This window comes from Pteronotus mesoamericanus, unplaced genomic scaffold (assembly GCF_021234165.1).
Source record: "Pteronotus mesoamericanus isolate MK-2021 breed Mesoamerican mustached bat unplaced genomic scaffold, CSHL_Meso_final contig_121, whole genome shotgun sequence".
NCBI lineage: Eukaryota > Metazoa > Chordata > Mammalia > Chiroptera > Mormoopidae > Pteronotus > Pteronotus mesoamericanus.
The window spans coordinates 1,347,281-1,625,795 of NW_026555046.1; the positions used below are offsets into that span (position 1 = coordinate 1,347,281).

Consider the following 278,515-nt stretch of genomic DNA (forward strand, 5'->3'; position numbering starts at 1 on the left):
TAGAAGTTGGGAGGACAACATGCCTTACCAAAGAGAGAGAGAGATGGGTGGGTCAGGAAGGTAGATAAATGAAAAAATCAACTTTCAGGAAACAGTAGAAATGCTATGTGATTCAGAAAATTGTAGTATAAAGACTGAGAAAGAGACATTGGGTTTTAGGTAGAGAATATCTTTGGTGACTTTACAAAGAATCAGAGAAGGAAGATGAGTTCAAGAACCATGATTCAATGACAGTTTACAAAGCAGACAAGTTAAAATCTGGACAATGTTGTTATTTCTATTTTGAATAAACTAATTTAAAATTGGGCCAGAGCATTGACTATACTTCTGTTTTCCTTATCAGTAAGAAAGGTTTTTACAAAAGGATGGACTGAGCTTCTTTTCCAAAGTCAAAACAGAGAAGAAGGCTGTCCCTTTTTCTTGGTCTTGGACCCATCCCTGCTCAGGCCAATGCACCTCCTTCCAGCTAGAGATTTGTTGAGTGCTTCCTACTGCCAGAGAATATGCCAGGGACTTACATAGGAGTTAGGTCAATATTATCTCCACATTCAACAATTTTAGATAGGTAAAGAAAGGTTCTACATTTGAAGAAGAGAGTCAAACACTCAACTGTGTCTTCAAAGTTACTGGCCCTAAGTTACCCTCCTCTGGTACTTCCCTTTGGGAACAAGGCAGGGGATAAGTGATTCCAATGATACTACCATGTCACCTGGGTAAATTATTATTGTCTTAATAATAATGAGAAGCCAGGAACCTAAGAAAGGATCTCATTAACATGGATCCAGGCTATTCTGCCAGGAAATCACAGTCATTTGAATAGCAGGATTTCCTTCTGGGAAGCCATATGGGAAAGAGATTGGAGAAAAGACATCTGGATGCATATGCTTCTGAAAGGGAAGCTTGTTTCTTTCCTCTTCCTCTTGGGGTTAATATTTTAAGTTCGTTTATAGGTAGGCCACTACATGTGATCAGGTGACCGGACCAGTCCCACTACTGGTGACAACACTAGTGACAACTCCTTCCAGGGCTCACATTCCTGCAACTCCTCACAAGATTCTGACCCGGGTTTGTGCTTCAGCTGGACTCCATCCATGGGAGGCAGCAGAGCTTGGGTTTCTTCTCTTCTTCAGAAGAGCTTCCGACGAGAACGATGGAGTAAAAAAGTGTCTGGTTGGGAAAGTAAATAGAGAGAAGGCAAATAAATAAAAATGCTCACAAGCAATTACAGAGAGGAAGTGACATTTTTATGAAAGTCACTTTTCTGATGGACGACAGGCCTGCTTTGCTGACAGTGCCGTGGGAATACTTCCGCGAGGGGGGCGGTGGCCAAACAACTAGCGCGTCCTGATAAGAAAATCAAACAAACAAAAAGAGTATGGGAAGACCACCCACTGGTCACCGGAGGCTGGAAGCTATGGCCTTTATTTCCTCTCTGGCCCCTTAACCTCATCCCTATCCCTCCCGGCCCTGCCACTCCCCGTGCAAGTCGTTTTAGGCATAGGAACCCTTTCCTCCGCTCAGCTTCGGCATCGTGCTGCGTTCCTGGAGGCCGGGGGGCCGCGTACCCCGCGAGCTGAGCGTCCCGGAGTGAGGTCCAGCCTTCATAGGGCTTCCAACCCGGGCCCATGGCAGGCCTCTGGCAGCCTGCGCGCCCCCAGGTGGGTCTGCGCCCCAACCGCGCGCGCGGGCCGGGCCGGGCCGGCCCCTGGGCGGTGTCACGGCGCAGCTGGGAGGAGCAGGAGGGGGAGGAGCAAGGAGGGGCGGGCGCCGCGCGCCGGGGGAGGGGTCGCTGCCGCCGCGGGGATCGTCAGGCCGGAGCCGTGCGGCCGAACGGGCTGCGGGGAGGCTCGGCCGCCGGTAGGCTCGCGGCGCCCGGGCCGGCGGGGTCCGGCCGGGCCGGCAGCGTCCGCCGAGCGACGGGAAGAGGTAACGGAGCAGACAAAGAGCGGCGCCTGGGAGGGCGCGGCCGCCGCCCCGGGACCCGCGCCGCTGCCCTCCGGCCTCGGCGGGAGGCGGGCGGCGAGGTAAGCGCGGCCGGCGGGCTCTGGGCCGGGGCCTCAAACTTGGGCCGCTTGGCGGAGTTGGGGGGCGGCGGGCTCGCGGGGCGGGGCGCGGCGCGGCGCACCCGGTAAGGGGCCAGGGAACCAGTCCCTTCCGCGCCCCACCGGTGCCCTGGGCCCCGCCGCGGCCTGGCCCCGTGGTCGCGGGCTGCCTGCACCTCCCGACTCTGCGCCTTCCCCCCGCCAGCCCAGTGCCCAACCCCCCGAGGGCCGTTGCTGAGAAGAGGGGGGCCGTTAAGGGCGTGGGTGGGGGGCAGGGGCCGGGGCGGCGAGTTCCCCGGACCGGAGACCCCCGCGCGCGCTGGGAGCGTCCGGCCTGCGGGCTGGCGGCCGGCCCGGAGCCCTGCGTGGGACCGTACAGTGGCCGAGGTCGCCGGTGCGCGAACCCCTGGCAGGAATAACCGCGAATCGCCAGGTCCCAGCGTAGGGACGCGGGAGGCCGAGCGCGGTCTGCAGAACTTACTGTGTTTATTGGAACTATTTATGATTCCTCAGAAAGCTGCTGTCACATCGCATAAAGGAGATTTTCGACTGGGCGAAGGCGCTTTGTGCCGGGTCTCAGGCTCTGCATCCTGTTCCAGATTTACAGGATTCTTACAACCACCTAAAACAAAGTTTCTCATTGCACTCTGCCCTCTCGGTTTATTCAGGGCGATTTAACCACCAAGTGGTTCTGGGAGAAATTGGTGTATGACTTTTAAGACATTGACTGGAACTCTTGTGTGAGTGCAGTTAGCGTGTCATTCTGAGGACGTGTTTAATTTGAAGAACGCTTTGATTTGTAGACAGTAATGATCTTGTTGGAAGGTCTGCGAGGGATGCTGGAGGTCACCGGCAGTTGAATATCAAGCTCCTGACTTTAGCATTGTTAGCAGTTTCAGGGACAAAGCAGGAACGTGTGTGGAGTCGGCGCCTCTCTCTTCAAGGCAGTTGAGTTGGCAGTTTCCCCTTTATTTGGCTTTGTTTATTTTGCCAACAGGTTTAAGGCTGAATCTGCCAAGTTTGCCTGTACAGGATGGGGTGAGCAGGCCCCAGTACTAGGGCTGAGAAGCCTAAACCGTCGCGCAGGCCCATTCTTTCCGTTGACCCAAAAGGAAACTGAACTGAGGGAGGCCGGTGGGCGTGGCTTGTCCGGGTTGTACAGGTAGGGGAGGCCCTTCCTGTTCCAGGCCCAGCTCTGGCCTCTCTCCCGTTTCTCCGAATGGATTTTGTTAGGAATGAGAGCAATTTGAGGTGTCTTTCGTATTTTTGATGTTGCCATCAACAGTTCTTTTCAAGCTTTAAAATGACTAAAAATGAAATTAACCTGGGCTCCTTTAGCCTATCACAACAGATCTAAACTTTGTTCCTGAGCACTCCTTTAAGTCGCTTGCCCAGTGTTCCTAGATAAACGGGTAAATTAATAACAGAATTCAAGCACCTGCGGCGTTTATATAAAGAGAATGGCTTGTCAGTGGATATGTGGAGTAAAAGTGGACTTCCCGCTGAGATTGCGTTGGAGAAGCAGTTTCTAGGTTTTCAGAACAGGGATTTCTCAGAAACAGGTGCTAACCATGCTTGTAAAGCAGTGACAAGGGGAAATCCTACCTTAATATTTCTCTCCTTGAGGTTGGTTAGATATAGTTTTGATGGAAGAAAGTGGTTGGATCTCAGCGGTCTTCCCGCTGCAGCTGTTTGAGGGTGAAATTGAGAACTTTAAGCTGTAGGAAGCTTCTGGAGGACCTTGACTCAGCCTGCTCTCCTGGAGGCCCCACCAGGGCTCTGAGCTTCTCAGTTGTTACATAAACACTCACCAGGATTGATCATGGAACAAAAGGATGAAATTGGGTGGCAAATTGCTGTCCAGAGAATTGACTTGCTCTGCTGCTCCCTCTGCCCACTTGTGGAGAAACTGGCACTTTTTAAGTGGGGGTTTTGGGGTCTAGTTTAAGGTTCATTACAGGTAACTGTCTCAGTTTTCAGGCTTTGCATTCTGCTAAATCATGTATCACATACTTAAATTCTCTTCATCCTGATCTCTTGGACCCTGCCACATTCCCACGCTCTGTCATTTGCATTGGCAGAGTTATCACAGTTTTCCAACACACACATACTATGTACACAGTATTTGAAAATTGAGCTACCATCCACATTAAATACACCAGAAACCTTCCTTTCTTGTGCACAAACTGGATAATCTTTTAAAATACCTTAAAGACTCCCTGATTGCCCGGAATGAGCCGAGTTCTTTACTTGCTCTCTTGCATTAGGTTAATATGCCTTGGCGAGATGAGGCTGTGTTGCTCTCTGGGACATGTATGCTGACTAACTTGTAGTGTGCTCTGAGGGAAAGGGCTGTGGACACTCATCTCAGCCTTAAAAAAATGACACTGATGGGGCTGAAAAGCGGAAGATTGCTTGTGGGGACCGGGAGGGCAGTGTTTAGGAAAACTAGTAAACTTTTATTTCCACAAATGAACTGGAAACTCCCCAGAACTCACCCTAGAGGCTTAGGAAATTTGTCGTCCCATCTGGAGAGTTTGCAAATGGGACTTTCAAATTGTTTCTCTCTGCTAAAATGAGTGATAGAAGACCTTCATGGCATGTTTTACACGGGCCTAGGCTAAAAATGATACCATGTAGCAGGTTGTTGAGTGCTTGAGTTAAGGCAACTTAAAAGGAGGTCAGGAGAGCCTTTTAATGGGTTATCAAAAATATGCAGCTAAAGTAAAAATAGTTTTTTTATTTCTTTAGGTCACTTTAGTAACACAATTTTAAAAATTAGACTTTTTTCTTTTCCTGCATTTCACTTTGAACTGATCTCAAAGTATGTATATTTATGAAGTTATAATCTACATTAGCAAGTTATACCCTTTCCCCCAACACACACAAACACACAGGACTTTATCACAGTCTGCCCTAAAGTTTCTTTGTTTGTACCTTATACACATGGATGCCCAGCAGGTCCTGACTGAACGGGTGAATATTGCATTCTGAGCCTGTTGACTTGTTAGGGCTTTAGGTTCCTATTGAGAAGGAGTAATAAATGAGCTCCAGAATCCTTGTACCTCTGCTCAGAACCTCCTTGACGTGGTAAAAGTCTTTGTCCCCAGGATGTCCAGGAGAATTTGGTCTGGTGCCTTCTTTATTTCGTAAATTCTCTGTCAAATGAACCACTTTTGTCCTTAACCTAAACTTTAAAAAAAACAACAACGAATAAACAAAAGCAAAACAAAAAACAAACCCAACTGTATAACCAGCTGGTGGGTTTGCTAAATACGTTGCTTTTCAGTAGATGGCATATTTGTTCCTGTCAACCTGAACTGGAAACTCTGGGCAAGTATTGTTATACTTGGCCTGGTAAGTTAGTTATTTTGTGCCACCTTATTTTCTACCATTTGTATTTTAATCTTTTTAAGAAAAGAAGCTTCAACTGCATTCAGAATTTAAATGCTGCAATTTCCTCTTTTGAGACAGTTTTAGAAAATAGGATGGATTTGCTGGTCAGTGGTCAATGAAGATCTAAAATGCCATAGATAAAAATTGGTAAATTGGAGTTTACAGATTGCTTTTCACATATACCATCATATTTAATATTTGAAATAACATGGTGAAATTGGCTCCAGGCCTTATTTTAGTGTGAAGAGACTAGAGTTTGGACAGTGCCAAGGATGACAAATCTTGAACTTGGGTGTAAGTCCTTTCTTTGGCACCCTGCACCCCTGCTAAGCAGGCATCAGACAGGGAACACGAAAGTGGTCCTGGGTAGAGCTGTTTTTATGAGGCTACTGATCTACTGGCGCATTCTGATGGAGTGGTGTGTTATAGACCTTGTGCAGTGCCTTTGCTGTGTTGCAGCTGTGAGCACATGTTGGTGGCAGCTGATTCTACATTTGAGTTGACTCACTGAAGATGAGCCATTTTCTGAGGAGCAGACAGGAGCAGGTTCAGTGAACTTCTGTCCTTCATTGTTAGGAGCCGCAAGTTGAAGAATGCTTAACTCCTGTTTAGCGTGCCCATTGGTGAGTTTGGGCTGCTATCAGAGAACACCATAGGCTGGGTGTGAAACAGAAATCTATTTCTCACAGTTCTGGAGACTGGAAAGTCCAGAATCAGGGTGCTAGCAGATTTGATTTTTGGTGAGTCTCTCTTCTTGGCTTGTGCATGGCCACCTTGCTCTGTCCTCACAGGCACATTCTTCTCAGGTGTCTCCCTTTCTTTTTATGAAAACACCAGTCTTGTTGCTTTAGAGTCCCACTCTTATGACCTCATTTAACTTTAACTACCGCTTTGAAGGCCCTGTCTCCAAATACAGCCACATTGGGAGTTAGAGCCCAACATATGAGTATTGGGGAGATAATTCAGTTCATAACAGTATGTGACTCTGTTCAAAGACAAGGCTGATTATTTTGTGAAGTCCAGTTACTTCCTTCAACCAGATTTGAATCCACACATTTGAGGACACCTGCCAGGGCTAATGACAGAGCAGTTGGGAGCAGGGAGGGAATGGTAACTCACTGGTAGTCAGAGAACCTGGAGATAGAGAGGAAGCCTTGGCATTGGACTTCGAGGCACTGGTCAGGTTTTAAGTAGAATGACAGAGATAAAACAACGTTGACTTAATTCCATTTATGGATGCTTATCCTTAATGTGTGTGGGTTCAACTGCAGGCATTTTTTTGTTAGGCTCATGATAAAATATTAGATCTATAGAAAGTGTTGGATTTTTGATGGATATGAAAGTATATTCTGGTCCTGGATGAAGAGAGCAAAGTGAAAGGGCGAAGCTGGTGGCCGCCTGGGGCAGAGAGGCCATTCAGTCTGGGCCAGCTGTTGCTGTGACCACAGTCTTCGCCATGTAAGCATGTGTCCCTTCAGTGGGTGTGCCTGGCAGTGCTTGGTAAAGTCCACCCTGAGCAGCGCATGAATGTGTCTGACCTAGGCCAGTATGAGTTGGTCAAGATGATTACATAAGACTAGGAGAATGTCTATGTGCCTGGCAGCTCTCCAGCTCAAATGTGTGTACACTCACCATTCATTCAGTCACTCTGTCATTCATATGAATTATCCAACTTTTTACTGATAATTTCCACCTAGAAATCTGAACATCACAAGTTGTATGCACCATCTCCTGACTTGCCTGTCTTCTCAGCATCCCATCATCGATTCATCTTGGTCATCCTTGAATTCTCCCCCACCTCCTAAGCCTAAATCATACTGATTTTACCTCCAAAAAGATCTCTTCCATCTCAGCCCTGCTGTACATTTTATTTCTTCTCTCACTTGGACTGTCAAAATACCTTTCTAACCATTTTTGCCAATTCATTCTACTCACTGCACCCTAATATTCAAGTCTGGCCATAGTCTACATTGGTGGCTCTCTGTTGCCCTTAGATCAGTGTCCCAAGTCCGCGGTGTTCTGTTGGCCTCAAAATATGCACCAGGTCATTACAGTCACCCATGGTTACACACTAAATGACAGTTTGCTAATTGTGATAACAAAATGCCAAAGTTTTTTATTAGTTTATATTGAAAGACTTCTGCACATTGGGCCTGATTCGGTATTTACCCCTTGTAATGATGGCTTTGCCACACATCTACAGCTTTGTACCTTGGCAGTATGCACACCCTTATGCCAGGAGAGAGACTGAGTGTGGAAAATGCTGTATGTTTGTTTCAGTGTGGAGTGTTTCACTGCAAATGCCCTTTGAAGTGCTTGTTTGTCAAGATATTGCTGTCCTACTAAAATATAATGAGAGTCACAGATGTGACCCACAGATGTGTTTTAAATGTTCTAATAGCCACGTTAAATATGTAAAAAGAAACAAGTGAAATTAATTTTTATATTTTATTTTACCAATCTAAAATTTTTATTTCTATATGTAATCCATATAAAACATTATTAGTAAAATATGCATATTGTTTTATTTGTGTGAAGGCTTTGAAATGGCATGTATTCTATACATATAGCACACCTCATTCCCTCTCCTTACATTTGGAGTGTTAGGCAGCTATGGGAGGCTAGTGGCTGCCTATTGGCGATTGCAGGTCTATACATTTTACGTGATTTAAGCTTCATTTATTCTGTATTTTCCAAAGGTGAGAGAGCTAAAAAAAAAGGCATAATGGAAACAACTTAAAGTAATAGTAACACCATTATTATTCTTCTTTAATGGTAAAGGTATAACCTATGTAGTTGTAAAGAATAATGTAATATTTCATGCACTCAATTTTAGAGTACTGAAATCACATTTGGTTACATGTAATGAAAATACCTTGTACATTTTACAAGTATTTTAAAATGTGTTTTGAATGCTAGAGCTTAAATTATCAATATAAAATAATTCATTTGGGTATTGGTATTCAACATATTTCTGATATATGTTAAGTACTTAATTTATAAGTATAGAAGCTAAAATTATATATTTTCTTTAGTGATCATTAGCATCTCCCCTAACACACACCCATATCGCACATTGTAATTACTGTTCTAAGCATTGTACACAAAATAATAACTCATTGAAACCTCTCAAAAATTTAGTGTGGTTACCTTATAGATCGGGATATGGGAGAGACTTAGCAGGTTACCTTGCCTAAGGTCACAGATAGTATTGTAAGATTATGCAGCAGATCTGTCATTCAAACTCAGACTGTTTGACTTCTGAGTCTCCTCTTATCACTAAGCTAGGTCACCATCTCTTCAGTAAGATGTATCTGCAAATACATAAACAGAACTATAAACTTTTATTATGGTACAGGATTTGAGAAAAATTGATGGGAAGTCATTGATCAGGAGTGGAACCCCTCCTGTCAGCCAAGTGGTGGAGGAAGTTCTGGACTTTGGACGAACATGATGAGTGATTAAGTGCCACTCCAATAGTCCTGAGGGGTAGCTGTGGAGGCTCACAGAGGAGCATTATTGAGCACAATTGACCTTGTTGCTTATCTCTCCCAGCCCCTCCTCACTGTTTACCACAGACTGGTTGTCCTCCATGGGCCAACTCTCCAGCCCTGAGATGGCAGTTGGTACCCTCTGGAGGACTCCTTAAGCCACAGGTCGCTGGACACACTCCAGAGTTTTGTGATGCAGAAGTCTGGAGGGGCCTGGGAATTTGCTTTTCTGATGAGTTCTCAGGCGATCTGTGTCCGACGGTCACTATCCATTGAGAACTGCTGCTGAGGGATTTGCACAATGACCGGGGGACTGAAGAGGTTTTCTGCTTTGTTGTAACAGCGTTTAATTTGAGAGTGGCCTGTAGGCCTGTTCTGCAGGTACTATCCTATAGGTCTTTGTGGTTGTGCCCTTTCATAAAGAGCTATGTGAGAGTCCCCACCCTATCTCCGCCACCATGGAGACAGGAGAAGCAGGAGTGAGTGTGGGAGACCCTTTGGGAGGCCATTTTTAGCTGCAGCTATTTTTTTCTTAGTGTGTTACTGTTAGTAAAGCGAAGGTGGTTAAGTAGGTGCTTGCGGAAAACCTGGAAGCCCAACACACCAGATCTTTTCCCTTTGAGCTCTATGATGCCTGTGCAGGTCCTGAAGTATCCCTAAATGGCTTTGGAAATGTACTTCTTGGGTCATGAGAGAGGCCAGGTCAAGTGTCAGTTTGGATTGTTGGAAGATTGTTATTACAAGGTTCCAGTGGGACCTTTCACTGTGGCTTCCATTCCACGATTGAAACGAGTTTTGTAGTGCCACATCATCCTAATCCTTCCCTTCTGTTTTTGGAAGACTTTCAGTCATCCAAGTATTGGATAGCCTTCCTCTGGAGCAGACGGACTTGAGATACAACCAAGAGCTTGGTGCTTCTGCTGGGGGAGGCTGCTGTGTCTCCCAAGATATAGGGTTTCCCAAGAAACAGTGGTTTTCAGATGGGCTACCATTTGGGCAGTTTCTTTTAATTCACAGGTTTAGACTTTCAATGAGGCTGCTTCTCATGTGGCCAGCTCTTCGTGTGTAGCATGTTCCAGGAGGAGTAGCAGCAAAAATTCATTTATATCAACTTAATAATTCCCCTAGCAATGGTGGGGCCCCCACTAGTGAGGAATGTTCAGAGAAGGTGAGGCCATAATGAAATGCCTGAAAAGGCGCCAGTGGCCATCTTATAGGACAAAACTCAGTGTATCAGTGTCCAGTGATTCTCCTTAAAGGATGTCTTTAATGTCCGATGAAATTTGGCTGAGTATTTAAGGTTGTCTGCAAGTCAACAAATATTTGAATTATGCCACTTATGAGGCTGGCTATAGAAGAGAAGCTTTCTTTTTCTCTTCCCAGCTGTGCTCATTTTAAGAACAATCACTTTAAAAGCTTGTATCCCTGTTTTCAAGTCTGTGTGTGTTAGGGGGAGGTCTGGATTGGTGATAAACAACTCTCTTAATTGCTCTGAGTGATGGATGCCAGCTGGGGGACACTGACATAAAATCTGTGAGCTGCTCAAGTATTTTTAAGAGAGCAAGAAATAACAAGGAGTCGGAGTTATTTTAGAGATAGTTTCAGGAAATTTGATGTAGGTGAATAGTGAATTTTCATCAAACTTTTTTTAAAGAAAGGTATTTAAGAGCAGAATCTGGCAAGACAGATGTAAAAACAGGTTTTTCTTTTTGGTCTCCCCTCTGGGTTTCACATTTGTATGTGACTCAATGTACTCCCCACGCCCCCAACCATTTATCTTAAAGTTGCCTGTTTGCCATCTGTCTTCATTACCTGCTCTCACATGGTTTTCTCTTCACATGTTTTAGTTATTGACTTCTTTGGACCTGCCTAGCTTGTATTTAGAAGTTCTCCTTCCTTTATTAAGCCATCTGTCTTGCTAAATTCCCTTCTTGTAGTTTCCTTAGTAGGTCTGTTTTCTGTGGTTCAGTAAACATGACCCAATGGGGTCTGTAAAGAAACTCTGCCATTACTCTCTACAAAAGGGGGAGAATGGGAAAATGGACACTCTTCTGTTAGAACTCTCATTTTGATGTGTGCCTGGATGGAACTGTAGTTCAGTTGATCCATCACAGATTAAGACTCAAATGTTCAATTCGCTACTGCTTAACCTTGACTTGGCTCTCATCAGGAAAGCCAAGTCCATCTTCCAAAAACAAAAAGTAAATTCTCTTTTCATTAATGTCCCAGGTCGGTGAGGGTTATGTGTTGAAAGAAAAAAAAAATGTTTTCAACATACTTCTCATTAATATGTACAAATTCTCATTTATTTTTGAATCTTATTAGCTGTTAAGTTGGATTAAGGAATAAAATTAGTTCACTTTTACAAATACAAAAATACCTTTTTAAATTTTAGCATTTTAAAAACTTAATTGACACTTCAGTTCTGTATAGAGAGTATTGGTTCTCACCTGGGAGCAATTTTGCTGATGTGGACACATGGCAATGTCTGGAGACATTTTCTAATTGTTATGACTGGGAAGTGCTCCTGGCATCTAGTGGGGACAGACCAGGAACGCTGCTAAACATTGTTACAGTGCACAGGACTGCCCCACAACAGAGAATCACCTGGCTCCAGATATCACTGTCTCAGCAGCCTTGATGTAACTGAATGCTGCTCTACTTTGCTTAAACATTTAAATAAATTAATGGCACCTGTATTCTTCCACACTGTTGCCCTTTTGGAGATGTTTTTCCATTTTTATAAATATGAAAAATAATACCTATTTAGAGAGCAAAACGCTAACATCTCTGCAATTAAATTTGTAAACTTATAGGGACCATTTTAATATCTTTCTGAACCGTGATAAAAAAAACTCTTCCTTTATACTGTTCACTTACAAAGAAGCACTGGGGGCCCCTTATAAATTGCTTTTAGTAAGTAATTGACTTTCACTGTTTGGTCTAATCAGAGACATCTGTTTACTTAGCTCAGAAACCTTACAGATGATTGTCTATAGAAAAAAATTTTTTGTTATTACTGAAGTTCATGAGTCTAGGTTCAGCCTCATTATCTTTGAGCTGGTCACATCTGTAAGCTTTCGAATGTGTTTCCTTCTTTGTATAGTTCTAAAAAGTAAACTCTTCAGAGGAGAGAGAACAAAAATACCACAAATTAGACCTTTTCTAGGGAAAAGGGAAAGGAAAATGATAATTTGGCTTTTACTCTCTGACTCCCAGTGTCTAGGTTAGTGGCAGAGCTGCCTGTTAGCTGGCTTGAAGTATGACGTTGATGCCCACACCTCTTTCTTTATAAGCAGGCTGTTACTTGACAAAGTCAGAGCAGCCTAGACATTATGAGGTCTATAGTTAGAAGTTTCCTTGGCTTTATGTAGATGTAGTTTGTGTAAATCATTTCCTGTTGGATTGCCCTTCCTTTCTACTTGGTATCTTATCATCTCCTCTCTTTTAGTTCTGTTACCAGGATTAATACTAAATCAGCACTTCATAAGTTCGTCAACTAATCTTGGTAGAGATAGTTAAAATACAATCACTCTTCTTTTTCTCAGTCCTCCCATGCTCAAGCGAAAGACTTCGGAAAAATTCATGGCAATTGTGGACAGACCTAAATTCTGAATTTATGCGCTGTAAATAGTGCATATATCTGATTGTGATTTGTGCCTGCGTTGTCTCTGACAGCACTGGTGGGGGGAGGCGATTATGCTTACTCAGCCATTGTGTAGAGGGGAGCGGGTGGGTCACAGGGCACAGTGACTGGTCCACAGGGGTCTCGTTGATGCCTGGTCAAGGAGAGGCCTCAGGCCTGGGATGTCTGTGAGTTGTCTGAGATCTAAAGTTGCAGATTGTGGACCTCATTAGGGCCTTGGAATGGTTATTGAAGTCTCCTTTCTCAAAATAAAATGTTTTGCCTTTTATTGCAGTAACTTCTTGACTTTTAGTTATAAGAGCAGCTGAATTAAAACAGGCTCATTTTGAACTTCATTAATAGCTACTCTAAATTTGAACTTCCAGCATCTTGCACCATGTGAGGAATAGAGATGTAGGTTCTTCTTTTCACCTGCTGCTAATTTGGCTCAAGTAGCACAGCTAATTTTTAACTTCTCTTTACCTCCATTTTGTCTTCTGTGAAACAAGGGCTTAGTTCTAATGTTTTAAAAGGCATTTTATAGCTCTGCCATTCCCTGTTTCAAAACTTGAGCTGTATAGTTCTTTATCAGAGAAGTTTCAAAGCGGAGTGGCATGAACTGACTTATGTGGTAAATTGTTGTTGCTGTTACTTTTTGTGAATCTAGTTCGAGGACTGAACGAGTGTGTGTGTGGAGATGTAGAAATCCTGCGTTATCCTTCCTGATCTGACCTATAAATTGGCCTGCTGTCCTAGTTTTGCTTAACTAAATTGTCACACAGTTAATGCTTTGGGGTGCTGGCTACATGAGAGCCACTGTGTCAGGTGCTATGGAAATACGGCCAATCAAAGACTTGCCTCCGTGGAACTTAGAAACCAGTGTGAAGATATTTTACAGGTGCACAGTCAACTCTAATCTCAATGACAAGTGTACAAAATGACTCTTCACTACCACTGTGTGGGGGCCTGTAGGAGATACAAGGGAAAACACTTGGAAAGTCTTTAAGGCCAGCTAGAATTTATTTCAGTTACTCCAAAGAAAGGTAATATTAATATTTTCTTCAAGCCCTTTAGAAGCTCTTCAGTGTACAGGCAACCCTGGAGGCAGTGGCAGGTCAGCTCAGCAGAAGTGACCCGCTCGGCAGTCGCCGGCCTGTTTCACCGCCGTAGTCGGGCTCGCACCCTGTCCTCTCTTCCCAGGGTTGCCACTCGTCCTCCTGGGTGAAGGTCATGCTGTCAGTCGGCTTAAGATGATCACTTGATGTGGGGGTCCACTAGTCCGTAATTTTAAGATAATGTAAATTCTACTTATAAGTTGTGTATTTTCTTAAGTCCTTTAGATCTTAAAAATTAGTAAAACTCCTTGTTGGTGTTCTTAATGAGAATACGGCATTAGCTAGTATACCAACACTTCCTTATTCCCCTCTTTAAAATTGATAATGGCAAAAATGTGTATGTCTTTACATTTTAGTCTAAAACATCTATTTTGTCAAATGACTGCTTTGCCTGGATTAGTAATGAATGTTGTAAATCAATCCTGTCCAGACATTTTACAGGTTTATGTTTTTACCCTACTGATCGTCTAGTTTGAAATGTTTCCTTTCGTTTCCTTTGAAACTAAACCATTTCTTACTTAATTATAGATGTTCTATTTTGTATATTTTAAATGCAGTGTTTCAGATTGTTGACTTTAGCTTAGTCTAGTACCCAAACTGTGTCATTTTGACAGCAAGTCGGTAGAAAACTATTTTGCAGAAGTGACCGAATTCGGTGTTTCTGTTTTAGCTCTGTTTAGTATGTGGAAATAACTAACACTAGCATTCACACAATTAGAATCATAATTAATGATTTGCCTTCCATTTCACACTGAACCAGTTTATATTTTCTTTAACTTTTGATGATGTGGGTTAGTATAAAATAGTTTTTGTGATATACTATAATTAAATTGTGATGCACTGTAATTAATGCTTTGAGTTAAAAATAACTTAATTTGAGAAAAATGAGAATTTAGTATGAGTTTTGTGATGCAGTTTAAAAGATTGATTAGAATTCATTGATTTCTAGCTCTCAGGGACCTTGTTAAGAGAGAATTTAATGTGAGTTAATAAGTTTGTGTTGGGTCTCATTCAGGGGAACAAGATTTTATTTTTGTTCACAAACTCATGCAATATATTTATTATTTTACATGTTGAAGTACACGTGTTCTCTGAAAAAGAGCAAGAAATGTACTGTTTCAGTCATGTACTAACCTTATTCTGTTGTGTTAAGCTAATCAGTAAATATTTATCTCCTTTTGTGGAATACAGTTTTTACTAGCTTTTCCAAAGTACAGTTTGTAAGTGTTGAAAGCCATCTATGTTATTATTTGCATATATGTATTTGTGTATATATAGTACATAAAATTTTAAAGCTTTCATTTTAGAATAGTTTTAGGTTTATAGAAAAATTTCAAAGTTAGTACTAAGAGTTACCTTATACTGAACATTCTGTTTCCCCTATTATTAGCATTTATAATGGTACATTGGTCACCACTCAGTATTGTTAACTAAAGGCCATACTTTATTTGAATTTTCTTAGTTTTTGCCTAATGTCCCTTTTTCTGTCAGGGATCCCATCCAAGATACCACATTACATTTGATAGTCATGTCTCCTTTGGCTTCTCATGACTGTGACAGTTTTTTAGACTTTGTTTCGATGACCTTTACACTTTTGAGGAGTGCCAGTCAGGTATCGTATGGAATGTTCCTCAGGTGGGGTTTGTTTGATGCTTTTCTCATGATTATACTAGGAGTACAGGTTTTGGGAGGAAGATCACAGAGGTTAAAGTGCCATTTCCTTGCACCATGTCAAGAGCACATGCTGTCAACATGATGACCACCTGGCTGAAGCAGTGTTTGTGAGGCTTCTCCACTGTAAAGTTAGCTGTTTTTTCCTTTGTCTGTATTGTAGTCTTTGGAAGGAAGTCACTTGAAGAGGGAAGAGTTATGTTTTGCTTCCTTGAGGGGATTGAATATAGTGTACATTAGTCATAGTCATACCCCTTATCAGCGGGGCACATATTTCAAAACCCTCAGTGGGTGCCTTGAAATTGCAGATAGTACTGAACCTTATATATGCTATGTTTTTTTCATATGTATACATACCTGTGATAAAGTTTATTTTTAAATTTTTAAAAAAATTAAATTTATTGGGGTGACATTGGTTAATGGGATCATGTAAGTTTCAGGTGTATATTTCTATGATACCAGATCTGTATGTTGTATAAAGTTTACTTTATAAATTAGACACAGTTAGAGATTAACAACAATGCTAGTAGACCACTTAGAACAATATACTATAATAAAAGTTTTGTGAATGTGGTTTCTGTCTCTCAGAATATCTCATTGTACTGTTCTTACCTTTTTGCTTCAAGGAAGCATTTTACGGCTCCTCTTTGGCACTTCTGTTTGGCATGAAAGAATTGCCAGCATACTCCTAGCGCTTTTGGGCCATTATTAAGTAAAATAAGGGTGACTTAAACACAGGCACTATAATATGGCGATAATGGATCTGATAAACTAGACAGCTACTCAGTGACTAACAGGTGGGGAGCACCTCCAGTGTGGAGATGCTGAACAAAAACACGATTCATGTTCCTGGCAGGTTGGAGCGGGAGGGCGAGATTTTTATCACACTACTTAGAACGGCTTGCAATTTAAAACTCATGAATTGTTTATTTCTGGAATTTTCCATTTCATGTTTTTGGACCACACCTGATTGCATGTAACTAAAACCCTGGAAGGTGAAACCATGGATAAGGGGGAACTACTGCATTTAGAATTCCACATGGTTAGATTTATCTGCTCTCCATATACAGGAGGGAGATTTTTTAGTGGTCATCAAAAGCCTGCAGCACTGCCCTTGAAACTATTCCGAAGGAGGGAAGCACAGAGCGATCTAACAGCAGTGTTTCCAGAGTGTGGTCCTGGGTCATAAATGAGAAACGCAGATGCCTGGGGTCTGCTTTGAACCTGCTAACCAGTCTCCTGGGAAGGGTTGGTTTGGAATTCTTCCTGTGAACAAGTTGACTGGGTGGTTGGGATGCATGTTCAAGGTTGAGAACCACCTTTTCATATTCCGTGTAAACCCTAGTGACTGAGTCCCTCCTGATTGTGTAGCTGTGTTCAGAATCAGGGCCCCAGGCCCCTCCTTGCTCTCCATGCCTTTTATCTGCCACTAATATCTAGTCCCCTGTCTCCTCTGCAGAAGGCCTCTGTCCTGACCACTCCACCCACACTTTGAAGCCTTCCTGGACATTCTTTTGGAAAGGCTTGCTTTGTGTAAACCCAGGGTCCTTCTTTGCTTTCTGGGTAACCTCTTCCTCAGTGTGACACCCTCAGAGTTCTAGTAGAGGAGGAAATAGCGAGGTTACAGCTGTGAGCCCTGCTGTGTCCTGTGTAAAGGTCAGCCTGGGCCAAATGCCAGACTTGTCTGAAAATGGTTTTTGTCACATACATGTGAAAAAGAGTATGCGACAGTGTCTTGTGGACTCTGTCCAAGTTTGGGCAAATAAAAACCACCAGCAAATCTTTATGGTTTCCACATTGCCTGATGCCTCCTGCTTTGAAATGGCCTGAGGCAGATCCCCTGGTGGAAGTGGGAGGGCAGTGTCCTGAGGTGGTTTCTCCAGCTGGAGGAAGCTGCTGAGCCAGGTGAAGATACCATACAGTGTCAGCCCAGGGAAGGAGCCCTTCCTTCTGTACATACAGGGCAAGTCTGCTGTCCTGAGTGTGCTCTGGTGGCCCTGAAGACCTGCCCAGGTGCTATGACGCAGCTCTGGGTGTGCCTGTGAGTGGAGGTCTGGGCCAGGTAGGAAATGGCTCAGAAGGTGGCTTGGTGAGGGGCTTGTGAGGGATCCTTTTTCTCCAATGGCTGGCTGACCGGAGGTTCTAGAGATTTTTTTTTCTCCAGAGAGAGAAGAGTCGTTGACCTTTCTCTTGAGTATAGAAAGGGTCAGAGTTAAGGCCAGTAGCCTACTTCACTTTCCTATTTATACTTCTCCCCCTCAATAATGGTATGATTTGAGAAATGGGGATGGAAGGCCTCTTGTGGGGAGACTACTTAACTATTCCACCCTTTCCAAAGCTACAAAGAATAGAGAGATTCAGTGTATTCATTCACATGAATATAATTTGCATTAGTGCACTTTGTTTATTAAAATTGAATACAAACATCTGCAGTGCCTTTTTTGAACATTGCTCCCTTTAAATTCGTGGCTCTATGTTAAAGTATAATTTATGATTTCCTATTTTGGCCTTCAGATTTCTGATAATTTTTTTAAAAATCTTGTCTTTTTTCTAAATTTTTGTTTTGACTAATTTGTTGTATAAGTTGATAGCTTTGTGTAGAAAAGGACTTTGCATGAAAATGAGAACTCCCACCTGCTGGAACACAGATGTTTAAGGACAGTGTTTTTGGGTTGGCTGGTCTTGGGGTTTTTTTAATAGGAAGCATGTTAGAGCATAGTTTTCATTTGAGAGTAGGATTGAACAAGATCATCCCTTTAGCTTCCTTCCAGCTAACAAGTTGGAGGAGGCCTTTCCCAGGAAACATAGCAAGTAGGAGGCAGAGACTGAGACCAGAGGAGCCTGGTTCTGGTCTCAGCTGCCCCCTCACTTCCGCAGTCCTCCTGTTATTCACAGCATCAAAAGAGCCCCCTGCTCTGAAAGGTCCCTCCTGCAGCCCCGGCCCCAAGTCTGGAATCTAGGAATTTGTTCAATCTGATGGCCTGGCTTCGGGACCTAACGTGAAGTTCTGAGTGATTTCCCAAACTCAGAGTCCTTAACCCAAGGGCCCTGCTGTGAGTGGATGGATTTCAGGGGGTCTGTGAACTTGAGGTGGCAAAAACTTATATTGTTATTTCACTAGCTTTTAGCTCAGATTTAGTATTTGCTTCCATTGTGAATGTAGACAGTCACAGTTATCAGAGAAGTGACTGGGAATTTCACATCACATTACGGTGATTGCAGGTATGTTAAAGGTTTTTATCCTACTTCTCATTGTTACTTTGAAATTATGGTCATTATTAGACTTGTTTGGTGTGCGCTAAATATAAAGAAGCATATGTTACTAGGTCGCCTGGCACAGAAGGGTAGGGCCTGGTTGGGCACTGGGTGTTGTCCTACTTGATAATAAAGCTGTTGGGACCTAGGCCTTGGGCCACCGACAGTCTACACAGGCATCACAGAAAAATCATTTAATTTAATTAAAAGTCATTTCCTAACAGGATTATTTCTAGAAGTGCAGTGATGACAACACGCACCCCCACCAATGGATAAAACGAAATTTGTTCTCTAAAAGAAAACTCTACAACAGACTTTGTTTAAATTAGATAAAAACCCTAATTATTGTTTTTGTAAATTTAATTTAATTATTAAATTGTCCTAGTTGGAAAATATGTAATCAGTTAATTAGCTTTTAAAAAACCTTATCTTAATAGTGTTCTGGGATTTGTGATTATTTAATGGCATAGTGACTGGGTTAGGTTGTGGATTGGGTACTTAGGAGTTTGTAATAACTTCTTCACTACCAAGGGAAATGTCAGTGACTTAAAAATCTCTTACATAAAAGAGTTTGACTTTCTGGTTCTTGGGGCCTAATGGGAAAATGGTCCCTGGAGTTTTTGGCCCCATTTTTAAAAGAAATATTTTATAAAATAAAAAATAATGTGGAAAAAAGAATTGACATACTCCTTGCATGCGCCATGCTTCCTGTACAGGAATTAAAAAAACCAACTGCAGGAAGTTCCCTTCAAATGATGGATGGCATGGAGGAGCATTACTAAATTATCAGCGTGACAATAATAATCACTGATATTTATTGAGCACTTGACATCTTATATGTGTTGCCTAATTTGATCTTCACTACAATCCTCCAGGCTGCCCTTATCCCCGCTTAACAGAATAGGTAGGCAATTTAGAGAAGCTAAGTAATTTATCTGAGTGTTAGTCATGGCACCCTCTCTTCGGAAAGTTTTCACGTGGTGTATTATATCTGCACACGTGTGCAGTGACCCTTGGAGTTAGCTTCCTCTGCATCTTCACTGTGCAGGTTCGTGGGAGTGCACTGGCCGACCCCTGCATCCCAGATTATTTCAGTGCTCAACTTGTGCATGGTGATCTTAGCACGTCCTGCAGAAGCCTGCAGCCTTCCTGTGCTTCAGGTTCAGTCGCAAAGCTGCCTCCGGACTCAGTGGCCCACCCTTCTGACTGAAGTGAGTAGGAAGCAGAATGACCCTCATCACTTACACTCTGTTCTTCCCAGGCTGGTAGCACCACTGTACTGTATTGAGACCTGGCTCTTTGAGACATAATCTTTTTTGGCACTGTGTTGTTTTTTTGTTTTTGTTTTTGTTTTTCTGGTGGAGTTTCTTTTATAATGAAGACAACATACTAACCAACTCTTAGTAGTATTAAAAGAGAAGATGCTTCCTGTAACCATACCCTCCTAAAAGGGAACCTTCATATTTGTAATTAGTCCTTTCATTTGTAACCATTTGTACAATTTTATCCTCTATTTAATATGAACATTTTTTCACTTTATTAGTAGTCTTTATAATGTCTCCTCGTTGCGTGACATGTTGTGGAGGGAGTCTGCTGACTTGGTGGTTAAAAGCTTGGCTCAGTAGATAACTGCCTGTGTCCATCTTTCAGTGTATTTTTCTTCTGCCAGATCCTTTCCTTAGCATAAGCTCCTCCAAGAGGGGTTACAGAGTTAAATGATGTGGGCATCTTCTTGGTTCTTGGTATGTGTTGTCATAATGCCTTCTAGAAGTTCGCACCAATTTTCAGTTTTTACTGTGTAAGTACCAATTTCACCCAAACTACACTGCTTCTGAAAGTCAGAGTGTAGATGGCCCCTCATAAAAGCATTTTGCATTAATGTATTCTAGAGAGCCTTAGTGATTTTGAAAGTGTCACTGCTGTTGTAAAATCACATTGACTAAAATTTGTACATACTGTGACTACTTTGTCTTTTAAAACACCCCTTGAATTCTAGGGACTCTGCCAGTGCTCACTTAATGATTTTTGGGACTCCCTCACAAGTCCCAAGGCTGGGCCCTGCTGCCAACTCTTATTAAAGTTTACTTTTCTGGCTTGTGGCTTGTTCTTTGAAGGGACTCTGATCGCATATGGAAGGAATATCCTCAGCCATAGCCCTCTGCCTTTCCCTTTGAGGGTGAGTTTAGTTTTTGTTAATGACAGGTGGTTGTTTGGAGCTGTGTTTGGGACATAAAATGGGTGATAGAACTGGACTATCGTCATTTTGGTCACTGGCCAAGTGAGACAGAGATAATGGGATTGTTACTCTTTAAATTGGTAATCTGATCTCTAAAGGCATTGTCAGAAAGAGTTGCCAAAATTTTTAGTAAATTTGCCACATCTGTAACAGGTGGATGCCCTCCCAGAGGTACTGTTTAGAATGGTGTGAGCATGTAAGTCTCTAGCTAGTTGTGTATATTATAGCTCTCTGTGGTTGAGTAACCAGTTAGGAGTCCAGGCAAGCCAAGCGCAAACTCCATACCCACAGAAACTGAGACAATAACCATGAGTCATTTTAAGCTGCGAAGTCTGCGGTGAGTGGGTGCCAAGTGGTAGGTGACTTAATACAGTGTGCAAGTTTAACCAATTCTTACTTGCTCCTTGGTTAGACTCTGCTTACTGCCAAGGAGAACTCCCTAAAATTACAAATCTACTTCTTTATTAAGTTTTTATAACATTTCCTCTATTTGGCTCAAGATAAAGTAGAAATCACTTTATAATATACTCTTTAACAAGATTTTTAAGGAAAATAAAAGAATTTTCTGGGTGAAAAATGTGAGAGGATTAAGCAAAACAACGGACACTCAGACACAGACAACACTGTGGTGATTATGAGAGGGAAAGGGGGGTGGGGGGAGGGGGAAAACAAAGAAAATGAAAGAATGAGAGGGGATAGCAGGGGTTTAAGTGAGGAAGGTGAGCTTGGCAGGCACAGGGATAGTAGCATGGACACTGGGAGTATGGGCACTTTTTCCCCACTGGGAAATGTCTGCGTTGCGGACAGTACTGGGAGCCACTGGGGGTGGGATGAACTTCATGTTTCTCTTTTTCCCTTTCTTACCTCATTTAGATGTTCTCTAGTAATGGATTCCCCTTTGTATTTATCTACCAGGCCCCCTTCAGGGTGGTCTGTGTAGTACAAACCAGGAAGCAGGGGGGTCTCCAAGTGAACGGCCTGGCCAGCCCCAATTAAATCTATAACATTTCCTTTATTTGGCTTTCCCTCTAGCTGGGTTCTACCCTCCCCCGCCCCCCACCCCACAAAAAACTATTTGTTGGCCCAAAAGTCCATTTAGTTTTTTCCATAAAATAAAAGACACAGTAACTTTATTGACTTGGATATTTTGAGTATGTCGGCTATCTCCCACTATTGGCTTCTAGTGGATAGAGATCAGGGGTGCTGCTAAACATCTTCCAATGCATAAGACAACCCCACAGCAAGGAATTATTTGGCCAAAATATCAATAGTACCAAGAAACTTCCTAAACACTTTTGACACATTCAATCAGTCATAGCACCTTCTCCGTGCACTGCATAATCTTTTTGTTTGGTTTTTTTTTGCATTTCAGTTGTGTTTTTACCTTTCTTGAAATAATAAAGCATAATACACCAAAAATGTGTACTTTCTGTCATCTTCAATATTAAAATGACCACAAAAATTCACCAATTTTGATTTTTTTTAAATTGAACACTGATTTAACAACTGTCACAATACAGTCTAACAAAATTGTTTCAAGTGAAGTTAAAGACAACTAAGTGCTGTTAGAGCCATCTTACAGAAAAAAACAAAGGAACTTTTTGTCCCACCCAATATTTCCATCTGTACTGAGCAATGTTAGTTAGATTTATGAGTCAATATTTTTAAAAGTTTTCAAATTAGTTTAAAAACTGACCAGAGCCTTCTTGCTCCATTTTCCTGCTGCCTATAGTGTTGGTCAGAGTTGAGAGTCGAGAGAAGGGGTGAGGTTAGTCACAGAGAGAACCATCCCTGCCACCCCAGGGGACATTTGCCCAGGTAGATGACACTACATGTGTCAAGTCCACACACGTCAGTGCAGGAATCATGGTGTTTACCCCTTCACACTTGAGAAGCAGGGCTAACTTTGACCTGGAGGCCCAGACATCTTTCTGTTTCATCTCATGTTTCCACTGTGTGTTCCTGTAATATATATTTTTAATTTTTTTTGTCACGTGCATTATACATGTTGAACCAAATATAGTTTGCTGTTAACTTTATACCTGTAGTGACAAAACCTAAAAGACCTGCTTGTGTCCAATACCAGCTTAGAGGCCTGACAGTGAGTTAGCTTGGAGAGTTTGACCTTCCCAGTAAACCTTGTTTCAATAATAACCTAAGTAGTATTTTGTGAAAGGTATCCTTTTTACATGTTATATTTTAATGCACTGATGGATGGAATCACTTACCTAGCAATATGTTTCTCTCCATAGTTTTGTTAAAAAAGCAAATTCATCTGAGTAATTATTATTTTAAAGATCTTACTGGTTTTATTCAATGAGTCATGAATCAGCAAGCTATCAGAAGGGATCTTAAAGTAGCTGTGCAGAATGAAAGACTATAGGCAGAAGGGAGCAGGACAAGGATGTTACACCAGGCAAAAAAATGTGTTGACTATTATAAGGTCACTTTTCTCGCAGGGATGTCCAACCCACTGCCCACAGGTCATGGGCTGCATGTGGCCCAGGGTGGCTGTGAATGTGGCCCAACATAAAATCATAAATTTACTTAGAACCTTTTTTTTGGCTCCTCAATTTTCATTAGTGTTTGTATATTTAATATGTGGCCCAAGACGACTCTTCTTTCAGTGTGGCCCAGAGATGCCAAAAGGTTGGACATCCCTAGAAGATGGCATGGAGTCCATCAGGCAAGGTACGTAAGTAGTGCTGGTCAGGTGATTCCTGATTGACTGGTTTAAAATTCCATTTATGGGAGAGACTGAAACTGTAATTAAGTCAAGTCTCAGCTAGGTGACCTGGGGCTTAGCATGACTCCATTTTGGATATGTTGTCTTGTTTTTATTTGTTCGTTTGTTTTTTGCAGAATAGAGCTGGGGTTGAGAAACCACAGCCTACAGGCCAAACCCGGCTCCCAGCCTGTTGTGAATATGTTTTATTAGAATCCAGCCAGGCTTGTTCATTTACATATGATCTTTTTTGCCCTCATGCTACAAGGGCTAGGTTGAGTCATTGCACCAGAGACTGTGTGGCTTAAAAAGCCTAAAATATTTACCTGGTCATTTTCCAGAAAAAGTTGACTTAGCCTGGTATGCAGGCAAAAATGGGAATGAAGTTGGAAGCTGCTTCAGTGAGTCCTTCCTCTGCCACTTCGTTGGCTTGAGGCTGGGTGCTTTTTATGTGATAGGACGGGAATGATGCTCATCACTGAGGGGTTGGTACGGTGAAATTGTGCCCTGTACTCGGTAGTTAGAAGTACATAAGGGCATGTAATAAATATTAATTCCTTCTCCCCTTTGTTACCTCTCTTGCCCATCCTCAGGTAGTGGCTTTCTGCCTGAGATGAAAAGTGAGTTTCGGTCCCTAAATTTTTAGAAATGAACATATTTGAAATAGTGCCATCCAGAAGTAGAATACAAGTCACAGTGTGAGCTAAATGTATAACTTTAAATTTCCTGGTAATCACATTAAAAAAGTGGAAAGAAATGGATGAGATTTTATAGTGACGTATTTCATTTAGCCTGATAATCATTTCAACCTAACAATCTATAAAAAAACTAGTAGTGAGGTATATGATTTTTAAATTTTTTTCATAAGTCTCTGGAATTTAGTGTATATTTGATCCTTATAGTAGAATAGGACACCAGCTGGACTTGTTCCATCTCTGATTCTTTGACACCAAGTGGGAGTCCTATAATTCAAGTCAATTCAATTCTGCCACCACTACTGGGAGTTGTTAGCACAGGCCCCATAGGTGAAGGGCTCAGTCCACAAGAATATCTTTAATTTTAGAGGCCAGTCACAAGTCCTGGCCTGCCTGTACTTCTGACTGATTGACCACAAATTGGGGGTCTCCATGACCCTCTCATAAGGTTTGAAAATTTGCTGGACCGACTTGTGGAATCAGGAAAGCACTTTATTATCTATCAGTGGTTTATTACGAAGGATGCATCTCAGGAACAGCCAGATAGAAGTGATCCATGGGCAAGGTATAGGGAAGGTGGGGATGCAGAGCGCAGGTACCCTCCCTGGGCATGCCACCCTTCCTGCTCATCAGTGTGTTCATCAGCCCTGAAGCTCCCTGAATCTAGTTCCAGAGTTTTTATAACCCAATCTTCAGCTCCTCTCCTTCCCTGAAGTTGAAGGGTAGGGCTGAAAGTTTCTACCCTCTAATCACGTGGTCGGTCTTTCCTTGGCCATCCCCCATCCTGAAGCTATCCTAGTACCCACACTGAGTCACTTCATTAGTATAAACTGGGGTGTGGTCATAAGGGGTTGGCTATGGGTAACAAAAGCTACTCCTGTCACTCAGGAAATTCCAAGGATGTTAGGAGCACTGTGCCAGGAAATGGGGACCAAGACCAAATATATTTTTTATTACACCACATCAAGACAGCCCTAGACTGCATCCCCTCCCTTATCCCTCCCCAGCTGGCTGTGCCCTATTTAAGAACACTCCTGTTCTTTAAAACAGCTGATGCATTCTTATTTTACATTCTTCTCTACCCTCTGTTGACTAATCATGAATCTCACTGTGCTGGTAACTCCCCCCGTTCTTGGTTCTCAGGAAGCAAATGTAGGAAAAATATAGTAACATTTCTTGAGAAACTTAGAGATACAAACTGTTGAGATGTAGCACCAAAATTATGACTACTTATAATACCTTACAGAAGAGCTCAACTGTAGAATACAGGCATCTGTAGCTGCAGGTTTTCTAAGAAATGAGATGTGTGCATGAAGTCACCACACTGGCCTTGTCTTGTGGAATTACAGAGTAAACTAGATCTGGCCTAGCAGACCCCATAGGTCCTTATACCTCCAGTCCTCAGGAGTCAAGCTGTCCAAGCACCTCCAGGGCCTTGCACGTGTGCATCATGGCATTGCCAATACCACTGATTGAGGAGGAAAACTTGAGAAAAATGAGAATTTTTATTCTTTGTGTAGTCTTTGGTCTCCCTTCCTTGCATGATGTTTCTTTATTCTTAATGTTTACTTTTTAGCTTTTTCTTGTAATTTTAAAATTCAGGATTCTGGAACTGGAGCGCTGGGGTCCCGATCTTGGGGCCCCCTCCCGCTCCGCCCCCCCACGGGACTTTGAGTTGGGCTGGTTAGCTTGCCTCTTGGCATTTCAGTTGCTTTCACTGGAAAATGGATTTTTATGAAGATTAAAATGAGTAAAAAACATTTGAGAATGGTTTCTGTCACATGACGTTATATATCCTTGCATTTGCTTAATTACATCATGTAAAGCACTAATAAGTAAAAGTATTATAAGAATAGGAGGGGATTGTGAAAGAATGTTCAGGAGTTGTGTGAGTATGCTGTGGTTGTGAAAGGAATTTCCAAGAATCAGAATTTTTAAAAATGTGATCTTTTGGACTTTGCTTTACTCAAAATTCTTTAAACTTTAAGGGTATGATGAAAATTTCTGTTAGTGTAACTTCAGTTAGAAGCAGACTTAGTGGCTCTAATTTTAAAGATCTTTTTAAAGGATGCTTTTGTATCTGGCAATTCTTTCTGAGGTATATATATCAGTGATAAAATAGTGTTTTTCTGCAACTAAGAAGTGCTGAAACTTACTGGCAGATGGGTGTGTGGTCACAAATGGTCACATTTAAAGTAATTTCCTTAGGAATAGAAGGCTATAGAATATCTATCATTTTTAAAGGGTGTAGATAAGCTCCAGAAAAATAGGCCATTGATTTGTATAAAATGATGAGGTCATGACTTAGAGTTTGCTTCATGTATTAAGTCACAGCTACATTGCCTAGCATGTTGATATTTAGTAGTCTGAGTTTTTTTTCATTATTCCACATTCAGACATCTTTATTTTAACAGGTCAAGGAAAATATTTTTGAAAATATTTTTAACTTTTTATGATTTCAGATATTCAAGAAAGTCATTTCGGGGAAATAAGCTATATTGCATTAAATAATTTTTTAGGTTGCTTATAATTTCAGTTTTTAGTGTTGGCAGTCTTGATATTATCACTGTTTATATCCTCTTTCATTTTTCATTCTCACTTTATAATGAGAAACATGAAACTAAGTTATATTTTGAACATATATTTCAAGAGAAGTTTCTCATTCTTTGCCATCATATAGCTTAGGTGAAAATTGTGTGTGTGTGTGTGTGTGTGTGTGTGTTTCCTCATGATAAAAGAACATTTTTTAAGCTAATGTTTCTTAAATAGAGACTGTCTTAGCTCCAGGTGCTACAATAAAATACCATGGTCTGGGTGGCTTAAATGACAGATACACTTCTCATAGTTCTGGAGGCTGAGAAGGCCAACATCAAGATGCCTGCTGACTGAGTTACTGGTGAAGGCCCACTTTCTGAGTTGGAGACAGCTGTCGTCTAGTGGTAGTGTCCTCACAAGGCAGAGAGAGAAGGGGCTCTGGTCTCTAACTCTTCTCATAAGGGCATTTGTCCCTTCATGGGGACTGCACTCTCGTGACCTCACCTACACCTGTAATTTCATTCCAAAGGCATCACCTGAGTATTAGAGTTTCAACATTGGGGTTTGGGAGAAATAAACATGCAGTCAGTAACAGGAGCTATTGAGACTTACTTTGACTTCATAAACCTTTCTAGAAAAAGCACATACCTTGGTTTAACACTGCTTGCCACTATTTCTAATTTATGTTTTTCTGTTTGAAGTAAAAACCCTTCTGGTGTCCAAGCCTCCTTTCCTTGGTCAGGCTTACCCATCCCTCAAGTCTCTATTTTTCCCTGCATCTGTGCTCAGAAGCTTTCTTGGCCTGACTTTCTCCTTTCCAGGGCAGTTTGAGGGCCTAATTTTCTATTCTCTCTCAACCACCCTCCAAAAGATAGGCAGTGTAGACGTGCACAACAGCACTTTGGCTTGAAGTGTGTGGAAGCTGCAGCATGTAAGCTGCCCCGTTGGCCAGCTGGCCCGTAGCTCCAGGGTAGGGAGTCCTGCTCACTTGGGGCATGTAGTCTCGGGTGGTGTATGAAGGAAACAGTGAGTGCTGCTGCTTCTTAAGGGTATCTTCCTAACAGCTTCTCTGAGCCTCTTTGGAATTCTTGACCTTTCTGGCCCTGAGTTTGAGAACCACAGATTTAGACTGTTGATTTTAACTTTCTCAAGGCCCAGCTCAAACACTCAGCTTGCTTACTTAGTCCCCAGAGAGAACCTTCCAATCCATTGGAATGAACAGAACTAAATATACTACCTCATCTGCTTGTGTCTTAGTGAGATTAATGCCCAGGAAGATGAAATAGTCCTTTCTTTCTTCCTAGGGAATAGGGGCATTGTCGTGGTTCTCAATTGAGCTCCTGTCACTTTCTGTCCCATCCTGTAGATAGCTGCATCTCTGGACCTAGATGCCTCCCCGTGCCCTGCACCTCTACTCCCAGCATTGGAGTCTTAGTTACACTGAGCCGGGGCTTGAGTGTCACTGTGGGCCTAGCGCTGGGTCATTACTTTAGAGGGTACAAAAGGAAAACAGCAAACTGTTGCCACTGATTCTGGGAGCTCAGAGGCATTCTAACTTCCTACTAGAGTTTTGTTTCCTGAACTCTTTTTTTTCTGAAATTGGTACCTTTTTCCTCTCCCATTTTCACAGCAAGAGCCCCTTAGTGTCATCTGGGAGCCGGCATCACCCCCGGGCATCTCCCTGGACCTCAGTCTCCTGGTTCAGCAGTGCACGTTTCTCCTGACCTTGAACACTGGGTTTCCGGCTGCCAGCTCTAGCAGACCTTTCTCACCGTCCAGTGACATGCCAGCTTCCATCCTGGCTTGTTCATGCCACGTCTTCCTCGCAGTGTTCCCTTGTTTCCTGTGCTCTGCTGTGACCATCTACAGCATATATGTAGCCTGCTGAGAAAGTAACTTCAAGTTCAGTAGAAAGACCCCTGTGGTACCACTTCACACTTAAAATCTGCCCTCTCCTTCCCAAGTCCTGTAGCACCCAAATACCATAGACTGGGGGATTATAAACAACAGAAATGTGTTGTTCACAGTTCTAGAGTATGGAAGACTGATGTCAGGGTGCCGTCCTGGTTAGATGAGGATCAAAATTCCAGTTGTGTCCTCATGTGATGGAAAGGGGGCTAGGGAGCTATGTGGGGTCACTTTCTTGAGAGCACTAATCCCATTATGAGGGTTCCTCCCTCATGACCTAATCAACTCCATAGGCCTCCCCTCCTAATACCATCCCTTTGGGGGTTAGGATTTTGACATGAATTTTGGGGACACAAACATTCAGACCATAGCAGGATGCCTTTGGCACCTTGTAGTTCATTACTTAAATCCTGTAGCTTCTTCATGTGCAGCGTATTTTCCTTGAAATCTTTGAAGCTTCAGCTACCCATTTAACAAGTATTTGAGAGCCTACTCTGCAAAACGCTGTTTTAGGCCCTGGTGATCTTGCCATGGCAAAGGCCAGCCCAGTGGCTTCCTGGAGGACGGGCAATAGTGTAGGCTTCTATTTTTTGCTGTTATGTACTCCTTTAGGTAGTTGAGTAATCATTTGTTTATCTGATTTAGTGGGTTGGGGTGGGGGAGAGCCTCTATTTAGGTCATAAGAAAAACATCAGAGACACCAATTGAAATGTACATCTAGAAATCCTAACTCTAGAGATGTCTTAGTGAATGTGCTTTAGGTTACCTGAGTCTTCCACACAGTAGCTCAGGACCTCTGTCCCCGACAACAGGCCCTCACTCTGCCCTGTGTGAGGATGGTCTGACTGAGTCTAAGTGTTTTCTTTTTGAACAAAACCAAAATTGATATATTGGCCAGACTTGGGTGGCCCACCCGTGAAGAGCATAGGGTCCATTTTGTGCCTTGGTGTGTGAGTTCCTGGAGTGGTCTGTCTGGTCCCAGAGCCTGATTCCATTGTCTCTTAGGGCAGGGGTCCAGGGCTGGACTGGTCTCTGTGGCCAAGGGCGGTAACCTGATGACAGACCTGACTGCTGAGGTGTTCTTGCTTTGAGGGAGGTAGAGGACAGGTCTCAAGTTCTCTGGGGCCTCCCTAGGCATCACAAAAATCTGTGTCCACAAGGAGATCCTGTTTAAGCTCACGTTTATTTAGCAACTTGTGTGGGGAATCTGTGGAACACTGGTTCAATAATATATGGTATATTATCTCTGAGGCTGTTTTTCTTTTGAGTTATATGTTTATCTAATGAAATATGGCTTAAGAAGTTGTATGTGTTATATATAATTGAAAAAAAGGCTATCTAAAATTGTTACCAGATTGATCCATTTAGAAGTCAGGTCATGCCACGTCTTCTGAACATCTTGTAATCTGACTTTGGCTTAACTTTATTTTGTAAAAAATAATAAGTGACATTTATGGAGGGGTGGCATTTACATTCAGTCCTGTGCTAAGTAATTTGCACTGTGTGTTGCACAGGAGTTCTTATTTCATGGAATTTGCTGGTTTTTATATGGATTTTTAATTTTTCATAATGGAAAATTTTGAAGTATAGAGGACAGCATCCTGAGCTGTTGTGGGCACAACACCAGCTTCAGCAGGAGCTCAGGGCCTGCTCCTTCCTCTTTACCTCCCTTCATGTCCCCTTCCCTGTGCAGTCTGCTGGGTTAGTGTAAAGCATATTCTAGCTAGGTATTGTCTCTTGATGTTATTTTTAACCAGAATGTAATTTTTAAACTTAACTTTGCGTTGGTTTGCTTAAACTCGTTTTTCCTCTAACGTGCTTATTTTTCTCAGTTGTCACTGTAGCGCCTTTATATGTTCTTTCTCATCTCCCTTGGGATTTAAACCTTATGAGTTTATGGCTTACCTTAAATAGCTCCTGCTATAGGCAGAGATGCTGTCTGCCTCACACTGCCTTTCAAGAGAAAAATAATCACCTAATTATACCCTTTTGAAAATTAGTTGTTTTTTTTCCCCTTTTGACCCCAGTGCCTCATTTGCATAACTAAGCGCACATACCTCCAGATGTGTGAGTTCACGATCTACATAATTCACTTGGATTTTATTAATGTGAAATTTTTTTTTGTACACTAATCATGTTCATAATCTCGTCTATAAATGAGAAGTTTGGAATCGGTAGTGATTGAAGAGGCTATGGGGGGATACGTGGTGATGGAAGGAGACTTGACTTGGGGTGGTAAACACTCAATACAATATACAGATGATGTATTATAGAATATACACCTGAAACCTATATAATTTTATTAACCAGTATCACTCCAAAAAATTCAATAAAAAATAAAAAAGTTCCCTTAGGTTTTGTGGTTACAAAAACCAAATAAAATGAAACAGCATGGTGGCCATCAGTTGCTGAGGGACTAATTTGAAGCAAATGGCTCCATCATATTTTAGTTTGGGCTATTTTGGCATAGCATTAAGCCTGTCCCTTACTGCAGGTCTCCCTGAGGGAGAAGTGGGTGTGGAGGCCACGTGCAGCTCTTGAGCCCTCCCCAGGGGATCCTGGAGTTGTGCTCTGCTGTCTGATGCCACTGGCAGCTCTCACTTCCTTTTTGTGTCCTGGGTGGGGGTGGGAGACCCCCAACTTTTGTTCTAGTTATGGCAGATACACAGCCTGGATTTTCTGTAAGACACTAGTTTTCTACCTTTTGACCCTTTTTCCTATAAGCATTCCAAATATCTTGAAATTTCAACATCATCTGGGAGCACCCAAAAAAAGTTTGAAGGAGGGTATCAGGACCCTCTGTCACTGAGCATATGACAGGAGGGCCATCTGTCTGGCTGGAGCAGGGTCACTCTGCTGTGGTCAGGGGCTTCTTCCTGTGCCTTTCCATCTGCTTGCCTCCCTGCCCACAGGGGACTGCACTGTGAGTATCCTGGGCTGTCACCTAGTACAGCAAGGACCTTTATGACATTTTGAACATGACCAGGAAGAAGAACTTGTGAATTTTCTTCTAGATCTGGTTGTTCAGCGGCTGAGGTGTGTTTCTTCTTCACTTGGCCCAGCTGGTTCTAGCTCAGTTGACCCAGCAGGGTGATGTCAGCTCTGCTCAGGCTCCAGGGACTTATAGCAATCAGACCACAGGGACAGGTGGTGAGGAACAGAACAGCTCTCTGGTGTATTTATGTTTTGACTCAACTGGGCGTCACTACTGCTAACCTCGTTTTTTCAGATGACCTCTGCTTTACTCCAGCCTGTGGGTTGCTCCTGCCCCCCTTTCCAGGGCCTCTCTCAAGAAACCAGGAACCTCTTAGGTATTTCAGATGGCCAGGATCTAGTACAGGGGATGGCAAAAGTGTGAGAAGAGCTGGAGGAGCCAGAAACTAAGAAAGCTGCTGCTGTCCTGAGTCTGGAGAAGCAGATGCTCCCCACCCTGCTGCACCCCACAGCAGGAAACCTGAGCTGATGGTCGTGCCCAGGTCAGTGGCCACTGGAGTTGGCAGCCACTTGCTGCAGCAGCATCTGCATGGCTGTGAGCCATTGCAAGGGAGGGCAAGGTTTTGACCTTCCTCCTACTTTTTAATGTTGCGCTAGGTCCTCTCTTTGGCAGAACCCAACCAGAAGTCCATCTGGGAAGGGCCCGGAAGCATAGCCTTCTGGTTTCTAGCCCTGGTGATACAGAAGAGACAGCAGTCATTCTGACACCTGCAGGCCACATCTGGCACAGAGACTCTCAGGAGTGTGGGTGGAGTGGAATCACTCAGTGCCACCTGGCATGTGTTGGGCAAATAGCTGCTATTAGTCCTTCATGCGTGTATCAATAGGAATGGACCATAGGTAGGTAATATGCCAATCGCGCAGACTGTATTCACCTACTACATATGGGAAATACAAAACAAACAAAGTTTAACATGACCAGCTTTGGCTAATGGAAATGAATTGAAATTAATTCCGTAGCAGCTAGACTATAGATAGTGAGTGCACTCCCATAAGTGCATTTCACATCCAGGTGCTGCTGTGTAAAGACTTGGGACTGCTCGCTACTGCCAGGCAGGAAACCACCATCTGCTTTTTGAAAGTGCTGAGCTCTACTTCCTAGCTTGTTGTTGAAGAGAAGATTGGCATTAGGGTGATTGATGGCTGACAAAAGTCAAGCAACAGCAAATTTGCCTCACTGATCCATTCAGCCTTTGTTTCCCTTCTAGTAACAGGAAGCTTTCTTCTAGACATCGACTTGATGTGTCTCCCCAGCTTCCTTCTTTGTACCTGTACCTTTCTTCATCTTCTCCAGTTGTGCTTGGAGAGCTGCCAGGGTGGCAGGTAGCAGCAACTCTCTTGAGCTCCCTGAAGCTGGGGGGAAGTTGTGCCAAGGAGAGGTGTCTAATGACGGGATGTAGGCAGGCCTGCGGGTCTGGGTCCAGGGCTGAGGGGGTGTAGAGGGGACCTGGAAAAGTTCCCCTGCCTCTCAGCTAGGCCTCTCTCTGGACTTGGCAGATTGGTTGTCCCTTTCCTAGCATCTGTGGTAGGAAGTGGCCTCCACTAACAGCAGGGAGTATGTGCATCCAGCTGTGGCACTGTTCTGTGTTCGACCCCTTGGGGAGGATCTTCTTTGGCCAGTTTGGTCAGATATTTACTTTGAGCCATTCTCTCCTTGCAGGGAGGAGGGAGGTGTTCTGTAGAATAGACCTGCCCTCCTAACCATGTGCTTGGGGCTGGGGTAGGAGCAGCTGAGGGCAGAGGGAAGCCACTGGGCTAGCCTCCTGTTGAGGGTTTTCCATAGCCAGCTTCCATGGCCATCAGTCACTGGATCAGGGGCTCGCTGTCTGTCTTCTTGTTGTGATAGGTGGAGTTGGGAGGTGAAAAAAGAGTATTAATCTAAACGTCCTCAGTGGCCATCTTGGCTTTTTATTTATTAAATAAATTTAAATAAAATTTTTTTAATAAATAAATTATTTATTTTTTAGACAGAGGGGAAGGAAGGGAGAAAGAGAGGGAGAGAAACATCTGTGTGTGGCTGCCTCTCACACGCCCCTACTGGGGGCCTGGCATGCGATCCAGGCATGTGCCCTGACTGGGAATTGAACCAGCGACCCTTTGGTTCACAGGCCGGCACTCAGTCCACTGAGGCACACCAGCCAGGACTCTTTTTTTTTTTTTTAAGTATATTTTATTGATAATGTTATTACAGTTGTCCCATTTTTCTCTCCCCTTTATTCCCCTCCCCCTCCCCCTCCCACCAGCATTCCCCATCCCTAGTTCATGTCCATGGGTTGTACATATAAGTTCTTTGGCTTCTCCATTTCCTATACTATTCTTAACCTCCCCCTGTCTATTTTGTACCTACCATTTATGCTTCTTATTCCTGTACTTTCTCCCCTATTCTCCCTCCTCCCTCTCCCTGCTGATAACCCTCCATAGGATCTCCATTTCTGTGATTCTGTTCCTGTTCTAATTGTTTGCTTAGTTTGTTTTTGTTTTTAGGTTAAGTTGTTGATAGTTGTGAGTTTGTTGTCATTTTACTGTTCATAGTTTTGATCTTCTTTTATATAAGTCCCTTTAACATTTCATATAATAAGGACTAGATGATGAACTCCTTTAACTTGACCTCATCTGGGAAGCACTTTATCTGCCCTTCCATTCTGAATGATAGCTTTGCTGGAGACAGCAATCTTGGATGTAAGGTCCTTGCTATTCATTATGTTGAGTACTTCTTGCCAGCAAGGTTTCTTTTGAAATATCAGCCAATAGTCTTATTAGAACTCATTTGTAGGTAACCCTCTTCTTTTCTCTTGCTGCTTTTAAGACTCTCTCCTTATCTTTAATCTTGGGTAATGTAATCATGATGTGCCGTGGTGTGTGCTTCCTTGGGTCCAACTTCTTTGGGACTCTCTGAGCTTCCTTCACTTCCTGAAAGTCTGTTTCCTTTGCCAGATTGGGGGAGTTCTCCTTCATTATTTTTTCAAATAAGTTTTCAATTTCTTGTTCCTCTTCTTCGCCATCTGGGACCCCTATGATCCAGATATTGAAACGTTTAAAGTTGTCCCAGAGGTTCCTAAGCCTCTCCTCAGGTTTTTGAATTTTTGTTTCTTCATTCTGTTCTGGTTGAATGTTTATTTCTTCCTTCTGCTCCAAATTGTTGATTTGAATCCCTGTTTTCTTCCCTTTGCTGTTGGTTGGCTGTATATTTTGCTTTATTTCACTTTTGATAGCCTTCATTTTTCCTCCATTTTGTGACCATGCTCAACCATTTCTGTGAGCATCTTGATTACCAATGTTTTGAACTGTGCATCTGATAGGTTGGCTATCTCTTCATTGCTTAGTTGCATTATTTCTGGTGCTTTGATCTGTTCTTTCATTTGGGCCATATTTCTTTGTCTCAGCATTCCTGTTACGTTGTAAGGGGCAGAGCCTTAGGTATTTGCCAGGGCGGGGCAACCCATATTGCTGCATTGTGGTGCGATATGTGGGGGAGGGGTCCGAGAGGGAACAATGCCTCTTGCTTGGCTCTTGGCTGGCTTTCAGTCATTTCCCCTGCTACTCACAAGCAAATGGGGCCCTACTGGTGCTGATTCCTGGGTGGGTGGGCTTGTGCATGTTCTGGGACCCCGTGGATCTCCAACGAAGTATCCCATGAGGCTAGGTGTCTCTCCTGCTACCACAGCCCTAACAGATGTTTACAGCCAGCAGTTTTGAGGCTTTTCCCACACTGAAACCCTGGATTGCACGGTCTGTCTCGCACCCCAGCTGTTCCTCCCGGTTTATCCACCTTCACATATGGGACCACCCAGTCCACCCACCACTGCCTCACCCGCTTGGTCCTCTAGTCGCTGCCTTGCCACACATCCTCTCTGCCCCGTCTGCCTGTTTCCACCCCTCCTACCAGTCTGGATGAATGTTTCTTCTGTAACTCCTTTGTCGTTGGACTTCCATACAGTTGAATTTTCTGGCAGTTATGGTTGTTTTCTGTGTTTATATTTGTTGTCCTTATTTTGGTTGTGCAAGGAGGCAAAGCATATCTACCTACGCCTCCGTCTTGGCTGGAAGTCCACATGGTCTGCCATGTATTTCTCTACTCTTAGCCTTGAATGATGTGTCCCTTGAACTGATCCTTGGCTTGTTAAAGAGGTTGATCAAGAATGTAACTTGCAGCCTACATATTCTACCATATCAGTTACAGTTGGTCGTCAAGAAATAACAGAACTCTGTGTACTTTCTTGTCTGTCAGGAATTTCTAGCATGTATGCATGAGAAGAGCTGAAGATGGGCTTGTTAAGAGTTTTTGAAAAAGCACTTTTAACCCTGATTGGTGTGGCTCAGTTGGTTGGACATTGTCCCACAAAGTGAAAGTTTGCCAGTTTGAGTCCCAGTCGGGGCATGTGCCTGGGTTGCCTGTTTGGCTCCTGGGTGGGGCATGTACAAGAGGCACTGATTAGTGTTTCTCTCTTATATCGATGTTTCTCTCCCTCTCTTTCTACCTCCCTTCCCCTCTCTAAAAATAAAATCTTTTATTAAAAAAGCACTTTTAGATATGAACTAGTACTGTGCTCATTGATTAGGTTAAAAATGTAAGACTGCTATCAGGAAAACAGCTTTTTTAGTTCACATCTGTAGGTGATGTCAGCACTTCCCTGCTGATCACAGGTGCTACAAGGCATATTTATAAGCTAAAGGGGACCATGGAAATCATTTAGTTTTGGGGGTTTGTTGTTGTTTTTTTTTTCATTTTTAATTAGTGAGGTTTTGGGTTTTTTTAAAAATTGCAACAGTAATCTAGGCCCAATACAGGAGGGCTGACTGGCCTATAATCACCAGGTTGGACAGTTGCTGCTTTTCCAGTCAGTGGTGCTGCCCCCAACTCTGGGCATGCCTTGATTCACCCCTAGGTTCCACTGCCTGTAGCATCTCATCTCCTCCCCATCAGGTGCTTTGGGGATGTAGAGAAACACCTGAGTCTGTATAGATGCTCCTGACACAGTTGCCAGCTTCCAGCACAGACTCTTCCTCTGCTCTTGGGGCTGGCCTGACACTCAGGTCTGGCCATGTGGCTGCCGCAGCACCAGGAGTGTGCCCTGCTTGCCAGATTTGCCTGGGATCACCACCTTGGCTTCTGCACATGCCCACCAGCAGGCATCCGGGGAAAACTATTGCTCCTGTTGACCCCTTCAGTTTCTTGAGCCTGAGCCCATAAAGTATAATGGGGTTTGTCTCTTACATCGTTGGGACCCTGCAACCACAGATGGTAACGATGATGGTGATGCTGACCTTACTACACTTGATGTGCATTCCCTCCTTCAGTTCTCATGGCAGCGACTCAGGGAGAAATTGGCTTGTTGGATTTAGTCCCCTGTTCTTCAAAGCCAGCCTGTGCTCACCAATGTGAGATGGCCTTTCTGAGCATTCTTACAAAGGAGTAATTAAATTGACAATGTGTATTTGCTTCAGAGATCCTGGTCTCCCCCACCCCTGTGTCGCAGGCTGACCTGTCCCCATCACTGCTGCCACTGCTGCCTCACAGGTGCCTGTGGGACCAGACCTGACGGGGAGGAATGCCCAGGGAGCAGGGTGGTGGGCTGAGCAGTCACCTTGAAGGTATGTGGGGAAAGCTCCTCCCTTGGAGGACAGAATGGAAGAGACACAGGCCATCGAAGGTAGTCCTGGACAGCAGTGAGATTGGCTCCACAGAGGGGTCTCCCAGACAGGGTTAGGGAGGAGCCCTCTGCACCCCCTACCCCATGTCTGTGGGTTTCCTCTGAGCACATAGTGTTACTGGTGTATATTTCTCCATGTGATCTTTGTGGCCTGGCAATACACATTATGCCGGTGCCATTTCTCTCTTCTCAGTGTCTGTATCTCGCTAAGGACACTCAGCTGCCAGAATTAGGACCACTATTTTCTGTATGACTCTGGTTGTTGGTAGAGAAACTGGTCAGACAAGGTAGAGGGTAGGTGGGTCAGGTCAGTGCTGGAGTCTTGTGAGCAGTGGCCTAAGCCAAGCCTGGGCATTTGGGAGAACTGAGGGTGAGGAAATGGGAGATCAGGGGGAGCGTTTGGGAGGCGAGTCCATGGGGATACCTCCAGGCCTTGACTTGGTAGTCTTGGTGGGACTTACAGCTTGGGTGGCTTCAAAGTGAGGGTGGTAGACCCAGACTGCCCCCCAGGGCTCTCCTCACCCTCCACCACTTATCACTGCTCACACCTTGCTTTCTGCATCAGGAAAATGGGTCAGTGACAGGATGAAATGCAATAGTGCATGCATAAAGCACTCAGAACAGCATTTGGCATGCACTGAGCACACAAGCGATGGTTGCTATTCTTATCCTTGAGGATATATGGGATCAGCTGCTGTTAAGTTTTTTGTAAATGAGGTTCACACCAGGAATGGAGGGAACAGGGTGATTCACCTCGATATTTTGAAAGAAGAATATGCTATAATGAAGGAATGGATAGGTGGACTTGGGGGAGAAGAACAAAGTTTTAAACAGACTTTTATACTCTAGCCTAGGAAATGGGAAGGATGGGGACATGGTTGGCTCTCTGTATGTATTTGCTTCTGCTTAGATGCTACCTAGATGTTAAGTGTTCTATGGGTTGTTTTGAGTTGCTTATGATACAATTTAGGCAGAGTGAGTGATTACATGGGGCCCATGTTCTGGGATTCTGCCATGTAGCTCACATATAACATGCTTTTTATATAGGGTAAAAACAGTGTGATGCAGTTAACTGAGCTGGCCTTATTTGCTGGTTGTAAACTTTGTACATCCAAATGGCATGTGTTAATATGTAGTAGTTCCACGGTGGGTGGAATTACTATGGAGGCAACCGTAAGGAGAAAATAGTGGTGTATTTTTTTCCACCTTGCTCATTTAAAGATTATAAAACGTGTTGACACAAAGAAACACAATAAATATCACAAGTAATCGTCCTACATAAATATGTTCTGATTACATTTTTCTCTAGTAAAAGATTAAAAGTGAAAACCCCAACTGTTTTTGTAGGGTGAAGCATCAAGGTAGCCCATTTCCTAAGCTGATGATGTGGTTTCATGCGGAGGTGACTCCTTAACAAGCATTTTTCTTTCCAGAAAGTAGGAATCATTTCTCTTTTCCTTTTATATTATAACCTTGTGGCTGTCAGAAATTTGAATACATTTGGAATTTGCCAGACAAAATGAAATCTCTTTCCATGAAGAAGTTAGAGCATCACTGCATGTTAGGGTCACTTTGTAATTACCTAGATAGAAGACGCCCTTTGGCTCAGCTGCAGTTCCTGTCTATAGCATGTGCTGAAATTCATTGCATGGTATTTGATAGTGATGTAATCCATCTTTATTCAGGGAAGTGTTTACTGTGTTATTTTAAATAGAGATTTGCCATCCCTGTTCCCAGCCCTTTGGCAGATGCAGTGAGAAATATTTCCACCTGCTGATTGAGCTTGAGGTGCAGGAGAGAGGAGGGATTAATTTGCTTACATAGCAAGCTTTTTAAAACAGCCTTTTCAGGCCAGTCAGTGCTGGTACTGGTTTTATTGAAATGAAGGGGCATATTAAACTCAAGAAACATTGGTCTTTCTACCGTGTCCCAGAAACTGTGCTGGGACTGCACAAAGCAATGACATGTCACTCTTGCCTTCCCATGTCCCAGTGATGAAGCGTTGAGGGGTATGCAGTGTAAGGAGGTTTTCAGGTTTTTACAAACTAGGTGAGCATAAATGTATTCTTATCATTCCTATAATAACAATTACTAACATTTACATGAGGCACATTTTGGGTCGCTATTATAAATGCTTTCCATAAAAGATTTTCAGTTAATCCAGGGGAAATTATAGTACCATCAAAATTGTGAACAAAGGGAAAGAAAAATTTGGCCCCTGGAGGGGATGCCTGCCAACCTGTTCTGGGGCCTCAGGAGTCTGCAGGGCAGTGATCCTGGGTCACTGGTGCATCTCTTTTCCATTCAATGTTCTTATGATAAACACAAGTATTTCATCCTAAAAAAATACTGATTGCATAGATACATGGGTGAAGTTGGCAAATTGTGAGTGCAGTTGGGCAGCCTCACAATTCAAAATGCTTTCGGGAGTTGGCACTTGGTTCTCCGTAGTGTCACTTGGAGCCCAAGGTGGATATGGTGTTTGTCTCCAAGTGTGGAAGGAATTAAACGGCCTCCCTCTCCCCACCAAAAACCTAGTTGGAAGGTTCCTTCTCCTGAGATCACTGTATCCCTAGGAAAAAATAGTCCTGATGTTGTCATGTAGAGGAGCATATGAGGAAAAAAATCTCTTTTATTCAAAAGATAAAACAGAGTCAGAAGTCACTCAGTAAAAAAATAACCAGTAGAAAACCATACTTTAATGCTGCCTGGTTTAGTTCTTCTTATAACCTGAATAGACCCACAGACCAGTTTTCCTGCCATGAACCTAAGGGGAGAGGTTAAATTTAAAGCAGCATGGTAGAGAGGAAGCTGTCTCATCTCATTTGATGAGCTCCAGTGTCATTCAAGTGTATCCCATCATCTGAAGCAGCCCTCCTGCCCAGCACTGAGGCCTGCTGCCTCAGTGAGTGTGGGGTGCAGCCCCCTGCCCAGCACTGAGGCCTGCTGCCTCAGTGAGTGTGGGGTGCAGCCCCCTGCCCAGCACTGAGGCCTGCTGCCTCAGTGAGTGTGGGGTGCAGCCCTCCTGCCCAGCACTGAGGCCTGCTGCCTCAGTGAGTGTGGGGTGCAGCCCTCCTGCCCAGCACTGAGGCCTGCTGCCTCAGTGAGTGTGGGGTGCAGCCCCCTGCCCAGCACTGAGGCCTGCTGCCTCAGTGAGTGTGGGGTGCAGCCCTCCTGCCCAGCACTGAGGCCTTCCCCTGGTGAGGCTGGGGTCACCCTGCCCTTGTGCAGCAGTGTTTGCCTTTTTGCTTTGTATACAAAAGCCTGGGGGAACTTGATCATAAGCAAAATGTCACTCCTGGGGTTAGCAGAGCTTAGGTGTAGGATGCTTAATTCACAGTAAGTGATATGTCTATTTATTTGTTTGTTTTTATCTGGAGTGATGAAAAAAATAAAAGGTTATGGCTGGTAGCAGTGAAATACATCTGGTCCAGGGAGAGACAAATGATTTAAGCCCTACCATCGTTACTCTGTGTCTACTATCTTTAGTCTTTTTTTTTTTACTTTTCATATATATGGGTATATGCTCACTGTTTGCCCATCTGTCAATATTTTCATTTATTTTCCACATTATTTGCCTTATTCTCATGTCCCTTTTGTTGTATATTTCTCTATCAGCTAATCCATTCATTCAGCCTTTTACAGATCATTTCTTCTGTCTAGGCCTAGGGCGCCATGATTAGTGTTATGAATGGAATGGTAAATTACAGTCTTAGCACCCAATATAGGGAAGAAAGAGATATGTATCAAGTGGTTCTGATACCAAAGAAATAATACTTATTCAGAGTCTGTGTGATAACAGCAGACATCACTAACTAACTAAGCACTTGGCTTGTGCCAGTTCCAGCTCTAAACACCTATTTCATCTGGCTTTGGAACAGTAAGTAGGCAGGTTGGGTATAGGACAGGAGGACTGGCTCAGGCCTGTCCAGAAGGGTCTCTGGGTTTGAAGACTTTGCCTCCAGGCTTGGGGTTGGCCTCGACCTTCACTAGGGTCTTGTGTGTATTTCTCTCTAGGCACAAGATGCTAGGGGGTTCCTTAAGCTCAGGGCTGTGAACATTAACTTAACCCATTCGTAAAGGACCTAGTTTTGCCAGGTTTGGGCAGTGCTGTCTGCTTTGGGTGGGGTGTAGCCTGGCTTGACCCATCTACATCCCATCTCAACTACTGTCTTGTTTTCTTCTCTCTTCCAGTCCTGGCCTCTGTCCCCTTTGGTTTGCATCCTACCCTTACATCCATCTCCCACCTCTCCCCTGGGCTCAGTCTCGTTCTCTTCTGAGTGTTCCCTTCCCACCTGTGAAGGAGACCAGCAGTGCTGTGCTCTGACCTGGGAAGGTTAGCCCAGTGCAGCAGAAGGTGTGAGGCTCGGGCCTCAGCTCTGAAGGAGTTGCTCCTGTTGCCTCAGGCTAACTCCCCTGCTGGGAGTGTTGTGGGTTGAAATGTGTCTTCCTCAATGTTCATTGTCGAAGCTGTAACCCCACTGTGGCTGTATTTGGGGATGAGGCCTCTAATTAAGTAAGGAAAGTTAAATAAGGGCATAAGGGTGGGCCCTGATCCAACTGGATAAGTGTCCTTATGACAAGAGCACTAGAGAACTTGTTCTCTTTCTGCTGTGGGAGGGTACAGTGAGAAGGTCTGCAAGCCCGGAGCAGAGCCCTCAGCAGGAATCAGATCACTGATCCCTTTATCTGGGATGTCCAGCTACCAAAACTATAAGAAAATAGATTTCTGTTCTTTTTTTTTTAATCCTCACTGGGGATATATTTACTGATTTTGAGAGAGAGAGAGAGAGAGGGAGGGAGGGAGGGAGGGAGGGAGAGAGAAAAGAAACAAAAGAGAGAAAGGAAAGGAAGAAAGAGGGAGGAGGGGAAAGAAGGGAGGAAGGAAGGGAGGGAGGGAAAGGAGAGGAAAGGAGAGGAGAGGAAAGGAAAGGAAAAAGGAAAGGAAAGGAGAAAAGAAAGGAAAGGGAAAAGGAAAGGGAAAGGAAAGGAAAGGAAAGGAAAGGAACATTGATATGAAAGAGAAACATCGATTGGTTGCCTTCCATGTGTGCCTTGACCAGGGATTGAATCCACGACATTTTGGTGTACAGGATGACACTTCAGCTAACTGAGCCACCCGGCCAGGGCAAATTTCTGTTCTTTAACACTTCGTTCTGCAGTATTTTCTTCTGGCAGCCAGAGTAGACTAATGCAGTGAGCCTCACTGGCCCATTACTGCAGCGGAGATGCCCCTTGCAGGGTGTCGGAGGTAGACTGCCTCCTCCCCTCAGCCCCTCCCATGAGCCCCTTCATGCAGGACACAGGGACCTGCTCTCTTCCCTGGACAGCAAGGAGTGGGCGGAATGGGGAGACTAAGACCTGTACCTGTGCTGTGAGAGGAGCTCGTATTTCTAGGGGAGCTTGACTCCTCTGGGATGAGAACCACACACACATCCCTGACTCAAGGTTGCTGGCTTTTGGAGGACGGAGTGGACCTGGGACTCCTGTGTTCCTTTACTCCCTGATGGGGCAAATCCAATTTGGGATGAAATTCTTTCTAGATTGGATCTGCTTGTATCTGGAGGCAAAAGTGAGGGTGTTGGCTGTATAAAATGTTCTCATACAACTCAACACCAGAAATAAAAATCCAATTTAAAAATGAGCAGAGGACCTGCATAGACACTTCTCCAAAGAGGATGTACAAGTGGCTATATGAAATGATGTTCATCATCACTAATAATTAGAGAGATGCAAATTAAAACCACAGTATCACCTTACCCCTATCAGAATGGCTGTCATCAATAAATCAACAAACAACAAGTGCTGATGAGGATGTGGAGAAAAGGGAACCCTAGAGCACTGTTGGTGGGAATGCAGACAAGCTCATACACTGTGGAAAACAATATGGAAATACCTCAAATAATTAAAAATGGAACAGCCTTATGACCTCGCAGTTCACTCCTGGGTATCTAGCTGAAGAATTCCAAAGCACTAATTCAAAAAAATATATGCACCCCTATGTTCATTTCAGTGTTATTTAAAATCACCAAGATTAGAAGCAGCGAAGTGCCCATCAGTAGATGAGTGGTTAGAAAGTGGTGGTAAATAGATATACAATGGAATATTACTCAGCCATAAAAAAAGATTGAAATCTTACTATTTGCAACAGCATGGACTGACCTACAGGGTATTATGCTCAGTGAAATTAGTCAGTGACTTCACTTATATGTAGAATCTAAGGAACAAAATAAACAAACAAACAAAATAGAAATAGATACATAGACATAGAGAACAGACTGTTGCCAGAGAGGTGTGGGGTTACAGGGCTGGGTGAAAAAGGTGAAGGAATTAAGTTCAAACTGATACTTAGAAAATAGTCACAGGCCCTTACTGGTGTGGCTTAATGCTTTGGGCATCGTCCCTGCAAACTGGAAGTTTGCTGGTTTGATTCCTGGTCAGGGCACATGCCTGGGTTGCGGGCCAGATCCCCAGTTGGGGGCATGCGAGAGACAACTGAGTAGTGTTCTCTCAATGTTTCTCTCCCTTTTTTTCTCCCTCCCTTCCCCTCTCTCTAAAAATAAATAAATATTTAAAAAAAATAGTGATGGGATGTAAACTACATCATAGGGGGCAATGCAGGGATGGGCAAAAGTAGGTTTACAGTTGTGCCTAGGGGAAACACAGAGTTTACTCTTGTATTGTTATTTAATTTCTATAGGAACAACCATAAACCTATTTTGTCTGCACTGTAGAGTTAATAGTATTGTGATAACTGTGTATGGTGCCAAGTGGATACTGGACATATCAGGGGGATCACTTTGTAAAGTATATGATTGTTTAATCACTATGCTGCACACCTGAAACTAATACAAAATGATAGTGAATGTAAACTGTAATCGCAAAATAAAATTAAAAAAATGTTCTTAGTGTTGACTTTCTTTTCACTTTTATTTGAATTTTGGTGGTTGGAAGTGGGTGTTTGAGAGGAAGGAGACTGATTTTGAGTAGAGTCTCTTAACAGTTATGTGAATTGGAGATAAAGGTTAGAAAACAGGTACTATTGCTGTCTTTGGTTTAAAGGAATTGTGTGCCCCAGAAACTGCTATGCCCATGAAATCCTGTTCAGTGGAGTTCATGAAAAGGAGAGGGCAGTTCTGTGTGCCACCATTTCTGTCAACTCCATTTGGATTATGACCTTTCAGTCTTAGAAGTTTGTGTAGGTTTCTTTTTTCCTCTGGTTTATATACTTGTCATTGTACTCTATCTAAATTAACTTTCCTCATTAACAGAGGAGATATCCTGAAATTACTACTACTTGGAAAATAATATAAATAATACATATTTTGAATATTCATCCATATGCATATATTGTTGTGTTATGTATTATAGTGCTGCATAGCTTATGTAAGGCTTTTTGGCCAAGGATGCAGAACTTACCTTCCCAAGGTGCCTTCTCCTACGGTTTCCTACTTTTTGTTTGATTTATTTCTATGTTCTTTATCCAAAGAATGCATACCTTTTTTTTTCTCGTTTCCTTCTATTTTCTTTGTTCATTCTTAAAGAATGTAAATCCTTTATAATCCATTGTTACTCAGTCCTCTGCTTTAAAACAAAAACAGTGTGTATTAACTGTGTTTTTGACAGAGGAAGACTGTAGTCAGGGCAGTGGGTCTCCTGTTGACTGCTTTGAGTTCTTTAAAGATGTATTCTTATTGCATTCATCTTTTCAGAATCCTAAATGGACATAGATATCTTCCTATTGAAGATACATGCTGAGAGTGATCTACAGATCTGCCCCTCCCCCATCCCTGAAGCTAAAGCTGGTCCAGGGCCAGAGCTTGTCCACCCACCTTCCTTCACCCATTGACAAGGACCCTCGGCTCCCATGGGATGATGGTGACCAGACCAACTCTGAAACTAGTTGTTTAATAATGTTTTGTCCATTGAGAAAAAGTTAACCTGTTTATTTTGAGGCAAGAGAATTATATGCAATTGAAAAAATGTTTATCTGAGTTTTTCTGATGAAAGTGATTCTCTTGCTTGGTTAACAGTCTCGTATGGGTGATAAAATGCTGTTTCAGAAACACATTGTAAAGCATTTGCTGCTCATGCTCACTTGTCAGCCCTGTGATTCCTGGTTTTCAAATTTGAGCTTTCTCCAAGTTAACCCTGAGGGCTTTTTAACAGACTGCTACCTCCTCCCACCACCCCAAGTTTTAACCTCAGAGTTCTAGTGTGGGCCTTTATAATTTGCATTTCTAAGATGTTCCTAGACACTACTGGTGCTGCTGGTCAGGGCACACATGGAGAGTCACTGCCCTAGCCACCAAATAACAAACAGCAGATTGCATGTGAGTAGCAGGTAACTAAATTTCCACAAGTTGGCTTGGCTTCACTCACTGCTTGGAGAAGCATGTGAATCAGAGCCCCACAGGGCAGTACATATAGTCATGTAGTTGTACACTGATGCAAAGGAGCAGACTGGCTTCTCTTCAAAGCATCTCAATTTTTATTGCTTCTGCTATGTGAAATGTTTCCTACTTGTAGAATGTGTAGAATTAAAAGTTGATTTGTGAACTAAAAATATGGCAAACTATTTCTAAATCAGAGCCGTAAATAAACCAGCATAGACATAAAAGTGAACCATTAAGAAGCAGTGCTCCTGTCATTATAAGTTGCTGATCGGATTGTAATTACAGGCTCTCTCATCTCTTCACCTCCTATGACTTGCTTAATTTCTTACCACCTATTTTTAGGAGATCTTGCACTGCTGACAAAGTGGTAACCCATTCTGAGCTCTAGCTTCTCAGTACTGTGGCTGGCAGGTATCCAGACACCTAACACGGTCAGGTTTTCTGCCTGGGTGCTGTGCAAGGTGGTGTGCTTGGTAAGTGGATCCCTGGCAGGCAGCCTGGAAGTTCAGCCACCTCCTCTTCTTGCCACTCCACCCACTGCAGAGGAGCCACGGCTAGAGCCTCTGTTTCCTAGCCCTGTGAGAAGTGTACCAGGCGGTGCTGCCTGATGTCTTACCACCTAATGGGTATCTCACTGCCCCCCAGCCTGTCCTCACATTCAGGCAAAGGCACTCAGCACCTGGTGGGCTGCTGAAGCCCCAGCCTTTGGCCTTTGCTCTCAGCGTCCCTAGGGGGAGAATGATAACTAAGGACAGAGCTTGTCTTCAGTGGACTCAACCTCTTTCTTTAAGGCTACTTACTCTCTAGGTGGGCCTCTTGTCACAGATGGGGTGCACAGGCAAGACAGGGTGGAGCATTCAGTCTTGTTTTTTTTACCTTTGAGTTGGGTCTGGCTGGTCAGCAACCCATGCCCCATGTGGCCTGCGAGGAGACCTTCTGGCCATACTGGTTCATACACAATCAGCCAGAACCCAACCATCCTCCCTTTCACACCATCACAGTTAGAAAGCACCAGAATTGCTCTGTTGTTATTAGCTATTGACAAAAATTGGACCACACTGCTTGGGTCTGTCTCCTCCAGCTCTGGAAAATTCAGGAAAGTATGCTTGAGTAGCATAATTGTGTGAGGCCCCCCCCCGCCCCCCCCCCCCCCCCCCGAAATTGACCTGGGACTCCACCATTCTGTATACCTGCATTGTCTCATTTGTTAAATGAAGGGTTTAGAGCAGAAAATCTCTAATTCTTCTCTTCGGGGTTTAAATTCTGGTAACTTTTAAGAGAATGTTGATTTCATCTGGAGAAGCCTGGAGAAGTGATGTAAATTAAAGCCACACTGATAAGAAATTTGTCCTTTTTCGTCTCTTCTCCCATTTAGCCTCTAGTACCTACCTTTCTTTCTCCTCACTGCAGAATTATGAACTGGCGTGAGTAGCTCTGAATTTCAGGACGGCTGTTCTTTGGGGCTGACAGAGAATCAGGAGGGTGTACAGGGCATGGGTACTTTTTGATAACAATTTAGTGACTTCATGCTCTCCTTCTCACAGTCCTTACCAGCCAGTGTATCCAGCAGTTTTATCTTTGCTACTGTCCTCAAGATGGTCTCATTCCTTATGTATATCAGCCTAGTTTATCGCATGCTTACATAGTACCCTTGTATTAATTGGTTTTAGGTGGTAGACTTCTCTAGGGTAAGGAGCCTTTCTAATGGACTCACTTTATAATAGAAGTGATCACAGTGACCTCTGTAAGTGCTTGATCCATTTTTATAATTCTGCAATTTAGACCTATCAGTGCTGCAATTTGCATTGCAGCCTGTCAGTTGGGAGGGGTGCATGTAGTTGGGTCTGTGTAAAAATGACACAGCTGCTGTTCGTGTTTGTCTTGACAGGACACTGAGGGTTTTACTTTAACACCTGAATACATTCTCAAGCTTTTATCAAATGAACCGGTTATTCTTGTGTGTGTGTGGGAGGTGGTTCAAACTACCAAAAATCTTCAGTTTTCTTTGGAACTGTATTCAGAAGCATAGGAAGAGGCATTTCATTATGAAGAGCAAGCTTAGCAGTATGTGAGGTTTGTAGAGTTACTGTGAGGCTTTCCGCAGTCCTCCAGCTCTACCCCATTGTTCCCTTGATAATTGGAGAGAGATTCTGGAAACCGGTCCTAGCCTCACTGCTGACTAGCTCTGTGCCCTGGGGTGCTTTGCTCATCTTCCTATGCAGAGGGAGGTTTGGAGCTTGGTGGTTTCTAAAGGCCCTTCAAGCTATCACTTTTTTTTTTTTTAATGCTGTTGACTCTCCCATGGTAAGATGTGATTTCTTAGATAACAGCATAATTCCAGCATAGTTTTTTAAGGTAGAGAGAAGCATGGGGTAAGTCCTCATGGGTACCCATTGCTCACTTCAGTAGTTACCAATTACAGCCCAGTCTCATTTCATCTAAATGCCCACAGTCTCCAGTGGCAAATCCCAGATTATCAGTTCCTTTCATCTGTAAATATTAAATATTTCAGTAACTAATATTATCAAATGTCAATTTGTAAATTTCCCCACTTATTTCAAATATCTTATTTAAAATTGGGTTGTAAAACCAAGATCCAAATAAGTTCCCTACATTGCAGTTGGATGATCTATTTATTTCTCCACTCTTATTTATTTATTTTATTATTTTAATTTTTTATTATTTATTTTTAAAATTGAGATTTGTTGGATAATAGGTTTCTTGTCTCTTGGGTCTCCTACAGCTGCAGTTTGCTAACTAGACTCCATTTAACATGCTCTTCTATTCTTGTGTGTCCTGTAAATTTTGGTTGGACCTGGAGGCGATTCCAGTTTGATTTTCTGGCAGGACTTCTCCTGGTGCTACGTGTGCTGCCATCAGGAGGAGGACACTAGGGCCAGCAGCCTTGACGATCATGCTGCTTCTATAATGCATCAGGGTTGCAAAAGGGTAACATTTGAGTCCTCTCCTTCCTTTTACATTCACTAGCCACATAGGAGAGAGCTCAGCTGTTATACTGAGGTACATTTACACAGAAACATTTCGGCCTTTATTGGGCAGTTTCCAGAATAAATAATTCTGGTTTCTTAACATCCATTAGCCACCGGGGTGGTGGTGGGGGGGGGTGGGGGTGGGGGTGGGGGGGTTGGGGGGGCGGGTGAGTGTTGTGTGTGTGTGTGTGTGTGTGTGTGTGTGTGTGTGTGTGTCTGTGTGTGTGTCTATGTGTGTGTCTGTGTGTGTGTGTGTGTGTGTGTGTGTGTGTGTGTGTGTGTGTGTAGAACTTACGAGCTGATGATTTAAGATAGTGCTGAAGGAGTTTCATGCAGTTGACATTCCTTGTTGCTGCTCACGTCGGCCACTGCAGCCAGTGCCAGCTTCATGCCGTTCCCGCCACCTTCTGTGCACACCTGTGGTCTCTTGGTCACGAAAGGCCAAAAGCAGCAGGACTTAAGGCTCCTTTGGTCAGTGCCCACTCTGAGGTCCCTTCAATAGGAAGTGGAACTGGGGACCTTGTTTTGGGAGTTAGGAATGCTCATTGCTCCTGGGTTGGTCATTGTGCCTGGTCCTTTTTAGTAGACAGAGATCATTTTGTTTTGTTTTGTTTTAAACATAATCTGTTGTAAATTCACACTGATATTTCTAATTCACGAGAGAGTTACTTTGATTTTATATTTGTATCTCTTCTCATGCTGAAAATTTTTGTCTCTAGAAACATGAGTATAATTACTTATTTGCTTGACCAATCTGTTTTCTTTATACAAAACATATATAAACATTTAGAGTAATTCTAGCAATATTATTATCAACAATTTCACTGCTAAAAATAGCTGAAGATTTTTGTCCTTGGGGTTTATCCCACTAGGGAAGTACAGTCAAATTGCTGTGTTTCAAAGTCCTTCTTCATGATTCCTCTCTGTATTTATGCCACCAACTCATCTCATAATTTGGTTAACGTTTTTCCATCCTGCTTTTGATTTTTTAAGACTTAAAAAAGTTAATATTGGTTTATAATTGTGGAAACCATTTTCATGGTTCCAGAAATGTCCTTAGAGAAATCTTCTTTGGTATTTTTACCTTTTACCCTCTTTTCCTGTGCCCCGCCCCCTTTCAGTCACTGTTTTTAAAAGGATTTCCTTCTTCCTCTTTTTTACTTACTGCTTTTTAATGCAAACAAATACATATATCCATAATTATACTTATTTCTAACATTTCTTATTTTATAAAAATAAGCAGTAGCCTACTTTACCCAAACTAGAGTTTAAAGGTTTTCTCCTAATTATATGGGATATTGTAACTCAATTAGTCATGACATTGAGTTAAACTGAATGTGCTTATTTTATTAAGTTATTTTGGAAGGGGTAATTATAGCAACTGCCACCTAAACATTTTAATAATATTCCAAAATAGTTAGAATATACATTTATATTCCTGTGTTGTTTTTACTGCTGAAGAAAGGAAAAAAAACAAAAACCCAAAAACTTGGTTTATTTAATTTGCATGTATTCTAGTTCTGTGGTCCTCATCGGGGAGAATTCATCCCCCAGGGGACATTTGGCAATGTCTGGAGATATTTTTGATCACCAGACATTGGGTGTTGACGCTAACATTTCTATAATGCATGGGACAGCCCCACAATGAATTACCAGATCTCAAATGTCAGTACTGTATGTCACTTGTGAGAAACCCTGCTCAGTGTCAGCCAGGCATTTGAAAAGTTGGGTCATCTCCAACTTCATCCCTCCCTCGTCCTTCCTTCCTTCCATTCTTCCCTCTGCCTCTGCCTCTGCCTCTGCCTCTGCCTCTGCCTCTCCCTCTCCCTCTCCCTCTCCCTCTCTCTCTCTCTCTCTTTCTTTCAGTAAAACTAGATATTTACATCTAGGACTTTTGGAAAACATAAATCATACAAAATGAGATGAACATATCAGTGATGTATGCTTTACCAGGTTTATTTAAAGAGAAAAAGAATTCCGTACATGAATGCTCTACTCTAGTAGAAATCACATGTGCAAACAAGTACTTGGGGGGAAGCAAATTTTATATTATTACAGGTCTCAGGAAAACAGGATTGCTTGTTAGGTGCATGCACGTGGAACATCAGCAGAATAGCTTAAAGTCATTGAAGTTGACTTGATGTATTGGAGGCACCATGGCTTCATGGTTGGTCTTGGCATACTATCCTATCCATTTATAAAGAATTCCATTCAAAGGGACATCTGAGTGTAGGTGATTGGTGGGGAGGTGGCAGCTTTACTGCTCTCTAGTCATTAAAGACATCCAGGGTAACTCTGGGGAGGGTGTAACTTTTTCTCATTTCTGTACTCTCCATTGTCTCCCTTTAGTATCTTAGGAGATACTCAGTTTCAACTAAAAAGAGGAGTAAATATTAAATTTCATTGTGGTTTTAATGTGGTATGGGTGAAAGGGAGGGCACGCTTTTTTTTTAATGTGGGGGCCACCTGTTGGGGTATCAGCAATGTGCTCTTGACCATTTGTAGAGAGATGGCTTGGGAATGTGAGCACAGGGCACAGAAAGCACACATTCAGGGTAGACAGTGTCTGGTCCTGTGATGTGACTTCAGATCGTCGTTTTCCTTTTGCACTTGGTAATGAAGGGGACCTAGAAGCTTAGTGATGAAGTTCCTAACATCACTGCTCTTTTCTTTCTTTTTTTTCCTCCTTGTTTCCCCACACTTCCATCAAGCAAATTAAATGATTGGAAAAAAGGATCAGCATTTCTCCTTGACACAAGTGAATTCAATACAAATTCGATTCCATGGAAAAGAGCTATATATAATTAGAATAGTTACAGACCTTAATTATGACAGTTCACAGGTTTGCCAGTCCTCTTAGGAATTGGTTTGATAGGATAAATTTCATTAAACATTTTATTTGTGAACTTCAGTACTTACATGTGGTTGGTTTGGTGCCATTAGTTGGGGTGCAAGTGTGTTATGATGGCTACACGTGTGGTCTTTCAGAAATAGATTTAATCATTAAAGCCCCCTTTTCATTTTAACTTTACGGCTCTAAGACATAAAAATTTATTATCCATTCTAGGCCTTTGATTCACATCTTATATCGCCAATCCTTTTCTTTCAGCATCTTCCCCTGCTCCCCAAGAAAAAAGTTGACATTGATTTATATGCCTTTTCCCCTCACCAAAGTCAGAACCTTTGAAAATACCCGTTTCAACCTTTTACTGGTTTTGGGCAGAGCCCCTTAAATATTGACAGGGTGCTGAAGCCTTTGTCATTTTTTATTCTGCACAGAAATAAAACACAGTTTGTTGAAGTCACGGTTCTAAGGATTGTCAGCACAGCAGTTGCCATGTTGTGCAGAGCAGGGGCAAAAATTGTTTGCGTGTCTTTCTAGGGCGGAAACAGCACTGGCCTGATTGGGCAAGTGGCAGTTCTTAAATACTGCTGTGCACACCTGAGGGAAATGCTGCTTAGGACAGTGTCGCACGGACTTAAGGATTGATGGGGAGCAGCTTGGGCCCTCTGTTGGGGTTCCTGTCAGGCCTGTGGGCGAAGCATGCAGTAATGGAAGAGGGGAGTCGCTGGATTTGCAGCAACTCCTAACCAAAATGGGACTCCTGATTCTGTCCAAGTTAGGCTCAGAAGTGCTCAAGCAGGTCTTTCCTAATGACAGTCAGTGAAAACAAGTTCCTTAAATGTGGAATCCCATCACCTTCTGCCATCCTGTAAGAACAGGATACTTCTAGAAAAGAAAACCATTTTGTAAATTTGGTCCTGAAAATCTTGGCAGTTTGGCATGGACTCATGAATTTGTGGTTTGATAAGTTTCTTAAGCTACTGATACTAACTGCAGATTTTTAGGCAGCTGAATCATCCTAAATAAGATCAGACTGTAGGATGATGAGCCATATTACTCTGATTCACTTCATTTCCTATGAGAACAAAATTACAACTACATTTTCATTAATTTACAGTTGTGATCAATCTACTTCAGAGCCAATATTAAATTATCTTTACCTCCAGAAGGTGTGTTTTTGAACATAAGTAAACTGTAGGATTTAGTATTATGACTTAAGTTTAGCTTGTTTCAAGATTTGTTTTTTTTCATAATTATTTTGCTGAAGTTTTTTTTTTTTATTTTAAGGAGTAATGCATACTAGCTTTTTTGTTTGTTTGTTTGTTTGTTTGTTTTTTAAAGGCAGCTGAATTAACCATTAAGGGAAGCCTTTCTCCCGTCTGAGGTGCCCGGATGGCTTCACCAGAGGCAAGGCTCATGGTTTCCTTGTGTGCATATCCAGAGTGTTCTGGAAATATCCAAGTACTAGGTCACTCGAGTCATTTTGTTTTCTTTGTATTTTTTCCCTTTTTCTTATAATATGAAGAGCTCTCTTTATTACTTTTAAAAAATAAGTAAACTGAATTGTATACTTTAATTGGTAGGTTTTTTATGGTATGAAAATTATATCACCTTAATAAAAAGTAACTGTAGGGTTTGGGGGTTGATTAGAGAGATGACATGAAGGATGAAGTGCTTTTGTCTTTATATTGTCAGATATGAATAGTGAGGTTTCCCAATTATATCTGTAGCTTGGATTAGAAACATTTTTATGGATTATTTAGAAAAACCTATGGTAAACCCACCAAGGTTACTGATAATTAAATTCACATGGGTCGTGCATCTCAATGACAATAAACTGCAGGTATGTACTTGGAGGAAGCTTAACCAGGCAGGCAAGTGGAAATTAAATTTCTTCAAGATCAAATTATATTCGATCTGAAGTGTTCTTACCTTATTTTTCTGAATTAACTATATATTTTTGAAAAATTTTCTATTAGGACTTATATTTCTCCTTTCTTACAAGTGAGTAGCACTTCAATATAGAGAGGTATTCAACTCTTTATACCTTGATGGACACTTAGGCTCTTTTCATTCTGATGTCCTACTGAATTGCTCTCCATAATAGAGCTGTGCAACTTTTCAGTGTGTGAGAGAGAACCTGCTGTCTTACCACCTCCAGGATCTGCTGTTTTATCACACCTAAAATTTTTTTGTTAATTTTTTTAACTTTTACTTTTGAAATAAATTTTGGCTTTCAAAATGTTGCAAAAATAACACAAAGGAGTCCTCTACACCCTTCATCTAGCTTCCTCAGATGTTAACATCTTAAATTACCACAAGGACCAAATACGGAAGTTGACATTGATATTTTGGTATTATCACACTTTCTGATCTCTGACAATCTAATGGGTGAGAGGTGATAACTTAGTGTGATTTTAGTTTACATTTATTTTGTTCTGAGTAAAGTCCACCACCTTTTTGTATGTTTGAGAACCAGGTATTTTTTTTCCCCTTTTCCTTTGCCCATTGTTTTCTTGAGTTGCTGGTCTTCTAATCAATTTTAAGGAGTTCTCACTGTATCAGGAAGAGAGTAGCCCTTTGTGTTATGAATTATAGATATTTTTCCTAACTTTTCATTTGTATTTGTAGTTTACCTGAGGTATATTTTACCATATAAAAAAGTTTTTACATTTATATAATTGAATTCATCTGTCTTGTGGTGTCTGGATTTTTAGTCATAGATTTTTAAAAAGTCTTTCAAGGTTATAAAGGATTTCTTCTTTATAACCTTCTGTGCTTTTATATATCCTTTTATACTTTTATTTTTCCATGTTATTTCTTAGATGCACTTGGAATTTATCCTGTTCTAGGATGCGAAGCATGGCTCCATCTTTCTTCAGATAGTTACCAACATATACCATCGCCATTTACTAAGAAGTCTTATCATTTCCCCAGTGACTTGAACTAGCTCCCTTCAGCGTATGCTAAATTCCCAGGTGCATTTGGGTCTGTGTTCATTTCCTCCTGTTTCATTAGTCCATACTATTATATGCCACACCAAACCTGAACAGAGCAGTTCTTTGAACGCTTCGTATTATTTTAAAGTAAGTAAAGCAAGCTAGCATTATTATATCAAAGTCTATTTAAAAGCTAATTAATTACTGTGCTTACATATAAATAAATGAGACTGCAGAGGCCCAAAGGTCACTGAGTGTTCAGGCATGGGGGTGGAAGGCACATGGTCCCTCCATTGCAAGTCTGAACATGGGTAAAATACGTCTGTTGGAAAAAGTCATTTTGATGACCCTTACCTGGACTGCCCCTCTGCCATCTTGCCAGCTGTCTTCTCTTGGATACGGGAGGCAGGTTAAGGATGTCTGGTGGGAAAATTGAAAATAGTGACAACATTTTTTTTTAAATAGGGAGAGAGGGGAACTACACTTTGGAGAGTGTGTAAGAACTACTTGAAGCATTTTCTTTAGTAAGTTTAGCTTCAGGTCTTTAGAAAATCCATATCATTCAGAAACAGTGTCTGCATTCACATGACATGGTTAAGCATCGCTTTTCACCAGTGTTTGACTTTTCCAGTTTCCCATTGCCAGTTTCCCCTTAAGTACGTGTTCCTTGGGAAGGGTTAGTGCAGCTGTTCAGCCAGCTCTACTGTGCAGTCTGCATCTCGTTGGCCTCTAGCAGGAGAGGCAGCATGCACAGGATCAAGGCCAAGGGCTCCCAAGTCACAGGCCTCCAATTTCTCACTGTACCTATGCAGTCATCCCACCTGTGCACAGTCCCCAACCCCTCTGCTGTGAATGGGGATAATGGAGCTCATCCTGTTGTTAGGACTGCTGATGATAATGCAGGAGAAGTGCTTACCTAGTCTGTGGCCCACAGTCAGTGCAGAGCAAGTGATTGCCATTGCACTGGTCTACGAGGTCTGTCTGGAAAAAGTCCAGCCATTGTTAATACAATGAGAACAGTTTGCACAGCATCAGTATAACCTGGCAGCCAAGGAGAATGGACTGGAATGTGCATGTATGAACAATGACGATTTCACTATACTGGTCAGTGGGGGTTGTAGACATCGTTGAGTGAGCATGTGTACTGCATAGCTGTTGCATTCAAAATGACTGAGAGAGTAGAACAATGGATCTGCATCAAATTTTACGTTAAGCCTGCACATATCTCCACAAAAACTATTCTAATGATTCAGATGGCTTTCTGGGAAAATGCAACAAGTGCGGCACAAATAAAAATGTGGCATAAATGCTTCAAAGATGGTTGAGAATCTGTTGAAAGTGACCCACATTCTGGAAGGCCTGCAACAAGCAAAGAATGTTGAACATGTACGGGCTATAATCAACAAAGATTGACAACTGACTGAGCAAGAACTAGAAGCTGATCTGAGTATTCCAAAAACTACTCTGTCAGAGATTCTGATGCAGAATCTTGGCATGAAACGTCATGGCAGAATTCATTCTGTGACTTTTGCTACCAGAGAAGAAGGAGCACCTTGCTGTAGGTGCTAATGACTTAATTCAAACTGCTACCAATGAACCAGATTTCCTCAAGAAGGTTGTAACCCACGATGAACAGTGGGTCTACAGCTATGATCTGGAAACAAAGACCCAGTCATCCCAGTGGAAGTCTCCTGGTTCTCCATACCCAAAGAAGGCACTGCGAAGTTGCAGCAAGATCAAGACCGTGTTAACTGTGTTTTCTGATTGGGAAGGTGTTGTCCTCACAAGTACACCCCTCCAGGCCAAACAGTTAATAAAGGAATACTACTCAGTGTTCTTTGTTGTTTGAGAGATGCAATATGATGAAAACAGCCACAGCTATGGGCAACTGGTGATTGGCATCTTCATCACAACAATGTGTCCACTCATACCTCACGTCTCATGCATTTTTTTTTGTTAAACATCAAATCACCCAGGTGACATAACCCCCTATAGCCCAGACTTGGTGCCCTGCAACTGAATGCGCTTGTTCCTGAATGTGTGTGCTGAAGGTGAAGGAAGTTAGGCTGTAATTAATTTAGGATTAAATAAGAGAGTGTCGTATGCGTGTGTGAGTAGCACATAGAAGACTGAATGAAGCTCAGGCAAGGTGAAGTTGACCTCAGTGTTCTAGATCTAAGAAAAAAAAATGTCCTTACTGTTTTTGATCTGTTTGAGAAAGATGGAACAAGATTGTGGGTATGGTGCTCGGTGTCAGCTATGACCAGGTGCAGGGACGGGATTGTTCAACTTTTATATACATTGTTTTTTTTGTTTCTTTGTCAAAAAGAATGAACGTCAAAATAAAGCATAGAGAACAGATGTCAACAGAAGGAATTGAAGCTGAAATGGGAAAAAATTCAGTAGGAGAGCATCTTGCTGCTTTATATCAAAGTTCCAAGTTCACTTGCGTTAGGAGCATTTCCAGGTGGATGGCAGAATCCCTGTTGATATTCTTCCAGTAGCTTTGACAGAGAGGAGAATGCCAGCAGATTGGAGATGGGAAAATGTTCTCATTTTCTAAATGGAGAAAGGAAAAAACAGAATCAGGAAGGAGGCTATTAAACAGATTACTAAACAGTGATGAAAGCTGAGGGCATGAAGCCTGTTGACATCTTTCCTCCTTGATCCAGTGTGGCTGGATTTCATAAGGATATCTGGATTTATAAGGTTGGGCCACTTATACATGTGTTCCTTAAGTCTACAGTGCTAATGTGCCTTCTTTCCTTGGGCCCTTTTTCTGATCCTGATCATTCTTAGAAGCCTCTGGGATGTTGTCTCCTTGGGAGTGAGTCTGGTCATCTACTCTCACCATGCTGCATGGGGACCCTGCCTACAACCCTGTCCGTTGACCAGCTTACTTGACTTGGCTCTGCTTGTCCTCATATCATCTTGTACACTCAGCACCTAGATAGGGGACAGTTTTGTCTTTTACTTCCATAGTCTGTTAACACAAAAAAACAATGTACAACGTTAACTGAAGAGATGGGACATGGCATACAGACACCTTTGTCCTATGCTGGTGCTGGCTGAGTAGAGGGTGAGTGGTCTAAGGCATAAAGGAAAGATAGTTGAGTGCCAGTGGCAAATGAATTAAAGGGACATTTCTGGCCTCTGGCCTCAATGTCCTCTCATTTCTCACTTGGCTTCTTACCTGCTCTGTGGTGAAAGCTGGATTGTTCTTGGTCTTTCCCGAGCAGGTTGGGTGCTTGGGGGCAGGATGGCCCTTAGCTCACTCCGCTTTATAATGAGAGGGTGGTGGAGGGAGCAAGGTTATGTTTTCTTCGAGTACTTGGAACTTTCATGAGTGCTTTTTATGCTATTTTGTGAATATAGCACGTCTGCAGGATAATCCTTTTCTCTTGAGCCTACATTTTCTAGGTGAGAAAACAGCTTTGAGATGGTAAGCCATCTTGTTGAAAGACTGAACCAATAAGAGGAGAAACCGGTGTTTCTTTCTAAAGCCAGTTTTGTTCACTGTGTCAGGTAGCAGTCCCCTTTCCCTGCCGACAGCACCACTCTGTGGGCTGAAGCTGGTTGGTGGCTACACCCACGGAGCTGACTGCTATTTTGATCCTCTCTGAGGAAGATCTCAGATGCATGCTGCCCTTGGCCGTGATCTGCCTTGGATGAAAACACGGGAACCTGCATATCAGATTCACAGATGATTAGTGGATAGAGTAATGGGGCTCATCCATGACTGAATCAGAACTTGGAACTCAGGAAAAGCAGAATGATGGATGGAAGGAAACTGGCATGGTGGAAAGGGACCAGATGATCACTGAGGTGCCCAAGCCTCTGCTTTTACTTGGTAATCACCTGCCCAGATGTAGTACGAGAGGCTGGGACCTACTGTGCAGGTGTGATGCTGCCTGAAAGGTATGGCAGTCCCAGGCATCATTAATGTGCATTTAGCATCAGCATCTCCTTTTTCTGCAGTGAGCTTTTCCTGTCTGATTACGTGTCACATACAGAGATAGTGGGTGATGATCCCTAGCATCCCGAATTCCCATTTTGGGTTTTCACCATCTAGTCATCTATTTTATCTGTTTTGTGGGGGTGAAGCACATATCTGTCTTGTCTGCTGTGTGTCTAGCACCCAGCACAGTGCTAGTGGGGGTTCAGAACATACTTGTTGGATATCTAAAAGAGAGAACAGTATTAGGATGGTAAGGTTAGGGAACCTTATCATTTTTCAAGCAAGGAAGGGTTTGCTTAGGGACATTGTTGTTTTTCTGTTAGAAGGTTAGTCACAGCAAAGCAAGATTAAACCTACATTTTATTTCATCAAAACTTATTTTTTATCTAAAACTATTATGTTAATATATATAGACTCAGTTTGCTTGTCTCAGGATTTTAAAATCCTAAGGCAAATATTAGGTATTTTGGAGAGCACACATCTGTTTTAGAAGTTACCTAGGAAAGATTTTTTTTTTATGGGTAAGGTTTTTTGTAGCAAATAAAATAGAGCGGCACTGTCGTGTCATTTCATATTTGACTTGGAGCCTCACTAGACTGAGCTCCTTGGGAAGGACAGCATCTGGCTATGCCTTATTTAGGTAAGTGTTTGCACATCACAGATGTATCACACATTTTCATTGAATAAATGAGACTTTCATTTTATTCTACAAACAAGGTGACTGATATTGTCTCCAAGGAAACCTAGTCTCTGAGGTAAAGTAGCAGCTTCAACATCATGTAGGAAGTAAGATGTAGAGGTGGGACTTGGATTCAGTTTAAAACAAAGTCCATGTGTTCTTTACATCATACGCAGAGACATAGCCAACTTCACTACCTAGTTCTTTCAGACAACCCTTGTACTGGAATATTGAGGGTTTAGGGAATAACGGTTTATTGATGGGTCTTTCTTCATTTTCTCTCCTTTTTTTCCACAGTAGTGGTTCATCCGAGGCAAGCATTATAACCTCCTAGGCGCTTTTACAAACTGCAGATACTCTAATTCAGTTAAGTCTCAGGGGGACATCTGTTTGGAATGAGTGGGCAGGCAAGGACCCTTTCTGTTTCTGGAGTGCACGGTTAGAACACCCATGTTTTCAGCTATTGGATATAACCTGAAGATATTGTGTATTTTGCCGAATTATAAATCTGAGTAATGGGTTACAAAGTGAAGGACAGATTCAACTGATTAGCTAACTCTGCCCTGTTTCTCAGCATCTTCAAGAGGTATTGACTTTGCTTACACAGTTTTAGGGGACTAATTTTATACATAGAGGCATTCATGGATTTCAGGATTTACAAATTTCAAGGTGTATGCTGTACAGGGTTGGTTGAGTAAAAAGATGAGTTCAGAGAAAGCTTTAAATCTCTTCCTGATTGTGTTAACTTTGCACACAATATTGCATTGTGGAGCCAAAGCTTATCATTTCATAATGTGTGTAAATGGATGGATCACAGCTTTTCTTTGACACCTCCACTGGGTGAGGATTATCTGAGAAGGCCTCGCTGGACAAGGAAATGGGTTTGGCCTTCTGCAAGATGGTCATTGAAATGCGTGTGCGCGTGTGTGTGTGTGTGTGTGTGTGTGTGTGTGTGTGTAAGAGAGAGAGAGAGAGAGAGAGAGAGAGAGAACGCGCGCGCGCGCGCGAGAGAGAGAGCACACGTGAGCTCCTGGGCATGTAGATTTTCTTGTTCTTGTCTGGTCTTGGCTTTGGAAGTGCTTACACAGCTAATCTGGCATTTATGATTATTTGCACTTTGAGCTCGGCAGGAGGCTCTTTGGGGATATTCAGACAGAAATGACTTAATTGGATTTCGGCCCAGACACGGTGTTTGAATGGCTTTTTGGATGGCATTAATTGGGCAGCTGCCATAAGAAATCATATATGTATATATATTCTTGAGCTCTTTGATTCAGTCCCTCTCATTGGCTCATTGCTAATTTATTCAACAAATGAAATAAGAAACAAAAATTAAAGCAGTAAAGTTAAGAAATATGGTTCATAAGTGGAGCCATCATTTGGTTTCAGCATAGCTATATTACTCTCTGTGTTTAAGACTGCATGTTGATACTTGTGGGCTGGCTTGGGCAGCCATGCGCGGGATTTTTGGGGTCTCTTGGATCAAAATTTGGAAAAAGGATTCTGACACTGGATGGTATAGGGCTTTGAAATGTTGCAGCAGATTTTACATACATAATTACAGAAGTTCACTGGATGATAAGTGCCTGATAAGAGTCATTTTACTGAGAGCCTGCCATGTGCCAAGCCACATAAACACCAGTACGCAGAGGTCCCTTTTTCAGGAGGTTCTTCCTGTCTAGATAGCCATGTAAATGTAGAATTTATTTTCATAAAAGAGTCATTTCTGCTGGAGCAGAGGACATTCCTGTCATTTCCCTGAAGAGGGAATGTTTGAGTGCACTCCCAAATGACAGGCTGGATTTAGCTGGACAGTGGCATTGGCAGCTTGAGGGTTAAAGCTGTTTCCACTGTGGAGAAAGATATAGGAGACATGAGGGCACAAAACTGTGACAGAATCTGGCATTTGAAGAAAATGTGGGTGAACACGCTTTGACGATTTTTGGAATACTCAAAAGTAGCTAAATATCCTTTGAAAACAGTGATAAAAAATTTCATTCAATTGGATAATCATAAATTTGATCTTTTAAGTTAAATTGTTATAACTATTAGCCTTTTTAATGAAAAGATTGAATTTACTCAACTGCCTTTTCATTCCTTGTTTTATGGAATTTTATGGAATACATATATGTGATACTATAAAATGTATATGAGCATCACCCCTTCTAAAATATGGGAGAAACAAATCAATTTGCTTCAGCACCCATCAGAAGCAAGATAGGATGATATGCAGTGAGATTTTTTTTTTTCACAGTTTCTTAGAAGCCAGTGCTTTCTGTAGGAGGCATCTCAGTTACCAGCAATTTACAAAATTAAAATGAACAGCAAACTAACTTCCCACAATATCTTTCTCAGTTCTTTTCTCCAGAGCTTGATTGTTCCTGTGCTCCCAGGAGCTTCTCAAATGCTGAAGGTCATGGACTAGTCCCAGTCCTTTTTAACCCATTAGCTTCATCTAACTGCTGTGAAAATTGTATCCCCCATCCTCATGTGGAGTTTTATCCTGGCTTCCTAAAGGCCAATGATGTGATCTAGAACTTAGGTGGGGTCCAAGTCACCTTTCAAGTCCCTGGGATACTCAAACCTGCGTCCGTCCAGGTAGTTGGCTCACTTGAGGTTTAGGCACCTTAATCCCAGGCCCTGACTGACCAAACAGCTCTCTAAAATTAATGGATGGTTCTAAAATAACAGGTGTTCTACTTGAAGGGCACAGGAAAGAAAATTTTCTTATATGATTAATTTTGCAATGGGAAAATCTTTAGTACATATATGACAATAGGAGTGTTCTTTGTAGGAAAAAGTACAACTTTTATAGAAAAATATAGGAAAAAATTGGTTATTCCCTGCAACTAACATCTATATAATTAGTGTCAAGTGGCATTGTTTTTCTCAGTGTGGTTTGGAGCGTGAAATGCTACCTTCCTGGATGCGTAAACATGTCTACCTGAAACTATGCCTCCTGGAGCCCCCGAGCTCAGTGTTCACATGCCCCACAGGATGGTTACATTTTTAAAACGTTTTAAAAAGCAGAAAAGCATTCTCATAGCAATATTTTTTTTTATCTGATACATCTCCTTGGGCAAGGGAAACAAAAGAAGTAAACAAATGGGACTGCTTCAAACTAAAAAGTTTTTGCACAGCAAAGGAAACCATCAACAAAATGTAAACATAACCCATCAAATAGAACATATTTGCTGATATATCTGATAATACCCAAAATTTATAAAAAACTAATAATACTCAACACCAAAAAAGCAAACAGTCCAATTAAAAAATGGGCAAAGGACCTGAATAGACATTTCTCCAAAGAGGACATACAGATGGCCAGTAGGCATATGAAAAGGTGCTCAGTGTCACTAATCATCAGAGAGGTGCAAATTAAAGCCACAATGAGATATCAGCTCATATCTGTCAGAATGGCTGGCATCAACAATGTGGAGAAAAGGGAACCCTGGTTCACTGTTGGCGAGAATGCAGACTGGTGCAGCCACTGTGGAAAGCAGTATGGAGTTAACCCAAAAAGTTAAAAATGGAACTCCCTTAGGACTCAGTGATTCCACTTCCGGGAATATATCTGAAGAAACCCAATACACTAATTTGAAAGAATGTATGTACCGCTGTGTTCATGCAGTGTTATTTATAATAGCCAAGATTTGGAAGCAGCCCAAGTGCCCATTAGTAGATGAGTGGATAAAAAAGCTGTGGTACATCTACCCAATGGTATACTACACAGCAGAAAAGGAAAAAAAAAAAGGAGGAAGAGAAGGAGGAATGCTTACCCTTTGTGACAGCATGGATGGACCTGGAGAGTACTGTGCTAAGTCAAATAAGCCAGTTCAAAGACAAATACCATATGACCTCACTTGTCTGTGTAATCTAATATACAAATTAAACTAACAAAATAGAAATAGACTCATAGGTACAGAGAAGAGACTGACAGCTGTCAGAGAAAAGGGAGTTTGGGGAACTGGGTGAAAAAGATGAAGGGATTAAGCAAAAAAAAACCCCAGCTCGTTGATGTAGACAATAGTATGGTGATTACCGGAGGGAAAGAGGTGTGAGGGGAGTTAAAGAGGATAAAGGGGAGATAAGTGGTGATGGATGGGGACTTGGCTTGGGGTGAAGAACAAATACAGTATTCAGATGATGTATTATGGAATCACACACCTGAAGCCTATATACTTTTATTAACCAATGTCACACAATAAATTCAATTTAAAAAGCAGAAGAACATGACATCATTCATTGTTTAGGTTATTTTATACTTTTTAACCTTAAATTTTATATACCTTTTCCAAGTGGAGGTACCATGCCATGGACCCCAGGAAGGATCCTGTTTAAAAGTGGGAGTGGTAGAAAGGGAGGAGAAAGAGGGAGACTGCATCTGCTGATACATTAGCATCTCCAGTTTGTTGGCCTTCACTAAATCATCAATTAATTGGGTTACCTCTCAGTACCAGATCCCCAGCCCTTGAGAACGTTTCCCATTTAAGGAGTTCCTAGTACTAACTATCCCTTTACTGGAAATGCCACAGATGGGGACGTGTGTAAAACAATGCCAGTGAAACAAAGTCCACTACTTGCAGAATGTGTTCTGTGAGACAAGGGACCCCGTTTCTTTGACAAATTGCCATTAAAATAAAATAGGTTTAAAGTGACTTGAGAGACTTATAAGAAATTACAATTTGTGAATATTATTTGGCTCCTGATTTAAATCAGCTATAAAAATATTTTCATGAGACAATTGGGATAATTGGAACATTAGATAGGAGATTTGTATTATGGAATTATTATTTTAGCTGTAATAATGGAGTTGCACTTATCTGTTGGTCATACACTCTAAAGTATTTACAAATAAAATAATTTTTGTATGAATCTGCGTTAAGGTAATCTAGTGAGGCCTGGGAGTTGTTGAGTGTTTAAGGTATCCAGGGAGATATATCCTCTCTGTTTTTGCATGTGGTTAAACATCTCCACTAAAATGCAAAATACAGTGATTATGTTACAGCTTGATGAATGCTTTGCACAGAGGAGGGAAGTCAGACTTTTTTGTGTAAAAGAATCAGGAGCTTATTCCCAGAGAAAAAATGTCCCAGAGACAATATTTAAACTGGATTTTAAAGTAAGAATGGATGTGCAAAAACTGGAGAATCTGCTCCTTTTTTGACCAGGAGAAAGGAAGCTGGGAGATTCACTGGGCTGTGTGTGTGTTTTGCCGGGTGGAGGTGGGGGGGGGCGCGGCGCAGGGCGGTGGCGGTGGTTGTTACTGGTCCCTTCCATTCATTCCTTCTTGCATCCATTTAGGACGTATTGTTCAAGTCCCTATTATTGTTAGCATCTGTGGTGAGAAATCATGGGCTGACAGTCTGTGCAAGGACCTAATGTGTTAGTTTGCTAGGACTGCCACTACCAAATACCATAGGCTAGGTGCTTAACAGCAGATATTTTCTCACAGTTCTGGAGGCTACAAGTCTGGAGGCCAGAAAATGAAGGTGTTGGCAGGTTTGGTTTCTCCTGAGGCTTCTCTCCTTGGCTTACAGATAGTCATCCTCTTGTTGGTTCTTTACATTGTTATTCCTCTCTGCTTGTGTGTCCGGGATCTATTCTGCTTATTAAGGACATCAGTCATATTGGGTTAGCAACAGGTTCATTTTAACTGAATCACCTCTTTAGAGATCATTTTCCTAAATACTTTTTACATTCTGAAGTACTGACGTTGGGACTTCATTTGAATTTGGGGGGACACAATTCAGACTATAACAGATAGGATATGCACAACTGCATAATGCAATAAAGTACTGTAAGTTGCAGGTAGGAACCCTGAAGGAAGTGTTTAAGGTACCCTGGAGGCATCTGGGAATTCCTGGAGGGGGCTTTAACAGATAGCCTGTCCAAGGGGGTAGGATTTCACCCCACCCACTGAGCAGGGAGTAGAGAAAGAGTTTGAAAGGAGTCCTCACAGATGAGTGGTGAAGAAGAGGAGGGCTTTCCAGAGGGAAGGATTGGAGGGGCTGTGGTGGAGCTCAGTCCCTGGTGCTTGGGGCAGGGATGAAAACAGCGGAGAGGAGCAGCCTCCTGTGCCAGCTTCCTGCTCAGAACACTGCAGTGAAGGAAATGCAGGAAAGACAAGACGCAGAGTGCTACCTAATAGCTTTCTGTCTTTGTTACTAAAGTAAAACATGTAAAATGTTACAGAAAAGAATACAGTTAAAGTAAAACAATTCTTCTCACCCCTGATTCCATCCCACAAGTTTATTACTTGTAACCACTGTTAACCACAGCTGGAGCATGGCCTTCCTGCCTACTTTTCAAGATTCTTTAAAAAAAACAGGAAAAGAAATGTGAAAGAGGTAGGTGCAAGAGAGGAGACAGATAAATAGGATTTGCTCTCCCCATTCTACTGTTGATTTGGACCTTTCTTGCAGTTTTCATCGTTCTTTCAGTTCTTCATCTCCCAAAGGTAAGGGACATGAACTTCAGCAAAATAATGTTTACATACAGTGTTAGACAAGACCTTGCATCAGCTAGTATGCTTCAGTGATCTCATGTAAGAATTCAGTGTCTCTGTATGCATCTTCCTTTTTTCCCTTTGTCTTTTTTTTTTTAAAAAAAGGGGGTTGTACCAGTTTTATTCAATAAGTACAGTTTAGTGTTTAAGGTTTATTTTTGTCACTGTGCTTTTTACTGGTGTAATTACCTAACAACTAAATCCTGTGGGTGCTTAATAAAAAATGCTGGTGGACTGTTAAAAATGTGTGTAATTTGATTGTCTAGTTATGGTGTTGAGATTTGTAGCAAAGTGTTTATGCCGATTCCAAAAAATATGGTTTGGACTAGTGGGAAGATCTTAAGAGTAGCACCTTCTCAGACCTTTGGAGAATGGAGTGCTGTTGTATTTAACGGGATAGCTAGCATCAAATATATACACAAAATTATTACAAACCATTGGAAATGGTGTTACTAATCAAATTCCTATCTGTTAGAATTTTTCGGTGGCAAACTCTAAAATTTAAGTTCCTACTAATGTTTGCATTATGACTTTCTTGGCGTGGTATTTTAAATAAGCTTTAATACAATTTTAGTACCACATCATTAATTTTTGATAATTCTCAACTCCATTCCATGTACCTCAAAGCTACAGGTTTGGAGCTGTGGGAGCCTGGTCATGGATGAGGAAACAGGCCTGAAATGCCACGGGGCGTTTGGTGGCTAAGCCAGGCCTGGACCCCCTGTCTCCTGACCCACTGCCTGCTGCCGCATTTTCTCGTCTCATTATGTATGGCTGACACACTGCCTGCAGTTTTGTTCTTTCCTCAGAGCTGGAATACTTGAAGGCAGAAATCTTCATTATTTGGGAACATAGAGCCCTCAGAGGTCAACATCTGACCGGTTACCTCCCACCCAAACACCCTCCTCAGTCCCATGCAATATCTCTTTGAGGCTGCTCAGAGAGTTAGAGATCAGTATTCCCCCTCCCCCCATTTTTATTAATCTGCTTCTCATGAACTGATACAGTGAACTGATAACTAGCCTTATCATTTGCAACTGACAAAATTGCAGCCCATGCAGGAAAATGTGCTGCTTTTCCTATTTAGGACAGCTTTATTTTGAGTAAAACTTCTCATTTCAGTGGGACTTTTTGAACTTGGGAACCATCTAGTGGCCTTGACTACTGTGCATGGGATGAGAAAAGGTGGCCGAGGTCATGTCCCCTGAAGCCAGTAAGTTTCAGATTGGTAAGCATTTGTAAGCTGCAGGTGTTGGTCCACAGAAGGAAGGAAACCAGGGTGGAACTTTGGCCAGACCATTCAAGAAGACTCTTGTGTAGCTTTGTTCAGTGTCTGAAACCAACCTTCTCCCGCTTGAATAAAGTTTCCCTTAAGTAGTTCAGTAGAAATGAAATGTAGCTCATTCTCCCAGAGCTCACCAAGCAGCCCTGCCTCATCCTGTTCTGATCAGGCACTGACCTTCCATAGTCATTTGAACTGAGCACCCACTGGGGCCATGGCAGTGCCTTCTGCCTGCTCTGAAGACAGGTGTCATCTGTGTCAGGGAGGAAGGGCAAAACTAGCATTTGTGAGCTCAGAGGCCTATGGTGCAGTCACATGGGGTTTTCTTTCTTTTCTTTCTTTTTTTATTTTATTTTTTGTCTTTTTAAATAAAAGAAGAAAGACAGTTACCTTAGATTTGTATACAGATTAGGGGTCTGGTTGACTCTCTTGGTGTGTGTTACATATATAAGTTTCAGGTATGATGTATACCTGATGATACCTGCAAGTCTTTAGGTGTGTCCAGGACTAACCCAGTCGGATAGTGTTATTCAGTAATTATTTTTTGCCGCTTTAACATCGAAAAGAAACAGAACCTTTAGAAATTAAGGCAGTGTGTATATTCATGGGCTTGCTTATTTGTCACAGCATAAAACAGCCACGACCTGACTTGAGAGGCTGAAGCTGGCCTCCCAGTGTAGCAGGATCCAGTCAGAGGGCAGTGGCAGCCGTCCTGAGTCTCAAGACTAAAGTCACCTTTAGTGGTGATCTTTCTGGGGAAAAAGAGCACAGATGGACTTTGAAATCAGACAAGCATGGGTTCAAATTCTGGCTGTGGGACATCTGGTGGTTTGGTTCCCAGGCTGAGCAATAAGTTTTCCCTTCCAAGCTTGGCTGTGACGGTGGCTGAGACTGCAGTGAAGGTGGAGCACCAGTGCAGTGTCCTCCCCCTGGGCCAAGATAGGCTCTTCTCCTTCCAGCCTATCCCCTTGCTTCTCTGAGTCAGTGGGAAGGACAGATGGGAACCAGAGCTCTCTGAAGGTGAGCCTTTTGGTGATTCAAGTCACCTGGGCAAATCTGCCAACTCTAAGGCAGATTTGCTTTTAGAGAAAATTGCCCAGCAATATCATACCCAGAAGGCCCACAGCTTTGTGCCGTCAGCAGAATGGGGCACCCGCCCTCTTATTAGCCCTGGAGTAAATGGCTTCCCTGGAGTAAAGCGTATTAGTGGTGGACGTCAACCCTGGGCCCTGTGACTGACAGAGGCTGGAAGGGCACTGCCGGCACTATCCTGACACTGTGTCTAGTTATGTGGCAGGCGCTGAGAATTTGGACTAGGACGGCGCTCCTCTTGATGCCAGGCCTTGGGCCCAAGCGGGCCAAGGTGACAAGGCCTGTGGGCATGGAGCCGCCCTCATGGTTGAAGTTGGTGCTGCAGCTCAACATTCCCAAAATATGAGGGAAGGCCCCTGCTGTGGCTCGGGTGTTTTAAAACACAGTTAAGAAAAAGAAAATCTGTGTTACAGAGAATTTAGATAATTCCTTAGATTTTTCAGTGGTAAAATTTCATATTATTAAGGGTCCAAATTAATGTGGAAAAAGATACATTTGGTACATGTTCATTCCTTTCCACCCCAGGCTCCTTCTTGGTTTCCAAAACGGAGATGCACATGGTACTGGTGGAGAAATGTTCTTAAAGGAAAACATACTCCTGTGTCGTGTATTCTAATTTGCCAGCAGTGGGCTCCGTAAAACATTTTTGAATTCTTGGATGAAGGCCTTCTGCAGTCTGAGGGACCTTGTACCTGATCGTGTTTGTCTTGCAGTGTGAGGTTTTTTGCACAAAAGTCTATGCTTTTCCAATGGATTTAGACCACACCTTGTACTTGACCTGATTTGAAGTGCTTATCCTTAACAGAGGTTTTGAATAAGCTAATAACCCCACTTTATACATAGGCAGTGGGTAGTCTGCACTTAAACCCAAAAAGGGAAAGATTTGATCACCCTTTTTTTTTCTATTTAGCCTAAGCTTAGTGCATGGACAGTTTGCCAATGAAATGCATTTCTGAAAGAAAACACTGCAACTTGCATTTTTTACACATGCATCCCAGGTGGCCATCAGCATCTTTAAATGAACTTAAAAGAGTGTCATTTTGGTCCTCCTCCAAGATTCTGCTCTTTACATCCCTCTTTTCCGCCTTGTCTACCATGCCCAGTATCAAAGGACTGGGCCAGAGATCCAGGACTTTGTTCTTGCACTTTGGGCTGATAAGTTGCTCCCACTAGGTCTGCTGTTGGTGTGGTAGATTTACTGAAGACCTGCATTCCAAACTCGACAGCCTATTAGGGGAAACCTGTAACCTCCCTGAGAAATTAACTCATGTAAAAATGGGTATGAATATCTGTCCTGGCAGGTTATTGGGCGGGTTAAATGCAGCACTTCGGAGGGCACCGTGCATGCAGAGGGACGCGCATACTGGGACAACCCAGACAGCACACCAGCAGCCTTTGGCATTGGGCTGGGGAGAGCGCGTGTTGGGCCAATTCGCTCTTCAATTAAATATGTAAAAATACAACTTCTGTCTAAAAGAACCACTGAATATACTAATCAGAGCTAGTGTTTGTGGGCATGGCCATGTTTATAAGGTGGATTTTTTCAGTAAGTGACATGTAAGGCCAAAAATGAGAAATAAGACTTCCTGGTCAAGATGTCAGTCCAGATACCAGAATTTCAAGTTCAAAAGAACTCATCATTTTATTGTAAACCCTTAGTAGAAAAAAGGGCATAAACATCCTTGTATACCTTTTACATCTGGCCAAAATCTAGTTTTCCCATGTTTGGTTATCACCTTTTCCTTGCATTAAATCATATTTTTAAAAAAAAATATCATGCACCCTTTAAAATAGCGCTAGAGAACACATAAAGAGGATGAAGTTTTTAATCAAAATTTATGAACTTGCCTTATAACATTTTTATGATACCCCTACTTATCTTTTTCCACTTGACTAAAATAGAATCCGATTCTTCTATGGAGTATTTAACGTTTGGGTCATAATCAAGTAGGAATGAATTAATAGATCTTGCTGAGTGAACTGTCAGGGCAGATCCCTTCTGGGTTTGAAATGCAATTAAAAATGTCAGTGAGCTCACTTGGAGGTCCACAGACCTTCAGAGTTCCCTCGAAAATGTTAGGCAAGGGCTGAAAGTAGCTACTCAAGTGTAGGGACCGTAAGGTGAAAGCAATCTCTCCACAATCAGGAGGGAGAGAGCTGTAGTCACCTGCCAGACTTCTTGTCCTAACTTCTTTGTAGTTTGAGGATGTTAATATCAGATTTCCTGCAGGGATGTTTTTGGCAGGAGGCTGTGGGTCCAGTAGGTGGCCTCCCTCAATAAATAGCCAATGCAAGAGACTCCAAGACAGGAATGAGTCTCTAAATTATTTCTGTGTTCTCTGCAACCCAGCTCCCTAATTAGGCTCCCAGACATGCTTCCTTCCCACTTGGCAGCCTCCCTTTTGTTTTTGGGAGGCTTTGAGAGGTGTGGATAGAGAGCACTGGGGTAGGGATTCTGAAAAGACTTGGGAACTATGTAGGGTCCCTGGTTTATGGCCTGCTGTCCCCACTTTCCTCATCCCTTCCATCCTCAGAGTGTGTTACAGAGAATGGCTTCAGAGCTGATCTGGGGATACAGGGTGGAGAGGTGGGAGCATTTTTCTTTGGGTAGAGGTCAGCAGATAACAAAGCAACATTTTTCTGGGGTTTATTAAAAAATATTTGTGGCAAATACTCAGTTATTTCTCAAGCACTTACTTAAAATCAAATAAACAAGTGTTTTAATGTACGATTTTCAATTTCTTTTCAGATTTCATATGTTCCTTTTCTAGAAATGATCTCCGAGACCATAATTCTCTTTTGAGATTTGAGTTGGATTTCAGAATTTGGAGAATTCCTGCAGCTTTGTAACTTCAGAAGTGTAATCAGCTGAAAAAATCACCTTAGAGGAGTTCTGCATTTTGCCAGTCATCTCTGAATGCCAAAAGTAAGTTTTTGCTTTTCTACTTTAAAACAGGGGGGAGAAGTTGCTGCTTTTGCCTGAAATACTTAATTTGCACAGTAGGTTTTACATTAGTAAAATGACATTAAATGTAGCCTCGATTTGATGAGCCCCATAATATTTCCATTTTCAAGGGATTTGATTCAGAAATTGCATTCACTATTCCTACTTTTAGGGCATGATGGCATTGAGTAGCTAGGAAGCACAGCGTGGGTGCCTCCAACCTGTAAAACACCGTCGTGTCCAGCTTTGCGGCCCAGCAGCTCATTCTTGCCTCTGTACAGGTTGGGACCTCCTGCATGTGGTATTGGGAGTCCTAAGATAAGGAGCAACTGCCCCCAGGACGCTTTTAGTCTAGATAGGTTTCACTCCAACTTCAATGCTGAAAAGAGAAGTCTGCATCAAAAGATGCAAACAGATAAAGGTTCTGAGGGAAGTTTATCTCTTTGTATGAGAAATATACTTGTGTATGTTAAAATAAAACAGTGTCTCTTTAGAGTGTCTGTAATATAGCATGTGGATTCTGAGATCCAGGGGCTCTATAATGACAGATAGGAGACAAAATCATATCTTTGTAGAACACAAGTATTTCTTAGCCCTAACAGATCATTTGGGACATTTGATTGATTGATTGATTGATTTTTATTTTTTAAAAGATTATATTTATTTTTAAGAGAGGGGGAAAGGAGGGAGAAAGAGGGAAAGAAACATCAGTGTGCAGTTGCTCCTCACATGCCCCCTATTGGGGACCCAGCCTGCAACCCATGCATGTGCCCGGACTGGAAATTGAACCGGTGACCTTTTGGTTCACAGACCGGCACTCAGTCCACTGAGCCACACCAGCCAGGGCAGGGACATTTGAATTAGAATGCAGTGGTAGTCTGGCTCATCTGGTGTTCTGTTTCTGGTTGGCAGTAAGGAGTGCTTCATGGGAAGGCACGATTCCACCTCCTGATTACTGTCTCACAGCTGTAGGGATAACACCCAAAAATTAGCTTTCCTTTGGAACCTTGTTTTGGTTCTGTCATTTGCAAATTGTTTTAAACTATTCTAGACTCCTTAACTTTGGACTATAAAAATCTCATGGTATGACTTCTGTACATTTATTAGTTTAGTAGAAATTTGAATTTTCTTTTATTTGGTCTAAAACTACTACTAAAAATGTTGTAATTCCCCCTTGAACAGTTTTTTTTTGGTGAGGGCAGTAATGAGGAGCCGGTTCTTAATGTCACTTATGCTCTCCTGTGATGTGTGCCAACCAGAATGGCACAGGATTAACATATAGTATTTCATAAAGGTAGGATTAAGTGTCTGAATGTCTTCACCTTATTATCCTTGATGATTTCTTTTGGAGAAAATGACACATTGTCCTATTTATTTAGGGTATTGCTCACTACGATTTCCAGGTCTAGGCCCCGATGTGGAATGGAGAGCTTGGCCCTCCTGTTATACAGCCTGATTCCAAGCCGTCCTCCTTCTCCTTCCCCCTGTACTTTAAGCTACTCTGATCCTGTCCTCGCAGGACATTCTTGGCTCTCATTAGCTTTACATCTGCCACCCCCACCCCAGCCTTGATAGGGAACTCCTAGCTGTCTCTTCAGATCCTATGTGAGACAAACACCATTGGGGTGTTTCATGACCAATCCCAGGAGATTTCCATTACATTAAAAAAAAAAAATACCAAAAAACTCTTGTTACCTATATGGACTCAATTTTTTTAATAGTCATGGCAGTGAAACCTTTTAAGACATAGTCATTTATAAATGCAGTCACATGTTTTTTTGGCAATATAAGCTAGAAATTAGTTCAAAACCGTTCATCAGTATTCATTAGTAATTCATCAGTAACAGACTCTGACACTACTCCTTTAGAAAGTTCTTGATCATCAGTGACATTAATAGACTTGAAGTTATGATCAGGGCCCTCTTTTAGAAAGTAGTGAGGCAGGGGAAGTAACAGACTCAGTCAAGGCAGCATGTCCTGCACAAACTCCCAGCCAGAGCCTGTTACTGTTCTGCAAACAGGAGGTGATGCCTGGGTGTGGTTAGGTGAAGAGCTATATATACACAGATTGTCATGAAAATAGACTTAAAAAAAATTTCTTCCTCTATAATTTCAAAGAATTATTATCTTACAAGTTCTGAGTTCTACACCAGAAACCTGATATACTTGTTAAAAATTACTTTTGTGGTTTAGGAAAATGTTTAGTGGGAAATCATTGGATATGTCCATTCATATAATAAATATTTATTGTGAGCACCAGCTGAATTTTAGGCTATTTTTCTTTCAGTGACTATTTTTAACGCTGTCTTTTAGCAGCTACAAAAATAGTTAGAATACAGTTTTAGACACGGATGGGGCAGAACCCTGACAGCTCCAGGCCTGTGCTAACTGCTGTAGTTGATGTTCTTACCGCGAGTCTCTGGTTCCTGAGGCAGGGTGAGCTGACCCTTAGAAAGGAGTCTGAAAAAGCCAAAAAATGTTGTGTTAAGTGAATGTTAAAGAACGAGGGGATGTGTGGGCAGGGGCATAATGGGTCCTTCCTTGGCACGGGCAGGCTGGTGGATTAGCCAGGTAATGGGCCCTAAAGTCTCCAAGTCACTTGAGCAATAATAGGTCAGGCCCCAGGCATATGCCATCTGGTCAGTGGTCTTTGAAGTATCTGTAGGAAAAGTGATATAACTTGGTCAGCGTTATCATTTGCCATGTCTTGGGAAGAATGAAAGCAATGCTAGCCTGGTAAAGTGATGGGACTTCAGCCCTGGGTGCATTTCCCAGTTGTTGGGTGTTAACAGGTTTGTGCTATCCTAGCTAGACCTACAGTGGGGCTGGGCCAAGGGGAGCATTGTGAGTGGGTGGGAGGGTGTCTAAGCTGCATTTTGGAGCAGCCTGAGTGGGGTCCCTGAGCCCCTGTTTTCTTGCCCCACATACTCACCTCCCAGGAGCCTCCCCACTTTGAGGTTAAAGAGCTAAGTCTTCTGAACCCCTGGGCCTGATCCTTGCCCACTTTGGAGAGTGGAGACCATGGGAGGAGTCTGGTGGCAAAGCTCTTCCTTTTCCACTGGAATTGTTAACAGATGTGTAATCTGCACTTAATTCTTCCCATATATAATTGAAAATTGACTGCGATTCACTGTTGTTGGAGGCTGGCTAGCATTTACTGGGGAGAGAGAATGGGAAGGGTGTTGTGTGCCATGCTGGAAATTTTTAATCCTTTGAAAAACTTTTTGGAGAGGGGAGAAGTCTAAAAGGTAGGAGGATGTTGGTGTTGTAAGGGAGGACAGATGAGTGGCTTAGGTGACAAGATTCATGCTAAATAAGTAAAGAGGACCTGGATTTCACAAACTGTCAGTTGCTGATATGAATATCCAGAGTGGAAATGTTGGCAGTGAGGCTGTACATGATATTTTCTTTTTTTTTTAAGCTTTACTAACATATAATTGACAATAAAATTGTAAGATACTTAAAGTGTACATAGTGGTGATTTGGTATGCATATATGTTGTGAGAAAATTCCCACTATCTGGTTAACACATCTATCACCTTGTACATTTGTCCTTCTGTTTGTGAGAACATTGAAGTTCTATTCTCTTAGCAAATTTTAATGATACAGGGTTAACAACTATAGTCATTATGCTATACATTGGATTCTCTGACCTTATTCATCTATAGCTGAAAGTCTATATTCTTTTATCAACTTCTCCTTATTTTCCCCACACTCCAACCCTGGGAACCACTTCACTACTCTGTAAGTTTGTAAGTTTGACTTTTTTTTAGATTTCACATATGTGACATCACACAGTAATGGTCTTTCTCCATCTGGCTTACTTTCATTGCATAGTGCCCTCAAGGTCCATCCATGTTGTAGAAAATGGCAGGATGTCCTCCTTCCTTGTGGCTGAGTTATATTCCATTATGTGTGTATGTGTATATATCATATTGTCACATACACATATATACATTACCTCTGCATTCATTCTTCTATGGATGGACACTCAGATTATTTCCTTATCTTGGTTATTGTAAATAATGCTGCAATGAACATGGAAGTGCAGATACCTTTTTGAGATCCTGTTTTCTTTTGGGTATATAACCAGGAGTGACATTGCTGGATCATATGGTAGCCCTACTTTTAAATTTTAAAAGAACTTCTCTACTGTTTTTCATAGTGGCTGCACTAGTTTACATTGCCACTAACGGTGCACAAGGGTTACTTTTCTCCACATCCTCACCAACACTTATCCCTTGTCTTTTTTTTTTTTTTTTTTTTATGTTTTACTCTTGTTCCAATAATTTTCTCTTTGTCCCACCCTGCACTTCTGTAGTCACTCCCCACCCCATTGTCCATGTCCATGGGTCCTTCATATATATGTTCCTTGAATAATCCTCTCCACCTTCTTTCAAACAGTGCCCTCCCTCCTCCCTCACTTATCCTTGTCAGTCTTCTGTGATTCTGTGTCTGGTTCTATTATGCTTATTAGTTTATTTTATTCATTAGAGTCTTCTTATGAGTTAGATCATATGGTAATTGTCTTTCATTGACTGGCTTATTTCACTTAGCATGATAGTCTCCAGTTCCATCCGTGCTATCACAAAAGGCAGGAATTCCTTCTTTCTGCTGCATAGTATTCCATTGTGTAAACATACCACAGTTTTTTGATCCGCTCATCTACTGCTGGGCACTTAAGCTGTTTCCAACTGTTGGCTATTGTAATAGCACTGCTGTGAACATAGGGGTGCTTAAGTTTTTTTGAATTGGTGTTTTGGGATTCTTCCAATGTATTCCCAGGAGTGGAATTGCTGGGTCAAAAGCCAGTTCCATTTAATTTTTTGAGGAAATTCCATACCGTTTTCCACAGTGGCTGCACCAGTCTGCTTTCCCATCAACAGTGCACTAGAGTTCCCTTTCCTTCACATCCTGGTCAACAACATCCTTGTTTGTTGATTTATTAATGATAGTCATTTTGGCAGGTTTGAAGTGGTATCTCACCGTGGTTTTCATTTGCATTTCTGATGACTAGTGATGCTGAGCGTTTTTCCATATCTGTGGGCCCTCTGTCTGTCCTACTTGGAGAAGTGTCTATGGGCCCTTTGCCCATTGGATTATTTGTCTTCCTAATGTTGAGTCCTATGAGTTTTTATATATTTTGGAGATTAAATCCTTGTATGATATTTCATTGGCAAATATGTTCTCCTATCCAGTCTGTTCCCTTTTAATTTTGATGAGTTTCTTTAGACGTGCAGAATTTTTTTGATGTAGTTCAATTTGTTTATATTTTCCTTTATTTCCCTTGTCCGAGGAGATATATTGGCAAAAATGTTGCTATGTGAGATATCTGAAATTGTACTGCCTGTGTTTTCCACTAGGATTTTTATGGTATCATGAGTTATATATAAGTCTTTTATCTATTTTGAGTTTATTCTGGCATGTGGTGTGAGTCGGTGGTCTAGTTTCATTTTTTTAGCATGTACCAGTCCAGTTCTCCCAGCACCATTTATTGAAGAGGTTATTTTTACTCCGTTGTATGCTCATGCCCCGAGACATGGGTTTATTTCTAGGCCCTCTACTATGTTCCATTGTTCTGTGTGTCTGTTCTTATGCCAGTACCAGACTGTTTTGATTACAGTGGCCTTGTAGTATAGTTTGATATCAGGTATTATGATCCTCCTACTTTGTTCTTCCTTCTGAAGATCACAGAGGCTACTAGGGGTCTTTTTTTGTTCCATAAAAATTTTTGTAGTATTTGTTCTAGATCTGTGAAATATGTCATTGGTATCTTAATAAGAATTGCATTGACTATAGATTGCTCCGGGTAGTATGGACATTTTGATGATGTTATTTCTTCCAGTCCATGAACACAGTACATGTTTCCATTTATTTGTGTCTTCCTCAATTTCTTTCTTCAGTGTTCTCTAGTTTTCTGAATACAGGCCTTTTACCTCCCTGGTTAAATTTATCCTAGGTACTTTGTTTGTTGTTGTTGTTGTTGTTGTGGTAAATGGGATTTTTTTTCTTAGTTTCTCTTTCTGATAGTTCATTGTTGGTGTACAAACATGCCTTAAATTTCTGAATATTGACTTTTATCCCACTACTTTGCTAGATTCATTTATTAATTAGATCACACACTTTTTTGGTGGAGTCTGTAGCATTTTCTGTGTACATTATCATGTCATCTGCAAATAATGATGGCTTTACTTCTTCCTTTCCAATTTGAAAAGCCTTTTATTTCTCTTTCTTGTCTGATTGCTGTGACTAGGACTTCCAGTACTATGATGAATAAGAGTGGTGAGAGAGGACAACTTTGTATTGTTTCTGATCTTAAGGGAAACACTTATAGTTTTTGCCCATTGAGTATAATATTGGCAGTAGATTTCTCGTATATGGACTTTATTGTGTTGAGTTATGCTCCCTCTACTCCCACTTTGCTGAGTGTTTTTATCACAAATGGGTGCTGGATTTTATCAAATGCTTTTTCAGCATCTATTGATATTATCATGTGATTTTTGTCCTTCATTGACTTTTTGGTGACATCCATTCTAACAGGTGTGAGATGATAATCTCATTGTGGTTTTGGTTTGTGTTTCCCTAATGATTAGTCACATTGAGCACCTTTTCATGTATCTTTTGGCCATTTGTATGTCTTGTTTGGGAAAATGTCTATTCAGATCCTCTCTGTTGTTTGTAGTTTTGATGGGTTATGTAATTTTTTATATATTTTGGATATTAACTCCCTGTCAGATACATGATTTGCAAGTATTGGGTTAGCCAAAAAGTTTTAGTTTTTTCCGTATGATGACTCTGATAGCCCTTAGTTGTCTTTAACTTCGTTCGAAACAATTTTGTTAGATTGTATTGTGACAACTGTCATATGAACGTGCATTTTAAAACAACTAATCAAAATCGGTGAATTTTTGTGCAGCCATTTTAATATTGAAAAGGAAAGAAAATATACAACATTTTCAGTGTGCTATGCTTTATTATTTCATAAAGGATGAAAATGCAGCTGAAGTGCAAAAAAAGATTTGTGCACTGTATTGAAAAGGTGCTGTAACTGATCGAATGTGTCAAAAGTGGTTTGCAGAGTTTCTTGGTACTATTGACATTTTGGCCAAATAATTCTTTGCTGTGGAGCTGTCTTATGCACTAGAAGATGTTTAGCAGCACCCCTGGCCTCTACCCACAAGAAGCCAATACTGGGAGACAGCTGACATACTCAAAATATCCAAATCAATAAAGTTATTGGTGAAAATGAAAAATGTGTCTTTTATTTTATGGAAAAAACTAAATGGACTTTTGGGCCAGTCCAATATTTTCTCCCATTCCAAAGGTTGCCTCTTCATTTTGTTGACAGTTTGCTGTGTTTGTTTTTTTTTTGTTTTGTTTTAGTGTGCAGAGGCTTTTGGTATTATGTTGTCCCATTTGTATATTTTAGCTTTTGTTGCCTTTGTCTTTGGTATCATATCCAAAAAATCATCACCAAGATCTATGTCAAGGAGCTTAATCTCTGTTTATTTGTAGGAATTTTATCACTTTAGGTTTTACGTTCAAGTCTTTAATCCATTTTGAGTCTGTTACACTTCCCACAGCACCTTGGTACAAAGCAAAGCTTCATAACATTGCAAATAGACATTTATTGTAGTCAATGAACTCATCGTTTTCTAATAGTTAAGGTAATGATCAGAGTTTAGCCAAGCATGCTTCTTTTCTCTCTTAGCTAACATGCCAATGTGCACTAGCAGGCTGGTTTCCTGAAAGCTGGAGAAAAATATTAAAAACAGAAAAAGCAAATTCCTGACCACTCACCCCCTCACATACACACCTTTTTTACCCTGACAGATTGTAGAAGCCAAATTCATAACATTCTGATCATTTTGCCACTATTCTGAATTGTACCTTAAAGTTTATAAAGGAATTTGCATGTAAATTTCCATAAATTTTCTTTAGAACTAAGTGATGTGGTCACCCCTCCCTACTTTCATGAAAGGAAATGAGCCAGGAGAGGTTACTTTACTTGCAGGCCTCCACTCAGGAGGCTGGAGAACCCAGGTGTGGCATTGGACAGTGACCCCAAGACTCAGTCTGCATGCTGGTTGCAGATTCACTGACCTAGCGGTGCTCACGAGTCCCTGGAGGAGGCATGTACGTAGGTGATATAGATGTGGCGGAACAATACTAAGAAATGGGCCCCACAAAGCATTCCATGAGAGCATCAGAGCAGTTCCAAAATTAGAGAAGGTAAAGTGTTTTTCTTGACATCTCCAGAAGAACAGAAGTGTCTTTCTGCTGTGTGTGTGTACTGCAGGGTAGAGGACGTAGGCTTTTAGCAAATGAGACATTGGACAGGTCAGTCTTTTGTAGGTGATGGATATGTTTGTTACCTTGTTTGTGGTGATGATATCAAGGTGTATGCATAAGTCCAAACTCATCAGATTGTACACACAAAGTATGGGTAACTTTGTTCATATTAATTAAACTATAGTAACGTTAAAAAAATAAATTGCTGTGGCAGTATAAGAATCCTGTATGGACTTATGACCGGGTGTGACCAGACTACATATTTCCATATGTATCTGAAGGGTGCATACAGAAAATTTCTACATTGTCTTCCACAGTAAACATGTCAGGTGGTCCAGAACACTGAGGGGAAGGTTGTGGTCCCTGGGACCTCTTACCTTCTGTCACTGGTGTGCCTCAGTGTAGAGAGCCAAAAAGCATCTCGAGTTTTATATTTTTGCCTATCAGAATCAATTTACCTACGGATTTCTAAGATAACGCTATATTTTCTTTGGAAACGATACTGACTCCAAGATGTTAAAATGTTTATGAAAACATTATGAATCAATGAGACCATAAAAAATCACAGGTTAAGGAAAATGGTTTTTCATACTGTGTTAACAAGCAAGATATTAACAAAAGCAAGTTTTGAATGGAAACTAGTACACTCTGTGCTTGCTGAGGTGGCGGTAACTGCATCTACCTGCCAGGGGTCCATGACTGGCGGCCCACCTGTGTCTTGATGTGAAAAGACCCTGGCTTTCTCACACTCTCAGAGTCAAACTTGACCAGCAGTAACATTGACAAGTGAATTGGTTGGATTTCAGCTTGACTGCTTTCTAGAAGTGAGAGGTACCCTAATTGTTTAATCTAGTGTGGTGGTTCCTGGGACACCTGGGTTCTCCAGCCTCCTGAGTGGAGGCCTGCTCAGGCCACAGTGTGGCATGCTGTGGTCAGGAGCAGCCCAGGGCCAGCGCGGGGCCACAGAGGACTCCAGCCTCCCCACCCCCGACACCCGCTGTGAGAAGCAGAATACTCTGTCCATTTCTGTAGAATGCTGCTTTCTGCTCTCCCCTGACACCCAGCACTCACAGAAAATGAGTGGGTAACAGAGACTCCCTGCCCCCAAAGGATTAAGAGGGACGGTCCATGCTAAGATCACAAGAGCCAGGGTAAGCTGTTGATCCCCAGAGCCTGAGACAGGAATGCCTTCTGGGTCTGGTGGAGGCCTCCTTTGCGGGAAAAATTAACACAGGCCATCTTCCGATAACCATATCTTACAGCCCAGAAACTCATTTTAAAGACAGTTTTGTAAAACATCGGCCATATTTTCCTGGTGGTTAGGTCGTAAGCCTCTTCAGTGTGTACCTGGAACAGAGGTGTCTAGAGAAAGTGTTGTGCACACGCATGCACGCGTGCATGTGTGTGTGTGAACTGATGTCTGATTATGGGGTGTTTTTTTTTTTTTTCATCTCACCCAAGATATGTTTATTGATTTTAGAGAGAGGGTTAGGGAGGGAGAGAGGGAGAGAATCACTGATGGGAGAGAGCAACATCCATTGGTTGCCTCTTGTATGTGCCCCAATCAGGGACCAAATCTGTAACCCAGGCATGTGCCATGACCAGGAATCAAACCCGCAACCTTTTGGTTTATGGGATGACACCCAACCAACCGAGCCACACCAGCTAGGGCTCAGTTGTGCTTTTCATGGCTGTGTGTTAACCTCTAGGCCTTAGTTTCTATGGGAGTGACATGAAAGGACTAGGTGAGCGCTCGGTCTGTGATGTTGGAATTCTAGGGACAGGACTGCATGGACTGCTTGTTACCACAACCCTGGCTGCTACGCTACTGTGGGGAAGTGTTCAGGTGTAGGGGCACGTGTGGGAGAGCCCATGGGCACTTCCTCCTCCCCCAGTTGCAGTAACCACTGGATCTCACCTACTACCTGAGTCTCAGCTCCAGGAAAAGGGACCAGGGAATTCCTGGGGAAACAAGCTGCCAATGCTGCTAGCTTTTGTTGACTGAGTGGGGCCAGTAATAGAGAGAGCTACAATCGTGGTTATGTGCTTGGGGACAGAGTAGAGATGGACGCATCACAGCTCCTGCTTCATTCCCCGCTTTCCAGAAGCAAGCACACAGGCCTCAGGGAGCTCTGTTAGTCAGCGCCTACTGGCTGCATAGCAAGCCACCAACCTGGGATGAGCACATGGACCTGGACAGTTAGTGCCGAAAGCTTCCTAGGTAGAGGTTCAGATGTTAGTGCCGAAAGCTTCCTAGGTAGAGGTTCAGATGTGCTGATGCAGGTGAGAACCACGAGTGTAAATGTTTTCATCAGAACTGGTCCCAAGTCTGGTTCCTTGTCATAATCATGCAAGGACCCCAAGCCAAAATTTCAGCTCCAGGAGAAGACTTGGGGAAGCCTGGGCATTTGTGCTTGTTTTTAAAGCTTGTCCAGTCATTCTGATCAGCCAGTTTGGAAACTGCTAATGTGGACCCTGGATTTTATACCCTCTCCTGGCTGGAGTGAGAAGTGTCTAGTCTGTGACTGAGAGTATAGGTAAGATAAGAAGAGAGGGGAAAAGTGACTGTCACCATGCAGTGTTCCAGTCTCCTAGCCATGCCCCATTCTGCTCCAGGCCACCGTGAAATGCACATTTGTCTTGAGGAGGCATTAGGAGCTCAGGCCTCACTGCAGACCCACTTGGGCTGAGGGGGCTGTACATGAATGTCCGCTTTAAAGGGACCTTTTATCTGAGGTCCTTCATTTGAGAATTTTGATATATTCACACTTCAGAGAATTCATGAGACTTAAAAAAATTCATTCCACAATTAATTGCAGTGTTTGTTGGCAATTCTGATTTTTCACCTTTACAGTGAGTTAGCACTCTAGGGAAACTGATCTTAGGCACAGAATTTTTAACAAAATATCATGAAGAAACAGGAAGCAACTCTGGTCACTCTGGTGCTTAGAACACACAAGAAATGAGAGCACTGGTACTTCTCTCTCTGTCTTGTGTTCTCTGTGCCTCATGTTCTCTACTTGGAGAGAGTCCAGCTCAGGGTATATTGGGTTTCTGGAAAACATGCCTCAAGGTCAGTAGAGGAATCATGTAGCAGATATTATTTTGTGTAAAAGGGAAATAATTTCTCTTGTAGGGATTTTTTACAGAGTCCTTACTTTTACCCGATTGTCCCAGGGCCAATATCTGGGTTACCTGCAGAGCACAAAAGGAGTATGAAATAGTTTATAACTTTGCAAAAGGCAACATACACAAAGCCAGTCTTTCTTTTTCAATTATATCACATCCTGAAGACATTTGCGAGGGTTCCATTACAGACCCAGACCTTCTAGCCCACAGGGTGGATGTCCCTGTGTCTTAGTATCCTAATGATCCCTGTATCTTAGGATTCCTGGCACAGCATGATTCCCCAGGATCTTCTGATTAAACAAATTATGACCTTTACGACTCTAGAGCTGGATGCTAGGATGTTCTGTGACCCTTGAAGGCTAACTCCATGGGTGTTAAGATAGCACCCCAGTTCTCTCCCCCTGGGTGTTTTCCTTGCACTGTGCAAGGAAAGGGGAGGCATGTCATTTTAACTGTCTTAGGAATGGAAAACTTACCAAAGAGGTTTCTGTAAAGTATACCTGATCACTCAGGTATTTTTATGCGAAAATATAACTCACAAACCAGAAATTTCTTATTCCCAAGTTAGGGCTCTGACTCTTTTGTATCATCTAGCACCCCTGAGTTTGGACCATTCCTGACTTATCCCCACAGTACCTCTCCATTTCAACACTGAATACCTGGCTAGTAGGTGTCTTTGCCTCTGAGGAGCTTCTCTGTGTCCTCCATCATAACCTGGCACACTTTAGACACATTTTATATATGTATATAGTATGTTAACAATAAAAGGATGGAAAAGATACATTGTGCAAACATTGATCATAATTAAAAGAAAACAGGAGTGGCTATTTTAACATCAGATACAGTGTAATTCAGAGCAAAGAAAATTACCAGATACAAAGGACCCCATTAGGATACTGCATTACATTTGGTTGTCCTGTGTTCTAGGCTGTGAGAGTCTCAGACTTTCCCTGTTTTTGATGACCTTGACAGCTTTAAGGAGGATTTGTCAGGTGTCCCTCAGATGGAATTTATCTGGTGTTTTTCTTACCATTAGAGTAATACAGTGATTTAAACCTTTTTCACCTCATGGCCCACATAAACTAATTACTAAAATTCTGTGGCACACCAAAAAATATAGTTTTCCTGATCTGACCAAAAAAAAGGTATAATTTTGATTCATTCACACCTAACGGTTATTGTTGTGTTGGTTGTTGTCACTTTTTTATTTGACCATCTAAGGGAAAAGAGGTCAGTGCCCCTGTCTAACTAGTCAAGCATTGCATGTTTTAAAAATTCTGGCATAACACTGGTTGAAAATCACTGGACTAGCATTAGGGGTTTTTTGGAAGAAGACCGCAGAGGTAAAGTGCCATTCTCATTACATCATATCAAGAATACACATTGGTCATCTGACTTACCAGTGTGTTGTTGACCTTGATCGCCTGGCTGAGGCAGTGTCTGTCAGGTCTCTCCACACTGAAGTTACTCTTTCTTTATTCCATGTTCCTCTTTGGAAGTCCCTGAGTGCAGGCTCCACTGAAGGTGGGGAGCTAAGCTCCACCACCTTGAGCAGGGAGTCTACATAATTTATTTAGAATTCTCCTGGGAAAATCTGTCTCCTCTCCCCCATTTATTTATTTACTCAATCATTCATTTCCTTCCTTTTTAAAATTAGTTTTACCATATACATGCATAAGTCTAAACAATATTGTTTTAATTGGTTGTTTTAGGGCTTAATGAAAATGGAACCATGTGGGATGTAGTTAGTCCTTTTCCTTTTTTCTACCCATGTGGTTTCAGTCAGTCATTTGGGGAAGCTGCTCTACAATATTGAGCTGTGTGACTGTAGACCCATTTATTCCTTCTCCTGTTGACTGGATTATTTATTTCTCTTCTTTAACTGTCATAAGCAATGCTGCCCTGAGCATTGTTGTGCAGATCCCCTGGCTCACAGCTGCCAGAGTTTTCTCCTGCCAATAACTGGGAGTGGAGTTGCTATTTTGTACAGCATGTCAGTGTTCACCTTTACAACATAATTCCAAATTGCCTTCCCATTTTACTCTCTTGAGCAGAATATAGAGATTCCCTATGATTTGTGGCCTTCCCGACACTTCCTTATCATTTTTTTCATTTTTCCGTCTAGTGTAAAAGGGTATCTCGGTGTGATCTCAGCTATGAATGTGGTTGAGCTTTTATGTTTTTTTCACCATTTATGCTGTCCTTCTGTGCAGTGACGTCTTTTGCTTGCCTTTAAATTGAGTTGTAGGTCTCTTTCTTCTTGAATTGTAAGTTTTTACATATTCTAGATACCAGTTGTTTATCATCATATGTACTGCTTACAGCAGTTTCTTCGCAAGTGTATTTCATTATGTTTTGATCTATGAAAATTGATAACTCCTACATGAGAATCCAGACTTTAACTAGAGCAGTCTTTTACTGTGCCAACAATGGGTACCACTGTTTATAATCTTGAATGCTTTCATGTAGACGGGTATCTTGTATTCTAAAAGATCTGCTGAAAGGCCATATCCATTTTGTGTTGTTTCAGTGTTCAACAACTTTTTTTTTAATTTAGAGGTTGGAAAAGATGAATACACAGTTTCTAAATGTGGAATTTTATTGACAGTACCAAGCTTATTTTTGCTAGTCTTAAATTGTGCATTTTAGTAGTTTAATGACTTTTGCTAAACTTTTTCATTATCTGTTACTATGCTAGTCAGTTGTTAGAAAGGCCTGGAAGATTTACTGTTCATTCAATGTTAGTATTTCATGAATGTTGATATATATTGATGTTCTTTCACCCTTTTATTCAAAGTAGCTAACAGTATAAAATTTAAGTTTTTAATTGGAATTCTTCTGTGGCTTCCATCATGAGTAAAAAGCCATTATTATGTAGAATAACAATGACTATAGCAAAAGGTGAGATTGTGGTAGGTAGATTAACCCTCTTACATTTGAATCCAACTGCAAATGAGGACTTCAGTATAGGGTGGCTGACACCACGAATGGGTTTGTGTGGAGGAAGCACTGGATGCTCCAAATAGAGCATCCGTGAGCCACCCATCCAGTTCCTCCTGCACATACTTGTTGTGTATGTCATGGGCTCAGGCTCCCCTAACTGCTCTGTTAACAAGGGGACAAAGTCCTTATTCTCAAAGAATTACATTGAGTAAGGGAAAATAAACAATTGGTCAATAAAAATATGTGTGAAGTACTGGTCAGTGTCGTGGAAAAAGAAAAGAAAAAGGGAGAATCACTATGACAGAGGAATGAGTGGAAGTCACAGTGACCTCTTCCCAGAACCAATCTGGAATTACAACTATATTGTGGAGACAGCACCTGGAATAAACAACGAACAATAGCGAGAGAGGAGCCTTATAACCTCGGACAGACAGAGGAATCAGCTTTAGCACAACCTAACTGGTAAGGAGTATGGCAGAGACTTGAGAAGGCGGGCGGGGTGCCCACGGGTGGCAGCACCAGAAGGATATTGAAATGGCCAGTTGGATCCCCCTGAGAAGAGTGAGGTCTAAACCATAAGCGGAGATCTCCAGCCTATAGCACTAGAGCCCCAAAAGTACACATATAACAGCCAGCTGCGAAAAGCAGCAGGGTTGCTTTCTGACAGAGATGGCAGCTAGAGATGCAAAGAGCCTTTGAAAGAGCCAACACATAAATTTTTATTTGCAGCCACTTACACTGGTCTCTGGCAAAGACAGGGGCAGAGTGGGCTAGAGACACCTGAGGAGAGACTGGAGAGGGAGGCCTTGGGGAGGGAACTGAGAGAGTAGCTGGAGGGATCCCAGTGCTGACTCATTCCCCATACAGCAGCAGCCATCTGACTCAGGCACACTGCTCCCTTGAGCAGTAACAGTGAGAGAGAAGACACAGTAGCCCTGTCCCCAGGAGGTACTTGGCCCTGGCCCGGTAATGCTAAGCCTGACTGCGAAGTACAGAGTGGCAGCCGCAGATAGTAGATCCCTGGCTAAAGGGGGCTGAGAGTCCACAGATGCTTAAGGAGAGACTGGAGATGGAGGCTTTGGGGAGAGAATGGAGAGAGTGGCTGGTGGGATCCTGGTGCTGACTCTACCCCCGTACCGCAGCAGCCATCTGGCTCAGGCAGATCATTCCTCTGAGCAGCAGCAATGTGAGAGGACACAATAACCTGCTGCTAGGAGGGACTCTGCCCTGCCCTGTGGTGTCTAAGCCTGACTGCTGAGTTCAGAGTGACTAGATTAACAGCTGAAAGAGACAGCCACAGACACTATATTACTGGAAGTCTCGAACAGACTGCCTAAGGTCAGACAGTGCCAACATCTGACATCATCAGAGGCAGAACCAGAAAGGGGAAAAAGAAAACCCCAAAACAGCAGTCTCCTACCATAGAAGTTCACACTACAAAGTCAGGAAATCAAGACAGGTCAATTTAGGAAACAGAAGCAAAAAAGAAGTCTCACAAATAATGGGGAGACAAAGAAACACCCCCCAATTGAAGGGAAAGGAGGAATCCCCAGAAAGAGAACTAAATGAAATAGAGCCAAGGAAAACTCAATGAGCCCAGTGAGCTCAGAGAGAGTTACCAAAAAGTACAGGGAAACTACAAAGAACTTATTGCAAATTATATCAGCATGAAAAAGGACATGTAAACTATCAATAACAGGGAAGAGGAGATGAAGAATGCAGTGTCTGAATTGAAGAACACAGTAGAAGGAATCAAAAGCAGGCTAGAAGCAGCAGAGGATCAAATCAGCGAGCTGGAGGACAAGGTAGAAAAAAGCTGCCAGAAAGAGCAAGAAAATAAAAAAAGACTCAAAAAGCATGAAGAGGTGTTGAGGGAAATGCAGGATAACCTGAAACATAATAATATCCGTATTATAGGGATACCAGAAGGAGAAGAGGAGGAGCAAGGGATGGGAGAACCTGTTTGAAAAAGTAATGATGGAAATCTTCCTTAATTGGAGGAGAGAGAAAGTCACACAAGTCCAGGAAGCACAGAGGGTCTCATTCAAGAGGAACCCAATGAGGCCCACTCCAAGACATATCATCATGAAAATGGCAAATATCAAAGACAAACAGGGAGAAACAGGTGTAACATACAAGGGAGCCCCGATACGCCTAACAGCTGACTTCTCAACAGAAACACTACAAGCCAGAAGGGAGTGGCAAGAAATATTCCAAGTCATGAAAAGCAAAGGCCTGCAACCAAGGCTGCTCTACCCAGCAAGGCTCTCAATGAAAATGGAAGGTGAGATAAAGAATTTCCCAGACCAAAGAAGACTAGAAGAATACACCTCCACCAAACCAGCATTGCAAAATATGCTAAAGGGACTGCTTTAGGAAAATGAAGAAAAAGAATACCCAATTCCTTTCATAGTCACCAATACTTGATATTACCAATATTTGAATATTTATTAATCTGATTGTGACAATGATATGTTATTGTTACGTTAGTATTGGTTGAAACTAACCCTGTTTTTGTATATTTCTTGCCTATTTCTATTATTTTTAAAAAGCTTTAAATGACTTTTTGGTATTCTTGATCCATTTGTTGACTAAATGTTTGTAGAATATTTTCCCTAAAAAAAATACAAAGAACCATTAACCCTTTTTTAGATTTATAACCAATACTATCCTATTCTATTATTTGTCCTTTAACATTTTTTATATGTATTATTATATAGTCATAAATGTTTAAAATAGTCATATTGTCATTATTTTACTTTATAGCTTCTGGGTTTGAATATTTTATTTCAGGGTAAGAAAAATATTATTTTGTATTTTCTCCTAAAACTCCTTAAATTTTTACATACTGATTTTTAACTCCCCTGAATATTTTTTGCATAATGTGTGATATAGGGCTCTATATTTGTTTTATTTGAAGTAATAGTGGTCCATGCACATTATTTGTTGAATAAGCCTTATTTTTCCCATTGATTTGAAATATCAACTTAATCATATATTCCATTGTTAGATATGTACATTTGTTTCTAGAATGCTCATTTTATTTCATTGATCTACTTGGTTATTTCTGTGCTGGTGTCATGTTTTAATTGCTGAGACTTTATAATGGATTTAAATTTTTTAATATAGTGGATTTTGACATATAAAAAAATAAATGGAATCAATCTGCATTTTAAAAAAAGAGGAGGAACACCTGCCTTTTGTGATAACATGGATGGAACTGGAGAATATTATGCTAAGTGAAATAAGCCAGTCCATGAAAGACAAATACCATTTGATCTCATCTATAAGTGGAATCTATTCAACAAAATAAACTAACGAACAAAATAAACCACAGGCATGGAAACATGGAGCAGACTAAAAGTGACCAGAGGGGATGGGGAAGGAGAACAATGGTGGAAAGAAGGAGAAAGGACTAAACAAAGAACATGTATGAATGACCCATGGACACATACAATAGCATTGGAATTGGCTGTGGGAGGGGGAGGCAGAGTGGGATGGGTGGAGGCGGGCAAAGGGGGGTAAATTGAGACAACTGTAATAGAATAAACATGATTTAAAAATAAACAAATAATATAACACACACAAAAAAAGAAAGAAAAAATGTGGAGAAGAAGCAGCAGCCATTGTAGACCTGGTGGCCAGTTGGGGCAGGCAGAGAGTTGAATTTAGTCCGGAATGGGATGAGCGGGAGGGAGAAACAAAGAGAGGTGACATTGGAACAGAGGCCAGAACAAAGTGAGGGAACAGGTTGTGCAGATGTCTGGGGAAGAGCATTCCAGGCAGTGGGGTGAATGTAGAGGCCCCAAGGCCAGAGCTCCTTTGGTTGTTCTGAGGAAAAGTAAGGCCTGAGGAGCCAGGGGTATGAATTTGGAGGAGTCCAGGACCAAGCTGTTTTTGGCTTTGAATTTTATTCTAGTGTGCTGGGAAGTTACAATGTGGTTTGAACAGAGCAGTGACACAAATCACTGTCCATTTTACAGTTGTCACAAGGCTGTTGTTAGGGAGACAGGCTGGATGGAGCTGCATGGAGAGAAGAAAGCAGAAAGCAGGAGGAAGTTGCACAGTCCAGGCGGGAGCTGGCTTGGAGCAGCCCAGTAGAGGGGTGAGGACTGGTTGGATATCTTACAGATTTTGAGTGCAGTCCTCTAGGGTTTGCTGAAATGGATTGGAAATGTGAGAGAAGAGTCTAAGATTTTTGGCCTGATGAACAAACTTGTTGGTTAGTTGTCTTCTATGTCATTTGCTCAAAAGAAAACATTGTGTGAGACAGGAAGTTTTTGTCTTTTATTTGATATGTTTTCTTTTGTTTATGGTAGAGAAAATGAAGAGTTCTGTTTGGACATCTTAAGTCTGAAGTGCACATTAGACAGCCAGACGGAGGTGTTGAATAGGCAGTTGGGAGTAGAAGTCTGGTGATTGGGGAGAGAGCTGGAGTGGAGACCAACATTTGAGAGCAGCTTGGGTAGAGATGGTAGTCAGAGTCAGGAAGATGGATAGACTCATCCAGGGAGTGGGGATGGAGTAGGGGCCCCAAACAGCCCAGCTACTCTTGCATCTGTAGATCAGAATACAAGACTCACAGGTAGGAGCCAGCAAGCAGACTCAGAAGGAACACCCAGGGAGGAAAAGAGAAGAGGGGAGCTATGTAGCTGAGGAGCCAAGTGAGAGGTGTATTCAGGAAAGGGCTGATGGACAGTGTCAGCTGTTAACATGCAGGTAAGATGACCTGGAAGAGAGAGAAATATTCATTACACAGTAGCACAGGCAAATAACTGTAGGAGCAGATTCCTTTAGGAGGCAAGAGGGAGTGGCATTGAGTACACAGAGGACAGGCCTCAGAAGAACATCCAGATGCCTGCCCCAGAACAAAGAGAGTACGGTGTTCCCAGGTGTGAAGAGACATTTCCTTCACTGCTTATGGCTTCCTCAGTGAAACAAGAAGCAAGGCCATTCATCCACCTGAGACTTGAGAACAGGGAAGGACATAGGAGTAGGTGGAGAAGAGCGATCTGAAATAGATGCCTCACAGAGGCAGAGAGGGACATGGAGTAGGCTGCCAGGCAGCACCAAGGGCTGGCCTGAGCCAATGATTGTAAGTCTGAAAGGGATTGGTTGCAGGTTGTGTGTGCTTCCGTTGCATATTTGATTGCCCAGGCAGGTGTGGGGTAGGTGTAAATGCCCTTTCAAACTTTTGGTGGCCTTGTCAGATTCCTGGTTTATAACAACTGAGATCTCTGTAAGTGCTCCTAACATGTGTTACTTTGCTTTGGTTCACCTAATTCAAGGATAAAAATAATCAGGTTTGGAGTCACATGAAATGCATACAGCCAAGACTGTAGGTAGGATCAGGAGGTTTGGCACAGGTTAGTGAGGAGATGGGGATGAGACTGAGCCTCAAGAAATAGGCTGCGGGAGAGATGGATGGTGGGAGAAGGTGGCTGTGGTTATGGAAGGAGATGGGATATTTGACAGGGCAGACACTGGAGAAGTAAGTTAGGTAACTAGTGCAATGTATTGCTTAAAAGCATTGTTTAGCAGGAGGGAAGGCTAGTTCGAAATCAAATACCATCATTGTCACAGAACAGCATCTCTCTTTAACAGTACTGTGACCAAGGAGCTGGACTAGAATTAACACAGAAGTCTCATGTGTAAAGTATACCAAAAGCGGGATGTAAATATTGCTGGTTACTGTGAAGTCAGCCATATTGATTCTGATACTGGGGCAGAAGAGATAGTGAGCCTGGAGAATCTTGTGGGGCCAGAAGTAAGTATGTGCTCAAAACACACTCACACACCCACACACACATGCACTCTTACACTCTACACACACAAAGCACACACATTCTCCCACACACTCACACATAATACACACACACACACACACACTCTCTCTCTCTCTCTCTCTCTCTCTCTCACAATGATAGTGGTATGTCAAAGGGACACAGGACCCAACTGAAAGAGCACTCAGTAGCCAATGTTAGAACAATCGAAACAAGATAAATAATATTGGATTGTAGCCCATATAAGTAAGCGATTGAATAAATCTTAAAACATGGGAAGAGAGACAGATCTCTTGTGCAAAACTCCAAAAAATTTTTGTAGGTAGTCTTCCTCAGGGAGATGGAGTATAACTTTCACCCTTAAGTGTGGGCTGTGCTTGAAGACGTCCTTCCAAAAAGCACAGTGTGGAAAAGGGAAAAAAAGAATGATTTCACAGTGGGAAGACCTGGCAGACACTACCTCAGCCAGGTGATCAAAGTTGACATCAACAATGATAAGTCGTGTTGATATTATGTACCCTTGATATGACGCAGTGACAGGGACACTTAACCTCTGTGGTCATCCTTCTCCAAACCCATAACCTCAGTCTTATGAGGAGAAAAACATCATACAAATCCTAGCTAAGAGACATTCGACAAAATACTTGACAGATATTCCTCAGAACTGTAAAGGTCATCGGAACAAAGAGAGTCTAAGAAACTGTCACAGTCAAGAGGACCTTAAAAGGAGACAAGACTGCTAAATACAAGGTGATGTCCTGGATGCGATCCCAGGATTAAAAAAGGGAGATGGGGCATTAGGTAAAAAACTAAAGATACCTGAGTAATATATGGACTCCAGTTGATAATGTATCAGTATTGGTTTATTAATTGTTAAAATTTTCTGTACTGATATAATATGTCAGTAGGGGAAACTAACAGTTCTAAAAAATAAGATTTATTGTAAAAAGTCAGTACATGTACTAGAAATCTTTATTTCATTCTGTTACCATGAATGATAGGGAAGACTTCCTTAAAAGTGTTGTATACTCAGAATAAATTTTAGCATTTATTTTTCCAAGAGCATTTGTAGAGGTATCTGTGTGGTGATTAAACCCAAAGTAGCCCTTGTCCCCTCTCCTGTACTCAGTCCCTGCCTGCCCTGGGCCACGCTCCTGCTGAGCATGATGGGTGAGGGTCTCCATCCCCAGGGCGTGGTACAGTGGGGTTTTCTGTAACTCCCACTTCTGTTAAAGCAGGAAATCTAAAACATAGAATGCTTAAGAATGTGGTCATAGGCCATGTAGATAGGAAGAACTAAAATGATGTTGGTAGGCAGCTTAATAATACTTGACAGTTGTGAGACCCAGATAATACAGACTTTGGGGTTTTTTTATTAATGTGCTTCTGTTTTCACCCTTGTATGTTTCAGAATTAGTCAGAGAATCATGAATAATAGGTGATAAGGCAAAAGGTCAGGTATTGATTGATGTAGCTGAACTCATTGGTAAGAATTGAGGAAGCTAATGACATTTATTTTTTGATAAGTTTTTGAAATAGATACTTAAGTTACAAAAGTTACAAGTACTTTTCTGGTTGTGGAAAAAAATAGGCCTAATAAACCCCTAACAATGGTGACTGATGGTTGTTTGTCTCCTGTGTGAGCAGTGGGTATGCATTACCTGAAAATACTTCATTATGTTAGCATTTTAAAGGAGGGTCAAGTTTCACCAAAAAAATTATTGTTCATTGTCATAAATGGTAATTTTCTTTTTTCCTTTTTTTTTAAGTTCATATCTTTCGAGGTAGAATTGACCAATAAAATTATAAGGTATCTAAAGGGTACCTTGTGGTGCTTTGATATATGTATACATTGTAAAAGGATTCTCCCGGTCTAGTTAATTAACACATCCATCACCTCATATATTTATCTTTTTTTCTCAAGAACATTTAAGTTCTCTGTTAGCAAATTGCAATTATAGAATACCATGTTATCAACTATACAGTTACATATTTCATCTTAGATCCTCAGAACCTAGAGCTGAAAACTGATCCCTCTTACCAGCCTCTTCTTATTTGCCTTGCCCCTGCAGCCTCTGGCAACCGCTTTTCTACTCTGTTTCTATGAATTTGTCCTTTACAGGTATTTCTCCATTGCTGATATTTGTCTCATCACTTCATTACTGTGATGTGTTTGAGGTTGGCCTAAGACAGTGTCAATTCCAACTCCAGTGTAGTTATTTGAATTTTATTTGTTTTATCATTAATACCGTGTAATAAAATCGGCTTATTAAACTGACAGTAATTTTCCCAAATGATAGTACTCAGGTATCACTTAACTTTCACAACCTCCTTTCTGGTGTAATGAGTGTTTAGGACACCTACAAGGAAACTGAGGAGGGTTTAGCAAAAGTTAGCAATGTGGATACTCTTATGGCTTGAGTGGTAAATTATGTGTAAAAAAATGGCATTTTGCCCTGGCTGGTGTGGCTCAGTGGTTGAGCACGAGGCTGCAAACCAAAGGGTCTCCAGTTCCATCCCCAGTCAGGGCATGTGCCTGGGTTGCAGGCCAGGTCCCATGTAGGAAGCACACAAGAGGCAGCCACACATTGATGTTTCACTCCCTCTTTTCCTCCCTTCCTTCCCCTCTGTCTAAAAATAAATAAATAAAAGCTTTAAAAAAAAAAATAGCATTTCCTGGATTATAGCTGAAGCAACAGAATTCCCAGTTTTCCCTATGAAATGTCCTCGGCATGAATGAGTGGTACTGACCTGTAGTCTGGACTTTGGAATACTGATTTTGCCCAGGCATTTCACTTAGTTAGCACTTAGTAAAATGAGTTGCTTGGTGATTAACTCTTGAGAACTGGTTGATAAACTCACATTTTAAGGTATTTTTCTTAATGTGGTTTTATGGGGTGGGGAGTTACCTCACCTTGGAAGGAAGGATGAAAAAATAATAGGTATCCTTCTTAAAAAATGATGGCAAAGGGAGTGGAACAGAAAACGCTAGATTTATTATAAAGTATAAAATTCTATTTTTCTTGAGAATTGCCATCTACTAACAAATCCTGTTCAGGATCCAGTAAAAAGAAGGTACACTGAAGAAATTATGTGTGTCTCACACCAAATAGGATGGCTGTTGTCAAAAAAACAAAATAACTAACATTGGTGAGGATACGGAGAAGTTGGAACACTGTGTACTACTTATAAGAATGTAAAATGGTGCAGTTGTTTTGGAAAATAGCTTTGTGATTCCTCAAAAATGTAAAAATAGAAGTACCAATATGATCCAGCAATTCCCCAGGTGCATACCCCAAAGAGTTGAAAGCATAGTCTTGAAAAGATATTTACACACCTATATTCATAGCAGCATTAGTACATGGTATACACTGGAAGGCATTTTCTTTTTTTTTCTTTTTTAAGATTTTATTTATTTAGTTTTAGAAAGGGGGAAAGAGAGGGAGAGAAACATCAATGTGTAGTTGCATTTCACACGCCCCCTGCTAGGGACCTGGCCTGCAACCCAGGCATGTGCCCTACACTGGGGATCGAACTGGCGACCCTTTGGTTCACAGGCTGGCACTCAGTCCACTGAGCCACACCAGCCAGGGCAACACAATGGAATATTTTTCATGCTATTTATTTATTTTTTCATTTTTTTTAATCCTCACCTGAGGATATGTTTTGATTTTACAGAGAAGGGAAGGGAGAGAGAGAGAGAAGTATCGATGTGAGAGACAAAACATCGGTTGCCTCCCGTACATGCACTGACTGTGGGTTGAACCCACAGTCACAAAGATGCACAGGGCAAGGTGTGTGGCCTGACCGAGAATTGAACCTTCAACCTTTTGGTGTGCAGGATGACGCTCCAACAAACTGAGCCACCCGACCACAGCTTTTTCAGACTTTTTAAAAAGGAAGGAAATTCTGACACATACTACAACATGGATGAGACTTGAGAACATTATGCTCAGTGAAATATGCCAGTCACAACAGGTCAAATGCTGTAGAAGTCTTATATGAGGTTCATAGAAAAGTCAGATTTACAGAGACAGAAAGGAGGATGGTAGTTGCCAGGGGCAAAGGGGATGGGGAGTTAGTCAGTTTTAGATGAAAAATTTCTGTGGATGGATTTTGGTGATGGTTGCACACAACATTGTAAATGTACTTAATGCCACTGAACTGTACACTTGAAATTTACCATTTTAACCAATTTTAAAGTATATTTTACCATACTTTAAAAAGAAATCATGTAGTATATTTTGTGCATGAGCTTCTGCTAATACTTGCTGTAATGACTCCAAAAAGTGGTAAACGCTGCTCTGGGGCACTGGGCTGTTTGGTGGGCAGTGGAGCCAGCAGCCTGAGAAAGAGACCTGGCCAAGGGAGCCCTGCAGCCAGCAGTGGGGAGCTTGCTGCTCGCATGCTCCAGGGCTGGGCCAGGGCACAGGAGGGTCCTGGGAGCAACCAGCCAGGGAAGAGAACAAAAAGCCAGTGACGCCCCCCCGCCCCGACCCCCATCTTTGGGTACTTAAGTGTCTTTCTTCACTTGCTGGTTCTCTGGAATAAACATCAACAGATACTTTAAATTTATGTTTTGAAAATAACTTGCCTACACCTTCTGGTCTTTAAAATGTATTCCAGTAAGTACTGTGGACACATGAAGATCTTTCTAGGCTAAAAAGCTGACATCATTAGTATCTACTACAGTGGGAGCTGGGATGTACCGAGAACCACTGGAGTCTTTTTGTAAACCCGCAGAAATAGGATTCACAATACGTGGCATCCTAGTAGTATGGCACTACCTTAAAACACCAGTCTTCTTATGATTTTAAGTTTTCTCTCTCTTTTTAAATGGCACTATATAATCTAGTGCAGGTCTATTTTTGAACCCCTGTAAAAACTTCATTCATTCTCTCGACTCTACTGACTCAGCATGGCACAAATGTAGAAGAAAAGCAAGAATGTCCAACATTTAGTCCACATGGACCAGGTATCGGGTCCTTGATCTATCCATTGTCACATTTTTCCCTACCAAAGTCCTGACCCCATTTACAAACACAGAAATGCTGGTCAAGGAAGTTAAACAACCTCCCCCAAAGTCACCCACCTTGGTGCTGAGGCTGGATTTCATGCCCTGGCCTTCTCCCACTGGGTCATTTTCAGAAATGGGTTACATTGGTGACCACAAAGGGAACCTTCAAAAATTCAAAGCTGTAGAGGCTTTACAGGCCATAGGCTTTGACCGTTATCCAATAAAATTTGAACACAAATCATAAAAAGACCCTCTCCAAAATAACCCATGAAGCCAAGTTCACAGGGGTGTTAGTGATTTGACTCAGCTATTCAGCCACCTTCAGCAGGAGTGGCTGCAGGAATGTGTCATCCGCTCAGAAGACAGCAGCAGAGAGGCCTGCTCCCCACGCACCTGTGTTTTAGAATTGGGAAACTTTTGCCTTTTAATTAGTCCAGGCTTCATTTACCCCATCTCTAATGAAATATTTTAAAAAAGACAAACTTTCCCAGATATACCTGGAGAATTGGGAGTTTCTCCCTTAGTATTTTCATTTACCAGTTTATCAAAATGAAATTGAAGCTCAGTTCTTGTTTATCAGCATCTGCTTCACCCTTAGGATTTCTTTTTTAAGTTATGCTACAAAATTCTGCTCCCAAGGAACACTACCAGTCAGTAGAGAGCAATAGATGAAGCCTGGGATTGTGATAAGACAGTTCTAGGGTGTTTGGATCCTAGCTCTGTGGATTTGGATGAGTTATTTACTGTCTCTTTGTCCTGGCTTCCTCATTTATTAAATGTATCTGTCGGTAATTTCAGAGGTTCGCTGTAAACAGCTGATATGCTAACATGTGTTGGTTGCCACAGGACCAGGTGAATGTCAGTGTCCTGTCTGTAACCAAGTGCCCCTCCAGCACTCTGATGTCAGCCACACTGGCACCTCTCCCTCTCTATGGAAAAAGGGTGTGTTGAGCCAAACGCTATGGTTTATTTTCTCTTTTACATGTAATGTATCTTTGTGCCTTAGGGAAGTAGTGAGACCTTGACTCTTGTCACAGCTTAATTAACTTCCTCAGAGTTGGAACAGCCACTAGATTCCATACTGTGTCCTACTTAAAGTTGAAGTGTGTTAGCTGTGATTAGCGACACTGCTTGTGAAAAGCCACCAGCTGGCCTTTCTGTCCCCCAAAGGATACACAGGTTCCTGCCAACTCTTGTCAGATTTGTCAGCATCTGGCACGTCCTTGGTCTGCAACACAACTTGAAACTTTAATGAAGAATTTATAAGGTATTTTAGTTACTTCTAAAACTGCTTCTTTGAGGTGTCCTGAAGTATTTGCAGGTATATGCCAAGAGAGGAAAACATTGTATTGTAATAAATGAGGGAAAGCATAGAAAGTATTCCCTTTCTGGACTGGCCTTGGCATACTTACTCACTGTGTTAGCTTCCTGGTGCTGGTGACGCAACTTGCCCCATGCTGAGTGTCTCTGAGGAGGTGCTCTACACCTAGGGCTTGAATCACAAGGAGCAGACACCTGGCCCATCTTCCTCACCAAGGAACCCTTGTGCCTTGGAAAACTGCCAGTTGTATGGTAAATGCTTAATAAATCCTGACTGAAGGAAGGGGTCACTAGAACCCAGCCCCCCGTCACATGTATAAAGTGTGGTGTAGTATACAGAGGGTTTTAAGTGTGGTTCCCATCCTTGTGTCCCTTCCATGTGGGCGGTGAGCTTTCCTCACAAGCTCCTCAGTGAGGTGCTGTTAATACCCCCCTTGTTACAGAGGAAGCCACAGGGCTAAGGCAGCACAGCAGGACTCCAGCCCTATCTGCAAGAATTAAACTCCAGCCTCTTAAGTACTGCATTACCATGTTCCTGCTGAGCACCTATTGAGGCTGGGCAACGATGGCTATCCCCATTTTACAGAATAAGCTGGAGTCCAAAGTGGACGTACAAATGATTCAGCTAAGCTTAGAATCTCAGATTCCTGACTCATGTCCTGTATTTGCAGTTATGACCAAGTGGTTCAGCTTGATCCCTGAGACCTCTTTGGAAATATCTGTGACCATTTTTGGATGTTGTAGGAACACAGGCTATTATGAGCAGTATGTAACCCAGCGAGATGTAGTTAACAGGATTGTTTTTAGAAAGAAAATAGGGTCCTAGAAACATTTCCCAAGGTCTCAGGGGTGAAATCTGCACTCTTACTCGACAGGCCGTTCCCTCCAGAATGGACCTGCAGCCGGCCTTTCCCTCCTCTGTTGGCAAAGAAAAGACAGAGTAAATGTTGGCAGGAACTTGGGATGATGGTGTGGGGCGAGGGGAGGGTACTTTACTTCACATTGAAATACATACCCTATTCACTTTTTATCTTAAATTTCTCTCTGGAGTCATATATTCTTAATTCTTCTGCTTAGTAATGTGTTCCTACCCCTGGTTCTTGCTTACACCTTTTTGGCCTGGAGTACCCTCTGATGACTTTTCATCTCTGAAGACTGAAATCAGTTTCCTTTTCCTTGTCCCCTTCCCCACTGCTGTTCTTTATCACAGCTCCCTGCCAGTTACCTGTCAGCGGTCCAGCATCACCTCTTTCCATCACCCCTACTTATGGGAAAGGTGCCCCCCTATATGGGTGCTCTTCTTTCCCACTTCTGTGGGGTCCCTGAGGGCAGGGCTCTGGCATTTTACAGCAGGAGCCAGGAAGGCAGCCGTCCGTGGCCACAGCTCTGCTCCTGAAAAAGCTGACTGTGTTCCTGGTTGGCTCAGGAGCATATGCTTCCAAGTCAGTCTCCTTTGATGAAAGTTTTGGGGAAATATGGGATCAGGTATTAGTTGAGTTTCATAAGCTGAAGCGTTTATAGATTGGTTGACCTGTGTATGTATGATTACCGTGTGGCTAATGGGATTGCTGTTGATGGCTAACAGTCATAAGTGCTGGAGTGATAAGATCATTGTTGTTTGGTGGATTCGATTGGGTGAGGTAGCTGTTGATTGCTAGCCTTCTGCAGTGCTGGGATGAAGCATTTGTTGATTGGATGACTCACTGGAGGGAGGCAGTTGATTGACTGGCCCCCTAAAACTTTTGTATTGATGGGAATCTGTCATAAATCCATTAGAATAGGTTTAAACCCATTGCTGTGGCTGAGGAACAACCAGGCCTTTCCTAAATACAGAGAAACTTTTACTATCACCTGTCCTTGAACCATAGATTTCCTGAGTTGGAATATATCTTATCAAAACACAGACCATACATTAGACCCTCACCCAACCACCCACCTCCAGAGTGAACACATGAGCTCAGATTTGGGATTTGACAGACATGAGCTAATATCTTGACTCCCATTTAACAAGTCACTGAGTCTCTGTGATCCTCAGTCTCCTAAAGGATAACACCTCTATTTCTGAAAGGGGGTGTTGTATTGATTAAATGAGTTCATGTGTGTCAAGTACCCACCATACACTCAACATTTACTTGCCTAAACTGAACATTTGAGTTTTCATAACAGGCCACAGGTCTAGCGACCAGGAATGCAACCTGCAGAGGCCATTTGGTGACTCATGTCCCTCTTACTTGGTTGTTCCCTTCTAAGGTCTGTCAGAATCACAAGCTGTAAAAATCTGAAGCTCAGGCCCCACTCCCAGAGATTCTGATACAGTTGATCTGTGGGAGAGCCCAAGCACTGATATTTTTTAAGCTCCCATGGGATGTTCAGCTCCCATGCCTGGCCAGCTCCTTACCTAAAGTCATGCAGAAAATTAAGAAATTGCTTTGATCGGTCTTAAGGGATGCCCTGCCCTTGTTAAAAACTCTGTTGAAAATTTTGGAATTGAGAAACAAACTTGGGATTCTAATGGGAAATTCTTTGGTTTTTATTCCTATTACTGCTCTCATTATTATTATTTTTTAAAGGGAGCAAAAACCCACCTTTATAATTTTCAAAATCTAACCTGACAGGAAGGTTGGTCAGGATAGAGAGACACGTGGTATGGACTTGACATTTTCTGAAAGTAGATTACAAACTTGTCTACCTTTAGGAAATGAGCTTTGTGTAAACTCTATCCTATTGGTTGTTGTATACATTATATATAAGCTTTATTAAATATTGCCACCTTCTCTAGAGGTTTGTTATCTCTAAATTGTAAACTCACTTTATAAAAGAGGAGAACATGCATTATTTATAAACTTCTACAGCATCTGGCAGAAAGTGTCATGTTATTTAAAAACGGTATTTACACCTCCATGGTAGCAGTGTGCATTGCGTCAGTTGCCTCTATAATCCTAAAGTCATCCCTGTGAAATAATGGGAACTAGAAGGGATTTTAGTCTGGTCTTTCCACTATGCCTTTCTTTCTAGTTTTGAAGAGACTTCTAGTCAGTTGAACTGAATATTGAATTTTCTTGCTGAAAAAATAACTGGCCCTAATTTTACCCAAGAAGTATGGAACTGCTGAAATACTGGACAGTTATCTTCATATTAGTCACTCAGGTATACCTTTTCTATTTATTACTTCCAGAGTTGACTTCCCTAGATATATAACATGCTTTATTTATCTGTTGATGTTAATAGACTTTTTTTTTTAAATCCTCACCTGGGGATATGTTTATTGATTTTATAGAGAGGAAGGGGCGAGGGGAGACACAGAGACAGAGGCCGACACCAATGTGAGAAACATTGATTGGTTGCCTCCTGTACATGCCCCAACCAGGGAATGAACCCGCATCACTTGGTGTACAGGATGATGCTCCAACCGATAAACCACTCAGTCGGGGCAGAAAACTTTACTTTTGGATAATTGTATTATTACAGTTTCATTCTTGGTGTTGTATATTTTATGGATCTTGACAAATGTATAATGACATATAGCCACTATTAAAGTACCATGCAGAATATTTTCACTGCCCTAAAAACCCTAGTGCTGTGCCTGTTCACCCTTTTCTCCCTCCACACCCCTGGAAACCAGAGATCTTTTTAATGTCTTCATAGTTTTGCCTTTTCCAGAATTTCTGTAGCTGGAATTGTTAAAGAAAAAATTAATCATGGCACTTATTGTAGAACCCTGGGGCAGATTATTCAGTGGACTGCTACATGGAAGTTTGGCAGTATAGGACAGAGATTGGGTCCAACTCCAAACACAAGAAGGAAAAGCAGAAGTTTACAGCCTAGGAGCAGGTTGGGGCTGGCCGGCTGGAAAATTCCTAGGAGGAAACATTAAAGGGGGTATTCTGACCAACAGGATTCTTCCTAAAGGCAGACCATCTGGTGGTCAGGCTTCACCTGGGTTAAGGTGAAGGATTCTGGCCAAATCAACTTAGCATGATTCTTGTTAAAATTGGTCAGTGCAAAGATGGATATGGAAGTATGAAAGTCGAGGCCTAGTTTGGGAAGAGGCTTCAGAGGGACCTGACGAACATTTGGTCAAAGATAGAGTCTTTGTAAGAGAATCAGATTTGTTTATTTCATTTGGTTATGTACATTGAAGTTTTCTCCGTGTGTTTTCATGGCTTGATAGCTTTTTAAAAAAGATTACTTTGTAATATTCCATTATCTGGATGTACCACAGTTTATCCATTCATCTACTGAAAGACACCTTTATTGCTTCCAAATTTTTGGCAGTTATGAATGAAACAGCTATAGACATCTGTGTACAGGTTTCAAGGATAATTTTATAGAAAAGCCACAAAAGTAGTACAAAACATTCCTTTGTACCCTTCACTCAGTTTCTCCTAGTATTAACATTTTATACAACCCTGGCACATTTGTCAAAACTAAGAGATTAACATTGATACATTACTATTAACTAAACTTTACGTGAATTTCACCAGTGTTTACCTGGTTTCCTTTTTCTGTTTCAGGATCCAGTGCAGGATACCACGTTGTAGTAATACATTTATTTTCATTTTAATTTATAGGAAAAATTTGGGTGCTTTTTAAATTATTAAATATGTTCATAAAATTCAGCACATACTAAGAAAGTGGATGTAAACATATAAGCTATAAGGATCTGTTGTTGCTTAATTGGATGAACACAATTATATTGTTGTTTAGAATTTTTTGAAAGTTTATTTTTGTCTTTGGCAGAGCCTGCAGAATTCACAGTGTACAAAATTAAGATTTGTTTTATAAGGTTGCTGTTTTTAAACAAAATACTAAAGCTTATTGAAAGAAGGTCATGCTAACATTGATTATTTCAAGATGCAGGAGAAAACTGGTTGCCAAGTTGTAATAAAAGCTGTCAATTGCATAATTTTTCAATTTGATGCAAAGGATGAAGTGTTTGATGGTTCTCTAATGAACATCTCCAAATGTTTGCTGGCAGAAGGACTCCATGAAAGATGACAGAAGAAGTCATTGTTATAGCAAAGTGGGACTACACTGCCCAACAGGACCAGGAGCTTGACATCAAGAAGAACGAGCGCCTGTGGCTGCTGGATGACTCCAAGACGTGGTGGCGGGTGAGGAACGCCGCCAACAGGACGGGCTACGTGCCGTCCAACTACGTGGAGAGGAAGAACAGCCTGAAGAAGGGCTCCCTGGTGAAGAACCTGAAAGACACACTAGGTGAGTGTTCGCTGCATTAGGACCCACGCGAGAACTGAACTACTTCCCGTTAAGGAGAGTGAGAAAGCCTCATTGGCCCTTTTTGAGGAGAAAGTGTTCATCTTTTTAGTTTGTGATTTGTTTGTTTGTTTGTGTGTTTGTTTTTAAAGGGTCTATTTTAAATATTGACATTATTCTAGTTGCCTTGTTTTTTAATCTCCAAAAATTAAGAGACGAAAATGGAGAAATATCATGTCTGTCATTTCCTGGAGATTTTGGAGTTTGGAGTTTTATGTAAGCTGACGCTGCCATGTGTTTTGGGCCCCTGCACATGTCTCTCTCTCCTGACACCAACATTCTAAAGGATCATGAAGTGGAATTACCACCTCCAAAAATATCAACAGCTCCGCCTGTGTCATTCCATCAAGTATTTTCTCTCTCACAAAATCCTGTCCATTTGGCCCTTATGCATAGAAAAGGAGGAGATAGTGAGAAGCACTTTGAACCCAGGTGAATTTCATACCAAAAGTTCTGGACAGTGTCAGTTAATTTGGCAACTGGGCAAGCACCAGTGTGATGTCTGAGGCCATCTAGGGTCACTCAGGTGGGGACTGCTGGGTGCTTAGCTCTGTTGGCTCATGTCCAGCGTTCTTCCCACATGCCTTTCCCTTTTCCGCTTTTGGGAGATGGGAAGGGCCAATTTTAATCACCTGAAGTTAATGGCAGCCAACTTTGCCTTTGTATTTTGTATGCATATCAGGCTGACTTGCACTAGTTACTGCTCCAGATTATGTGAGAAAATAACTTTGAGGGCCTTTTTGAAGAATAAATGAACTGAGCTGCCATTTAAAAAAAGTTATTGTTGCTGCCTTATGTAAGTATCTTGTTGCATATGAGACTGCGGGTTATCACTTAAGAGTTTACTATTGAAATAAGTCAATATTATCACCCATGCTATGTTTACCTGAGTTTTTCCTCTTTATTTCTAACAAGGTAATTATTTTTTCCCATTTAGGGGAGAAGGTGACAGGTGGGGAAACTGAAAAGGAAATTATACTAAATGTAGTGGGTGTTGCAAAATATTTGTCTTTCATTTCACAGTCTTGAAAAGTCTACTAACTCTTCAAAACCATTTAAAGTCTTTGTTAATTGGATAGTACACTTGTATTAGAGATTAGGTTGTGCCCGTGATTTGGGGAGAAAAATGAAACAAAGGCCTGTGTAGGAGACACACCGGCTTACCAGCTCTCCGAGATTCTAAGCCTGATGTTGAAATTTCATTTTTCATGAACAATCTGATTATTTTTCCACTAAACTGACATCCCTTTATCTTTGTTTTCCAAGCAAGTCACTGGAAAGAAATATTGTTGTACTATTCTTACACCTTTTAATTAACTGTGGTAAAGAAATGTAAGTAGCATGAATAGGTAAATACTTTGAGTGGCTGAGCATAATAATTTTATGTATGTTTTCCAATTTCAGCTTTTCACCTGCAAAGTGCCTTTTTTTTTTTTTGAGCTACTAAACATTGTTAAGTAGTTCTGTCTTTTTATTCTAATTTTAAAAAATATACTCTCAAGATTCTAGTAAAGAATGAAATGTCCAGAAACTGAGTGAATGAAACACTGGGGGAAAAAATAAGGCAAAGCAAGCACTCTGATTTATCTAAAAATTTCCTTGAATAACTTGTCTTTCTCTTCCTTCAGTGTTTAGGAGGAGAGGAGACAAAGCCTCATATTGAAACTGTTCACCACGTCTTTCACCCAGTGTTTAGTTTTCCCACTAGCTGTGATCAGAGCGGTGACCAGGTCAACATGGGCATGTGCTGAGGGCTCTCAGAGCAAGGCAGGCTGGTTCACCCTCCTCATGCTGGGTGCTGGGCCCCACCCTGCCTCTGACAGATGGCCTCCCTGCTCTGCTGGAACACTTCTACTTCTAAGTCAGCCAGTTCCATTTTTGGAGATCACAGATTGTTAGAAAGCTCTTCCTTAAATAGAATCAGCTTGCTTCTCACGTGCCCTCGAGAGCTGTGCTGAGTGAAGTGTGCTCCCCTGGAGAATGACCGCTCTCCTCCAGGCTCAGTCCCCACTCAGGCACACACTGCCTTGGAAATGTTTGTACTGAGCACTGTACAAATAAAAACGCATATGCAATCATATTTTATCTGTTAGTAACTGTTGTTAGTCATAGTCTGAAAGTCGGTATTTACATCTCCGTAGAGCAGTGCCCCGCTTTGTTGTATGTCTTTTTGTTTCGATGTATCTATCATGCTCCCCCAAAGCCTTGCTTTTGTTGGACAAGGAGAGACCTTGTTACCTCAGCATAAGTTTTTGTTGCCCTTTCGAGCAATATCAAAGAGAAGGGAGTCCTCTGGCAAGAATCGCCACAGTGGAGAGGCTTCTTACATCGCCACAGCCAAACTTGACATTGTTATCAAGAAGGAAAGTAAGAAGACCTTCTGCAGTTCCCCTGCCTCCCAGAGGTCTCTGTTGCTAAAAAAAAAGATTGGAGCTAAAGCGGTCATGGCTTCCTGTTTGCTGTTACCAGTGTGCTGTCAGAATTATAGTATGTTTTAGAGTGGTATCACAGTATCATCCACAGTTGTAATTTGTACTGCTGGGGAAATCTACCTTAATTCCTAAGTCTACAATAAAATTCCCTAGCAGATGCCTTGTTTGGAAAAATAGCACCAGACTTCTCAGCAAAGTCACAGTGTTACAAGTGTGTTTATATCTCTAATTGCAGATAACTGTAGCTCTATCAAGTTCTCTCCTCTGTTCTTGTACTCATCTGGTATGTTGATGTTGGCAGTACATTAATCACATGTAGTACTTGGTTAGAGTGACTTTGAGAAAGCAGTATCTTTCACAAAAAAATCTGTTAGGAAAGGGTGACCATTTCTTCTTTTCCTTTAATAATTTGTAATTGGATAAAACAATATGAGTCCTTACTTGCTCATGGGCAAAACATTTCTATATACTGGATCTCCTCTCATAATTCATCTTATGATCATGAATAGTCGAAAAGAATTTGTCCATAGATAGCAAGCATCAGTTGTTAAGAACCGTTGCCACCAGCAGTGCTCAGTTGGTATTTTGAAGGCTTCTGACTGCAGAGCCCTCCAGCCCCGCAGTGAGGAGTGTTCTTGGGCTACCATCTGGCCTGGAAATGGCAGCCTGAGTTATAAAATCCCTGGTATTAGATGTTGTAAAGTGCAAAATATTTAGATGTGAGGAAGCTGATTCCAAGGAGGTCTTTTTTGAAAGACTTTCCTTTGGGCTGCTGAAGAGCAGTGTTTGTTACCACTTTGTAACAGCTGGAACCCACCAAAACCCCAAAGGGTAACTCTTCTCAATGACTAAGTCCACGTGCCGACTTAGGGTGCACAAAATGATACAGTTCCATCTATAATGCCTGATCCAAGGCACACATGCCCATCGTTAGGCTTCTGGATCCAAAAGTGACATGCCACAAGGTTTGCTCCTTGAACATTTGTCCCAAAGTGACCATACGGCTACATAGAAACCTCTCTGTGATTAGGACTCCCACCTGTGATTCTAAGCCAGACCTAGGAGCAGAGTGGAGTTGCCAAAAGGGACTCCTCAGTGCTTGTGCTGGTTTGAGCTAATGGCTTTTTACCAGGAGAAGGTGATTCTTGTGATTGAAATTCACAAGGTTCTTAGAAGCATGTCTATGCTAAGATTGACTTTGGAGTAGCTAAGTGGCTTCTCCAAGAATTCATTAGTCATAGTTACCCAGCAGAGATGGGACTTCAACTCAAACTTGAATTTCTTCTACTATAGCAAGTTGAATATCAGGATTTAGTAGATGGGCATTTGCTAGGGCTCTGTGGCAGAGTAAAGCACTTAGAACATTAGAGGAAATTTTAGTGACAACCAGTTCTTATTTTAGAGCTGAAAACTTACTAACAAAACTTGCTTAGCATCCTGGAGTTAAGTGGTAATAATGTATCAATGTTCATTGCCTGATTTTGATACTTGGATTGTGGTTCTGAAGGATAATGTCCTTGTTTGTGGAAAAACACACAAAGTATTCAAATGATTGGGACATCATTTGGGTAACTTGCTCTCAAATGGCAGGGAAAAAAACATTCTTATAAAGGTTCTGTACGTTAAAAAAAACAGACATATACAAGAGTGGTTTGGAGACCCCACCAGGATATAAAGTTGGCTTGTGGGAGAGGAAACATAACTTGGGCTTCCGAACTCTATCTGCATACTTAGAGTGTTCCAGTGCCTTACATTTGGTAAAAGCCTTTCAAAGATCAATGGGTATCACTGAGCACCTACTGAGATTGGACCTGAAACACAAGATTAACACCAGTATAGGCATGTCCAATTGATTCTTCATCAGAATGGTTTCCTCCAGTATACTTGACCCAGAACTTTATATAGTCAGCAGGTTCTCTCCATATCACCAGCTTCCATGTAAGGAAATCCCTGCTTCTTGCTGGATCAGCCCAGACAGTTTTGAGCCAGTTTTGAGCCAGTTCAATATATGCTTTTTTGTTACAATGGAGAGAGGGAGAAGCAATGGCCAGAAACAATCTCCCAGACTCACAGCCTCCATGGTAGTACAGGATGTGGGGGAATTTTCATTTAGACACTGTGGGATTGTGGGTCTTTGCTGTGATTATAAATGTCCTAAGCAGGTCTGAACCTGGGCATGTGATTCGTTATGAATGAAATGTGAGTAATGAGTGTCACAGCCGAGGGAGCCGAGTCTGAATTTCAGTTGTCTCTTCCTCACTCCGTCGCTTGGAAATCCCTTCTAAGCCACTTTATTCCCTGCTGAGTGAATTTTGAAAGTAACCAAAGGCTTTGAAATAGGGATGCAAACATTATGTAGGGATAAGCACTTTGTAACAGGGTATATGCTCAGATCAGAAGAGGACGCCTGGCTGGACATTACTTTATCTGGCAGGACATAAAGAAAGCATAAGGTTTAGATCCTGACTCCCTGAAGCTTGTGACATAATTGGAAAAATGACACACGTACAAAGAGGCAGTCCTCATTTGAACAGTGGCATGGTCCCTGCCTATTCCACTGGATACAGGGGCTGGATGGTGCAGTTCAGGCCTCTCTCCTGCCCTTCCGGAAGCAGCATAGCATAGCTGGTAGCAGGGGGTGGGAGGAACCCACATTCAAGTCCAAGCTTCACCGCTAACTAGTTGAGCAGCTTCCTATAAGCTATTGAAAGCTAAGCCTCAACTGCATCATCTGTAAAATGGGATTAGTGATTACTTGTTTCATGAAATGTTGAAAATTGAATGTAGTTGTTCATGTAAAGAATACCAGGGCTGAGCTGAGACTTAGGAGAGGAGGTGGAGCTTTAGTTGAGGGCAGAAGAACACAAGTGAATATAGAAGCTGAAAGCCACAGACCTGTTGAAGGACATTGAGCCAGCTGACCAGAGTGAAGGAGAACATTGGGGAGTCCTGAGTGATTGAAGTACATCACACAATATAGGTCCCAGCCGCAGTCCTGATGATGTTTGAAAAAAGAACCCTCTCCCAAAGATTTTCCACATTGCAAATAGAGGGTGTACAGTTGGCTTCCTGATCCCGGGTGTCAGGAAGAGACTGGAGGGAACCAGTCGGTCAGCAGGAGGCTGGGAACAAGCACTCAGTGTGACTTAGGGCTGATGTTGGAAGTCCCAAGCTCACCATGGGAACGGAACATGACAGATCCAAGGAATTTTGAAGGAAAAGCCTAGAGTCACTGTTGCCTGGATATAGAACAGTTGGATTAGAGTCATGAGTGACTCAAGGGCTTTGCGTGTGAATGAATGACCAGCAGAATGACCAAGAGAACTGGGGAAGTAGGAAGAGAAACAGGCCCCGAGGAAAGACCCACTTGAGTTTGAGGTGATGGCAGGACATCGGTAAAAATGTTCATGAATCTCAACTTTGGGAGACATGAAATTTAGCTTTTTGTCATAATGTACTTCCTATTTTTAAGTGAATTTTAGTTTTTTGAATTTCTATACAAATAATTTTCTTTAGGGCCTGCAGTGGAGACCTTACTTTTCTGAAGCAGCTTGTTATGTCAGTACCTCAGCCAAGCTTTCAGGCTTTGTTTTGTCCTGGGGAGGTCCCAGGCCTTCAGCACCCTGTTGAGAGCTGCCACTGTAGCCCTCCCTTGGCAGGAAGGCCCACAGGAGGCCCAGTGGCAGCTGTGCCCAGAGGGCCACAGGAGTCCCCAGCCAACGTCCCCAGCTGAAAAGTGTGTCACCCCACACCCCAAAGACAAACAAAAGTAAATGCAGCAGAAAAATTCAAATCAAGACTTCCAGACTGATTTTATATGTTTTTCCAGAGCGAACAGTGAATGATTTCTCTTTGAGAGCCTGATTTGTGCCAGATACTGTGCTAGGTGCCCGCTACATTTTTGTTTAATCCTCACAATAACCCTAAGAGGAACATAATCTTTTTTTTAGAAAAAAAGATTTTATATATTTATTTTTAGAGAGAGGGGAAGAGAGGTACGGAAACATCAATGTGTGGTTGCGTCTCATGTGCCCCATACCAGGCACCTGGCCAGCAACCCAGGCATGTGCCTTGACTGGGAATCAAACCAGCGACCCTTTGGTTCACAGGCTGGCAGTCAGTCCACCGAGCCACACCAGCCAGGGCCATAATCATTTTTCACATGGAAAAAATTGAGGCTCAGAAAGTTAAGTGATGTGCCCAAGAATACACAGTAAGTGATGGGGTTGAAATTCAGAGCAGGTCTCCCTGATTTCAACATTTACAGAGATTGATTGCTTCAAGAATTAGGGATTCAGAGCCGGGGGTGGGATGATCACTGCTTGGCATGGTTATTGGTGAATTCAGTCATTCCCTGGCACAGCAGTTGTGGTTTCCATCCTTGCTGTGGCCCCTTGAATACTAGGGGACCAGGTCCTTCGGTGAGCATTTCTTGCTCTTTGGCCTCAGGGGAGTCACTTATTAATAACTTTGCCTGATTCCTTCAAGTTGAGGTGAGCAGGGGCCATTAATTAACATGACTCAGAAGCTGAATGTCCCAGGCCCATATCTCCTTTCTTGTCAATTGACTTTTACTTCAGCACCACTTCTGTGAGCAGCAAACATGTACTGTGGCTGCTGCAAGCACAGTGTTTCAGCCATCTTTGTCATTCAGGGCTGCTTTGTATGACAGGTTTTTGCACACAGCTCTTCCTCAAAATCATCATCTCTGAAATACCTGGGTTTTATACAGCCTTCATTTTAGACAGGCATACTTATTTTAAAATTGGGAGAATAAAAAAAAAATCACCTCTGGTTTTTATCACCCAGTAATACTGTGTCTGTAAGCATTTCTGTCTATTTGCCCAGTATTTATACACATATATTATCAAAATCACATTACAGGGGTAGGTGACTTCTTACTGTTATGAATACTAGACGTCACAGGGCAGTTAGTCCAGGAAATACCAAGCTCTTTCCTGATCTTGACACATGCTGGAAGGGAGATTCAGTGAGCAAGCTTGCATATGCTTCCTGGTGCATCAGATGAGTGCATGTATTTTGTGTACTTTATAAACCATGTAAGAGGAGATGCTGATTCTTTAGAGTGCATCTGTCTTCGAAGTAGTTTGTTTTCTCAGTCGAATGTTCTTCAAGAAGAGAAAATTACTATTAGTCTTTCTGCATGTCACTTAAACAAACTTCCTAAACTGAGTCAATCTCTAAGCAATGGATTCTTCATTTCAATAAAGAATGCAAGGCCAAACCATTCCCCATGAAAAGTTTGTATGTAACACGTGAGAAGAAGATTAAGATATCTCAATTTGTTTTGATTTATTTTTATTTATTTTGATTTATTTACTTATTCAAAGGACCTTGATAATTTCTGACCCTCATTAGGGTGTTATTATAACAGTAAATGTAAAAACTGGATTTTTTATCAAAATTAAAAGACAATTTTACTTTGAACTAAGGAAAGCTATTTGGCTAGTAATCATAGTTCTTATAGACCACTTTGCAGTTCTGTAGCTTGCAGAACAAAGGAAAGCTTCGTGACTTGATCTCAATTTGATTTTAAACTTTCCTCTTCAACAAAGAACAATCTCTTCACATTAAGACTCTGGCTTCTTAGAATTGCATTTAACACATCAGATATACCTTTTCATTCTTTGTTATATAATCTACCGTCGTATGAACATAAATTAAATATCAGGTATCATAATTGGGAATTCTTTAGATTTCTAAGATTGTTCACAGGGGAAATGACCTGCCAAATGTATTTCTTATATAATGTGGAAACTTTTACAGTAATTGTGATGCCAGCCACCTAAAATAAACTTGGATTTGTTTTTGTATATTGTAAGCCTTTAAGTTTTAGAACCAAAAATGTAAAACAACTAACAACAGATTAACAGGAGGATAATTAGAAAATACAGACAGATTGTTAAAAAGAATACCAGTGGGAGGAAAGCTAAGAGAGACTGGGAAATGGTGAGGGAGATAAAATGAAGGGAAACTGGTGTGCAGTTTTACATGGGTATGTGAAACCAAATTGCTCTGTTCTCTGGTCCAGGGGGTACCCCCTCCTGTCCTGAGGAAGGACAAAAATATCAAGTAATGTATTTCCTAACAACTGGCATCTTGGTTGCTTCTTACTATTGTTGTACTTCACTTCTATTTTCTAAAGAGCGTAGAACACACCCTTTTCTGGTGAAAAGGGTGAAATTTTTTTTCTGGTGAAATTTTAGAATAAAGAAACATGAACTTAAAATGCTTAGGAATTAAGGTACAATCTTCCAACCAATGCATTTTGTGACTACATTTCCCCATATGACATGCTCTCCTTTTAGACCCTATCGACATGTCTCAAATGTTCATTTTTTCTATTACATTGTCCTGTCTGTGCCTGGTGACAGGCACAGGTGCACAGGGGGTGTTTGCTTACTGGCATGTGCTGGGATGTGTACAACTGAGCCCCAGAGTGCTGTGAGGCCAGTGCTGGCACCTCCTTCTGTGCCCCCTCTCCCCCGGATACCCCCTCCTGGTGCTCACCACTGCTCCCTGGACGGGAGGGTAGTGTGCATCTGCAGGGCTCCTGCCTGACCCATGCTGGGCCGGGTCTAATGGGTGGGCCTAGCTAGACAGGCTGTGTGTGTTTCTCTGTGCAGCAGCCTGCGTGTACTCAAGTACCCTTTGGTCTAGCAGTTGAGCCCCTTCAAGTTGCCAGTGCTTTTCCCTCTTAATTCAACACTGCCCTCTCTGCTTCTGAAGTCAAATTCTATGACCCAGGTGGTCCTCCCCAGGAAGCCACCTGAGGGCAGCTCTTTGTAACACTTGTTACCGACTGTGGCTGACTGGTTTCCCAGTGGAAATAGGTTTTCCTATGGCAGCTGTCTGCAGGGCATGTCACTTAATTCTACCTTTTTTTTTTTTAAGGAGTAAAGCAGTTGATTGTCTAAGTTGGAAATTTTACAAATGGGTGTTTGGAAGTAGAGCATGAGTTAGTAGTGCAGTTTTAGCTGTTTTTATGCTACTAGGTCGATTAAGTTGACTCAATCTATAATGTTTAATGTGCTCTAAGAAAAACAGTACTGTGAACAAAAATGGCTATGAGGATCAAAAAGGGCCACTTGGCCTTCTTATGGTTCTATGTTTTGTTTTGCTTTTTTTTGTTGTTGTTTTTTCATAGCCTGGTTAGTACAGTTAAGTTGAAAGGCGAAGTTCATTTGATAATATATAGAATTTTAGAATATTAAAAAAGCCCAGAAGATAAGCTGGTACAGAGCTTTTCTCTGAAAATCAGGCAGGTTGAGTGACTTGTCCAAGGCTGCAAAGGTTCCTCACAGCAAAGCCGGGAACAGGCCTCAGAGCCCCAGGCTGAGTGCTGTCCACAAAGCCACAGATGAACGACCAGGGGTGGAGGCAGGAGCCCAGTTACCTCCAAGACCTCCTGGAGCACAGGCAGGGAACGAACCTGCGACCTCCGTAGGACCTGGCTGGCATCTCACTAACCAATGTTCGCCTTATTGAAAGCAGAACGTGATTTCCGGATCATTTGCCTACTTCGACTTGGAAAATGGGGCTCTTTCTTCACTCCCTACATGAAGGCCCGTTTTCCATTATTAAGCATCCTCTCTGCGTTCCATAGGGACCCTGTCTTAAACCAGAGACCAGGAGTGAGGTGAGACCTGCTCCCCGGGTGCATTTTAGGGAAAAAATAGATATGTGTGCATCTCTGTTGAGAATGTACCACTTATTCTTGTCTCCATTGATTCTGCATTTGTCCTCAAGGGGAAAGGAAAACAATTAGATGATATAATAATGGGAATAAACACAATGACCGCTATCATTTGGGTTCTTGCTGTATACTAAACACTACACTAATTGTGATCCTCAGTTATTGGACCCTCCTAATAGCCCACAAAATGTCACTGATATCCCTGTGTTACAAATGAAGAAACTGAGGAGTAGAGATGTTATGGAATGGCCAAGGTCTAAAGCTAGTAGGCACAGAAGCTGGGCTTGGAACGTGGCCTGAGAAAGTTTTCTGGAGTCTGGTTCAGTTGTCTTTGCCAACCACTTGCCACATGCATGAATATGCTGTCCCTTTTCTTGTTTTCATTTATTTATCACATTTTACTTTATTTAGGTATGGACTTGAAAAGATGCTTGCATGTTGAACTTTTGCCACTAGATTGACACGTTAAGTAATGTTGCAGAATTTCCTATCTAATCCTTTTGAATATACGCCCTTTGCATATTTAAAAAATGCTTGTGCTAATGGATCTGGATATATGTGTTGAGATGTACTAAATATGTATTGTCAATTAAAATATTTCATTAAAATTTTAAAAAACATTTTTTCATTGGCATCTTGACCTTCACATTTGATAAAGAATTCTGTAATTCTCAAATATTTTGTTCAGGCTTAAATATTCAGTCATGTTATTGACCTGCCTGCTCACAAATGAATGGGCTTTCTTATAAGAAAGCATAGAAATTCCAGTGCAGAGTTCTGGACTCAGGGGCCCATGCGATGGTGGGCCCTTTGTCCCTGACCCCTGTCCCTCTGAGCTGGCTCCTCATGTGTAGGGAACGTAGGGACAGGGACAGTGACTCGTTCCTTTGTCCTACCTTTAACTGGCAGCCTCTCCCCAATCTGTGTGTATCTGCCTCAGGATGGCAGCTCCTTTCATCTTAGGAGTCTCCTTCATCCCTCCCTTTCTGGACCGCCCCCACCCCCAACCTGCCCTGTACTTGGGAATTTGATATGGCACACAGTACAGTGCCTCATTACACAGTGAGTGGTCTACATGTGAGATGCACAGGCCTGGGAATAGTGAAAGTCAGTCTCCTCAATTCATTCTAGTTTAGGGGGTGAGCATAGAGCCGGGTGCATGATGAACTCATGTACCTCGGACCCCTCCGACACAGCCTTGCTACAGCAGCGCTTTCCACCCTGGCCATTGGACTTCCAGGTGTGTGAGTGCTTGGCACATTAGTAGGCTCTCAGAGTTTTGTTGAAGGATAGAAGAAAGAAAGAGTTATAGGGAGGGCTTGGTGTGGCATGTACTTAGAAGGTTTGCTAATTGCAATATTGGTTCTGCACCTAAGTAGCCTTGTTAACAATCCTGGCAACATGGGTGGGTATCAGTGGAGACGTCAGACTAGAAGGATGGAGAATGCATACAAAACAGTGGCGGTAAGATAGGATAGGAAGCGGAGTTTATTAGCTGAGCAAACATTTATTGAATGTCAGGCCCTGAGGCCACAAAATGACTAAACATGGCCTTTTTCAGGGAGATAAACACAGTGCAGTGAGGGGGTGGTGACGTGGGGTTGGGGAGTGTCCCAGGGCTCTGTGGTGGGGGAGGCAGAGTTTCTCCTGAGAAGTGACATCACATCATTTTAGTGCTGTTTAGAAATCTTCGTGCTCAGCAGACCTTGGGATCGGCCTTGTTTTACTGTGAGGAAAGGCCACAGTAAGTGAGTTCCTTGCTGACACGAGTCCTGCTCATGAGTGCATGGTGTTTTCCCATGGGCCAGATTGCCTGCGATCTGGTCAGGGACACACAGATTGAGCTTTTGGAAAGAGCATTGGTTGTTTTTAAAAGCCAGATTTAAACTTTTAGAGGAAGAAAGTTTCCAGATCCAACTTAATCTTTAGCTTCCTTTGTTTCTAGCACATCCTGGCTGTCAAGAGGATATATTCTTTGCTGTTGTTGTTAGGACCTTGCATAGTGTGGATGGGACTGCTATACAGCAACAATCGTAAGGCTGGGATTTTTTGTGAGTGTACTTGGTGCCCAAAGAGGCACATAAAAGACCTAGAAAGCCATCACAGTTTCATTTAGTCCTTTATCTCAGAAGGACGCAGTGTTTCTTCTTCTTTAAGCATATCTGGTTCCCAGTGGAGAGTCTGTGGTGCCAAGTAGAGTATTTCCTACCAGCAGGACACTTGGAAGAGAGTTAGGTTAGCTTTTTGCTTTGCCTGACACAATTCTGCAAGCCCCGATGGAACATGTCTTTGCTGCAGCGCTGCCCTGCCCTCCAGCTCCATCCTGCTCTCCAGAGTGTTGCCCCGAGAAGTCTTGCACATCTGGCTCACAGCTGATACAGTCTGCCCTCTCGTCTGCACACATGTTCTCTCTTTTCCTGAGCTGATTCGTGTTCAGTGGTCAGTAACTTGAGCCTCTGTGGGACAAAAAAAATAGATGCTGACTGGAGCAGCTGAGTGATGGCCTTGATGCTTGGTTCTGTTTTGACCTAGATCTGGCCTTATCTGAAATCGTTTTCTACGGGTGAGCCTGTCCCACTCTCTTGAGCTGCACTTAGGGGTTGATCTGACAACCATGCCTAAGAAACTGGCCCCAATGAATGCATTTGCACCCATCCTAAGTCAAATCTGAGTGCCTCCAGAAAATTGAGGTTAGATCTTATTGATTGGTTAAGGCCAAATGTCTGTGGTCATCCAGTGTCACAGATTTCTCAATATGGCTTTGTGGTAAATATTTTAAACCCAAGATTCTCTGAGTGTAGGAAACATGTACACTGGCACAGCAGTTAGTCATGACAAGGTAATGATGTCTGTCCCTCCACCACCACCCTACCCTCACTTCCACACCCAAACCTGGCTGCCCACAAAGTATTTCTGTGTTCTTTTCAGTTTACCCAAATGCAGTAGTTCCCCTTTAGCCCCGGTTTCACCTGATGCCAAGTTTCAATTACCTGGGGTCAACTGATATCTGAAAATATTAAATGGGAAGTTCCAGAAATAAACAGTTCATACGTTTTAAATTGCATGCTCTTCTGAGTAGTGTGATGAAGTTTCATGCTGTTCCACTCCATTCCACTGGGATGTTGATTACCCGCATTGTATCCACACTTGACCGTTGGCCACTTCGGCATCTCAGTTATCAGGTAGATTGTCTCAGTATCACAGTGCTTGTGTTTGTCTCCCTTATTTTACTTAATAATCTTCCAAAGCCATTTACGTAACTTTCATTACAGTATATTGTTAAAATTGGTCTATTTTATTATTGTTGTTAATCTCTTACTGTACCTGATTTATAATTAAGCTTTATCATAGGTATGTATATGTAGGATAAAAACAATACAGACAGGGTTTGATTTCAGGCCTCTGCTGGGCATCTTTGAATGTATGCCCCTGTGGATCAGAGGGCCCACTTTTCTAAGTGGGAATAAAGTTTGCCATATTGAAGGACCTAGAATAGGAGAGAAGTGAGAGTGGGGAGGAGAGTACGAGTTTGTTTCCACCCCTCCCCCCCGCCGCCCCGAGCTCTTAATTGAAGTGGCAGAAAGTCAATTTAAAAGTAGATTTAAAGAAAAACAAAAAGGAGGAGGAGGAGGAGAAAACTTAAAGAGGGATTTACCTCACATCATTGGGAACTGTGGTTGAATCGAAGAACTCAACTCATGTCCTCTGGGTTCTGTCCCTCTCTCCCTGGGCCTCATTCCTGCTGTCTCCTTCATTCTTCACATAGACTCCTAAGGGAAGGCTGCTGAGCAGATTAAAACAACAACAGAGAACTGGTGCATTTTAAATGGTCATCTTTTCAAAAACCTTAAGTGTAGTAAACTTAGATTTTCCCTTTATAATTAAAATATTTTGGTCGTAAATGTTAGAACTGGATATTCTCTGGAAAGGAGGGAGCTAATCTTAATGCCATATCTAGTTTTTACTAAATACAAATTGTATGCACCTATTATAATATGAAAAGCTATTAGAAGCCAAACATTATTCCTAACTCTTATATGAAAACTTATTTCAGTCACTTTGTACCTTAATCAAATCTTGTCACATTTCTTAGCATTTAATGATAAAAGCCTTTTGTAATTTTTAGTTGACTTTAATAATAGATCCTAAGTCTAATGGGAGAATCCCCCGCAAATTGATAACCCCGATTCTTAACTTATAAATGATATTTTAAGTACAAGAAAGCTTTCTAGTTAAATCTGGTCTATGTTACAGATCTGATTAGTAACAAAAAGTAAAATGTCTTTGCTATCGAACTCCTAAAACTTGGATGCTGCTGACATAAGTCTGTAAGTCTGTGGTAGAGAATTTTTATGAGTTAATTTGAGCCAAATTGACAGTTGCCAGGAAGCAAAATATTATCGGATTAAGAAAATGCTCCTGAGGGTGGCAGTTTTGCAGCTTATTCTACACATTAAAATCAAAGAAGGAGAGGTAAAGAGGGATACATCAAATCCATTGGTGACAGATTAAGGGGCTGGAGAAAGCAGAGCAGGGAAATCTCTGAGGTGGGGTAAACACAAAGAGACTCATACTTCTTTTACATTGGTGGGTACTGGATAGTTAATACTTAACATTTATAGCACATAGAGATGGTATGTGGGTTGCGGGGGGATAAGATAAAGGGCTCTGTGGTCTCTTGCACTGGTGCCCAGGTTGTGCCCTCAGGGGTGTGGAAAAGGAGATTACTCTGACATTCCAAAGGTATGTTACCTTAGATGCAAAAAGACAATAGACAGGCACCGTTAAGGTTAAAGATTGACCTTTGTGAAGGAAGATGCTGGCCTAGGACATGACCCGCTTTTAGTTAGGAATTTTTATGTTCAGATCCTCTGTGGTTACTGTAGATTTCTGAGTTTGCAAGTCCCACCATGCTGGCCTTCCCTCATCAGATTTAGTATGTGGCCCCTTTTTCATGCACAGTACATTATTCTAAATGAATTGGCTTGAATATATTTCTGAGTGATCAAATTTGTTTGATGTTTATCTTAAATCTCCAGACCACCAGCCGGAGGATGACAGAGCATATTTTAAAGTCATCTGTTATAACATTGTTTTTTCTTAAAAGGAGTATGTAAAAGATTTTGACTTTAAAATAACTAACAATAATGTATAACATATTCAAACTATCATTAGAACTCAGTCTTTAATGTATGTAATATTACAGGAAAGTTAAAATCTGCTTATTATTGTCAATGAAAATGTGACTCAAGCTCAGAGATTCAATAGCTTAGTGCCACAGGATTGTCACAAAATCTGAAAAGTGTATGCAAGCACACCTCAGAGATACTGCAGATTTGGCTCCAGGCCACAATAAAGCAAGCAGTCTGTCTTTTAGCTGGTGGAACGTCTTCCCTTCAGTTTGTAAAAAATGCAACATCTGTGAAGAACATAAAACAAAGCAGAATAAAACGAGTATGCCTGTAGTTTTAAATCCAGCTCAGCTTTTTGCCACTGAAAATTACACTGTCTGCTCACAGAGTGAGAAGTACCATTCCTGATGGTGCACATGTTATTTTTTTATTATTATTATTATATGCAAATAAAGTTCATCACACAAATTGTGGCTGGTCTTTAATGTGAAAGGTACGGAGGTAGAGCCGTCAAGGAGCTTGTTCGTGTCCTCCCTTGGTCACAGACCTAGTCCATCCCAGGCAGCTCATCCTCAGAGGTGTGTGTCCTTGCTGTCCAGCCTGGCTGCTGACTAGCCGGGACGCCTGGGGCAAGCACTTGGCCTCTCCGAGACTTTCACCCACTTCATCTGTAGAACGCATTGCCCAGCACCATCCTGCCCAGGACCTCTGGTAGAGCAGAGAGAACATTGGAGCTGCTGGGGGCGGAGGTGGGGGGCCCATGTAGGGGGCAAGGGGATTTGGGTTCTTATGTCTTCCTGGCCGCCTAGGCAGCACACACAGGACTCCAGGCCACTCTCCACAGCAACAGTCTGAAACAACTGAGCAGGCTGATTTCTTCTAGATCTTAAATGCCACAATTTCATGATTATAGAATTGAGGAAGCTGAAATGTTTTCAGAGCCTACTTTCCAGGGTAGAAGCTAAAATCCTGGTCACTCCTAAACTCATGCCATGTGTGACAATGTCTTTTTTTTTTTTTTTTAACAGTGATTTCCATTCCTTCTTTGTCTTCTTTGTGCAAAGCCGTGGCAGTTTATACTAATTATTGAACACGCTGTGGAGGAAATCATTGCTTTGCAAAAAATGTTACCATCACCTAATACAGCACACCAGCAATTGGAAAGGCTTCCTAATGGTTGCATTCTAGATATTCTCATTCATAATATGGTTTATTCAAAGTATGCCACAGCAGAAGCTGCAACTGTGCAGTTGGATTTTCTGTTTAGAGAACTGAAAGAAAAGCACATTATTTGGAGTCCCAGATTTTGGTCACACTACTACTCCCTCATGCTCAGTAAGTCCAGTGTGGCAGGGACTGCAACCACCTGGTGTCCTGCAAGGTGAGGCTCCTATACCTGAGAGAGAGGAGAGGGTGTAGTGAAGGGTAAAGCCAGGCCATGCAGGCCTCCTCCTGGGGGTTCTTCCCATTCACGGCCCAGGCTGCACAGGAAGTCAGGATTGGGCCAAGGTAGGCAGGCCCCAAGGGAATCTCCTGGAAATTGTGTTCTTCTGAAATACAGAGCAGAGATGGGGCAAGTGAAGCTGGTCAGAGAGGGCCTCTGGTCTGCCAAGCTTGGGTTATCTACTGTTTACTTACAGTAGATAAAGATGGGCCGAGCCTTTGCAAAATGGATGTGAGGATTCGTCTCTCCTACTGGGAAAATATGTAAAATTTTAAGAGGAAAAAATTCACCTGATCCTTGTTAAAATTACATTGGAGTTCAAGTTATTTTTCAACTGGGAGAAGTCAATGGTATGACTTTCATTAAAGAAGAAACAGAGCAGAAGGTGTGTAGTAAAAATATACACACAGAGAAAGTGGGAACAGTGGAATTCCCACAGCAGCTCTTTCCCTAAAAGGTAACAGATTTACCTTCAAGTCAGAAACATCGTTTGGAGACCGGACACAGCTGGTCATCTAGGGCTCAGGACTCATGTTTACTCCTCGCTCCTCTCCGTCTTGGATGCACAGCAGCACTGCTGTTGTCACATACACGTGACCCACACTGCCGGTTCTACATTCAGAACATGCCCTTTGAGATACCAGCTGTCACATGGCATTGGTCATATGGCTTCATGGTTACTCGCGATACATTTCTTAGCCCAAATCTTCATTCCCTAAACCTCAGCCCCACTTCCACCTGGGGAGACAGGGGCCATTTCCATCTCCTAGAATCAGAGGAAGTGTTCCTCGCTGTTTAGGAGGGCCAGTGGGGCATTGTGAGAACAGATTCTTGACTCCTCAGTTCAGAGTCCTGCCATGTATTTCCCATAGAAGCCATGTGGCACTGCAGCCTCTAACAGCTGTGTTCTTGACTGTTACCTTTATTAGGAGCACAGGTCTGTGCCTCTTCACTGGCTATGTTGGACCAGTCCCTGATCTTTTTTAGCATTCATTTCCCCATCTGCAGAAATGGGGGATGCCCTCTTTGCCACAGGACTGTTGTGAGGCTTCAAATAATGTAGATGTCAATAAGGTCAGCTTCTTCCCTGTGCCCAGACACCTGTCTCTTGAATTTCACTGCAACAGCTGCATATGACATTGCTCCCATGGAGTAAGTAAGGTTTTCGAAGTGCCAAAAGCCTGACGGGCAAACTTTCTGTTTTGGTGGCTGTCTGGCACTACTCAGGTGATGGCCAAGAGCATTCAGAAAGGCCTGTGGCCCTCTCCTGATAAAATACTGTTCTGAGAAAAAAAATGCAAAGCCCCAACTCAGTTAATTAGACTAGTAATTTTTTATCATTCATAGAATACCTCTGTGCTTTATACATATAATCCAAATTTAGGTACCTATTACGGGCTATTATGTCCCCCCAAAATCTTATGTTGACATCTTACTCCCCAGTAAGTCAATGTGTGACTCTTTGGTGCAGGGCCTTTAAAGAGGCAATTAAGTTACAGTGAGGTCTTTAGGGTGGGCCCTAATCCAATGTGACTGGTGCCCTTGTAAAAAGAGGAAATTAAGACACACACACAGAAAGGCCATGTGAAGACACAGAAGGCAGCCATCTGCAAGCCAAGGAGGGAGGCCTTAGAAGGAACCAACCCTTTTATCTACTTCTGTTCTCAGAACTGTGGGAAGATAAATTTCTGCTGTTTGTGCCCCCGGTGTGGTATTTCATTAGGGCAGCCATAGTAGACTGATACAGTGCCCAAGAGCGCACAGCTAAGCTGCCTGCTCAGGATTCCCCCTGGGGCTGTGCTTAGTCACCCTGCTATAGCCACCCCCTCCCCCAACCAATCCCTCTCCGAGTGGCCTCAGATTGTTTTGATTACAGTAGAGCAAAACAGTTCGGTTTTCCATGGTATGGGTGCTATGTAGAATGTTTCAGTCTTGATAGAGAAAATAAAACTCCATACAGGCAGGGAGTGTGCCTGCCTCTTTTATCTCACTCTCCCCAAAGTCTAGGATGGTATCTGGCAGGAACTCAATGGCTGAAGTAATTAAATTATTTTGTGTTTGAAAACAAAGTGAGCAGACAAAGTAGTATATTCTTTCATAAACCAGTTGTAAAGTGTCTTCAACAGTGTATTATACTAAGGTCTAATGTCTGCTCTGCTGACCTTGACACTTTTATGTCCTGGTGAATATTCTAAAACTTGATCTTCCATGCGTATTTTTTCAGTGGCTTGTGTTAAAAGTTTTGAAAGGGTCTAATAAACAGTTACTTTTAAATTACATTTTTTTTGAAATCTTTGTTACAAATGAAAAGTGGACCACCTGGTCATTTCTGCTGTGGTGCTTCAGTGCACGGGCTACTCTGCGAGGCTGGCAGTGCCTGCGCCTTCTGGATGGAGCTTCCTTTCATGAGCTGCCTTGTCTTCCGGATCACGAAGCCATGGAATCATCACAGTGCTCTCTCACTACTCAGTGAAACCATCCTAGGTTGGAAATCCCATGAAAGGACTTGTTCCAAGATTTAGAGGTTCATGTTTCCATGTAAAGCAGTTTAACTCTTAAGTAGAAATCTAAATTTTTTACTTGGTCTAACATCCTGCCTCCTTCCTGTATTTTCCATGTATGTGCATATACTTGTCATGACACAAAAAGGAAGCGTAGAGTGGTTCGCTTAAGGAATTGGTTATTGACTTGAAACCACTTCGCGTCAGTGTGCTATCACCTCACATGTGCCATTTGAGTGCCTTTTATTGGCCTCACCCTGCGGGTGGCGCTGACCTGGGCCTGTGTCCCAGGGCAGCAGAATCATTGGCCTGGGGAATGTCCACTGTATGAGGCAGCGCCCAGATGTCCACAGTACAGGATGGCCACGACGCAGCATTTTATTCCTCCTGAACTACCTGCTCAGCAAGGGACCAAAAACAAAGGCAATCCTCAGGATCATTCTGTCTTTACTCCACTTTTAGGGATAAAGGAGAGTGGGGTACAAGCTACCCATTAAAATGCTTTATGTCATTTTGGAAAATAAAATTAAATTAAAAATCTGCAAATGGCTTCAGTTTCCATACCATCATAGTCTCCATGTTGACTAAGTTAGGATGTAGACAGGTAGCCCTAACCGGTCCCGTGGCACACCTCAGCCCTGGGGGCCGACGTGCTTTCCTCTCCTTGACTCATTTCTCGAAAAGGTTCCAGAATTCTGTGGATTTTAACCAGGTTAAAGCATTTTGCCTTCGGGCTTTTCAAATTTATGCATGGGAAGAAATAATTTTCACATTGCAACCCCTCACATACGTAACTGAAGCAACAATACTGGGTTTGATGCACTTTAAAATTTTGTATTTCATTCCCCCTCCAGGGGTAGGGGGGGCAGTACATACATATAGTCTGCTCCCAACCCATGAAATTGATTTTATGATCCACTAGTGAGTTTTTAGTCACAGTAAGAAAAATTCTGCCTTGGAGTTAATGTATCAGCTAATTTTTCACTCATCACAACCTGTTGTGGGAAATGAGCCTTCCGTTTTGAGAGAAAATAACTGCAAGACGAGAAGAAAGGAGAAGGGTATGGGTTTCTGCCTAATGGGGCAGCCCTGGGAGGGCACAGTGCCTGGGAGAGGAGAGGGTAAACGGGCCTGAGTGGGTGCAGGTCGGGGAGCCCGGTGCAGCGCTGCTTGCTGAGCTCTCAACCTCCTTAGAACAGGTCTTTTGAGCTCATTTAATCCAGTTTCCTGCCCAGTACAGCAATGTGAAGACATCTTGTCTGTGCCTTCATAGCTTATTTTTCTCTCTCAAGTGGCACAGGAATTCTGTAATCATTCCAGAAGGAAACTGACTTTCCATTGTTTGGTTATCTTTTGTGCTGCTTGTACACTGGCATTTTTTAGAGTCAAGCAAAGAGGTCAGTTTTTGTAATTCTCAGCTTTTAGTCACTTGGCAAGCTGCACATGGCAGCCATCAACATGTGACTTTTCTGACAGTGATCTTAAGTTTGTAACCAAGGTGGATTTGTCCCCTTGAATTTTATGGGCAAGGAGTTGGCAGCAGGGTCCTAACGATGCCCAATGGCGTCCTGCCGCACGTGCCGGTGCCCACTGGGTCCTTGTGTCTCCACAGGCCTCGGCAAGACCAAGAGGAAGACTAGCGCAAGGGACGCATCCCCAACTCCCAGCACCGACTCGGAGTACCCCGCCAACGGGGGCGGTGCAGACCGCATCTACGATCTCAACATCCCTGCCTTCGTCAAGTTCGCCTACGTGGCTGAGAGGGAGGACGAGCTGTCCCTGGTGAAGGGGTCGCGTGTCACTGTCATGGAGAAGTGCAGCGATGGTTGGTGGCGTGGCAGCTACAACGGGCAGATCGGCTGGTTTCCCTCTAACTACGTCCTGGAGGAGGTGGACGAGGCAGCCGCGGAGTCCCCCAGCTTCCTGAGTCTGCGGAAGGGTGCGTCCCTGAGCAATGGCCAGGGCGCCCGTATCCTGCATGTGGTCCAGACGCTGTACCCCTTCAGCTCCGTCACTGAGGAGGAGCTCAACTTTGAGAAAGGGGAGACCATGGAGGTGATTGAGAAGCCGGAAAACGACCCGGAGTGGTGGAAATGCAAAAACGCCCGGGGGCAGGTCGGCCTGGTCCCCAAAAACTATGTGGTGGTCCTCAGCGATGGGCCGGCCCTGCCTCCGTCTCACGCCCCTCAGATCAGCTACCCGGGGCCCGCGGGTAGTGGGCGCTTCGCGGGCAGAGAGTGGTACTACGGGAACGTGACACGCCACCAGGCCGAATGTGCCCTCAACGAACGGGGCCGCGAGGGTGATTTCCTCATTAGGGACAGTGAGTCCTCGGTAAGTGACCTGGGTTTGCAAGGTCTGCCCAAGCCAGGGAGGTTCCAGGAGAAAACAGTAAATATGTGTGTGTGGATGTGTATATATTGAACAATGTGTGGCATCCCTTTTCAGATTGTGTGAACAGACTGGAAATAGAAGAATACAGTTGGTCTATATTACCTGTATAAGATGCCCCTCTGTAGTATACCCAAGTTGGCTTTGAGTGTAGTGACTCACCTGTCCCTCATTGCCACTTATGCCCCAGGAGACATCTTGTCTTGCGGATGTTAGGGAAAGTAAATACTTTTACTTCATGACGGTGGTTTTGCCTCTTTACTAAGATTTTCCTCTTTTCTGCAGACCTAAACATCATTTTCTCTCCCCGTTTCCCATTCTGTTAATGACCCTTCCCTCCAAGGTCCTGTTGGTTAACTGTCTCCATTCTGGGTCCCACACATGTCAGCTCTTTGCAGCCAGAAGCGAACCTGGTTTCTGACACAGCCTTTTGTTGGCTGGTTGGTTTTTCTTTATAAACCATGTATATAATCCCAAGGTCATCTCTGCCACAGGCAGCATTGCTGAGTTCATCTCTGAAAAGCTTTTGAAGCACGTATGAACAAAATTGAAAAGAAAAATGCAGTTCTAGAGAGAGATGAGTTTGTGTGTGTGAACTGAATCAGAAGTCTGAGACCACCTGACTTAGAGCAGGTCCATTTCCAGCAGTAGAGAAATTTGAGGTCTGTGTTTTAGGTACATGCCTGAACCTATGAGGAGGAACTGGGCCAGAATCCCATGAAGTAGCCTAGCCTGTGTGTGCACACATGCATATGTGCATATGTGTGTTATGGAAATACTCAACTGGTTTTGTAGGACTCTTTGTAAATACGCCATCCATACAGTACGACTCCCCAGGCCCCTCAAAAAACAAAGAGCTCTGTCGATTTCATTGTGATTACATTGTATTGGTTCTGGCATTCTTCAATTTAATTTTTTAAATTCACACTATACAACTGGTAAGTATGTCCTATGCACTGTAATTGTCCTCTGGAAATGTTGATGGCCACAATAAGTGAGTGCATATTCAAGACTCATGTTCGTTGATCTGCAAGGAACTAAGGCTATAGAAATGTTTTTCCCCTCCAGACACTCAAGAGGCAACTGTGATGTGTTCTTTTTTGAGGAGGGCGGAGCCTCATAGTGGTGGAAATCAGACCCGGTTATGGTGTAGAGAGCTCATGGAGTTAGTGGCCCCCTTGCTGTGCTTGGGCAGCAAGCATATTGGGTCTGAATGTTATAGCTACATCTGAAATCTGAACTTTAAGATTTTCTTATCCAGTCACCGGAGTTTATCATTCCTGGCAAGACATCATATCAAATTGTTCTTACGTGACGTAACCTCTGTGCATAGCTTCCTTTTGATCATGTTTGAGGCTTAAGAGAATTAAATACGACAGCATGTTTAACTCTTCTAAGTAGAAATTCAGAGGAAGCCCTAGAAAACCAATTATAATGTAAAGTGATTAACCCAGAACCCTTAAGGAATAAGTGTAATTCAGCATCAAAAAGTATAATCTTGATTTAGAAAATTTGAATTTGAAGAGATGTCTTAGAATAGAGACAAGTTAAAGCAACCCCACAGTGTGGAGACATTGGCTCCATTATTTGTTGCTTCTGGCTAATACTTGAGAAAAAGAAAGTCCTCAGAAAGAGGGTAGGTGAGAACAGCGTCCTACAGGTTGCTGGCCTTAAGGAGAACCTATTCCTTTTCCACAGGACAGGTACATTCAGGCAGTTGTCACTGTCTGAACTCAGAGACCAAATCCTTCTGGACTGGGAGGGATACTTGTATTATGTGGGTTCCAGAACTTGAATATGCTCCAGTGTCTTATTTGTCCAACATTACTAGAGAATAAGCTAAGTTTCTATGTAATGGAAACATTGTTTACATTTTATTTTAAACTTTTTTTGTATGGGGGACTTTCTATTTGTTTTGTATTCTGTTTTAACTTAGAGCAAGCTGCAACACACTAATAGTGTGCTTGGGGCCTAGGGCTGTGGGAGCAGAACGGGCTTGGCTGGGACTTGCATCAGCTCTACACCCACAGTGGCACCTTTAGTCTGAAGACTGCCATGTGGCCTGATTTTGTGCAGGGCTGCTTGTCCTGATGGATCTTGCTGTGACATGTGGCGTTTCCTGCTGTTTTATGCCTGCCTTATGCCAAAGGGATGCTACAAGGGACTCTTAAGACATGTTGCTGCTTCTCCCCTGACAGCAGAAGTGGGCCAGGTTGGCTGCTCTTCTTGCTCATAACCAGGTATATTCCCAGCTGTTATCTGCAGCTGTTGTGGAACTGTCTAGATGGACAAAGGGACAAATCCATTACTTACTACTTTTTTTGCCATCCACTGCCTCTGCCTCTTGCGGGTGTCTCCCTCATCTCCTTTCCTCTCCTCCTTTGTCTTTTTTCCTGTTCATTTGGCATTTCTAAGATGAGAGCCTGGCCTCTTAAGTCATTGCCAGGCCAACATGAGGGCTGGGGTTCAAAATTTAACATAGCACATTGCAGTGTGTGGGGGTCGGAAATGTTTCGGATGGCTGCAGCATTTCTGTGGGACTCAGCGGCTTCTTCATTGAATTTCCTTTTTTTTTTTTTTCCTTGAAGTCTTTGGGCCTGGAACTTTCCTTTGATTGAGATTACCTCAGGACTCCTGAACTGTGAATAATAAGCTCAGTGGCTTTCTTAGAGTGCATCTTCAAGATGTATGTCATTTTTTTAAAGATAGCCTAAGTGATCCCAATATAAATAAGCTAGACTCTTATTTGATGATAATTTTGCATTTAAAAATATTTACTATTTTTCTGTTTTGAAAGATAAAAATATATCCAAATCTGAGTCCTGGGAAATGTGTACTTTTGTGGGGAAGAAATGCATATTTTGGAAAAACAAACAAAAACATTACCACATCCTGTGATATCCAGTATCAGTGAAGTGTTGGGTGTTTCAGAGGCATCTGTTACATAACACATTTTATAAAGGGATGAATGAAGTAACCAAATGATCCTGCCATGGTTTTTTCCTGTCCTGAATCACAATCCCTACTATTTCGAGTTCTTTCATCTTCTCTCTCTTCCTCCCTTGTTCTCCTTTCATCTGTATTTGTTATGTATCCTTAGCTAAAAATGAAAGTATCATTTCCCGTTCTCTATATTTAATTATCATACCGCTACCTGCTAATCATAGCTCATTAAATCTAGGAAATTCACAATTCCTCCCTGTCCTTTGTATGCCCATCATAAATCCTTATACTTTATTTGTCCACAATTGCTCCTTGAGTATGGTAAGAAGACTGTTCTTTCACTTAGGAATAACCAGAACTAGAATTCTGGTGAGCTGGTTAAGTTGTCAGTATTTTATTTTTCCAGTTGCTACATCCCCCATCTCTGAAAAGGTTATTCAGAAAGTGACAGGGCACGAGGACAAGGTCTGTAAAGATGACTGGCTTTATAGCATCAGCCTGTAGTAGAAAGCCATTTTCATCTGTAAGACATTAAAGATCCCAAGACAACACCTTTTTGGTTATACTTATATCACACAGTATTACGTAGATACTAATTTTTTCTCATACAACACATTGTTTCTGGTAGAGAAACACTATCTTGCCATAGGTATATAATTTAATACATACGGTGTTCATACTAGTAGTTGTGTTTCATTCCTTGTTCTTTTTTAACCTATTAAAATTATTTGATCAGGAAGGAACAGAATAAACCATTAGCATAGTTCCTTGCTATAGTTTTCAAATTACAGGGTGGGGCAAAACTAGGTTTACAGTTTTGAATATGAAAAACACAGAATTTATTATTGGATTATTATTTATTAAGTATTTTCCGTATGAACAACTGTAAACCTAGTTTTGTCCCACCCTGTATATTTCTTACAGAAATCATGGTTTTTAACCAGAACTCAGTTTTCAGGCAGTTTGATCTCTAGATCAGTGATGCTCCAGCCGTGAAGTGTACCAGAACCTGAGGGTTTTGTGCAATAGGGGTTGCAGGGTCTCACCCACAGAGTTCCTGATAAGGAGATCAGGGCCCAGAATTTTCCTTGCTAGCACATTCCTTGGTGATGCTGATGCTGCTGATCTTGTGACCACACTTTGAAAACCCCTGGTATCTTCTATGCAATCTTAGTGATTCTATACACATTAACAGCAGTAATTTAAACTCCATTTCTGTAGAATGCTACATTTCTAAGCATTATAAACATGCTTAAAGGTGAAAATTATAACTCTTCTGTCAAATTTTTTTTTATATATAACTGTCAGCTTCTTTTGAGTGAAATTTTTTTTGAGATGCTGATTCATCTCATAAAGTGTTTTTCTATTTATTTTTAAGCTATTTAAAGTTTGCTAACTAACTGTATTTGTTGTTCAGTAGCTGATAAAATTTTAAGCTTATACTTTTGCAGTGCTTCTAACTTCAAACATATCTAATTTTTAAAATGGAAAGGACCTAAAGATCATTAGTGTGGGCGCTTGTCTATGAGTTCACTCCCTCATCACCTGATCTGTTCACCTGATTCCCAGATGGCCCAGAACCTTAGTGACCCTAGCTTTCTCTGCCCCACCTAGCTCCTCAGTACTTGCCTTTAAAAACAAAAATCTTCACTCATGCTGTTTACTGCGATATGTGAAAAGAAGACAAGAGCCTTACTTAAAGCTAGTTCTCAAAATATAATCCATCACAGGTTTCCTCAGGATCTCATTTGTAATTTCTTTTGGGTCCCAAAGAGGAATTCTGAACTGTACCCTTGGCTTCATTTAAAGGTCAAGGCTCCCAGCTCTTCCCAGTTGAGTGCTCAGCTGTGGAGCTCCTGTTATCACAGGCTGCTGATAAAATCCTGTGGAACCAGCCTGCAGAGAATAACTGGCCTTTCAGTAATGTAGAAGGCACTTAAGAATCCTGGCATCTTAGCCTCACAACCATCATTTATAATGAAGGTCTTTGGATGGAGGGTTGTTTTTGTTTTTTTTCCTGCTATGTTATAAACAAAAGAAAGTAAATATGGGTTTCCACCACTCTTCAAAAGTAGTTCTATCCTGACTCATGTGGCTCAGTGGATTGAGTGTCAGCCTGTAAAGCAAAGAGTTACTGGTTTGATTCCCAGTCAGGGCACATGCCTGGGTTGCAGACCAGGTCCCCAGTAGGGGGCACACGAGAGGCAACCACACATTGATGTTTCTCTCCCTCCCCTTCTCTCTAAAAAGAAATAAACAAAATCTTTTTGTAAAAAAATCTATGGAACCTTTCATAAGCCAAAGTGGCATAAAGTGAAGAAGCAACTACCATAAATTTATATGGAAAAATTATCAAGTGTTCCCAGATCCAAAAAATTACCTACCAAATCATACCAAGTAACTTATAAAAGCTGAAATCACACTAACATATAGTAAAAGCAGGAATGATATGATAAATATGTAGCCTCATAAAGTAAAAATAATGTATGTATAGTGTAGTTTCATTTACTAAAAAGACTGATTCCTCCTTAAGTGTGAGATAACGGAACACCATCGATCCATATGAACAATAAACTTTCCATTTTACCCATTCCTGGATCCCGGCTACCAGCTTTCAGGATTCTTTTTCTCTGCATGTAAACAATGTGAATGGTGGACACAGGCGAGTTCAATGGATGCACAATGTCTTTATTTTGTTCACCACTATCAAAACAATTATGTCCAGTTTTACACTAAATCTAATATCCTTAACAAGCTCTTAGGCTTCTTTGATACCCTAGGACGCATGCAGCTTGCTAATGGACACACAAAATCAGTGGAGATAAGGCCCAGATGCTCCCAAACTGGGTCAGAGCTCTGAGGCTGGAGGCTGAAATGCCTAGGGAGGTTCCTGGGAAGGAGCTCAGCGGGGCCGCTCTCATGGAGGTGGGGTGGGGGGAAGGTGCATGTCTTGCTGCCTTTCTAACAGCTCCAACAAAACTAACTCTGAAGGCTCTTGTAGCTTTTTTTTTTTTTTTAATAAAAGGGAAAAACCCTCCTAAGATTTTTTTTTCTTTTGGTTAGCAAAAACAGGTACTACTGTAGATATTTTGTAAAGTGGTATTAAGTGGTATTAAGTGGCATAACATGAGCTTTTGGAAAGTGGGCAATACCTACAGTACTAAATTTGGAAGGAAAGGAAGGTATATGTAGGAAGCAGAAGAGAGAACAGCGTGTTACCTAAAAGTTACCTAACTCTAGACATGCCAGTGAGGCAGGTGCAAGTTAGGTGAGTGGTTCAGTCACCAGACTGTGGTGGTGAAGTTGCAGGTGGCCGGCTGGTCCCAACTGCATCACTGATGGTAGCTTGATGTTTTCCCTGTTGGCATGTTGGATTTCTCCAGGTTTCAGTGTTCATCGCTCTCTCTCTCTCTCTCCTTCCAACTGTATTCCTGCCATCAGGTTCTTAGCCTCAGCTCTCTCTTCCTCTAGACCTTTGTAAAAGTCTAGAATACAGCCTCCCCTCCCCGTCTCCACCCCACCCCATCAGTCTAAAATACACAGATTCTTCAGGTTTCATTCTAGTCACCTTTGCTTTCAGGGAAGCCTTCCCTGACCCACAGGCCTTGGTCGCTGCTCCTGGGTCAGTCAGCAGTCTTATGTCCAAATGTAATTGCCTCTGAATGTGGCTGTTGGTCTGTTAAATCCCTGGCATCTTGGTGGGACTCTTAAGAAATGTTCTTCACATTAACTGATGAATGAATTACCTAGAATGTACTTACAGTTTTGGTGTGGGCACCAGCAGCCAACTGAAGCAGAGTGCTAGGAATACCAGTTTGGCTCCCTGTGCCTGGTTCCTACCTGGCTGTGCTAATGCACTAGTTAGCTTGGGTCAGACGCTGTGGCCTCTAGCTTATTGTTGTTGCCATGAGGGGGTCCAGACGCCCTCTCTTGACACCTGCAGAAATAATGAGAAGAAAAGTGGTCATCAGGTAAGCACAGGTAACTAAGAACAACCCTTTCAAACTACAAAAGAAAATTTGTCAAAGTAATTGACATATTTACTGCTCGCTGCCTTCTTCCTTACCACAGTCAATTTCCCCTTTTTGAATACAGTCAATGACTGTATTATAGTTATTGGAAATAAACAGCATCAGGCATAGGTAGTTCCACAAATGAATGGGAGAACACCCATATAAAAAAATTTTTAGCCTCTGTGGCCATAATTCTCAAAGTGTGGTTTCTGGACCAGCAGCATCAGCATCAACAGAGAAGTGACTAGAAATACAACTTACCGGGCCCTGCCCAGACCTGCCACATCTGAATCTCTGGGGTGGAGCCCTGCAGCCTCAGTTTGAACAAACCCTCCAAGTGATTCTGATGCTCAAATATGAACACCACTGTAATGTGGCAAATGAAATCAGTTCAAGACCTTTGAAGAGCATTGTGTTATATGGTAAAATTTTGAATTGAAGATAATGTATTATTATTGCTGCTTAGTCACATTGGGTGTGATGTGGTGAAAAAACAAAGAATGACAAGGACAATATCCTAAAACTCTATCCCTGAAGGTATTTAAAGTTAACTTTAAGAAATATTTTTTGGGGAGGCAAGGAGGGATAAACACACATACACGTACTGAATTGAAAATGGACTGTAAGCACCCTATCATTTAAAGATAGGTAAGTGGGACTTCGAGAGCTATTCTGCAGTCGATGATTGATTCTTCTTCCTTTATGTAAATAAATTTACCTCAAAAGCTAATGAAAATGATAATATTTGATCATGTGACATGTAGATTGTTCTTAGACCTATGGAGTAAATATTTCAGAGATGCATTTATGGGAGAATAGAAAATGCTGGTGAAAAGATAACCTGAAGTGAAAACAAAGAGAATACTATCAATTGACAGCTAGTGGCATAAGTATAACCTGAGAATCTATTTTGGTTAAAAGAAGGCAATATTGGACAACTAGAGAGGGCGATCTAAAAGAGTGCTAAAACTCCAAAGGTGGCTTTTCTGAGATAAGAGAGTATTGATCAGTGGACAGTTTGCCTCTAACCCATTGGTTCTCAATTTATCTAGGAAAAGGAACTACTTCTCTGGACAAAAGAGTACCTTCCTTAAAGAAGTAACAAAGAAAAATGTCTGTTTACCAAATTAAAAGGAAAGAATGATACAGCTTTTGATAAGAAACCAACAAGTTGACCTCTCTTTGGGGATAGAAAGCTAGTGTTAAATACAATGTATAAATTGTTGATCTAAGAGTAGTGTGACCAGAAATGGATCCAGAGTTCCTGTGGGCTGCTTGGTGAACCCTACAAAGGCCATTTCTACTCTTCTTTCCATAAAGTCTAAAGTGAAATATATGTAGAAGTTTTAAGGTTGTTGAAGAATCAGGACTGTATGGGAGCAAGGTCCCTCCCTCCCCTGTTATTTCTTCACAGCCATGTGCTTAGGAGAAAGTCATAGTAATACTTACGCTGTCAGGGATGGATGGAGAAAGAAATAAAGGATATTACATATTGTTCTCAGCATCCTTTTTTTTCCATCAATGAGAAAACTATAATTAAATCATAAGTAAAGGAGAGAAATGTTTGACCTGGACAACTTTTTTATAAAAACAGTATCGAGGGGGGTATTCTGTGGTTTTCTTTTCTCAAAGTACTCACTTGTGAGCAGAAACCGTGAAGAGGTGAGATGTAAGAACTACCTGAAGGATTGGATAGTGGAAGACATGGCCATATTGGAAATCTGTAAGTCAGTGCATTTATTGACACCTACTCTGATCCTTTATGTGAATGTGGAGTTAAATCAGGTTCTTGTACTTAAGCTCAGATAGAAGACCTAAAACCTAAAACAAAGATAATGATAATAAAATAATAAAAACCCCAGGAGAGGTTTCTACTTATTAACTGTCTTCACACTCCACTTAGAAAATGACTTGGAAGAGGGTGGAATGAATGACATATCCTGACTGACAATTCTTCAGAACCTCTGGTTCAAAAACTATGAGACTGGAAATCATTCCTAAGAGGAATAGTCAGAGAGAAGATAACAAGAAAAAGTGATCTGATGTTAGAGTATATGAAAAGTTAGCACAGTATTCAGCAGAGAGAAATTATAATGAAAAGTATAGTGTTTGGAGAAGGGAAAGATAGGAAAATTTGGACAGTGGAAGGAAGCACAAAGAGAGGAACTAAAGGGGAGAATAGAAAGCAGATGCTTCAATACTGAAAACTGAGTCTAGTTAGATTTTAGTCCAGCTAAGCAAAAGTTTTAACCAAGTATGGTACCTTTGCTGACATGTAACAATGTCCACAGGTTTTTTGATACCCCAACTTTAAGGGACAGATCCTGGCTGCCTCCCCTTCAGCATAGGCTTTACCTAATGACTCACTGCTGTTGAGTAGTGTGGAGGGAGTCATGAGAGGTGACTTTAGGACTGGATTATACAAGGCATGTGACACTCTCTCTTGGATCACTTGGTATGGGGGGAGCCAGCTGCCATGTTGTGAAGACCCTCCCACAGCCCTACGGAGAGGACCATAAGACTCGAACTAGAGGCCTCCTGTGTGGCTAACATGAGTGAACCACTGGTGAAGCAGATCTTTGATCCGCAGGAGCACTCAGATGACTGCAGCCTCAGCCAGTGTCTTGAACATAGCCCAGTAGGAGTTGGGTGGTTCTAGTTCAAGGTTTAAGGCACTCCCAGATTCCTGAGCCACAGAAATTATAAATATGTGTTGTTTAAGCCACTGAGTTCTGGGGTAATTTGTTACACCAACAAACAAATAGTACAGTGCCCCAGAAAGAAAATAGGACTATAATAAGAAAGACAACAGTAGGAAATGAAAATTAAATTTCAGGGGACCCTGCCTTCCCATTTGTTGTTTAAAGAGAGAACAAACAAGTAGCTATCGTATTGGTAATGTTCATTTCTGTGTCTTTGAGGGACATAGAAAGGGTATGTACAGCCTCTCAATCATTCCTCTGCCAATTAGTTCAACAACTATCTGTTGTATACTCATTATATACCAGGCCCTGATTTTTCTCCAGAATATATAAAAAATGAGATACAAATGGGCCTCAGGAAGCTTAGATCCTAATAGGAGAGGCAGATGTAAACAAGTAATGATGACAGCATCATCATGAATGAAGTTAAATTTGGTGTTTCTGCAAAAGGATGTAGACATATTCTAGTTAGTTCTAGGGATTTAAATGGAAAGAAAACTTTCTAAAAATTGAAGAGTTGTTTGCTATCTTTATAGTTTCTTAAAAGGAACTACAAGCATTCCCCTTAAGATCAGGAACAAGACAGGGATCTCCACTTTCACCTCTCTTATTCAACATAGTACTGGAAGTCCTAGCCACAGCAATCAGACAAGAAGAAATAAATGGCATCCAAATTGGAAAGGAAGAAGTAAAACTATCATTATTTGCAGATGACATAATGTACACAGATAACCCTAAAGATTCCACCAAGAAACTACTAGAATTGATCAATCAGTTCAACAAAGTAGCAAGATACAAAATTAATATCCAGAAATCAGCTGCATTTTTATATGCCAAAAATGAACCAACAGAAGTGGAAATTAAGAAAATAATGACATTCACAGTTGCTACAAAAAGAATAAAAAACCGGGGAATAAACCTAACCAAGGATGTAAAAGAAGTGTACTCAGAAAATTATAAGACACTGAAGAAAGAAATAGAAGATATAAATAAATGGAAGCTCATACCATGTTCAAGGATAGGAAGAATTAACATTAAAATGTCCGTACTACCCAAAGCAATCTATAGATTCGACAAAATTCCTACAAAGATTCCAATGATGTATTTCACGGAACTAGAACAAATATTTCAAAAATTTATGTGGAACCACAAAAGGGCCCACATAGCAACAGTGATCCTAAGAAAGAGGAACAAAGTTGTAGGAATCACGCTACCTAATATGAAGCTATACTGTAAGGCCATAGTAATCAACAGCATGATACTGGCCTAAACACAGACAAATAGATCAATGGAACAGAATAGAGAACCCAAAAATAAACCCACACCTTTATAGTAAATTAATACTCGACAGAGAAAGCAAACACATATGATGGGCTAAAGATAGTTTATTCAATAAATGTTGGGAAAATTGGACAATACATGCAGAAAAATGAAATTAAACCACCTCCTGACACCATACACAAGAATAAATTCACAGTGGGTTAAAGACTTAAATGTTAGACCTGAAACAATAAAAATCATAGAAGAAAACATAGGCAGTAAAATTTCAGACATTGCTCATAGCAGTATTTTATTGGATATATCTCCCCAGGAAAGGGAAACAAAAGAAAAGATAAACAAGTGGGACTACATCAAACTAAAAAGCGTTTGCACAGCAAAGGAGACTATCAATGAAATAAAAAGACAACCCTCGGGATGGAAGAACATATTCGCCAATACATCTGATATGGGGTTAATATCCAAAATGGATAATTTGGACCTTAAAAAACTTAACACCAAAAAAACAAACAACACAATTAAAAAATGGGCAAAGGACCTGAATAGATTGGCCAATAGACATTTGAAAAGGTGCTCAGCATCACTAATCATCAGAGAAATGCAAATAAAAACCACAATGAGATACCATCTCACACGAGTCAGAATGGCCATCACCAATAAATCAACAAACAAGCGCTGGCAAGGATGTGAAGAGAAGGGAACCCTTTACACTGCTAATGGAAATGCAGAGTCATGCAGCCACTGTGGAAAGCGGTATGGAGATATCTCAAAAAACTAAAAATGGATCTGCCTTTTGACCCAGCAGCCCCACTCCTGGGAATATATCTGAAAGAACCCAGAACACTAATTCAAAAGAACATAAGCACCGCCTTTGTTCATTGAAGCATGTTTACAGTTGCCAAGATAATGGAAGCAGTCCAAGTGTCCATCAGTAGATGAGTGGATAAAACAACTATGGAACTATGGAACATTTACACAATGGAATACTACTCGGCCATAAAAAAAAAAGAAAACTTTATCCTTTTCAAAAGAATAGGTGGACCTGGAGAACAGTATGCTAAATAAAGTAAGCCAGTCAGAGGAAGACAAATACCATTATGATTTCATTCATATGCAGAATCTAATGACAAACTGAACTGACAAAACATAGACAGGCTGATGCTTAGAGAGCAGGTTGACTGCCGGCGGGTGGGGATGGGGCAGAGGTTGGGGGTTGCAGAACTGAGCAAAAAGGAAAAAGGACTCAGGGACATAGTGTGGTGATTGCTGGCATACTATGGGAAGGGTGTATAAGGGGACTAAATGGTAATAGAAAAAAATTACAATAAAGATTTAAAATAAATTGATGAGATGCTGTTTGCTATCCTTACAGTTTCATAAAAGGAGCTAAAAAGGGGCCACTAAGTAACAGTGTTTGCCGATATTCGCCAAACATGTACTCCTGGCATTGTGGTAGTTCATTAAATTGCTGCACTCTCTTCCCATTTTCAGAAATTATCTCTGTTTTGCGATTGTGAATACTGAAGGGGACAACTGTTGGGAAGTTTGCACAAGGTGACAAAACTAGTAAATGAGCCAGAATATGAATCCAGGCAGCCTGGTTCCAATGACTGTAATACAACCAACTATCCTACTTCTCAGTCATATAATTGTAAGATACAACTGGAGTGTGAACAAGTTATGGCTTGCCCAGTGTCACATAACCACTACCCACTTGTAATAATAGACTAATACTTCGGCTGAAAATAGCTAGAAAAGCTGGACAAAATATTGAGACAAAAAGCAACAAAGAAGTAGTCTACAAGTAGTGATAGGGGACAAAAATTGGAAGTCAGGGCCACCAAAGAGACAAGACCCCAGAAAAAAATTCAGGCCATTAATACGGACCCCCAAAAATCTGTGTACTAATTAGGAAGAAAGGCAAACTGGAAATAAACCGAACTGTGAGTAGTTCTATTCCTCTTCGGATTAAGGTGTTCTTCCCCACCATAACTGAGAACAGAACCAAAAGCACATCCTTTCTGAATGATGGCAGCTCCATTGAGAACCTCTTCAATTTTCCTCTTCAATTCTTCATAAATAGTATGCAGTGAGCAAAAAAAAAAAAAGACAAAACTAAATGGCCAAAAACAGAGGGGGAAAGATATAATAGAAGTCCAGATTTTGAGTTTTTAAATGCAGTCTTTAAGGTATACAGATTAATGGGTTCAAGAGTTCAGCAATATGAATTTGAGCAGAAAATTAGAAATGGTAAAAAAAAGTACAATAATGGAAAAAAATATAATAATGGAAATTAAGACCAGTAGGTTTACAGCAGATTAAACCCAACTGAACAAAGCATTAGTAAACCAGAAGATAACTCAGAGGAAAAGAAAATTTTAGGATACACAAAAAAGATATAAAAGGGTAGAAAATAAAAGAGCGTAAGAGATTTTCCTGTGGTCTGAATGTTTGTATCCCCCCTCCCAGATTCATAAGCTAAAGCCCAATCCCCAATGTGATGGCATTGGGAGAGTGAAGCCCTCATGAATAGGATTAGTGCCATTATAAAGGAGGCCCCAGAGGGCTCTCTTGCCCTTTTGCCATGTGAGGAGACAGCGAGAAGATGCCTGTCTTTGAGCAAGGAAGCAGGTCCTCACCAGATACCAAATCTGCCAGCTACTTGATCTTGGACTTCATAGTCTCCAGACCTGTGAGAAATAAATTTCTGTTGTTTTTAAAGCACCTACTTCATGGTATTCTGTTATAGTAGCCTGAATTGACTAAGGTTGACAGGAACAAGTGAAAGGTTTCACATACATGTAATTGATGTCCCAGAAGAGTAGATGGGCAGCAGGGAGAGGTAGACAAGAGTGTGGAAGCAACATTTGAAGAGATGAATGCCAGTGCCAGGTGACTAGTGAGTCACCGAGCCAGGTCTTCCAGCCTCAACTTTAGCACCTTTAAAACATGTTGGGTGGGGTGACACATAATACACAGAAAATTTCATTTAAAAAGGACTTGTTTAACCCAGGTCAAGAAATAGGGCCCCAGAGTCAAGAAATAGGTCATTTCTAGCACTGTAGAAACTACTCTCCACACACACATCGACTACCTGATTGCACCACATATCTCACTAGAGATAACTGTTACCTTTCATTTTATGGTAATCATTTTCTTTCCTGTTTTAAATCTATGTATTCCTAAACAGGGCACTTTAGTTTTGCCTGTTTTTGAGTTCTATAGATGGTCAATACTGTAGATACTCTTTTTTACTTTCTTCTTTTGCTCCACACTCTGTGCACTCTTTCAGTCCATGTTGATGCATCCATTTCAGTGTTTGATAACATATACGTCTCATCTACTTATCCATTCTCCTGTTGATGGATATGAGGAGAGTTTGCACCTGGGGTCACTGACCAGTCCCGCTTCCACATCCTTCACATGTGCCCTGGTATACCTGTGCATGTGCACTTCAACATGAGTGTGTTCAGTGACCTGGGATCCCTGAACAATTCTGTGGAGAGTTTGCACCTGGGGTCACTGTGGACAGTCCTACTTGCACGTCCTACACACTGTGGTATACAGGTGCATGTCCATCTCTAGGCCATATTCAAATCTGTGATGAAATTGCTGAGTTCTTAAGAATGCCTGTCTTCCAAATTTTCAGTAATGCAAAAACTTTTTAACAAAGCAGCAGATCTGGCTTATAGTCCCATTAACTGTGGAGAGTTCCCAAGTCAGCATTCTCACCTCAGGGATCACGTGGCACATTGACCTCCGGATGAGGGGCACCGAACAGGTTTGGGCCCTGTGCCCCAGGACTGCCTTGTATAGCCAGAACTGCCTTGCAGGGTCCTGGGTCTTCAGATCAATAACACCCCAAAACCAAAGCCTGTTTGGAGAGGGAATAATTGCTGAGCTGCTGTTTATGCTGGTCCCCTTTCCCAATATAGACATTCAAGCAAAAACATGGTAGAATACTTTGATTAGCTAGCTTAAATTTAAAGCCCCGAGTCTTAATATCAGTACACCACTACTAGTTGAGGTGACTGTGCCTGCTTCCCTAAGTCTGTCTCTGAAAGCCAGGCCTGGAAGGACCATGGGAGACATGAACGGGACTATGGCACTGCCTTCTCCACAATGCTCCCCTGCCTTGTGCACTGCCTCTAGAAGCAGAGTCCTTTGTTAGGGTACTGGATCAGTTTGAAGGGACGAAACCTTAGGGCATTGATGGTCTCCATCAGTGTCCCAGCTGCTCCATCAGGCATTCCCCACCAGCAGCGTCTGCTGCAGGGCCCAGAATCAGAAGGGTATCCACAGCCTTTTGGGGACGTTAGCCATAGGACTCCCTCTCAGGGGACTATGTAGTCCATAAACCACATTCATGTCTTCTCATGGCTCTGAACATGTGAGAACACCACTGATGGTTGGCTCAAATTTCATTTCTGTTCAACTGTGTCAGGATCTTTGGGGGGCTCATTGAAATGCAGATTTCTGGGGGTTAAAACACAAGTGTCCGCACCCCACCCCAGAGTTTCTAATTCAGTAGGTCTGGGGTGGGGCCTTAGAGTTTGCTTTTTCTGACAAGTTCCCGGTGATGCTAATGCCGCTGGTCTTGAGAATGCACTTGGAAAACCAGTGGTCATGTTTATATTCAAGCTTCACATAGAGCTGTTAAGTGGAAACATGTAACCATTCACTTTAGTTTGTAGACTGGAAAATCTGCTCAGGTTGAAATGAGAATTCCCCAGATGTTCAGCTCTCTTGCATTACATTAACTTAGTTCTATGTCCTTAACCTTGAGGCAGGGGTGTCCAACCCATGGGCTGTATGCAGCTCAGGATGGCTATGAATGTGGCCCAACACAAAATCATGAATTTACTTTAAAACATTATGAGATTGTGTGTGTGTGTGTGTGTGTGTGTGTGTGTGAGTGATTATGTGTCACAATGTATTTAATGTGTGGCCCACAGACGCCAAAAGGTTAGATATCCCTGCCTTAAGGTTTCTGCTCAGGAGCCCATGAAAATAAAAATGACCTTCTCCACTCCACGCATTTTATGCCTGAGCACACACACATGTGATGCCCCAAGGTGTGAAATTAAGGGACTTACATTAGAAGCAAATTTCCCTGTCCAGAAAATCTGTTGATCATTTGGCTTAATTAAAATTAGGTCTACCATATACTTACTCTGCCTCGCCCACGTACTCTACAACAATGCCGCTTTAGCTGTGAATTAATTAAAGATCTATAAAACTACATGGTGCCTGGCTTGTGCCAAACTATAAACTGAGACTGCATCCATTTTGATCTAAGAAAGCAGAAACTTCTGGCACAGAATGGATGTACTTATAAAAAATAATAGAAGCCTGAAACTAAAAATTGCTTTAGGGAAGACCGGAAGCCCTCAGGAGAAGGTTGAGCAGGTCATCACTTGTATGTGCTGCTGTACACAGATGTGGTCTGATTGGCTGGGGTATCTCTCCTGATTTAACAACTCCAGGGGCAAGGACCATGCTGCTGGTACTGCGGCCTTGCTTATGTGGAGGGGTCCCTGTCCATGTGTTCTGTTCTCAGAACTGTACAGAGCAACCAGCTGGGATGGTAACACTGAGAATGTGGAGGCTACTTATTCAGGCTTGTGAAGTAATCATGATTTGAGAATTACATGATCAAATGATTACTTAGAATGTCATTCTGTGCTTCAGAGCAGTGGTCCCAACGTTTTGGCACTAGGGACTGGTTTCGTGGGAGACAATTTCCCCATGGACCACGGTGTAGGGGATGGTTTCAGGATGATTCAAGCACATTACATTCATGCTCACCTCCTGCTGTGCAGCCCTGTTCCTAACAGGCCCGGACCAGTACCAGTCTGTGGCCCAGAGGTCGGGGACCCCTGCTTTAGAGTATTATGTTGATAGGGCTAGTTAACAGGATCATCTATAACATCAGGTTTTGGGATGATTCTAAGTGTTTGAATTGGGGAAATAATTTTCAAGATCTGTGTTCTCCCCACTCCCTGCTGCCCCTGCTCCACCCCCACCTTCTAGTGGCCATGATTAGGAAAATAAGATAGCCTGAGGCCTAAGCAGAGATTAACCTGCCTGTCTCTTCCTGAAGTTCATCCCACCTGCATACCTCAAGGATTTGTTTTTATTTGGTCTGTTTGGACAGAGGAATACATGAATGCAAACTGTAAAAATAATCGTCTCTTTATTTTATGCTAATAGCTGTGGCTGGTGGGCGAGTCCAGCAGCCCATTCTACAGCTCAACTTTCTGAGACACCCATTTCCTTGAGTTGTTATTAGGTTATATGGCATTATCTCTTGCTCTACAAGATTTGCACACTTAATCAAAAGTTTGTAAACTCCCTGTAACAATGGCCGGGATGCTTGTTAATTTTGTCCCTGAGGGAGGAAGGCAAAGCAGGAGCAGGACTGGTGGATCCTCAGCAGCAGTAAGTTCCTGGGTATTGTGAAAAGCTGAAACCTGGTTTAGAGATTCAGTTAAGAACAATATTAGGGGCCACCATCCATAGGGCCCTCTGTGGAGCAGAGTGGTGGAGAAGATGTGGCCCTCCCGGCATGATGCATGATGAAGGGGGTAGGACATAGGTGTAAATTATTTATACAAAGCAGTTACTGGGATACACTGTGGTTCTGCCACTGGAAGGCTGTTAACTTTTTGCTCTTTAGCAAGCCAAGAAGGGGAAGAGCGTGTCTTGTTTGGGAAAAAGGAGGCTTCTCCAATAAACTTTTGAGTGGAGCCTTATAGGAATGGTTGACCAAGGTACAGCGACGGAGGAGGACACAACAGGAACAGGAGGGACTGGGGGTGGCACATACTTTCGTCTCACTGACTGGAGCTCATTGGAAGCAAGAGCTAAGGACACAGCCATGGTGGGCCAGAAGGCAGTTGGGTTTTATTCTGAGGCCCTTGAGGGAGGTTCGCATCTTTCCACCTGCGTCTCAGCCACGCTGGTCACATAGCACCTCAGAAGAGGCAGAACCTTCCGTCCCTTTCTTCACCAGGGCCCCACTTCCCATTACTCTCCCACCAGCCCCACCCCTCACATATCTCGGGCTCAGCTCCAGCGTCTCCAGAAACCTTTCCTGACCCCACCGCCACACCCATTTAAATTAGCCTGCCCTGCCTTGGCGTTCTCTCCTTTCCATAGAACTTACCATGGCTTACAACTGTACATATATCAACCCATTTATTTTTCTTTATCTGTTCCCCCCACTGAATGGTTATTTCTATTAGTACATACAGAGCATATGTGCTGAACATTGTATATACACATGTGCACATAGCTAGGGCACGGCCTGTCTGGTGCATAGTTTGTATTCAATAAGTAATTGTTCTTTATTGAATTAATCAACACTTTTATTTCCTAAAGAATATTATTCATTCAGTGTCTTCTCTGCATATGTTTAAAGAAATGAGATAAAAGGCCAATTTTAATAAAAATAATGATATCTTTCTAAAATATATTCAACTATAAGTAAAGCATTGACATGATCACAAATTTAAACATTTGTCAATAAAATCTGTGCCTGAACCATTGTACAGCCCTCTCTGGGATTTTATGAGCCATGTTTAAATAAAATGCAACCAGAATTTCCCACTGCTCTTAAAAGGTTTTGCTGGGGTTTTTTTAATTTTGTTTTTTAAATAAAGTTTTAGAATGAGAAAATGTTTGATGGTTGAAGGGCTAATAGTGGTATAAGTCAGGGAAAGAAAAACTTTTGCTGCCACCTATGTATTAATACAAGTCCCTTTTGAAATTTTTCCAGTGTATAAAAAATAGCTTGAGAAATGAAAACATCAAGTTTCTTCAGCATCCAGGTTAACGCTGGTTTCATACATTCCATAGTGAGTCTCCAGTTTTGAAAGAAATACATTGAGCACCAAAACTGTGTGAAGCAAAACTTAATTTTTTTTTTCAGTTCAGAGCACCAAAATCTTGGAATGCCCCCGCATTGTTCTGAACATCAGATGCTCTTTTATTTTCTTTAATGGTATTAAAACAGAGACCTAGTTGTTTGAGCTCTGTGGCAGTTTGGATTTGTATAAGTGAAGATTCAGGGGTAATTCCCAAAATAGTTAGGCTTCATGCAGTTGAGGCTCACAGAGTAAAGCATTTCCACTCTCAGACAGGTCCTTCTGCCAGTGGGTGGGGAGTCTCCTGTCTAGCTCAGTTGTAACATGTGTTCTGTTTGCTCCCCAGCCCAGTGACTTCTCCGTGTCTCTCAAAGCATCAGGGAAGAACAAACATTTCAAGGTGCAACTTGTGGACAATGTCTACTGCATCGGGCAGCGGCGGTTTCACACCATGGACGAGTTGGTGGAGCACTACAAAAAGGCCCCTATCTTCACCAGCGAGCATGGGGAGAAGCTCTACCTCGTTCGAGCGCTTCAGTGATGCCTCCCCGTGGCCCTGCCACCTCCAGGCCATGGTGCCTCACTCACTTCCCCAGGGCCTAGCGTTTGGCCCCCAGAAGATGTGGTCGGGCACTGGCTCCCTTTGCCTGGTTGACCTTTCTCTCCAGGTTCCCATCTGCCTCCCCTTCGCCATCCCAGACCCTCATTCCACGTTCAAGGCCACTCTGCTCCTGGCCAGTTTTAGAGAATGGGAGGTGGAAGAGGGGCAAGTTTGTTCACTTTATTTCTTCTGAGTTGGAAACAGCCTTAGTCTGTTCGCCTTGTTCATGCTATCAGCTCCTCTCAGTAAGAAGACACTGGGCACAGGTGGAGTGCACTGAAGCTGCCCTTGACGAAGTGACCTACAGTGCATTCCAAGGTGGCCTCTCAGGAGAACACTGGGCTCCCATATGCCAGGCAGCACAGGTGAAGGTCCTGGTCCCAGCAGCCCTCGTTCCTGTCCTTTGCCCTTTCCTGGCTCCCAGATTCTCCAGGGAGTGAACACGTTTGCCAGTAGCAATACTGGAACACCAGGTGAGAGAGTAGTGAGGAAGCTGTCCAGTGCCTTTGGGGCTGTGCTTGCAATAAGAAAGGATTTCCTTGAAGTTCACTCCACAAGAGGGACTGGTGACTCAGAAAGAGATGTTTTGATAATTTACCCCCAGATGTGCCATCAACATAGTGCTTTTTCTTCTTGCCCTTTGGCTTGTTTAAATTTCACAATTATGTATTTAATTCTCAAAGTAATATGTAGCCATTTGTTGACACTAATACAGATGATTAAAGAAAAGAGCTGATCTTTGGGGAAGGGAAGCTACCAACACTTTACACACACAGACACACACACACACACACACAAAATATATATATATATATATATAAAACATATATATGTTTTATATATATATATTTTTTTTTGCTTTACAGGGAAGTGTTTCAGGGTTTACAAAAGAATATGTAACTGGTAGTAAGAGACACACAGAATTTTTATGTTTTTCTTTACATTTGAACTTCTTTATAGTTTAAATATACTATCTTGAGATGGCACATTCCTACAGTCGAAGAAGGGGTCTTGAGACCTCCAAAACTTGCATACTCAGTTTTTTGGATATTGTAATAAAAAAGTATTATGACAAGACTGTGTGTATATGTATCTTTGGGAAAACTGTGATTTAATGACCGGAGAGCAACGCCTGCAGAATTTACAGAACTCTCAGTGCCTAAAAGGAAGCAGTTTTAGAGAGGAGTTGAACACATTTATTATAGTGTGTTTTCTTTTTCTACCACCACGTTTTTGTATATTGAAATAATAAACTTTAATTAGTGAAACTCCCAAGAGAAACCAGAATCTCACGCTTGATGTTAACTGTACTTTTTCTTAAATGTTTTACCAAACTGTTGTCAGCTACCCCTCACCTCTAGCTTTCCCCTCTTCGCTCATGTCTTACTTCTATTCACTCAATCAGTAAGCATTTATCAAACAGTTGCAGTTTGCTGGACACTGGAAATGCAAAGCCACAGAACACAGGGCTTGTGCCCTCATGGGCTAGTTATAGTGAATGCAATTAAACACTTCCTCTGTCCCAGGCAGAGTGTCCTCATTTATACCTCATCACAACCCTGTGAGGTGCATGCATCTGTCATCCCCATTATACAGATGGAGAAAATGAGGCATGAAGTAAATGCACAAGGGCGTGTGGCTGGTACATGGTAGAGCAGGGTTACAAACCCAGAAATGTCCACGTCCTTCCAGCCCCAGCCTAGGGAGGCTTCCAGGAGAAATAAGGCATTGCGTGAGCATTTGCATGTAATTTCTCATTCCTCTTTCCTGTGACTTAATTGTATCTTTTGTCTTTGACATAAATTAGGAGTTTGATAATTTCAAAGTTTGGTGTCTGGTACCTTAGATTGGGGCACCCAGTTGTATAAGAATAGACATCCATAGACAGATCATGATAGACATCCATGATAGATCATGACCTTAGACAAAAATACATGAGCTCTGTACCTCCTCCATGAAAGGAACAATTTCTCCTAACTCTCTCAGGTCTCACTGTTGAGTATGCCATCTTGACCTTATGCTAGAATCCCTCTGGATCAGGAATTTTCAACCGGTGTTCCGCAAGAATTTTTAACACATACAGTACCTGACTACCTAGTCAGGGGCACTGACCTCTTTTCATTTAGAGTGTCAATTTTTTTTAAATGACAGCAGCCAACACAACAGTAGCCATGCAGTGTGAACGCCCTGTCTGGAATTGTAAATATATGTCATATAACAGTTACATCTTACTGGTCATGTTGCATAATAAGGCTGTGTCTGATTGGTTAATTCTTGGTACCAGAAATCCTTATATATATGTATAGGCACCTGAGTTTTTAAAAAGTCACTTTGGAGCAAGAAGGGTAGGTGATTACTATTATTTTTAAAATTATATCTGTTTTATCAGATCAGCAAAAATACGTATTTTTGGTGTGCCACAGATTTTTAGTAATTTGTTCATGTGTGCCATGAGATGAAAAAGGTTGAAAATCGCTGCTCTAGATAGCACCTGGACAGCCAGTTAGACTTTCATTTTACACGTAGCGGTTCAGGAGGAAACAAAGGACACAAGACAGGTGCATGATAAGGCCTCAGGAACTTTTTGAAGGCTTATGGTTGTAATTGACATTCAGTCTTATCCCAAACTGCCATGAGAGTCTTCCAGCTGCCTGGGTGGATCAGAATTACTGTTGTAGTTATGAAGAATCTGGTTCCTTGGGGTGTCCTGGCGCCAGGTGGGCCAGGGGAGGGTGGTGGATTGATGGCCCCAGGATGAAACTGTTGGTAGAGTAGAGGCAGGAGCGTGTCAAGGCCAGGGCCCTGTGTGATTGGAAGTGTGGTCCGCCTATGCTCTGTCCAGGCGGTGCTAATGCCATCACCTTCCTGCATGTCCAGAGATTTCCTGGGCAAATCTTGTTTTGCTGTTCCCCTGCCTGCTCGCACAGCCAGCCAAGGATTTTAAAGGTCAGCCATTTTTTCAGTTGTGTGACTCTGCTCATTTATTTGCACTAAATGTGCCTTCATTTTTCATGAAGAGTTCCCTGAACTCCAGCGCAGAACCACTGAGCCCTTTGCACATGGCTTATGTCCAGTGCCATTAAATCATGTTTCTAGGGAGCTAAACTCTGTCCATCTGTTTTCCCAAAGTGTATCACAAATTAAAATCTTCAATTAGAATTAGAATCTTTGTATGCACTGAAACGCTCACATTCCCCCCCCCCCAAAAAAAGCATTCTTGGTAATAATACAAGTTTGTCTTTGGTTTCTATGTGCTAACTGGTTTATAACCTACTTTTCTACCGTTTGTACTGTCTCATACCAGAATGCCAAAATAATTTCTTAAGACCAAAGTTAAGAACTGAGAGGACAGAAAAGCCAGAAAGAATTCTTTTAGGTTATTACTTTTCAATAAATACAGGTCAAGTTGTGGCCATTTTCTTACTAGAACCAGCATTGTTCAGCTTTATTTGTTGTTAGTGTATGATCAGTGTAAGTAACACAGTCATCCTAACACCTTGCCCTGGTGCCGGCTGCTGTCCTGTGAAACAGCGTCCCTCATCCAGTCACTGGTGCTGCTGCCTAAAGCAGGGCGTGGTGGGAGTGCCTGCTTGTCCTTAACCCTGTGATTTCATGCAAATGTTTCAGCTTCTCCAGATATGTTTGCCACTCTCCATCTACATAATTCCCAGGGTTATGTGCGGATTCACGGGGGAAGAGCACTCAAAACTTGCACACTACATAACCGTCATCTGTGCCAGTCAGACCTGCTGTGCGGCATGGAGCCTACTTGGCCTTTTCCTTGTTCGGTGGAACTCCTGTGCGCCTCGTTCACCACGCGCTTCCTTGGGGCCCCACTGCAGAGCTCCAGTTCCCTCAGAGCTGCAGTATGGTACTTGCCAAAGGCAGCCACCACTTCTTAGAAATTAGACTCTTCAAGGATTTAAAGAAGCATTGCTCGAAATTCGTTCTAAATGCGTGACCCATCTTTCATTAGAAGCTAGGCCTAAAATCTATACTGGGGCTTAAAAAATACTTTACATTTACACTTCAGGTAGTTAACAAATTTGCATCGTATCCCTAAAAAATAATCCTCTCTTGAAAGAGAAACATCTTTGGCAAGGGGGGTGGGATTGAACACCGTCCATGTTTCTTGTGAGGAAGTCTTTAAATTTCTCAGCCTGAGCTGTCAACACAGTAACCATTGAGTATTGGGTGAATATTCAGTAAGGCAGCTGATGTCCAGAAAATGTTTGCCCCATTTTAGCTCGGGCTGCTGTAACGGAATGGTAAGCAAGGAGGCTCACATCAGTAATTGCACGTGATAGCTTAAAGTGTCTGCAAGTCTTCAAACCCACACATATCGTGGCATTAACAATACATTAAACTTACATTATTCTATCTTGAAAAGTTAATTTTTATTTACCTTGATTCATAGGTGTGATGTATAGAGTGTAGTTTAATGTAGAAAACTGAAATCTGAAAGCAGGTGATCATGAAACTGGAAATTAGTCTTAAAAAGAAGTTGATTCTAGAAAATCATTAACATTTAAAATCAGCCAAGGTAAGTTACAAAGAGCAATTTTGTCCAAACAATCACCACTTTCCCATCTACTTTAAACTTTAATGACCTTAATCCACTAGCATCAGTATAGGCAACCCAGCCCAAATGGGATAGTTTGACTCCAGGTGGTTTTACATATCTGCCTCTGCACATCTTGGACCCTCTTTCACCTGTATACATATGTGTAGCTCGTCACTCAGCCAATGTTTACATGTGGCCCTTGTGCTGGTTTGTTTACATGTTAGTGCAAAGCTGATGGTGGGAAAGGGACGCCCAAAGCGGGGAGGAGACTGGGTAGTGATGGAATGAACATGACTCTGTTGTTACCTGCAAGAAAAAAGACATGGTGGACAGAGTTGGCATGTAGATTTGGTAATCAGGTGGTGATGGGGTGCCTGCCTGTCTGATGGCTATCTCCCCAAGAAGTATGAGGCTGTCAGTGGGAGGTTTTGTGTACTCAGGGATGGCTTTTGAATATAGAAAAGATTATCTTAAAAGTAGTTACTTGAGATTTTAAAGGAATACAGTTACCAATCACTGGTTTGCCCTTAAGTTTTTAAATTCTGCTTACCAATTTTCTTATTCTATGTATAAACCCAATATTTGACAATTCCTTTTAAAGAGTTTGATTAATATCTAGTTTCATTTTAAATGGATTAAATAACCTCCATGAAGTATTTTAAGTTACATTTATATGTCCATTCAATTTTCTTATCTAAGTAATTAAGTTATCTAATTAATAAACAGACCTTTCCAAATACTTAAGTAATCCTTGGAAATCTAATAAATTAAAGTTATAACTATTGTGAGTCTTTTTTTTTTTTTTATCCTCACCCAAGGACATTTTTTCATTGCTGTAGAGAGAGCAATTGGGAGAGAAAGAGAGACAGGAACATTGATATGAGAGAAACATTAACTGGCTGCCTTCTTGTGCGTGTCCTGACTGGTGTCAAACCTGCAAACTTTTGGTCTACGGGACAACGCTCCAACCAACTGAGCACACTGGCCAGGGCTGTGGTGAACCTCAAGCTCCCTTTTTCTTGATTTTTTCTTTTTTTTCTTTTTTTTTTTTTTTAGAGAGAGAGAGAGGGAGGCATCAATTTGTTCTACTTACTTACACATTCGTTGATTGCTTCTCGTATGTGCCCTGACAACCAGAGATGAAACCTGAAGCGTTGGCCTATCAGGACGATGCTCCAACCAATGGAGCCACCTGTTTGGGGCCCTTAAGCTCTCTTAAATGTTCTGATGTTGCTATTCATTTACTAAGGTTACAATCTAAATTCAAGTCTAAATTCAATTATGCATCTTAACGCACCAAAATGTCATAAATATTGTAAGTACGTAAACTACCCACTACGCACAGATATTCTTATCTCAAAAATACTAATGCTATATCTTAATTCTTTTAAACATTTCTATAATTCAAAACCTTCCCGTGATTAAAAAATACTTACCCACAGGAGAAATCATTGTCACCCTAACAGTGTTGACATGACTTTCCCAAGAGGTTTCTGGGTTTGCCTTCTCAGCTGGGGGAATTTTTTATGATCAGGGAGGTCCCAGCTCTGACTTTGTGTTCTCAGCTGAGGCGGGTGGGCCTGAGCTCTGCCTGTGGTCGTGCTGTCCAGCCCATGCCCCTCCATCCCAGCGACCCAGTTGCAGTCACACTCCTCAAGAGGTCTGCAGTCGTTCCCCCTTGATTAGAAGCACCGACTCTGCAGGATTCTTTTCACATTTGTCCTCCTGCTACACTGCAACTCGAATAGATATCTAACATCCAGTTGAATCCTCATGCTGTTATCAGGTTCTAAGGTCATTCCAGTGACAGAGACAAGGCCATCAGCTGAAAGGGACAGCGTTGAGAAGGCTGAAGGGTGAGGGGTTGGAAGAGGGAAGAAATGCTGTGCGGTGGCCTTCGGAAGCTCCAGGGACCCAGGACCCACCAGATGGGGAGCACTAGGGACAGGGCACCTGGGGCAAGCACTGTTCCAGAGCCTCATCTCCACTATTGCAACCAGTGTAACAAGACGGACTTTGTTCTGGGCTTACAGCTGTTCTAGCACCTGTTTGTTCCGGGTTTACATGCTGTTGTAAGAATACAATTACACTCAAATCACTTCTCATTTGGTATTCACTCAGTTTTAAAGAAAACCAAACTGGAAATTGTAGAGGAGGCTTCATAGTGACTTATGCAAGAAACACAATGCAGAATTCCAATCAGCCAATCCATTCTCAAAGGCAAGGCATGGGCCTAACTCAGAATGGTCAGTTATCAGTTGTCATCTAACTCATTTAGATGTTGGAAACTAAAATGACATGCTCAAAGGTATATGTATCATTTTTTCAGAACTCCCAACTTTAACTTAATTATTTTTAAACTTTTTAAACATTTGTTTGCTTACTTAAATTACCAATTGCCAGACCAAATGACATGAGATAAAATACCCTCTACTATAGTTAGAAAGTTAAACCATGGTATCTAAATTGGATAAAGGAGAAAGAGGAATTGAAGAAAGAGAGAAAGATGGGTATCTATGAGTTGGGAGATCTAGGTAAAACTGAAAGATTAAGTAAATGAATTGGAAGAATACTCGGTTGTGGCTGGAAAATAAGACTGACGAATTGCACATCGGAGGTGGTGCAGTCAGTATTCTCACAGAGGAGAAAAATGTCATTGAAGATTGCAGAATAGAAAGTCAAGGAACTGGATTTATCTCGATGACTTTGGCCAATTCCTACTCCTAAAGGAAACGTGCCTCAGAGATTTGCATTCATACTGGTAGTCAAGCCCCACTGCTTCTTTTCCCTGGAGAAGCATGGAAGCACATTCATGGACTATCTGAGCTAGAAGGAATTGTCGGTTATTAACTGAGCCCATCACTTACCTTATAAGCAACAAAACAGAGGCTTAGGGTGACTGTGGGAGCAACATAGCAAAAGCGTTCAAACAACAAGGAGTGTAAAGCACAGTCAGTGGCCTCTTCAAACTGGCCACTGAGGTGTACCATGGCAAGGGGCTCTTGATTTTTTTGAAGACTCAACTTCCTGACATCAGGAAAAAGCATGTGGCAGCCTTGCCTGACCACTTCCATGCTGGGGATGGGTAGAATTTTCTTTTGTGAGCACATATGTCTCGGGGTCCTCGTATGCTTCCAAAGGTCAGCTGAGTTGCAGCACCAGGGTAATGGGGTCTAAGCCAAGGCCACAGATCTGAGCCTGGGATAAGCTCCTCACTCATTGCTGCTGGGAGGGACAGGTAAAGGTATCACCCTGCAAGGAGGAGAACACAGGCGTATTCTGAGATTAGCAGAGAGGAAGGTGTATGCTAGTCAAAGCACAAGAGACATATACCATCATTTTTGAGACTTCCCAATAATTATTCTCATCTTCCACAATCAAGCTTAACAGTATTGTTTTTTCACCTTTTACTTTCTTACCATTGAAGGTCGATTTGAAGGTGAATCTGAAAACAAGCACTGTCTCAAGAATGTTGAATATCCTTGAGCATTCTTGAATGTTATCTTCAATGTTCTTGATCCTCAACTAAATGGGTTGCCAAGCATTTGGAGGCCAGGGCCCTCTATCCATGCACAGGTCACCATCAGGAATTTCCACGATTTAAAAGCAGACCAGAGCTTATCCTCTCAGAGGAAACCTCCCCCTCAGCAGCAGCCTCTAGAGAAGACTTCTTTCTGTGGGCAGTGCAGTGCTGGCAGTCTCTGTGGGCCACTATCAATCAGTGACAACAGTAGGCCTTTGTGAGTGGCACCCCAGGCTTCCTCAGGACCGCAGAAACCACAGGCCCGATTGCTGTGGAGACAGCACACACAAACCACTCCCAGCTTCAGGGCAGGCAACTCTCCTCAGCAGAGCCTGGCACCGTGGCCAGGGAGCGGAACGCAAGCCCATACAGACTGTGCCTCCAGTGGGCAAGGCATGAGGTAACCAGCTGCTCTTCCTCCCTACTCCTGAGCCTCCCTTCCTGACCCCAGAGCCTAGGAGATATGGAATACATCTTGTCTCTCTGCTCTGCTCTTTCCTCACTCGTGTAAGTGTCCTAATGGACCTCCCTGCCTCAACCCCTTACATTCTGTCTTCCACGCAATAGCTGCAAAGGGTAAGTTAAATTTCTAAAAATAGGTGGTCCCATATGTTCTTTTGGAACTTTGCCACCCAACCATCAAGAGATGGCTTTCAGTCTCCTCCCCCAAAACTGGATGGCCTTTGTGTCTGTCTTGACCAATAGAATAAGGCAGAAGTGACACTACATGATTTTGGAGGTGAGGTCCTAAAAGGCCATGCAGCTCCCACCTGGCTGTGTCCTGACGTGCTCACCCTGTGAGCCACTGTGCTGCCATGGGGGCCCATGTGGAAAGGAGCTGAGGTTCCAGGCCCTCAGCACTGGCTAGACTCCCAGGCAACCACCAGCACTGACTGACAGCTGTAAAAGGGAGTCCTGTGTTCTTGGGAGCAGATCCTCCCACCCTTAGCTAACTAGCTGATCCCACATGCAGCGGAGATGAGCCTTCCCTAATAAGTTCTGATTAAACTGCAGATATGTGAGCAAAACGCATGATTGTTATTGTTTTAAGCCGCTGTTTGGAGTGGTGTGTGATGTGACAACGGAGAACAGAGCACTGGGAGCCCATCGCTGCCCCAGTTTCATGTCCCCGGTTTCACTGCCCTTCCCCTCAGCTCCCTCCTCCTCAGCAGCCAGCCTTCCAGTTATATAGTCTTCTCAACACCCAGTCTTGCTGTGCTCTCTTATGCCTCTCTATCTTTGGCCCTGCTCTTCCCTCTACCTGGAACCCTCACCTTTCCACCCCCAGTAGCCACCCTCTCTTACCTAACACTGGGTTGTCTGTAACACTTGGTTCTGGAATCCCCCCTCCTCCATTTGGACTGGCTGCTCCCCTGTGCAGGAAGGACCTACGCCTATCTCCCTTGTGGCACTTCCATGGCGTACTGCAATACGTTCATGTCCTCATCTCCCATGAGAAGGTGAGCTTCGTTAGCAGGGTGAGTCTTACTTGCCTTTGTAACCCTGGGTCTGCTATATGAATGTGTGTCCCCCCACATTCATATGTTGAAACCTAACCCCCAGTGTGATGATATTAGGAGATGGGGCCCTTGAGTAGTGATAAAGCAAGAAGGTAGAGCCTTCAGGAATAGGATTAGTGCCTCAGAAAAGAGACCTTTCCACCTTCCTTTCCCCTTCCATCATGTTAGGACACAGTGAGAGGACAGCTATCTGTGAACCAGGAAGAGAGCCTTCCCCACACACAGAACCTGCTAGCACCTAGATTGTGGGACTTCCCAGCCTCCAGAACTGTGAGGTATAAATTTCTGTTATTTATAAGCCACCCAATCTATGGCATTTTGTTATAGCAGCCCAAAGGGACAAAGAAGAGAATGTCTGTCATAAGATACAGCTCAATACATATTTAATGAGTGACCAATTCCAGAATGCGGTCCGATGGTATGGAGTCCTACTGAAGCTGGGGGAATATAGGATATTTTCTGACAGGTCCTGATGAGACTTCCAGGTCCTGTTTTTTCTGGTGACCTGTGCCTTCTTTTATAAGATCAAGTTCTTTCCTGAATGTCACCAACTGCCTTTCTTGGTTGCTAGCTCCTGCATTCAAGACTGGCTGAGGCAAAGCCATATTCTCAGCACAGTTCTGATTCTAAAGGACCTACACCAGAGGCACACACTGCATTGATACTCAAAGCACAGCATGTTGAATATAGGGTACTGGCTTATGTGTAAATGTATATAGAGATACTTGGTGGAAACATCCCCAACTCTGGAATAAGTTATAGGTATCCTACCTATCATCTGAGGTAGGATAAGATAAACAAAACTAGCATTCAACAGACAGGTGACCAAACAACCAATACCTAAACCAATCAATCAATAAAACAATCAATACCTAAAGGAAACATATATGTTAAGAAATGCTGCCCTGGCCAGTGTGGCTCAGTTGGTTGGAGTGTCATCCTGCAAACCAAAGGCTTTAGATTCAATCCCAGTCAAAGCACACTCCTAGATTTTGGGTTCCATCCCCAGTCAGGGGGGACGCATACAAGAGGAAATCGAGCAATATTTCGCACATTGATGTTTCTCTCCTTCTCTTCCCCTCTATCTAAAATCAATAAGCATGTTCTCGTGTAAGGGTAAAAAAAATATGCTAAAGTTCTCAAGTAGAATTAACAAGAAGAAACAGAACAAATTCAATAAATACTTTAAAGTGAGCAAAGTTAGCCTTGGCCAGGTAGCTCAGTTGGTTAGAGAATAATTCCAATACACCAAACTTGTGGGTTTGATACCTGGTTAGGACACGTGCAAGAATTAAGCAGAATTCAGGAAGATGGCAGAGGAGTGAATGGAAGTCACGCTGACCTCCTCCCAAGACCAAACTGGAATTGTGACTAAATAGTGGAGAAATCACCTGGAAAACAACGGAATGATAAAATGAGAGGAGCCTTGGAGCCGTGGACAGACAGTGGATTCAACTCTCACACATCCCAACGGGTGAGAAGTGCAGTGGAGGTTCGAGAGGGTGGGCTGGGTGCCCACGGGCACCAGCACCAGAGGGACATTGAAACGGCCAGTTAGATCCTCCTGAGAAGAATAGGGTCTGAATCATAAACAGGGACCCCTAGACTACGGCAGCTGAAACCAGAAAAACACACAGACAAAACGCAACCCCGAAAAGCTTAGGGGCGCTCTCTGCCAGAGGCGGCTGGGGATGCAGTGACAGTTAAAGGGCCAACACAAATATTTGCAGTGGCAGCCACCCTCCTTGATCTCTGGGTAGAGGCAGCAAGAGAGTGGGCTGGTATCTGAGGAAAGATTGGCGAGGAAAACTTTGTGAAGAGAACAGAGACAGTGGCCAGCGGAGCCCAGGTGATAACTCACCTCCCACTCTGCAGCTACCATCTCTCTGAGCCATAAGCGAATCAGTAAACCTGCCTACTGCACACTCGGCCGAGAGCTTGCGCACGCATGGGCTGGTGGCTGAGTGCAGAGCGGCCGGGAGAAATAGAGGATCCCTGGCCAAAGGGGACACACAGCTGCCTAGAGACCTTTGAGGAGAGACCGAATACAGAGGCGTTGGGGAAAGAACTGGAGGAGTAGCCCAGGATTCCTGGAGCTGACTCCTTCCCCTTTTCTGTAGACTCCATTTTGCGCAGGCAGTACGCACCCCCAAAGAGGCAGCAGCAGGAAAGGAAATAATAGCCCTGCCCTCAGGACAGTCCGCCGGGGACAGGAATTGCATGCTGGGCTTGGTGCTGAGTTCAGAGCTGCCTGCAGAGGTAGTAGACCTCAGGCTAAAGGGGACACAGAGCTGCCTAGAGACTTGAGGAGAGACAGCAGGCCGAGGCATTGGGGAGAGAACTAAGGGAGTAGCCGGGGTGGGGGGTGGACATCCTGGTGCTAACTCCTTCCCCAGTCCACGTTCTCCATCTTGCTCAGGTGGACCACTCCCCTGAGTGACAGCAGCCTTTAAGGACACGACAGTCCTGCCATCAGGAGGCACTGCTCTGCCCGGTAGTACCTAAGCCTGACAGATGAGGAAAGAGTGACCAGATTGACAATTGCAGGAAACAGACACAGAGAGTAGATTCAAACTGGAAGTTTCAAACAAACGGCCCAAGGTCAGATAGGGTCAACATCAGAAGCAGACCCAGAAAGAAAAGAAAACAAAAAATAAATAAATAAAAAGACCCACCTACTATCATAGAAGTTTAATCCACAAAGTCAGGAGATCTAGACGGATCAATTGAAGCAGAAGCAAAAAAAGAAAAAAAAAAACTCTCACAAATAATGGGAAGGAAAAGAAATACCCCCCAGATGAGGGGAAAGAAGGAATCCCCACAGAGAGAACTAAATGAAATACAGGTAAGTGAAGTATCAGATATTGAATTCAAAACAATGGCTCTAAGGAAGCTCAATGAGCCCAGACAGCTCAAAGAGAACTATGAGAAACTGCAGGGATACTATCAGGAACTTACGACAAACTATATCAACCTAGAAAAGGACATAGAAATATCAAGAAGACACAAGAGGATATGAAGAATACCATTTCTGAATTGAAGAACGCAGTAGAAGGAATCAAAAGCAGGCTAGATGAAGCCGAGGATCGAATCAGCGAGATGGAGAATAAGGTAGAAAAAAGCTCCCAGAAAGAACAATAAATGGAAAAAAGACTCCAAAAGAATGAAGAGGCATTTAGGGAAATGCACGACAACCTGAAACGCAATAATATCCACATAATAGGGATACCAGAAGGAGAAGAGGAGCAAGGGATAGAGAACTGTTTGAAAAAGTAATAATGGAAAATTTCCCCAATATGAGGAGAGAAAAGGTCTCATGGGTCCAGGAAGCACAGAGTGCCCCATTCAAGAGGAACCCAATGAGGCCCACTCCAAGACACATCATCATGAAAATGGTAAATATCAAAGACAAAGAGAAAATCCTAAAGGCAGCAAGGGAGAAACAGGTTGTAACATACAAGGGAGCCCCAATATGGCTAGGAGCTGATTCCCAACAAAAACACTACAAGCCAGAAGGGAATGGCAAGAAATATTCCAAGTCATGAAAAGCAAAGGCCTACAACCACCCAGCAAGGTTCTCGATTAAAATAGAAGGGGAAATAAGGAGTTTTCCAGACAAAGAAAGGCTAAAAGAATATGTCTCCACCAAACAAGCACTACAAGATATGCTAAAAGGACTGGTTTAAGATGAAGAAAAAGAGTGAGAAAGAGAAAAAACACAGGTACAAAGGGAAAAAAATGAGTAAGTTTCTATCAGTAATAACTCAATGTAAATGGACTAAATGCTCCAATCAAAAGACAAAGGATAGCTGAATGGATAAGAAAATATGACCCACATATATGCTGACTACAAGAGACCCACCTCAGAACAAAGGACCTACACAGATTAAAAGTAAAGGGATGGAAAAAAATATTCCAAGCAAATGGCCAAGAAAAAAAAAGCAGGGGGAGCAATACTTATATCAGATAAAATAGATTTCAAAACAAAGACCATAAAAAGAGACCCAGAGGGACACTTTATAATGCTTAAAGGAAGAATCCATCAAGAAGACATAAACACTGTAAACTTATATGCACCCAACATAGGAGCACCCAAATATATAAGGAAAATCTTGGAGGATTTCAAAAAAAGATATAGACAGCAACACACTGATAGTAGGGATTTTAACACCCCATTGTCAAAAATGGACAGATCTTCCAAACACAACATCAATAAGGAAATTGTGGAGCTGAATGATGCATTAAATCAAATAGATTTAACTGACATATATAGAACCTTACATCCCAAAGAAGCAAAATACACATTCTTTTCAAATGCTCATGGAAGTTTTTCAAAGATAGACCACATGATAGGACACAAAGCAAGCCTCAGCAAATACAGGAAAACTGAAATAATACCAAGCATTTTCTCAGACCACAAGGGCTTGAAACTGAAAATCAGCCTCAAGGAGAAATCTCAAAAACTTACAAACTCATGGAGACTAAACAGCACACTATTAAACAATGAATGGGTCAATAATGAGATAAGACAAGAAATCAATAAGTTTCTGGAAACAAATGAAAATGAACAAACAACAGTCCAAAACCTCTGTGACACAGCGAAGGCAGTCCTGAGAGGGAGGTTCTTACCAATACAGGTCTACCTAAAAAAGATAGAAACATTTCAAATAAATGACCTAATCCTATAGCTTCAAGAACTGGAGAAGCAAAAACAAACGAAGCCCAGAGCTAGTACAAGGAAGGAAATAATCTGGATCAGAGGAGAACTGAATGACACAGAGGTGAAAAGAACAATTCAAAGGGTCAACCAATCCAGGAGCTGGTTCTTTGAAAAGATAAATAAAATCGACAAGCCTTTAAGCAGACTCATCAAGAAAAAAAGGGAGAGGACCCAAATAAATAATATCAGAAATGAAAGAGGAGAAATAACAACTGATACCACAGAAATACAAAGGATTGTCAGAAACTACTATGAACAATTACATGCCAAGAAATTTGAAAACCTCGATGAAATGGACAAATTTTTAGAAAAGTATAACCTTCCAACACTGAAGGAGGAAGAAGCAGAAAACCTGAACAGACCGATAACAGCTGGGGAAATTGAAGCAGTAATCCAGAAACTCCCAGCACACAACGCCCTGGGCTGGTTGGTTTCACAGGAGAATTTTACAAAACTTTTAAGGAAGAGCTAACCCCTGTCCTTCTCAGACTATTCCAAAAAATGCAAGAGGAAGGAAGACTACCAGACTCTTTATATGAGGCCAGCATCACCCTAATCCTAAAACCAGATAAAGACCCTACAATGAAAGAAAACTACAGGTCAATTTTGCTGATGAAGATAGACGCTAAAATCCTCAATAAAACATTGACAAACCACATCCAGCAATACATTAAAAAGATCATCCACTATGATCAAGTGGGATTCATCCCAGGGATGCAAGGATGGTTCAATATAAGCCAATCAATAAATGTATCACATAAACAAAAGGAAAGACAAAAACCACATGATCATTTCAATAGATGCAGAAAAAGCATTCAATAAGGTCATTTATGATCAAAAACACTCAGAAAAATGGGAATAAATGGGGCATACCTCAACATAATAAAAGCCATATATGAAAAACCTACAGCCAACATCATACTCAACAGGCAAAAACTAAAAGCTTTCCCACTAAGATCGGGAACACGACAAGGATGTCCGCTTTCACCACTACTGTTCAACATAGTATTGGAAGTCCAAGCCACAGCGATCAGACAAGAAAAAGAAATAAACAGCATCCAAATTGGAAAGGAGGAAGTAAAACTATCATTGTCTGCAGATGACATGATAGTGTACATAGAAAACCCTGTAGATTCCAGCAAAAACCTACTCAACCTAATAAGTGAATTTGGCAAAACAGCAGGACACAAAGTCATTATTCAGAAATCAAAGGCATTTTTGTACACCAACAATGTAATATTAGAAGAAGAAACCAGGAAAAAAATACCATTCAATATAGCAGCAAGAAAAATAAAGTACCTAGGAATAAATTTAACCAAGGAGGTAAAAGACCTGTACACAGAAAACTATACAACACTGAAGAAAGAAAGTAAGGTAGACACAAATAAATGGAAGCATATATCGTGCTCATGGATTAGAAGAATTAATATCATTAAAATGTTCATACTACCCAGAGCAATTTATCGATTCAACACAATCCTTATTAAAATACCAATGACATATTTCACAGAAATAGAACAGACATTTCAAAAATTTATATGGAACCATAAACAACCCCAAATAGCCGCAGCAATTTTGAGAAAGAAAAACAAAGTAGGAGGGATCACAATACCGGACATCAAAGTATACTACAAAGCCACTATACTCAAAACAATCTGGTACTGGCACAAGAACAGACCCATAAACCAGTAGAACAGAATAGAAAGCCCAGAAAAAAGCCCATGTCTATATGGTCAACTAATATTTGACAAAGGGGTCAGAAGCATAAAGTGGAGTAAAAATAGCCTCTTCAGCAAATGGTGTTGGGAGAACTGGACAGCTACATGCAAAAAATTGAAATTGGATCATCAGCTAACACCATACACAAAAATAAACTCAGGATGGATAAAAGACTTAAATATAAGTCGCAACACCATAAAAGTCCTAGAGGAGAACGTTGGCAGGAAACTCTCAGATATCCCACCCAGCAGTATTTTCACCGATATGTCTCCTAAAGCAAGGGACATAAAGGAAAGAATAAACAAGTGGGACCTCATCAAAATAAGAAGCCTCTGCATGGCTAAAGAAAACATCAGCAAAATGAAAAGGGAACCAACCGTATGGGAAAATATATTTGCTAATGATACATCAGATAGAGGTTTGATCTCCAAGATGTATAAAGAACTTGCGCGACTCCACTCCAAGAAGACAAATGATCCAATCAAAAAATGGGCAAAGGACCTGGGCAGACGCTTTTTCAAGGAAGAGATACAGAGGACCCAGAGGCATTTGAAAGGATGCTCAGCATCACTAGCCATCAGAGAAATGCAGATCAAAACCACCATGAGGTACCACCTCACACCGGTCAGAATGGCCATCATAAACAGATCCACAAACAACAGGTGCTGGCGAGGCTGTGGAGAAAACAGAACCCTAGTACACTGTTGGTGGGAATGCAGACTGGTGCAGCCACTGTGGAAAGGAGTGTGGAATTTCCTCAAAAAGTTAAAAACTGAACTGCCTTTTGATCCAGTGATTCCCCTGCTGGGACTCTACCCTAAGAATCCCAAAATGCCAATTCAAAAGAACCTATGCACCCCAATGTTCATAGCAGCACAATTTACAATAGCCAAGTGTTGGAAGCAACCTAAATGCCCATCAGTAGATGACTGGATAAAAAAATTATGGTACATTTACACAATGGAATACTATGCAGCAGAAAGGAAAAAAGAACTACTATACTCACGACAGCATGGATGGAACTAGAGAGCTTTATGCTCAGCGAAATAAGCCAGGGGGTGAAAGACAAATACCATATGATCTCACCTATAAGTGGAACCTAACTAACAAAACAAAGATGCAAAGAAAATAACACCAGCAACTCTGAAAGAAAAAAGAAACCAACGGGGACAAGAGGGGAGGAGAGCGGGGTGGGCGGGGAAAAGGAAGGGAAGGGGCAAGTCAAGGAACATATAGCAAGGACTCATGGACAAAACCAAAGTGGGGAAGGATTGAGGGAGGTAGAGGGAGGAAGGGGCTGGGGAAAGTGGTGGGGGGAAGGCAGAGACAAATGTATTTGAACAAAAAAATTTAAAAAAAAACAAGTGCAATTATATCACATTAAAAAGCATCCGCACAGCAAAGGAAATAATCAACAAGAGTGAAAAGGCAACCTACAAAATGGGAGAAAATACTTGCAAATTATATATTTTATAAATATGTAAGGAACTCCTGCAACTCAATAGCAACACAATTAATAACCTAAAAAATGAGTTCAGTCAAGGAACATGTACAAATGACCCAAGGTAGGGACAATGGTGTGAGGATTAACTATGGGAGTGGGGAGTGTGGTGGGCGGAGGAGGGCAAAGGGGGAAAAATTGGGACGACTGTAATAGAATAACAATAAAAAAATTAAAAAGTAAAAAGAAAGAATTAAGCAGTGAATGCATAAATAAGTGCAACAACAAATCAATGTTTCCCTTTCCTCTCTCACTCTAAAATAAATAAATTTTTAAAAAGTAACCAAAATTAACATTCTCAGATTTGAGACAATGCGGGAGTCATTAAAAGGAAACTGTATGAACAATGTAGTGGCTATTGACGGCATGGGACTGTTGTAGCGTTGGCAATGTACAAGTAAATTTACAGGTAAGGATGGGTGAAAAGAGGAGGAGAGCAGAAGGGGAGCACAAGAGAGAAACAATGTTAAGTGTGGGAGTCACGAAGTTAACCTACAGAGAAACAAAAAGACTGATGTGAGGTACCAAAAAGATGGGAAGGGAAATGATGTGGGGTAAGCAAACTGAATCCTCATCAATGTCAGCAGAAATCTCATAAGGTCTAAAGCTAATATATCCAGAAACTGTGGTAATGACCAATTAATTAAAGATACGTAAGTGCCTACTAGCTAAGGGTAGGAGTGTGGGAGGCAGGAATTATGAGAGCTTTCTTCCTATGTTTGTATGTATTTTTATGTTGTAATGCTTTCCTGTGTAATAAGAATAAATAAAAATAGATGACATAAAAGAGTTGCATTATGTACACATTTTACCACCTACATAAATCCAAGGATGCCGGCAGAGAAGAAGAATGAGAGAGAACTGACATTTGAAGTTAAAACGTGGAGGTGACCGCAGTGCCCAGCAAGCATGGAGTTTGCCGTGAAGCAAGTGTGAGATGGGAAGTGGAAGCCTGCTCTCCTTGCACTTGGTCCCAGATCCTGCATGATTTACCACGCTGAGACAAACGCTGTTGCTTAGCAATAAGCGTTTTAGCAAAACACAACATCCCATACATTAAACAACGCCTACAGCCCTCAATGCATATGTTGAACAGGCAAGCCTGTGAGCAACTGAGTGGAGATATCCATGAGCTGGGATTGGCCTCTACTAGCAGGGGCACTATGCTATCTGTAGCTGGATCCATTAGCAGTAAACAGAAAAATTTATTCTTCCATTACTCTTTCAAACTTATTTTTTTTCTTTCCTATCTGTGCATAGAATCTTGAGCAAATTCCATAACATTTTTGGTTCTTCCAGTCACAAAACCAGTTTTGTTTCACTAATTGAAAATTTCCACCCAATGAAATTCTGAAATTTTGTGCAGTTGAAAGTTACCCCAGATTGGGGAAGAAAGGAGCGAGACATGCAGAAAGTCCCATTGGTATCAGGATGCGATGGATGAACAACCACTGGCGTTATAACGAGGGGGCGCCTTGGTGAATTCTTGGAATCTCCCAGCTTGCACATGGGAACTCTATCTGTCCTCTGCTGCCTTTCTCTGACTTTTCCTGAAGTCTCTGAACATCCTCTGTGGAGGCTTCCTCACATCCCTCGCAGTCCTCCCATGTAGGACTCTCCTTAAGACGACCTCCGGCTGGTTCCTTTCCGCAGGACCACTGACGGTTCTCCTTGTCGGCACTATCCCGCAGGTAAACGTTGCTGCCAGAGCAGCCTGCTCTCATCACTCTGCTCCCAGGAAAAAGCCACTCTAACCTTTGGGCTTAAGAGGTGGAAACAAAAATCCCTCTTCTTTTCTGAACTTCGGGGGATAAGAAGTCCAAGTCTCCCAGTGGTCTTTATGACGTCCAAATCATTTTGCTTGAGGTGAGGGTAGAGCACTTTCTTCCCAGTAGGGTGAGGGGCATCACTCCCTAAATAATCCTTACCCTTATCTCTTCCACCAAAAGCTACTCCCAGGTGTTGATGGTGATATCAGCAAAACTAGTTCCACATACTGCATGCACTTAGCACCTACCATATTATCCTCAGACTTTGGGACACCTGCTGAAACTGCAGGATAAAAAGAGCCCAAGATTTGTATCCTGTTACACCTCGTACAGCTTTCCCGAGATTTTAGCTTTCATCCATAACAGAGGCCTCAAACCTAAGTTACCATTTGGGTTTAGACTTTCCTGTGAATGAATGACAGAATACAAGGTAGAACTGAATCTGCATGAGGGTTCCTGACATAACAAGAACGACGGAATATGTGGGTGGGGGCAGGGGAGATAAGGCAAAGGAGAGCATCCTGTCTGTCTGGGACTGGTCCCCACCCCCACACCATGGGTGTCCATCAGAGCCCATTGGAAGACACAGGAGCTGAGGAAGAGAAGGCATCCCTATAGTAGCTGTGAGGCCAGGGTAGTGGACATCAACAAGAAAAGTCTCACTGGAAGAATGTGAGGGGTCAACACAGGTGCTGTGTTCATCCCAGGGCTAATAAATGGTTGAAGTTTGAAAGCCATTTATTATCCTCTGATCAAGGATAATCAGAGCTATCCTTGGGACTGTCACAATATGAAGCTGATGAAAACTGGGACAACAGAGACAGTGTTGTGTTTAAAAATCCTCCCCCTACCTATTTCTTCTAGTCAAAAAGATGCTAAGATCTAGAAAGTGCTTCTTGCAAGCTGGTGCCCATGAAGAGAAGTCACTGTTTTCTGCCTCAGACAAGAGTTGGCTCCACTGGTCTTAGCACTCATGTCTCTGTCTGGGCACAGTTTTAACTTCTTGTTTTACATGAATAAGCTGGTGCCTCCTTATGCCTTGTGTCTAAACATGGTATAGTGATAGAACACCCATAGTCAAGAATATGAATAATAACTGTCCACACGTTTCACCTTCTGCAAACGTGGGTTTAAACTTTTCTCCAGGGGAGATTGGGATGTTGGCCCCAATCAACTCTTAGGAGTTTTTTTATTATTATTATAAATTGTCTCCAATAAGCCTTTGCATGTGATGACAATAGAAAAAAAGGTAGATGAATTCAAATTATTCACTTGGTTAAAAATCTTTGCAATATCTTGAGACTTTGCTAACTAATCTTTCCTGGACTTCAGATTTTCAAGGTACTTTGCCTGAAAACCTGCTTAAAATATAGGCAATTCCACATGGATTAGACAAGCTTTTCTTTGGTCACTTCCCAACATCCACAGGCCATCAGTCCAAGCAAGTTGCTGAGACCATGTCCTCTTGTCCCACACTGTCCTTCCTTGGCCACAGCCATGCTCTCTGTGACCACCCTCCACCCCGGGGCCCCTTCCTGCAGGATAGACTTGCACAAAGACCTCTCTCATAGTTGTTTGTCTCTGTCCCTAGAGGTCCTTGGGCTCAGTCCCTCAGTTGGAACCCAAGACATAGCTAAATGCAGTAACACAAATAGGCTATTGTATGAGCTGTAAGTCATCAGGAGGGCAGCAGGGGCCCAGGGCTGACTCACCAGGCACACCTGCCCAGCCCAGCCCTCAGGACTCTGGGGCAGGCCGAGCTCCCTCCATGCCCCGGGTCTCACTCCAGGTCTCTGTTCCTGGGCACAGGGCATCTCTTCTGCTTCCTTCTGGCCCCTACTGCATTTCTCCTGGACTGCCTTCCCTCCGCCAATGCAAAGGCCCAGAGCCCAGGACCTAGATATTGCAACCCCAAGCTTACTCCAGTTCTCAAGCCTGTCATGGCCAGAGCTGGGAGCCCGCCCTGACTTCCCGGAGTTTGTGGTTGGAGAGAGGCTGTGGGACCCAGTCCTTCTCATATCAGGGATGAACTCCTTCCTGCCTTTTGTGACACCTTTAGGCCGCAGCATTACCAGGCAGAGTAAGAGGCCAGTCAGCTGGGCAGCAGCCTGTGGTATCAAGTCTGGTATGGCAAAGTTGAGGTCGTAAGTGGAGCCCAAGGTTGACAGTCACAGAACAGGGCCCTGTGGACAGGGTGTGAACCTTGGGGGAACCAGCACTTTCAAAGTGTTGAAGCTGGAAGCAAATGCAGTTAGTACCTGAGAGGGGAAATGATGCAGAGGAAGTCAGGTGCCAGCTGACACACATCGCTGGGATAGAGCGACATGCCAGGCCCCACTATCCAGGGGCAAGTTCCAGGAAGACAGGAGGCAGGCTGCAGAAACTGTTCCTGAGGGAGTCAGGGCACTTGGAAATGAGGCTGCAGGCTCCAGGCAGCTCCCCGTGGACCTCAGCTCTCCAACACAGTTGCCACTGGATGCACATAGCTCTTGAGCACTTGAAACGTGGCAAGTCTGAATGAAGACATGCACAAGTGTTAAACACATGCCAAGTTGTGAAGGCATATCAAAAAAAGTGAAATGCGTATTTTGTTACTAAGGTTTTATAGGGACGACGTATTAAAATAATTATTGGATATGTTGAGTTAAACAAAATACATTATTGAAATTAGCCAAATTAAAAAGCCTCTTTCTTGTCAACCACTTTCTTTTCACTTTTTAAAATGTGTCTAGTACAAAATCTAAAATGACATAATTGGGTCGCATTATATTTCTATGGGACAGTGCTGCTCTAGGCTGTTTACTTGCCTGAATTCCCAGGTTTTCCCAGCTGGGTCTCCTTATCTCTTTCCACTTGGTATTTCTAATTGCTGCATAATACTATTCTCAAATTACAATATATCTGTACCAAAAATAGGATGCTATAAAACAGAACAATGAGAGAACAAAAATGAGCTCTTGGAAATTAAAAATAAGATGACCTTATTAATAGATTTATTAAAAGGGTTGGGCAATAATTTTGGGACAAACTTCTAAAGATGGAGAGAAGAGATAAGAAAATTATAGGACATACAAAAACTAACAATCAACTGCTAGGAATTTCCATCCCAAGAAAAGGGGGGAAAATGATGGGAAGAATGATCGAAAGTACTGGGAGAGACGGGGAGGAGATGCAAGGTCAGGGTCAAAGTTAAGGTGGCAGAAAAATGTGGAAATCTAAGAAGCTGAGTAAGGGCGGTATTTGCTCCTGGAGTAATTGAGTGCTGAGTACAGAGAGGGACGGGGTGGCACTGCAAATCCGCAAGAAGGAGACAGACGCCCTCAGCTGATGCTTGTGGATTCCTGGCCCAATTCCATAACACCGGAAAAACAATCCCAGCTGAATTAAAGGCATAGATGTGAAAAGCAAAGCTTTTAGAGGGTGCCATAAAACAATGCTTTATGAGTCTGAGATGGGAAAATATGAATAAGTTAGACACAAAAATTTAAACCCTGAAGGAAATAATAGACAAATGTAACTCCATTAAAAAACAGAATTTCCATTTCTTCAAAGACACAAAACAGAGACTATAATCACAAATTATGAATTGGGAGAAAATATTTTCAGCACATTTCTTGATAATAATAAGTTTTTTAAAAAGTGAGACACTCAATATAAAAAAGGGCAAAAGATATGTACAGACAATGCACAGAGGAGGAAACATAAATGATCATTAGAAAGGATTAGAATAAAATTTCGATTCCATTTCATACCCCTCAGTCACAGCCTGCCAGGGTTGTGACTTAGTATGTATTGCTGGTGGGAATTTAAATGGACACAGCTTTCTTAGGGAACAAAGCAACAGCATCTAATCAAGTTGAATGTGAACATACTGCACGGCCTAAGAAGTCCACAGCTAGACTTACACCAGGAAATTCCATATATAAATATATTTATATTATATAAATACGTAAATATATTTACCTTAGATTTATTAATTTATTAATATATTTATATTATTCATATGAATAATAATTCTATATGGTGGACATTATATATATACATCTACATATACACACATATGTAGATGTATATCCACACATGCTCACAACTTATAATTCCATAAAAATATTACCTTCTATCCATAAAGATGGACTTTTCTGGTATAAGATATATGCATATACTTACAGACACACACACACACACACACACTCAAGAAAACACAAGCATGTTCATAGCAACACTGTTTATAATAAATAACCAAAATTGTAAACAACTAAGTGTCCACTCACAATACAGTAGCTAAATATAGTGTATTCATACAAAAGAATATGAAGCAGCTCTAATAATCAATTATTATAGTCATAAAAATCCACATGAATTTGCAACGTGGGTGAAAAAGTGTCAGTAGGCTAAATGCAGTGTAAGATTATTTATATGAAGGTTAAGACATGCAAAACAATCATGTGTATTAGTTAAGGTTGAACATACATATGTAAAGAATAGATAAAACAAATCAGAATGTTATAACAAATAGAGAACAATTACTTTGGATGAAAGTGAGAAGGTGTAATCTGGGAGAAACCACAGAGCCCTAACCTGTATTGGTAACATTTCATTTCTTAAGCTGAGGTGGCTGCATAACTTTTTTCTTTCTTTTTAAGACTTTGAATTGTGAAATATAACTATACAAAATGCCTCAAAATTTAGATGCACAGTCCAACATACTTATAAAGCAAATACCCACAGAACTGCCACCAGGTTCAGCAACCAGAGCATTGCTGGCGTTTCGGAGGCCCTGCACACAGCTCTCTCCCTCTCTCGCACGCCCTCCGTCCCTCCAGAGGACCACTGTGCCGACTTTGAGGTGACCCAGCTTAGGGCTCTTTATAGTTTCACTGCATGTGTGTGCATCCTTGAACAGCATAGTTGGTCTGGCCTGTTTTAAACATTATATAAATAAAATTATAGTGTATTATTTCACATCCCCCTTCTTTGCTCATGTGTGTGCACATGCACACTTCATCTTTATTACCAGAAAGTAATTTTATTGTGTTAACATATAAAAGCCCATTTATTTACTCCACACTTGAGCCTTTGCCAATTACAGGAAATTAAAAAGTAGTTTATTATCTAAATTTTAGTGTGCTTTCTGAAGAAGTTGTCCAGTTAAAAAAATAAAATAAACAAAACTGTAAAAAGTAGGGAACACTCTGCCAATTTTATTGCAGGCTCGGCATTTCAGTCCAGGCAGTAAAAGTGACAGGATAAGTGAATTTGTTTCCAAACCTCGTAACTGTGTAAAACCAGTGGTGTGGGTTATGCTTCAGCAAATATCCAAGTCCCCTCCAAGGCTTGTTACACGAGGAATCCTGGATCCCACCCCACAGAATTCCTGATCTGGAGGTCTGGGAGGGGTCTAAGGAATTGAATTTCTAGAAGGGATCAAACTTTGAGAACTACTGTAGACAATTCTTGTGGAGAAACTGGTGGACATTCTGAACTGGCAAAATCAAATCAAAGAAGAACACACACACTTTTGTGTCACAAAATTACTTTAAAGACTCTACCTACAAGCTAGTTGGAATCAGAACCGTGTGCTTGTCTGTGTGAAAATGAAATTTCAGTAGAGCTAACCCAGATTTGACTGAGACAACTAGATGGCTTATTGTACTCAATTTCTCAGGCTACCACAGTGTCTCAAAAGGTAACACACGCAAAATATGAGTGCTCATTCTTGAGATATCAGTGACAGTTATTTTCTAACTCACTGTAGTACAGGAAAAGCCACTAATGGAGAGTATTTTTTTTTTAGATTTTTTATGTATTTATTTTTAGAGAGAGGGGAAGGATGGGAGAAAGAAAGAGAGAGAAACATTTATGTGTGAGACAAACACCAATTATTTGCCTCCTGCACACCCCCAATAGGGAACCTGGCCTGCAACTCATGTTTGTGCCCTGACTGGTAATTGAACCATGACATTTTACCTTGCAGGATGACACCCAACCCACTGAGCCACACCGGTCATGGCAGGAGTTTTTATGTATACATTTGATTTGGGAGATTTTAGCAAGATATATTTCCAGTCATCCATATTAAAAGGGCATTTTAATGTGTTTGTCATTGTTCCTGATTGAAAATACTACTGCTCAAAGCACAATCTTGTAAAATTAAGAAACTTCTGAACATAAAAGCCAGAAATTTGTCAGCATACACTGAACTAGAGTTTATAACTCTATTTGTGTGTTATCTCTGTCCTTAGCGAATGTGGGTGATGTATTAGTGGTTCATTTATTTATTTATTCATACATTCATTAATTGAACAAATATTTATTAAAAGCCTTTTACGTGCCCAGAACTTGCTAGGTCTTGACATACATGAAAGGGAAAAAACAATAAGAATTCTTGCCTTCATGGAGTTTATATTCAAGTGTGTGCGGGGGGTGGGGGGAGACAAATGATAAATTATAAACATAATAAATGAGTAAATTATCTATTTTATTATCACCTAGGGTGGTAAGTGCTATGAAAAATAAAATAAACAGAGGCAATTATAGGGAGTGGCAGTTGTAGTATTAGGTGTATCATTTTATTTTTTAATTTTATTTTTCAATTACAGTTGACATTCAATATTATATTAGTTTTAGGTGTAAAGTATAGTGATTAGACAGTTATATAGCTCGCAAAGGGATCAGCCTAATAAATCTGACACCATACATAGTAATTACAATATTCTTGACTATAGTCCCTATGCTGTATTTTACACCACTGTATCTATTTTGTAACTACCAATCTGTACGTCTTAAGGATGTTTAAGTTTAAATAACATGGTCAGGGTGGGTCTCATTGCAAATGCAGCATTTTAGCAAAGGCTTAAAGGAAGGACCTGGCCACATAGATGTTTGGGTAACAAATGCTTCAGACAGATGGAACAGCTCAGTAGAAGTCCCTGAAGTGGAAACATGCCTACACCTTTGAATAGCTGTGTGAGGAACACAAACTCAGTGTGTGTGGAGCTGAGCGAGCAGGGCAGAGAGCAGTAGCAGACATAGAGAGTGTGCCAGAAAGGGACCTGCAGGCATTGTGACGACCATGCCTTTTACTCCAGGACAAATAGCAGGTTCTGGGCAGAGGACAAACATGGTCGAACTTAATTGTTCTCATAACAGCTTTATTGAGCTATGATTGATATACCAGAAATGCATATATTTTAAGTGTATAATCTGATAAATTTTGACACATTTATACAATATCAAATAAAGATAATGAACAGATCCATCACGCCCCTTTGCACTCCTCTCCCACCCTTCCGCCACGTAACCACTGACCTGCTTTCTGTCGCTGAAGATGAATTCACACTTTCTACAATCACACAGTATGCACACCTTTCTGCTCAGCTTACTTTAGCCAATATTTATTTTGTGATTCATCCCTGTTGTTGCATGTGTCCAGTTTATTCCTTCTCTCACAGAGTTGGGTACTTCTGTATGGATATACTGAAATTATCCACTTACCCGTTGCTGGACATTGTAGTTGCTTCTGGTTTTTGACTATCACAAATCAAGCTGCTGTAAACATCTGTGTACCAGTCTTTGTATGAACAGGCACTGTTTTTTCCTCTTGGGTAAGTGTCTAGAGTGGGAAGGCTAGAGCATACATGTATGTTAAGTATATATTTAAATATTTAAGAATCAACAAAACTTTTTCAAAGTGGCTGTACCAATTCCCGTGCCCACCACCACAGCCTGAGAATTTCAGTTGCTCCACATTGTCATGAGCATTGAGGCAGCCAGTTTTCTAGATTTTAGACATTCTAATAGGTGCATAGTGCTATGTTATTGTGGTTCTAAGGTGACTTTCCCATAATGACCAATGAATTTGAACATCTTTTCACATGCTTATTTTCCATTTAAATATTTTTGGTAAAGAATCCAAATCTTCTGCCCCTTTTTAAAAACTGAGGTGTTTGTTTTCTTATTGAGTAAACAAGAATACTTTATTCTGATATGATTGGTAAATATTTTTTCCCAGTTTGTGGCTTGTCTTTTTATTCTATTAACAGGGTCATTCAAAGACCAGAGGTTAATTTTTTTTAAATAGATCATTCTTAGTGTATATCTAAGAAATCTGTGTCTAACCAAAAGTTACAAAGATTTTCTTTTATGCTTTCTTCTAGTTTTATTGTCATATGCCAAATACTGTAATCCATTTGGTTTTTTTTAAATATTGTGCAAGTTATAAATCAAAACATAATTTTTTACATGTGACTATCCAATAGGTCCAGCACTGCTGGATTACATGACTATCTTTCCTTCACTGATTGTCTTTAGACCTTTGTCAAAAACTCAATTGTTTATGTATGTGTGGGTCTATTACTAGACTCAATTCTAGTTGTTTATGTTTATGACAGTAACACACTGCCTTGATTGCAATAGTTGTATAATAATTATTGAAATCAGATAGTGTTAATCCTCAGCTTTGTTCAAAGTTTCTTTCCCTATTCTAGGCCCTTTCCATTTCCATATAAATTTTACAATTATCATATTAATTTTTACAAAGAAAGATCTGTTTGGATTTTGATTCAGACTATTTTGAATCTATAGATCAATTTGGGGAGAAATGAGCTCTTTAGCCTATGAATAAGGTATATATATCTCCATTAATTTAGGTCTTTTCAAATTTCTCTCAGCAAGGTTTTACAGTTTTCAGCATATAAATCTATCACATCTTTTGTCAGATTCAGTCCTAAATATCTAATATTTTTGATGTGACATTAAATGATACTGATTTTAATTTATGACTGTTTATTGCTAGTATATAGATAAATTGATTTTGGTATCTTGATTTTATATGCTGCAACTTTGTTAAACTCATCAATTCTAGTAGCTTCTTTTAGATTCCATCAGATTTTCTACATAGACAATTATGTCATCTGGGAATAAAGAGACGATATTGCAGAACCTGGGGGCTGGGCTCCTGACAGAAACAGCTCTGGCAGGCCTCCAGGAGGCAGAGGCAAGAAGAACTGAAGCTGCTGCTGCAGATAACAGCCAGGGCTCCCTCCTCAATCTCTCTCCAGCACCTCCAGTTAGTTATATCCAGTGGAAGCCAGCTGGCAGGGTCATCTGGGAAAACAGCCTGTAGAGCCAGGTCTCCTATAATACAGAGGAGAGCAGATAAAGGAAAAAGGAGGGATATGAAAGCAAAGAGGTCAAGAAACAGCACAAATATTAAGATGCCCAAGAAATGAGGAGGAACCAACGGGGGAGACTGGGCAGGGGCAACTGAAGGGAGAAGAGAAACCAAGCTAACTTCGGATCCTGCAGGCAAATGAAGAAAGTTTCAGGAAGGCAGAAATGATCGATGGTGTCAAATGCTGCTGAGAGGTCTTAGTCAGTTCTGACCACATGGCATAAATCACAGCCTCTGAGAGCTCCTGATATTTTTTTTCCCACAACTCCAGCCACTAAAAGAAACTTTTACCTAACCCTGTTGGTTTCCAACCCATAGATTGAAGAGGAGATCTCTGATTGGCTCACATTAGAAAGTTGCTTATTCCTGAAACAATAAACTGTGGCTATCAGGGGCAGAGATTCACTTTATGAAATGGTAAGTTGTGTCGAGGAGAGGAGCGGAGAAAAGGCACTTCATAGGAAAGTAGAAACTGTGTGATGTAAAGTGTTTGATACAAAACAGTTCTGGGATTAGAATTTGTCAGCAGGTAGCTGGTTCCCAGCCAAAACAAACAGGTTTTTTAAACCCTGGGGGATTAAGCAGATTCTGGAGATAAAAATGGATATACTTGGAGATCAAGTTATTGCTTGGGAAACTGACCAAGATGAGGGTTAGTTCACCTAGTGTCCCTTCCAACACAATTTTTGTTTCTGGTGTGCCTTCCAATACTGCAGACGTAGGCAGTTAAGTTCCCTGGAGTCCCCTGCAACCAGGACTGCAGACATCACTTCGGGTCCACCTCCTGATGCAAATGGGAAGATTTAATTTAGAACTAGTCAACTGACCCAAAAGCAGAACCTGAGACATCTACTTTGCTGGTGTGAGATGAGCAGAGAACAGTGGTTCTGAGGCCAGCAGGTAGAAGAGCTGTTTGATGACTTTGCAGGCCCCTCTCTAGTTGTCATAAAGGTGACCTGGTTTTGCTTGATGGCTTTGTGGGTAGCTCCAGGGAGCTCTTCCTCCAGCCTGTTCTTTAGCTGTCCCAAGCATTCTGTAAGGCATTTAGTAGCCTCTGATAGACCCCTTTCTGCTTCAACTTGCTCAAGAGGATTCTGTTCTCTGCAGCTGAACCCTGATGAATACAGGTGCATGTGGGGACTGTCTCTCAGAAACCTAAAGCAGAAGACATGGTGTCCAAACTGCAGCAGTGCAGTGAGGCCTAACAATGGGGTACTGACAGCAGAGGCACCTCCCGACCTCAGGTATAGCTTAGTCTTAGGGTCTGGGGAAAGGGCGGGGTTGGATGTGCAGCCAGTGGCCCCAAAAGTTAGACAAAGAGGGAAGCAATGGCCAGGAATGGATCAAGGCCTCTTATTGGCTTTGTGTGAGTAGTGAATCCTCTGCTACCAGGCCTGGCAGGAATCTAACTTCCCCACTTTGCAGAAGAAGAAAATAAATGATATAACATATTTAGAATTATAAATGTTAAAGACATTTATTTCAACCAAGTAAACTTAAACATATAATTGGCTTTATTGAACATTCATGAGTAGGGCAGCATCCCATTTAGTAAATGGAAAAATGCTCTGAGGAGCTGTGCAAAATGGAAGGCTTTTACAGGCAGGAATAGGGAATGACAAGAAATTTAAAGGAGTAGATTGTATCAGGCAAAGTCACCTTCTCTCAGGAGGAGGCAGGGGGTCTTATCAGGCAGACCACCTCACTAGCACCAGCCAGGAAGTTCCAGGCTGATTGGTTTAAAATTTCACTCCTGAATTAAGTTAGGTATAAGCCTTGGTGGGGCTTACCATGAGTGACTCCATTTTGGGTCTGTTGTTTCTTTTTACCGTAGAATCCACATCTTAAACACTGTGACTAGCTCCTAGAACATATAGGTACTTAGTCAATTGTGCTCAGAATGGTGTTACATAGGAGCTCAGGAAATGGCCCTAGAGTGGAAAATACTTTATTCATAATTAGAGATTACCAACCACTCAGTCCCCTTCAAATACCTTTGTACTGAGCCACCACTGGATGTGAGAATTACACCAAGAAGAAGCAGTTACTACTATTGTAACTCAGGAGAGAGCATCAGCCAAGAAATCCTACAAAAAGCATCTTCCCATGTGTTAAACAAATGTAAAACAGTCTCCTAAGGACCAAATTTATACTGATTGATAAAGTGCTTCTCCAATTTAGGCATTAAGTTGTATAATTTTAACAGAGTAGAGGTGTACATTACACCAAACATTTGTTTTATATCTGAAGACCCTGGAAATGGAAATTAATAGATTCATGCAGGAATAATACTTACCTGTGGCAGACTGATGATTCTAAGTAGACCAGCAATTACTCATTTTACTTTGAATTCATTTCTGTGATGGAAACACAAAAAGTGATTTCAAGAAGGAAAATCATTGAAAGGAAATCTGGCAAGTTTTCATGGGAACTGAATTGCTCTTTTGTTTCCTGACCTGCAATATGAGCTTGTTGGCTGAAACTGGGTCTCTTCTGCGTTTGCACGGCAGTGGCCCTGCCTCTGGAAAGGACACAGAGGAGCTCCAGAGTGTCTGGAGGATGAAGGCTGGTGCTCAGAAGGGCAGGGGCACTGCTGGGGTCAGGACAGTGAGGGAGGTTACAGAGGCGAGGAGGAAGGTTCTGAGGGCAGCCAGCACAAACGGTCCAGTGCAAGTAAGGATCAAACTTTAATTTAGTTGTGATGAAGACTGAAAAAGAAATAAGGAATTCAACCTAATGAGGCCAAGGCTATTTTAAAAACAACAACAACAACAAATCAACTGATTTCGTTTGTATGTGCAGACCAGGTAGGAGCCTGCCCCTTCTTGCCCACACTCAGCCCCACACCTGGCACAGTGCAACTGTATTCTTTTTAATACATGATTGTTAAGTGATGATGAAACCAAGAAGGCTGAACTAAGAGTAAGAAAATGCCTGTGTTGGCAAGGCCAACCTATAGATGACATCTGTTGTTGTTGTTGTTGTTGTTGTTGTTGTTGTTTTTTAAGTGGGCCAGGTGTGGGCAGCTGACGACAGAAGCTGAAAGTTTAGTAGGAGCCTGAATTGAGTATTTGCGAGGGGTCTCAGAATTAGAGATGGTGAGGAGGGGGAGAGTGCTGGGATGGAATAGACCAGCAGCCGGGGTTCACAAAATGGATTGATGTAATTGAGTCTCCTTCCAGTCGTGCCTCAGCCTGTGGGCTGCTCACTGCTATAGGGTCCCCCACCCCCAACCAACACACACACACACACACACACACACACACACACACACACACACTCTTTGGGAGGGTTAGAGACTGGATAAGAAAGAATATAAACTATTGTTGAGTAAGGACCTTAATCCAACACTTTGCAAACTTTAAAGCTGTCCATTGGAAATTGATCATATTTTCCTCCCTGAGTTGAGTGAATTAAGCATTGATATAAGGCTCTCTCTCTCTGACTCCCAGTACACAAATTATATACATATTTGGAGATCTCCTACAGTCATATAACTTGGAGGGAAATTTAGTTCTTCTGATATATGGAAAGGAGAATGTCAAAACCAGGCAAAGAACAATGGTTTCACCTGGTTGAATATTAGCATATTCCTTTTCTTATTAAATCAAGTGTCATTTTGCCAAATGTGAACAAAATACCCTAGGAATTAATAGAAGCAGCTCCAGTTTTCTCTCAGCTCCAGTAGTGTGTGCCTGTAACTTTAGCCATTTCTTCCTGGAAGAGGGAAGACTTGGGAGTGGTAGTGTGGGGCCAGGGAGAAAGAGGACCTTTAGGAGAAGTGCAGAAACCATAGAGTCCACACAGTCTTTCTTGATGTATGTGCAGTGGATGCTCAAAGAACACATGAGGATCTGTCCTCAGTAAACTTACAAAAGGTCACATAATATGTTTGACTCTCAAGGAGTCACAATACCTATCAATATATAAAGTCTCTGGCTCTAAGAATTCCTGCCACAAGAAGAGCTAACTTGGATTAGTCTAGCATGCACCTCGCTTACTAGGGGCAGCCAGCCCACATGGTCCAACACAGACCACACCAAGAAACAGCCAGCAGGAGGGGAACCTCAGGGTCTCTGTGTGGCGAAAGCTATAATGGAGAGTCTCTCCAACTATTATAGGAGTCCATTTTCTAAAGGCCTTTTTGGAGGGATCACTCTGGGACACATATTTTTGATGAAAGTAACATCTGTTTTGGAGGTCTCTGACTCCGAGAACCAAGAGGGCCTGAGGTTCAGAGTGGGGAGCCTCCCCCAAAAAAGAATAATCCTGAAAGCTCCTCTGGCACCTTCCTTGGCTCCTGGATTAAGAAAAAATATACAAGGGGATCTTAGTTTCCTTTTAGCTGGTGTTGGTTTAATAGAAAATAATGCAAGCCACAAATGTAATTTTAAATTTCTTAATAGCAACATATAATTGAAATAAATTTTAATAATATATTTTATTTAATTCAATATACCAAAATATTTTTATTTCAACATGTATTCAACTTAAAATTTTATATATGTTTTTCTTTTTTTAAGTAAGTTTTTGAAACCCACTGTGTATTCAGCACTTACAGCATATCTTAGCTCAGACCAACCACATCTGAGGTGCTCAGCAGCCACATGTGGCAGTGGCTACTGGATGGGGACAGCCCAGCTGTACACTGGCAACCTGCGGCCTCATCACAAAAAGGAAGCCAGGATTCAGGTTTACCCTGCCATATGGAAACCTTCGGATTCCATTCTAATTTCCCCTCTGTGATGGTTAATCTTGAGTCAGTCTTGCCTGGGCTAAAGGTAAAACGTTACTTCAGGCTTGTCTGTGAGGGTGTTCCCAGAGGAGGTTAGTATTTGAATTGGTAAACTGAGTAAAGATGATTCTCCCCAATGCAGGTAGGCATTGTCCGATCTGAACAGAACAAAAATGCAGAGGAAGGGTGAATTTGCTGTGTTGAGCTGGAACATCAATCTTCCCCTGTCCTTGGACTTAGTGCTCCTGCTCCCCAGACCTGCAGCCTGGGTCCAGGTCTTACATGGTCGGCCTTCTGACTCTCAGGACTTTGACTCAGAATTTCAGCACTGGCTGTCCTAGGTCTCCTGCTTTCAGACAGCAAGTTGTGGGACTTCTCAACCTCCACAATTGTGCAAGCCAATTCCTGTACTTTATCTCATTCTGTACACCTGTATCTATCCTCCTGGTTCTGTTTCTCGGAGAACCCTGACCGATGCCCCTTCTATAACAGGAAGTCCTGAGGGCAAGAATTCTTACTTATCACGGAGTCCTCTAGACCTCCACATTCAACAATACGGGGGTCACCAAATAAATACTTTGCTTGTTCCTTACTCTTCAGAGAGTGTCTTGTAACCTCTGTCTTCTCAATAACCCCTTCACACTCCCTGCCGCATTCAGCACTATCTTCTGATCAGAGCCGTAGTATGTCTTGCCTGTCTCAGCCACTAGCCATTCCTTTTGTCTCCATAATCTTCAAGTTCCTGGGATTGGCACCTCTGGAGCGGCACTCCTGGTCAGTTGAAGCAAGCGTAATGGGATTTTTTTCAATGTAATGGAGGAAACAGAACATGCCTCAAAATTGGACAGACCAGGACTGAAGTCCTCTTGGTGGTATATTTGAATGTAACGAGATCCTCTCATTCCCTCCTCAGATACTCAGTCGTTTCCCTGTCCTGAGCCCTGACTCAGGGCTGAGGAGGGAGGCCCAATGCTGGTGTCCTCACTGAGGCCTAATGAGGGGAAAGCAGATTCCCCTGGGATCCACTCTTCCTCACACACCCTTCATGGAAGTGCCTGGAACTCCCCACAATTACTGTCACCTGCTCAGGTGAACGCTGTCAAAGGCAGGAACTGGGCAGGAGGTCATTTGTGGGCTCAGCTCAGAAAAGATCCAGGAGTGAGCTCAAAACCTACCCCAAGGAGTGCAAGGCTACCTCCTTCCAGGCCTTCTTCCTGTCTCTTTTTCCTGCCTTTTTTCCTCTGTGTGGAGTGTTAGCCCAAAGAGCACCATTCATGTCTGTTTCCCTGGGCTTGAGGTCTAGTGTGCCTTTAGGCAGAGAACAGAAGCTCATTACTGTGGTGTGGGGGTCACTCAGCCATGCTCCCCATTTCCTGCCCACAGTTTTCTGCCTTTATTTTTTTACCAAGATTACCCCTTCCCCCACCACCACACATTCCTGTAAGACCCAGTTACTGATCATTTATATTTTGGTTTTCCTTTGGAAACACGAGGGAGAATGCTTGCCCCAGCCTTCCAGAGTTGTTTGGAGAGAAACACGTTAACAGCAGGTAGAAGATATTCCTGGCAGTGTGGAGCCTGGAAGGAAATTTGGGGGGACCTGAAAACAAGCTCCTCCTGCTCTGTGAGTCTAGAATAAAGTGCAATGGGATAGACCTAGAGGTTTCACCCTGGCAAGGCAAGATGTCCAAGCAGCTAAAAGACATCCAACCAGGAGCCAACAGTTCTGGGCTCTTGGGTAGCCCTATGGTCAACTTGCATGATATCAGTTCCCCATTGAGGAGCAGCATCTGCCCAAAGTGGTACAGGGGCCTTTAAAGCACTGAAAGTGTTCACACCTCACACAAAGGCTCCCCACCCAACCCTCAGGAGTCTGGGTCCAACTCTGCCACTGGGACCCCTCAGACTTGGCCAGCCTCCTCTGTCTCATGCCTGCCTTAGGTCATTTCACCACTGTTCTCTTACTTTCGTTGTTTTTTCAGAAAGACTTCCAAAAGGCCTACAGGAAAAGGGAGAGACAGAACACTCAGTAACTGTGACTGCTGCTGTTAATAGGCTTAAAATGTGTGTTGAGTGAAAAGTATAAAATGAATGCTTGAAAAAAGGCATTCATGGCAGTGATCATAGATGAACGGAACCGAGGCTGGAACTCCAGGAAGGGGGGTGCTCCCAGCTTCTGTGGGCACGAATCACTAGTGAGGGTGGCCTGGGGGAGGGAGCCATGGGGGAGGGTGGTGTGAAAGGCAAGCAGAGAGAGGGTAGGAGCTGAGACTCCCTGCCCTCAACCGTTTGGTCTTATCTTCTCATCAAATCTCAGACTTCCAATATGAAAAGCAGTTATTTCTGTGAGGAGACAGCTTTTTAAATAATATTCAGCATTTTATGATTTTCTTTCTGCTGAAAGCATGGGGTTTGGGAATGTTGGCTTCACCTTAACAAGCATTGACATTGTGTTGCACTAAGTCAAGGCCTGAATCCCCAGGGTGAGCTCAAGACAAAACTTTGGGTGTGCAGTTTTCCAGGGGCCCATTCTGTGATCCCACCTCGAGGAAATACAGAGGTTCTTGTCTCTGGGGAGAGACTTCTTTGGCAAAGAAGAGGCCACAGACCAGGCTAAACTGCAGGCAGGAAAAAAACTCTGTGACTTCCCCCAAAGCAAAAGTCTGGACCAATGCATCCACTGGATCTTTTATGAAAGAAAATCATAAAAGAGTCATTTCCCTTCTGTCCCATGAGTTTACATTCTCGAAGGGCACATGACCAAAGAATGGGGGTCTTGGATTTTCCCCTTCCAAAAGAGAAAAAAGAAAAAGGCCCACAAGGCCTCACTGGCCAGCGTCTGTCCCGCCGCCCTCCTGACTGCTGCCCTTTGGGCTGGCACTGTGCCTGCTGGGGCGGCCGATGTTCTCACAGACCAAGGCACAGCTGATGTCACCAAAGGAAGTGTGTGCTTTAAAATGCTTCCGATCACTGAAGCTCCTGGGAACGTCACTGAAAAGCAATGCCAAGGTCATGAACCCTTAAAAAAAATGCAGGACCCAGGCTATGGATTTTGCAGGACTAAGAGTGCAAACATCCAGAGCAGTCAGTACAACTACAGATGACCAGCGTCACTGGGACCGGGGTCAAGCAGGCAAGGTTTAAAAAGCTGCAGAAGAAAGAGAAAGTATTTGCCCCCACATTGATTTGTTTAATGGGAAATTAGGAAGCCTGCAGCATTAGCTTTGAATGGATTCAGCCTGAGGGGCTCCGATGCACCCACATCCTACAGCTGCCAGCGGTGCTCTGTCCTCATGTGGAAGATGGAGGTGGTGCAGACAAGAGCAGAAAGGATAGACAAGTTTACTTGGTGGCAACAAAAATACCAAAGCCATTACCTATTTCTTGGATTTGGAGACATGCTAAAGAGATTTTTTAAAAGCCTGAGAAGGAAAAGTAACAGTGGGAATGATGGATCTTCATTCATTCATTATTCTAGAACACCTGTTGAATGACCACCACATGCCAGGCAAAGTGCCAGGTATTCAGGAACAATGTTCGAGCCCCCAGACCCTACCTGTGAAGCGTATATTCCAGGATGGGAGGTGCTGGGGACTGAGCTCTGCCTCTCCAGTCTGGGAATTCTAAACCAAGCAGCTCTTGAGCCTCCAGCAAGAGAGCTTGGCTACCCACAGTTAACAGCACTTTATGAAACTGATAGAACAATTCAAGTCCTCTCTGTTCCATTAGGTGGAGATAGCTGTAAAGAGATTATTCCAGTGCCGTGCTGTAGGAAGAACAGTGGTTGGTAACCCTGGGTTTTGGCCCAGATACTGAGACTGGCAAGAGGCAAAAGAAGAACAAGAAGCAGCATCTGTACCTATAGGTCCCCACATCTGTAATATGAAATGGCCAGATGGAGGAGCTCAGGGATCCCTTCAGTTTAACAACTGTAGATAAATTCAGGAATGATTGATCCATAAGGAAAAATTAGGGACCCCACGATAATGTTCAAAAATGTTCAGCTTACCCTACAAAGTCACCAACATCCCACACAGAACTCTCTATCAGGCCTTGCTTCTCTCCTCCCTGGGCTCTCTGCTGACCTCTTCTATTATGAAAACCAGAGGTGTTGGGGTGAAAGATGGTATGATAATGTCAAAGAACCTTAGTGGGTGCTAATTGGGCATTTTGGAAGTTTCACAGCTGAAACGGATGTTGGGGATCACCTGGCCCTTCACCAGCCTTCCTTGGAGAGGAGTGAAGGAGCTGTCCTGAGGCACAAAGCTCTGCAGCAGAGATGCAGGAATTGGGGTCTGCTGCTCCTGATGCCATGCCTGGGCTTTGCTGGGCTGGCAAAAACGCCACTGCAGGAAGGGATGTGCATCTTCATCTTGTGACTAAACTCTCAACCACAGGGCTGGGCTATGAAAGGGTGCTTTCCCAAAGAAGTGAGTTTTCTTGGGTGACTTCAGAGAAATGAAATCACCTGGGAGGGGAAAAAAGTCTTTCCACCAAACTCCATGTGAGAGAATTAAGATCTTTTTAAGACTTTGAGAAAGCATGGAGTATCTCAAAAATAATATTTTATTTAAAATAATCCTGGATTAGAAATGTAAAATGCTGGGAAGCTGCTCAAAAACAATAGGGCAGTTAAAGGTTGCTTAAGCAGCTAGTGATACACATGTGATATTTTAAGATACCCCTGGCTCTCTTAGTTATTGGAATACGCTTATAGTGAATCGAGTCTGAGTCAGATTTTACTCCTGAGATCAACATCCTGTGTCTCTCTAACCTAAAAGCAGAAACTTTAAAAGTGTTCAGGAAATGACAGTTAAATAGGTTAAGTGTCTTAATAACACATCTGTTCCTTTCAACCAAAGAGTTCCTTGTATTTGAAAAAAACACAAAAATTTCTCCCTTACCCACTAATATAAAGCCAAGCTCTTCAAACTGTAATTTGCATCTGTCAAAATTTTCAAAATGACATCTAAAGCTACTCTGACCTGCGTCAAAGACCTTGCTGATAATAATCTGACAGCCGATTTCTGGTCTTCTGAAATAGCCCACATCACCACCAGCTTGAATGTTTCACTCCACCTGGCTGCAGGCCCCAGAGCACACCAGAAAGTCAAGGCGGAGAAACCCAACCATTACCCTCACGCGTCTAAAATCAGTGATCCACAGGGGCAACAGTAAATCTCTGTAACAACAGGAAGATGCCTGGATTTTTGTTTTTCTTGTAGACTGGAAGACAGAATATTCAGAATAGAGGCACACACCTGGAGAGTACCTTTCATGGAAGTTAAGCTACCAAAGAACTGAAAAGGGATGGTGGGTGATGATAACTTCTGGATGCAATTGCATACCTGCCCCTTGAAGTAAGTCTTCTGTTCATTCCCAACATACACCCAAACTCACATGCACTCACTGACATGGACATACACTCAGTCACCTCTACCCAACACACACACACACACACACACACACACACACACACACACACACCCCTTTCTTTTGCACTTACAACTCCCACTTCATCTTTCTGTTATCTCATCCTCTCCTTTCCCTTTTGAGTTAGTTACCCTTATGAATAAGCCCTTCCTAGAAGTCTGCAGGCTCGGGTAATCCAACTGATGAGAAGGTTAGCTAAGAAGTAGATTCCCAGTTTTATGATTCTCAGACCCTGCTGGCAAGTATCCCCTTTTCCAATATAGCTACTATTGTCCAGTGATCAGAGAAAAGCTCCACATCATCTTACACTTCTCCTTATTCCATGGCTAGTCACCAAGTTCTGTTGTTTCTTGTTTGCAAGCTCTCCCACAGACTTTTGGTTTCTCTTTTGCTATCACCCTAATCTCAGTCCAATTTCCTGCTTAAATAGAATCTTAGCTGGTCATATCACCTTTAGCTTCTGTTCATGGAAATCTTTCCTGCACTGTGCTGCCAGATGAGTTTTTGCAAGTTATTACATCTGCTGTTACTTCTCACTCAACTATCAGTGACTCCCAATTAGCTGCAGCATAAGAGTAACTTAGTGGGTTAGTGTGGCATTCATGTCTCTACTGAGGCAGTGTGGTAAGGTAGAATAAATCTGAACTTTCTGGATCAAGCTAATTCGGTATTTGTTCCAGTTCTGCCACTCAATGATTGGTAAGTTTCAAAAGTTGTTTAATTCTCTGAGCCTCAGGTTCCTTATCTATGAAATTAAAAACAAAAACAAAAACAAAAAACCTACTATTACTGAGTACCTCCTGTATGTCTCTTGTTAAGAATTGACCCAACCACAGGGTCAGAGTATATTTTTTTGTCTCCTTTTCTCTTTATTTATTTTTTATTGTTCAAATACACTTGTCTCCATTTTCCCACCACCACTTTCCCCTGCCCTGGCCACACCCCACCCTCAATCCTTCCCCACTTTGGATTTGTCTGTGGGTCCTTTATACATGTTCCTTGACTTGACCCTTCCCCTTCTTTTCCCCATTACCCTCCTCTCCTCTTGTTACTGTTGGTTTCTTTTTCCTTTCAATGTCTCTGGTTATATTTTCCTTGCTTGTTTGTTTTGTTGATTAGGTTCCACTTATAGATGAGATCATATGGTATTTGTCTTTCACCACCTGGCTTATTTCACTTAGCATAATGCTCTCCAGTTCCATCCATACTGTCTCGAAGGGTAAATCTCTTTCTTTCTTTCTGCTGCATAGTATTCCCTTGTGTAAATGTACCACAGTTTTTTGATCCACTCATTTACTGATGGACCCTTAGGTTGTTTCTTGTACTTGGCTACTATAAATTGTGCTGCTATGAACACTGGGGTGCATAGATTCTTTTGAATTGGTGTTCTGGGATTCTTGGGGTATAATCCCAGCAGTGAAATTGCTAGGTCAAAAGGCAGTTCCATTTTAGCTTTTTGAGGAAATTCCACACTGTTCTTCACAGTGGCTGCCACCAGTGTGCATTCTCATCAACAGTGTACTAGGGTTCCCTTTTCTCCACAACCTCGCTATGTTGCAGCCTCTCTAGGCTGAAGAGGTCTGCTCGGGGCTCAGGTAGATGGAAGAAGATGTGTGTGGAGCCTTGGGGATGCTTGACATGCCTTTATTCGGGAGAGTCACATAGGCATAAGCCTGGTCCAGGGAAATCACACAGGCCACAAGCCTGTGCCCAACTCCCCACCTTGTCCAAAGCTCCTATCCCTTAAATACTAGCCCCAAACAAAGCAGGTAACATGCCAGAAAGGTGAAGTAATGATCATGAGCTGCGCATGTGAGCCTACTCAAGACTACAGGGCAGTTTATCGCACCCAGGGCTCAAGGCCATGAGACACAGGTTCAAGGCTGTAGGAACACTGCTTTATCAGACTCCTTCAAGGTTGTGAGGAGCTGCTCCCTCAGGTTACCCACACATCTGGGTGAGGGAGCCAGACCGCCTCGAAGTACCCTACACTCACCAACACTTATTGTTTGTTGATTTGTTTATGATGGCCATTCTGACCAGTGTGAAGTGGTATCTCATTGTGGTTTAAATCTGCATTTCTCAGATGGCTAGTGACAATGAGCATCTTTCATATGTCTCCCGGCCCTATTTATGTCCTCTTTGGAGAAGTGTCTGTTCAGGTCCTTTTTGCCCATTTTCTAATTGGAGTCTTTTTGTCTTCCTACAGTAGAGTCATGTGAGTTCTTTATATATTTTGGAGATCAAACCCTTCTCAAAGGTAACATTGGCAAATATATTTTCCCATACAGTTGGTCCCCTTTTCATTTTGCTGATGTTTTCTTTAGCTGTGCAGAAGCTTCTTATTTTGATGAAGTCACATTTGTTTATTCTTTGCTTTATGTCCCTTGCTCTAGGGGACATATTGGTAAAAATAGTGTTCTGTGGGATATCTGAGAGTTTCCTGCCTGTGTCCTCCTCTAGGACTCTTATGATGTTGCAACTTATATTTAATAAAGTCTTTTATCCATCTTCAGTTTATTTTTGTGTATGATGTAAGTTGGTGGTCGGATTTCTATTTTTTGCATGTAGCTGTCCAGATCTTGCAACACCATTTGTTGAAGAAGCTATTTTTACTCCATTTTATCTCTTGCCCCCTTTGTCAAATATTAATTGCCCATAGAGACATGGGTTTATTTCTGGACTCTCTATTCTGTTCCATTGATCTTTGTGTCTGTTCTTATACCAGTAGCAGACTGTTTTGATTACAGTGGAATTGTAATATAGTTTGATGTCAAGTATTATGATCCTTCCTACTTTGTTCTTCTTTCTAAACATTGCTGCAACTATTCAGGGTCATTTATGGTTCCATATAAATTTTTGAAATGTTTGTTCTACATCTGTGAACTACATCATTGGTATTTTAATAGGGATTGCATTGAATCTATAAATTGCTTTGGGTAGTATGGACATTTTGATGATGTTAATTCTTCCAATCCATGAACATAGTACATGCTTCCATTTATTTGTTTCTTCCTTAATTTCTTTCTTCAGTGTTGTTTAGTTTTATGAGTACAGGTCTTTTACCTTCTTGATTAGGTTTATTCCTAAGTACTTTTTGTTGTTGTTGTTGTTATAGCAAAGGGGATTTTTTCTCCCTGATTTCTGTTTCTGGTATTTTATTGTTGGTGTACAAAAATGCCTTTGATTTCTGAATATTGACTTTGTATCCTGCTGCTTTGTCAAATTCACTTATTAGGTCGAGTAGTTTTTTCGTGTAGTCTAGAGGGCTTTCTATGTATACTATCATGTCATATGCAAACAATGAGTTTTACTTCCTCTTTTCCAATCTCGATGCCTTTTATTTCTTTTTCTTGTATGATCGCTGTGGCTAGAACTTCCAATACTATGTTGAATGGAAGTGGTACAAGTGGACATCCTTGTCTTGTTCCTGATCTTAGTGGGAAAGCTTTTAGTTTGTGCCCATTGAGTATGATGTTGGCTGTAGGTTTTTCATGTATGGTCTTTGTTATGTTGAGATATTCTCCCTCTACTTCCACTTTGCCAAGTGTTTTTTATTATAAATGGGTGCTGTACCTTATCAAATGCTTTTCCCATACCTATTGATAAGATCATGTGATTTTTGTCTGTCCTTTTGATTATGTGATGTATTACATTTATTGATTTTTGAATATTGTACTATCCTTGCAATCGTGGGATGAATCCCACTTGATCATGATGTATGATTTTTTTATTGTATTGCTGGATGCAATTTGCCAAATATTTTGATGAGGATTTTAGCATCTATGTTCATTAGCTATATTGGCCTGTAGTTTTCTTTGTTGTGTCTTTATCTATTTTGGGGATTACGATGATGCTGGCTTCATAAAAAGAGTTTGGGAGTCTTCCCTCTTCTTGGATGGTTTTGGAATAGTGTAGGAAGCATAAGTGTTAGCTCTTCCTTAAATGTTTTGTGAAACTCTCCTGTGAAACTATGTGGTCCATGGCTTTTGTATGCCAGGAGTTTTTTTTTATTACTGCTTCCATTTCACCAGCTGTTATCAGTCTATTCGGGCTTTCTGATTCTTCTTCATTCAGTGTTGGAGGGTTATATTTTTCTAGAAATTTGTCCATTTCACCCAGGTTTTCAAATTCTTGGCATGTAGTTGTTCATTGCCATTTCTTGCAATCCTTTGTATTTCTATGATATCAGTTGTAATTTCTCCTCTTTCATTTCTGGTTTTATTAATTTGGTCTTCTCCCTTTCTTTCTTGATGAATCTGCTTAAAGGCTTGTCAATTTTATCTTTTCAAAGAATCAGGTCCTGGGTTTATTGATCTTTTGAATTGTTCTTTTAGTCTCTATGTCATTTAATTCTGCTCTGATCTTCATTATTTCCTTCCTTCTCCTCACTCTGGGCTTTGTTTGTTGTTGTTCCTCCAGTTCTGGTAGATGTAGGGTTAGGTTATTTGTTTGAAATGTTTCTACCTTTTTTAGGTAGGTGTGTATTTGGTAAGAACTTCCTTCTCAGGACTGCCTTCACTGTGTCCCATAGGTTTTGGACTGTTTTGTGTTCATTATAATTTGTTTCCAAAAGCTTTTTGATTTCTTCCTTTATCTTATTATTGACCCATTCATTGTTTAATAGCATGCTATTCAGTCTCCATGAGTTTGAATGTTTTTGAGGTTTTTTTCCTTAAGGTTGTTTTTTTAGGTTCAAGCCCTTGTGGTCTGAGAAAATGCTTGATATGATTTCAATTTCCTTGAATTTGTTGAGGTTTATTTTGTGTCTTATCATGTGGTCTATCTTTGAAAGTGTTCTATGTGCATTTGAAAAGATGTGTATTTTGCTTCTTTAAGATGAAAGGTTTTATATATGTCAGTTAAGTCCATTTGATCTAATGCGTCATTCAGTGCCTCAATATCCTTGCTGATATTTTGTTTGGAAGATCTATCCATTGTTGACAGTGGGGTGTTAAATCCCCTACTATCAGTGTGTTGCTGTCTATATCCTTCTTGAAATCTTCCAAGATTTCCCTTAGATTTTTGGGTGTTCTTATGTTGGGTGCATATATATTTACAATATTTATGTCTTCTTGGTAAATTCTTCCCATGAATATTATGAATTGTCTTTCTTTGTCTCTTTTTATGGCCTTTGATTTGAAATCTATTTTGTCTGATATAAGTACTGCTACTCCAGTTTTGTTTTTCCTGTCTGTTTGCTTGGAATATTTTTTTGCAACCCTTTATTTTCAGTTTGTGTATGTCTTTTGTTCTGAGGCAAGTCTCTTGTGGGCAGTGTATGTTTGGGTCATGTTTTCTAATCCATTCAGCAACCCTATGTCATTTTTTTTCATTTTTAAAAGATTTTTTCAATATATTTTTAGACAGAGGGGTAGGGAGGGAGACAGAGAGGGAGAAAAACATCAATGTGTAGTTGCCTCTTGCACATCCCCCACTGGGGGATGTGGCCTGCAACCCAGGCTCGTGCCCTAAGAATCAAACTGGGGACCCTTTGGTTTGCAGGCTGGCACTCAATTCACTGAGCCACACCAGCCTGGGCCAGCTACCCTTTGTTTTGATTGGAGCATTTAATCCGTTTACATTTAAGGTCATTATTGATAGGACATTGACATTTTTTCCCCTTTGTACTGTGTTTCTCTCCCTCTCACTCTTTTTCTTCATCTCTTAAAGCAGCACCTTTAGCATATCTTGTAATGCTGGTTTGCTGGAAGTGTGCTCTTTTAGCCTTCTTTTGTCTGGGAAACTCCTTATTTTGCCTTCCAATTTAATTGAGAGCCTTGCTGGGTAGAGTAGTCTTGGTTGCAGACCTTTCCTTTTCATTACTTGGAATATTTCTTGCCATTCCTTTCTGGCCTGTAGTGTTTCTGTTGAGAAGTCAGCTGCTAGCTGTATCGGAGCTCCCTTAAATGTTACTACCTCTTTCTCCCTTAATGACTTTAAGAGTCTCTCTTTGTCTTTGAAATTTGCTATTTTAATGATGATTTATCTTGGAGTGGGCCCCATTGCGTTTCTCTTGACTGAGACCCTCTGTGCTTCCTAGACTTGTGTGACTTTTTCTCTCCTCAAATTAAGGAAGTTTCCCATCATTCTTTTTTCAAAAAGGTTTTCTATCCCTTGCTCTTATTCTTCTCCTTCTGGTATCCCTATTATATGGATATTATTATGTTTCAGATTATCCTACAGTTCCCTTAACCCCTCTTTGTTCTTTTTGAGTCTTTTTTCCTTTTCTTGCTCTTTCTGGGAGTTTTTTTTTTTTATACTTTGTCCTCCAGCTTGCTGATTTGACCCTCAGCTTCATCTAGCCTGCTTTTGATTCCTTCTACTGTGTTCTTCAATTCAGAATTATATTCTTCATTTCCTCCTGGCTCTTGTTGATAGATTCTATGTCCTTTCTCATATTGATATACTTTGCAGTAAGTTCCTCATAGCTTCCCTGTAGTTTTTGATAATTCTCACTGAGCTTATTGAACTTCCTTTTAACCATTATTTTGAACTCAATATCTGAGAATTAACTTGCCTCTATTGCATTTAGCGCCCTTTCTGAGGATCCCGCCTTTCCTTTCAATTGGAGGTTGTTTCTTTGTCTTCCCCTTATTTGTGAGACTCTTCCTGTTTGCTTCTGCATCTTAAATTGATCTGTTTTGACTCCCTGACTTTGTGGTGTGAGCTTCTATGATAGGAGACCTATGCAATTCGGTTGTGATCTTTTGAGCCTGATGCTCTTGGGATGCCTTTTATGCCATATATGTTGACTCTCTGGAAGTAACTGGGTTTTGATTATTGTTTGGTTGTTCTCTGGTGGGTCCTTTCCTCTAGCTGGTCAACTGAGGTTCACTCCACTCACCATATCTTGTATGCTGTTGTGCAGGTGGTGCCAGAATAAAACCACAAACCCCAGGAAAGAAACCCACACCCACAAAAATAACATCCCGCCACAATACCACTATCAGTAGAAATGAACCAGTATTAATAAGGGTGTAAAGAGATTAAAACTATTATAAGAAAGTATAGAGAATATGAGATGACCTACTGAAAGAAAAATGATTTTGAGAGCGTAGAAGGAAGAGCACTTATAAGAGTTGGGAATCAGAACAATGCAAAGAGAAAATAAAATTTGCATCATGAATAAAAAGGGAATGAAGAAGGCAGAATATGCACAAACTTGATGGGCAGGAAATGAATATTAAAAAGCTATACAGGTAAAAAAAATGCCACAAATCATGGAGAAGACCACAGTGGATTTTGTCATGGTAGCCTCTAGTATTTACCACTGTTTTCTTTCTAAACCTTCCTCTGGTGATGTGAGATGCTGACCCCATCTGAACTTAGGCAGCCAGGGATCTACTGTCTGTGGCTAACTCCTTCAGTTGTAAATCTAGTCACTCTGCATTCAGCAGCCAGGCTAAAGCACCACAGGGCAGGGCAGAATCCCCCCGGGGCCTTGGCTATTGTTTCCCTCAGGCTGCCTCAGCATGATGGCTGCTGCCTTTTGGGGGTGACTCAGCACAGGGATCCCCGCAGCTGCTCTCTCTTTTCTCTCCCCAAATCCTCTGAGTTCCCAGTCTCTCCTCAAACATCTCTTATCTACTATGCTCCTCTTTGCCAGGGATCTGTTGTCTGCAGCTGTCTCCTTCAGTTGTTAATCTAAGCATTCCGCACTCAGCAGTCAGGCTTAAGCACCACAGGGCCAGGGCAGAGTCCCTCCTGGGGGTGGGGCTATTGTTTTCCCTCAGGCTGCTGCTGCTCAGGAGGGAGTGGTCTGCCTGAGCTCGATGGCTGCTGCCATATGGGGTATGACTCAGCACCATGATCCCTGTGGCTACTTTCTCAATTCTCCCCCCATAGCCTCCCTCCCCAGTCTCTTCTCAGGTGTCTCTAGCCCACTCTGTTCTGCCTTTGCCGGAGCCCAGGGTAAGTGGCTGCAAATAAAAATTTGTGTGTTGGTCTTTTAAATGGCTCTTTGCATTTCCAGCTGTCTGTCTCTGGCAGAGCAACTCTACTGCTTTTCAACGCTGGTTGTTATCTGTGTACTTTTTGGGCTCTAGTGCTCTAGACTGGGGATCCCAGCTTAGGGTTTAGACTCCATTCTTCCCTGGGGGATCCAACAGGCAGCTTAATTATTCCTCTGGCGCTGCTGCCTGTGGGCACCCAGCCAGCCTTCTCAAGTCTCCACTGCACTCCTTAATGGTCTGGTTGTGCTGAAGCTGATTATTCTCTCTGTCCGAGGTTGTAAAGCTATTGTTCAATTGTTTGTCCTGGGTGATTTCTCCACAGTTCAGCTGTAATTCCAGACTGGTCCTGGGAGGAGGTCAGTGTGACTTTCATTCACTTCTCCTCAATCTTGCCGAATCCAGGGAAGCTGTCTTTCCACCAGCCTGCTGACCTTAGCAGGACAGAGATGCTGCTCCATGCCCTGGGACTGGCACTCAGGAGAAGGTCAGGGCCACCACCAGGGGCTCCCCACTGCAGGCTCTCTCCATTCCAGAGCCCTATCTGGCTTTGCTGCTGGGTGGTCAGCAGCTGCCCAAAATCTTCTTTATTTCTAATTTCTATAATATATTCAGTGTGGCTCTTGGACCTGTAACTGGGTTGTGGTAATTTGAAGAAAGAACCCACTGACCCACTGACAAGAGGATGTTTTTTACATCTCGTATAATTAAACATATTTCAATGAAGTCCAGGGTCACATGTACAGTCTGAAACATCAATGATGCTATCCATGTTATGTGGATACTGTGTCAGTAAAAGTCAAGGTGTAATTAATGTAATCTCATGCAGTTACAGGCTTTCCTCCCCACCAGAACCCCTGTTTTATTAGAAATTTTTCATATAAACAAAATCTTAAGTAGTGGCTGGAATGTTAGCTCTATTCAATTTGAAATCAACTCTGAAATATTTTACATGATTAAGGGCTTACAAAAAGCAATATATTAAAACCAGATCTCACATCAATAGTAAGGTCCAGTTTAATGGAAACAAATGAGGAGAGTTTTCAAAAGACACTTGTTTAAAATAGTTTGCAAAGTTTTTATTTTACTCCTCCTCCCCCAGCTCTGTGCTAAGAAGCCAGAGCTTAGCTCAGTGAAGGGCAGAATGAAACCCTGAGAACCGCCCTCATTCGTCCATGCAGAACCCTGGGCACCTGTGTCCACGTTCACCCCATGCACTGGGGATGGTAGCAGGCTCGGGCTGCGTTGCACTGCAGCCGGCATCTAGCCCTGATTGAACCCTTTGTTCCACAGGGACACTGAGCAAGCCTGTTGGGCTCTGCTCCTGCATGGTCTCTTTTTCCACTTTTCTTTTCCCAGCCATGGATCTTTAATAACCAGTCTTCTTTACCTTTAATCTGTTCATAGATATTTATTTACTAATTACTTTTTTCTTAAGAGTTATGGGATAGGAAAACTGTTTGTTCTTCATTTACTAAATGATTGTAAACTCAAGTTTTTCATCAAACTTTCAAGCTGGAGGGTTCAGCCAGTGCTGATAAACAATCGATACTTCTTCATCTTGTGGGGGCATAGACCTCTCATAGAAAGTTAACCTGGATTCCCTCCTTCAAAAACAAGTACACATGCATCCATCTACCCCGTTCAATATAATTGCAGTGTTGACATAATGAAACCGTAGGAGGGACATTTAGAACCCAGCAAGAGCCCCCACAATGAGAGTAACAATAGCTCGCTACAAGTGTTTATAAACAAACAAACTTCCATGACCAAAGAAATGTGTCTCTGAAGAATTTCGGGTCCCCATTAAGATGTGAAGTTGGAAGTGTTCTTTGGGGGTAATTAAAAGACCAGGTCCTCTGCTGGTGTGTGAGGCTATCTCTGGGAGCCACTTCTTCCCCAGGATGGGGCAAGCCTTTGAGAACTGTCCTTGCTAGAGGGGCTGTTGCACCAAAAAATGTGTCATGTTTTTCCACCTGCTGTGTTTCCAGCCCAATGGCTCTTTATCCCACCTCTATCTGTGCACAGTGGACCCTCCCTTCTGGTGGAGTCGGTTATATGTGTGAGTGGCCTCATGCGTGTGTGTGTGTGTGTGTGTGTGTGTGTGTGTGTGTGTACAAAAGCTTCCCTCCTGAGGGTTGCTCTTTCTTTGCCCACTCAATCTAACATGATGTTTTCACACAGTCTCTTGTATGTGAATTGAAATTCAAGCTGAGACACAGTAGGCAGAGAACTCAGCACTAAGGCTTCACTGGTATGCCAGATGTATAGGGCTGTTCAAGGTGTGATGTAGGAGGTAAGTTTGGAGATGTAAGGTGAGACACTGTCACAGAGAAGCTGGCCTTTGCTATGGAGATAAAACAAAATATCATTTGTAAAGTGAACCATCACCTCTCTTACCTTCTTACCTGTTTTCTGTATGTTGATTTTATATATCAGCCCATGTGGCAGACAAAAATAGTTGTTCTTCCCTTCTCACAAAATAACAAAATCCACATTAGTGCCCAACCAGCCTCCCTTGCAGCTATTTGAGGCCATACATGGATGTTCTAGCTAATAAGTTGCAACAGAAGTGCTTGTGAGACTTCCAGGAAACTGCTTTACAGTGGAGCCAATGTGACGTTCTCTCTTCTTAGACCCTGGCTGATGTGGTTCAAGCTTAAACTTCATCCTGGACCGAGAGAATGGGGACAGGCCTGGGCATGACAGAGCAGACCCTTGATAGATTCTTAGAGGCACTGAGCAACCCTAAACAGGCTACTCTCTCTACCCTGACTTTTTTTATGTGAGAGAAATCAATGTCTAGAGTACTTAGGCCACACTTACTCAGGGTTCTTCATTATATGCAGCTCAAAGGAATCCTATAGCTATAGCTTCTCTGCCTCTCATTTCCTATTTAGTTTAAACTTGTCTTCTAAAACAATTTATTAGATTTTAGATTGCTTAACTATATCTTTAAACATTTTTGGTTTCCTTTATGCACTTAATTTTTCCTCCATGTTGAAGGTCCTCAATAAAGAGTAATTGGATGAATGCAGGAACAATTGTCCTTTGGAACTTTTAACTGTATTTTTCCTTGTTTAGAAACATGGAGTCTACAAACATGGATGTTAGAGTTGGAAGACAACTTAGAAGTCTGATTTCACTCTCTACCTCTGTGTACATACACTCCCTGACACAGTACGGCCCTGCTCTTCTTCTGTTTCCACTCCCAGCCCCAACAAATAATTCTGTCACATCTCCTGGAAAAATTTGCTCCAAACAATGTAAACTGCTCTCCCTTCTTTCAGATCCACCTAAAGAGTTGATGGCTTCCAGGAAATTTTTCCTTTGGCTACAAAACAGAGAAAGGGTAGCCTTCAGTACCCATCCCTCATCATGTGTTGACAGTCTTGTGTCAATCAATCCAATGCCTCACTACCATCACTTGCCAGCAAGGGGGCACTTTCTGAATAGGAAAGTTTGGCTGAAAGGCCTCAGCAGACCAGAGCGCGGCCCACTAGAGCCCCCGTGTGTGTAACTATGCCCTCGAGCTGCTGTGTAACTGGTGGGTGGAGAGGGCTGGGGAGGTGGAGGGAAAAAGCAGGAAGGCCCTCCAGCCTCCTGGAGGGGTTAGGAACCCACTCAGTCCCCAGGGCAGCAACCATCTTCACTAAGCAAAACTGAAAGTGCCAGGGCTCTTTAGCAACTGCAAACCCAGTTTCCAAAAGTCTGTATAGAGCTTTACTCTCTTCACTTGAGAATTCGAATAACTTCAATTTAGCAGAAGAACTTTAGCCCCCTCCCTCACCCCTAATTCATTATCAACCTCAGTTGGCTTCAGTGCCCACCATCCACTGAAATATTCATGTCAAGTTCACCAACACACTGCATGCTCCTCTGACTCTCACCTTCATTCAGTGCACAGGCCACTCCCTCCACTGCAAACTCCCTCACCCCGCCCCTGGATGACGTGACTGCACACATCTTGGTTTTTCTGCTGCATCCATCACCCCTTCTTAGTTTCCTCAGGTGGTTTCTTGACTTAACTCTAAATGTTGGAGAGCCTCCTGGCTGAAACCAAGTCGGTCATTTGCTCCATCAGCTCTCCCTAAGAGTTCAGGCTAGTATCCTTGGTGTCACATGCCATGTATTAATCATTGCCAAAGTTATATCTCCAATCCAGACTGTTTTCCCCTGAGCTCCAGGCTTGGATTTTCAACTTCCACCTTCATGCCTGCACTTGTTCCCTCCACCAGCATCCCAAAGCCGCTGATCTGTCATATTTCAGACAACTCTCTCATCTTCCTGCTGGTTTTATAGTGTAGGCACCATTTTTCCCTTCTGCTTTTCTCACCTCCCATTAGTTTGACTTTCAAAAATCTCTCTTCTATCTGCTCGGGTCCGTTCCTCTCCTTTACCACCATCCTTCTTAGGAGCTCAGTTCTACCTGGATTATTACCATGGCCTCATTCATTTTCCTCCCATTTGCCTTTCAATCTATTCTCTATACAGTATCCCATGTTTTTTCTAAAATGGAGGTCAAATAATCATGCCCAGCTGAGACCCACCAGTAGTGTGGGCCTCTGCTCTGAGCATAAAAATCTCACTCTTGGCAATAGCCTTCCAAGGTCCTCCTCCCACTCCCGGCCCCACTGCTTGGCTCTGGCCTAACCCTGTGACTCCCCTGCTCTGTTACCCCCCTCCTCTGTTACCCCCTTCTCCTACTCTCCAGCCACAATGACCTCCTTTCTGTCCCCCCAAATGCCAGGCCCTTTTCTATTTCCAAATGTTACCCTTGTGTTCCCTTTTGCCCCGCTTTCCCAACTCCTGTTATTCATGTAACTAGTTTATCCTCGTCTGCAAGGTCTCAGTCATACCAGCTTCTCAGGGGAGGTCTCCCTGACTCACACCTACTTAAAATGGACTAAGCACCCCCTTTTCTCTATCATATAACTTTATTTAATTCCTTCACAGCCACTCACCACATTCTAGAATTCTGTTGTTTATGTATTTGTTGTTTATTTCCTGCCTGTACCCTGCCCCTTACCCCCACTAGGAGGAAGACACCAGAAGGCAGGACTGAGCCCATGTTCTTTTCCCCTGAATCCCCTGCTCCCCCAGTACCAGCAGGTACCTGCTTCACCCATATCTGCTGAGCGACTGAAAGCCCAGGGATATTGCTTCTAAGGATAACGTATGAATTGCTCACTATGTGCAACCTCTATACTGGCCCCTTTTATAAATGCATTAGCCATTTTAGAGTGGTAGAAACTGAGGCTTGAAGGTCAGTGACTTGCCTCCAGTCAGCCAGCTGTTTAGGGGCAGAGAAGGGATGCAACCCCAGGCCTGTCTGGTTCTGCTCCACCTGCTGCCACCAGGGAGATTCTTGAGAGAAACACTGCAGCTGCTTCAGCCTTCCTTGTTGTTTAGAAACAACTGGAGAGGTAAGAGAAGGCCCTCACTTAGAAAAGCTCTTTAATTGTCTCTCCCCCAGAGATATAATTTCAGATTATTTCATCTGGTTCCAAAATCCTAGGACAGTTCTCAAAATACATAAGAACAAATCTTTTTCTCAGCAGCATGTTATCCTCCCCAAACAGCAAACAATGGAGGGCAATGGAGCATCGGGGTCTGGATGGTACTAGAAAGCTGGCTTCAGTCGCCTTTCCATTCAGAGTGACATTAATCCAAGCTCACATGGGCCCAGTGCTTACTGATGGGGGAGCAGGACACTAGCGGACAAGAGCTTTTCCTCTTTGCAGTCATGCCTGCTGCCTGGCCTGCCTGCCTGGTTAGGCTTACATGTTTGAGGCCTGAAAGAATAAAATGATCTCCAGCACCTACAAACTGAGCATAACTGTGAAGGACGGATTCTCTGTCGCCATATCAGGTGGGCTTGGGATGGTAGCAGGTGGGGTCTTGGTGGGGTCTCAGTGGAGGATCTGGTTCTGCTCCTTCCAAGGTCAGGTGGCACCAAGCAGTGTCCTTCATTCCCCAGGACCAGCATCAGAGGAGGCTCAGTTCTCAGCCCCAAGCAGCAACAAGGCCCAAGCAGCCTGGTGGCCAGCGTTTTAAGGGATGAAACAGGTGGTCTGTCATCGGAGATCCAAGACAGGGGTCCCTTTGTGGTCATGAGTCCCTGTGGAGTCCCAGTAAGTAACTGGAAGATCTCATTCTGTGAGGTCAGAGGGCTTTGCACAGCCAGCATGAATGCGAGCCCCAGGGGCAGCCCTACCATCCTGCCGATTCTTAGTATTAACAATACGTTTTTAAGGGCTCTTGGGTGACATAGACTATATAGAAACGTGTACTATGGTCAGTGTACAGCTCAGAGGGTTTCTGACACACACCAGTGTTTACCCAGATCAGCCCAAAATGTTAAAGGTGCTCCCAGAATCCTGCCTCAAGCCCCTTCCAGTCATCAACCTTCATGACAACTCTTCTCCTGACCGCTAACACCACAGGCTCGGTTTACCTGTTTTTGTGCTTTATGTAAATGTAATCATGCTGTGTGCTTCCTAGCTTCTTTCCCTCCGCATTAAGTTTATGAATGCATTCATTCATATTGTTGGGAGTAGTCGTAGAGCGCTTGTTTCCCTAAGACTACAATAGTCCACATTTGTTTATTTGTAATTTGATATTTTTTATAGAAGGCTCCAATTTCTTTTCTTTTTTAAAGACTTTATTTATTTATTTTTAGAGAGAGAGAAAGTGAGAGCAACAGAGAGGGAGAGAAACATCCATGTGCAAGAGAACATTGATAGGTTGCCTCTCATGCTCCCCCAACCAGGGACCTGGCCCCTAACCCAGGCATGTGCCCTGACTGGGAATTGAACCGGCAACTCTTTGGTTCACAGGCTGGCACTCAACCCACTAAGCCACACCAGCCAGGGCAGGATTTGGTTTTAATGTACTTCTGATTCATGTCATTTTCTAGGCTGGATGGAAACAAAATTTAGTTTATGAGAGCCACCTGTATGAGAGCTGTCCATGAATTCCATTCTATCCTACGACTGTTTAGGAATAATTTGTCCCTCCTCCTCCATTAGTCTATTCCATCCAGATGTATTTGTAGAGCAACTTAGGCTGTGACTAGCCTTCATCTCTGAGTGTATATAGGTGCTGGACCAAGTCCTAGAAAGAGGTATGTCAACCACTGATAAGAACCATCAGGGAATGTTATCATGGGTGAGCCAATTCCAATGACAGGAAATTAATGATACCTGCCCTGCCTCTTTCCAGTGCTACTTTGAGAATCAAGTAAGATAAGGCAGATATTACAGAACTGCTAAAAGAGTATGATAACTTCATTAAAAAAGAGACTTGCATACAAAATCTAAGCAAAAACAAAACAAAATGAAACAAGAAAAAGCACCATTAGAGCAATGAGCTTATGAGGAACTTATTTGCTTCTTTTTACATTTTAAAAAGTCCATATATTCTCTACAGAACATGCAAGAGTTTTAATAAGAAGTATGTTATACAGATCAAGTAATATTCCAATATTACCTGAAGAGCACTGGAATCTATAAAGTATAAAACAAATAAAAGGTGTTATATATTGCTCCATTGTCTCACAGAAGGACTTGGTAGTCTTTTAAAAATAGAAGGTTTTGTGCTGTCATCTAATTTGGCAGCATGAGAACCAAAAAGCCCCCGCCCAAAGATTAAAGCAAAGAAACTGCTTCTCAGTACTGACTGCCAAGAGATAAACAAAGAATGGGCTCTGTTGAGCACAAGACAGGCTCTGCTATTCTACCTCTGTGTGGTTAGGAAGACACCTGTTTTTAGGCATCATGATGAGAAGGGGACAAATAGGCCTCCCAAGGAAAGCAAATAGTAACAAGACCCAAGCTTGGATTGAAGGCGAGTACACCTAATGACTGGAGGAAAATTATACTCCCACCTTCATTAAATAAAATAATCCAGAAAGAATAATCCCACTAGCAGGAATTCAACAAGGCCAGGTCTCCATCATCTGTTTCTTGGGAAATCTAAGCAAAATCTGTGAAGAGAGGGTTTTATTGTACTGTTTTTGTTTGGTTTGGTATGCCTGGGCATTGAGGCCAGTTTTAAACCTAAGAAGCACTTTATTGTTTCTACAGGTCCATTTTATATAATAGTCCATTGTTTAAATGGTGTGGCTTACAGAATAGCAGCATCTACACCACCTGGGACCTTGTTGGAAATATAAAATCTTACGCCCCTCCTTGCTATGTAGACCCCTACCAACTGAGTTAGGATCATAGTGTGATAAGATTGCCAGGTGAGGTACTTTAAAATTTGAGAAGTCCTTCTCAATAAGGGAATTTTTGGAAAACATAGGCAAAATAAAGAGAACAGTTTGGGTATGTTGCCTCTGGTCCCCCGACCCCCACCCCCGGTGCATTGATCTCTTCTTACATAGTCCTCATCCCACAGTTGCACAGTCTTGCAGCTTAGTTTACATATCACCTCATCATGAGCATCTTTCTATGTTATCACCTCTTTTTTCATAAACTGGTCATATAGTTGCTTCACTTTCTCTGGTAATATTTTCACTTCTGTCTTAACCATGTACCAGTCCCATTTCTTAAAGTGATTGCTATGAAGAACCCATGAAAAGCAGGGTTTTGGGGCAATAATTATAATTTTCTTTCAGGGGCTGTACACAGAGGGAGAAAGAATTCCTCTGGCTAAGTGCTCAGCACTGGCTCTTGGATGCTTTTGCAGAAAGGACACCAAGAAAATGACTAAAGTGGTTACAGTTAATTAACGACCTAATTCCTAATGGGAAACACTTAAGTAAATAGCCCTGGAGAACACTTGAACTCCCTTTTAATGCTACACTTTGTGCACTCTCACCTACCAATCCTCATCTCCATGACAACCAAAGAAGCTTCTTTAAAACTCAACTCACATGGCACCTCTTATGAGACAGATACCGGATTCAGTAAGCCTCTGGGCGCTGTGATGTGCCCTTTGCTCTGCGCTCCCACATACCTGACTGCTGATTATGTTGTGGCCTTTACCTATGTGCACACCTCCTTCCCACCAGGCTGTGAATCCTCGACATTGGGTGCGGGGCCCATTCCTCTTTGTTAGACACACTTTGAAGTATCTCACACATTTAGAAGTAGGTATTCAACAAGAGATTGTTGATGGAAGGAAGGGAGGAGGAAGGAAATGAAAGTGGCTCCAGGGATGTCATTTGCATGAAAGCAGCTTGAGCCACTGAGATTTTTCAGAATGCCCACAGCTCTCTTGTGGATGTTACCTATCTTTGCTTCCTTCTCTCTATAAACCTTGTGTCAACGTGGTAGACCTGTCCCCAAAACAAGGAGACTTCTGTTGTAGAGGCTGGTGAGCTCACCCTTATGTAAGCAGTAGATAATTCCATCCGTAGCTGGGCCTGCTCATGGACAGAGGGAAGGACCTACCAGGTTACACCCTCTCAGGGGTGTCCTGGCTGTACTCCTTAAGGCCTTCAAGGGGCTGCAACATATGAGGTTTATCTGGAAAAATTCCAACCATTGTTAATATAACAAGAACAATTTGCTTGACATTGAGGTAAACTGGCAGCCAAAGAGAGTAGACTAGAATGAGCATGCGTGAATAATGATGACTTCACTTTGCTAGTCAGTGGGGATGGTAGACGCCATTGAGTGAGCGAATACTGTGTGACCATCACATTCAAAATAACTGAGGGAGTAGAGCCACGGATCTGCATCATATTTTGCATTAAGCTTGAACATTCCTCTGCATAAACTATTCGGATGATTCAGAAAGCTGCAGCTATGGGCAACTTGTGATTAGCCCCTTCATCACAACAACACACCTGCTTATGCATCACATCTGGTACAGAGGTTTTTTGTGAAAAACATCAAATCACGCAGGTGACTCAGCCCCCCTATAGCCTAGATTTGGCACCCTGCAACTTCTGGCTTTTCCCAAAACTAAAAACATCTTTGAAAGAGAAGACATCTCAGACCGTTGATGAGATTCAGGAAAATACAACAGGACAGCTGATAGTAATTGAGAGAATTGTGCGAGGTTCCAAGGTGCCTACTTTGAAGTGGACAGAGACATCATTGTCCTATGTACAGTGTTTCTTGTATCTTGTATCACCTTCAGTAAATGTCTCTATTTTTCATAGTACATGGCTGAATACTTTCTGGACAGACCTTTATTGTGAAATGTGAGGACAGGGCTCAGGACACTTTTTGGCTTCAGCCATCTCCATGACCTTGGACTGAGCATTGCAGCAACAGAGCTGTTTCTGCATCTAGAAATGAGATGGGTGTGCAGGTTTTTCTGTTTCTTTAGCTCTAAGAGTCAGGGGTGTCCTACCAGGCAAATGAGAGTCAGAATCCCCGAGGTGGGATGATGAAGGAGTTGGGAATGCTTTGTCCTGCTGGAATGTTGGGGCCTAGAGGCAGGCTGAGCCGCATCACTTTGGGTTGAGCTAGGCTGGCCATGGTGCATTAGGACTAGAGGAAGGTGACCTTTCTGGTCTATTTTTCACCAGTCCAGCCAAGTAGACACTCCTTCCTGAATGGTTGGAAATGGGTGTTGACCTTGGTTTTATACTAGAATGGCCTGGAGACCTTAAATGCTGCAGTCTGGCTTCCACCTGAGAAAGTCTGGTTTTGCCCTGCTTAGCAGGGCTGACTCACCTGCTAGGCACAGTTGGCACAACATATAGGACCCACCATTCTCCTAGGGGCTCACAAAGTGTTTTGATTTTATTTAAAAATCAGAAAAAAAGAACTTTGAGGTCAAAGAAAAGCTTTTTAATATATAATACTAACATATTTGGTTTTATATCATCACAGTCATAAAATGTCATTTTAAATATATTTTACAGAAGAAGGGGCCCACAGAAGTCATAATATGACCCTGGGCAGAGGTACCCATGTGGCATGAGAAGGTGTCAAATCTTCCCAGAAGATTCTAATACGCAGCTAGAATTAAAAACCAATAATTTAAAGGGGACCCAAGTGACTGCCTACCATTACCTATCTCCACCTTACCTCCCCTAAACTAGAAATACTTTTCAAATGCCACAATTACCGGAGATAAATAGGCCATGCAAAAACACATGTTGGTCCACAAATCAGGAAGGAGGGATTCTGTTGGCAGTACCATAGGGAGGGAGTATCTCTGGGCATGGGGGTATCTGCACGGGCTAGGAAAGGGGGCTGCTGATGGGGTTGGACCCCAGTGGCCATCAGGACAGCCCATGGGCCCTTCCCCAAGTACAAGCTCATCTGTACTTGATCTCATTTTATTTCACAGCAACCCAGGCAAACAGAGCTATCCTTAGCACCCCATTTACAAGATTAGTGCCTGCCATACATCACAACAGGGGCCATCACAACAGTTCTATGAAACTGCCACCAGGGCCAGCATCACCAGCCATGGCAGGCTATGTCTTATAACCTTGGTAATTTTGCTAACTTCAGACTCTGAATCCCAGCTAAAGCAAAAGCTAGTGTCATATTGTATTTGGGAGGAAAACAAAAGTCTTTTCTCAATCTTTGCCAGCTTTCAAGGTCCACCATTGACAATTACTACTATTCTTCTAAATATACAGTGGTGCCAGAACATCCTATCTGAACTAGTAAGTAGAGAGGCAACTTTATGTCTTCCTTTGGGAACAAGCGCTCTGTCTGTGATGCCAGCACAACCCTGGAGGACAGGACCACAGCACCACCTGTTGGATTCCTGAGAACAAGTCTGTGATCTCTCAGAAGCCAGCTCTCCCCGCCTCTCCAGAGTGTAGGCACTGGCCACTGTCCCCCCTCTCCCACTGCCCCCAATAAAAGAGAAAGATAAGAAAAAGAAAGGCATCTCCAGAGTGAAGGTCATCAGTCTTGGTCCTCAATCCTAAAAGACTAAACAGTTTGCATTTGCCAGTGTGGAAAACTTCTCAGTGAAGGGGGGGGGGGGGGGGGAAACAACACTACTTTTTTTTTTAAGGAATGAGAATTAAACACTAAGAGATGAGTGCACAGTATAATGCTATTCCAATTATCTGAGAACTTCATTAAAACAAAACAGGAGAACATGAATATTTGGGTAAATCTCTGTCAAGAGAGGGAAATATATCACAGCATTTTAGAAGAAAAAAAAATGTAGTGTTTTAGCCAGTAAAAATGTTCCTTCCTCAATCTCTAAAATAGTAGTCTCCATTTTAATTCTTTTAAAAGATTATATTCATCTATTTTTAGAGAGAGGGGCAGGGAGGGAGAGAGGGAGAAAAGCACCAATATGAGAGACAAACATCGACTAGTTGTCTCTCACATGCACCCCATTCAGGGACTGAACCCCCAACCCAGGCATGTGTCCTGACTGGGAATTGAACTGGTGATTCTTCACTTTGCAGGAAAACACCCAATTAACTGAGCTACATTGGTCAGGGCAGAACTCCATTTTAATTTGAGTACAATCTTTATTTTTAATAATAAAAACATCTGAGCATGTTGTCCCATTATATGTATATTTATTTAGAAAGTATATATATTACTTCTTCATCAATGTCTTAGAACACACACTGTAAAATCTACCAAGACACAAATAAAAAACCAAGATAAAAACAAATGCAACTCAACATTCTGATGTTCTTTCCTACACCCCAGTGGAGAGTCTGGTACTTTCCCCAGGACGCACCCCCACCCCTGCCTGCCCCATGCTCAAAAACCACAGCTCCCAACATGGAAACACTGAGTGAATTGGATGGATCTCCTGAGGAGGGGGCACAAAAGGCCCTCTCGTATCTATGCTAGTGACCAGGAAATTGTGGATGCATAAATAACAAGATGTTGCTAGAAAAAGGCCACTTACGGTTTCCAGCCTGGTATATGAGGAGGTTAGACTCATCTATCTTAACAACAAGTAAAAAGCTGAGTATACAGAAAAGTCAACAATTTTTCTTAGATTCATCTAAGTGAAACCACAGGGCAAATGGCTGCCCCCAAATGGAAGATACCAACAGGCAGATACAGAGTCACAACTTACCTGAGCAGAAACCCACAAGCAGAAAACTCAGTGGGAACTAGTGTCAGGGAGGAAAACCTGAACTGTAACTGCCAACTTGCTGGAGGCTCAGAGTAGACAAACCCCAGAGTTAAAAGGTCAAGAGGGCCCAAGTACAGGGCAGCCCACACTTTTGTGAGTTTTACGTCCTGGAGCTCTACCAGATGCTCACAGTGAAGATCAGAAAACAATCCTGACCTGTTTCCAGCAAGAGGAAAGGAAAAGGAATCATTTTGAACTATGTCAGAGCACTCTGTTCTTCCAAACAAGGCCTGCCCTCAGGAGAAGCTAGTTGATCGGAGCCTAAGCGGCTGGGGGAAGGCGAACACCCAACTCCAGTTCCCGCCGGCCATCCTGTTCCCTCTCAGAGTGAACCCTTGGGGAGTTCCCGGCTGAGGCACACAGGGCTCACCATAGACCTGCAGCACACTTCCCCTCCCCCGATGCCTCACCACCGTCTCACCACAGGCATGTTCACAGCAGTTCCTTATACCCAGAACATCATGTCTGTCTACCAATGAAAAATTACAGGGCATACTTAAAGGCAAAAAAGAAAGAAAAGAAAAAGTCTGAAGGGACTGAACAAGCAATCGGAACCAGAATCAGATATGATAGGAATGTTGGAATTATCAGATAGGGAATTTTTAAAAACTGTGATGAATATACTAAGGACTTTAATAGAAAAAACAGGCAAGTCACAAAAACAGATGGATAATGTAAGCAAAGACCTCCAAGACAGAATCCAAAAAGAAACACTAGTGGTCAAAATATTGTTAAGGAAATGAGTCTGCGGCCATACCCCCCCACCCCGAACACACCCGATCTCATCTGACCTAGGAAGCTAAGCAGGGTCAGGCCTGGTCAGTACTTGGATGGGAGGAAATGAGTGCTTTTGACAGGCTCCACAGTAGAGCAGATGAGGCTGAGGAAAGAATCACTAAGCTTAAGATATAACAGTAGACACATCTGAAACCGAAAAGCAAAGAAAAAAGCCTGAAAAAAGCAAGAAAAAAAAGCAGAATGGCCCAGAACTGTGGGACAACCATGAAAGTGGTACCATACATGGAATGGGAGTACAAGAAGGAAAAGAAAGAGAGAAAGGAATGGGAGAAATACTTGAAAAATAATGACTGAGAATTGCCCCAAATTAGTGCCAGAGAACAAACCATCAAAGCTCAGAAAACACCAAACAAGATATGTGCCAAAAAACTACACCTACACATATCATATTCAAACTTCAGAAAAAGGCAAAGAAGAAAAAAATCCATAGAAAAACACCTTATTTCTAGAGAATGATAAAAATTATCTTCAACTTCTCATAAACTAGGCATGCAAGTAAGCAAGAGAAGAGTGAAGTGAAATATTTAGTTTTGAGGGAAAAAACCCACCAACCTAAAATTCTTTACCCTATGAGATTGCCTTTCAAAACAAAAAAGAAAATAAAGACTTTCTCAGACAAACAAGAATCAATACAGAGTGTTGCTAGGAGACTTCCTAAGCAAAAGGTATTTGAAACGGTTTCAAGTATCTCTCTGGAAGTTTACATTGCCCTAACTGGTTATAATTTTTTAACCAATTTTTTTAAAATACCAGGAAAGGGACTCCTAAACAAACAGTGGAACTGAATTAACTGGAGGTGCTTTCTGTTTATTTAGATCCAGAATTAAAGAGAGAAAACTGGCATTGATTTGTTGGATGGCCACCATAAGCCAAAAATTGTGCCACTCATTTCATGTGTCTTAGCCAATTGAATAAGGCTGAGTAGTTGCCATTTTTATCCCTATACTACAACTAGGAAATGAAAGTGGCCTAACAGGTGATAAAGTCAGAATTTGAACCCAGAAGAAGGCACTGTGGTCAACCAAGAAGCAATTTAGCTGCAGATCTTTTCACAGAAAAATGTTTAGAGGTGTCATACAGGATGAGCCTTGGTGTAACAAACCCTTGGAGCAGGATAAACCTGAGCCAGGACAAACCTTTGGAGTGCATAGGAAATAAAAATCCTTCTCGCACATTGCTACAGACTGAACGTTTGTGTTTCCCCCACTCCCAAATTCCTATGTTGAAACCTAATCCCTAATATGAGGCGTTTGGGAAGTGATTAGGTGATGGGGATGGAGCCCTCACAAGTGGAATTGTAGGAGTGGAAAACTGTACAGTGGAAAATTGTAACCCACCCCAGGATTCTCTTGACATTGTTTCTCTAAGTGCTGACTCTGACAAGTATGTAGCTTGAAGATGAACAGTATGGTTGTATCAGAATCCAAGGAATTGCCTTCAAAAGTTACAGATCCTGACCTTCAAGCCTCCCAGCTCTGAGAGATTTGCTGGCCTCAACCATGGAACCAGGATAGCGTGAAGCCAGGATGACTAAACCAGGATGATGCACACCAGACTCTCATGGTCCTTATTGCGATCGACTGTGCTTGTCTGCACCTAGAGAACTTTGCAACCCCTCCCTTGAGCTCTTCTTTCTGTTCCCCTCTCCTTCCTTATGGAAACCTCTGCCTGAACAGAGAGGGGGAGATGGGCTGTGACAGGAGTCCCCCATCTTCTAGGGAGCCACCATCTGCACACAAACCACTTCACTTTACGCCAGCACCTTCCTGTCGAGTATTCACTCTCTTGGCGGCAGGCAGCTGGGCCTGCATTCGACTACAGGATTAGGTCCCTTATAAAAGAAACCCTAATGAACTCCCTCACTCAGCTCTCCACCATGTGATGACACAGTGAGAAAATGGACATCTGTCTTGGTCCCCCTGGGCTGCTATAATAAAATACCATGGACTGGGTGGCTTACAAACCCCATAAATGTATTTCTCGCAGTTTTGGAGGCTGGAAGTCTGAGAGCAGGGTGACAGCATGATCAGGCGAGGGTCCTCTTCCAGGTTGCAGACTTCTTGTGACCTCACATGGCAGGTGGGGTGAGGGAGCTCTGTGGGGTCTCTCTTACAACAGCACTATTCTGATTCATGGGAACTCTTCCTTATGATCTAATCATCTGCCAAGGGCCCCACCTCCTAATACGATCACATTGGTCATTAGAATTCCAATATTCAATTTTGAGGCTACACATGCATTCAGACCATAGCACCACCTGTGAACTGAGAAGAAGGCTCTCACTAGACACTGATTTTGCCAGCACTTTGATCTTGGACTTTGCAGTGTCCAGAACTGTGAGAAAATTTTTTTTTTCATCAGCACCCATTCTATGGTATTTTCTCTATAGCAGCCCAAACAGACTAAAACATTCACTGTGCCATGCCTGGCCCAAAGGAGAGCCTGGCCCGGTCACTGTGATACACAGGAGGCAGCCAATCAGATCCCCTGTTCCCTCCCTCCAGTGCAGTCAGTCATGCGCAGCAGCAGTCTCTGGGTAGAGATCTGAGGCAACCAACCCCCTCTTCTGACCCTGCTGAAGCCTGGGAGGGAGCATCTGGGCAGACAAGCGAAGGGGGGACTGGGTACATGCTGGGCTTTATCTGAAGACAGGTGTTTTCTTTAGGAGGAAATAAAACTGAGGAAATGTTAGAAGATGGAAAGTTAGAACGCCACTTGTGTTCTTGCTCAACACAGCACCCCGAGCCCTGAGAGGAAACTTACACTAGCAGCCCCACATTCTCTTAAATATCTTCTCTCCAGTGTCAGCTCTGGTGCCATCAACTTTTTCTAGGAGAGAAAGAAGACCAAGACTCAAAAGTAGAAATCTTTTCATAGCTCCTATTCAATGAGCAAAACCTGAGCTGTAATAATATATGACTATTTCTGGTTTCCACTGGTCTCATCGTGTGAATGTATACACATTTCACTGCAGGATATTCGCAGGTTTGATGAGGAGCGCTTCCCCAACCCTAGCCCCAGCTTCGGCCAGGTATGCTTTGTAATATGGTGTGTGCAGCAATTACTCTTCTAACAGCCACAGTATTGTAGATTCTGAAAGTACCCAAGGCTTTGGTCAGGGTCAGTGTTGGCAGGGAAATGGCCGTTCCTCAGGGACCTGACATGTGCTGAGCCTAAGGGGCGTGTTGCCCACGCCACATACCTCAGGAGCAAGGAACCTCAAGTCCTCACTGCACACTCAAGAAAACCACTTCCAAAAAAATTACTTACTGAGGAAAACCACGGCGCTTGGATAGGGCGTAGGCTCTAGTGGGTTCTGGAGTCCTTTTGTTCCCTCTACATGGTGCTGCCTATTCCAAACTTCAGCTTTTCAATTGGGGAAGCTAAGCTCTGGGAAGGGCAAGGAATTTGTCCAGGGAGTTTATGGCAGAGCCAGTCCTGGAGCCTCAGCCCTCATTTGCAGCCACTGCTCCCTTCACTTGAGTGGATTTCGCCTATGGCATTGGAGAAATGTCAGTGTCTGTAAGCCCCAGGACATTTGCACTTGCTGTTCCTGCTGTCTGGAATGATTGTTTCCCCTTCACCTCCTTTACCATCTTAATGAGGCCTTTCCTAATCATGCTATATAAAATTATAATCTTCTCCCACCTTGGCTCCCCTTATACCCCTCCTTACTTTAATTTTTCCAGAACACTTGACCCCTTCTAATACGCTACATAATCATTTATTTAGCTTTTTGTTTTTCTCTCTACATAAGAAGGTACAAGTAAGTGCCATAATGTCTGGGGTTTTTTTTCTCACTCATATCCCCAGTGTGCAGAGCAAATAAGTATCTGCTAAAGAATATTTTTAAATCATATATATTATATATACACATTCTATATTATATACACGTTACTCTAATTCTTATAAGAGTTTATACTATACATAATATATACACATACACAAATGTGTGTTTGTGTATGTGTAATATTTAAATTCTTTTACAGCCATTAAATAATTCCGTGCTTTATGAAATCAGAAAAAATAAAACAAATATTTCAAAGCTGCACTTGGGACTCAGACAAAGAATCTGCACTCCCACAGGCGACCTTAATGGAGGTCTGGCTCCGGGTACAAGGCTGGGGCCCCCTGCCTGCCTTCAGTCCAGAGAGAAGCCCAGCCTCCTTGCCTGAGGACTTTCACCTGGAATGGGAGGTGGCAGTTGAAGCCAGGACAGGGTTTCTCTGCATGGCCAAATCCCAGAAAGAACACTTGTTCCTTAGTGGAGGTTTCAACGTAGAGCAGAAGTTTGAACCAAGAGCCAAGGGTCTTCAGCTTCTGTGCCTTTGTAGGAATCTTGGTAGAGTCACCTGGCATACGCTCCCATGTAACACTTGCATCCAGGACTTCTGTATTCAGAAACAGAACATGTGCACAGTGGTGCCACCACCTCTCTGGTTTCTCCCGACAATAAGCCAACACCAAATTAAATTCGGAAGCACAGGTCAGATGGCAGATTTGCAGTGTGCTTCTGTTCTGGCAGAAACAGGTGTTCATCTAGGTGCCTTTCCTCTGCAAATTTCTCACAGAGCAGTGCCCACCACCACTAAGGTAGAGAAAACAGTTTATGGCTCTATTTAAAAGGTACATGAAGATCATATATACAGTATTCACAGGAGAAAGTGGCCCAACCCTTTGATATTAGCAGCGGGTTTGAGGCAGGGTTTGAAGCAGGGTTTGAGCAGGCTAGAGAAACTGCTCGGAGTCTGCTGCAGTGGGAGTGCCTGTAAGGGCAGGTGTCAGCGATGGTGAAGCTTGTCACCTGGCTCCCTCTGATCTCCACCGCCTATAGTATCCTTGTGTGGTCACCTCCCATGTTGCACCAAGGGTGGTCTATGTGACCGCTAGAATATGGCAGAGTGATGGCATGTCACTTCAGAGATAAAGTTCCAGAAAACCACACAGCTTTCTCTCTCTCTCTCTCTCTCTCTCTCTCTCTCTCTCTCTCTCTCTCTCTCTCTCTCTCTCCCACCCCACCCATCTCTGGTCTCCCTGTAAAAAGCCACTTGGCATGTCAGGAGAAGGTCATCAAGTGAGGAACTGAGGTCTCCTACCAAGAGGCATACCATCCCCCAGCCACACTCAGGTATTCAGACGCCTGCAGCCCTGCCAATGGCTTGGCTGCAATCTCCTAAAGGACTTTGAGCCAGGCTGGTCCAGCTGACCCACTCCAGTTCCTGACTTTTAGACACTTTGTAACATAGGAAACATTTATCTTCAGCTACTATATTCTGAGGCTACATAACAGTAGATAACCAATACAGATTCTGGTAAGTGGAAGTAGAATGCTACCATAATAAATACCTAATGTAAGAGTGTCTTTAGAAGCAGGCTGTGGGAAATAAGTGGGAGGACTGTACAGAGAGCATTAATAAAATCTTAAATTGCCTTGAACACAATATTAACAAAATTTAAATTTGAGGCTGCTGGTGAGGCCTAAAGGAAAGTCTTATTGGATGCTGGAGGAAAGGGGTTCCATGTTATGTGGTAGGAGAAAGTTTAATGAACTGAGTGGTGTAAATAGGGAGATATTCAGAAAGAGAGTTGAAGGTACCACCTGTTTCCTTCTTGCTGCCTATAGTAAAAAGTGAGAGTAGAGACATACATTTAGAAGAAAGCAGCCATGATTTGCTGTTTTTGAAGATTCCCAACCTTTCCAGATGGCAACCGATGCTGAAATTAAGAAGTTGTTTCTGAGCAAAGATGAAATACAGGACACTTTGAAAATAGCATAGTCCAGAGATGAAAGCAAGTACATGGCTGAAAAATCCTTTGTCAAGACTTCAAGAATATCAAAGATGGTGCCTCAGAGTACCATTCAGTCAAAAAGAAGAAAAAAACCCTTAAAATATTAAGGATATGCTTCACAGATCATCTCAATCATACAATAGGGCTTCTAAGAAGCTTAAAAGGATTATTCTTTAACAGAAGTCCAAGATAGAGAGGGCTTACATTGAAGAAATGTATGGGTATGGCTTTTGTCTAATAGAGTAAACCCCAGTTAGATTCACATGAGACCCACATGTTTTAAAAAGAATTATACCCACCAAAATATTACCAGCTTAAACTGACACGGACAGTTCAAAATGAAAAGAAGCCAGTGGGTCCCTTCACTTCTAGAAGAAGAGGATGCTGAGAAACTAGCCATATTAAGTATTATATATTACCTGTCATGAAAAACAAAGATGACTCAGAAGATAGAACGAAGAGCCATGGTACTTCTTCTAGGCAGGTGTGGGGAGAGTCTTACTCTAGGAGCGTCTAGCATTTGCTCAGTGGCATTTCAGAATTGCTTGGATCAGTGGCTCTTTTGTGCTGCCAGTTCCCTTCTTTTGACACAGGAATGTCTATGCAGCTGTCTTCCATCTATTTCCACCAATGTTGGGTGTGTGAGGGACAGATAATTTGTCTCTTTATGTCACAGGCTTCTTCTTACCTACACCTGATTTTGATAATGAGAATCAAACTTTGAGCGGATACTGTAACGGGATAATGTTTGGCAGAGGAAGAGGGGCACGGATCTGGGGAGAGAGTGAGTGTATTTAACAAGTGGGACGAACATGAATCATTGGTGATGGGGATGGGAGACTCTGGTACTCAGTCTCTAAGATGCTCCCCAGTGATTTATGCCTCTTGGCAGTCCCTTCCTTCATTGTGTCAAGGTTATTCTGTGTGACTAGGAAAATACAACAAAAAATTCGGGTATGTTACTTTTAAGACTAGGCTATAAAAGATATTAAAGCTTCCAACTTGATTGTGCTTCCTCCTACCCCTACACCTGCCGGTGTCTCATCACTCTGGGCAAAGCAAGCTGCCACGGCCGTTAAAATCTTCTATATGGAGAGGTCTGTGTGGTGAGTAACTGAGGCCTCTTATCTACAGTTACCTGAGTGAGTTTGTAAGTAAATCATTCTACTCCCTGTCAAGCCTTGAGATGACTGCAGCCCCAGTCAACATCTTTACTGCAACTTTATGAGAGGTCCAAAAAACAGGACTTCCCAGTTACAGCACTGGTGGATTACTGACTCTCAAACTGTGTGAGATAATAAATGCTTGTTGTCTTAAGCCACTCAGTTTTGGAGGTAATCTGATATATAGCAGTACTAATTAATACTATGGCTGTCAATTAAAGCTCTTATCTGGGGAAGTGGAGGCAGAGAGAAAAGATACTAGGGTCTTTTTTTCCAAACGAAAAAAGAAGAAAACAGACAAAGAAATATTCCCAGTTCAACTAAGAAAAGACACAGTTTTTAGGGGGAGGTGATATTACTTTTCTTTAATGTGGCTCAATTGCTGCCTGAGGTTAACAGAAATCTCCTCCCTTAACAGAGATGCTATCCTTTATCCCTGAACATCCTGAAACCAAAACTCAGGAGAGTTGTCATTCTGAGGAGCAATCCTGAGAGTGATGTTAGGTACGATATAATGGAAGGAGAGCTGGTAGGATTTGGGGTCAGGGAGCCTTGGCTCTGTCCCAGCCCTTCTCTCACTGGTTCTGCCACTTTCATAGTCAGATGGAGCTCAACCTCTTTATTTGCCTCACTCATCTATTAGGACACCTGTCCTGTGGGTTTATGTGAAGATTCAAGGAATGACTTGAAGACAGGCACCAATTGCAGTCACTGCATCCCTGGTTCATGCACAGATTGAGGGCATTGATAATGTTAGCCACCTCCCCCACCCCACTCTTCACTCTGACCCTAACAAGCTTCTGATACCTAGGAATAATGATTCTTCTCCCAGATTCAGAGGTATTCACTCCTGGATAATGTCTACCCACTAGCATTATGGCAATCAATTGCAGGTCATACTTGGTGACAGTTTAAACTGTGCCTGGCACTTGGTAGCTTTTTATGTATTTACTTAATGAGTAAATGAATAAATGAACGGTATAAACAAATGACTGACAATTTATTTCAGATATTTGACTGGCTATTCACTAACCTATTTAATTTATATCTAGAAGGAATCACTCCTCAGACAAATGTCAGCATTTATCCAGTTTTCAATACTGGCAAGTGTAAAGTAGGGCCTGAAGTTCAGGTCTCTCTCAATGGGTAAGGGAATTCTCCCTGTTGTATAACAAAGAATATGTCTGGTCTTTGTCCCAGGTTCCTAAGAGGGAGCTTCTAAACCCTTGTAATTTCCCAGGTGTTGGCTGCGTCTTTACTATTCACAGAGGGTTCCTGGAACCACACCTGAGTTTATGCAAATGAGGTGACTCAGCCCAGGATGTGCATAAAGACCAATCACTTGATCACAGTGTTGAAGCTTTGTACCAGGTGGTGTCAGCCCAACCTCCAGGGAGGAGAGAAGGGCTGGAGATCTCAGGGACCAGGAGGCAAGCCCACAATCGGCCGCCCGCACCGTGCCCAGGAGGAGGAGAGGGTACTGCGAGTGCTGCCAGGAGGACTTTGAAGAGCTCCGTGGGCACCTCCAGAGTGCCCAGCACCAGGGCTCTGTCCTCGAAGCCCACCCGTATGCAGAAGTCAATTGGATCATCACCCAGCTCAGCCACAGCTTTGTGGACACCCCCTCCCAGGAGAGCCTCCCCAGGCAGTCAGACTCCTCAGCTTTGGATTGCAACCTTCTGTGTCCTGAGACACTGTCTCCCATCCAGCCCACCTGTGGCAGGGCAGCATCTCCCAGGGTGAGGGAGGAAGACGACCCCCAGGCCCCTGGCAGCCCGGATCGGGATGGCGTGGTGGGCTGCATGGAGGCACCAGCTGAATGTGTCGGGGCTGGTGAGGTGCCCAGGCCAGCAGGAAGCTGCCAAGACCTGTGGGGGTCGGCCGATATCACTATGGACCCCCCAGGGGCACTGGTGTCCAGGAGCCCTACTTGCCAGTGCCTTCCGACCAGCTGTGGCTTTGCAGACCTCCCCTCTGGCCCGGACTCAGCACTTGTTGGCCACAAGCGGAAGGTGCAGTTCCCCAGTGGCAATGCTGAGGGGAAACCAGGGGTCTCCTGGCCGCAGGGCCTCATCCTTTGTCCCAAGAACACTCAGCCCCTGTGGCACCTGGACAACCGATGGCAGACAGTTCTTCTCCCTTCCCCTTCCAGGCCATGAGCCCAGGCCTCTGACCTCCCTCCTGCCCCTATGCCCCCAACAGACCAGCCTCTCCCTCCCAGACCCCTTGCCCTGGCAGCTCCCAGGCAGGCCAGCAGAGCCCTGGGCCACACCTCCCCCCGGGCCTGGGGGAGGCCACTCGCCAGGTTCCGAAGGTCCTGAGTGTGCAGGCCCCAGCCTTGTCTCTGAGTGGACTGATCGGCCTCCCAGCTGCTCTGCGGCCTCGGGCCAGCTGGCGGGCCAGCTGGCACGCCAGCTGCACTCAGCTGCAGGCACGTAACCCCCAAGGGGGTCTGTGGAGAGCCAAGCTACCTCTCTCCCCAGCCCTCTGCCCCGTTGGTGGGGGCACTGGCCTCTCACGATCCCCTCCCTCCCTGTCGCCCAGCACCAGCAGCGAGTGGCCCCTGTGGGTCCACGAGGGCATGTGGCTCAAAGGGCCAGGCAGCTTCTGACCCAAGGGCTGGACGCGCAGATACCAGTCACGCCTCTGCCGAGCACTGTGCACCCAGCCAGGGCAGAACAGGTACACGGGGACAGGAGTGCGCCCTAGGGCCCCTCCAACAGGGCCAGACGGAGCATGGGGCCTGGCCTTTGAAGGCCAAGTAGACAGCTGTGGTCATGGCCAAGTTCCGGGTAGACAGAGCCAGTCCTCCCACCCACCCAGCCTTCAGGTAGGACCAAGGGAGTGTGGGTTTAGGCACTGCCCTGTCCTACCCCTGCCTCCAGCCATGCTCCTGACTGGAGGCAGAGGCAAGCTTGGCAGAGAAGAGGATTACAGAGAAACTGGAGCAGCGGGAGCCCTGGCCTGGCTTCCCGTCACTCCTTAGGCACTTGCCTCTTTGCAGAGCCTAGGGTTGGTTAGTGTTCCCCATCCCCACCCGAGCCTCCTTTCCCACAGGCATGTGGCTTGCTCCTGCTGTTCAATCATGTGATCAAAGATTTAATCATCTGTGCTTACTTAATGAAACTACAATAAAAACTCTGGACATTGAAGCTGTGTTAAGCTTCTTGGTTGGTAACCATACATCAATAAGCCAAGAGGGTAGTGCAGCTTAATTTCACTAGAAGACATGAAAACTTTGAATTTGTAACCTTCCCATACTTTGCTCTGTGGGTCTATTTTTCTGACTGGTCTTGATTTGAATCCTTTATATTAAACTGTAACTGGAGGCATTCCTAAACTCTGTAAGTCATTCTAGTCAATTACTGAACTTGAGAAGGTTATAAATTTGTAGACAGTTGGCCACAAGTGTGAGTAGGCTGGGAACCCTGGAACTTGTGGCTGGTGTCTGAGGGAGAGGAGTTTTGTGAGGAATAGTATCCTTGAACCTATGGAATGTATGCTCACTTTGGTTGGTTAGTGCCAGAATTGCATTGCAGCATTGCCTTGCATACTCACCTGTCTTCATCATACCTAGATTTCTCATATCGAGAATTAACCAATCAGTCTCAACCTTATTATGCAACATGACCATTAAGATTCAACTCTATTATATGACTTACATATTTATGGTTCAAGACAGGGCACTTATATCAGACAACTATTGTGTGGGCTGTTGCCATTTTTATTGCACAATCTAAGGGAGAAGAGGTCAGTGCCTCTGACTAAATAGTCAGGTATTGCATGTTTTAAAAATTCTTGTGGCACACTAGTTGAAAATTGCTGCCCTCGTCTTGCAGGGTTTGGTTTGATTTTTCCCAGACTTGACAGGGCAGGGCACCCCTACAGAAGAGTTGGTCTAAGAGACAGGGGCCTCCCCATTAGCAAAGAGGGATATGGGTCCAGTGGTAGCTTGACCTTTTCAAGGTTTCATGGCTCTAAGTTGTTCCTTCACAAGGAAGAGGTAGGAGTAATTCAGCCTCAGTGCCCAGTTCTTTGTGATATATGGTGTTTCCAGACCAAATCCCAAACCCATAACTCATCTGTGCCTGTTGTCCAAGAACAGTTTCATACAGATTGAATTAACAAATGTTATCTGGCTCAATGGTATATCAATTACTTCTGCACTCAGATTTGCTTTTGCTTTTTAGTCACATAGCAGAGAACAAAAAGAGCCTCTTCAAAGGGCCCACAAAAAGGCCTTTTAGCTTTGTAAATAATTTGTCAATGAAACTTCAGGTGGGAAAGATATATTTTGCCTTGCTACAGTGCCTTAGAAATTAAGAATTCGTGTGTACAGAGGCTTTGAACTCTCTAGGAGAGTGCATTGGGTGGTGGGGGAGAGGTGGAAGGATGAATGTCTCACTTCCAAGGCCCATCAGAGCAGAAAATACATTCAATAGGCACCCATCTTCTGTCAGGTGGGGTGGTTTTCATCCCTCCTTCTCCCTTCCTGCTGCCCTTAATCTAAGTCCTTGACTTTATTCTTTGTGCCCCATTCTGCCCTTTCCCTATCACCAGAGGATGACAATGGATGACAATTGTAAGTGAGAATTTGAGTTTCCAGGCCAGGTTGAGGTAGTGGTAGTGTTCAGCAAGCCTGTGCACGCCTGTCCTAGGTTCTGCCTTTATTGTTAACATCTCCTTTTACCTTTTCTCCCAAGTCACTCATGGCCAGTTGACCCATGTTGAACACATTTCATTGTCTTGCTCTTTTATACATTCCCCAGATTTGGGCTAGTCATAAATTCCCATGGACTCAGATGACATTTCCAGTTTTCTTTTTGCCCTGGTCAAGTATTCTCAGGGTGGTATGATATTCACAAATAGCTTTCTACCCACAAAAGGAGCCCATCTGCCACAAAGACCTTGGAAAATAATACTTCTTTCCCAAACCAATGGTTTATTTACTCAGAGAAGTAAAGACTGATCCACTGTCAGATTTTTGTAAACATAATACAGTAAACTATTCATTTCTTTTTTAAAAACTTTTTTATTATTATTGTTTTTGAGGGTCTTCACTATGCCCTGAATAGGGAATGTAAAGATAAATAATATTGCTCAGTCCCCAGCCCCTTACCGTCTAATGCACAGGGAGATGGTCACTTGTGGAAGCACAAAGCAGCTGGGGTGGCTGAGGCACTGAAATGGAGAGACCAGGGTGCTGTGGTCAAGAAAGGCTCATTCTTCAGTCTGAGAGAGAAGTTAGGAATGAATTTGTGAAATATATAAGGTCTGTCCAGAAAGGTATCCAGCCATGTAATATGAAAAATAGAGACATTTATTGAAGAAGATATGGAATACAAGAGACATTGTACATAGGACAATAATGCCTCAGTCCCCTTCAAAGTAGGCACTTTGGGACGTCACGGAGTTCTCCCAATCACCATCAGTTGCCCTGTTGTATTTTCCTGAATCTTATCAATAGCCTTAAATCTCTTCCCTTTCAAAGGCAACTTTAGTTTTGGGAAAAGACCAAAGTCTCAGGACACCAAATCTGAGATGTAGAGGCATTGAGTCACCTAGGTGATTAGCTATTTCACCAAAAATCTCTGCATGAGACATGGTGCATGAGCACGTGCACTGTCGTGATGAAGCTGCCAGTCACCTGTTGCCCATAGCTGTGCCCTTCTGAATTATCTGAATAGTTTCCACAGAGGAATGTTCAAGCTTAACACAAGATTTGATGCAGATCCATTTCTCTACTCGTTCAGTCATTTTGAATGCAATGGCTACACAGTACACATGCCTACTTAACAGTGTCTATGACCCGCAATGACCAGTACGTGAAGTCGTCATTGTTCATGTATGAGCATTCCAGTCCACTTTTCTTGGCTGCCAGGATACATTGATGTCATGCAAACCATTCTTGTTATATTAACAATGACTGGACTTTTCCCAGACAGAACTCACAAGTAGGAACTAGTTGGGAGAAAGGGTTGGGGATATGGAGGCCACTTCAGCATTCGACAAACATCTAGTAGTTTTGAGGAGCAACCACTAAGAGTGACAAAAGCCCAAGGTGAACTAGGATTAGCCCCTCAGGAGTAGTCTTGGTTGCCATGCTAGACAGGTTTGAAACATTGTGTTCTGGTGGAGAACCTGTGCTCCAGAGGCCCAGGGCATCTCTGGGTATATTTAGGGATAGGTGTGCCCCCCCTTCTTTTCAAGACTCTCTCCCTCCTTTTTATCTCCCCTTCCCCTCTCTTCTGAAAGGTATTTTGTGTCCTCAGACTGGTTGATGGATTCCCAGGTACTCTACTCCAATGCCATCACTGTGCTTCCTGGCTCTGCCCACCTGCCTCCTGGTAATAAACCTGGGGGCCTGCCTTTGTATTTCCTTCAAGAATAAGTTTTCATGCATCATGAGCTGTCACCTGAGAAAACCAATCAATTAAATCACACTATAAAAGTTAGAGCCATGTGACTTGAACGTGTTAAATATCTTTCCAGAATTTACATTTTCACAGTGGGAAAACTGTTGAGCTAAAAAACAAATCTCTACTAGTAAACGTTCAGGGGAATGTGGCAAGCATCCACTTCTTTCCAAATTAAACCATAAAAATAAAGATCACTTTTGTCCATAAACTGTCCTGGACTCTCCCAGAAGATTTTTATAATTAAAAAAAATTCCTGAAACAGTCCTTTTCATTATTACAACCTACTTTCTTGTACCAGAAATAGATCACAGGAAAAATCTGTCTTCTTTTGTTTTTGAGAGTCCCAGCTAGTCTCTGGCTAATAGTGGTAGTTGTCACGAAAGTTACCTTGCCAGTCTCCATTTTACAGAAACTGCTGTGTGAGTTTCAGTATGGGAACATAAAAGGAAGGCTAAAGAGAGGCACTCTTTCCTCAAGAAGTTTAACTTTGAATGAGGGAAAGATACATGTTTGGGTTGAAAACTGAGCTGGGGCTCCTGGGGGTTAGAAGGGAGAGGATCAGGTAAAAAAGAAATGGGTCCAGGGGGATTATCTTCCAGCTACTACTGATAACAAGATCAATGGGTTGGCTTAGCCTGAGGCCACCAGCCTGTTGGGGCTCTAGGCGCTGTGGTGTGACTGTGAGCAGCTGTGCCTCCAGAGTGGCCTGGTGGGCTGCAGAGCCGGCTGGCACATTTATGAGATATGAAATGGATGACAGCAACTTTAGTAATCTATCAGCAGCTTAAAGAGAAGAATGGGAATCTGCTCCAGCTGATGAGAATTTATGGTTAATGCAATCTGGAAACTATATAAAGCAACCCAGCATCATGAAGTCAGAATATTCCCTGCAGGCTTGAAGTTAACCCTCTACACCTAGACACCTAGACACAAAGGTCTAGCTTACAACAGGTTACCTCTGGTTGGTGGTATTCTACAAGCTGGAAACCTTGGTTTTATATAACTCATAGAGTTAACTTCAGAGGTCAGATTCTGAAATGTCTTCCAAATGAGTGGCCAGAGACAGAATAAAGCACAAGGAAAACAGGGAATTTGTTCTGTGTTTTAAATTCTCTATGTTGAGACTTGTCAATGTTGAACTAACATATGACTGTCTGATATGTGCTAAGCACTGCTCTGGATTCTGTAAGGCATAAACTTTTCTATTTATATCCCTATTTCCTAGACATGCTGTAGGCTCAATATTTAGACCCTACATCTATATATTCACTTTGGCTCCTCTTTTTTTTTTTTTTTAACAATTCAGTGTTTTATAGTGCATTCATAGAGTTGTGCAACCAGCATCACAATCAATTTTAGAATATTTTTATCACTCCCAAAAAGACACTCCTTACCCATTAGTAATTACCCCCCACTTCACCCCAGTTTTCTATACCCCAGCACTAGATAATCATTAATCTGCTGTCTTCCTAGATTCATCTATTCTGGACACTTCCTATAAATAAAATAATACCATATGTGGTTTTTGTGACTGATTTTTTTTGACTTAGTAGAATGTTTTTATATTTTTCCATGTTGTAGCATCTATTAGTATTTCACTTCTTTTTATTTCTGAATAATAGTCCACTGAGTGAATATATCATATTTTACTTAATCATTCATTAGTTGATGAACATTTGCGTTGTTTAGAGTATGTTATGATTATTGCTGCTATGAATATTCATATACAAGTTTTTATGTGAACATATGTTTTCATTTATTTTGGCTATATTTGTGAGTGAAAACAATTTGGGAGTGGAATTGCTGGGTCACGTAGTAACTACATTTAACCTTTTGAGGAACTCTGACTGATTCCCAAAGTGGTTGCACCATTCTACATTCTCATCAGCAGTATATGAAGGGTTCCAATTTCTTCCCACCCTTGCTAACTCTTGTTATGATCTGTTGTTCTGACTATGGGCTATTTAAATCCATCCTAGAAGGTGTGAAGTTATCTTAAAGTGACTTTGATTTGCAGTTCCCTGATGGCTAATGATGTTGAACACATTCTCTTTTGATTTTTGGCCATTTCTATATCATCTTTGGAGAAATATTTATCAGATCCTTTGCTCATTCCTAAAGTTGGGTTACATTTTCTATTTTCCTCCTACCCTGTGTGTTGTCTTTTCACTTTTTTAATGGTATTAATTGAAGCATGAAGTTTTAAATTTGAAAAAGTCCACCTTACCTATTTTTCCTTTTGTCATTTATTCTTTTGGTGTCATATCTAAGAAGGCTTTGCCAAACACAAAATCATTGAGATTTGTTCCTGTATTTTCTATTAAATTTGTAGTTTCATCTTATACATTTAGGTTAATGATCCATTTTGAATCCATTTTTTTGTGTATGAAATGAGGAAGAGATCCAATTTCATTTATTTGTATGTAACCATCCAGTTGTCTCCTGCTTGTTGAAAATGCTATGCTTTCCCTATTCAATTGTCTTGGCATCCCTGTTTAAAATCAATAGGTCATAGTCTGCAGACTTATTTCTGGACTCCTGGTTCTATTCCATGGCTATACATGCCTGCCAGCACCACACAGTATTGATCGTTTTAGTTTTGTAGTAAGTTTCATAATTACTAGGACCTCCAACTTTTTTTCTTCTTTTCAAGATAGTTTTGGTTATACAAAGTTCCTTGAACTTCCCTATAATTTTTAGGATCAGTTGACAATTTATGCAAATAAGACAACTACAATTTTGATAGAGATTGTGTTGAATCTGCAGATCAATATGGGAAGTATTGCTATCATAACAATACCAAGTCTTCCATTCCATGAGGTCTGGAGCTGTTTGTTACCCCTCCAAAAACCTAGCCTACTCTGATGTTGGTTATTGTAATGGCACCAGTGAAATTACCTTCTGAAGCAGCTGAAAGGATTAAGTGAAAAAATGTATTATTAACAGGAAACCTACAGTCTAGCGTCATCTGATGCAGCTCCTTCCATAATGAGGTAATATTCACAGTGCACATGCCTATCTTACAGTTGTTAGGATCTGATCTTTTAAGTGGAAAACAATGTCTTAGACGTAATCTAAAGTACAGATATAATCAACTGTGAATTAACTAGAGCCCGTCTATTCAGAACCTTCACTTGTAAAAATATTTTCAACACTCGGTGAAAACAAGAGTTATTTTCATTTAACCTTTGGGTAACCAGAATATTTTGTTAACTAGAATGAACAGCTTAAGCCTCCAAGCATTCTCCTTATTTGAAGTTTTACCTTATATACAATGATTTTAACAATATGTAAACACTAAATGTGGCAGGCAGTTAGGCATGAGCACAGCAAGGACGATGGGCCAAGTACAGAAGATTCACTAGTGCGGAAAGCTCCAGGTGCCTAGCAACGGGAAAACAAGGGCATCACCCCCCCCCCACCATATCCTTTCCTCCTCTAGTTAGTCATTCTGTTTAGACCCCCCTAACTGTTCATATCACTGGCCATGTGGTTCAGACCCTCCCTTGACCTTTCCTCCCTAGGCATGTGGATTAGACCCATTTAGTGGGTGAATAAAAAAGGGGTCCAGAGAATAGCCTTGAAGCATTAAGCCCTCAGGACAATGAGGTTCTGACCAGCAACAAATACATGTAGGCTTCAGTTGCGTTTCAGCTCCAAGCCCAGAAAAGCAGCAAAACAAGACAAATGGTGTGCCATGGCTGACATCAGGACCAGCTGCATTAACTAACGATTCCCTGCTCTGGTACTGACCAATCAGTAGCAACCACAACGCTGAAAGGACACACTTGGGAAGCTGATGAACATTCTATTTGGATCCTCCCCTGAGACCTCCAGATAAATACCCTTAAGACAGAGGACCCAGTGTGGCTCTCCCTATGGAGCACACCTGTGCCCTTCCCCACCCCTTTCCCCCAAGTTCATTTTCTTTGCCCCTCTCTTCCTTCTAAGCTCCAATGGCCCTTATTTTGCCTCTGTAACTTGTTTCCTGAGCCCATTTCTTCTACAGCTCACTTCCTCTACCTCTGTGACTTTCCAAATAAAGTTTCTCTTATAGTCTTGGCTCTGAATTCTTTCTTAGCCAAAACTCAAGCACTGAGGTTGCTGAACCAAGGTCCAGTCTGACTTCCCTGGTGTAATACCAGGTGATGTTTCACCACCAACATAAGGAGTAAGAAAATAGATGTTTCACTTCACAACAGAAAATGAATGAACAAAATTAGTAAAAGTGCTTTCAGCAGGGAAATACTTAAACCTCCCTTAATATGTAGAAACACACCAGATAAATGAAATATAGCTTGCTATATTTTATCTTTAAACACTAAATACTAGTCTTAAAGATTCATGGCTTTCTCAAACATGCTTTCTACCATCTGCTCACCCCCACCAGCCCTACCCTGATTAACACCAGTCCATCCTTAGTCCACACTCATGCCATTTCCCTGTCTCTGCATGTCCTGTTACTGATGCAGTAAGTACAGAGCATGTTGGTTTTAGGTTGGAGGAAATTAAAAGCCAGTTTGCAGCTTCTAGAAAATATTGTGAACCTGTTTGGTGAGGATAATAGAAATGCTATGAAAATGAAATTGTCAACGTCTCCAGCTTTGCCTTTATTAGCTTCAACATTTGCATGAAGATTAAATCCTGGTTTCCTGGGAGGACATCTGCTACGGCAGCTTCCTCCTTACCTGAAGCCTTAATCCTCTGATGGTGACATGATAATCAGATCTCAGCAAGCAATTATGATGTCACAAAGATGCAATTGTCACTTCAGATGAAAAATAAACAGCCCACAGAAATGATCACTTGAGATCTTCATGGCTATCTTAATGCAATTTTTCCTTGCAAATACTTAACTTCCTATGAGAAAATTAACATAATACACAAGGCAATGGTAAATTTTGCATTCTAGTCTCTGAGCCAGTAATTAGTGCAGATCCCCTAAATCCTTACTTAATAGTTAGCGGTATCTTCTCCTCTTCGATGTCAGCTGCAAAGAATGGTTTCCTGAACTCTCATGGAGGTCCATTTGGACCTGAATGCTCCTCCTCTTTCAAAGCAAAGTGAAAAAAAAAATTATCTAATTGAAATAATATCATGGACTAATACCATTAATCAAGGGAAATTTTTATTGAACAAAAATTAAACAATATATATAAGCAAAGAGAAGGCAATAAAAATTATGTAGAATCCTATTACACAGAGAAAACGTCCCTATTTTGATTCCAGCTTTTTTTTCTTCAGTGTGTCAATATGCGTATGTGTGTGGTTTCTTTTATAATAATTAAATCACAAAGTACACATTGATTTGCAATTAACTCTTTTATTTGAATATATGTTGTAAGTGCCTTTGTACTGAAGTATTATATTTTAAATAAAGGAAACTAATAGTCTTAGTTTAACCAAACACAGCCCTGGCTGCCTGCTGCTACCGAAGCCAAACTTGAAAGACAGGTGCTGACGTAAAAAGAAAGTGGTTTTTCAGATGCCAATTATCAGGAAAATGATGGAGTCATGTCTCAGTAGCCCATTTGAGTGCAAGCAGAGGTTTTTATAAGGAGGGAGAGGGAAACAGAACAAAGAAATCAAGAGGAGGGGATTGAAAAGTTCTCTACATTCAGATGAGCACAGTCCATTCTAGCAAGGTAAGTGATGGTCCAGTGTGCATCATCCTGGTTCAGTCATCTGGCTTCACATCATCCTGGATCCATGGTTGAAAGTCAGCAAATCTCCTGGAACTGAGATGTCTGAACATTGGAGTCTGTATCTTTTGAAGTTAGTTCCTAGGATTCTTAAACAAACATGTGGTTTATTTATAAGCTACACATTAGTCAGAGTTAGCACTTAAAGAAACAATGTCAAAAAAATGGTGGGGTGGGTTACAATTCCCACTACATTAGTATGAGAAGTAGTCTAGACAGCCCATTTTCCAATGTACGTAAAGAGACATTTGATTCTGGCCAACCAGGTGGTCACTTGGCTGATGACTGGGCACTTGAGTCAGGATACGAGCATCTAACAATAACTGCCTATCAAAAAGGACAGATGGAAGTAAAGAGGGCCAAAAGTGTTTGTGGCTTAGACAACTGCACTCCCACTACTAAATTTTAGTCACTAAATCCCTCATGTGCCCCTATGCTCCCTAAGCGTTTTCTTTTCTAATACATTATCACAGTGTTTTCATTTTCCACCTTAAATGGTTTCCACAAGTGTTGATTTCCCTTTAGAATGTAAACACCTTAAAGGAAGGAGTCTTCTCTACAAAAACTATTCTCAAGAGCTAACCAAAAAACGTAGAGAATTGTGACTACAAGAACTAACCCATGGCTCTTCCAGATCTTCTCAGCATGCTGAAGCTGCCTGACACAGAATTCCAAAAGAGGAAATACCTGTACCTACCACAGGTAGGACAACATGCAATAGAATATAGGAGAGAGGCATGAGAACTTTACAAATTAAGTAAAGCCAAACAAAATTAAATCAGGGCCTGCTATGTGCTGCTGACACAGAACTTGGCTGACCAGAGATGCAAGCAGACCACAAAGAGCCTCCAGGCAAAGAAAATTTCTGTAAAGATTGATTAAAAACTACTCTCCCATGCCTTATTATTTACCTAGACCATGAAGAGAAAACACAGGGCCACAAAATACACCTTGTAAAGGATGAAATAAATCTATCCTCTTTCCACTTTCTATTTCCACACACCAGCAATTTTCCATAGAAACTACAAACAGATATAAGCTCAACCTCTAAAGATGATTGGAGTTTCTCTTCCTCTTGTGAGGAGAGTCCACTACTCTGCCTGTGGAGTAGCTTTTCCTGCTTGTCTTCTCTATTCAATAAAACCTGCTTTTCTACTTTAACCTCTTGTCTGGCTCATGTCTTAAATTCTTTCATATGAGAAGCCAAGAGTTTTGGCTTTCAGGCTCAAGTGTCCTCTAGGGAATTGCCACTCCAGCATCAGAAGGAAGAAGAAAGAGAAGAGCCCATGCAGACGTGGTTTTGGAGAGAGCTGGGGGTACAAAATCAGAGTGAAAGGTTAAGACATAAGAACTGGGGCAGTTCCAGGAGGTAAGAGAACTGTAAAAGAAAAAAAAATTATAAAATCAGTGCTGGGCAAAAGAAACTGGATCTCTTTTAATATTTTTTGAAGGAAGCAAGGAAAGACTGAAATTACTTTTATTTTATTTTTTTTTATTTTTTTTTTTTTTTTAGTTTTTTACATTATTTATTTCTCACATAAACACTAAAGCATAAACTTAAGCCTTAAAGCCTATTTTGAACTCAATTCTGATGGAGCGGTGGAAGACTTTGTTTATAAGTCCTACTTTTCTGCATTTGCTCTCTCTACTTCAACAACTCTAAAATTTTTGCTGAACACTTGTTTTCTGTTCTGCATACCTTTCTATATTAATGCACATAATTTAAATACAGTCAACAGTCATAATGATTAGGACAGGCAGGGTTTTTTTTGCTTGCTTGTTTTTTTGTTTCGTTTTATTTTCTGGAGTAAGCATAAACAGTAGGAAGAATGAATCTTACAAATTTACATGTATTTTTTTTTTTAATTAATTTATTTACTTTTTAAATACATTTGTCTCTGCCTTCCCCCCACCTCTTTCCCTTGCCCCCTCCCACCTTCCCTCCCTCAGCTCTTCCCCTTTGGTTTTGTCCATGAGTCCTTGCTATATGTTCCTTGACTTTCCCCTTCCCTTCCCTTTCCCTGCCCCCCCCCCCCCTTCCCTCTTGTCTCTGTTGATTTCTTTTCCTTTCAGTGTTGCTGGTCATATTTTCCTTGCTTCTTTGCATTGTTGGTTAGGTTCCGCTTATAGGTGAGATCATATGGTATTTGTCTTTCGCCCCCTGGCTTATTTCGCTTAGCATGATGTTCTCCAGTTCCATCCATGCTGTCGCAAAGTTTAGTACTTCTTTTTTCTTTCTGCTGCGTAGTATTCCATTGTGTATATGTACCATAATTTTTTGATCCAGTCATCTACTGATGGGCATTTAGGTTGCTTCCAACACTTGGCTATTGTAAATTGTGCTGCTATGAAATTACTTTTAATACGCTTTTTGTTACATGACCCAAAGCATTTCTTTGACTATGATGCTGAGATGAGACTGGGCTATGTGGAGCCTTGGTTTATATCTAGGTTTCTTCAACAGAGGATGTAACAAATGTCTGCAATGGGTCAGTGCAGACACATGATGGTTGTTATACCACATTTCACATTATCTGTTCATGATTCTTATTCAAACTAGACTCTGACTTCTTCCAGAATAGGGAATTTTTTAAATTAATGAACTCGTTTTCCTCCTCCCATAAGCACATGTGTTAACTAAGATAGTCCAGGTGGTTTTAAGAAAGACTTCCCAAAATAAAATGATACAGTATTTTATATAAGTTTCAAGTTTATTTCTCTTTTACATATTTTTCAAGAGGTAGGCAGTCCTAGGTTGGTTGGGTGGTTCTGCCATCCTCAAAATACTCTTTTAGCTCTTGTTGTCACATACATATCTGAGCCAGCAGTAAGGAGAGAAAAGAAGGGAAGGGAATGTTCCTTTATTTTGGAGGCACATCCCTGGATTTGTCCATACCCTCTGTTCATATCTCCTTTATCAGAATTTAGTCACATGGCCACACTCCACTGCAAGGCAGGCTGGGATGTGTCACCTTTAGTGGCATAACCAAGTGGCCAGCTAAAACTTGATTACTGTGGAAGAAAGAGAGAGCAGATATTAGAAGAAACAACTATGTGTCTTCTGCAATCCACTCACTTCCAACTACACAAAGTCTCCCCAAGTATTTCCTCACTGATCACTCTGTTCTGAGCTCCTGTTCACTGTCCCCTTTCCTCAACGTATGCTCCCTCATTCTGGGTAAGTTTTTTCTATTTCACATATAATGGTTTCATCCCTATACTTACATCTGGTCAACTATACTGTAATTTGCTTTAAAGATCTTTAATGTAATTTACTGTGTAATTGTCTCTTTTGGTTACCCCTATGGTGCAGTTGGAGACAGTGTCCAGGCTCTTGGTGGTCATGCACAAGGAATTAGACTGACTACATAGATATTGTAAAGCAAAGCAAATGGGAAATTTATTAAGGAAAGTGGGAAAAATCAAGATGACATAGGAGTGAGTGAAAGTCACACTGACCTCCTCCCAGGACCAATCTGGAATTATAACTAAATTGTGGAGAAATCACCTGGAACAAACAACTGAACAATAGCAAGAGAAGAGCCTTGTAACCTCAGAGCCAGAAGAATCAGCTTTAGTGCAATCTAACTGGTAAGGAGTGCAATAGAGACTTGAGAAGGCAGGCAGGGTGCCCACGGGCGGCAGCACCAGAAGGATATTGAAACGGCCAGTTGGATCCCCCTGAGAAGAGTGGGGTCTTAACCAAAAGAGGGGATCTCTAGTCTACAGCACCCGTGCCCAAAAAGTACACAGAAAACGGCCAGTTACAAAAAGCGGCAGGGTTGCTCTCTGCCAGAGACAGGTGGCTGGAGACTCAGAGAGTCATTTAAAGAGCCAATGCATAAAATTTTTATTTGCAGCCACCAACCCTGGTCTCTGGCAAAGGTGGGGGCAGAGTGGGCTAGAGACACCTGAGGAGAGACTGAAAATGGAGGCTTTGGGGAGGGAACTGAGAGAATAGCCGGCAGGACCTTGGTGCTGACTCATCCCCCATGTGACAGCGGCCATCTTGCTCAGGCAGAGACCACTTCCCCAGGGGCAGCAGCAACAGCGTCAGAAGACCCAATAGCCCCCTCCCTGAGCTATCTAGGCCGGCCTGCTGAGTGCAGAATGACTAGATTAACAGCTGAAGAAGACAGCCACAGACAGTAGATTCCTGGAAGTCTCAACAGAGACAGGGACATCTGACATCATCAGAGGCAGATCCAGAGAGAAAAAACAGTGGTCTCCTACCATAGAAGTTCACATCAAAAAGTTAGGAAATCAAGACAAATCAATTTAAGAAACAGAAGCAAAAAAGAAGAGTCTCACAAATAATGGGAAGACAAAGAAATACGGTCCAGTCGAAGGAAAAGGTGGAATCCTCAGGAAGAGAACTAAATTAAATAGAGGCAAGCAAACTATCAGATACCGAGTCCAAAACAGTGGTTCTAAGGAAGCTCAATGATCTCAGTTAGCTTAGAGAGAATTACAAAAACTACAGAGAAACTATGAGGAACTTACTGCAAACTATATCAGTATGGAAAATGACATAGAAACTATCAATAAGAGACAAGAGGAAATGAATATAATTTCTGAATTGAAGAACACAGTAGAAGGAATCAAAACCAGGCTAGATGAAGCCAAGGATCGAATCAGCAAGCAGGAAGACAAGGTAGAAAAAAAGTTCCCAGAATGAGCCAGAAAATGAAAAAAGACTCAAAAAGAATGAAGAGGCATTGAGGGAAATGCAGGACAACCTGAAACATAATAATATCTATATAATAGGAATACCAGAAGGAGAAGAAGAAGAGCAGGGGATAGAGAACCTGTTTGAAAAAGTCATGATGGAAAACTTCCCTAATTGGAGGAGAGAAAAAGTCACACAAGTCCAGGAAGCACAGAGGGTCCCATTCAAGAGGAACCCATTGAGGCCCACTCCAAGACACATCATCATGAAAATGGCAAATATCAAAGACAAACAGAGAATCTTAAAGGAAGCAAGGGAGAAAGAGAGTAACATATAAGGGAGGCCCGATACGGCTAGGACCTGACTTCTCAACAGAAACACTGCAAGCCAGAAGGGAGTGGCAAGAAATATTGCAAGTCATGAAAAGCAAAGGCCTGCAACCAAGACTGCTCTACCCAGCAAAGCTCTCAATTAAAATGGAAGGTGAAATAAGGAGTTTCCCAGACAAAAGAAGGAGAAAAGAATACATCTCCACCAAACCAGCATTGCAAAATATGCTAAAGGGACTGCTTTAAGATGAAGGAAAAAAGTCTATGACTACCCAGTTCCTTTCACAGTCATTAATACTTGATATTACCAATATTTTTTAATATGTATTAATCTGATTGTGATAATGATGTGTTGTTTTAATTGCTCCTTTATTATTTGTTGAAACTAAACCTGTTTTTGTATATTTCTGGCCTATTTCAATTATTTTTTAAAAAGCTTTAAATGAATTTTTGGTATTCTTTATCCATTTATCAATGAAAGGTTTGTAGAATTTTTTTCCCTAAAAAACAAACAAACAAAAAAACTATTAACCTTTCTTTAGATGTGTGGCAAATACTTTCTTATTCTATTACTTGCCCATTCACTTTTTTAATATGTATATTACTCTATAGTCTTAAATGTTTAAAATAGTCATATTATCAATATTTTACTTTATACCTCCTGGGTTTGAATATTTAACTTCAGGGTAAGAAAAATATTATTTTGTATTTTCTCCTAAAACTCCTTAGATTCTACATATTGATTTTTAACTCACCTGAATATTTCTTGTATAATGTGTGAAATAGGGCTCTATATTTGTTTTGTTTCAAGTAATAGTGGTCCATGCACCTTATTTGTTGAATAAGCCTTATTTTCCCCATTAATTTGAAATATCAATTTAATCATATATTCCATTGTTAGACATATACATTTGTCTCTAGAATGCTCATTATATTTCACTGATCTACTTGATTATTTCTGTGCTGATGTCATGTTGTTTTAATTGCTGAGTCTTTATAATGGTTTTAATTTTTTAATATTTTATAATTATTAAATTATAATATTTTATATATTAAAATGTATAATATTTTATAACTTTGACATTTAAAAAATAAATAAAATCAATCTGCATGAAAGAAAAAAGAAAGAGCGATGGAACTCCTACCTTTTGTGACAACATGGACGGAACTGGAGAATATTATCCTAAGTGAAATAAGCCAGTTGGTGAAAGACAAATACCACATGATCTCACCTATAAGTGGAATCTATTCAACAAAATACACTAACAATCAAAATAAACTACAGGCATGGAAACATGGAGCAGACTGAAAGTGACCAGAGGGGATGGGAAAAGAGGACAATGATGGAAAGAAGGGGAGGGGACTAGACAAAGAACATGTATGATTGACCCATGGACATGGACAACAGAGTGGGAATTGACTGTGGGAGCTGGGGGTGGGGGTGGGATGTGTGCAGGGGGTAAAGGGGAAAAATTGAGACAACTGTAACAGAATAAACATGATTTTAAAATTAAAAAAAAAAAAAGGAAGTGTACTTCCCAAGACATGGGAGCAGGCCATCTCCAGCCAGGGAATGGCTCCCTTCTAATGAAGGGTTACACATTTTATAGGGCTTTTACCTAAGCTTCTACAAATGCAATTTCCAACAACCCTCCTTGCCTACTCAGGGAAGAATCCACAATGCTAATCATTATTAGGTGTCACAAGTGATTCTCAGAAGTCAGGATGCTGACTGATGAGATCTGCAGTGTCTCAGGGTTTCCTATTCTATCTCGTGCCTCAACTTTCCCCTGAGAGACATGGTTCTCAAAAATTCTTTTCTGGGGTTGCTGAGGAAGGATATCCAATCCTGTATCTACTTCCTGCTGGAACGGGATAGGAGACCCTGCCTACTGAGAGCCACAAAACTGTTGCCTTATCTTATCTAATGGTTGGGGAAGAGTTCATGAGACCAGCATGGATTCTGGGTGTGGTAAGATGTTTTCATCGGATTCCTTAGGGATTGGTTGAAGACCCTGGAGCACCATCACCCTGATGTGGTGCTCTTCAAGTCTAGAAAGATACAAGTGCCAGAAATTAGAATTATCCATTGGTAGTTCATTTGACCCAAAGTACTGTTAGGGATATTCTTTTCCCACCATATTGTTGGCAATGGTAAATCCAGAAATTGTTAGAAGTATTTCCCACAGAGAAAATGCTGGGTAATTTGAAAAAGGGAGTTATTGACGCAAGAAGGAGTAGCAAGAATGAAGATTGTTAGCAAGGAAATCTTTCATATTGACTTGTCTTTAAGGTTTCTTTTCCTGAATAGGAATTTGAGGTCTTCTAAGGGTTCACAGGCATAGGCAGAGTCTGGATTCTTCTGCTGCTCTGGGGGAGGATCTTCTGGCTTTACTCTAGAAGTATGGGTACAGTTACCTACCTCTAGCCATGGGGATACTTAGGAAAACCTGATAGGGTCCCTCTTCACTGAATAGGCTCTGGCAGTAAGGAAAGTAATGAGTTTTTCCAGGGTTGTTGTAGGCACAAAGTGTGCAAGCCTGGCAAATATTCTTTATGATAGCTGTAAGTCTTTTGCCTACAAATAATTTGTTGACCACTGTTGTGGCATCCCTTCCTATGTGGAGGTAGTCATGCAAAACCTTTAAAAATTTTAACTGGGAGACCTGGGGAAGGAAGAGTTTTTGGCCAATGTATATCCAAGGTCCTTCATGGATGCCCCATTGCTCCAAAGCCCAAGCATATCTCCCCAGATGTATAGTTGGGCTTGATATCTGAGCAATTCACAAAGGGGAATAAGGCCAGTTGTACAGCAGTCCCTAGTGCTGCCTTCTTTGCCTCTCAGTCTGCCCTTCTATTTCTCCGGGAGATAGGGGACATATCTTTCTGGTGACCTTTGCAATGCCTGATGCCACTTGCTCAGGGAGCTTAACTGCTTTTAACAGGTTAAGAATTTCTGGTCCATGTTTAATGGAGGAATTCCGAACAGTAAGGAGACCCCTTTCTATCCATATGGTAGCATGAGCATGAAGAACAAGGAAGGTGTATTTGGAATCTATATAGATATTAACCCTTTTTCTTTGTCCTAGAATAACTTAGGTAAGGGTTATAATTTCAGCCTTTTGGACCAAGGTTAAGGGTAGAAGGGGTTGTGCCTCGATGGTGTCATACAAACTAACTACTGCATATTCCACCTTTCACTCCCTGTTCTATACAAAGCTGGTTCCACCAATGAACCATTCTTCATCAGGTTTTTCTAAGGGTTGATCTAGCGAGTCAGTTCTACTGCAATAGGTAAGATTAATAATCTCTGAACAGGAATGGGTCAAGTCTAGAGGTGATTCTTTAGGCACTAAAGAGGCTGGATTAAGTATACAGGTTTTCTTTTTTTTTTTTATTGTTATTTAGTATTTATTGAGCACTCACAGAATTCAAGACACTGAAAAAATAAAATACAACCTCAGTTATGCAAATTATAACCTAAAAAGCATATAAAGTCATATTACCTACTACTGTCTTCAATGGATTAATAATGCATGCAATATAATGCTGTAAGTTGCAAAAAAACATGTATTGGTGGAATTTTAATATCAGGGATTTTACTATGGTATTAAAATACTAGAAATATATCAGGGAAAATATCCAGGAAAAGAGAGGGGATAAAGAAAACAGGTTATTTTGAACAAGATATATTCCTGGCACCAATATTAATATGATTGAGCTCTGACCTTTGGAGTATACAGGTTTTCACAGTTACTTCAGGATTGCCCAGAAGAAGGGCCTGATATCTGGTCAACCTATTTCCTGTTAGCTAGAGATGCCCTTTCATTTCTAATACTCCTTGTGCCTCCTGTGGCATTAACCTCTAATTTCTGCCCAAGAGTTATCTTAGCAACTTCATCTGTTAGCATGGATATGGCTGCAAACACTCTTAGACACAGAGGCCACCTGGTTGCTACGTTGTCTAGCTTTTTAGAGAAATATGCAACCAGTCAAGGTTCATTTCCTAGTCATTGGAATAAGACCCCTAAGGCTATTCCCTGCTCCTCTGCTATGTATCAAGAGAAAGGCTTATTTAAGTTAGGGGTCCCTAGGACTGGGGCCTCAACTAGGGCCTGCTTATTTTATTAAAAGCCTGATAATGTTCTTTCCCCATATAATGAGTGCAGCATTTGATTCCTTATTAGCTGCATATAAAGGTTTTGCATTTAGTTCAAAGCTTTGGATGCAAATTCTGCAATATCCAGCCATTTCTAAAAAAGAGCGGAGTTGTTATTAGGCAATAGATAGTGTAAGCTCAATAATTGCTTTTATTCTTTCTTGTGACAGTCATCTAGATCCTAAGGTTAGGATATATCCTAAGTAGTTTACTTTTTGTCTGGTAATTTGGGCCTTTTTCTCAGAGACTCAATAACCCTGGTCGCCCAAGGAATTTCAGAGTTTGAATAGTATTACACTCTGAGGCTTCCTTCAAGGGGCTGCTGACTAGGATATCATCTACATATTGTAAGATGGCTCCCTCTTATAATTGTAACTCCCTTAGACCTTTTTCTAATGCTCTTGTGAACAGATGAGGGCTATCTCTAAACCCTCATGGTAGTACCGTCCTGGCATATTGCTGATGGGTCATTGCTTTTGGGTCTGTCCACTCAAATGCAAATTGGCATTGGGAATCTGGGTAGACAGGGGTGCAAAAGAAGGCATCCTTTAAGTCTAAAACTGTATTGCACTGAGTACAGTCCAGTACTTGAGTGAGTATGGTTGTAAGCAGTGGTTATAAGAGGATGGAGGGGAACAATAGCCTCATTAACTAGGCTTAAATCCTGGACCAATCTTCACTCCCTTGTTAGTTTAAGAACAGAGAGGATTGGAGTATTTCAGGGGAATTGACAGGGTACCAGCAGCTTGTGTGCTGCAAATTTCTTTATGATGGGCTGCAGAATCTCTAGGGCCTCCTGTTTAATAGGATACCATTTCCTATGGGGATAGGCTGTACCAGACTTTAAGCAAATTTGAAATGGTAGGGAAGTCTTCATTTTTCGAGGGACTCCAGGGTCCCAAACTAGGGGATCTACTTTCTGTAAAATTTGTTCTGTGATATCATTTTCTATTTTTTTTTATTGGCTAATACAATTTTAAAGATTTTAACTGGGACCTCCTGAAACTTCAAAATGGCCCTTAATCTGGCCAAGAGGTCTCATTCTAGCAACCATAAAGGACATTGCAGAATAATTAGGAAAGAATGTTCAAAATTTTGGTTTTCAAATTAATAGGTAATGGGGGTATGTAAAAACAAGTTTGAGATTTTTGTTCAACCTCCATAATATTAATTAAACTAAATGAGAAAAGTCCAGTGTAAGAACTGCGGAGAGAGTAAGTGGCCCTATATAAACAAGAAAGTTTATTTACCTGCCACATTAAGGATTACCCAGCATTCCCTGTTAGAGATCAAAATGCTAGTGTAGGCTAGGGCCAATCTATTCCCCGGGCACCCTCAATCCTCAAGACTGTCATGGCCTTAGGTGATGACCCCTTTCTACTCTGAGAATAGGGGCAGTCTACCTTCTGGTGCCAGGGTTCAGGGTTTGCACCTTTGCACATGGGACATGGCCCTGGGAGTGGCCTAGTACAATCGCTTGCCCAATGTCCAGAATGTTTGCACTTAAAGCATGTTTGATCTTTTTGCCCTTGGTGTTTTTGTGGGTTGCCTGAGTTACCTGAGGTGGCTGGACATTGCCAATGGCACTTCTAACAGCTAGTGCTATTAACTTAGCCTGCCTACCTGCCCCTTTTTTCCCACACTGGATCTGTTCCTCCTTTTCCTCAAGATCATGGTTGTTAAAAACCAAGAAGGCAGTGTCTATTAGTTGGGTGATAGGAGTTTGTGGACCCATTTGTAATTTCTGAAGCTGTCTATGAGTATAGGGTGCTGTCTTGCTACTTGATACTTGACCTTCTGGAGAGGATGGATCTAGATTACTATATTTCCTGAATGCCTCAATCAACCTGTTATAGACAAGAGCAGGATTCTCTTCCTTTCTTTGTGTTAGTTCTCTGATCTTGTCATAATTTACAATATATTTGGCTTCCTAATGTATCATTTCATCCTAGCTAATAAACACTGAATCATGGTGTTCTGTTTCTGTTTCCTCCCTGAGGATTATAGTTCCAACTGGGCTCTTGCTCAGGGACTGTTTGAGCTGCCGGTCATACATCATTGGGGTTTTGAGCATGTAATTAATTTGTATGTTTGCGGGCCTCTTCCCAAATTCATTGCTTCTCTTCTAGAGAACAAAAAGTGGTCAGGATTACATAAAGATCTCTCCAGGAAATATCAAAGGAAAGGGTTAAGGTTTGGAAGTTACTAGTGAAGCAGGAGGAATCCTCAGAGGTTTCCAAGTCTATCTTTGCACAGCTGCAAGATCAGTTATCAAAAAGTGTGCATGTACCTTCTGTACTGCTCCTCTCTTCAGGGGCAGGAGAACAGGGGTGGTAGGGAGATGTAAGGCTCCACTCCAACTATGCCCCAATGGACTAGGATTCTGGTAGTAGGGAGGAGGAGAGATAAATTCCTCTGAGGTGGGAGCAGAGTCTTCAGGACTCTGGGACCTACTTAGTTTCCCCTGAGAGACAGGTGGGGAACTTAGAAAGGAGTCATCTAGGATGTCATTGTTGATCCCTAGAGGAGCTGCCTTCCTTGGCCCAGAACAGATGGTTAGATTGCGACACAGTGCCATGGAGGCTTGAACATAGGGAACCTCTGACCGTTTGCTCAGCCTTTTACAAAACAGGTCTAACTGGAGTACGGTGTAATTGTCGCTCCCATTTTCAGGTTAAGCTTCCCCATCTCCTAGTTTATACTGAGGCCAAACCATATTGCAAAGAAAATCAGCCTCTCTTTCTTGAGATTTTCAGGGTCAAATTTTTCCTGGTTTCTAAGAATGCATCCCAATGGGAATTCTGAGGGGATTGAGGGTGTGTTACCCATCTTATCTACATTATACCTGAGGAAGAAAAAGAGAGTGGAACTCCCTGGCCCCCTAAAGGCATTCCTCTTTGTTTGCCCAAGGAGTTCCCTACTGGGTTACAGGGCATCCCCATTATCCCACAATTCTAAGCTACCAGACATGTCTGGCAAAATTAACAGAGAAACACTAGAGTTGCCATGGACTAATTGTACCCTCTTTCCTGGTATGTAATTCAGAGGCTTTGGTAAGAAAATTAGCTTCTGCTAGTTTTCTTTGCTCCTCATTGATTAACTTGGGCTGGTTTCCTGCTACTTGATTAACTTGGGTTAGTTTAGCTTGGGCTAGTTTCCTTTTCTCTTTATAACTTGAGCTAATTTCCTCATAACTGATTAACTTGGGAATTAACTTTTTTAAGTTGGACTCCTGCAAGGAGTTGTAGGGATGGGGCTGTAATTGATTAACTTTGGCCAGTTCCCTCTGCTCCTCCTTGTAATTTCTTAACTTGAACTTGTTTCCTCTGAATTGATTAACTTGAACTAGTTCCTTTACTCAAACTAGTTTCCTCCTCTCCTCTGCTTCTCCTAATTGATTAATTCACCTCCTTATACTTGATTCCTCTGCAAAGGGGGCAGAAGTGTTCTAGTTTATTTATTTTATAAACCTGATTTCTGTTGAGAAAGCTTGCAAAAGGATCTTAAAACACTCACCATCCTTACCTACACTCAGCAAATGCAGAATTTACTGGGAAGAGATGCAAAATAGAAGGCAGTGGGTGAAGCAAGTTTTAGAAGAAGGGAGGTGTACCTGCGACACTTTCTAAGAGTTACAATAGTCCTGCAGGGAAAGCCACAGGGAGGGACAATGTCATGTGTAACAGTGTGCCTCACTGTGTGTATTTTGTCTTGTGCCTAGTGGGCAGCTAGTCTATAATCCTGGCCCATGATCAGATAATCCTCACAAGGGAGTCTTTTAATGTGGCAGGCACCCTATTGGCTTTTAACTGCCCAATCCATGCCCACACAAAAGTGGCAAACTCTCTTCAAGGTGCCAGGGCATCCCAAGGCATAAAGGAAACAGAGAAAACATAAGTCTCCTCCAACTACCAGGGAGAGTAGAAGGGGCTGTCTGGCATTTTCACAGACGTTCTCCTTCCTGGCTTGACAAACTGTTACAAATGGAGACAGTGTGCAGGCTCTTGGTGGCTGTGAACAAAAATCTGGACTGACCACACAGATATTGTAAATCAAAACAAGTGGGAAATTAATCAAGGAAAGTGCACTTCCCAAAGCATGGGAACAGGCTATTTACGGCCAGGAAATGGCTCACTTCTATTGAAGGGTTACAGACTTTATAGGGCTTTTATTTAAGCTTCTGCACATGCGATTTCCCACAACTCTCCTTGATTGCTCACTTGGGGAGGAAATGATAATGCTAATTATTATCAAGTGTCACAAGTCCATTCTTGGAAATCAGGGTGCTGACTGATGACAGCTGCAATGCCTCAGGGTTTCCTATTCAATCTCCTGCCTCACCTCAATACTTAACACAGTGCTCAACACCAAAAAACACTCAAAAGATACTTATTGACTGATGGAATGAGATATTGAGGATTTAGCAGATGTCTATAGAACATGAGGCATTTTAAGGAAACTAAGTCAAATTATATACATACACTTATGTGCATGTGTTTTCCTTCTCCTATGAGGTGATGGCTTTTTGGATCAGTGAAGACAAACCTCACTTGTCTAGTAGTGAATTATTTCTGGTATTCAGACATCAAGAGACTCATCTAATTGTGTTTCCAGATGTGATTACGTGTACCTGCCTTGGTGATGCTTGCCTCAGTATTAGCAATCAATTTTTCCAAATGAGTTATCTCTGGGGAAGACTTTTATAACCTCAAGCTTTGTGTTATGGATGCACGAGGAAATTGTTTTTATACTCCTTTTATTATTTAAAGGCAGAAGAAATATTCCACTTTGATTTTGCAAATCTTGAATGAAAGCCTGTTCTACAGTTTTGGGGAATTTCTGGTAAGTACATGGTACCTCATTTCCTATAACACTTTAGGGATTGTAAGTGTTCCTGAATTTGATGATAATTACACAGTCGGGGACCATTGGAAGTGAAATGTGTCCTGTATACCAGATCTAGTATTCCAGCCAAGGTCCCATCTTGGGCAGACACAGTGGAATGAAATCAACATTGGAACCAATGACAACTGATCAGTAATTCTAGTTATACCTCTACTAGAAGAGGAAACTTGGGAAAGCAATCTAACCTCTCTGAATCTGTTTCCTTCCCTGTAAAATATGGGTTAAGATTGATATATTGAATTATACAAAAATTTTTTAAAAAGAAAAATCATTGCATGACCAGAAACATTCAAGGCAAAGAAAAAAGACAAATGACAAACTGGGAGTAAATATCTGCAACACATACCTTAGACAAAGGGTTAGTATCTAATATATGATGAGCTTTGAGATAGAAGAAAAGATCAACAACCCTATAGAAAAGGGTCAAAGGAGAGAAGTGCAATTAAAAACTATGGAGTTGCCAAGTCTTACCTGTCAGATCTACCAAATGCAAGTGTTGAAAGCTACACTCTGGGCAGGGCTGTGGGTAAACAGACACTCTCATGCTTGGTTCATGGAAATGAAATATAACTTTGGCAATATCTAATAAAATTCTCTATGCATCTGCCTTTTGACCTACCAATGCAACTTCCAAGAACCTCTTCTAAAAATACACTGGCTAAAAAACAAAGCAAAACAAAAAAACCTGCCCCAAAAGACATATGCACAGGACCATCACAGCAGTACTCTTTGTGGTGGGTGCATGAGCAGTTGACTGGAGGAGGTCAGCCAGCTCGCACAAGGAATGAGAGGGTCTCTGGACGCTGGCACACTGTGACCTCCAGCACATATTTTAAATGAACGAAGCAAGTAAAGTAAATATAATATGCTGCCATTTATCTAAGAAAGGAAAATATAAATATATATTTTAATAACATGGAAGGATAGATTATATGATGATTTAGTGACTAACCCCTAGGAGATAGGAGAGAAAATGTGAGAACAGGGAGAGAAGCTTGACTTGTCTCAAATTGCCTTGTATTTATATTTGATGAAAGAGATACAAATAAAAATATCAAACTCTTTAATACTAGTTTAGTACTTTTTTTGTTAAAAAAAAAAAGAGGCAGGAAATTTATTTCCCACATCCCTTTAAAACCTGACTGTAATGGGTGCATAGTAATATATTAAAGAGCTAGGCCATGATTTATTTAACAAACCAAACTTTATTTCAGAAGTCTCTCAGCAGAATGGAAAAACATTGGACATGGAGAGAGAATCCTAGGTTCTGGGTCAGCTCCCAGGTTCCTCTAGGTTGAACCCCGTGATACTGCTGATGTTGGCTTCTCTGATCTGCCAACACAGCAATGCACACGGGTCATATGGTTATTATTCCTGTGCCCCTGGGCCAGCTCTCGTCTTTTCTCCAAACTCAAGGAGTATTGCCAGGCTCAGAGGATGGTAATGAGAACCAAAAATATTCTGAGCAGCTGGGGTCAAGGGAGATATTGTTACAACTGAGAAGAGGTGGGGCTATAAGGTGGAATGAGAAATATGAGTGTGAATCCTGTTATAACTCCTTGCAGAACTAGCCTAAAAATAAGGCTGAGAGCCATTCCCCAACTGGACCAGGGCTGCAGATGTTATAAATAATACCAGTTATGCAAACAGAACTCCAAAGGACTACTTTGCAATTAAAGGACATTTGCATAAAATGAAATTTTTATTTTTTATGCAGTGCTGTTGTTCAAAGAGGATCCTTTGAGTTGTATTCTGAACACAACTGTTTTTCCCTTTAAAATGGTCTATGCATGTCTCACATTTGAGAAGCTCTGGCTGGAAGTTTTAGAACAATCCCCACAGGGAATGATTTCACCTGAGGCTTCTCAGGGCCTCCACATGCTGCATGGATGGGATATGACCTTCTGGGACTCCTGCCAGATCCTCTGGGAAAAGGGAATAGCCATTGTCAAGTGGAGATTTGGTTGCTCAGTGACCCAGGGTGCCCAAAAGAAGCAGAGAGAAAGTCAGCAGCTTATTTCCCTTCCCAGGAAGGCAGTGTTGTGTGCATTTGGTAAATTAGGATCTCCTCAGGAGATGCTTTTTGAAAGTGAGTGAGCTCTTTTAGTCTGGCCATTTGCAACCCTGGATTAAAGCTGACTGGAAATTAAAGATATGAGCAGCACCTCAACCACAGGCAGTGTGTCAAGGGCCTGCTGGCTGCCTTGCTCAGCTCCCGAATGTATCCGGTATTTGATAATGCTTCCAGCATTAAGATAAGGGCAATAAAATGTGAATTGGATGTAGATGAATGTGCCACAGAGGCAGGAAGAAATCCTCGCGCAGATGTGTATGTAAATTAATGGTGTGGTGGTAACAAACCGAGTACAGCAGCACGCAGAGGGAAAGGCCTGGCCCAACAACTGCTTCACAGAAGGAGGGGCTGCCTAAGAATTAGAGGAAAAGCTGAGGGGCGGGGTGAATTCTTTGGGATTCATGCATTTGCTACATAATAAGGAGCTTCTCTAACATTTTTCAGGGATACAACTTAATTTGTGCTACCAAAAGATTTTCTATAAAAGGTTCAATATTCATCGGAAAATGAATGTTTTCTACTCTCCTGCTTCTGCACCCCCTCAATCTCTCTCTTCTTTCCTTATCTGCTTCTCCCCAGGAAAAGAACCTGGGTAACTTGAGTGGAGGAAAATAAACTACACCTGACCAGAAGGACACATCGCAGAGGACCCATTTCCAAAGTCAGCTCCCCACCCTTCTCTGGGTCTGGTCACTCAGAGCCATGTTTTAACAGGGAAGTTTTGTAGGCTTAACAACATAAAAGCAGCTCAGACCCTAAGCCTGAATACTTTGGCAGGCTGGTGATTAGCTTTTTAAAAACCTTATTTGTATTGAAGGAGAAGAAAATATGATGAAAAAGGACCCTTAAGTTCATTTTATGCAGCCAACATTATCCTAATTCCAAAACCAGATAAAGACACTACAAAGAAAATGATAGGCCAATATGCCTGATGAACATAGATGCTAAAATTCTCAACAAAATATTAGCAAACCAGATCCAACAAAACATTAGAAATAGTACACAATGATCAAGTGGAATTTATTCTGGGGATGTAAAGTTGGTATAATATATCTGCAAATCAATAAATGTGATATACTACATGAACAAAATGAAGGGTAAAAATCATATAACCATGTAAATAGAGCAGAAAAAAAAATTTGATAAAATCCAGCACCCACTTATGATAAAAACTCTCAGCAAAGTGGGGATAAAGGGAACATACCTCAGTGTAATAAAGGCCATAAATGACAAACCCACAGCCAACATCATACTCAATGAGCAAAAACTACAAGTGTTTTCCTTAAAATCAGGAACGTGACAGGAACGTTTGCTTTCACTACACTTACTCAACATAGTATTGGAAGTCCTAGCCACAGCAATCAGACAAGAAGAAATAAAAGGCACTTAAATTGAAAAGAAGTAAAACTGTCATTATTTGCAGATGACATAATACTATATATAGAGGACACAAAAGATTCCACCAAAAAACTACTAGAACTGATCATTGAATTTAATAAAGTAGCAGGATCAAAATAAATATTTATATATCAATAATGAACTATGAGAAAGAGGAACTAAGAAAATAACTCAGTTTACAGTTGCATTAAAAAAAAATAGCCCTGGAAGGGTAGCTCAGTTAGTTGAAGTATTTGATAAGCTAAGGTATCAGGTTTGATCCCTGGTCAGGGTACATGGAAGAATCAATCAAAGAGAGCATAAATAAGTGGAGCAACAAAGGAATCTCTCTCTCTCTCTCTCTCTCTCAAATCCATTTTTAAAAATAATAATACATAAATAAAAATGAATAAAATACCTAGGAATAAATTTAACCAAGGAGGAAAAAGACCTGCACTCAGAAAATTATAAAACAGTGGGGGAAAGATGGTGGAGGAGTGAAAGGGAGTCACGCTGACCTCCTCCCAAAACCAAACTGGAATTGCAACTAAATAATGGAGTAATCACCTGGAAAGCAGTGGAGCGATAGTGGGAGAGGAGCCTTGGTGCCGCGGACAGTGGATTCTACTCTCACACATCCCAACGGGTGAGAATTGCGGTGGAGGCTCGAGAGGGTGGGCTGGGTGCGCACGGGCACTGGCACCAGAGGGACATTGAAATGGCCAGTTAGCGTTCCCCTGAGAAGAACGGGGTCTGAATCATAAACAGGAACCCCTAAACTACAGCAGCTAAAGCCGAGAAAATACAGACAAAACGCAACCCCAAAAAGCTCAGGGGTGCTCTCTGCCAGAGACAGGTGGCTGGGGATGCAAAAAGACATTTAAAGGGCAAACGCAAAAGTTGCAGCGGCAGCCACCCTCCTTGATCGCTGGGTAGAGGCGGCAGCAGGGTGGGCTGGTGCCTGGGAAAAGACTGGTGAGGAAAACTTTGTGAAGAGAACTGACACTGCGGCCGGTGGAGCCCGGGTGATAACGCACTTCCCACTCTGCAGCTACCATCTCGCTCCGGCATAAGGGAATCAATTAACCTGCCTTTTGTACACAGCTTGTACGGGTGTGAGCTACGGGGCTGAGTGCAGACTGGCTGGGAGAGCCTTGAGGAGAGACTGGAGACGGAGGCGTTGGGGAAAGAACGGGAGGAGGAACCGAGGAGTCCCGACTCCCTCCCCGTTCGGTAGTCTCCATTGTGGGCTGGAAAGGCGCGACCCCAAAGAGGCAGAAGCGGGGTGCGCATGAACCAGACTGCCTGCGGTTGAAACGCAGTCTGCACAGGGGTGGGATCCTTGGCCGAAGGGGTCACAGAACTGCCCAGAGGCCCCTGAGGGGAGACTAGAAACGGAGGCATTGGGGAAAGAACGGGAGGAGGAACCGAGGAGTCCCGACTCCTTCTCCTTGCTGTAGTCTCCATTGTGCGGGAAGAGGCCACACCCCCAAAGAGCCAAAAGCCGAAAAGCAAACATAGACACCCCCAAAACACCCAGAGCAGGCGCGCACACTTGCACCAAGTGACTGGCGAAGGTTGGCGAGCGTGTGTGTGACCCACGCGGGCTGGTGAACGCTTGCACCTGCCGGCAAGGCCTCACACAGACTGGCACCCATACGGCCTGCGACGGATTACACAGAGGGGCAAGGGCAGGCGTAAATTGACCTACCCGCCGCGATTGCGGAGTGGCCCACAAAATAAGTAGAGCTGCCCAGAGTCCCTGGAGGAGAGACCAGAAACAGGATTAACCGGAGAGTCCTAGAGCTGATTTCCTCCCATTTCCATAGTCCCCATTTGGCGAGGGCAAGCGACGCACCCAAAGAGCCAAAAGCGGGGAAAACACACAATAGAAGACCCTAAACTGACCAGTGCCGTGAAGCTCGCGTGCCAGGGAGGCCAGATGAGTACAGGAGGTCGCAAATAAACCCCCTGGTCTGGGGCAAGCACATGCGAGCCCAGGCAGGTGGGGGACCCTGCCGCGCTGGGAACGTGCTCAAGGAGCCCACGTGAGAGCGCAGAGAGATCCCAAAAAATAGCCCAGCCCTGACCGAAGGGGTCACAGAACTGCTCCAAGCAGGAGTCAGACACAGGCATTAGACTCCTGAAAGGCTCAAACAAACAACCCAAGGCGCTATAGGGTCAACAACTGACATCATCAGAGGCAAGCCCAGAAAGAAAAGTAAAGGACAAAAATACTTAACAGACTCTCACAAAAATGGTAAGAAAAAGAAGTTCCCCTCAAATGAGTGGAAAAGGGGACTCCCCACAGAGAGAGCTAAATGAAATAGAGGCAAGGGAACTATCAGATATGGAATTCAAAACAATGGTTCTAAGGAAGCTCAATGAGCTCAGCCAGCTCAAAGATAACTATGAGAAACTGCAGAGAAACATCAGGATCTTACAACAAACCATATCAGCCTGGAAAAGGACATAGAAACTATCAAGAAGACACAAGAGGATATGAAGAATACCATTTCTGAATTGAACACAGTAGAAGGAATCCAAAGCAGGCTGGATGAAGCTGAGGATCGAATCAGTGAGATGGAGGACAAGGTAGAAAAAAGCTCCCAGAAAGAACAAGAAATGGAAAAACGACTCAAAAAGAATGAAGAAGCGTTTAGGGAAATGCAGGACAACCTGAAACGCAATAATATCCATATAATAGGGATACCAGAAGGAGAAGAAGAGGAGCAAGGAATAGAGAACCTCCTCGAAAAAGTAATGATGGAAAATTTCCCTAATTTGAGGAGAGAAAGGGTCTCATGGATCCAGGAGGCACAGAGGACCCCACTCAAGAGGGACCCAAGGAGGTCCACTCCAAGACACATCATCATTAAAATGGCAAATGTCAAAGACAAAGAGAGAATCCTCAAGGCAGCAAGGGAGAAGGAGAAAGTAACATACAAGGGGGCCCCGATACGCCTAGGAGCTGACTTCTCAACAGAAACACTACAAGCCAGAAGGGAATGGCAACAAATATTCCAAGCCATGAAAAGCAAGGGCCTACATCCAAGGCTGCTCTACCCAGCTAGGCTCTCCATTAAAATAGAAGGAGAAATACGGAGTTTCCCAGACAAAAGAAAGCTAAAAGAATACATCTCTACCAAACCAGCACTCCAAGATATGCTAAGGGGACTGGTTTAAGCAGATGAAGGAAAAGAATGAGAGAGAGAGGAACACAAGTACAAAGAGAAAAGATGAGTAAGTTTCTATCAGTAATATCTCTCAATGTGAATGGACTAAATGCCCCAATCAAAAGACACAGGGTAGCTGAATGGATAAGAAAACATGGCCCACACATATGCTGCCTACAAGAGACCCACCTCAGAGCAAAAAACCTACACAGATTGAAAGTAAAGGGATGGAAAATAATATTCCAAGCAAATGGACATGAGAAAAAGGCTGGCGTTGCCATACTTGTATCAGACAAAGTAGATTTCAAAACAAAGGCCATAAAGAGAGACCCAGAGGGGCACTTTATCATACTTAAAGGAAGAACCTATCAAGAAGACATCAACATTGTAAACTTATATGCTCCCAATATAGGAACCCCCAAGTTTATAAGGAAATTGTTGGATGACTTCAAAAAAGATATAGACAGCAACACACTGATAGTAGGGGATTTCAACACCCCACTGTCAAAAATGGACAGATCTTCCAAACAAAACATTAATAAACATATCGTGGCGCTGAATGACACACTGAATCAAAGAGACTTAACTGACATATATAGAACCTTACATCCCAAAGAAGAAAAATACACATTCTTTTCAAATGTTCATGGCAGTTTTTCAAAGATAGACCACATGATAGGACACAAAGCAAGCCTCAGTAAATTCAGGAAAATTGAAATAATACCAAACTTTTTCTCAGACCACAGGGCCTTGAAACTGGAAATCAACCTCAAAGAGAAACTTCAAAAACTTGCAAACTCATGGAGACTGAACAGTACACTATTAAACAATGAATGGGTCAATAATGAGATAAGAGAAGAAATAAAAAAATTTCTGGAAACAAATGAAAATGAACAGACAACTGTCCAAAACCTATGGGACACAGCAAAGGCGGTCCTGAGAGGGAAGTTCATAGCAATACAGGCTTACCTTAAAAAGATAGAAACATTTCAAATAAAAGACCTAACACTACAACTCCAAGAACTGGAGAAACAACAACAAATAAATCCCAGAGCAAGTAGAAGGAAGGAAATAGTCAAGATTAGAGCAGAACTGAATGACATAGAGACAAAAAGAACAATTCAGAGGATCAACCAATCCAGAAGCTGGTTCTTTGAAAAGATTAATAAAGTTGACAAGCCTTTAAGCAGACTCATCAAGAAAAAAAGGGAGAGGACCCAAATTAATAATATCAGAAATGAAAGAGGAGAAATAACAACAGATACCACAGAAATACAAATAATCATCAGAAATTATTATGAACAATTATATGCCAAGAAATTTGAAAATCTTGATGAAATGGACAAATTTTTAAAAAAGTATAATCTTCCAACACTGAAGGAGGAAGAAACAGAAAGCTTGAACAGACCGATAACAGCTGGGGAAATCGAAGCAGTAATCAAGAAACTCCCAGCACACAAAAGCCCAGGGCCAGATGGTTTCCCAGGAGAATTTTACAAAACATTTAAGGAAGAGCTAACCCCTTTCCTTCTCAGACTATTCCAAAAAATCCAAGAGGAGGGAAGACTCCCAGACTCCTTCTATGAGGCCAGCATCACCCTGATCCCAAAACCAGATAAAGACCCTACCAAGAAAGAAAACTACAGGCCAATTTCGCTGATGAACATAGATGCTAAAATCCTCAACAAAATATTGGCAAACCGCATCCAGCAATACATTCAAAAGATTATCCATCACAATCAAGTGGGATTCATCCCAGGGATGCAGGGATGGTTCAATATACGCAAATCAGTAAACGTGATACATCACATAAATCAAAGAAAAGACAAAAACCACATGATCATCTCGATAGATGCAGAAAAAGCATTTGACAAGGTACAGCACCCATTTATGATCAAAACACTCAGCAAAATGGGAATAAATGGGGTATTCCTCAACGTAATAAAGGCCATATATGGAAAACCTACAGCCAATATCATACTCAACGGGCAAAAACTGAAAGCTTTCCCACTAAGATCGGGAACACGACAAGGATGTCCGCTCTCACCGCTTCTTTTCAACATCGTATTGGAAGTCCTAGCCACAGCGGTCAGACAAGAAAAAGAGATAAAAGGCATCCAAATAGGAAAGGAGGAAGTAAAACTATCATTGTTTGCAGATGACATGATAGTGTACATAGAGAAGCCTGTAGACTCTACCAAAAACCTCCTCAACCTAATAAGTGAATTTGGCAAAACAGCAGGATACAAAGTCAACATTCAGAAATCAAAGGCGTTTTTGTACACCAGCAATGCAATAGAAGAAGAAGAAATCAGAAAAAATATACCATTCGATATAACACGAAAAAAGATAAAGTACCTAGGGATAAATTTAACCAAAGACACAAAAGACCTGTATGCAGAAAACTATACAACATTGAAAAAAGAAATTAAGGAAGACAAAAATAAATGGAAGCATATACCGTGCTCATGGATTGGAAGAATTAATATCCTCAAAATGTCCATACTACCAAAAGCAACTTATAGATTCAACGCAATCCCTATTAAGATACCAATGACGTATTTCACAGAAATAGAACAGACATTTCAAAAATTTATATGGAACCATAAACGACCTCGAATAGCCGCAGCAATTTTGAAAAAGAAACACAAAGTAGGAGGGATCACAATACTGGACATCAAAGTCTACTACAAAGCCACCATACTCAAAACAATCTGGTACTGGCACAAGAACAGACCCATAGACCAGTGGAACAGAATAGAAAGCCCAGAAATAAGCCCAAGTCTCTATGGACATCTAATATTCGACAAAGGGGGCAGAAGCATAAAGTGGAGCAATAACAGCCTCTTCAACAAATGGTGTTGGGAGAGCTGGATGGCTACATGCAAAAAATTGAAATTGGATCATGAGCTGACACCATACACAAAAATAAACTCAAGATGGATAAAAGACTTAAATATAAGTCGCAACACCATCAAAGTCCTCGAGGAGAACATTGGCAGGAAACTCTCAGATATCCCACGCAGCAATTTTTTCACTGATATGTCTCCTAAAGCAAGGGACATAAAGGAAAGAATAAACAAGTGGGACCTCATAAAAATAAGAAGCTTCTGCACGGCTAAAGAAAACATCAGCAAAATGAAAAGGGAGCCAACCGTATGGGAGAATATATTTGCTAATGATACATCAGATAGAGGTTTGATCTCCAAGATATACAAAGAACTCACTCGACTCTACTCCAAGAACACAAACGATCCAATCAAAAAATGGGCAAATGACCTGGGCAGATGCTTTTCTAAGGAGGAGATACAGAGGGCCCAGAGGCATTTAAAAGGATGCTCAGCATCACTAGCCATCAGAGAAATGCAGATCAAAACCACCATGAGGTACCACCTCACACCGGGCAGAATGGCCATCATAAACAGATCCACAAACAACAGGTGCTGGCGAGGCTGTGGAGAAAAGGGAACTCGAGTCCACTGTTGGTGGGAATGCAGACTGGTGCAGCCACTGTGGAAAGCAGTGTGGAATTTCCTCAGAAAGCTGAAAATGGAACTGCCTTTTGATCCAGCAATTCCCCTGCTGGGACTATACCCTGAGAACACCAAAACACCAATACAAAAGAACCTATGCACCCCAATGTTCATAGCAGCACAATTTACAATAGCCAAGTGTTGGAAGCAACCTAAATGCCCATCAGTAGATGATTGGATCAAAAAATAATGGTACATATACACAATGGAATACTACGCAGCAGAAAGAAAAAAGAAGTACTAAACTTTGCAACAGCATGGATGGAACTGGAGAGCATCATGCTAAGCGAAATAAGCCAGGGGGCGAAAGACAAATACCATATGATCTCACCTATAAGCGGAACCTAACCAACAATGCAAAGAAGCAAGGAAAATATGACCAGCAACACTGAAAGGAAAAGAAATCAGCAGAGACAAGAGGGAAGGGGGGGGGCAGGGAAAGGGAAGGGAAGGGGAAAGTCAAGGAACATATAGCAAGGACTCATGGACAAAACCAAAGGGGAAGAGCTGAGGGAGGGAAGGTGGGAAGGGGCAAGGGAAAGAGGTGGGGGGGGAAGGCAGAGACAAATGTATTTAAAAAGTAAATAAATTAATTAAAAAAAATAAAAAAATAAAATTCAAAAAAAATTTAAAAAAAAAGAAAATTATAAAACACTGAAGAAAGGAACTGAAGAAGATACAAGTAAATAGAAACATATACTGTGTTCACATGGATAGGAGGAATTAATATCATTAAAATGTTCATATTACCTAAAGCAATCTACATATTCAGTGCAATTTGTATCAATAGCATATTTCACAGAGCTAGTACAAATATTTCAAAAATTTATATGGAAACACAAAAACACTCAATAGCCACAGCAATCTTGAGAAAGCAGAACAAAGCTGGGGGAATCACACTACCTGATATCAAACTATACTACAAGGCCATAGTAATCAAAACAGCATGGTACTGACATAAAAAACATGCGCATAGATCAATGGAAGAGAATAGAGAGCCCAGAAATATACACACACCTTTACAGTTAATTAATATTCCACAGAGGAAGCAAGCACATACAATGGTCTAAAGATAGTTTATTCAATAAATGGGATTGGGAAAATTGGACAGATACATGCAAAAAAAATAAAACTAGGCCACATTTTACACTGTATAGAATAAACTCAAAAATGGATTAACAACATAAATGTTAGACTTGAAACCATAAAAATCATAGAAGAAAACATAAGCAATAAAATCTTGGACATTTCTCATAGCAATATTGTACTGGTATATACTCTTTGGCAAGGGAGTCAAAAGAAAAAATAAACAAATGGGACAACATCAGAGAAAAATATTTTGGCACAGCAAATAAATCATCAAAAAAAAATGAATAAGAGAACATATTTGCCAATGATACATCTGATAAAGGGTTAATATCCAAAATTTATAAAGAACTTATCAAACTCAACCCCAAACAAACAAACAATTCAGTTTAAAAAATCGGGAAAGCATCTGAATAGACATTTCTTCAAAGAGAACATACAGATGGCCAATAAACTTATCAAAATTTGCTCACCATCACTTATCATCAGGGAAATGCAAATCAAAACCACAATGAGATATCACCTCAAACCTGTCAGAATGGCTATCATCAAAAAATTAACAAACAACAAATGCTGGCAAGAATGTAGAGAAAAGGGAACCCTTGTGCACTGTTGGTAGGAATCAGATCTGTGCAGCCAGGCTTGAAAGCAGTATGGATTTACCCCCCAAAATTAAAAACTGCCTATGACTCTGCAACTCCACTTTTGAGAATATATTGAAAGAAATTCAAAACACTAATTTGAAAGAATATATGCACATCTATGTTCATTGCAGTGTTACGTACGATAACCAAGATTTGGAAGCAGCCGAAATATCCATCAGTAGATTTACATTTACAAAATGAAATCTTACCTTTTGTGACAGCATGGATGGACCTAGAAAGTACTATGCAAAATAAATAAGCCAGTCAGAGAAAGACAAGCACCATATGATTTCATTTCTATGTGAAATTTAATGAACTAAATAAAGTAACAAAAAGAAAAAGGCTCATACACAGAAAGCAGGATGACAGGAGAGGGGTTGGAGGACTGGGTGAAAAAAGTGAAAGGTTTAAGCATAAAAAAAAAACAACTCATAGACACAGACAACAGTATGGTTATTACCAGAGGGAAAGGGGGTTGGGGGAGGTAGAAGAGGTTTAGGGAGTACAAATGGTGATGAAAGATTTGATATAGGGTGGTGAACACACAATACCATGTACATATGTTGTACAATATTATAGAATTGTATATCTGAAACTGATATAGCTTTGTAAACAAATTATCACCCCAATAAATTGTTTTAAAACAGTTCTTTGCATATCGTTTTTCCCTAAGAGTAGCTCCCACCTAGTGTGTGTGTATGTGTGTGCTTGGAGTACTGCCTTCAGGTCACTTAGGCTAAATCTCCTGTATACTTACGTTCCCAATTTGACGTAGAGTATAGTCATGTATTTGTATTTATCCAGGTTTAGAGTGCTTTAATTTTTTATTTAATTTTACTTTTTTGAACATTTACATAATTCAAAAGTCAATATTATATAAAAATAATATTCATTGCTATCCTTATCCCTTATACCCTGGTCTTATCCCCAAGTTTCATTCGTTTCTGATTCCATTTTCCTGTGATTCTTTTTGGGGAAAAAAATAACTATTTGCTTATTCCCCCTTCTTTTATACACAAAGCATGGCATATTATTATATTCAAAATTACTTCCTGTTGGTTCGAAGAGCTCCCTAGCTTTCAGCTTTTGCAGCTACAGAGCATTCCCTTATGTAGATGGACCCTTGCTTTTCACCCAGCCTTTTAAGGGAGGACTTAGCAATATTTTGCTCTTACAAATAATTGCATTATGAGAAAGCATGTAAACGCGTTGGCCTGTATTGATAGAGGTGAGGTTTTATTTTCAGCCTAAATTCCTAGAAGCGGGAGTGCTGGGTCAAGAATTAAAAGTATATGTAATTTTGTTAGTTATGGCCAAATTCTCCTTTGTAGTGATTGTACCATTTGTCCTCTGTCTGGAGTATATCAGAGTTGTGTTCTCACTGCCTGACTAAAGAGTGTGTTGTGTTTTTGAATGTTAATCTGTCAAATGAAAATGGCAGTTTAGGATGTATTAATTTGCATATCTCTTATTATGAGTGAAGTTTTCTTTCATATGTCTAAGGGACATATGTTTATGAACTGATTGTTCATGTCTCTTGCTAGCATTACTATTGCATGTGTGGAGTTTTTTTTTTACTTCTTTATTTTTAAAAGATCTTTGTTTATTATGGAGATTAGTCTTTTGTTCATGGTGCATATCGCAAGTATTTTCTCATTTTCCATTTTTCATTTGTCCTTTTACTTTGCTTATTTTTATGTAGTCAAATTTATCACCAGATTATGAAGGAATATTTTTAAATATTTAGATCTTTCACCCAGTTAGAGTTTATCCTGTTGTAAGGTGTGAAGTATGGATCAAAAAAATTGTTTTCCAAATAGCTGGCTATCCAGTTATGCTAACAGAATGTATCTAAAAGGTCAGTCTTTCCACCAGGGATTTGGTATGTCACATTTGTTGGATAGTGAATTTCCAAGTATACTTTGGTCTATTTCTGGGCTTTCTATTTCTGTTCCATTGATTTATCCATTCATGTACCATGCTGTCTTAGTTATAGAGGCTTTATGTTATATTTAGATATCTCATAAGGTTAGTCCCTTGTAGGGAAGTCTTCTTGTTTTTGTGGTGGCTGGGAGATTGCACTGGCATTTAGAACCTGTGAGGCTAGCTATCTTGAAAAGCAAGGGTGGTTCTGTACCTGATAAAGCACCTTGCATATTGCACAGTTGCCACATGGCCACTGTATAGCATGCAGACAAAAACCTGTTTATAGTCATTGAAGTTTAGAACCTAACTTTGATTCACATATAAGCACAAGGTATTTTTTGTATGGTTTTTTAAAGTATATTTTATTGATTATGCTATTACAGTTGTTCCATTTTTTTTCTCCCCTTTATTCCCTTCTACCCTGCACCATCCCTTCCACCACATTCCCTCCTCCACCCTTTGTTCATGTCCATGGGTTGTACATATAAGTTCTTTGGCTTCTCCATTTCCCATTCTATTCTTAACCTCCCCCTATTTTGTATCTATAATTTGGCCTCTTATTCCCTGTACCTTTTCCCCCAATCTTCTTCTTCCCCTTCCACACTGATAACCCTCCATGTGATCTACATTTCTGTGATTCTGCTCTTGTTCTAGTTGTTTGCTTAGTTTGTTTTGTTTTTGTTGTTTTTTTAGGTTCAGTTGTTGTGAGTTTGTCATCATTTTACTGTTCATAGTTTTTTATCTTCTTTTCTTGAACATTTCATATGGTAAGGGCCTGGTGATGATGAACTCCTTTGACTTTACCTTATCTGGGAAGCACTTCATCTGCTTTTCCATTCTGAATGATAGTTTTGCTGGAGAGAGTAATCTTGGGTGGAAGTCCTTGCTTCTCATGACTTTGAAACTTCTTGCCAGCCCCTTCTTGCCTGGAAGGTTTCTTTTGAGAAATCGGCTGATAGTCTTATGGGAACTCCTTTGTAGGTAACTGTCTCCTTTTCTCTTGTGCTTTTAAGATTCTCTCCTTATCTTTCATCTTGGGTAACGTAATTATGATGTGCCTCGGTGTGTGCTTCCTTGGGTCCAACTTCTTTGGGACTCTCTGAGCTTCCTGGATCTCCTGGAAGTCCCTTTCCTTCACCAGATTGGGGAAGTTCTCCTTCATTATTTTTTTCCAAGAAGTTTTCAACTTCTTGCGCTTCCTCTTCTCCTTCTGGCACCCCTAAGATTTGGATGTTGGAACCTTTAAAGTTGTCCCAGAGGGTCCTAAGCATCTCTTCATTTTTTTTTTTAAATTCTTCTTTCTTCATTCTGTTCTGGTTGAATGTTTATCTCTTCCTTCTGCTCCCAATCATTGATCTGAGTCCGGGTTTCCTTCCCTTTACTGTTAGTTCCATGTATATTTTTCTTTATTTCACTTGGCGTAACCTTCACTTTCTCCTCCATTTTGAGACCATACTCAACCAATTCCGTGAGCACACAGATTACCAGTGTTTTGAACTCTGCATCTGATAGGTTGGCTATCTGTTCATTGTTTAGTTCTATTTTTGGAGCTTTGATCTGTTCTTTCATTTAGGCCATATTTCTTTGTCTCAGCATGCCTGTTATGTTGGAAGGGTCAGAGCCTTAGGTTTTGGCTAGGGTGGGGCAACCCAGGTTGCTGCGTTGTGACACTGCGTGAGGGGAAGGCATCAGAGAGGGAACCATGCCGCTTGCTCAGCTCTCAGTCAGTCCCAGTCCCTTTCCCCACTACCCACAAGCAAATTGGGCCCTTCTGGTGCTGATTCCCTGGTGGCCGGGTTTGTGTACATTCTATGACCCTACGGGTCTCTCCAATGGACTCTCCTACGAGGCTGGGAGTTTCTCCTTCCACCACAACTGCCATAGGTTTTTTCCTCCAGAGGTTCTGAGGCTCTTTTTGAGTGTTGTACCCTGAATTGTGCTGTCTGTCTTGTTCTCCAGCTGTAACTCCCAGTTTATCCGCACACAAAGGTGGAACTTCCCAGTCCGCCAGCTGCCACCTCACCTGCCTAGTCCTCTGACCGCCAGGTGGCCACATGTCCTCTCCACCCTGGCTGTCTGTCTCTGCTCATCCTACCAGTCTGGATGAATGTTTCTTCTTCATCTCCTTGGTTGTTGGACTTCCATACAGTTCGATTTTCTGGCAGTTCTTGTTGTTCTTTGGTTTTAAATTTGTTGTTGTCCTTCTTTTGGTTGTGCAAGGAGGCAAAGTATTTACCTATGTCTCCATCTTGGCCAGAAGTAGATTTTGGTTTCTAATACCATTTTTCAATAAAAGGAGCAAGGGGGGCTCCTTGGAGAAATGGCTGAGTCTAAGTTGAGGCAGGAAATATACCTGGAAATAAAACTTGAACATCTTTTAGTGTCAGAAAATAAGGAAGAGTTTAAAAATTGATGGGGTTATGGCAAAAAGACACAGGAATCAACTAAAAGAACTCCGAATGGCCAAAGCTAAAAAAATTTGAACAAAAAAATTATGTAATGTTGGGTTATAACCCGAACTATAAAATAATAACCATGTGCCTGTACTTGAATAAATGATTGGATAGACATATCTCCTATGCAGAATTCCACATTATTTATGTAGCTCCTGTTCTTCTCAAGGAGGTAGAACATAACTTCTACCCTCAAGTGTGGGCTATGCTTAGTTACTTCTTTCCAAAGTATGAAAAAAGCAATGTGGAGGTGGGGAGCCTAACTTTAAAGTGGAGAATCCTGACATATACTGCCTCAACCAGGTAATCAAGATTAACATCATCAGTGATGAATCATGATGATAGCACAAACTCTTGACCTGATGTGACAAGAAAGCCACTTCACCAGTGGTTTTCCTTCCCAAATCCCACGATCACTCCTGATGGCTAACTGAGGTCAAATTTTTAAAAAATGGAGTCTAGCAACCATTTCTATACAGGGGTCTCTCACACAAACTACGCTTCAGTGAGAAGCCTACACTGAACTGCCTGCCTCTGCACTGAACTACCAGCCTGCACTATGCTCCTGCCATCTGAGACAACTCATAAAGGAGGAGTTCCTGGAATCCTATTTCAACCAATAGGATCAAGGCTTTCCTCATCCAATTACAACTGCACAGCTCCAATCAACCAGAGTGGCTCTATTCTGACAAATGAGAACAATGCCCTTTGGGCCAATCAAACTATATTTGGAGTCCTCGTTTGCATGAGGGTGGACCAATCAGGGACCAGGAGTGGGGACTTCTGTTTATGTAAGCCAGCTCCCCACTGGCTTGGGGAGTGCGTTTTCCCTTTCCACTGAACAGACAACTGCATTTCCTCAGCTAGAGCTGAAACACTGAAGATTTCTCTTCAGAGCAGAGCAAACTAGACTAGTCAGGGGCAAAGAAGAACTGTCTAGCCAGAGAGGGGCCTGGATGGAGGGCCCTCTGACCCTGGGCTGCCTCACAGCTGTGCTGTATCACAAATTGAGCTATTTTTCTCTGAATAGAGTTTCCTTCTTCACTGCACCTCAAGTTGGGAATTCCTGTTGACGTTGAATCAGTGCCAGTGACCATTGGTTGACAAGAAGTTGATGTCAATAAGACTGACTCCACCTTCTCCCCGCTATCCTGATCTCTTTTTTATTCAAGTTTTCATGCTCTGAACTCTCATCACCTAATCAGTCTCTGCCAGCACCAAAGCTCATAATTAATGATTAGCTGTGTCATATAAGCTTATACAATTTAACCATAAAGAGTCCCTTCAGTAATGGTTGGAATGGCACAACAACTGAGATAAATATCAAACTAGATGATGGCATCAATTTTAGCAATTATCCATTATAAGACCATCAGGAGGTATGGCCCCTGGTTCATGCTGCATTCTTTGTCCTTTTGTCTAGGTGACCATTTGCTTCTTAGCTGTCCTATAAAATGAATACTGCACCAGCTATCTGGCAGCAGAGATAAACTATGCAGACTGTGGGGTTGTCTTTTGCTCCAACTCTATCTCTGCAATATTCTACAATAAATTCTGTTATAATCTATGGAGTTGCCTGTATTATTTTTTGGTCTTAAGACACCCTCACTGTACCTTTGATCCACCTTCAGACAGCTCATGAACAGCAAGGAAAGTCTGAGAAACTATAATACTCTAGAGGTGCCTAAGGAGACATAATGACCCAGTGTAACATGGTGTCCTCGATGGGATCTTGGGACAGAAAAAGGACATCAGGTAAAAACTAAGGATATATGAATAAAGCATGGACTTAGTAAATAATAATTATCTGTCCCTGGTTGTGCAAAAATTGTGACAAATGTACCACAGTAATGAACAATGGTAAAAATAAGGGGCTGGGGTGTGAGGGACATGGCAACTCTGGCCACTCTTTGCATTAGCTTTGCAATTTACTGTAAATTTAATTATAAAATATAAACTTTATTTAACATGAAATGAATGAATATAGCAAAATTTATATTAGATAAGGAAAATTTTTATTCACCAGGATTCTGAATTTTATCAGAAATGTAACAATATATTTGAAAGATGCTTTGGTAAGTGCTTTTGGTATCAAGGGTGAGCCTCCATACTTCAAATGAGCAAGATGAGGAGAGGGATGTGTTTTGCACATATATTCCATTTGGGGGAGGGCTAGGGAAGTTAAAGGCATGGCAGCAGGAAAACTGCAATGAATCATGAGAATCAGAGGCTTCCGTGGCCTCCAAGTCTTCAGCAAAGACTCCTGGGTTGTGAGACTCTTGGTGGAAGTGAATTTTTAAATTTTTAATAGAAAAACTGGTGGAAAGGCTGAGTTGAGGTAAAGAAAGAGGAATGAAGGAAGTCAAAGCTTTTAAGCCAGTTTCTTAAAGATTTTATTTATTCATTTCTAAAGAGAGTGGAAGGGAGAGAAACATCAGATGATTGCCTCTTGAATGCACTCCAGTGGGGGACCTGGCCCTCTGTTCACAGGCCCACATTCAACCCACTGAGCCACACCAGCCAGGGCCTTGTAAGCCATTTTTATGGATCTACAATGACTTCAGTTCCCTCAAGATTAACAGGAACCTTCAGGAGGGCACTGACTTACCCAGGCCTGTAATTGAAGGCTCCAGGGTGATGGAAAGTAGATGTCAAGGGGCAAGCAGGAACCCCATGTATGTCTGCATAGATATTTTTTAAATTGTTGACCCAAACTAAAAATTATCCCTTAACAATTAGAATTTGAGGGCTATCTCTGAACATTGAGGATTTTTTACTAAGAGCACCACTCTGAGTTAATGCTATTCCTTATTACACAAGCACACACACACATACACACCATGGCCAGGGGTTGGCCAATCCATAAAACAAATTAATGTCTTTCCCCACTGCGGCTGTCCTGCCCACCAGGGCTACGCAGATCCACCAGCAGTGCCTCAGAGCCTGGCCCCCTTAGACTCCTTTGCAGTGCCCTCACTGAAGGGCTCCCCAGTGCCCACTTGGCCCAGCCCTTCTGCTGAGCTGTGGGCCCTTGCAGCTAGAGCCACCTACCCTTCCTGCTCCCCTTCGGTGGGATCCAGGGCATGGCTCCCCAAAGGGGAGCCCAGACAAATTAGTGTGTGGCTCTTCCTCTTCCTCCCCAACTGCCCCTGGGCAAGGGGGGCAGGTGTGGAGGGACACCCCCACCTTGGCATGCTCTGGCCCTGGGGGTTGAGTTGAGGAGGAAGGTCATTGAGCAGATGCTCAGAGAGAAGACTGGGGATGGGGCAGGCAGGGTGTTTGCCACTAGTGTATGTTCATGATGTAGTCTTTCCTATAAGTCAGCTGGTCAACTGCTTGGCTAGCTGCCTGCTGAACAGCCCAACACCAAGGAATAGACAAGAGTCACACACAGTAACTAGGCTATTCCCTCAGTTTTTATTGAATGCAGGTTCATTCAAAGTAGAACATCAATATACATTAATATACTACTCACACTCTAACAATCGAAGTGAAATATAACACACAGAGCAGTCAATGAGGGATAACAAACCCAAGTCCCAGAGTTTCAGTCTGCAGTTCCAGGAGACAGCATGGTAGGCAAGAGAGTTGTCCGCATCTTGCAAGGAAAGCTTTATAGAGCCAGGTGGGCAGCAGGGCAGATGAAGTCCTCAGTCTAGCATGGCAGAGCCTCTGGCAGCCAATGTCAAGGGAGACCAGCGTGGCATGGAGTAGCATTCTGGTGTGTGGAGATTAGCTCTCTCAGCAGTGGTCTGGAAGGTGCCTCAGTTATACTGTGAAAGTGGTGTTCTCTGCCCTTTTGAGTCTTTTTGATAAATGTCTTGGTACCCCTCATGCCAAGTGGGGAATCTGACTAGAACCCCATGGGTGGTACATGACTGTTCTGCTTGATACCCCTGCTGGCAAGTGTGGAATTTCTCCAGGAGCCTATGGCTGGTCCTGCCCTGCAGGCATGGCTATCCTGATCACATGTGCAGATATCTTAGGGATGTCTCCTTGCCAGATGTGTCTGCTCTGACCTAGGCAGTTTCTCTCTTGAACTAAAGTGTCATGGCTGACTGACAGCCATCTTGGTTGACATGAGTGACTCCACTTTGTTTTATGTACTTTATGCTCTCTTGATTGGACCAATGCCATTTTTTTTTTTTGGTCCTGCTCTCCACAGTGTTATGCCTCTGGTGCTGAGAAAACTCTGCCTTTTTTTTTGTCTCTGCTGGAGCTTCCCAGGTGATGAACTTGATTAATGGTGACCTAGGAAAATGCCTACTTCCTCCAAGGGGTCACCTCTCAGGGGCTTATCACACCCTGCCACTCCACTGGGCCAGCATAATGCTCAGGCTGACAGGAGTGTTTTCCATAACGTACTGAGCCTACTTCTCCCTTGGGGCCCACCACCTAGGAGCCAGACAGTCAGGTCCCAGGTGCAAGGCTAGGGACACCATGGACCTGGGCTATTACATGCCCCACTCCTGCTCTAGATCCTGGGGCAAAGTAGGTCAAGGGCTTCTGACCTGCACAGATGACAGTGGGCCATCCCCAGGAAAGACCATTCTGTATTTTTTTTTCTGTCCCATCTCCTTAGAATGGAACCTTTTTGAGTGCAGGTCCTTGTCTTTGTATGTTCTGTCCACAGCCCCACCTCTCAGGGGCTCTAAATAAATGTGATGATGAGGGCAGGAAAATTAAGCTAATGTTACTTTGGTTATCTTTCCCCATCTTACCTGTTTTCAATATCCTCCTCCCTCCCCTTTCCCTCAAACTTCATTTCTATGATCTTTATTACATATTCTATAAGTCACAAATACCATAATCTGGAGGTTGAAAGTTTAGTCTGTGGTTTTTTCCAGAAATGCAGAGTGCAAGAGCGGCCACTGTCAACAATGACTGATGGACTCTAGTGATGAACTTGGGCCCAGTTAACCACTAGAAGTCCTTCTTAATAGATATATTTCCTCTCAGGGATTCACACCTGAGATTAGCTATGTCTCTCTTACAGAGCATCAAGATAGCTCTTTCATCAGATCTTAGGAACCTGGGAAGATTACCTAGTGTACTGATCCTCAATGAGGGGTCCACAGACCCTGGGAGATCCCTTGAATCTTTCAGGGAACCTGCAGAGTCAACACTTTTCTCATAATAATACCAAGCATGATGTCAAAAAATAGTGAATGCATGAAAGATCTATTCAAAGTGCAAAATAGATCACTGGATTTTTAATGTGACAGTCTGAAAAGTTTATTGATACAATTAAAGATTTATCATTGCAACTAATCTTTTAAGAAACTACCACATTTGGGACTTCATAAAAATAAGAAGCTTCTGCATGGCTAAAGAAAACATGAGCAAAACGAAAAGGGAACCAACCATATGGGAAAATATATTTGCTAATGATACATCAGACAAGAGTTTGAGCTCAAAAATATAGAGAGAACTCACATGACTCCGCTCCAGGAAGACAAACAATCCAATTAAAAAATGAACGAAAGACCTGAACAGACACTTCTCCAAGAAAGGCATATACAGGGCCCAGAGACGTATAAAAGGATGCTCAGCATCACTAGCCATCAGAGAAATGCAAGAAAACCACAATGAGATACCACTTCCCACCGGTCAGAATGGTCATCATAAACAAATCAACAAACAACAGGTGCTGGCAAGGTTGTGGAGAAAAGGGAAACCTGGTACACTGTTGGTGGGAATGCAGACTAGTACAGCCACCACGGAAAACAGTTTGGAATTTCCTCAAAGAGCTAAAAATGGAACTGCCTTTTCACCCAGAGATTCCACTGCTGGGATTATACCCTATGAATCCCAAAACACCAATTCAAAAGAACCTATGCACCCCAATGTTCATAGCAGCACAATTTACAATAGCCAAGTGTTAGAAGCAACCTAAACGCCCATCAGTAAATGAATGGATCAAAAAACTATGGTAAATTTACACAATGGAATACTGTGCAGCAGAAAGAAAGAAAGAGCTACTACCCTTTGCAACAGCATGGATGGAACTGGAGAACATTATGCTAAGTGAAATAAGCCAGGGGGTGAAATACAAATACCATATGATCTCACCTATAAGTGGAACCTAACCAACAAAAGAAACAAACAAGGAAAATATAACCAGCAACATTGAAAGAAAAAAGAAACCAACAGAGTCAAGAGGGAAGGGGGTCGGGGGGATGGGGAAAGGGAAGGGAAGGGTCAAGTCAAGGAACATGTATAAAGTACCCATGGACAAAGCCAAAGTGGGGAAGGATTGAGGAAGGGAGATGGGGGAGGGCATTAGGGGAATGTGATGGTGGGAAGGTGGAGACAAATGTATTTGAACAATAAAAACAAATAAACAAACAAACAAATAAAAGAAACTACCACTTTTGAGCTTTGGTGTAGTATCAAAGAAAAATATCCACAGCTGTCTGAAAAAAAGTATCTAAAATACTCCTTCCTGTCATGGCCAGGCAGCTCAGTTGGTTGAAGTGTTGCCCATAGACCAAAAGGTTGTGGGTTTGATTCTCAGTCAGGGCATATGCCTGGGTTGTGGGTTAGATCCCTGGTCGGGGCGCATACAAGGAGGCAAGCGATCAATGTCTCTCTCACATCAAAGTTCTTGTCTTTCTCTCTCGCCCTTCCTCTCACTTTAAAATCAGTGAACTATCCTCAGGTGAGGATTAAAAAAGTAATAACAATAAAGTAATATAAAATATTCCCTCCCTGTTCCAACTACACATCTAGTAAGGCTGGATGTTTTCCATACACTTCATGTCCCCCAAAAAAAACATATTGCAAAAGATGGAATGCAGGAAGAGATATGGGAATCCAGTTGTCTTCTTAATAGCCAAATATTAAAGAGGCCTGCAAAAATTTAAAACAATGCCATAAGTATATTTCATTAATGTTATTTACACTAATACATAATACATTTATTATTTGAAATAAATTAGCAAATAGTTAAATGAGATCTCCATTTTAATTTCAAATATGGTAAATGTTGATAGATATAATTGACATAAACAAAGGCTTTTGGGGATGCTTCATAATTTTTAAGAGCATAAAGAAATTCTGAGCCCAGCAAGATTGAAAATGAGTGTGTAGTCCAGCCAATCACATGGCTCAAGAGTATCTTCTGCAGCATTCCTGAGAGTGGCCGTCTATTCTCAGCTGAGGTGTTTTTTTTCTGGAATAGGAAGCTTGCTAATTTTCCAGTGGTCCCATTCCATATATTGACCTGAAATCTGCATTCTTATAACCTTCACCCATAAGAACTGCCTCAGCAATCACGCAAAATAATGTCTTTCAGATAACTTTGTCCATTTGAAGACAGCCATCTGGCCTCCCAACTCTTTCATCCTTGTCTTCTGATTTGGTTAGTGAATCCTTTCATCATCACACTCAAACTTATTTGTACCCATTCCAGTTTTTCATTGTTCCAAGGGCCTTTCTCTTTATTACTTTCAAGGTTAGGAGTATTTCTTAGATAGCTGTGTTTTTAAAAACATGAGCCTAGAATAGATTACAGTTTCTACAGTAATGTTTACCATATTCAGGAATGAACATACATGTTTTGTGACTTTTGTGTATACTCACATGAGTATTTATAAGCCCGCTCACCCCCTTTTTATGGAAATGATACAACTGTGAACTCCTCCTTTCCTCTAGCTTGGTTTCCACATGGAGGTGACTCTACTAAAGCAATGCCCTGATCTCTTGACCATAATCCCTGCTTTCCAGGGAAAGAGGCTTATCCAGCCCCAAGTGAGGCAGGTGTGTGGCTTTCAGTGCTGCCCATAGTGGGATGGGTAAAATTCAACTCAGGAGCTCAGTATTAGCAAGCCCATTTGTTACCACATCTACTCTCTTTCTCCAGCCTAACCTTTATCTGTCATAATGGTGATATTTCATCTCCATATGTCTGACTTCCGTGTCCATTTCTCATTCTGTAACCAGACAGGGGAAAAGATATTACTTGCTGGTTCCCTTCAAATCCCAATGCTTTTTTAAAATTTTAACCGAATCAAAGGTTTAAAAAATTAAGCTAAATCTTAATATTAGCAAATTTTGAATAATCTTAGACTCAGGAAAATACATGCTCTTGTATCTGTCTTGACCACTGATAAAGTCCTTTGTAGTTAGGGAATTTGTTTTCAAGTGTACATGAGAGCAGTTTAAGAATAAGATAGATTTGGTGAGAGGAAAGCCAGAAACACTGCCTTGGGAGGGAGGGACAGGAGAGAAGGGGCAGAAAAATCAGGGCTATTTCGGTCCACTGAGAACGGGATGCATGATACACATACTCACAGAGGAAGCCATATGGAGGAACACCGGCTGTCTATTACATAACATTCAGTCCCACCCTCTTAACTGTGACAGACTACCTTTTATTCCTTTGAAAATACTAGACTGCCAAACTTCCATTTCTGACACACTGTGTACTCTTTTTTCTTTTTTAACTCTTGTGATTCCTGAGACCGTAGCAGCCACAGAATCTCATATAGTAAGGCCCAGCCATCTAAACTTGATTCAAGAAACTAACCTCAAAATAGGCTATTCCTTGGGTACAGAGAAAAAGGGCAGATTCATGAATATTGGGCATTTCAAAAAGTATGAGCATATAAAATCAGCAGGTTTTCACTGAAAGTTCAAAAGAAAGAACAAGAACAGAGGAACAGAGGGCCTTCACGACAAACTGTGTTGTACAAAATTCAAGTGAGGTGCAAATGAGATGATGAAAAGTAGTTAAGACAACAATGATCATGAATAAACACTAAAGAAAATTATCAACAGCAATCCTATTCTGTACCATGAAATTTCTTATTTATGTTCATTATTTGGGGGCCCCTGAATTTAGAGCCCTCATTTAGTTACTTTCTGCACTTTGTGCTACCTTGATTCTCACTGATTTCCCTGAAATTCTTGGTCAAGTTTTTATGCCTTTTTCTGACGAATTACTCTTAAAGAGAAAATAGAGCTCTAGTGGATATTTGGTAGAAACTACTAAGGAAAGTTTTGTGACTGACTGAGAGGCACAAAGCGGTCCCCTCCCCTCTTTGCCCAGCAGTCTTGAATGTCCTCCCTGCAGACATTCCAGGGAAGCTTTTCCTCAGTGAGAGGAGCTCCTGACGCTTCCTCCTACTAGAATGCAGAGAGAAATCACAGTCTGGCCTTTTGGAAGCCAGCAGTTTGCCTGAGGGAGGGAAGCTTCCTGGGACTTCACAGAAATCAGGATATGGTTTATTATCATTGTGGATAGCCATGCACTGAGTAAAAATTATTAATCTCTCTCAATCTACACTCTGCTTCCCTTGTAGTTACCTTCCAGGCTTCAGGAAGGTACTTACAAGGTTTAATGGAATTCAGACTAGTTTCAAAAATATTTTAAAGTTCAAACATAACTATTTGAAAGCACAGTTCTTACTCAACAGTGGGAAAATGTGGCATAGGAACACCTGGCAGTAATCCACAAGGGCCCCCTCACTGTGGGCTGGGTGCCTCAGCTCTCCCTCTGTCAAATGGGGAACATTGCAGGTATGTACAGTTACTGTAGACAGTGAGGTAGAAAATAATTTTTAAATGCCCTGTACAGTATATACACAAAGAAAATTCTCCATCCTTTCATTCTCCCATTCTATTTTTTTCTTCCCTTTTCCCTGCCTCCTCTCCCTTCCTTAACTCTTCTTTTTCTAACCCACCCCTCCTGTTTTTCTTCCTGGTGGTCAAATGAAATATGTAACCAGACTAAGTTGACCTTTAATTTAGTCAAATAGTTGGTGTATCTATTTTACCCCACATCATAATAACCATAACTAATATTTATATGATGCTATATATCTTAGAAAGTGCCCTCAAAACATTAGCCCATGTTGGGAATTTTGCCAAAACAAAATAAGCTAAATCTTAGTGTTATCACATGTCAAACCCCATCTTGGGAACTTAGTTATGCATAATGAAGCTGCATGAGGAAAAACCTACAATTCTTTTTCCCTCTGTCTTTACTTTTACAGAGCACACTCATACCATTTCTGACACCAGTTGGTTGGGGGCGAGTGGCGGGGAGTTGTTCCCAAGCACCATGCAATGCTCTGCCACATGCAGCAGCCAAGCGTCCTACAATGTAATTCAGTTCAGACACTATCTCCCTGGAGATAGCATCAGATCTCACAGGTTAAGGACTCAGGCCCACAAGAATGCTCTCACTTCATGTACCAATGTCAAGTGACAGGTCCACAGATTACCCATGACCTCTTGCCCCTAGAATCTGATTATTTGCTAGAACAGCTCACAGAACTAAGTGAAACACTTCTGTTTATCCGTTTATTGAAGGATATGATAATGGACACAGATGAATAGCCAAATGAAGATATGCATAGGGAGGGTCTCAAGTGCAGAAACTTCTTTCCTTGTGAAGTTGGGCTGTGTGACCCTCCTGGTACATGGGTGTGTTCACCACAAACCTGGATGCTCTCTGAAGACTATGCTATTGGAATTTTTATGGAGTCTGCCTCATGTAGGCATCAACTATTAGTTCTAATTCCCACCCCTTTCCCCTCTCTGAAGAAGTGGGGGAGATGAAAATTTCAAGCTTCTAATCATGCTTTGGTCTTCCTGATTATCGGCTCCCATCCAGGAGCCCACCGAGAGTCACCTCAACAGAACGAAAGTTGCTCTAGTGCTCTTATCACTTAGGAATCTACAAGGGTTTTAAGAGGTCTGTGCCAGGAACCAGAGGGAAGCCATCCCTGCATCTTGCCAGATCATCTTGCTAACATTATGTAAGAAATGCAAATGGTACATATGCTAATAAATGGGCGTGTGTCTTATCAGACAGTGAATTCATTTAACAACATGCTCTATGGGTACAATGTTGAATCACAATTGCTGATTCTGGGCAAAACAATGGCATAGTTGAACTTGTCTCTGGTGTCCTCCCCATTCCACCCTTTTACTGATCTCTCTCCATTTTAGTAATTAAGGTGTTCATGCTTTTTCCTCTCAGGAAAAGAAACCATTGATTTAATGAAGAGTTAATAATTTAATGATTTGTCCTTTCCAGGAATATCCAAATTTTTAAAAAGAACCAAACACTCTCCATCTCCATCTCATTTCTAGGTTTCCCTTTCCCTTTCTAGATGCTTTCTTAAACATCAGCTTTCTTCTAGGCTCTATTCTGGATGCTCAACTTCACACTTCTCCCTGGGTGAATATCCCCACTTTTACAGAGTCAGTGATCCTTATACACAGACAGTTCCCTAGATTATCTCCAGCCCAGTCTCTTTCCTGAGCTCCAGACCTACCAGTGGATATCCAACTGCACACTGGGCGTTGCTACTTGGATGTGCCTCAGTTCTTTCAAATTCAACACTTCTAAGTCTTAGTTCATCTTTTCAGTCATATCTAGCTCTACTTCTGGATTACCCCTCTGTATGAATGTGTCACCCTGCTATATGACGGTTCACCTAGTTGCTATAGTCAGAAACATAGAAACCATCTTATTCCTCCCTCATTATCCACAACCATTTACCAAGTTTTGCCAATTCTATCTCCTAAATGTCTTGTGAATTCTCCTCACAAGTCTCTCTCTGTCTCTCTATCACCATCCTGGTCAACCTTCAATCATCTCTCACCTGAAATAACACAGTGCCTCCAAATTACCCTCCTTGTTTCCTATCTAGGCAATTCAAATACTATAGCTAAAATGATTTTTTAAAATTTACTTTCTATTCTTTACCCCTTTGTATGGCATTTTGGGAGAATTCCTCAGCCAATCATCTAAATCGTGAATTCACTATAGTCATTTATTTCCAATATATCTAATTAGTTCTAATTTGAAACCTTACTGTATTACTTTGAAGAAATAAATTATATTTATTTTAAAGCTCTGTTCTATTTGTTCTACTAATTAAGTTTCCTTAGTAAGTTTTTCTGTTAAGTATATAGTCTCTCAAAGTGTCAGTTTCTTTCAGATTTCTAATAAATCCTTGTTGTGTGCTTGGCTTTGCACTTGGAAACTCCTGCTAGATTGTTCACCACTTCTGTTCCTACCAGGGAGGGGAAAAATTATCTGCTCAAGTTTATGCCTTACATTGTTTTTCTGTGACAGCAGAAGAAGCCCAAGCCAGGTCACTGGACTTGAAGGCCCTGCTGAATACCAGATAACAGATACCTGTCTTTCTGACCCAGTCACTGCTGTATGTGGCAATAGAAACTTTTTTGCTGAAGCCTAGCCCATAGCAGATTGTGTGACAGAAAGGAGTAGACCAAACCAGCAATAGCAAATCAGTAAGGACATAGTTGAATTCAACACCACCACCAATCGACTGGATATCACTAACATCTGTAGGTTACTCCTCCTAATAATAGCAAAATACTATTCTTCTCAAGCTCACAAGGAACATTTAGTAAGACAGACCATATTAACAAATTTAAAAGAATAGAAATCATACAACATCTACTCTCAGACCGCAATGGAATTAAACTATAAATCAAGAAGAGAAAGATAACTGAAAAAAATCCCCAAATACAGAGCGATTAAACAATACTCTTAAATAACACCTGATTTAAAGAGGAAATCTCAAAAGAAATTTAAAAATATTTTGAACTGAATTAAAATAAAAACGCAGCTTATCAAATCTGTGTGATGTGGTGAAAGCAAGCCTTGGAAGAACATTTATTGCATTAAATACATAAATTAGAAAAGAAGAGAGATCTAAAATCAATAACCTAAGCTTCCACCTTAGAAAACTAGAAAAACAAAACTAAATCCAAAGTAAGCAGAAAAAATAATAATAGAGCAGGAATCAATAAAGAAAATCAACAAAACCAAAAGCTGGTTATTTGAAAAGATCCATAAAATTGATAAGCATCTAGGAAGACTAAAAAGGAAAGAAAGGACATAAATTACTAATATCAGAAATAAAAGAGAGGACAGCATTATAAAGTTCATGGACATCAAAAGGAGGGTAAAGGAATACTATGTCCAACTTTATGTTCACCAATTCAATAAACTGGATGGAATGGACAAATTTCTTGGAAGACACAATCTGCCAAAACTTACACAAGAAGAAACAGGCAATCCGAATATGCCTAAATCTCTTAAAGAATCAATAATTAATAACTCCAAAACAGAAAGCACCAGGTCTAGAAGTGTTTACTGGTAGATCTTTACCAAACATTTAATGGAGAAATTATACCAATTTTCTACTACTTCTTTCAGAGAATGGAAGCAGAAGGAATACTTCTTAAATCATTCTATGAGGCCAGCCTTACACTAATGTCAAAACCAGACAAAGACATTACAAGAAAAGAAAACTACTGACCACGCTGGCCAAGTGGCTCAGTTGGTTGGAGAATTGTCCTATACACCAAAAAGGTCTTAGGTTCCATCCCACATGAGGGCACATACCTAGGTTGTGGGTTCTATCCCTCATCAGGGCACATATTGGAGGCAAGTGATCAATGTTTCTCTCTCTCTCCCTTCCTCTTTCTCTAAAATAAATTTTTAAAAAGCATATCCTCAGATGAGAATTTTAAAAAATTTAAAAAACTACAGACCTATAGCTCTCATTATGCAAAATCCTCAACAAAATATAAGTAAATTTAATCCAATAATGTACAAATAGAATTATACACCACAACCAAGTAGGATTTATCCAAGGCATGCAAGGCTGGTTCAACATTCAAAAATCAATTAATGTAATCCATCACGTCACAAGCTTAAAAAAAAGTGGACCTGCCTGGATGTAAGTGCGGTAGTATGCCACCTAATCTTATTGGGCCCTCCTCTGGTTTCTATACCTCTGACATGAAACGCCATTGGTGTGATTTCCTCCTGTGGTCTCCCATCCTGGGGAGACAGTTCTTTCTTTAATTCAAGTTCATTTGGTTCTTTTTTCTCAAAATTATAATAGTCTTTATTATAATTAACATCCTACTGTGTGTATCAATCACTCTTCTCTCTGAATTACTTAAAATTTTTATATCTTGCCAATAAAATGTACTCAAATTTAAAATACTTTTGTTTTTTGTTTGTTTGGTTTTTGGGGGTGTTTATTGCATTTTTTTTGTTGTTGTTCAAGTACAGTTGTCTCCATTTTCCTTCTACCACCTTGCCCTGCCCCACCCACCTCTACCTCCCATTCTCAATCTTTCCTCCTTTGGCTCTGTCCATGGGTCCTTTATACATGTTCCTTGATGACCCTGCCCCTTCTTTTCCCTGTTTTCTCCCTCCTCCACCCCACTGGTTACTGTTAGTTTGTTCTTTATTTCAATGCCTCTGGTTATATTTTGCTTGCTTGTTTGTTTTGTTAATTAGGTTCCACTTACAGGTGAGATGATATGATATTTGTCTTTCACCACCTGGCTTATTTCACTTAGCGTAATGCTTTCCAGTTCCATCCATGCTGTCGTGAAGGGTAGGAGCTCCTCCACCCTCTATGCTGCATAAAGGTCTAAAAGTGTTTATCTCGATAAATGCCAGTATTCCATTGTGTAAATGTACCATCGTTTTTGATCTACTCATTTACTGTTGGGTACTTAGGTTGCTTCCAACACTTGGCTATTGTAAATTGTGCTGCTATGAACATTGGGGTGCATGGGTTCTTTTGAATTGGTGTTTCAAGATTCTTAGGGTATAACCAACAGTGGAATCGCTGGGTCAAAAGGCAGTTCCATTTCAGTTTTTTGAGAAAATTCCAAACTGTTTTCCACAGTGACTGCACCAGCCTATATTCCCACCAACAGTGTACTAGGGCTCCCTTTTCTCCACAGCCTCACCAGCACTTATTGTTTGTTGATTTGTTTATGATGGCCATTCTGACCGATGTGAAGTGGTATCACATTGTGTTTTTAATTTGCCTCTCTCTGAAGGCTAGTGATACTGAGCATCCTTTCATGTGTCTCTGGGCCATGTGTATGTCCTCCTTGTAGAAGTGTCTTTTCAGGTCCTTTGTCCATTTTCTAATTAGAGTCTTTTTGTCTTCCTGGAGTGGAGTCTTGTGAGTTCTCTATGTATTTTGGAGATCAAACCCCTGTCAAAGGTATCATTGGCAAATATATTTTCCCATAAGATTGGTTCCCTTTTCATTTTGCTGATGTTTTCTTTCTAGTTTGAGGAAGTCCCATTTGTTTATTCTTTCGTTTATGTCCCTTGTTCTAGGGGGCATATTGGTGAAAATATTGCTGTGTGGAATATCTGAGATTTTCCTGCCTATGTTTTCCTCTAGGACTCTTATGGTTTCATAACTTTTATTTAAGTCTTTCATCCATCCTGAGTTTATTTTTCTGTATGGTGTAAGTTGGTGATCAAGTTTCATTTTTTGCATGTAGCTGTCCAGATCTACCAACACCATTTGTTGTTACTCCATTTTATGCTTCTGCACCCTTTATTGAATATTAATTGACCATAGAGACATGGGTTTATTTCTGGGTTCTCTATTCCATTCCATTGATCTGTGTGTCTGTTCTTATGCCAGCACCAGGCTGTTTTGATAACAGTGGCCTTACAATATAGTTTGATGTCACTTTGTTCTTCTTTCTCCAAATTGCTGCAGCTATTCAGGGTCATTATGGTTACATATACATTTTTGGAATGTTTGTTCTATATCTGTGAAAATGTCATTGGTATTTTAATATAGATTGTCTTGAATCTGTAAATTGCTTTGAGTAGTATGGACATTTTGATGATGTTAATTCTTCCAATCCATGAACATGGTACATGTTTCCATTTATTTCTTCCTTAATTTCTTTCTTCAGTGTTGTGTAGTTTTCTGAGTACAGGTCTTTTACCTCCTTGGTTAGGTTTATTCCTAGGTACTTTATTTTTCTTGTTGCTACAGCAAATGGGATTTTTTCCTGATTTCTGATTCTGATATTTCATTGTTGGTGTACAAAAATGCCTTCAACTTCTGAATATTGACTTTGTATCTTGCTGTTTTGCCAAATTCACTTATTAGGTCGAGTATTTTTTTGGTGTAACCTACAGGACGTTCTATATATACTATCATCTCATCTGCATGACATGTAAAGTGTAGGTTTATTTTGGGGCTCTCTATTCTGTTCCATTGATCTATGTGTCTGCTTTTATGCCAGTACCTGCTGTTTTGATTACTATGGCCTTATAGTATAGTTTCATATTAAGTAGGGTAATTCCTCCAACTTTGTTCTCCCTCACAGTCACTGTTGCTATGCAGAGCCTTTGTAGTTCCACATAAATTTTTGAAATATTTTTTCTAGTTCTGTGAAATATATTTTTGGAATTTTTTTAAATATATTGATTATGTTATTGCACTTATCCCATTTTTTCTCCCTTTTATTCCCTTCCACCCTGCACCACACCTCCCTCAGGATCCCCCCGCCCTTAGTTCATGTCCATGGTTCGTACAAATAAGTTCTTTGGCTTTTCCATTTCCTATTCTATTCTTAACCTCTGCCTGTCTATTTTATACCTACTATTTATGCTGCATATTCCCTGTACCTTTCCCCCATTCCTCCCTCTCCCCATACCTTCTGATCTCCATTTCTATGACTCTATTCCTGTTCTAGTTTGCTTAGTTTGTTTAGGTATTTTTTAGGTTCAGTTGTTGATAGTTGTGAGTTTTGTCATTTTACTGTTCATAGTTTTTGATCTTCTTTTTCATCGATGAGTCCCTTTAACATTCCATATAATAAGAGCTTGGTGATGAAGAACTCCTTTGACTTTACCTTATCTAGGAAGCACTTTATCTGCTCTTCCATTCTGAATGATAGCTTTGCTGGAGAGAGTAATCTTGGATGGAGGTCCTTGCTTCTCATGACTTTGAAACTTCTTTCCAGCCCCTTCTTGCCTGGAAGGTTTCTTTTGAGAAATTGGCTGATAGTCTTATGGGAACTCCTTTGTAGGTAACTGTCTCCTTTTCTCTTGTGCTTTTAAGATTCCCTCCTTATCTTTCATCTTGGGTAATGTAATTATGATGTGCCTCGGTGTGTGCTTCCTTGGGTCCAACTTCTTTGGGACTCTCTGAGCTTCCTGGATCTCCTGGAAATCCCTTTCCTTCACCAGATTTGGGAAGTTCTCCTTCATTATTTTTTTCCAAGAAGTTTTCAATTTCTTGAGCTTCCTCTTCTTCTTCTGGCACCCCTATGATTCAGTTTTTGGATCATTTAGAGTTGTCCCAGAGAGTTCTAAGCATATCCTCATTTTTTTTTTTAAATTCTTCTTTCTTCATTCTGTTCTGGTTGAATGTTTATCTCTTCCTTCTGCTCCCAATCATTGATCTGAGTCCGGGTTTCCTTCCCTTTACTGTTAGTTCCATGTATATTTTTCTTTATTTCACTTGGCGTAACCTTCACTTTCTCCTCCATTTTGAGACCATACTCAACCAATTCCGTGAGCATACAGATTACCAGTGTTTTGAACTCTGCATCTGATAGGTTGGCTATCTGTTCATTGTTTAGTTCTATTTTTGGAGCTTTGATCTGTTCTTTCATTTAGGCCATATTTCTTTGTCTCAGCATGCCTGTTATGTTGGAAGGGTCAGAGCCTTAGGTTTTGGCTAGGGTGGGGCAACCCAGGTTGCTGCGTTGTGACACTGCATGAGGGGGAGGCATCAGAGAGGGAACCATGCCGCTTGCTCAGCTCTCAGCCAGCTTTCCATCCCTTTCCCCACTACCCACAAGCAAATTGGGCCCTTCTGGTGCTGATTCCCTGGTGGCTGGGTTTGTGTACATTCTAGGACCCCATGTGTCTCTCCAACGAACTCTCCTGTGAGGCTGGTAGTTTCTCCTGCTGCCGCAACAACCACAGGTTTTTACATCCAGAGGTTTTGAGGCTTTCTTTTCCCATACTGGAACCCTGGATTGTGCAGTCTGTCTTGCTCCCCAGTTGTTCCTCTTGGTTTATCTGCATGCAAATGTGGGACCACCTGGTCCATCAGCCACCAACCACCTTGCCACATGTCCTCTCCACCCTGGCTACTAGTCTCTGCCCCTCCTACTGGTCTGGATGGATATTTCTTCTTTATCTCCTTGGTTGTCGGACTTCCATACAGTTCGATTTTCTGGCAGTTCTTGTTGTTTTTGTTTTTATATTTGTTGTTATCCTTCATTTGGTTGTGCAAGGTGGCAAAGTGTATCTACCTACACCTCCATCTTGGCTGAAGTCCATCATTGGAGTCTTGATAGAAATTGCATTGAATCTACAGATTGCTTTGAGTAGTATGGACATTTTAATAATGTTAATTTTTCCCATCCATGAACACAATATATGCTTTCATTTGTTTGTATCTTCTTTTCAATTTTGTTCTTTAGTGTCTTTTAATTTTCCAAGTACAGGTTTTTCACATTCTTGGTTATGTGTACACTTAGGTATTTTATTCTCTTTGAAGCAATTGTGAACAAGATTCTTTTCTTAATTTGCCCTTCTGTTATATTTGTTATTGTCATATAAAAATGCAACTGATTTCTGGATATTAATTTTGTTTCCTGCTACTTTGCTGAATTCTTTTATCAGTTCTAGTAGTTTTTGGTGGGATCTTTGGGATTCTCTACATACATTATCATGTCATCTGCAAGTGACAGTTTTACTTCTTCCTTTGCAATCTGGATGCTTTTTATTTCTTCTTCTTGTCTGATTGCTGTGGCTACGACTTTCAGTGCTATGTTGAATAAGAAAGGTGAAAGTGGACATCTCTGTCTTGTTCCTCATCTTAAGGGGAAAGCTTGTAGTTTTTGCCCATTGACTATGATGCTGTTAGTGGGTTTGTCACATATGACCTTTATTATGTTTAGGTATGTTCCCTCTGTTCCCACTTTGCTGAGACTCTTTATCATAAACATGCTGGATTTTATCAAATGCTTTTTCTGTATCTATTGATACGGTAACATGATTTTTATCCTTCATTTTGTTTATGTGGGTGAATCACATTTATTGACTTGTGAGTGTTGTGTCAACTTTGCTGTCCCAGAATAAATCCCACTTGATCATGGCATATTATCTTTTAATGTAATGCTGTATTCAGTTTACCAATATTTCGTTGAGGATTTTAGCATCTACGTTCATCAGGGATTTTGGCCTATAATTTTCTTTTTTGTAGTGTCTTTTTCTGGTTTTGGAATTAGGATAATGCTGGCCTCATAAAATGAACTTAGGAGCCTTCTCTCCTCTTGTATTTTTTGAAACAATTTGAGAAGGACGGGTGTTAGTTCTTCTTGGAATGTTTGGTAAAATACACCTGTGAAGCCTTCCTGTCCAGGACTTTTGTTTGTTGGGAGTTTTTTTTTTATTACTGCTTCAATTTCACTAGTTGTAATCTGTCAATTCAGATTCTCTGATTTTTCCTGATTTAGTTTTGAAAGATTGCATGCTTCTAGGGGTTTATCTATTTTATCCAGGTTGTCCAGTTTGTTGTCATATAGTTATTCATAATATCTTCTTACAATCCTTTGTATTTCTTTGGTGTCAGTTGCTATTTCTCCTCTTTCATTTCTGATTTTATTTATTTTGGTCCTCTCTCTTTTTTTTCTTGATGAGTCTGGGCAGAGGTTTGTCAATCTTTTTTGTCTTTTAAAAGAACCAGTTCTTGGATTCATTGATTGTATCATTTTTAAACATTTATTTACTTACCTACTTACTTACTTACTTACTTATTTTTAGGGCCCCCAACTGTGGGCGTGGCCTGCAACCCATATATGCGCCCTGACCCCAAATGGAACAGGCGGCCTTTTGGTTTGCAGGCCAGCACTCAATCCACTGAGCAACACCAGCCAGGGCTGTATCATTTTTTTAGATTCTATTTTGTTTATTTATGCTCTGATCTTTATTGTTTACTTCCTTCCACTCTCTTTTGGCTTTGTTTGCTGTTCTTTCTCAAGTTCTTTTAAGTGTAAAGTTAGATTGTTTATTTGAGTTTTTCTTGTTTTTTGTTTGTTTTGTTTTATTTTGTTTTTTTTGAGATAGGCCTGTAGGGCTATGAATTTCCCTCTTAGGATTGCTTTCTCTCTGTCCCACAGGTTTTGGATGTTTTTTGTCCTCATTTTCATTTGTTTCAAGGTATCTTTCGATTTCTTTCTTGATCTCATTGTTGACCCATTCATTGTTTAATAACATGTCATTTAACTTCCATGTCTTTGTGTATTCTTCAGTGTTCCTGGGGTTGATTTCTAGTTTCATAGAATTATGGTCACAGAAGATGCTTGATATGATTTCAGTCTCCTTAAATTTATTAAGGCATGTTTTGTATCCTAACATGTGGTCTATCCTAGAAAACATTCCATGTACACTTGAAAAGTATATATTCTGCTGCTTTGTAGTGAAATGCTCCAAAGACATCAATTTAACCCATTCAATCTAATATATCTTTTAAGGCCACTGTCTCCTTGATTTTATGTCTGGAAGATCTATCCATTGAAGTCAAAGAGGTGTTAAAAAGACTGTGCTATTTTTCTGTCAGTCTCTGCTTTATGTCCATCAAGATTTGCTTTACATATTTTGGTGCTCCTATATTGGGCGCATAAATATTTACTAGGGTTATATCATCTTGTTGGATTGTTCCACTTATCATTATGTAGTGTTCTTCTTTGTCTTTTACTATAGCCTTGATTTTAAAGTTTACTTTATCAGATATAAATATTGCTACTCCAGCTTTTTTTCCTATTTGCATGAAATATTTTTTCTATCCCTGTACTTTTATTCTATGTGTATCTTTACATCTGAAGTGGGTTTTTTGTAGGCAGCACATATATAGATCTTGTTTTCTTATCCATTCAGCTACCTTATGTATTTTGATTGGAGCATTTGAGTAATTTACATTTAAGGTGATTATTTATATGTATTTGTGCTATTTTATTATTAGACTATTTTCCCTTTTCTTCTTCTCCTTCTCTGTCTTCTCCCTCTCCTTCTTCTTCTTCTCCTTCTCCTTCTTCTCCTTCTCTGTCTTCTCCTTCTCTGTCTTCTCCTTATCCTCCTCCTCCTCCTCCTCCTCCTCCTCCTCCTCCTTCTCCTCCTCCTCCTCCTCCTTCTTTTTCCTCTTCTTCTTCTTCTTCTTCTAGCAGGCCCTTTAACATTTGTTGCAGTACTGATTTGGTATAAACAAACTCCTTTAGTTTTTTCTTGTCTGGTTTTTCTCCTTTGATTTTAAATGATAACCTTGCTGAGTAAAGTAGCCTTCATTTTATGTCCTTGTTTTTCATCACCTTGAATAGTCCATGCCACTCCTTTCTGGCCTGAAATGTTTCTGTTGAGAAGTCAAATGATAGCCTAATTGATTGTCCCTTGTTTGTAGCTACCTAATTTTCTCTTGCAGCTTTTAGGCTTCTTTCCTTGTCTTTAGGCCTTGCCATTTTAATTATGATGTTTCTTGATACAGGCCTCTTTGGGTCCAGCTTGTTTGGGACTCTCTGAGCTTCCTGGACCTGTGTATCTTTTTCTTTCATCAGAATAGGGACGTTTTTGGTCATTATTTCTTCAAATAGGTTATTGATACCTTACTCACTCTCTCCTCTTTCTGGTATTCCCATGATGCAGATGTTGTTATGCTTCATGTTGTACAAAAGGTTTGTTAAGTTCTCCTCATTTAAAACATGTGTTTTTCTTTTTGCTGCTCTGCTTGAGTGTTTTTTCTATCTTGTCTTCCAAATCACTGGCTTGAGCCTCTTCTTCATATAACTATTATATAACCTACTCTTTATTCCTTCCAGTGTATGATTTATTTCAGATCATTCATTTTTATTTTGGACTGGTCCTTTTTTATGGTTTCCTTGTCTTTTTTCATGCTATTGAGTATCCTTATAATCATGACTCTAAGCTCTCTATCTGATAAATTGCTTGCCTCCATTTCATCTAGTTCTTCTCCTGGAGAATTTTCTTGTTCTTTCATTTGGACCCTTTCTTTGTATTCCCATTTTGGCTGTCTCTTTGTTCTTGGTTCTATGCATTAAATAGATCTGCAAGATCCTGGCGCAGAGCTAAATCAAACCCAGTTTCTCTTTGGCCCTGGGCAACCTGTTTGGAGCTATCCACAGCTCAGTGATCCACAGTTTATGGCTCCCTCTGCTGGGCCTGGGTGTGTGCAGAAAGAATCAGGCTGCACACCAAGGCCAGCTTTTATCAGCACCAGGCCCTGGGGAGGGTCAGCTAAAGGTTCACATTTAAAAACAGGCACAGGCAGAGCTCCCAGTGGTCTGCCTGTGCCTGTTTTTCTGTAAGATTAATCAGTGAATGTCTTCCAGCTATACTCCTAAGTAGTAGGACTTAAGCACCACATAATGGGGCAGAGTAACTCCTGCAGGCAAGGCTATTGCTTCCCTTAAGGCTGATGCCATAAGGATGGGAGTACTCTGCCAAGAAAGATGACCTCTGAAGTATGGGGAATTACTAAGCACAAGGATCCTGGTGTCTGTTACTTTAGTTCTCTCCCTTGAGCCACCAGCCCCAGACTCTCCTCATGCATCTCTAGTCCACTTTTTGACCTCCCTCTGCCAGAACTCAGGATAAGTGGCTGCAAACAGAATTTTGTGCTTTGGCCCTTTAAGAGGCTTTCAGAATCTCCAGCCATCTCTTCCTCGTGGACAGAGACCCTGATGCTCTTCACAGCCTTGTGTTATTCAGGTTCTTTTCTCTGTTCTGGTGCTATCAGCTGGGGAGCCCAACTTGAGATTTAGATCCCCTCACTTCCCAGGGAGAACCTCACTGCTGCTGTAATATCTTCCTGGAACTTCAGCTGCTGTCCGTGGGAACCCAGCCAGCCCTGTCATTCCTCCTCCACACTCCCTATCAGTCATGTTGTGGTGAAGTGGCTTCTTCTGCCTGTCTGTGGTTATGAGGCTTCTCTACAACTAGTGTTCAGTTGGTTATTCAGGATGATTTTTTATAATTTAGTTGTAATTCCAGATTGGTCCTGGGAGGGGTTTAGTCTAACTACAACTTACTCCTCTGCCATCTTGGGTCCTCATCTATGCTTAATTCTTTTTGTTGCCTGTCTATGAAATAATTTCCCTACCCAAAGGTCTTAAAGATCTTCACCTACTTTTTAAAAATTTATAATTTTTGTTTTTTATTTAAGACTATTATTTATTTTGAGGTAACTTTGTGTTGATTTCCCCCCTATGTATAACTGCTTTTTCTTAAATCACTTCCCAAAAGAAAAAAATTATTCTTTCCCCCATTGAATTGTTTTATATATATATATAAATTTTTATACACACATTGTGTTCCATTAAGCTACATATCTATCCTTATAACAATACCACTATCTTGTTTTTATAACTTTGTAATATATCCTGAACTCAGAATAAGTTATCGAACTTCCTTTTTCTTTTTTAAAAATTGTTTTAGTTATTCTGGATCAGTTGCATTACTTCATAAATTTTAGAATTAGCTTGTCAATTCTTACATAAAAGCACTCTGGGTTTTTTATTGAGATGATGTTGACTCTCTAGATCAATCACTTCACAAGGAATGTAGGAATCTTTCAACAAGACATTTCCATCATCCTTTTCCACTGTTTGGAATACAGTTGTCAAAAATTCTACTTCTACATATACAATAAGCCCCACACTATTATTATTTTCATGTTAGACTGTCAGTTTTCATTTGAGGGATTTTTTAAACAGAGAAAAATAATCTCTTATATTTATTAACATATTTGCCATTTCTTGTTCTCTCTCTCTCTCTTTTTTCTTCCCCCACAGTAATCTGAGTTTCCCTCTGGTATCATTTTTGTATAAGTCTGAAGAATTTCTTTGACTATTTCTTAAAGCATAGGTGTTTTGGCAATTACCTCAAATTTGTTGTTGTTGTCTGAAGAAGTCCATTTCACCTTCCTTTTGTAAATACTTTCTCTGGATATAAAATTCTAGGTTGAGAAGCCTTTTTTCTTTTTCTTTCAGCGTTGTAAAGATATCCTATTGCCTTCTGATTTGCATTGTTTCTTATGAGAAGTTAGTGATAATTCTTATCCTTATTACTCTATGTGTGATATCGCTTTTTCCTCTGGTTGTTTTAAGATTTCCAGTTGATTACTGTTTCCAGAAATCTAATTATAATTTACTTTGTGTGGGTTTGTCCCCAAGTTTGGAAATTTTTGATAGTTATTTCTTCAAAATTTGTTCTGTACTCTCTCCTCCCTTTCTGGGAGTCTAATTTTATGTACATTAGACTGCTTGATATCTTACCTCTGTTCATTGATGTTTGTTTCTCCTCAGTTTTTTCTCTTTGTGTGCTTCAATTTGGGTAGTTGTTATTGCTTTGACCTCTAGTTCACCAACCTTTTCTTTACAGTGTCTAACTTGTTGCTAAGTATATCCAGTAAATTTTTTATTTTACTTATTGTATTTTTTTCTTGAGGTTTCACTTGAGTCATTCTTTTTTATATCTTTTATATCTCTTCTTTGTGTTCATGTTTTCTGTTCAACTATAATAACTGTTTTTGAAGTCCTTAGTTGCCAAGTCCATCAATTTCTCTGACATTTCTGGACCTGTTTTTATTGGCTGATTTTGTTTCTCTTGGTTATAGGTTATATTTTTCCTGCTTCTTCATTTCTCTGGTGACTTTTATTTTATGTAGTGTTTGAGTGTCTAGATTTTGCTGTCTTCCTTTAAAGAGTATGGAATTCTATTGTGGCAAGCAAATAAGTTATTTGAAAATCACTTCAATACAAGGGTCCTCAAAATGCAAGATTGCTTTTCAGCATTGTTACTGTGCCTCCAGAGTGACTGTTATTCTAGAGCTTAGTTTAGTCCTACTATAGTAGTGACCCATTTGGGGTCCCTGTTGAGTGCCTCCAGCACTCAATGATCTCTCTCCATTTTGGCTGGTCAGAGCACAAATGTCCTAAAGTCCTGTGAAAAGTTTGGGTGTTTTTAAGCCTACAATTCCCTGCATAGCCCCATGGGGGTTCACCTTCCATATGCATACTTAGTATTCAACAAGATTCAAAGG

General features: G+C 41.8%; 2 protein-coding genes across 3 annotated transcripts; both read left to right on the top strand.

Annotated features, from left to right (window-relative positions):
* Positions 1–1,794: 1,794 nt before the first annotated feature.
* On the top strand, positions 1,795–145,025 carry NCK2 (NCK adaptor protein 2). Of its 2 annotated transcripts, none has more exons than XM_054585800.1 (5): positions 1,795–2,024; positions 70,778–70,954; positions 102,435–102,676; positions 123,572–124,293; positions 143,501–145,025. In XM_054585800.1, exons 3-5 carry the CDS (start codon positions 102,451–102,453, stop codon positions 143,693–143,695), a joined length of 1,143 nt encoding a protein of 380 aa, XP_054441775.1. In that variant the 5' UTR covers positions 1,795–2,024; positions 70,778–70,954; positions 102,435–102,450; the 3' UTR covers positions 143,696–145,025. The 2 variants fall into 2 exon arrangements, with proteins under 2 accessions (XP_054441775.1, XP_054441786.1); XM_054585811.1 differs by having other exon boundaries at positions 1,795–1,926.
* Positions 145,026–174,706: 29,681 nt separating this feature from the next.
* LOC129080339 (uncharacterized) lies at positions 174,707–213,594 on the top strand. Its single transcript, XM_054585651.1, is given in 5 exon segments — positions 174,707–174,916; positions 207,177–207,233; positions 208,289–208,532; positions 212,527–213,221; positions 213,223–213,594. Coding segments are annotated over 5 exon segments (1,578 nt in total).
* Positions 213,595–278,515: the final 64,921 nt, after the last annotated feature.

Bases quoted from the DNA above. Each gene is read 5' to 3' on its own strand.
- NCK2 (XM_054585800.1), top strand. From the start codon at position 102,451: ATGACAGAAGAAGTCATTGTTATAGCAAAGTGGGACTACACTGCCCAA. The intron at 102,677-123,571 runs GTGAGTGTTCGC...GTGTCTCCACAG, and splicing joins GAACCTGAAAGACACACTAG to GCCTCGGCAAGACCAAGAGG. The intron at 124,294-143,500 runs GTAAGTGACCTG...TTTGCTCCCCAG, and splicing joins TTAGGGACAGTGAGTCCTCG to CCCAGTGACTTCTCCGTGTC.